This window comes from Labrus mixtus, chromosome 21 (genome assembly GCF_963584025.1).
Source record: "Labrus mixtus chromosome 21, fLabMix1.1, whole genome shotgun sequence".
Lineage (NCBI taxonomy): Eukaryota > Metazoa > Chordata > Actinopteri > Labriformes > Labridae > Labrus > Labrus mixtus.
Window position 1 is genome coordinate 17,016,524 of NC_083632.1, and position 288,358 is coordinate 17,304,881.

General features: G+C 41.1%; 8 protein-coding genes across 15 annotated transcripts in view; 2 read left to right on the forward strand and 6 right to left on the reverse strand.

Annotated features, from left to right (window-relative positions):
* Window positions 1-14,349: 14,349 nt before the first annotated feature.
* Window positions 14,350-17,670, forward strand: LOC132955089 (protein Tob1-like). Its single transcript, XM_061027772.1, has 2 exons — window positions 14,350-14,564; window positions 15,511-17,670. The coding sequence occupies exon 2, from the start codon at window positions 15,673-15,675 to the stop codon at window positions 16,711-16,713; it is 1,041 nt and encodes a 346-aa protein (XP_060883755.1). The 5' UTR covers window positions 14,350-14,564; window positions 15,511-15,672; the 3' UTR covers window positions 16,714-17,670.
* Window positions 17,671-86,931: 69,261 nt separating this feature from the next.
* Window positions 86,932-90,264, reverse strand: LOC132955170 (WAP, Kazal, immunoglobulin, Kunitz and NTR domain-containing protein 2-like). The gene is made up of 2 exons (XM_061027920.1): window positions 89,516-90,264; window positions 86,932-89,263 (listed from the first exon to the last, which is right to left on the reverse strand). The coding sequence occupies exons 1-2, from the start codon at window positions 89,699-89,701 to the stop codon at window positions 87,713-87,715; spliced, it is 1,737 nt and encodes a 578-aa protein (XP_060883903.1). The 5' UTR covers window positions 89,702-90,264; the 3' UTR covers window positions 86,932-87,712.
* A 7,396-nt stretch (window positions 90,265-97,660) lies between these two features.
* On the reverse strand, window positions 97,661-159,754 carry abcc3 (ATP-binding cassette, sub-family C (CFTR/MRP), member 3). 2 transcript variants are annotated; one of them, XM_061028959.1, is made up of 31 exons: window positions 159,453-159,754; window positions 141,338-141,514; window positions 139,536-139,661; window positions 136,864-137,001; window positions 133,383-133,508; window positions 133,035-133,096; window positions 130,416-130,547; window positions 127,221-127,463; window positions 125,800-125,977; window positions 125,479-125,640; window positions 124,618-124,710; window positions 123,527-123,730; window positions 121,183-121,329; window positions 121,006-121,093; window positions 120,620-120,686; window positions 120,384-120,510; window positions 119,330-119,506; window positions 118,923-119,090; window positions 117,441-117,624; window positions 117,212-117,320; window positions 116,840-116,996; window positions 115,544-115,751; window positions 110,432-110,745; window positions 107,293-107,492; window positions 105,807-105,933; window positions 104,207-104,308; window positions 101,988-102,134; window positions 101,725-101,883; window positions 100,737-100,903; window positions 100,418-100,612; window positions 97,661-98,476 (listed from the first exon to the last, which is right to left on the reverse strand). In XM_061028959.1, exons 1-31 carry the CDS (start codon window positions 159,486-159,488, stop codon window positions 98,365-98,367), a joined length of 4,632 nt encoding a protein of 1,543 aa, XP_060884942.1. In that variant the 5' UTR covers window positions 159,489-159,754; the 3' UTR covers window positions 97,661-98,364. The 2 variants fall into 2 exon arrangements, with proteins under 2 accessions (XP_060884942.1, XP_060884943.1); XM_061028960.1 differs by lacking the exon at window positions 110,432-110,745 and adding an exon at window positions 114,625-114,935.
* A 10,367-nt stretch (window positions 159,755-170,121) lies between these two features.
* On the reverse strand, window positions 170,122-177,138 carry LOC132955039 (uncharacterized). Of its 2 annotated transcripts, none has more exons than XM_061027660.1 (8): window positions 176,997-177,138; window positions 176,553-176,873; window positions 174,509-174,787; window positions 171,316-171,424; window positions 171,072-171,169; window positions 170,938-170,972; window positions 170,423-170,479; window positions 170,122-170,212 (listed from the first exon to the last, which is right to left on the reverse strand). In XM_061027660.1, exons 1-8 carry the CDS (start codon window positions 177,040-177,042, stop codon window positions 170,162-170,164), a joined length of 996 nt encoding a protein of 331 aa, XP_060883643.1. In that variant the 5' UTR covers window positions 177,043-177,138; the 3' UTR covers window positions 170,122-170,161. The 2 variants fall into 2 exon arrangements, with proteins under 2 accessions (XP_060883643.1, XP_060883642.1); XM_061027659.1 differs by having other exon boundaries at window positions 170,122-170,215.
* Window positions 177,139-184,501: 7,363 nt separating this feature from the next.
* On the reverse strand, window positions 184,502-193,170 carry sult2st2 (sulfotransferase family 2, cytosolic sulfotransferase 2). Its single transcript, XM_061027661.1, has 6 exons — window positions 192,969-193,170; window positions 189,341-189,552; window positions 188,668-188,794; window positions 186,593-186,687; window positions 186,318-186,498; window positions 184,502-185,731 (listed from the first exon to the last, which is right to left on the reverse strand). Exons 1-6 carry the CDS (start codon window positions 193,165-193,167, stop codon window positions 185,622-185,624), a joined length of 924 nt encoding a protein of 307 aa, XP_060883644.1. The 5' UTR covers window positions 193,168-193,170; the 3' UTR covers window positions 184,502-185,621.
* An 896-nt stretch (window positions 193,171-194,066) lies between these two features.
* On the reverse strand, window positions 194,067-226,561 carry LOC132955669 (ras-associating and dilute domain-containing protein-like). Its single transcript, XM_061028608.1, has 18 exons — window positions 225,811-226,561; window positions 222,619-222,815; window positions 221,278-221,452; window positions 217,666-217,898; window positions 216,252-216,712; window positions 212,125-212,421; window positions 211,570-211,974; window positions 210,706-210,743; window positions 210,386-210,612; window positions 210,015-210,127; window positions 201,290-201,554; window positions 200,353-200,525; window positions 198,852-198,996; window positions 198,518-198,702; window positions 196,946-197,387; window positions 196,649-196,863; window positions 195,046-195,185; window positions 194,067-194,959 (listed from the first exon to the last, which is right to left on the reverse strand). The coding sequence occupies exons 1-18, from the start codon at window positions 225,936-225,938 to the stop codon at window positions 194,866-194,868; spliced, it is 3,933 nt and encodes a 1,310-aa protein (XP_060884591.1). The 5' UTR covers window positions 225,939-226,561; the 3' UTR covers window positions 194,067-194,865.
* Window positions 226,562-232,228: 5,667 nt separating this feature from the next.
* Window positions 232,229-242,563, forward strand: LOC132955609 (complement C1q tumor necrosis factor-related protein 1-like). The gene is made up of 4 exons (XM_061028520.1): window positions 232,229-232,433; window positions 239,225-239,364; window positions 239,545-239,660; window positions 240,177-242,563. Exons 2-4 carry the CDS (start codon window positions 239,225-239,227, stop codon window positions 240,725-240,727), a joined length of 807 nt encoding a protein of 268 aa, XP_060884503.1. The 5' UTR covers window positions 232,229-232,433; the 3' UTR covers window positions 240,728-242,563.
* A 33,386-nt stretch (window positions 242,564-275,949) lies between these two features.
* The window catches only part of LOC132955687 (RNA binding protein fox-1 homolog 3-like), a 548,807-nt gene continuing 536,398 nt past the window's right edge, over window positions 275,950-288,358 (reverse strand). For all 6 annotated transcript variants that reach the window (XM_061028634.1, XM_061028638.1, XM_061028637.1 and 3 more), the window contains one exon: window positions 275,950-279,577. In XM_061028634.1, coding sequence (XP_060884617.1) covers window positions 279,575-279,577 — 3 coding nt within the window. In that variant the 3' untranslated portion in view covers window positions 275,950-279,574. The remainder of the gene's footprint in view (window positions 279,578-288,358) is intronic.

The window sequence follows — 288,358 nt, forward strand, 5'->3', positions numbered from 1 at the left end:
ACAGGCTGCAGATTGCTGAGTGTGATTACAACTCTCTGACGACTCTCTGGAGTCACATTCATGTATTTCTATCATTATTCCTACAACAGATAGAACAGGTTGATTGAGAGGCAGAATTGTCTCCAGGGAAGGAAGACAGTGCCAACATCTAAGCTGTTGTACATCTACACTGTAAAAAATACCCTTGAAGAATCAATCAAAATACTTTGTTGTCTCGTCTTATTTGCTGGTATGAATTAAAATATAAATCCCCAGGGAAGTTTTAAAAAATCAAACAAAGAAGAAACTTTTGACGCTTGCATGGAAATCAAGTTATAAAACAAGTTCTGAACTTCAAAATTACAACAACATTTTTTTTTAAACATTTAAGACCTCATATAAGCAATATGGGATGCAAGACTTTAAAGTTCTACAGATGCCTCTCCCTCCTGAAGCGCCCTGAAGGAGTCACTGTAGAAGAACACAAGCATGATCCCCAACCTGCTCTCCAACAACAAACTGCCAAAAATGACAGGAATGAAAAAGACTTGTCCCAAAAGTGCTCTAATAGACCAACACTATTAAAAAAGTAGACTATGCTCGCACTTCTTAATTGAACACAGATTAAACTTTATGTCATATATATATATGGTTAAAAATAGAGATAATGAGATATTTTGAGATCATTTAAGTTGGACAAATACTATTGCTTAAAGAGTTAATACAAAGTTATCACAAAATGTACACAGACATTGTATTATGCAATAATAGGGATCATTTTTTAAAGGACCCTGTCATGATTTACTCTTATTTAGTTTTTTATTCCTCGTTGTGATTTCCTGTTTTATTTCTCAATTGTTTCCTTGTGTATCTCTGTTTCCTGTGTATTTTAATGTTGATAATCCTGAGTTTAGATTTCAGTGCTTCCTGTTTTATTTTGTAGTTTCCCCCCTTTGTATCATGCCTATAGGTGGTACCTGTGTCTTGTCAGTCTCACTTTTGCTTGATTACCCGGTCTATTTAGTCTCTGAGTTTCTTCCCTTCTGTATCAGTTTATTACATCTACCTACCCATATTTCTGTGTATCCTGCCTTCATTCTAGTGTTTCTCCTTGTGATTTGTTTTGCCTTTTGCGGATCTTCTTTGGACATTTAAATAAGTCAGTTTTTGTTTGTCGTTTTCCTTTTTGTTTTTTGGGTCCTCTACCTTTTAAAAAAAATTCAATACATGACAGAAACAATCAGCAGAGCTTTTTATGTGTTTAAACAGGAAACAGAAGCCTGGAAAATAACTAGGAAGCAGGTGAAGAGTAAAACAGCTTTGACCACTTTCTCAGAGGGTGAAGTAAATTCCTTGGTTGGAGATGGTTGGAGTTGAAAAGGGGGCCGGGCAAAGAGTAAGATCTCTGTTTTGTTTTCATTAAACTGGAGGAAAGTTCAAGTCAACCAGTCTTTAATATTTGGACCACTCTTAGGTTATTGAATCGCCTCTACTTGATTAAAGGGATTATGAATATCATGAGCTTGGATGTTTGCGAACAGAAAAAAAAATAGACCTAAAACAGAACCCTGCAGCGCTCCACAACCTACTGTACAGGTGTTGAGGATGAATAGTCAATGTAAACAGTCTCCAAAGCTAAGTACAGCTGCCTCAGTGCTGTGGTGTCCACTGAACCCTGAACCCTACTGGAATTATCATATTAATAGACCCAGAGGTGGAGTATTTAGTATTTATCACCTATAGAGACAGTTATCATTCTTAGGTCTCGGTGGAGATCAAAACTCAGCTTAGTAAGAGTGAAGAGACATTTTCAACCAGCGGACAAAAACATGGCTCCAAGTGAATCTAATATTGTTCTGTGACACCTTATTGACATTATATGGTGATAATAATCAAATGCAGTTTTAATGATTCAAATGAGACATGCCACCAGAATCCTTCATTGCTTGCAGTACACTACACACTTGTAAATTCTTGAACTGAGTAAATCAGTTTTATAAACTTTAAAAAAAAAGTTGATTTAAACAGTCACAAATATGAACACTTCAAACATAAAGAAAAAAAATCAAGCTCCACTGACTTCATGGTCGACTTTGACTGTTCTTCTTGGGGATCAATCTGTCATTGTGTGATGCTGGTACTGCTGTCCTATCAGGGCACTGCAAAATTTATGACTTATGAGCATGCTTCAGAGCAATTATTAACCAACATGGGTACATCTAATCAATATGTCATGTGTGTGCAATGTACCCATTTAAAAAAAACACATGCATCATACCAACCCAGTTCAAGGGGAACTTGTGTATGCGAGTAGATGATCTGCTCCATTTAGATCAAATTAGAATGTACATGCTGACCTCGTAGACTCATGGCACCATGTCCTGGACTTAGTCATATGAGTGTGTCACGCACAAACAAACACACACACACACACACACACACACACACACACACACACACACACACTCGTGAGCTAGTGAGGGAGAAATGCTCTTATGGACCCTGTTCTGAAAGCAGGTTTGCCCAAGCTGTTTGTTCTGGCATTGCTCCAGAATACAGCCACTCACACTGTGACTGAGAGCAGAGAGGGGGGGAAATATAGAGCACTTTATGGAAAAAGGTACAGATAAGGAGAGCAAACTGTCTCAGTGAACAGAACAAATATTACAAGCTAAGTGTGAAGAAGGAGCCAGTTACACAACAAAGTGAAGAAATTGGAAAGAAAGAGCAACAAATTGTGGGGGGGCATAGAGAGGCATGTTTGGGTTCTTTCTTTGACCTCTCAATTTGATCAGGGCAAATTTGTGATTAATGGATTTTCACACAGGCATGAAATCACTCCCCACGTCCCTGCAACATTCCTCCCTAACTGTTGTCTGTTTCCAGACCTGATCCCAGTTCAGGGCTGTTGGTGTCTCTCCACCCACACCACGGGTCACGGCAGACAGTAAACACCGAGCTAAGTAAATGCCTGTCAGGCCTTAGCTGAGAGGGAAAAGGTTAGCTTCACCACGGCGTACAGAAAGCTTATTTATTTGCACCTCTTTAAGCCGAGGCACACACTAAACGCTTATTCAACACATGTAGTTCACACTTGTGTTGCAGGATGGATCATGGATAACTCTCTGTGTTAGATACAGCTTGTGACATCGGGTCATACATCTGAAAAGGTAGTAGCATCTTGAGTTGTCAGAGGACTAGAAAAGTACTATACAAGCTGAAGTCCATTTTTCAAATCCATTAAAGAATTAAAGATACACTCACTCGAGTATCTTACATCCTGAATGCTTGCTTCTTATCTTTTGATATTCATGTGTTTGACGGTGCACAAACAAGGCTACGTTTTTTCATAGGGATGTTAGCATGATAGCCGAATTGAAACATTTGTTAATTTGTAAAACTTTTGAGGTAATATCAGTTGATTGGCGATCCATCTTCCTAAATCCAGGGGCAGTGATGTTGATGTTGCGACTTCTGTTGACACCTATTTTAGTCATAATACTAGATTTGCTCTATTGTAGTGAATGGTTACATTGAAAAAGTTCCACCAAGGACTGGATATCAGTAAAAATGGAGTGTATCCACTCAGCAAGCGGCAGCAACCAGCTAATTGTAAGCTGACTAAACAAATAGCAATGTCGCTAACATTAGGGTTACTGTACGTCTCGATTTGACTGGGACCGTCCTGTTTTCAAGCTCTGTGTCCCCACTAATATCTATAAAACACTAACATTTCCTGGTTTTGAACATTCCTTGTCCCGGTTTTAACCAACCAAACAATACACCATGCTTCTATACTGTATTAGCCCAGCTAATCATATTAACAGGACCTGCAGATAAATGACAGGTAGGCTAGCTATCATGCTGAAAAGGAAGTCAGCATCTTCCAAAGAGCTCCAAGAGGGTTACAGCTTACTTCAAAAAGTACCAGGCAATGCATATGCTTTGTTTTGTAAACACTGCAAGAGTTCATTTTCAGTTGCCCATGTTGGATGCTGACACAATGCTGACATTCAAAGCCATATTGAAATGAGCAAACTCAAACCCTGGGTACAGGCTTGAATTACTGCTGTTGCGACCTACTACACAGGCAAACGCCATTGACTACAAACATAAACTGGCAGCTCTGTAGGGCACCTTTGCCAACCACCTTGTGTGACTAGTGCAGGTCGATATATGTGGGTTTGTGCTAAAATAAAAGTGTCCTGAATTGGAGATTAAAAAATGGCCATCCTGGCTTACATGGCTAAAGCCATGATAGAGTAAAATGGAGATCTACTTTCACACAAACAGTGAGCAAGATAACTTTAGCTAAAGGCGGCTGAAAATGTGTTTTTTTTTGGTGCCACTTGAGATTTCTTCACCTTCAGATCTGTTGTTGATGCACAGGCCATTGCAAAAACAGAGTTAGCTAGCACTCCCTCAGACAAGCAACATCTTGCCTAGCCACTCTGCTGACACACAGAGATAGTTGAATTCCTTCATTGGGTTGTGTTGAAACTTTCTAATGTGAGCTGTTTGCTTGTTTGCATCACTTCCAACCCTTGGAATCTGTGTAGTGGTGGTATGTAGCTTCTTGCTGTCTGAGGCCCACAGATGAGTAGAAGCAACATTGCACAAAGAGGGCAGTAAAAGCTCTGAAAGATGACTTCACAACAGCACTGCCCACTCCCTGAGAGCAGCAGCAAGATGATTGGCACAGTGTTAAACGTTTGTGATGATATTTTTTTAGTCAAAAAACATGGTTGCACAAAGCCCCAGAAGCTTAATGTTGAAGACATGTTAAGCTACGCCTCAAATGCTATGTGAATAACCACTGTATTTGACCGAAGTATAAATGTGTGTGGGGGCCCTACTTCAGTAGTATTCACTCTAAATCGTATTACATCAATAACCAGGATGTAGGAATTTCCTCTCTATCAGTGTAAGCTAAGCTGTTGGTGTGGAGACTGAGTCCATGTGTCCAACTACGCACTGGATATTTCCCAATAGGGGCAGCTTTGTGGGATTGACACAGCTCAGCTGTATTGTGACGAGCACTGGAGTTGCCTTGTGTGGCCTTTTGTATTGTACTTATAGGAGGTGGCGTAACAAAGGAACACATGACATTGGTTTTGGATGGTGAGAGATAGGAGGAGGGGAGCTGACCTACTAAGGTCACACTTTAGATTATTTGAAAGTTTATCACACGTACACAAGACTCATGGTCAACAGGTCAAGCCCCTAGTCCTCACTCTGCTGTGGAGCTATATTGAAAGTGCAATGCACAACATTTACACAAGCTGTTTTTCGACACAAAACTGAAAAAAATAAAGACAGACAAATTAAGGGGTTTTACTTGTGGGATAATTTATAGTGAGTATGTGAAAAGATGGAAACCACAGATGAACTTTTCTTGGTCATCCACGGACAAAAACATAAACAGAAATGCCTATGCATTTGTTGTTCAGGTTGGAAAATCTTATATATAAAAAATTGTCTGTTTATGAATAATATTGCTGAATAGTGGTAGTGGTGTGATTTGAGGTTAGGTAAACCCGAGCAAACCAAGAACAGTTTTCTTGAATGAATATGATACGATACATCACAATACTTTACATTAAGATACATTACGATACGATACAATAAGAAAAAGATAAGATGGGGCAGCGGTGGCCTAAGGGTTAATTTTTACGGGCCCCATACAGTAGACCTGGAAGCGAGCAACCCCGACTTCAAATCTGGCCTGTGGCTCCTCTCCCACATGTCATTCCACACTCTCTCTCTCTCTCCCTTATTCCTCACTCTGTCCACTCTCCTGTCTCTAAAATAAAGGCATAAAAAGCCAAAAAATTAACCTTAAAAAAAAGACAAGAACCGATACGACATGATATGATATGATATGACGGTGGGACACCATACCTTACCTTACTGTGCCATACCATACTATTAGATATGATACACTTGAATGTCCCCTTGCATACATTTAAAAAATGCAGCACATGATGAACCAATCACAGCCACTAATTGCACATGTACTGAACATTACAGATATTTCCCATTACTATGGAACTTATTGTACAAATAGTGAGAAGAACAACGTGTAGCACAACCCTTACAGCCTAAAGCAACATGTTTAAAATTTAAATAGAGCAGCACAAATGAGTTATTGAAACAGTTGAGCTTACATTGGGGTACATTATATTGTTTGCCAGAGGCTAAGAGCTCATGCTCAGCATAGAAAATACGAGATGGGTTGGATAATATTCTCTGTGCTTGTCTAAGAACAGAATGCTCATATGTTGACCCAAGGGACTGGTGGGTATTAGATCCCTTACAGTCTATACGAATGAATGCCTATACTATATTTGTGTTCTAAGAACAAAGCTGGAGCCAGGACTTGGTGTTGCCAAGTTAGAGACTTTCTTGATCTATTTGGCAACTTTTACGACCTCTTGGGTGGCTGTTTAAAAAAAAAGAAAAAATCAGAAATACAGTTTTTTTTACAGACCTTAACTTTACTTTCTTGAGGAGCAGCCAAATAAATTCTCAGTAAACATGAACTCATGTGACTGTGACTCTTTTGACTAGCTGTTCATAAAGTACAGGAAGAGAGGAGCATCAGCATCACGAAACAGAAAGTGAAAGAGCTGCGTTTCCTGAAACTGCTTCTCTGTTGTTTTTATGACTTTATTCCAATGTCTGGATCGTCATACTTATTATGACAGTAACTCTTCATTGTAATGAGAATCTTATTAAAATATTTTCAAATTCAAGGTCACATTAATATGCTTCTTCTGAGATGCTTAGATAATTTAACTGGAATTATTTAGGTGTATATTTTTCAACTACTTCTAGTAGCCCACCAAAGGTCTCTGAGTGCAACCACACTGTTATAAAACAAAACATAGTGTATTGACATATAGCCATCTTGGCGGCGGACTTGCAGCCTACTGTTTCACGTAGCTTGCCAACATTTAAAAGCCTGTCCAATATATACTGGAGTCCCACTTCTTGCTCTGCGGTGACTGTGGCGCTCTGTTGAAAGTTATTTTACTATTATTGACTTTGAAACTACTATTTTTAGATTTCTTAAAGAAGTATCCAACTCTGACACTGCTGCTCACAGCATTGACAAATGAACACACAGTCAATAGTTTTCATGGACTTCTTTTAAGGGACCATTACTTAAAAGTTTAGATTAAAACTGTCATAACATGTAAATATAAGCAAAACCGTTTGCCACGTTTGAAAAGCCACGTCATAATAAAAATGTATTATTTGAGCAAACTGATCCTTTTACAATGTTTAGACCATGAATAAAGGGTCTGCTCTAGAGTCATGGCCAAACAATTAGAGGAAGTGTTTACTTCCATGTTGGACATCAGGAGGAGCCTTTGAGGAATGCCTCTCCTTTACCATCAGGGTTATTGCAGTTAGGTGTTGCCATTTCCATTCATCATCCCTACCAGCTGAATTGATTGAATTGACCTGTGTTGAGTATTCACCCCGATGCTTTCTGATTACTGGGCTGAATTGCACTGAGTAGCAATTCGCAGCCAAAGAGCAATGTCACAATTACTCTCCTTCACCCCTCCCCGGAGATTACAGCATTGAGCTGCTGATGCAGTTGCATACAGTACAGCGGCTCCCTGAAACACTCCTTTTTCTGCACAGCGGCTCTTTTTTTGTGTTCTCACGCTCCTTTTATTGCCCAGCCTATCACCTTTCTCCATTTCTATCAAAGGACATCCATCAGCGAAATATGGCTCCACCTTCTTTAGTTACCCCAACTGCACTGTGTCAGCTTTCTGAACCAGAGCGCACTGACTTCTGCTGCTGCTGGGGGTGGAGGTTACCAGTTACCACACTGTGCACATTTGACTCTATAATATGTCACTTTCACCTTTCACAGAATATTCAACATTCAAAGTGAGTGCATGGTGACTTCTAATTGGAACGCTTACTTTACATTTACGGCGGGATTTATGGAGCAGCACACATCATTACCTTCTCCACACATGAATGATCATAACTTCTACCTCATTATACATCCTAATCTTATTTCCCCTCCCGGTCAGTTGTTTATGAAGGCAAAATGAAGCAACGGATCAACCTTAAAAGCTGCTTCCTTTCTTCACCATCACGTTTGTCTGCGGCCCACACACTTCTCTTCTCCCTCTTCATTTTCATCTACTAACTGTAAAAGAAAAGAAAAAGTCATTGCCATTTAAGAGACGAGATCTGACATTTGTCAGAGAAATAGCACTTGAGTGCTATTCTAACTGTAGGAGCAATGGTAATGTGTAAGAATAGTTGCCATGACTACATTGACATCATTTCTGGCAAACAGGATTGAGGGCTTCTCAATAGAAGGTCTGTGCAAATTCTGGCGGTGCATACGCATTGAAGGGACTTTGTGTGGAAAGGCTGTGTTTTGAGGTCGTCTTCAAGCTCGTATTAGATGATGTTTCTGTTCATATCTAGTAATGATGATGCTCGGTGTTCGCTTAATCTGACATCATCCAGTGCAATGCCTGCCCAGGGATGCATCTCACCCACACAAACAGGGAGGGAAGACAGAAATCTGTTTAAAGGAGCGTGCAGCGGGTGCGGGGGAGAGGGTTACAGTCCGAATGGAAGATGTGCAGACGGGGGGATAAAAATACAAATCACAACGACAGGGACAGCCTGCCTTACTGTAGCACACTCCATTCAGTATTCATGGAAATGTGACACATTCCCACAGCAATGGATGGCTCTCACTCCAAAACCCATTCCGTCCACAAGCACTAGCTGTTCATTTCAGAGCGTAATTGAATTCCTTTAAAAGTCGATCTGACTGCAAGGGCATGGCTCTGCCATGTAGTGCTCCGTCTGAGGCCGGATGGCAGCAACAACACTGTGTGATTTTGTCTCTCTGCCATGCTCATGTTATTAAGCTTAATGCGACTCTGTTCTGTCCTGTTGGCTGATTCATGACACAGCACCCGGCATGCTAAACATAATCCTCCAACATGAAACCAAATAGTAGAGCAGAATGGTATTTAAATGGGAGGGGCCCAGCTGATCCCCTATTGTGTAACCTTCCTTCTCCTCCAGATGGCTTGATATGAATCTTTCCAGGGGTCAAAACACTGTAACCCGGCTCAAATATAAAACCGCTGGGTGCTACATGGCATGAATACGTTCAGTATTCTACACGGGAAAACATTTCATCCCCCTCTGCAGATGCACGGCGAGTAAGCTGAGTCTCAGACTCACCGAGAAATGTCTGTGTTTGTCCAAGCATGCAGGTACCAGAGAGTGTCAGGGGGGGCTGTGGACGCAAATATTACCACTGCTTATATTAATGACATTCCAGGCTCTGGTGTGAAAAGGAGCCTCCTTCTGCCTGCCACATGATTCGTAAACAACTCCAGAGGAAGCAGCACGTAATACCCGACCCCCAGGAACACCCGAAACAACATCACAGGCTTGTACCAGAGTAAAGACTCATTTCTTAAACTTTTAAATAATTCCCTAATCATCCCATCTATGCTGCAGAGAAGTCATTTTTTTGTCTACTTTTATCATCACAAGTCCAGTGTTTAAAGACAGCATTCCTTTGAATTGAAGTGAAGAATAAAGCAGGTGTTTGTGCATGTGTGCATGAAGCTATAAATTCCAGTGAGCGGTGTAATCTTAGATTGCTATCGCTACAGCTCTGCTATGAATACTAATTAAGCACCACCTCCTCTTCCACGGGTAAAATTGTATTTCAATAACATAGCAGTAAAACTTCTGTTCCACGCAGGATCACATTTATTCGGCTGGTAAATGATATATGCAGGGACTCTTAACAGATTAAATGACAGACAGAAACCTGCTGCAGAGACTATTCTGTTTGAAAGAGAGGAGCTCAGGAAACAACAGTGAAACACAATTCTGCCACAAACATGCTCAGAACTGGAAGATAACAGCTTCAGTGAAAGGCTGTAGGTGAAGGTCATTGTGTACATTTTTATAATGTTTTAGAATTTGCTGCCATTTTTTAAATATCCTTGTCCTTGACATGGCAACTGATATGCAGGAACAATTTCATTTTAACAGGAGAGGAAGGAAAACAACCAGTCAATCCCCAGTGAGAACTTTTTCACAAACTATTTGAAGACGTTAATTAAACACCTATGTTTAGTTTTTGAAATAAACACTAGATTCTTGTGTCCTAATGAAAGGATAAGTGCTCAGTGAAGAAACCCCTATTCCTAATAATGCCCCTATACCCTACTGATAAGTTACATAACCTACTTTATGGCCCTTAGTTGCCACGGCAACCAAACATGCAATGCCACCTTCAACAGATCCAGGCTCTGTTTATGCAAGCTAGCCAGTTAGTGACAATGCCAATACTAACTACCCTACCACATGGCCCCATTTTGACCCCCACCATTCAACCGTGTAGACCGATGGGCAGCCGGAGCCAGTAGGCCTACATCACCAGGGTTGTCAAGGGAGAACCTTACTTCACTGGTGTTTCATCCAACAGAGCTCAACAGTGATCCTGAGTCGAGAAACTACCAATCCCACAATCCATTGCGAATGATTTCACTTCTTCTTAAATTTTACTTTTGTAGTTGTTATAGTTTTTGTGATTACAAGTGTTGTAATGTCTTGTAGTTTCTATTGTCTAAATGACATTCACTGCGGGATGACAGGGTTAGTACATGTGTGTTAGCTACCTAGCTAGCTGCTGTAGCCTGCTTGCAGACTATGTGTTCGGATTCTGCGCTGTTAGACTGGTGGAGCTTGCTGTTACATTGCCATGGTAACAGTGAGCACCAACAATCTGTGATCGTGAGTTGTGTAGTTCTTTTCCCCTGTGATGGGTATGACATTATGGCTCATAATCAAATCCGCTATCCACTGTTGAAACCCTATGGCCAGGATCGTTTCAATTGGATCACTTAAAAAAACCTTCCAAAAAATCTCATATTTATCGAGTATGTTTAAACTTTATTTGTCTGCAGTTGTGTGGCATAGCCGGTTGAAAACACTTCAAATATAAGCAGCTACATTGACACAAAACAGTCGAGTCATTGGTTTCAATTAAATACCAAATAAAAAACAGTGAGCTGAAAGAGACAAATATGCTCAACTGGAGGGAAGTGCAGAGTCAATACGTTACTGTCGGCTGTGACTAAGTGGTAGAGTCGGTCGTCTCTAAACTGGAAGGTCCTGCAGCCACACGTCTGATGTGTCCTTGTGCAAGACACTTAACCCAGAGTTGCTCTCGCTGCTTCGTCAGCGGTGTATAAATGTGTGCCATCAGTGTAATTGGGGTGTGAATGGGTAGGTGTGACCTGCGGCGTAATTATTTTTAATCATAGTTTGGTCTGAATATATATTAAATAAAGATTCATGCTGAGGCACGATGCTGAAGTCATGAAATGTCGAAAAGAAAAGCAATAAATGTAAGTGAATTGATAAAAAAATGGCTGCTATCATTGAATGAGCATTTCTTCAAAAGGTAACAGGATTTTAAAATGAACTGCAGGAAAGCTAAGATCCTAGTTATTATCTATTTGTTTTGCCCCTTTGGCCTGTATTATAAATTACGTTTTGATATTCTTAGTAGAGAAACAACAAGATAAGAAAGTGCTTCATGATTTACCATAAGCTTAAATAGAAAAGGGTAATAAAAAAAGTCTCTATCTTATCCGGCAGCAGAAGGATTTGGAGCTCAAGATATCCAGAGAGCCCACTTGGTAAGGCATGAAAGAATGAAGTCACCTTTTCCAAAAACATTTGAGCTTTGAAGTCCACTGGAAAGAACAGAGTCTAATAAATCTATCTGAGCTCCCTCAGTGTTAGTCAAATAACCAAAAGAAATGAATGCTGCCTGTGACAGCTTTCATTATACCACATGTTCACATGAGCAATCATTTTATTGCCATTTCTTTTACTTCAATGTGCCAAAATCCAATTTCTTTCCATACAAAACATATTTTTTTCCCCTTGCTAATGTTCTCGGTATTATTGAGCATGTGATGTTACACATACCAGATTAAAATCCACTGACCACATCTGGGATCTGACCAGAGCTGGTGTGCAGCTACAAAGCAAGAGAAAAGAGAGAAGGATTTCACAGTATTGTGTGAAGACAGGAGAGAAAAATGTCTATGTGAACTGACTTCACTCAAAAATTTGCATGAGTCATGCTAAAACATTTCACTTCATTAGCTGTGTTTACCTCCAGGTCCCAGCCAGACGGACTCACAACAACAGGAGGAAACTACGCCACTCACCAGATCCATACTCTGGTGGGGAATAACAAATAGGTCATTGTTAAGCACCACCTACCCACAGCCAAAACTAACATTAATACTCAGTAGAACAGTGGGAGACTGAGCCGAGGGATTCTGGACCTGCTCGTGATATTTTTTATTTTACAATACTGGGAACATGTATTTCTGTTTTGTGATGCATCATTTACTGAAAATCAAAACCTGTACGAACATTTGTTCATAGACACACATTTCCTGTGCTTTGAGGAGACAAACGCTGTGTCTCCAAGGCCCCCATGGTGTTTGTGCACAGGTTATCCATCACATGAGATCCTCTGTGGTGGAGGGAGTCATCCCTCACCCCTGCTGAGACTCAATCTGGAGGCTGGAAGGACTCTCCATTGTGCCTGCAGCATCCTGCAGCCTTCTGGCTCTCATCCGACTGCATTTTATAACACTTTGTTTATGGCACTGGGGTGTTATACTGAGCTAAACATCGAGTGTGGCATTGTAATAAATCACAATTCACCTCCATAATACATAATATTATCCTAAATAAAAATTGTCTACTGTTAAAAGAACTGCAGGCTGAAAGGTAAAAAGAAATAACACTATAATACAAAACAAAATCCCTTGAAGATGAGAACTGCTTTTATAAGCCTGATGAAACAATCCCTCTCTAGTTCTCTTCTCTTTGTACTCTGCAGATGCTAAAGCCAATTTTCTCACTGGGGATATAGCAGACTGTCCAAAGCCATTCTGATGCTTGCCATAATGAATTATGTACTTTGAAGCATATACTTTTTTTTTGTAGCCCAGCAGAGAAAGATGAGAGGAAATTTTCCATTTTCTCTTTTCTGCTATCATGATTTAATAAGAAACATGGCTTAGACAACAGACTATATAAGTGGATTATTATTGATTCAGTCAAATCATATACCTACATCTCTGAAAATATATCGACTCTAAGCCTGTAGGGAGCAGCTCTCCCATAAAACAGCTCTTAAATTCAGCATTTATACAGACATGACATTTGAGTGGGATTTTGAGTCAGAAGGAGATACTTCTGTGTCTAATCTCCCCCCTCCAAAGAACAGGCTGTTTCCTTCCCTCGCCCTCCCTTGCCCCACCAGCTGTATAATTCATGTGGCATTGTATTTATTGTGCAAACACACCGTGCAAGAGCCCATGTTAGGTAAGAACAGGCTGTGGCGTCAAACACCTTAGGCCGGACAGGGGAGAGCTTAAGCCCTGCACTGCACAGCTGCTGAGAGGCCATTGTGGAACATTGCATTTTTCACAGTCCACAGACTTTATAATGAAGAGAATTTTATCACAGGTACACAGCGGGAAAATAATGTCAATATTTACACAGATGGTAATTATGGGATTGCATCTGTTTTGTCAAAAGGGGATGGAATTTGTGCTGTATCATAAAACTGTACTCTCAGGGAGGGGAGCCTGAGTTTTGAGTCACAGCTACAGCTGGCTCAGGGAACATCAAAATGTCATTGGTGAGGAGCAGCAACATAAGCAGTGTCAGGTGTGTCCCTCCGCCACAGTGACTATCTAGCTGCATTTAACCCAGCAGTGGAAAGAGCAGACAAATGTGGTTTAATGTAGGTGGCGACTCTTGTCGGCAACGTGAGTTCTACAGACTGTAATGCTTTATCATTACAATGAACTCCTTGTTCAGCCTTACAGTATGTTCTATTCTCGACGGATTCAGTAGCCTGCAGTAGGAGGATCTTTTAAAAGACTAAGCTTCCCATTAAACGTACATGTCAGTCTTCAACCCTACAACGGTGTTGTTGTTATATTTATTCATATAATGTTGCACGGATTGTATTTTACCACAAACATAGCTTTAAAAAGATATTTACGGGGGGAAATGCGCTCGAGTTAAATAGTCCACAGCACATGAAAGGCAAAGCACAACCGTAAATAGAACCATGTGGTTGATTGAGCACGGAATCATCCAATCGCAGGGGAAGTTGGGGCGGTGGCTGATGACGACGCGGCCAGCGGCCAATAGGAACACGTTGCTGGGTGTTGACCTCTGCGAGCCGCATCACCACCTCCTCCATGTCCGTGGCGGAGGACTACTATAAAAACAAATCAGCCCAAGTTTTAAAGGGCAGAGTTGTAAAAACTCCCAGGCTGTGGGGAGTTGGCTTGTTAGCCTGTGAATCGGATTTTCAACAATACCTCAAAGAAACAAAAATCGCCTGGAGAATTATAACATCTTTTGTAACTCTTTAAGAAAGCTTTTCGAGAGACTCTATAACGTTTTGCCGGCGGACGGATTTCGTGCAAGAAGGACCTGCTGTGAATTTCCATGTAAGTAGATGTAAATATTGTTTTATCAGAGAGAGCAGTGTATTATTTTGCTGTCATATCCTATTGATTAGAAAACGTGCATTAATTTGTGTTGTTGAACGATGATCCTGTAGACGTGTTCAGGTTGTAGCCAGCTAAATGCTACCTTACTTAGCCTGCTATCAGTCATCGCTGTCAACCTTAGAGCCAATAAAACGAATATTTTCGCTGTCAGTAGTGACGCTTGTCGCCTTTGGTGGTGTCCATTTATCTTTTATTACTTGCGACACACAATGTCACAGCGAGGAAAACGCTGATAACCAGCTGGTCGAGCTAAACATTAACAGTATCTCGGCGTCCAGATAGCTAGCCTGCTACATCTGTTCACACCCTTTCATTCAGCTGGCCAGCTAATGCTAATAGGAGAGCTGTGGTGAGAGGCGAAAACGTGATGAGAAAGCAAGTCGTTTTTTTGTTTTTTTTTTTGCATTTATTGTCACCGTCGCAATGCCATTAGAGCACAAGGTGTGTTTTTGCTCTGGCTTTATGGTCGTGGTTAGACTTTGAATGTGGATTATGTAACGTCGCAGGCTCGTACGTGCTCCTCTGTCTGCTGTGAGCTTCAGTCGATGAGCAGCAGGAGAGCCTCCTTTTAGGTTCTTTTAGATTCAGGTCCTCCGCCCTCCGCAGAGGTCAACTGGCCTTGCGTATTTTGTCACACTAGACTGTTGGGGAACACACACTGCTGACACCGTCTCTGAGTCAGTGGCTCCTGTTTATTTATAGCTGTTGATATTGTGCAGCTGAGATGAACCACTGCTGTACTCCAGGGGGGAGTGCACGCTGAAAACCGAGCACTAGAAGCTGATTTCGATGAGATTTCTGTGTTTTTTCATTTTATATTATCCATTTTATCAATCATTCTTTCTCATATATTAACTAAATAATCGTTTTTCTTTCGTTTTAGGATCCTGAACCTAACCCTGCTGAAGGAAGGATATTCGTTTTGGCAACAAGCTCTCGGTCAGATTTTCATTACGCTGATCACTGCTGCCTTGGAGGTTTTTGCAACACTCGGAAAAAGCAACTCTGTGAAGGAAAGAGAATCACCCTCGCCACTGAAGCAGCTATGCAGCTTGAAATTCAAGTAGCACTCAACTTTATTATTTCCTATTTATACAACAAACTCCCTCGACGACGCGTGAATATCTTCGGCGAGGAGCTCGAGAGACAGCTGAAGAAAAAATATGAAGGCCACTGGTATCCGGATAAGCCATACAAAGGTTCAGGGTTTAGATGCATCCATGTAGGGGAGAAGGTGGACCCTGTGGTGGAGCAGGCAGCCAAAGAAAGCGGGCTGGACATTGAAGACGTCCGGAATAATCTCCCTCAGGACCTTAGCGTGTGGATCGACCCATTTGAGGTTTCATACCAGATTGGGGAGAAGGGACCAGTCAAGGTGCTGTATGTGGATGATAACAATGAGAACGGGAATGAGCTGGACAAGGAAATCAAGAACAGCTTTAATCCTGAGGCCCAGGTCTTCATGCCAATCAGCGACCCCGTTGGGGCTTCTTCAGAGTCCAGCTCTCCCTCTCCTCCTTTCGGGCAATCTGCTGCTGTGAGCCCCTCCTTCATGCCACGCTCCACCCAGCCCTTAACCTTCACCACTGCCACTTTTGCTGCCACCAAATTTGGCTCCACTAAGATGAAAAGCAGCGGTCGGGGCAACAACAACAACAACAACACCAACAACAGCAGCAGCAGTAGCAGCAGCAGCAAGGTGGCCCGCAGCTCCCCCACCAATAACCTAGGTCTGAATGTCAACACCCTGCTGAAGCAGAAAGCCATCTCCACCTCCATGCACTCACTGTACGGGCTGGGCCTGGGTCAGCAGCAGCAGCAGCAGCAGCAGCAGCAGAAGGCCTCTGCTCTCTCCCCCAACGCCAAGGAGTTTGTGTTCCCCAATCTGCAGGGCCAGGCCAGCCCCAGAGCTGTGTTCCCCGGGGAGGGCTCCTTGGGACTCGGCCCTCTGCAGTACAACAATGCCTTTGACATGTTCGCGGCCTACGAAAGCCTCAACGACAAGACCCTTATGGATGGCCTAAACTTCAGTCTGAGCAACATGCAGTATTCTAACCAGCAATTCCAGCCAGTTATGGCGAATTAAACTCATCATCGCGATGTTATTTATGAATGATGGTGGCTCAAAGAGAAGGAAAAACAAAACGCACACTTAGAACTGGACTTTCAAGGATATAGTCTAGTCAGTCAAGCGCATGTGCCCAAGGGTGTTTTTACTGTGCCCCCTTGAGTTTGTTTCTACTAAAAGCTTGTCGTACAAACACATCCAAGCTTGGTTACTTCAATTCAACATGCATCCTTGTTTTTCTTTTTCCTTTTTGCCAACCAAGCACAAAATTTTTTACCATGTTGAGAAAATTCTCCGAAAACTTATAAAAAAAAAAAAAAAAATAAGCTTCAAGTTTTGGCCTCTTACAGTATTTTACAGGTGGTAAGACAAGGCTGATTTTTATGAATTGGCACTACTAAGTGGGGTTACTTGGTCTTTTTCTAATTGTATAATTTAATTTAGTACAGAGTTTGTAAGATATCAGAGTATATATTGTTTCTATGACATGGTGTTGCATTTATATCTTTTTACTACTCCAGTGATCTGTGATGGCTGCAGCAGCTTTTCCTTATTTTTTCTTTTTTTAAAGATAATTGTTAAAGAAATCCATCTTAAAAAAAAATCCATCAAATATTCTGAAGATTGTGTACAGAGTATTCCTTAGCGGTGGAATTAAAGTGTAGGAATATTTGCTTTTTTTCCTGAAAGATGAATTGTATTTTCTGTTAAGAAGTTAAAAAGATTTTTGCTATACTATGGACAAAATGTAATCGTATGAATATTAATTTTGTACCTACATTGTGCAATACTTGATAAAAAATACGGTATAACAAAGTATTTTGAGTCAGTGTCTTACATGTCAAGAGGGACTGAAATAGTTTATATTGTTAAGTTTGTATTAAATGCTTAAAAATTATATGCTTGTCTTTATTTTTTTTAATTTCATATTTGCACCCTGGTCTTTTTAATAAAATAAACTACAGTTGAACATGATCTTTGGTTTTTTGTATTGCTTGTAGAAACACAACAGTGACTTCTGTTTCTTAATAATTAACCCGTTGCCGTTGGGCAATCGTCAGCCTGAGCAGATAATAGTATCGACAGTCACATGCTGGGAGCTGCCTCGTGTGTCATGAGGGCAACTTGAGGTTGAAAATTGAGTCTCGACTGTATGTTCCATGTAGTGACACAAAGCTGGGAGCTTATGAACTGTAAACTTTGGATCAGTTCAGGATTTGAAGGTGGAGGATAATGTCTCAGTTACCGGGAGGAGTAGCCACGTGACGCTGTAGATGTGAAGACAGGTGGAGAGCTATTTATAGGCTGTCACACTCATGGTAGCACTATAAAGCATCACCTTTCATTTAAAGCCTCCTGCCTTTGTTTATTTTGAAGGTGGGTATGAAACTGTTCGCACTTCTTTTCCCTTTATTGAAAAAAGATTGATAAACTTTTAAAGAATGGCGCACACAGTAAATAGATTTATCAGCCTGAAAACAAAATAAGATTTAGCTAAGGAGTTTCTGCTCTACAGCATCAATAAAAGCTTTTAACTTTATCATGTACTTTTTGTAATTTTGAAACGCAGTACTATCATAAAACTTGAAAAAATAGCCCCGGCTTTTTACATTTTCTTCAGTCTATGAAATGACCCAGCCTTTATTTGGGACAAGCTTCCATGCGAGACTAACCTTTAAATATTTTCAATCAAAACTCGTGCACAGCAGAGACGGGAAAGACTATAACATTTTTACACTAGAAAAAATATTTAAATGTGCACAGAAATAGGATAACATGAAAATGTCACTGATTTGGTCTGTCTTTGTCCATACCAACCTGCTGCACTGTCAGGAAGAGAGGGAGACCCCCTTGTAGTTTTCATGTGCAAATGAATCAACACTTAATGCAAAGGGGGCATCTAACTGAGATCTTCCTTTTTTTGTCAAAACATGAAGCAACAGCAGGCTAGTTAAAGGAAACGTCCACTCCTACAGTGTTTTTGAACATATATTTGGGTAACCTGAGTGTCTACCAACCCACAAAATGTGAAATAAACCCATCCAGTCCTTTGTTTTGTGCTCAACTTGTGATGTCACAGTGGGATTCTGGTAAAAAAAAAGAAATCCCCTCCCCTCCCCTGGTATCTCCACCCATGGACTCCACCCCCAGCCTAGAACAAAACTTTTGCGCAGGTCTGCCATTTTTAGTCTTTCTACAGAGGAGTGATGTCTACTGGGAAAACTCAGGGCGGGGCTCATTGCATTTAAAGAGACACACACACCAAAACGATGCGTTCTGAGAGAGCTGGTTTATACAGGGTCACAAACCTCCTCTGGTGCTTGATTCATGTTATATTTTGACCAAAGCACAGCACACATGTTTCATTTAGCCCACAGGGGACTGTTTGAAAAGGTGGAAAAGGGGTATATATATATATATGCCCTCTTTAAAGGAACTTGGCCTTAAATTGTGATGGGCTGTGATTTGAAGCTTTACGGTAGTTCTCTTGTTACATTTGATCTACTTTCATGTATAGATGAGTTTCACCATAATAATTGAAATATGGAGCAGGGACTGTTAGCACTAAAACATTAGTGATAGTTTGGGAGAATGTAGTGATTCCTCTGGTTGGCTTCATCACGGTCTTGAATATCACGTGAAGGAAGAGTGGAGTAAAGAACAAGCCAAACATTCATCAAGAGTTCCAACAGCATAACTAACAAATAATAATCACATTTTCAATCATGTATGACTCAAAGCTTAGAGAAGGCAAATAACTCAAAAGATTCCTCCTATCCACTCCCTCGTAGAGTAACGTACACTCAAGTGTTTATGGCTGAGCAAATGTAGCTGCCTAAAGAGACCTAAAGACAGTTTAATACGCTCATAAAAGACCGACTTACACAGGTATTTACTGGCTGAGTGACAAATGCTGTAGTAGTATCCTTTATAACATTGTTATGTAACTACTTACACTCAGATCATCTGTAATGCCATGTCATGATTACAATAAAAGTCAGTCTAACATACAAATACAGAAATACACATACAGGAATAATAATAATTAAAAAATGGGAAAAAAAAATGTAGAAGAATCAGGTGCACTTCAAGAACAGGGGACAGAAGTCAAATAGCTAATAAAAAAGTTTGACTGTCCTGATGACGATCAAAGTTTGATGTGTGGCGAGGCAGTCTAAACTGAAAGTCCGAGGCACTCTGATGTCGTATAAAAATCATTTATTAAACAGGGATGTGTCTACGCGTTTCGACAGGACATAACGTGATGGTCACATGATACATGTGCAACGTCTGATTTAAACAGTAAACAAACACAGCAAGACATCTGTTATATTACACGAAATACCTCAGAACTTGTTTAAGTAGGGTATACCATGAAAGCACAAGTTTAGAGCAAACACCTGCATATGACATCAAAGAATTCTGAATTTGTCAAAGACATAATTAATTGGAAGCAAAACCACCATGGCTGCTTCATGATGTGCAGAATTACATCTACATAGAAGTAAAGCTATATGTTAATGATGGGAATATTTTGTGCTGCATGATGGTGCAGTGGTTAGGAGTGTTGCCTCACAGCAGGAAGGTCCTGGTTTAAATCCCCGTCGGATAGGAGCCTCATTGTGTGGAGTTTGCATGTTCTCCCCGTGCATGCGACCTCCCATAGTCCAAACACATGCTCGTTCATTGGTGACTCTACATTGCCCGTAGGTGTGAATGTGAGTGTGTCTGGTTGTCTGCCTCTATATGTCAGACCTGTGATTGACTAGTGAACAGTCCAGTCCTCTCGCCCAATGACAGCTGGGATCCGCTCCAGCCCCCTGCGACCCCAAACGAGGAAAAGTGGTATAGATAATGGATGGATGGAAGAATATTTCACTCACAATCAACAGGATGCAATTTGATAATTATCTATTCATTATATTTAAATGATTTTCTGAATTGGGTGATGTTAAACATCTTTCGCTGTTGTCGGTTTGAGGAAGCTTCTTAGGGGGTCCACTGTAGCTCCTCATTCATGACAAACCACCTTAAGGCCCTATGGATAAGAGGAAAAAAAGAGAAATAGAAAAATAATGGTGGAGTGGTGTAGAATGCAATAACGACGGCGGAGGAGAATGTAAGGTTTGAATTTAGTGGAGGTGTGTGCGAGGTATGGTCCCGCTCCCGAAACTTTGCTTTAGAGCGTCTCTTACTTTACTACTTACTTCCTGCAATGCCTGGTAGAATATTTACAAAGGTCAAGATGGACAAGCTTTTTGTTTTGTGCAATAAAGATTCCAAAACATTCCTGGTAGATGTTGTGAGTATGACCAATGCCTTTGTGTACAGAGACAACAGTCTTTGCTTTGGTTTCATACAACACACCCTCTGAGCTTGACTTTCAACTCCCTTCAACAGAACTGTGCAGATTATATTAGGATCTATGAAAGTTAGTGTAATGTCTGTACGCTGTGTGGGTCAATAAATATTCTGAGGTGAAATCCAGTCAGGTGCTAATTCAGGAGCTCTTTACTATTCAAACCAAAGTCCATTTCCCTTTTTGTGTGTGCTGCTGTAATTAACTGGGTCGGCCTGTACCAGAGAAACTATTTCAGTCCTCAGCCCAATTTGCAACTTTCCAATCAGTTTTGAAGTCTTTCAGTCCTTGCAGTCCGCTGGAAAACAACATTTAAAAACATATACACACAAAATTATTCACACATACACACACACACACACACACACGTAGTTCCACATGACTAGCTCAGCTCTCTGGGATAAACAGGCCCACAGATGGTCTGGTGTCACACCATCTGGGAGACTCCCAGGGTATGGGGTGTTGCCTTGCTGTGACTCCATCTTGTCTGTTCCTTGAGCCTGCTCTCCCCCTGCTTCAGACTCATACATTCCTGACATGAGCTACACATATAACAAGCAGGTCCTTATCGTACGGCATCTCTCACACACCCTGCAGTGTTGTGCTCTCAGCATACAGGGCTCGTGTTTGTTCTGAAGGGTGTTTCTCAGCCGAGGGGAATGCAGTGTTTAAATGTGGCTTCCAAGAGGTAAATGAGAATAAACATGCTGCTCTTAAGTCTCTAGGACAAATATGAAGCTTGATTGTTCAGCATTAAGACCCTGAACTTGGGGAAACAGTGAGTCACAAAAACATTTACGCTAACATAGAAAGGAAGTAACTTTAAGCAACCTGATTTTCAAATTGTTTAATAGACATAATTTTGAAGTTTTGAGAAACAGTATGGATTTCATGAAAGTGTTCCTTTATTTGCCCTCATGTGCAAAGTAAATATAAAGCTAGAGACCATGTACCATCTTCTGTCCAGTAGCCTATATACTGCATACTGCCTTATAACCCAACCTTTAGTATGCCGCAAAATACTAAACAACGGGTCACGTGACAGATTTCTGGTCCGAGTCTTGACGCTATGTTGAATAAGCTATAGCATCAAGCTAGCATGACAATAGAATAGAATAGAATTACTTTATTGATCCCAAACTGGGAAATTGTGGAACAGTCCGTTAAAAGAATTCAACAACAATAATCATGTTTTCATTATTAATACAGATATGTTTTAATTTAAAACGACAACATGTAAAACATATTATAGTGCGGTTACTTTCATTAGTATGTAGCTAGTTGGCTGGCTAAAAGCTCGGCCATTAGATCGTCTGAGAGCACAATGCACCAGCAGCTACATGTCTGAAGTTGTTCCCACTGCTTCATCTTATGAATGTGTATTGATGGACTAGTTCATTTTGTTGGACTTTATTTAGCAGCCTCTGCCATCAGTGTGTGAATGGGTGTGAATCAGAATCAGAAATACTTTATTAATCCCAGGGGGAAATTTAGTAGATATAGGTGTGACTTGCGGGGGTTAAAGAGCTTTGAGTAGTTAGCCTAGCTTAACACAGAGTCTGAAAATCAGGGAAACAACAAAGTTGTCTGAAGGTTAAATACATTTCAACCATGTTTTAATCCACAAAAAAAATAAAACAGTGGCATATTATTATTTAAAGGGGGACTATTTCTTAAAGGTGCGGTTGTGATACAAACAATTTGGTTCAACATAAAATCAATAGATATGTTTACATTTGGTAGAGTCTGTCGTCTCTCAACTGGAAGGGGGGGGGGGTTTGATCCCCAGCTCCTGTAGCTACATGTGTCCTTGGGCAAGACACTTAACCCCAAAATGCTCCCACTGCTTTGTGATGGCATATGAATGTGTATGAATGGGTAGGTGTGACCTGCAATGCAAAAACACTTTGAGCTGTCAAAAGACTAGAAAAGCGGTAAAAGGTGCTTTTGGCAGTTTTTTATTACCTTTAGACAGAGGCAAGCTATTTGTTTTCACTTTTTTGCCATTTTTGACCTAAGCTATGCTAAGCTAACATACCCCTAGCCAATGAGAACAAGTCTCTTTATTAGTCTTTTCCTTTCTTACAAACAGCATGAAAACAGACAAGCTCAAAAATGGCTCAAGAGCCATGAATCTGTTAACTAAAAAACAGTATTAAAAGCCTTTATTTCAGACTATTGGAAGAGGATAAGCAAAGCCGTATTTTACACAAATGATGCCGTATTATTTCAAGTCCCTGCATAACAATCTATTCTCTTGTGCCTGCCAACTATTATTAGACTGCCACATAATACTTGTTGAGCCGGTTGACGGATAGAACAATGTTGTTTAAATCATGCCGCCACGCATATCATCCATCTCATCATCTTTTAGATTTGAGCTTCTCTTCCTGAGAATTCATCACAAAAGCTAAATCTGAAAAGATGATGAGACTGATGATATCAGCATGTGCTTGAAACAATCATGTTTCTATCTTTTCTCTTCGTAACACAGAGACTTGACATCACATCGAGGGAGTAGTGTGAGTGAAATATTTACTTATCCAGTGTGAAACCAAAACACGGGATGACGGGAGGACATTTCCACTTCACATCAGTTCTCCTGGCACTGGTCTCATGCAAGTAGGGCTTTAGCTTCTATAAAGACTGGAAACATAGTGACACAGACTGCTCATTTGTTAACATGGTAAATAGTCTTTTGTTTAAATGAGAGTATGAACAAAAAGTTGTCCTTTAACAAGAGGATACTCAAAGTGCACCACTTTTTCTTGGCTGGGATCAGTGACTTTCTGGAGTCATGGCTGGTTGCTTGGCAACTATTCCATGCCAAGAAATTGGACAGAGCAAAGCTAGCTCTCTTCCCCCTAATTGTCCGAAATCACTCACTATTCACTATGTAGTGCACTACAGTGAATACACCATTATAGTGGTGTCAGAATGCTGAGTGAGCATAAACATACCTTAAATAGTGCACTCATTGTATCCCACAATGCATTGTGAAGTGATGGTCACTATCCAAGCTGTACCATCATGCTTTGCGTTACAAAGATCTTTCCGAGCAGAAACTGGTTTTCTGAAAATAAACTCAATATTATATCAGTTAGCACTGAAATTCCTCCTGTTATTTACCGTTATTGTTGATCCTCGGACGGAGTTCAGCTGCACGTTGGAGTTGTGCGACAACCATGACGTCACTGTCTGCGGTTGTGAGTGGGCCGAGTAGTGTCTGAAATGTTTTGTTTTGTCAGGCTGAATGAGTGCACTATATAGAGTGCACATCCTGGTCCATGTGTGTAGCATATACAACTGAGTTTCCCACTCAGCATTTAGTAAAGTCTTCTTAAACTTCTCAACTAACACTCTGCAAGAACGGACCTAATTTCAAGATTAGGCATCAAGTTTCAAATCCGTATGGATTTTCTTGCCATTCATAAATATCCTGTTGGAATGTTTTTCATCTCGTACCAAGTTTTAAAGCTAACATTTGTTCCTTTTGAAAAACATCTTATTAAATACTTATGAAGAGAAATTATGTCACAGTTTTTTTAAAGATTTATTTTGGCTAATTTTTTACCGTTTTGACAGTTTGGTAGCAAAGAATCAGGGTGTCTGATACTTTTACCGTCTACACAGCTAAGGTAGCTTTCTCTACACCACATCATGCTACACCAAAAAGAACAGGTAAGTGTCTCAGCTAAGTAGACAAGAGGCTGGTTTCTTCAACAACATAGTACTTAAGTTTTTTTGTAGACAAATGTAATTGTTAAGATTGGAGTTTTTGCAGAGTTCAACAAAGGTCACTGATGGGACCAGCAATGTTCTGATTGTGTTCAGAGCTGGGCACACGTCTGGTAATCCGTCAGTCGTGAATTATAGTCATTAATTTTTTTAATTAATTTTAAAGACGTAGACGTTAATTTGAAAAAACAATTATCGAAACCTTTTACTTCCTGTAAATGTGGTTTCTGTTGACGTCCACACCCTGCTCTTAAATGATAGGAAGGATCGCAAACAACCTGAATAAGAGCAGACAGCGTCCTGTACTTTAGAGAGTCTCTGCCCTATTGGTGCTTTTATTGTGAAATGCTGCGTGAAGCTACAATAACGTAATTCTGGCGCATCGCGTGTGTCACTTTGAGTTATCTAAGTCATCATGACCTCTTAAGAAGTCGATTCTCATGACATTGCCAAAAGCTGATGTTTTGTTTTTTATTTGATAACACTGGAATTAACTGGTTAACGTCTATTAAAGGTAACGTGTTAACTGATCAAAGGTAGACAAAGTGAGATTTTTGATAAACTGTGCCCACCTCTGGTTGTGTGTTATGAAACTGCTGTAACCTCTCAGATACAAACACTTACTGCAGGAGGTGAAACTGTAATGGAAAGATTGCGCTGATCTACATCCTGCTGACTTCTCTCACTTGTTTCAGCAATTACAGATGTAAAGATTCAATTGGAAGATCTAACCGGCTGACGTGTTGTAAACAGAGTATTTACAGGCAAAGGGCAAGCCAGAGTGAGTCATACTAAAGAGCAGATGATACAGTTCAACTGTGTGTTTATCACAAAGCTGTGTATCAAACCGCTTCCAGCGAGAACAGATGGGTCCAAGTATTTCAGCGCCGTGCCAGAGCGCAGAGAGGAGCGGGCAGGGTTATCTGACATGTTTTCGATTGTCCTTGATAACAGATTAAGATTCTCGATCAGTGCGGCGTGAGCTACAGGCCCATGAAACATGAAAGGAATGACACTTTTCCATCCTCTGTGAGATTGTTCATATAGGTACTGGCAGGTGGTCACCTTGATCAACACTGTCAGTTCTATTAGAAGCTCATGGTCAGAGCTGTTGCCTTCACAAACTGAAAGGAGGAGAGGTTCCGCACCTGTTCCTGGTTATTGAGTTTGGCACGTGCGGTCCAGCTGGAACGTTTCTGGAGGCTCACGCTCCAGAGGAACTGCCACGCGTGCGAGAAGCACATCTGCAGTTTCAGGAAAGCTCAACATTTCACTTGATTAAGAAAAAAAAAAAAAAAAAAGACCAGAGAGAGGGAGGAGATAAAGAGGATATAAAAAAAGCCCCGTCCCCGTCTGTGTTATTCCCTGATAAAGCCGTAGCTGAGACTTTAATGAATACAGGCTGTTCTGCGTTTGGCCAGGACAGAACCTCACTCAGTCGCTGCTTTCAAGTCCTGCCAAGTCATTTTAGTAGGGATCATCCATTCGACCCTATTCTTATTCCAAGCCAGACAATCATTCAACCTGAGAGCACCACATCTCAGCAATATGGAGTCATAATCCATATTTCATTGGGGTTCTATAAGCCTGAGAGGAAAGGGAAGAGAGGAATGTATTGTTGCTACTGCACTCTCTCTCTCTCTCTCTCTCTCTCTCTGCCTCTGCCTCTCCTGTTTCCGTCTGTTTGTTTTGGTTTGAAGGCGCAGTTGAAGGTTACAGTACTGAAAGGGTGTTGCACACTTCAATAGGTTTAAAAATAGACCTTGCAGAGTTCCTGCGTCATCCTAGGAGAATCCTCGCCTCGCACACTACCCCTCCTCCCTGCTGTTCCCACCAGCCAACCGTGCCTCACTTCACAGCAGGGACTACTTGTATGCTAATACGGTATGGAACAATTCCTTCTCCTCGCACCTGCATCATAACCTGCGCTGACGTAACGCCTGCAGAGGCACGAATACCCTTCTGAGGAGTCTGGGTGGGTCCTGTTTTGGAGTTATGTAGAGTATGCTAGCCTCTCTAAGACGGAGGTATGAAGAGAAGCCGGAAAATCAGGCAGCTCTGCACGATGATCTTGACAAAGGGAGGGAGATACACAGATGTTTTTCTGGCTACATAAATGGCAAAACCATGTAGCCATGACAACACTTTCCCTTCACCTTTTCATGCTGATAATGGTCTTGCTGAAGCTTAAAAAGGAGCTGTTGAATTATGCTCAGGCAATTCATTGTTAATATGTCGCAGGAGGTTGAGAAAACACTTCAGGGTCTCTCAAGTGTTGGCTCCTCTACAGCTAATCAGAGGGAAAATGACAGTGAGGAGCGTTTGCTTATGTCTGCACCTCCATGTTTGAGCTGAGAGCTATCAGAGTTTGTTTTATCATGTGTTATGAGTTGATACTATACAGTATCTTTACCACACCCTTCAAAAAAACAGTGGACTCCACAGTGACATAACCCAGCTGTTTATTAATAATAATACTAATAATACTAATAATACTAATAATAACAACAGAAGGTCCAAGGTTTGTCATAAGATGACTGCTTTTTGTGAGCCAGAGGTGATAACACTTAGATTAGAAGGTGTGCATCACTATGTCCCTCTAATTGTTGACAGGTCATTGTTTTAGGGATTTGACAAGTCAAGCATATTATATTGTATCATCTAGTTCAGGGGTTCCCGGCTCCCCCAAAATAAAGGTGCCAGAGACTGGGGACCCCCACCGTCCCCTAGAGGAGCATGCACCTTTTCCCACAGCCGCGCGCGCACACACACACACACACACACACACACACACACACACACACACACACACACACATGCACACACACTAATAGGTGTCACCCTCCTCTTTGGTCTGTGCGCTTTAGCCATTGAATCAAACAGTACAGAGATGGGCTAACTGGCTTCTTCTTTTAGCTGAGGCCTGGTGTGTTTGGCATAAAGCTGTACGCACTTCTAGCGAGAGAACAACGGCCAGCTGCCAAAGTTACATAGTGCTGAAACCAGGCGACCTGGGCACCCTGTGGACACGGGCTGGATGGCCATTCTCTCTGTTCAAAGTTACTGTACAACTAGAATGACTTGGAAACTACCATTTCATGTAGGAAAAGTTACATATTGTTGCTTTAAATCATTAGTGAACGTTTAGTGAGGTCATAAATCAATTACGAGAATTTGGGTAATTTTCTCTGTGCATTTGGTAGAATCAGACTCCCTTTTTGGGGAACTAAATCTCAGAGAAATAGCTCAGAATGTAAGAAAACGATTTTGGTGTTTTGTGTGCAGTGGCCCTTTAGCTTTGACATTTTCTGCTTTGACATTCAAACCACTGGATGGTATCTATCCCTTTAAATATTCACTGAGGTGTTCTTGTGATGAGGCACATTTGTATAATTTTATGGCCACATTACTCCCGTAAGGTCGTGCTTGGTGTGTGTCTGAGGACAAACGGATGCAGAGGAGTTGATGGGTTTTGGTGTGGTACCTCTCTCTCTCTCTCTCTCTCTCTCTCTCTCTCTCTCTAACCTCTCTAATATCTCTCCCTCTCTACTCCCGACTCCTCCAAACACCATCATTCTCTGCAGAGCCTGGGAAGTTTCTCCTGTATTTGATGTTCCCCGTCTGTGTAATTTAATCTCAGCGATTCCCTGCAGCTCTCTGCGACCATAAACCTCTGCTCTAATAATAGGAAGCCTGGGCACAGTCTCGGCTCTAATCTCTGCCTCTGTGTGTGGATGTTTGAGCGTAACTGCTCTTGCCTCTGCACCACAGAGATAAGGCTACATTTGTTTTGGCCACTCCGGCACCGAGCTAACTTTCGTTCACAAATTGCAATAGCGATAGAGAATCAGGGAATAGGGAGAAGGAGAGTTTGATTTAAGGAAGACCAGACCCATAAACCGTTAATGTTTGGTGCAACTTTGCTGTTACTGTGCAGGCTTTCTAGTGTGAGTAATGTCAGGAGACTGATAGGACACGAGGAAATGGTACCAGTGATGAGTGCAGCATTAAGACATGAGAGAGGAATTTCACTGATTAACAACTTATGAAGTGACTCTGTTGGCCTTTAAAACTTCTGCCATATGTGTCTGAAACAGAATACTTCCCACACTCAGCTGTGGCCCATTTGCAAAACAAAACAAAACATGACCTCCAAACAAAGTCTATTTTTCTGTAGATGCATAGAGCTGGGAAAATTTAATGAAGAGAAAAAACATTATCCAGTAGGCTGAGGCGATATGTGTCTATACTTCTGCAGATATATCAAAAGTTTTAAGGGTGAGCTTTAGAGCTTTAGGGCCATATTTGGATCGTAAATTCCAGTTTTTAAACTCTGGGCAACAAGCAATTTATGAATGGCAACAAACAGGGGTTAAGCAACAAGGCCAAGTCTAGGTAACGGAAAAGAGTTTTGAAATGTTCAGGTTTTAAGGGCGATAGTTTAACTCAGTGGTTCTCAATCTTTTCCCAATGAGTACCACCTCAGAAAAGATTTGGCTCTTTAGTCCCAGCATTATGACCAGCATTGAAATACAGTAGCGTAGGGATATTTAACTACAAATTCAGTTTACACAGGACGGCGTGGACATGGCGCTCATTCTCTGTCCAACTCCCAAAGAATCCAAACGTGTAGCTAACGTTGCTACTTGAACTTGCGCTGGGCTCACTTACTGTGACTTACAATTTCAGCTTCTGCTGTGCTGCTGAACATATCCGCCGCACTTTTCTTTCTAATATTTGCTGTTTCAAGCCACAAATGCAATGTTTTTGAACCGCCATTTTTGCTTTGCATGTCAACCATTTGATTTGTACATTTTTTAAATATACATTTTTTAACCCCATCGCAGCAGCCATAGATTCTAATCTGTCCTCAGCCCTTAACTGGACCCACTACTCTCTCCTCCCAATGTTTCATACCTTTATCCAATACAGGCAAAAAATCGGAAAAAGTTCAGTTTTTTTTTCTTCAAATGTGAGAGCAAACCTACGAAGAACATTGCTGGATTCATTTTCTGAAAAGAAAGGTGTAAACTAGGCTAACATTGCTTTCTGTTTGCTGTATAAAACATAGACGTAGTCTCAGTGACGTTACCTATTGTTGTCCTAAAAGGCATTTTGAAGCCAAATGATGGTGGTTGCCATATTGGAATTGCTTTCTCCACCTAACTTTCATTCACTATGGGAAAATGCTAAGAGGTAAACCATGAGACAGGCCTTACGCCTCCAGACAAACAGATACAATACGTCCACCTGTTATTCAACTCAACCACCGCCTTAATTATGCAAAGCTTTGCATAACTCTTAGTCTTAATATACTCTAAACGGATGCTTTTTTAAATTCACCCACGCACAGTTTTTGACAATAAAGGAAATAAGCTATACCAAAACATTATTTTTTGTATCAGACAAAAACATGTTTGATTCTGTTGTAAAAATGTGCATTTTAACATGGGACCTATTGAAGATTCCTTGGCTTTTTCCGCCAGCCTCAAGTGGACACTCGAGGAACTGCAGTTCTTTGCACTGCCGTCATATTCAACACTGGAGGTTGCTGCATTCATGGTTCACACATCGATGTTGGCATACGCGAGCTGAAACTCTGATACTGTGATTTTAAAAATGAGGTTCTGCTGTTTGTAGGTAAAACAGTGGGTCAGAAAGCCAGTTAAGTTGATGATAGGAATATTTAAGGGCTGAATGTTTTGCATGTGTTCTATCAAAGATGCTAGTAAATAAAAGACAACACAAACCTGTTTCATTTTACATCTTTGGAAGTTACAGTAACAGCTGGAAATGACAACAGAGTGAATGTTGTTAGTGCAAAGTCACAATGATTCATGATTCATGAGATCACCTTTTGTATGAGTCAGATGGAAGGGCGGGGGACCATGTGTGTCTGTATGTGAGTAACCATTCAGAGAGGGAACACCTCAAGACGACTCAGGGCTAGAGAATCCCTCTCTCCAACAGAGAGTGGTTTGTTTGAGTATGGTCATTCAGTTCCTCCACGGAGTGTTAGGAAAACTGTCAATCACTCTTCCTCTGCCTGAGCGTCTCCCATCCATCCACATGACTTAAATATAAACAGTGTTTTCAGATTGAACGAGTAGGAGGTCAGGTTGTCAGAGTTTTCAATGCAAAGGCAGAAAATTCTACATTTAAATACTTAAACAAATGCTCCCCTTTTCTCTCTCTGTCTATGCTTGTCGGGGCTCCATTGCCTCACAGCAATGTTTCATTTATGACTCGCATCAAAATAGAAGCTGCGCCATCAGCTCATGCTTCAGTTATATTTCTCTCTGAGAGGACAGTGGTGTGGAATCGGCATCAAACTCTTAAGCAGACCTCTCCCACCGTTTAAATATTTCACTAGCCGAGAGAGCAAATGGCATCGTGAGGCGCTCCACGATATTCAGCGAAAGGCCAAGGTGGAATGGAAAAAGATTTGCATCTGCGCCATTTTTAGGACTCCTCAAGAGCAAGCGCTGCTGGGAAATCTGCCGGCTGGAGTAACATCAGCTTCAGATCTTTGCTCAGCGGGTCGATACAGCTTTCATACCACTCCTCCAACTCCCAGGCGTTTCTGCAAAAACCAACTCATCCAGCGTTGTCTGAGACTTGTAGCCCTGATGTCAAAGACATCCTGCTCCTGCTGTAACATAATTTCTCATATTTAACATTGTTGTCACTTCAATACATCATGCTTTTCGCAGACAGTTGACCATGGACCAGGAATGTAAGTGTATCTTTCTCATCTTAAAAGAATAGAGATTCAAAGACATACCTTCTACCTCGTCCTTTGTTCGTCTGACAATGACGTGATTTAATTGACTCTAAGTGCACAGGTTACATTTTACTGTCATCCTACTTTGCACTTCTGCATTCCTCCGATTCCTGAAAGAAAAGTGCTATACTCACTGAAAGGATGACACACATTCAAGGGCAACACTCCCTTCTCCTCCCACGTGGTTTGGATTAGAACCTTTCAGCAAACACACAATGTTCACAATGTTCGACTGCTGCTGCTGGAAAACCACCAGGGACAATATTATACAGCAGAGGGATGGGGTGACACAAGTTTTACTGCTCGGAAAATGCTTCTGTGAAGTGCAACAGGTGCAGCTGTGTGCTAATGTAAAGGTTAATTCCAGTTAATTACAACATGGATTTTTTTCATAGTGATCACCTAGGATCATGCTCTGCCTACCAAAGTAATTATTGAGAACTTGCAACAAAATGTTATGACAATGGGTGGTGAATTAATCTTTTTTCCAAGGGGTGGACACATACATGTTAGTATATATGAAGCACTTTAATTATGTTATTTAAGATCAATCATTTTATCAGTCAAAACATCCATCTCGTCAGCCAAAGTAACCTCATACACTGATGAAAACTAACATGTAACACATACTTTGTCATGCACAGTCCCACAAAAAAGCCGACACATTCTCACCAAAGGGATTCAAGTACTGATGCTATCACTGCCCTCATTTCACTCCCATTCAGAAGAACAGTGTCTGTTAAGAGATGTACCCTTCAGCTTCTTTTAAGGTCAAGTGTTTTCCTTTCCAACACATGCTTCAGTCTGTATTAAGGAACCCCTTATCAATTATCTTTCTATCGTCATAAACCAGAATTTTCCTTAATAGGTTCATGACCTGAATTCTAGAGTCTGCTGGGGCCCTAGGCAACATTCACAGGGGGAGGGGTCCTCAAACCAGAATTCATCACCAGTTTGTTAGGTTATAAATATGTTACATTATGTTATACAATAAAGACACAGTATAGACTGATCTGTGAGTTATAGTTACTTATGTTAAACGTCAAAGAACAAGCGCCATAATTTAAAGCTAACAGAAGTTATGCTATTCAAGTGTCTCACCCCCAAAGTTAAGGTTAGACGAGCAGCATTTAGTCATTTACTGTTCTATTTAATCTTCATCATCTGCTCCACTGCCCTTCTTTTTTTCCTCTTTAATTTTCTGCTCCCAGGTTGATAATTCCTTTATTTTTCCCTCGGTGACTTTCATTGACAGACTTTTCGCAGGATAAATGCTTGCGACATTTATCAGTGCTACCAGAGTGAGTGCTGTCGGATGGGGCCCCATTAGGGAGGTTTCCTACTGTCACTGCAAACTTTGCACATTTTTAGCCACTGCTAGGGTTTGAGGTTTCTGAGCCCCTGGGGGGGGGGGGGGGGGGGGGGGTCCCCATACTGCCCTGGTGCCCTAAGCAGTTGCCTGCCTTACCTGTAGACAATCAGTGCCTCTGGCTGGATCAAATTGAACCCTTCTTGTTTGTGAAACATCATTTCTGTTGAAGAATAGTGGAGACCTCATGTAGCTGCACATTCTATCCTGTATGTATGGATGTGTTTTGGATCCAAATACACAGAATCTGTGATGTTGGGGGTTTTGGTGCCTCATAAGTTTGGGGACAGTGTTTACAAGTTTACAACAGAGCTAACACCCATGACAGTTGTTTACATCTGAAGAAAGGCTAGTTCTCTGCCCTGAACGTGCGCACGCAATCCATCCACGGAAAGCGAGAGTCGAGACTTTGAAATTACATAACCACTTTAACTCAACTTTCATGCAGCAGCAGAATTTCAAAATAGCTCACATTAGACATGCAGCCGAGCTGTGAGCGGAGTAGCACTGTAAAATTCACTTTTTCAAAGCTTGAGAGTGTGTGTGTGTCTTCGTCCGTGTGTGTGTGTGTGTCTTCGTCCGTGTGTGTGTGTGTGTGTCTTCGTCCGTGTGTGTGTGTGTGTGTGTGTGTGTGTGTTGGAGCCAAACAGTTTCTCAGCATTAGGATTCTCATTACAGGATCAGTGCTTTCATCCTTGGGTTCAAAGCGCCGCCCTAGCCGACGGCAGTGGGCGAGCAGCTACATACTACCATTTGATGGAGGGGGAGGAGAGCAGGAGATCAGAGGGGAACGGAGGGACACAGCAGACACGGCAGAGAGGATGGAGAGATGAGGTATGGGAAATGAGAGGTAGGGGAGAAAGAGGGAACCCTGTGGAGGCAACAAGAGGGGATGAAGGAGGAAGTTTAGGGGCGCTAAGAAAGGTGGAAAATTAGTGGGGGGGGGGGGGGATTGGGATGAGCACCTGAGTCTACATGCATATGCTCCCTTCTGCAAAATGCAAAGTGAGGGTCCAGTAACAAACAGACCTGAGTACCGACTGAGAGGCATTTGAAATACAACACAGTAGTGTCTCTATTATTCAGTCAGCGGTGGAGGAGCGTGCACTCAGGCAGCTCTCCCTCTCCTTCACTAGCGGGCTTTTCATCAGCAACCTGGTGAGATCACGTTGCATATCAAGTGTTTACATCCAGTTGGTGTTTATTTTCCTCCTTGTCCTGTACGCTGGCCTTTCCACGGGGCCAAAGATATTTTTTTCTCATTTTAATAGCCTACAGTTCTTACCAAGCAAATCAATAGAGTTACATTCTGCTGGCGTGGCTCAGCGGGTAAATGAGCAGCTCTGCACAGTGGCTGACATCTATGGCCATGTAATGGAGTGGATGGGATTTCAGCTCCGCATCAACCTGAGACATGAGAGCATGTCGAGGTGAGCCGAGCAGGGCTTCTGATTGGGATTCATTCTGTTTGTGTGTGTGTGTGTGTGTGTGTGTGTGTGTGTGTGTGTGTGTGTGTGTGTGTGTGTGTGTGTGTGTGTGTGTGTGTGTCCCTACTCATTGTCCGGCTCCTTTATTAGCAGGGGTTGCCGAGCATTGACAAGGGGGCGGGGTCTGTGTCAGGAGGTGTCCCCTTCCATCTTTCCATACACTGACCTTCTGAGGTGACACGCTCAGCTTGGCTCCACCATACGTTTGTGCATATGTATGTGTGTATGTGTGTGTGTGTGTGTGTGTGTGTGTGTGTGTGTGTTATTATCACTTTGTGAGCCAATGAATCATCGGCAGTGATGGCTGCTGAGATGCCTTTGAGGTTCAGAGAGCCGAGAGAAGGTCAATTCTCTCATGATTCTGTCCACTGTACGTATTCAATCAAATCCCAAGGCCCTCCCATCATGCCTTCACACTCCTGCTTCTTCTTGATCAATTTTAAGAAGTTTTTTGATGAAAGTTTGTTGATGTTTATTTCCCCCTGCAGAAGAGGATTGATATCAGTCTCGTGTCTGTGTGGCATCGTGCTGGAGCGTGAGCACAGTGAGCTACGATTCTCATAAAGGCTTAAAACTGATGGAAAGCTTGGCTCTGACTTAAGTGAAGCTAAAGCTAAAAAACGGCTAAATGAGCCAAAGGGAGAGTCTTTATATAAACAGTCCATGAAATGAGACGACAGACACACTGACACATGATGACCAAAACAAGAACGATTATTAGAATTTATTTCTGTATTTGTTTTTTTAAATGCTTGGTATATGCCATATACTAATGATTGTTTCTACACTAGAGTAACACATGCCACCGTTGCCACCAAACTATTCTTGAGACTCTTTAATCCAGTGACAAAAAAAAAATTAATTTTGAAGGGGAAAAAAAACAGAAATGCATTTGAGACATTTTACAAGATCACACAGTCACAGAGGAGACTGATATCTTTTTGGACTTATCTGGAGCCTAAACAACCACTGTTACAGCTAAATGGACTAAAGGGTAAATGGATTTGAGCTTATACTGTATAGCACTTTTCTAGACTTCTCACTACTCAAAGTGCTTTTTACACTGCACTGATGACAGAGATTGCTATGTAGTGAGACCATCAGAAGTAACTAATCCATTCATACAGATTCATACACCGCCAACAGCGGGAGCAATTTGGGGTTACATGTCCTACAGAATGTTTCCCTGAGCTGTTTGTCCCTTCTCCCCTCCTGTTGTCTCCAGCCCAAGTGAAGGTGCACCTAGCCTCAGAGCTTAAAAGCCCAGTGTTGGCTTCAGGAGAGGAGGCCACTCAGTCAGGGATTGTCTGATATGTTTTGTGATATTAGTTTCTCAGTTGTTCTTTGTTGTCATTTAGTCTGTATATTGATCATGAATCCCTTGATTTTGACTTTGTTAAGGTGTTACAGTAAGACCACTTTTTGCGTCAGATTCTGATTCTCTTTTTCAGTTCTTTCATGTTATCCGTTCTTTCACTGCGTCCATTCACCAAAATCATCACTCACATTGGTGTAAAGAACCTAGTAATGGTCGAGGGTCATTAGACTATCAAAACAGTTCTAGTGCCGAACTGTGAAGTTAGCTTGGCTGAATGAAGTTTTTTGCTTGTGTTGGGAAGAATTTTAGTAGCATAGAAATGAGCGAACGCAAACAATTAAAAATGTTTCAGGCTTTTTCAGATTAAAAGCAGCTTTGCAGTGAAGCGTGTGTCGAGTGTAATACAACGGAGTCTGCTAATGTTTGCACTTTTGTATTTGTGGTACGACGGGAGGCAGAATCCAGCTAGTCCATGATGACATCCAGGTGCAATCTAAGATCGCAGACATCAGTGACAGTTTTCCAAGCCCAGAAGACTCTGATATTTTCTCCACACGGCAGCAAACAACCTCTGTATTTGTTACCTCAGCTTCTCCAAATGAGCTAAAAAGGACATCTTACTCAAACTAAAGATGTTGCAGGTTAGATTTAAGCCCAATACCGACTTTTACTTCACTTTCCTATAATAACTTTAATTGTATTTAATACTAAAGTACACTCCCAATATTTAGCTCACAGTTTTTTTTCAAAGGCCAGTTTACAGGCTAATCAGAGTTTTGGTGTTGTGCTGTGCTCCTCTCTCTCTCTCTCTCTCTCTCTCTCACTTACTCAGTCAGTCACTGTGATCGTGCATTGGGAACCTAGAAGATAAAGGTCTCCTGCAAACGCTGGAATGATTCTTGTGTGTACAATAAATGTAATCTTGCCGGTTCCACAGCTCAAGGTGGAACTGTGGTAAAAGAGGAATCACAATTATGTGAAAGTGTCAGAAGTCAAGTTATCATTCAAGCAACAACATCTTCCCCCACAGTAGATTTAAGGGACTTGCACAATCTAAGGATAACCAAAGAGATCCCTTTGTCGTATTTGTTTGCCATCCTTTTGTAATCAGGAGAAGATAAATTCTTTTTTAAATGTCACCTATGACAAACACCCATACTGTAGCTCTGGAGAAGGGTGTGTGTGACATTTTGTTTCCTCATAGCAGAAACATTTCTTCAGTTTCATGGTGGTGCTCTGTGGTGGTGGACTCGTTGATTTCTGAGTAGGAAGTGTTTGATTATTACTTTACGTTTCCTTCAGTCGTTCTGGGAATCACCTCAGCTGCGTCCTCGAAAAGGTTAACTAATGTGCTACGCCCAGTTCCTAAAGACTCAGAAAGCTTTACCAGACTCCATGTGTACACACTGTACCCACTGGAGAATTTATATCAAACAGCACACACTATTTACGATGATTAACTATTGTATTTACTTCTGTGTGTGCACGTGTGTTTTATCTGCTGGTCTCAGCAAAGTGATTGTGTTCAATATTGATGCGATGCTCTTCACGCCTTTATGGAGTGTAAAATTAACGAGCTGTCGGCTATGTGGATGAGATTAAATGTTATATGCGTGTGTGTGTGTGTAAGAGTGTGCATGATTCATTGGTGGTGGGCGTTTGGAGAGCTGCTGTTCTGCATGTTAAACTGACGCCACAGGCGGTGAGGGTCAGCATGCTGCGAGCTCAGGGAAAGAACTCCAGTGGAAGAAGGAGACGCTGAAAACCATCCCTCCAAGACATCACATTTAGTACATACATTCATTTTATATGTGTTGAGTGTGTTGCAGCCCAGGCTCACACAATTCTTCAAAGAATTAAAAACATAGATTCGAGCATGGAAACACCAACAAACTCTCTTTTTCTGTCACTCAGCTCAGACTGGAAACTTTTTACATTTCAATTTAAAATTCCTTTGTGCTTACAAAATAAAAGTCTAACTGTCAGCTGATGTAGTAAATACAGCCAGCCTGTTGGAGTGTTCAAGGGCAATAGACGGGTCAAACTGGCAAAAAGCCCTGAAAGATTCAGATTCAGAGTCTTTATTGTCCCACAATGGGAAATTTGTTTTGCAGCAGGAGCACACAGAAGACAAGAAACACAAGGACAACATCAACGTAAAACATAAACCAAACCGAATTAAAAAAAAAAAATCACAACAAAATATAAAACCCAATAAAACATCGCAATAAAATCAGTCAAGAGCTCATACCAAGATGGGAATTCCTATCAAGTTAAAGTGCAAAGTGGAGGTGTGCACATGTGCAATTCAAGTGAAAAAAAGTTGTTGATTAATATATGAATTGCATTGGGCACAAATGAGACCTGGAGTCCTTTAGTCTTTCTCACAGGAGCTCAAGGTTATGTGTTTTTTTCTTTTTCTATGTAATGTGCTTGAGCTGACTGATATAAAGACCCTATTGTGTGGCTGGTTCGGAATATACTTCCAAATGAAGTGCATTAGCTGCAGTTTGTGCCACGTGATACTAAAACCTGGAAATATGAGTCCACGCACACAATTCTACATATTGTATTTCCATGACTATTTCTGCTGTAAAACTGGGAGATATGCTTCTGGGAATGTCAGCTGGTTATTCTGGGCTTCTGGCATATCCAACATTTAGTTAGGCTTTCTATTCTATGTATTGCCTTAAAGCGGAAACCTCCGGTGAATGAAGCCAATGCAGAAGTGCAAAATCCTGCAGTCCGTAGAGGCTGGCTGCAGAAGCACTGGAAGTCACATACACATCCAAACAGCTGAAATCAACATGTTTACAGACTGGTACAAAAAACGAAATAGGTCTGATTAGCTCATCAATACACACTCTACGGGGGTAGTCGACTGAAAGTTAGGGTTAAACAGCCGCTCCAGCGTTGATACCACCATCAATGGGACTCCAAAAGGAGGCTTCAGGCTTGGACTGTTAGCTGTAGTAGTATGCAGATATCAGTCAACGTTAGGGGTTAAACGGTTCACAGAGGTCACGGTAGAATTGTACCTCGGTTTTGGGGTAACGGCCTGATTAAAAACAAAATCCAAAAAGTCCTGGTTTCATAATTCCCTGTTTCTGCCATGTGTGACGGCCCTTTTTTTCCATTTAGACATGTGACTTTTATGTGCATTCATCTTCCGAACAGTGATGTCTGAACTGTGTTGGTATGGATCAATAACTAATAGCGTAATAATAATCAAAGTAAACATGAATTAAAGCTAAAAAGACGTTGTATGACGGGTCTGTTTTCCTGCATACAGCTAACGCAAACTAAAATGCTAGTAGAGCTAGGGGGAGCTCTACTGGAAGGTTTAGGGTTCAATCCCCAGCTCCTTCTGCATGTCCCAGGTGACCTTGGGCAAGACACTTAACCCCCGTTGCTCCCACTGCTTATTCAATGGTGTGTGAATATGCATGAATGGATTAGTTAATACTGATGGTCACTTTACAAAGCAGCCTCTGTCCTCAGTGTGTGAATGTGTAGGTGTGACCTGCGGTGTTAAAGCACTTAGAGACTTCAGAAAACTAGAAAAGCTGATAGCCTAGCAGTTATGCTGTGCGCCCCATGTACGAAGGCTAATGTCCTCATTGCAGCAGTCATGGGTTCGAATCCGACCTCGGTCCCTTGCTTTATGTCACCCCCCACCCCCACCCCCTCTCTCTCCCTGCAACATTTCCTGTCTCTCTTCAGCTGTCCTATCTAATACAAGCAAAAAGGCCAAAAATATAAATGATAAAAACTGAAACAGTTGAAAAGCTAAAGTCCATTTAACTTTACAAAACAACTCATACTACAGTAAACATATAACTACCATACTCTGATTATATGCAGAATTACAGATTAATCAGTCAATAGGAAAAGCTGCAGAAAGCTGTGTTGTTTTTTTTGTATTTCTATCTCATTAATATCAGCTTCACTTTCCCACTTTTCCCCTGCTTTTTATGCTACTTTATTGGTTAAAATAAGCAGCTGTGGGACAACTGATGCGAGTTCCACTTTTGATGTATACCTCAGTCATTAGGGTTGATAAATATTCCGGCGAGAATCCCTTTACTCAAAGCTGTCACTGTATTGAATTATTGTGGAGGGTAATCCTTCTAAAGAGCAGGTTCACTTATCACAATGTTGCAGTCGCTGTGTAGCTCTATATTACCTTCAAGCAGTAACAAAATTAAAATCACAGCAGTCTTTTGCAATATGAACATTTCTACCTCTCTAATTTGAGGGCGTAGAGGCAAACAGGCTCCAGACTCTGAAGCTAAAGCTGACTGCTGCTGTTGTTTAATGCAGGAGGTATTTTGGGGTGTGGGATGAATAAAACATCAGAGCACCTTGTTTATTTCCATCCTTCAACCGTAACTCGTTCTTTACATAATTGAATTCTAGTCCGTTCGAGGCAGTGCATCTAATTGAACCTCTACCCGTTAGCCGGGGGAATGATTTGTTTCCATGCTGACTCCGAGCTCTGATCCTGGAAGGGCTGCTTCTCTCCTCTGGGAGGGGGGCTCCTCTGGACACATGAAGAGCTTGGGTCAATGTGTCCAATCATGTTTGTGGTAAGAAAGTGGACTGTTTGTATCACCCTCTTCTGCTCGAGGCTCCTTCTAATGTCTGCCTCTGTCCTTGTGTATTTCAGTGTGTGTGTGTGTGTGTGTGTGTGTGTGTGTGTGTGAAGCAGCCTCTCTACCTGGCAGCATTTCAACCAGGATGATTTACACACTGAGCTGGACTGCACCCCTTCCCCCCCCTCAGGTCAAAGTGTTCCACTCCCTCTTCCCCTCCTTCGTTTCCCACACAATGAGATATTGTTGATGTGTGATTTGTTGCCTCATTGGTTATGTTGCACATTACAGTCATGAGTGCTTCCCCCCCTGACAGGCTTTGATTGTACAAAATGTTTCCCTCATTGTGAACCGAGATTCTTTATGCACCGCCATGCCCTCTCCATATGGACGCCATTGTGGCTCAGAATTAATGATCGCATTCAACTCCTACTTCCGCTTTCTTTCTTACTGAGGAGCAGTACATTCGCATTCTGCTTCAGTATGTAGCCAGGGGGAGCAGAGGCCTTACAGGTAGTGAACCGTGAGTGAACCTATATTGTTAACAAAAAAAATAAAAAATTCTGACTCCCAATTCAACCAAAACAGTGGCTTGGTCAGTGACCCTTTGCTTCAAAATGTGTCTATCCAGGTACCCGTCGGGTCTGTCTTTAATATGCAGGGCTTCATGTCCAAGTAAGCAACAATAAAAAAGAAACTTGGAGTTAGACTTTCAAAATAACAAGCACCAATTTTTATTTATGTAAAGGCAACAACAAGTAACTTTTGCACCTCCAACTCAATCTAATAGTACAACAACTTTCAACAGGGACTTAAGTGTCTCTATGGCTTAAAGGCACGAGCCAGTTAGCATCTTGATACTGTTTGATTGAGACAGAGAGCATGGTCAGCCACATGTCTGATGTGTCCTTTGGCAAGGCACCCCAAGGCTTTGTCGGCAGCGTATGAATGTGTGTGAATGGATTAGTTACTTCTGATGGTCACTTTACACAGCAGCCTCTGTCATCAGTGTGTGAATGTGTAGATGTGACATGCGGTGTAAAAGTGCTTTGAGTAGTCAGAAGAATTGAAAAGTGCTCTACAAGCTCAAGTCCATTTACCATTTTACCATTGATTGATATATACATTTAGTACCTTTGTTTCTCTGGGTAATTGAACCCTTTTCTCCTGGATGTTTTTTTGACCCAAACATAACCCTCAACCACACCAGGCAGAAACAATAAGCTCGAGGACAGCATCCTAGTGTGTCTACAGAAAGACTCCTTTAGCATTACATTTTGACATATTGGGCAACTTTTCAAGCTTTTGTCAAATTGGACATGAGAACAGGCGGATTTACTTTCCGGCTTTTATGCCTTTATTTGATAGCACAGTGGATAGAGTGGGAAATCAGGGAGAAAGAGAGAGAGAGAGAGAGAGTGGAGAATGGAGGTTGGGGGGGAGCCGCACTTTGGACTTGAACCACTTTGAGGACTATAGCCTCTGTCCACGGGGTGTGACAAGGCTACATTTTAATGTGGCTAAATAATATTTGGTGCAAACTTTGTTTTAATGAAGTGAATGATGAACACTCTTATACTTCATGATTGCACTTGTTCTACATTCCTCTCTTTCTTGGTTAGCTTAGCTTGTACAAATCAAGAATGTCTCCTTGTTTACAATAAATGAAATTGATTTTAATCTGAAGCTGTGTGTCTTTATAAACTGACTATTGTCATCTTTAGTGATTTATATAAAATGAACAACTCTTTGCTATAAATTCTAAATTGTTCTCCACCCATTGTGGAGTTTTTCTTTTGTACTCCTGTCCGGCTTGTTTTGTCTTTGTTTGTTTTGATGTGTGTGGTTAAAAATAATTGAGGATAAAAAAAGAGAGCCATTATGCTGTTAGGGTGTAGGTCCTATAAGGTGCAGTCATCTATTGCTGTGATTATTCTTAGCTCGATGAACAGAAGAAGTTTCACAGAGTGAGTGAATCAGGGCTGTGTGGGTCCAGTTAGGCCGGTTCAGCAGCCTGGCCCTAAATGGATATATGACTCACTTAATGGACAAAATGCCCTGTATGAGAACAGAAAATCTGCCTTCAGCCAAAAAGCTTTTTGGGTATCGATCCATATTCTTTGTGTACTTCGGCTTAATGCCACTCTGAGCATCCTTTGGTGCATGCTGTCTGTCAGTTTTTCACATAATGGATGGTGGCAGACAAATCTCTACTACAAGCTACATTTTTGGAGAAGAATAACATCTTATGCTGCATAAACATATTTTTCCTCAAAGCTTTTAAATGACATTGAACCAGTTGCAGAGTTGGGCACTCACACGTAAATGAAACAGTAAGGTTAGGGTTAGGGTCATTTTCTCCTTGGTCGCCTCCTCCTTGGTCTGCCGAGTTAATGTGAGCTGCACCTGGGTCTCCAGTGTCTGCAGCACCGCGCACTCTGACAGCTAGTTTAGTAGAAGCGTGTTGTTGTTTAGGTCGGTCCTTTGTTCTTGTGAGAGAAGTTTTCCTTCCTGCAAATAGACGTCAACTCACCGCTGTAATCTTGTCGTTTAACTCAAATAGGTAAAATAATGTGTGTATTTCAGAGACAGAAAGCTCACAGCTGAATGATCACTGGCCTGTGTTTGTTTACAGAGTGCAACCCTCTTTCTACCAGGATGCTACTGTGCTAACGTTAGCGTAAGCTCGCCCGCTAGTTGTCGGCTGTTTCACATAAAGTCACGAGTAACAGGTGCATTTAAATGTCAGTAATTGTAACAGCGTAATTGAATCTGAGAAGTAACTTATTCGTTACTAGTTAACGCAAATAGTAGTGGTGTGACAGTAACGTGTTACTGCTCACCACAGGCGCTTATCATATCTGCAGCATGTAGCAACATGAAAATACACCTGTTGAATCTAATATGAACTCTGTTCTAAAATAATCTAGAGGAATCTCAAACACATAAATAACTCTGGCAAGTTTGCATTTCTTTTTCTTTCAGGAACAAGACAGAACCACAAAATATCTTTGTTGAACATTGATGTTCTGAAGGTTTCAAATCCTTTCAGAATCACTCTGATTTTAAGATACAACTAACATTTAACTGATTGGTTGGTTTGTAGAGGGACTTTTCATCAGCCTAAGTTCAGTACTTATATAATTTACCTTGTGTAACACAGAAGACTGACTACACTGATGCTATCTCAAACTAACTTTTGATTAACCTCAGGTAAAAAGGTGGAGCTGGAATGGACCTTAAGCATGCAGGAGGCTCACCTGTCAGTCAGATCAACAACACGCCTGATCATGAATAACTCTAAAAAGAAGAAGACATACTTTTTTAATCCAGCGAGGTTAAATTCAGTTTTACACTCTGTTGAACATCCTACACATGAAATACACACACATGCACAAACAGGATCTTATGGACATAATGGAGAGATGTCCATAGGATGTTCAGAGGGAGGGGCCGCACACAGCGAGAAATCCTGAGCTGGTGGGGGTCCGGGGCCTTGCTCAAGGACACATCAGCAGTTCTCAGGAAGTGAACTGGCACCTCTCCAGCTACCAGACCAATTTCCAGACTTGGTTCGGCACTGGGGCTTGAACTGGCAACCCCCTGTTTCCCAACCCAAGCCGCTACAGACTGAGCTACTAAGCGTTGAGATCATCAAAATGGTTGAGTAATGAAAAGAAATCACCGCTCCATACAATGTGTGCCTATAAAGAAATAAGCCAATCAAACCAGATTTGTATTTTGAACCAGGCTGTTTATATCTGCTGTCAAAATCAACATTTTAGAATGGGTGTTATTGGGACTTCCATAGATTTTGCAGCAAGTGGACACTGGAGGAACTGCAGTTTTTTTGCACTTCCACATCGGCTTCAATTTTTAAGACCATAGGTTACTGCTCGGTGGTGGACATGCACCAAGGGACCAAGATGGGGAGTCGAACATGCATGGGATGCCATTAGAAATATGACTCTGTACATGGGACATCAGCTCTACTGCCTGAGTCAAACTAACACCCCCTTAATAACTTTATATTCAATTTAGACTAAATTTTAGGTTCATTTCAAACTTCAAGACAGCTTGAAGGTGGGAGGAGATGTAGAAGCTGAAACTCTCATACACAAAATGAATCCGTTAGAAGCCAGCATATCTTGTTAAACAGTCAATAGTCTAAACACTGGACCTCTCTGTTTTTTATTCCACTGAATGTCACTCTGTATAATAGCATCCACTAAATTCATGAACGTTGAATAAATGGATTGCATGCTGGGCTTGTTGTCAGGGAGACTACCCTGCAGGGGGAAGGTCAGAGGTCCAGGACTACTTGCAATAACAACCAATGTGCATCAACAGTCATGTATCGTTTAAATATGACCTTGTAAAAACAAAAAGCACTGCCTCTCCTATCTGCTCACTTCCTGTAAGCTGCTCTGAGAAACATTGCCGGCTTAACTCCTGAGATGTAAATATTGCACAGTTTATTTTTTTTAATGCATCTTCCATGAGCTCATATTACATTCTCTCTCCTGGCTTAGCCACCCTGAATGATAAAGAATGATACAGCGGAGAAAAAAAAAGTAAGCTGAGCTCTTGTTTTTTGGAGGAAGGAGGATGTGATGGAGGTAGAGGTTACAGTCTGAGTGAAATGAATGAGAGCGGCCTCCTCACCAGCACGACGTATGGGGATCATGCATGTTGTGCAGTGACTGACAGCCGGTTTCAAGTGAACAGGAGGGAAACCAGAGACGAGGAAGGTCACAGACGCTGCACTCACAGGCTCAGGTTGATTGGGTCAGTGTTTCCACTCACACCTCACCATCCTTCAACTGACAGCACTGCAAAAAAACAACAACCATCAGAGCAAGCCATCTTATATCTTCATTTCATATAGGTGAATCGCCCCACACTGCATGAGAAAAACATACATACATATACAGTTCAGTGGCAGCCTCCAGCCTTCACAGAGGGTTTGTTTGCCTCTTTGTGCTGATATCCCATGATGCACGACTCACTGAAAACATTCAGACTGATACCTACAAGCTGTGATGATTACCATGGATCTTTACAGAGATGCACTCTCAAGGATTATGCAAATGTGTTCTGGCTCAGCAGCCGAAGGAGGAGGATACAGGATCCTGGGGAGGAAGTTACTCTAGCTGGGACAAAGAGCCGAGGGCAGCAGCAGTAAACAAACTGAGACGTGACAGTTAGACACTGTGAGAGACAGCCACAGGTCATATCTGTCACCACTCACTGCTCTGTTATTCTTTCTCTTCTCTTCTGGTCTCTTCTTATACTCGGAGACCCCAGGGCCCTCTATAACACCTCAAAAGACACACTCAAAACTATTTCTCCAGCTCCACACTTCACGGCTTTTGCACATTTATGAGACTCGTCCATAAAGATGATGCTGCACTGATGAGTTACAAAGGAGTCTTCATATTTTGCCAACAACAGAAAAAAAGGTTTCTCAGTTCATGGAAAAATATATGTTTGGAGATTTAATTCAATTACTTATGTAATTGAAGTGTTGCTAGTAGTGTTGATACAACCAGCTCCAAAATCTAAAATGTGTGAAGGTGAACACATCTTGGCTGTGGCTTGTTTGGAAGAGCCGGTCATCCTTGGGCAAGACACTTAACACCAAGTTGCTCCCGCTGCTTCGGCGGCGTATGCATGTGTATGATTGGGATTAGTTGCTCCTGATGGTCAAATAGCATCCTCTGTCATCAGTGTGTGAATGTGTAGGTGTGACCTGCGGTGTAAAAGTGCTGTGAGTAGTCAGAAGACTAGAAAATAACTATACAAGCTGAGGTCCATTTACCTTCTACCCAGGCTCAACAGCTGGGCCCCTGAAAGGCCCAGTGAATGTGCCTTCCTAGGATATGATTTAACTTAACATATGCACATTCAATCAGTTGTGTTAGCTCTAGCCTCCTGGCTAATATTAGCTCCACCTGGGCCTGCTTACATCTGTAACATTACAAAAAGAAAAGGTTCATACCATTTTAAGAAGAGGTGGTTATCATACAACCACAATGTGATAATTTGGATTTAGGTGTAAAATAAAACATGGTTATTGGTGATTGAAATTAGGATGGACCATGTTTTTTTTTTTTTATAACCTCCCCATGCGACTGGGCCCCCACAAACCTTTCACCTTTATCCCCCCTTATGGGCGGCTTCGCATCTTCCATCTCAACAACACCAGATTTTTATAAAAATGCAGAGCCAATACAATATATAAAAGATTATTTTATTTTGACATCCTGTTTCAGGCATTTCATTCTGTTGTCACCATTGTTTGTCGGGAAATGGATGAAACATCATCTAATCAACAATGAATACATAAACAAGTATTTATATTAAAAAATCTGAAGAATATACAGAAGATAATTCAAATTCTTTTTAGTATCGTTTCTACTTTACTTATTTGTATCCCACGATTTCGGACTGGATTCAAAATATATAAATATATAGTCTACTGGGGCTTAAGTTAGCTTAAAGGTAGTCAGTGTCTTTTTTCCTAAAACAAGACGGTGTCTGCAGAGTCACTGTCTTCTGTCTGGATTTGAATGTTTTGGTTGACTCGGTTTGCTAACTCGGGTTAGCTTGTGCTTGCTTGCTAAGTTATCAACTTTTCCATTGCAACAAATGTAATAGTCTCAGGTAGTTTGCAGTGTAAGTACAAGCAGTAAACGTCCACACTAAACCCTGCAGTGGGCGTGCGCTTCTGTTGGTGATGATCCCAGGAGGAGGGGTCCAGCTTGACAAACTTTTCTACTTACTCCACCTTTAAGCTATTGTATATGTTGTCTACTTGCAAGGCAATGATTTTTAAATATGTACTGTATGTGTATGTATGTTATATATACATTTTAGGGGAAAGTTCTGCATTTGATTTGGCATTATGCAGCATTTATTTATTATTTATTTACTTATTGTCCTCCATAAGAATATGTCTTTATGTAAGCTTCAATTGATTGATTGAATCATTCATGATTTATCTTCATCCTCCATACAGAGAGGTGTTGCTTAATGGTGGAAGGGGGAGTTCTTTTTATTGGTTATTATGAACTATTTCGATGCTCAACCTTAAGGAAAGGAATCCCTTCATATTCTTGGTGAAATGTTCCTGACACATTTCACACTATGCACAAGAGGCAGTTAAGACTTAACTTACGGTAAGTTATTCTCCATTTCCTGAGCTCACATGACAACAAACAGCATAAGCAAACACACATGAATTTTGTAACCCCATGGAAGTTAGCGTGCACGCCCACTCACAGCCACACAAACAAACAGTGTCTCATTATATCTCAGCTGTGCCCTGCAGCAGGGTGAGTATTTAGACAGTTGTCCGGAGGAGTTTGCAGCGAGTTGCGGTGTTAGATTGTGAGCAAATTAGTTTGGACCCTGAGGGCTAAGTCGATGCCAGCCTCAGGGGCAATGTGTGCGTGTGTGTACATGTGCCTGTGAGTGTCTGTGTGTGTGTGTGTGTGTGTGTGTGTGTGTGTGTGTGTGTGTGGTTGTACTGGAGGTGGAGGACATCACACGCAACCCCGTGTGCCTCTGCCAGTTTCCAAAAATAAATGGGCATTTGTGCTGACCCCCTGTTGATGAATTCATCTGAGGGGAAAGGTCAGCGATGTGTCAGCAGTGTGTATCACGTTTGTGTGCCTGTGTTTGTCCTGCGTCGCTCCTCCTCATCACTCTCACATTTACAGTAATACACTCTTCACATGTCCTCTCTCGTCTTCCTCCCGTCCCTCTCAGTTGTGTATCTGCTGTGGCAGCTGTTGCTCTTTTTAATTTTAGTCGGCCTGTTGCCTGTCTGGTGATTAATTGGATGGCGTGGCTCAGGTTGTAAATAGACGTTCTATTCTCATGCTTGTTTTCCCGGTTAGGAGACCTCACGGCTGATTACAATCCTCCCTGAATGTGAAACACAGCAGGTGCGAGAAAGCTCAGTGTTAACACACAAGTACGGTTGTCTGTGTTTCCTCCCCTGTGTGTGTGTGTGTGTGTGTGTGTGTGGTTCCACTGACAGACTGGAAACATGCGACTATAAGCGAAACACACAGACATGTGATCAACGCACAATAATATCTTTTTGCCTGTGCTACACTGTTAACACATATGCAGAAACCAGAAGGCCCGAGATGATGTCGCCCCTGAGCCATCATCCTAAACGTGCACAACAATTTCATAATTGCTTTTCAAAATAGGAAGGCCACCCTAACACAACACAGCAGATGTAGTCCGACTGTCCGTCAACAGGCCGCCATGTGTCATAAGGCACTATTACAGTGACTGCTGTGAGGGTCATGTGACTGACAGAGAGACCAAAAGCGTTCTGCACATTCTGTATGAATCACGTCAAATATGACGGCATGGACAGTGGGCCTCAGCTTCATAGTTTATCCATATTGGTGTTAGAGCATTTCATTTCTTGGTCCATAAACATCTAAGAGGTGCATCCGTTCAATATTAGAATTATACGACAGGCTTTACTCTGGCTCACTTCAGATAAATTCTTTCGTTTTTTGTTGTCCACACAAACTCTCTTTCCTGCACATACACAAAAGCCTGCTGAGATGTGATTGATCAATACAGTTTGGACTACAAATATAGGCTACTACAAGTGCAAACCAGAACATGACCATGCTTTCAGGCCTTCTGAAAATCAAGACCTTTGTGTACGGATTCTATATTTCTATGCAGAGTCTGTAAATAGAGATTAGATGCATTAATACACGTGAAACATTCTGTAAGACGCTCGATATTATACAGTTAAGTTGGCAAAAAAGAAACAAACATCTTTTGAATTTAAAAATTAAGCTTGCATAGAAACATTTCACATTCCCTGCATCATGTGTCTCTGCAGCAATAATTCGCAGTCGGCTGACATGAAATAGTTGCAGTTTGATTCGATTTAGGAACCAAATTCAATAGTTAAAATTTCAATATGTGAGATATTTACTGAATGAAATGATAAAATGACTTTACTGTATCATCAGACATTAAGGAAACATGCTATGATGCAGTGCTGGTTTCTCTGACAGCAATGCGGCAGCCAGTAAGTCCTCCTGCTAAGTTTAGATTCCACTGCAGAATCGTTTCTTTTTGTTTGATCAGAGAAAAATAGATGCTTTTAAGGCATCCCCACACGGCCTTTTTGGACGCCTCACCAACAGGTGTTGTAGTGATGGAAGCGGGCAAGCGAACTGGTTCAGATAGAAACTAATAATAATAAATAAAAAGCCTCTGCATGTTTCTAATAAGCTACACGAGCAGAAACGTGCTCAAACTAGGATCAATATTGGAGATGCTTTTTAAAAAATGGGAATTTTTGCTGTTAATGTAATTGAGGAGTTCTGTGTTTAATGGAGCTGCTGATCATCCTTCCAAGATTTCGTTCATTTTCTTGACTTGTGCTGTGTCTCAGCTTTGCTTTTAAAAGGCTACCGCTCTCACTGCAGGCACACTCACAAATGGACAAACGCTTTCCAAACACACGCACACTCATTCACTTTTAGCACTCACCTATTAATAGACCCGGTTAGGTCCACTGCCTTGCTAACGTCTCTCGGCTTGTCAGTAAGTCTGCGCCTTGAATACAGCACCCATGACACCACTAACCTGTCACATGATGAGGGGAAACAGGCAACAATCCATCTGCCCCATCAGCTGACCCGCGGGAATAAAATAACCTGGGATCACGCAGGGAAGAGACACCATCAGGAATGAGATGTTCTAGTGGGGGGTTAGGATTAATGTTAGGCAGGAAATGATGAGATAATAGGGTGCAAGGGGGCATTGAAATTGAAGAAATGTAATTTTTTTTAATAACAGAATGCTCAGCGTCTCTGCGGACATGGGCGAAAGATGTGTGGATGTCCAGTGATCCTGCTGCGACTGCTGACATCGTCTGTGAAGTTGCTTAAAATGTACTTGGCAGACTCTTGATAAGACGGCAGCCTCCTGATGAAATCTCCTCCGTTAGAGTGAAACTCCAGGAAATTACTATTCAGACAGATGTGTGTTCTAAAGTCCTCATTATTTCCCCAGGACACAGAGTTTTTATTTAGACTGTTAGCAAATGAGGGAATGGCTTCGTTTGTTTTCTGTTTAAATCTTTTTTAGCAGTTCTGTTTTTACCTGAGAGAGAGGTTGCTGTAACTTCTGTCATTTTCCTTTTTTTTCCGGAGTTCCAGTATCACATTTGCAAAAGAAACACAATGTTTTGAGCAGATCTTGGGTTACTAAGCAACAAGGGATCAATTTGGTTTTTGGAAACTTGAAGTTTCTAAGGGTGAATTCACACCTGAGCCGTTTGAAATTAACTCCGGTGCACTTTCACGGATACTTAGTTTTTTTTAGGGTGGTGTGAATGCTCAAATGAACTCTGGTGTGGACCAAAGAACCTAACTCTGGTGTGCTCAAAAACAGGAGTCTCGGTTTGCTTTTGAGTGCAGATCCAACATTCATCCATCATGAGCACTACGTGACATTTAGCAAAGTTAAAGTGGCAAGAAAAAACTTCTTTTAAGAGGCAGAAACCTCGAGCAGAACCAGGCTCATGATGAACAGCTGTTTGACGATATTGTGTTGGGCTTGGAAAGATGGATGAAGGACGAAGGAGAACGATAGGGACAAATACGATGGTCAAAGTATGTCATCTCCCCCTATTCCTTTCCAAGCCCGGCGCAGTCTAGACCTGTGAAGGCTGTTATAAGGCAGTTTTTTCTTACCACTGTAACTTTTGATGCTTTGCTAAAGTGTCCATGATGGATAGGCCGGATCTTTGTAACATAGCAATAAGTAAGGTCTTTTACCTGCTTTTTGTAAAGTGTCTCGAGATAACACTTGTGATGAGTTGACGCTAAACAAAAAAAAATTGATTAAATTGATATGTGTAGTATTAGCAAGAACAACTAAGTATGATAATAATATTCATGTTAGCGACTATTAATGATGAATAAAACAAAGAGTACAGTCTGCTCTTTTTGAAAAGTGCCTTGAGATAACATTTGTTATAAATTGGCGCTATACAAATAATTGTTTTATGGGGACACATCTAGTTGTATATGTCAGTGTAATGTTATTAATTGATTTGACAGAAATACAATTGCATGAACATAATATATGTAATATTTATGTAAAGCACCTTCTCCTTCGCAAAAAAAACCACACACACACACACACACACACAGACACACGGAAACACACCTGCTGAACCACAGGACATAAATATCAGCAGACCCACACTGCATGTGTGTGGTATGCAGGAGTGTGACGCTATGAGGTATGTTAGATTCAGGAGCTAACTTTGTCCTCTCCTGGAGCGGGTGTTGATGACAGGAACACAACCCCGGTCGCTCTGCACTCTGACAGCACAGAGGCATGTGTGAAACTTCTCTGTATGTTCCTACAGACTTATGTGAAAGTTCATATCGTCAAATGTGTGTGTTCAAAGTAATGAAGGGAATTAAGTGCTAAAATGTCCGGTTATAGCTTTCAGTTTCATCTGATCGAGGATGAGTAGTATTTCTGTTTTGTCTGCAGCTTTTCACCAGTTTAGATGAGAAATATTCAATATGACATCCTGACTTGACCTGACCTACCCTTTTGTTGGCTTTATCTCCACACGCAGCAACTGTAAAGGTCATTAAACCTGAGTGCTCTCTCATACGGGCAGAGGTCATGATACAACGACACACACACAGGCCTTAGTCTGTTCTGTAAAAAGGATTTCATGTAGAGTACGATAGCTGCTTTCTTGTGCCCGTGAAATCATTATTTCTCAAAGGTTTGTGCTGCTCATAAGCAAACATCAGAGTAAGTCTGAGCTGGTTTTAGTTTTTGAGCTGTAAGTGGTGGTAAAAGAATGTTTTAATATGAGGAATAGGTCTTCTTTATGTGGAGAGCATTACAAGATTACACTGACATGAGTTAAAAACCTTCAGGCAAAGTGACAACAGTGAAATGCCCATGAGCCTGGACTTCCCATCATCCCCCATTATTCTCTCGTAATGTCTCACACCTGTCTGACGCTTTTGCGCTCACATACATGCAAACAAGTCTCAGTGCTACAGACCACACAGACACACAGTCACAGTGATAATGGAGAACTGCAGAGTGCTTGCAGTAAATGTAGGGATGTATCAATCACAGAGAAGGCACTACCAACGCCAAACAGCCAGTAAAACAGTTCTGCTCTTCCTCATCCCTCCGGGTTATCCCACCTCTTAAAATGAGGACTTACACCAATAGGAGCTAGGTGTAAGATTTACGTTTGAACTTAAACATACCTGGAGCAATTCACAAATGTGTAAGGGGGAACAGCTAGTCATATTCTAAAACTGCCATTAACAAAAAATGGCATCTTTGTATGTCAGAAGAACATTTCTGGCATTTGTAGGCCTGACCATGCTCTTGTTAATTGCTTATCCGTAATCTCCAGAAACACAGCTGTTATCATTTTTTTTATTTGTGCCCCTAAAAACAGCCCCCCCCCCCCCAAAATAAATGGTAGAAACTATCTGTGCTGAACAGTGAAGAGATTCTGAGAGCTTGCCAGCCAATAAATTAATTTGAATTTGATCGCTGGCTCATTTAGTGGAAAGAGGTTTCTTGCTTAGCTGGGAGACAATTAGAGCCAATCAGCTATGAACACAGCCTTTCAATAAATCTTATTTTGGAGCAGTGCGGTGCAGAGTCCCACCGCTCATTCCAGTCTTACCTCAAACAAGACATCCCTCCTCCCTCTTTCCTTAAAAGGAACTTTAAGTGTATTGATTTTCTATGTGATTATTATAGCTTTCATTAACAGAGGCTTCAAAACAGAGCAGTCTACTCTACTAGTCATGGCACCCCGAGGACCTGTGTGTGTGTGTTATCGTCCTTAAATATGAGAGAGTGGATCTATTAGATGTTCAATGTATTGATTTGGAGAAGCAGGTCAGATCGGTCGGTATCAATAATCAGGGCAGCTTTTGCTGAGTCAGCATTTCCGTACAAACCTGCTAATAATGTCAGAAGCTCCCTAATACAGAACGAATACAATTCAATACAATACTTTATCGTCCCCCAGGGGGGAATTTGTTGCCATAGCTTTGCACAGTTGGTACACATGTATACATATATGATGACATGGCACAATATTCATTTAGTTCAAATACAGATGGAGGGTCAAAGAGATAGTGGATCATTCTTGTTGTGTACAGGGATTCTGAGTAACAGTAGAAAAGTGGGGGTGTGGGATTTTAAGATTTTCATCTGAGAGCAAACAAGCTCTGGACTCAGTGTGTGAAAAGGAAAGAGGGTGCTGGGCTAACGTTACTAACATTAGCATAAGCTGGGACAGGGACTCTTTGATTTAATAATCTGTGCCTGTGGTATAATAGAGTTTAACAGTATGGTTCCTGAACTAGAAATCCCATTCATTTTCTCCTTAGGGGATTTGATTATTAGCCATAATGTCATAGCCATCCAAGACTAAACACGAGCTCCCTGAGTGTGAAACGATGATATTTGCTTCTGTGGAAGGCACAAGTTCGTATGATATCAACTTAGATTTAAGTCAAACATGGTTGACTTGCAATCTCGGGGAAGGGAACTACATTACCCACAATCCTAGAATGTCACAGCGACGTCTTTGACTGGTGGAGTCACTGTTACCATGGAAATGTTTACCGTCCCTGAACGCTGTTTGCTGCTAGTACTGAAGTTCGCAGAGGTTCAACACACTATAAGTTTGTATATTACAAACACACAAACTCTACAGTGGCCCTGAACTGCAAAGTACAACAGCAAATCGATTTGAATGGGGACATTTTCTTCTGGAACCAGAGCTGCCAAAGAAGTTGGCGATGACTGTTGATCTCTGTGCTGTAGGTTTATTGCTACTGCAGCAGTAAGTTTAGTTGTGGTTGGTAATGTTTAAGAGTGGAGGATTCTGTTTGGTCCAGAGATAAGATGTTGCTTTTAGATACAGTTCATCAAAGAGATGGAAGATAGATGCTACAGAAGCACTGGGACGCATTATCAGAACTTCATACACTCTCACACAGGCAACCCTAGCCAGGGTTAATAGAGCCTGGAAATGCGTTCCGGCAGCATTAGGCCAAGAATCCTTCTTTCCATCTACATCCATCTGGAGGCTTTTTCTGCTGCCTCTAGTGCAGTCCTGGTGGCTGTTCAACCGTGTAGACTCCGTCAAGAGAGTGGCTTGCAAAGCCTCTGCAGCCTACTTCGAGTGGATAGCAGTGCAAAACTGAAAATCAAACAGGCACAGCTCCATTATCAAATAGGTTGAACCAACATGTTCAACAAAATCTTTGTCAGTAGTCGGAGAACCATGAAGCCATTTAAGGGACCAATTATGAAAAGTCCACTCCTACAGTGTTTTTGAACATATATTTGGGTAACCTGAGTGTCTACTGACCCACAACATGTGAAATAAATCCATCCAGTCCTTTGTTTGTGGTCTGCATAAGTCTTACAACACAGAGAAAAGAGCTCTGTTTCAAATTTGCTCTCATTGTGATGTCACAGTGGGATTCTGGTAAAAAAAATAAAAATAATAATCCCCTCCCCTCCCCTGGTATCTCCACACATGGACTCCACCCCCAGACTAGAACAAAACTTTTGCGCAGGTCAGCCATTTTTATTCTCGCTACAGAGGGGTGATGTCTACCGGGAAAACTCAGGGGGCGGGCTCATTGCATTTAAAGAGACACACACCAAAACGGAGCGTTCTGAGAGAGCTGGTTTATACAGGGTCACAAACCTCCTCTGGTGCTTGATTCATGTTATATTTTGACCAAAGCACAGCACAGATGTTTCATTTAGACCACAGGGGACTGTTTGAAAAGGTAGAAAAGGAGTATAATATGTCCTCTTTAATATGAATTATGAAGGGAACATGAATGTGGGAAGCAAATGGCAGTGCATAAGTGACTGACCTGCCAACATACCATCTAACCTTACAAATACAGTGTTTTGTCGCTAACAGGTTGCCAGTGTTATTGGGGATATTTACCACTCTGTTGGTGCTTGTCTGCAATGCGTAATGCACTGAGGTGAGGTGGTGGGGCAAAGTTGTCCTCCCCTAATCTACCATCAGAGGTAGTTACAAAGACGTTATTGGGGGAATGCACTGACAATGTGTAGTGTTGCAGCCGGCATGGCGGAGGAGTGGTGTGTGTGCGTGTGTGTGTGTATGTGCATGTCTAATTGTTTGTTTACTTGAAGCTCCTGCTGAGTCTTCACACGCTGTAACACCATGTGAAACTACGCACTACACTGGGACACCAAATATGCTGCTGTGGATGCAATGTGCAAGTACAAAGGCATTATGACAGTGGAACGTGTTATGATGCAGTTGCAGAATAACAATCTCTAAAAGGGCTTTTTGTCATCTTGCATGGCTCAGAAGGCAAAAAAGTGAAAAAGATCCATGTGTGGGATACACAGCCTTGAAAGGATGAAAGAGCCGGCAGACTAAATAAGAAATAAAAAGAAATATTGCAGTGTTCTGTCGTACTGAGGGCCTGTACCCCAGCACAGGAAGGAGGAGGCTCAGGAGGAATATTGGGATTCAGCTCCAGTCCTCCTCTTCTGTTTTCTATTCTGTCTGAGTGAAGCAGGCGGAGCAGGAGAGATAGACTGCTCTGTGTATCAGCACTCCAGGGGCTGCATGGCAGGCAGACACAAGTTTCCAACACTTTCTGTACGTTCACATGGAGAGCCTGTTTGAGAATTATATTACCTTTGCTGTGCATTTTACAAAAACAAAAGTGCATGCAGGTGCAATATTGCAAAGTGACACAGCACCTGAGAGAGCCCGTAGCATTAAAGCAGAGGGAGAGTAGAGGTCCCTTATGAGAAACATATGTTTCTATGCACCACAGCTACCCTTGGCTAGGCAGAGGAACTGTTTGTTTTGGGCAGTCTTCCGTGTGTGTGTGTGTGTGTGTGTGTGTGTGTGTGTGTGTGTGTGTGTGTGTGTGTGTGTGTGTGTGTGTGTGTGTCTGTGTGTGTGTGTGTGTGTCTGTGTGTGTGTGTGTTAGAAGGAGGTACATCATCCCTCCACTTGAGCAGTCAGCTGCCCTTGGGTTACTGCAGTATTTCTCTTTCACTCTGTGCCACTTTATTACTCTCTCTCACGATCTTCCGGGTAATTGTATCAGACATAAATGCAGACGTGCTAGACGAGCATATGCGGTCACACACACCGGACACACACACACACACACACACACACACACACACACACACACACACACACACACACGCACACACGCACACACACCCTCGCAGGGCAGATGAGCAGGCTTGAATGACCCCTTGTCTCTGAGCCGTTGCTAAAAAAAGCATCTTTCCCCGCTCCGAGTTGATGGAATTGCATAATGAGTGTGATGTCAGCATTGTTCTTCCCACGGTAACAAGTGACGCTGACAGGCGAGTGGAGGCGAGGTGCGGTGGAGTGATTGAGGTGGATGTAGAGGAAAGGAAAAGCACATACTGTAAAGCAGTGAAAGTCAAAACTGCATCCAGAGAGATTTTTCACGACACAACACAGCCATTTAAATGACACAGTGACACAGCAAAAGAGAGGAGAGTCCCATAAATACCGAGTGGGATGCTGTACATTCTGTTCAAATTGGTATTTACAATTTTCCGCCCACACGAGATAAAGGCTCAGACATAGAGTAAGTCTGTGAAAGCTGAACTCGTCATTAAATATGTGACCTCTCTCATCCTCCTGCTCATAAAAAGTGTCACTGGCTAAGCACGAATGCTGGGTGCAGTGCACTAAAGGGGCTGGAAATCATTAGAGCTGGCACAGAATAAAAGTATTAACTCATGAAAAATGCTAAGATACTTTACAGGGTAACTGTTCTGCATTCAAAACGTTAATCAAAGTCATAATGAGTGGGATTAACTGAAAAAGCAAAGTACAGACTCATAAATTATCCCTCTTAATCATCACTTATATGAGCAACAACAAATGTCTGTGGGCTGTCTGCACAGACCCCTCTCTCTGCATGTTTGTAGGCAACAACTCTTTGGAAGCAAAACAAAGCCTCATATTTATAATTGTGCCCAGGTGAGGACTCCAAAAAGTAGAAGTAAACAGCAACTAATTTACTTTCTCCTGTTTTCTGGCTCAACAAAACCTCAAATCAGGGCTGATTACATGTATGTTGATTTATAATTATCATTATCATCGTCACACTCATCTTGATTTTTGATTTTTAACGTTGAGGATGAAATGTGAAACACAATTATCAAAACATTTAACTTCCATTTCCAAATGTGGTTTTACGTTAACGTCCAAGCCCCGCTCCTACATGTTTAGATGTTTCCTGAGTACGAGGATACAGCCGTCTGTACTTTTTACTTTAGAGGCTGATGTGCTTCCTGAGCCCCCTGCAGTAACAGCTGGGTGACATCACTCAGGCTTCGTTCATTAATCTTTACAGTCTATGGTGATATATCAAGAGAGTTTATATGTAGATTTTCAATACAGACACGTATTGCGTCATTTTGAGTTTTCAAAGTCATCATGGCCTCTTGAGAACTCAAACGGGGTGGCGGTAGCTCAGTCTGGAGGGACTTGGGTTGGGAACCGGAAGGTCGTCGGCTCAAGTCCCGGTGCGGACCAAATCTAAAAATTGGTCTGGTAGCTGGAGAGAGATGCTAGGTCATATCCTGAGCAATGGCGAGGTGCCCTTAAGCAAGGAATCGGAGCCCCCCACCAGCTCAGGAGCATTTCCTCTGGGTAACCCCCTCACTCTGACATCTCTCCATCAGTGCATGTCCATAAGATCCTGTTTGTGTTTGTGTGTATTTCAGTCTATGTGTGTGTGTGACATTTTCAACTACAGGGTGTAACATTGAATTTCCCCTCTCTGGATTTAAAAAGTACATGTTCTTCTTCTTAAATCTATTTTCTTTGCAAAAACGATTATGTTTTTTTTGTTTTTTTTATGAATACTGGTTAGTGTTTATGTTACCCACCTCTGCCTTTAAAATACTGCCACACATAAAGGGTAAAGTAAGGGTGGTTATAAACTGTCTTTTCTTCAGACTCTGTGCACTCTTCTATAAAAGGGGATGTTTCATGCATCACTTGACTCCACACAAAGTTTAGTAACCTGCAGGCCGTCTCCTCCAAGCAACAGGGATGAATGGCAACAAATCTGACTTCAAACATGACATTCTGCATAAGTATTCACTGATCTGCATTTTCTGATCATTATCAATGACAAAAATAATGACTGAGCAAAGCTCCAATGCTCTGTTTGGTTTGGCAAGATGATCCTTGCAACTTATTCTCGATTCATAAAGGATCGAGGAAATATGAGTAAAAGTTAACAAAATGTTTGATCAAAATCTTAGCCTCTTGTGCAGAGATATCCTAACTTTGAATGCACTTTTTTAAGTATATCTTGCTTTATAAAGTTATCAAAGGATCTCTGTGAAGTCTGCATTTGCAAAGTAATTGTAACTTAATCAGCCATGAATGTAGTGCAGAGAAAAAGCCCCGCAGAATGAAGTACAAGGAAAAGCAAAACTTTTTTTCCCTGCCATTTAAAGCCAACTGCATCAAAACACACCTAGTTCTAGCTAAAATCAAGAAAAGAATAAATAGGCCTTTATTCTTCTAACAGCAGAACGAGTGTCTGTGATTGTGAACATGGCGACCTCTTTCACAGCTGAGTGACGGTGTTGATTTTCTGCTTTGCTGGATTCATTTGCGGTCATGGTGCTTTAAGTATCCCCTGTTAACTGAGCTCAGCTTCACTTATTCATCTCGAATGATCGCTCACTTGCACGGCTCTTCATGCACCCATCACAGTTGCTCATAGACACGCCCCCCTTGTCTGTGTCTCGTCTCCTCTTTTGTTTCTGTGTCTGTATACTTGTACAGTCGCCCTGGAGAGAGACATCAGAGCCTCTGTTTTTTCCTGTGCTTCAACACATGAAAATGTTCTCTCTTTTGTTTTCCATTGGCAGAAGTCGACAGCACCTGGAATTTTTTCTCCTTTGACCGAGGCTCCAAGCAAAACGGATCTGACACTGAAAGGTGGTGAAAATGTCAAATGTGAGCAACAGCTGCAAACTCTGCAAAACCTGCCCTCCATTTGATAGACTGGTTTAGTGGCCTGTGGTGGCAATCTCGGAACCCTTCGGCAATCACGTCGTCTATCACTATCTGATAATCGATTTATATGTCCGGGAACAGATGTCAACTTCTCCATAATTCCAGTGAAGCCAGCGGTTAGCGTTGAATTACGTCCAAGCAGAACTTCAGAAGCGATAACGACTGCAACATAAATGCTGTCACTTCTTCATCCATAACATGCCGGAGTAGCGCCTGCTCATCTGTTTGAATCTCAGGTCAGTTAGAGTTAGAGTTAGAATTATTTATTTAACAGTTTAGGAAAAGAACATTTTGTAATGTCTTTGGCGATTAGACTCTGATGATGACTTCATGCACTAAGAGAGGCCGACAGCAGGATAGGATACCCCCCCCCCCCCCCATGTAGTCTGGTGTTGGTGGTGATAGAAGAATGCAGGATGTGATGAGGAGTGGGTTTCTGAGGCTGTATCTGAACTCTGCTGAGCTGGGATGCAGGTGACCGGGGCGGAGGAGGGTCGCAGCGATCGCACTGAAACGACAAACTGACTGCAGAAGAGAGAGGACGGATTTTGAAATTTGACAGAAGCCGGACGATTATGAGCTGCTTCACTCTGAATCACTTCAGTAGTATTAAAATAAATGTTTGGTTTTTAAAAAATAAAGTAAAAAGTCTTCTAGTTGTATCTTTCATTGCATGAATGCATGTTTCAACTTCAGGACGCCAACAAAACATCATGGAAGTGAAGAAGAAGTCATTAAAATCAATCAATTACAACGTGCATGTACTCAGCTTGTGCATGTTTGAATAAAAAAAAATATATAGAAGACAAAGCACAGAGAAGTGACACGTGCACAGGAATAACAAAGAAACTGTATATTTCCAGTACACTTGCAGAAGGAAGTATAATTATCTTAAACATGACACTGCTTTTTACAGCAGTGTTTTTTCCAATCTGCCCGCTTCCCACTGATGTCACACCTGCTGCTAACCATATATAATATCATGACTGTATAGCCCATAGCAGATCTAGATAAATATTACTCTGTTCCGCTGGCAGAAAATATGAAATACAGCCAATATTATCTTGACAGAAAAGAATAACAATAACATCTGGTCTGTTGCTAATCAATTCCTGAAGGATTCTTTCCATTTTTCTAACGGATGTGCCTTCAGGAAGCCTATTATTTTCTTCACGGCTAATTTAAATGTTGTTTTCTCGCAGCATTTCAAAGAAGAATCACTTGACAGTTTGCAGAGAAAAACATAACTGCTATCTGAGTCTCTGGGTGATGACTTTTAAACTTCATTCTTATTATTTTTTGGGGTCCAAACATGCTGTTATCCGTCATGTCAGCGGCGTCTGGAGAGTAGCAGGAGGAGGAAGTTGTGTCCCAGCTCTGACTGGTTGACTAGAGTTACAAATGAGACTGCTCCCCAGCAGAGGGAATTTCATCTTCTTCTCTGTTGCCCTTAAGCCATTTCAGGAAGAGAGTTATCGCTGGAGTGGTGAGATCAAATATGTATCTTTAAAGGAGATCTGTCATACTCACTTACACCATTAATGATGTCAGTCTGGGACACTTACTGAGCAGCGTTTTGAGATGCATAGCTCAAAAACCTCCTTATTTATTCTACACTGGTGTCAGTAAAATCCCTCATTTCAGCCTCTGCCTGAAACGCTTCATTTCAGCTGCTTTCTCTTTAACACCTAATTTCCACATACTCACGGTCTGTCTGCGCCATGCATGGTTTTGACCTATCAGACATCATGCGCCCTGACCCACTGGCTCCGATTTGGGAATGTGACCGCAGCACAGGAGAACTACAAGATCAAGCGGGAGTGACGAGAAAAACATACAAACAACATGCTGCTTTATCTTGATCTTTCCGTGGTTGAATTTGTTGTTTTAATGTTGATAAAGTGATGAAAAATACGATTGTGAGTCTGTATATTGTGTTTTCCTTTGAAATTGACCTTTCCTTGTCTGACTTCCTGTCTGTGTCGTTATATTCTGTCCAGCTTCACTCGTGCATGCAACGTGCTCTATCGACAGACTAGCAGCTTATTTTGAAACGGAGCAGAGTGTAGTGGCACTGCTTGCATGCTCAGGTGACGGACGGTGGCGCTCGTTGTGGAAACACAATTATTGGTTAGCGTGGAAGTGAACAGCGGCGTAGCTGACATACTTTCCACACACAGAGTATGTGGAAATTGACCACTGCCTCCCAACCTGCCTATTTTCCTCCGAATGGCCAGCTCTGTTTGCAGTCACAGAGAAATTTGAGTGAGCTAGCGGATGGGCATGCCGGGGTGAGAATGTCCTACAACTCTACTCCATGCTTTGGATTAGACCTGGAGTAGTGGTTTGCCAATACCTCGGCAGAACCTGATGTTCGGGATAACGCCATCAACTGTGTATCTTGTGTTAAAAACAACGTTGCAGAGGTTTAGTATGGACATCCAACAGAGTATCATGAATTCAAAACACAGATCAGCAGAATAGATCTCCTTTAATAATATAGAACATTTGCTAACTATGTACGATGAAAAGTTTTCCGTTCATGCAGTCGATTATTGTCAAGATGATGAATATTAAATTGATATTAAATTGATCCATCAGGATACAAAGCTTTTTAAAAACAATATAATCCCCATTATTTAAATCATCACTAGTATCAAAAAGTCCATACATCTTTAACAAATCTTCAGATCTTCAGTCATATCTTAATGAAAAGCTGCTGAGGAAAGGAGAGGAAGCACAGAGTTGGCAATGTTTCTGTACCAAAATGTATTTGTGCAATTAGCAATATGAAGTGTTTGGCTGCAAAGTTTGGTCATTAAAACAAGAAATCACCTAACACTGGTTTCCTAGCTCTCGCATTTCTGTTGCTTTGGTATCAAAATTGGTATCAATACCTAGTGTTGTAGTACTCGAAATCGGTCTTGGTCTCAAGCCCATTCTCGAGACCACTTTTTGAAGGTCTCAGGCTCGTCTCGGAATCGAAAGCATTTGTACATAGAGATTTTTGTCTCAGTCTCAGACTGGACGGACTCTGGACTGGACTGGCCGCATCATTACTGTGATTAGAAGGAAAACGCCTCCATCTATAAGAACAAATAACTTCAATTCATTCATAATTCAATTTTGAATCCCCGGTTACGGCCGCAACCTTCCCAGTGTTCATGTCTAAGTGAGTGACACGCCTGCTGCACACAAGATGATGATTCTTCATTGATGTTTATGGTCTTGGACACTTTCAAAACTGTTTGATTTCTGACTATAATCATACAAAGTTTAATATTCTGGCACCAGACAAAAACCACAAACCAGTGTGCAGATCACAGTGTGTTGATACAGCCTCCTTCATTAAGTCAACAGGTTCAGGGCTAAAAAACAAAATGATAAACAGTTTTTAAAGCCACAAAACACACACATAAACACATTGTTTCCCCTCCTGCTGTTTTTCTGAGGCCTCGTAGATTCACTGTGCTGCGGGAGAGATCAAGGGTGGCAACATCAATGTATTTCGGTCACATTAAACAGGAGCCAGCCTGCTGATCTGGTGGAATAGCCATCTAATTACAGTGTAGGATTGGAGGAATAATGAGTGTAAGCAATGGAACACAGCAGGAGGGGGAAGTGGATGCTGAGACCTCTATTGTTCAGAGCTGTGGAGAGTCTGAGTTCACTAACAGTCTAATAAGCTGTTTTTAAAGAAAGAATGTACTTTCTCCATCCTCTGCTAAAGATCCCTTTTATTGTTTCATGATGTGACACACAACCTTAAAAGCTGTTTTGACGTGCTTTGAATGTTAAATCCTTTGTGGTGTCATATGCCTAATCTATTTGTTGCATTCATCAAAGCAAAGCAGACATCAGACCCATATGAGGACCAAGCTGCAACCTACTGTCCTAAAAAAAAGAAGCTAGTGAGCAAATCCAAAATATTGCACTTCCTCAAGTGTCCTCTTGAGGCTGGCTCCAAAAGCCCCAGAAGTCACATAAACACCCCATATAAAAATATCCACTTTGACTGAAATACACAGGTTTACAGCCTGGTTCAAAATAATTATTTTGGTCTGATTAGATAATGTCATTATCGGTACACATTGTTCGTTGGGTGAATTTCTTTTGTTAGCTTAGAAAAAAAGCGCTGCAAGTCCGTCCAGTCTCTATGACAGTCTGTTGAGAACGGCAGCTGTATGCCCGACACAGCCCCAGTGGTGTCAACAGCGCCTCCCTGAAAAGCTGAAATAATTTCCACTTGAGCACAAAAAACAGTGAGCGCTCGGAAAAAAAGAACGCTGCACTTTTTCTCCAGGCGGGCTAGGGTTAGGGTTAGCATGCTGCTGCAAACTCTCTCTAAAGACGCTGGCGCTCAGAAAAAAACGCTAGGTGGACACAGGGCCTTAGAGTTAATCGTAATTAGGCTCGTGGATAATCTGGCTGATGGACGGGATAGTTGTAGCTGTTTTTCAAGAGGTTGAAGCTCCACCTCTTTGCCTGTTAGGTTGACCAAAAGTTGGTTTCGAGATCGCTTTTCCAACATGTTGAACACCATGGATGGGCTTCAGAACTAATAGGTGATGTCACTGAGTCTAAATTCATGTGTATACAGTCCATAACAAGAACCTGCCTCTGGTACAGCCATGTTACTATTCTGCAGACGGATTCCAAACCTGAAGCATGATGATGGATTATGTACACACTCTGTTACTTGGCGGACTGCAAACAGCAGGGGAGAACTCTGCAGTGCAAATAAGCCGTGTCTCCCCTGCTCTGACGCGTATGCATTGACGTCACGCAGTTAACACGGCGTGCACAGCAGGAATTGTTCCCAGTTGTGAATGTAATCATGTCCCAGCTGCCCCCGTACACACACACACGCACACACACACACACACACACACACACACACACACACACACACACACACACACACACACACACAAGATGTGTTTTCTTACCACGTTTTAATGTTTAGCTGGAGCCTAGAGATAAGTCCAAATATAGCACAGGAGGGAAATGGGAATGCATGAGTCACCAGTATCAACTAAATGGAAGTCTGCTTGTAAGTTTCCATTTTCATTTTAAACACAGGGGAAAAAATTGGCACATCAGCAGTGTCTGAATCAACAAACAGTGACGTTCAATTTTGCCCATGTGGATTAAATTGGATCAGTTGATCAGGATCAGACGTTCAATTTTCTTTTTAGTTACTAAACATGCGGTTTTATGCACTAAAGTGTGAAAAACAAGACTGTCGTTTTTATATTATTCTTAAAATCTTTATAGTAATGAGTGTCAGTTCAGATGCAAAGTCCTCGTCACATTACACCGCAGTAGGCACTAATGAGAATTGAAGTCATGCTGTCGAGGTCTCTTTTCAACCATTTCAACCAGCTAAAAACAGTTACAACATCAGTGTTTCACAAAACACAATTTTGATTTCTTTTTCATTTTACAGGCTGCAAGGAGGACAGAAATGATGATGATAGCTACATTTCTCCAAATCGTTTTACAGTGGTTGCTGAAAACCCTTTCTATAAAGACATACAATGCATTTTATTCTTCTTCATACAAAAATCATAAAGGGGGGCACTCTGTGCGTGTGATGTGAACAACAGTTCAGAGACATTGTAAAGAGAGCAGTTTCAAACATTCACCACATTAAGAAAACAGAATAAGATTGGACATATGCATGTACGTACTGTTGGCTGTACTGTTCTGACTTGGAGACAGAAACACCCCTGGGTGCGGATGTAATTGATTTATACCTGACAGGAGGGTTGCTTGAAAGAATGTGGTGGCAAATGTTGATAAGCAGCTGACTTCTATGGAAGTAAATGTGAGATCAAATCCAACTTGACTCATTAAGTGTTTTGTTTAAACCGTGTTCAAGTGCTTACTTATTCATTTGAGCTGCAATTTATGGGATGTAACTTGAAAATTGCTGATAATATGTGTGATAAATCTTGTGACACAAGCAGATTTACAGAGGAAATCTGTTGTAAACATAATCAAACTCTTCAAATAACTCTCAATTTTGAAGGTCTTTTCATCAGAGTTCATAGATGTTTAGAAGCACACTGGGATGATAGGAATCAGATCGTGGCGATTTGACAAAAGATCATTTTCCACAAAAGCTCTGAATGTTTCCGAGACAATATTTTCTGGAATTACATCGAGAGTTTATCAATGTCAAACAAACTCTCACAACTTCACATACTGTTTGCTTTAGGTGAACGGAGGAGGGCACCTGGATAGAGTTTGTAGGAGAAGAAGGAAGAGCCTCCAGTGGTGACCATTTCTTTTTTTATTAAGGTTTACTTTTTAGGCTTCTTTTGCCTTTATTTTAGAAACAGGACAGTGTATAGAGTCAGAAACCAGGGGGAGAGAGAGTGGGGAATGACATGTGGGAAAGGAGCAACAGGTTAGATTCAAACCCATCCGCCCACTTGGAGAACTAAAGGCCTCCGTACATGGGGCACGCACACTAACCACTAGGCTACTGGTGCCCGAATGGCGACTATTTCTGTGTTCATATCACTCTAACATGAGTGAGGACATTGCTGCAATACAGAACCATATGGTACAAAACATCATACTGACAACTAGGGTGAGCAGTGAAGAACATAATAAAGAAAAGTCAGCTCAATGGCAAACACGTTTTTACTCCCACGCAGTGAATGTTCCAGAGTATTGCCTGCTTTGGTCACACATTAGCTTGACCAGACTTCACACCAGTTTTTCATCAGGGGGTGGCAGAAAAAGGTCCACATACAGTCAGGTTGAACAGATTTGACAGTTTGCATTCAAATATACACTCATCCCATTCAATGTCTGAAAATAATTCCAGAGTGCAGTGTATGGGTGAAGGGCTCGATGTGAAGTTACTACTGTACATCAATCAATCAATCAATCAATCAATCATTATGTGTATTGCGCCAATTCATAAAAAGTGTTATCTCAAGAAGCTTTACAAAAGTCATATGGGATAAGATTGTTGTTGTTGTCCACACTTCCTAGCCACTGAGGTGGAGGTCGGAGCAGGCCGTGCATGAAGGAGGACAGCGATGGTTGAGGGAAAACACGGTCCGACGGTGGTGGCTGGGCGCCGGGTGATGGTTGGGACGACACAGTCCGATGGTGGTGAACTTGGTTTCCATTAGCGTTCACAGTTGAAAGTCTGTTTGTAACTACACTAGTGGTTTGCCAATATCCAGTTTAAAAATCTGTCAGACAGCAGTGAGTCAAACGGGGCTCAACAGTGTGGTTCCGAAACTAAAAATTCCATTAATTTTCTCCATAGCGGATTTGATTGTTAGCCGTGATGTCATAACTAGCCAGGGTAGACTTACCACAGGCTACCTGTGCATGAAACAATGGTTCGTGTTCCTGTAGAAGACACAAGTTCGTACTGTATATCAACCTCGTTTTAAGAAAAACATGTTTCATTTGCAATATCAGGAAGAGAAGTACATATCCCACGATCATAGAGTGTCACAGCGATGTCTCTGATTGTTGGAGCTCACTGTTACTTTGTCTTTTTCTCAGTTTTTCAATGACAAAGGCGCTGAATCACATGTACTGTAGTGGCTACTGTTGGGGTAGCTGGTTGTCTTGGTTCCAGCCTTCAAAATGTCAATGGAGGATTTGAATGGGGAAATGCACTTCCGGAGCCAGAGCTGCAGAAAAAGTGGGCAGCAACTATTGCTACTATCTAGCAATATCAACCGATAAAATTGCCAAAAATGTTGGACTCAGTGAGGTTGGTTTGGCAATGCTTTTCTTCTTGCAACATTTACACCCACTCAACACAGCAACGGGCCAGATGTAAGGAAATATAGAGGAACAGTAATTCTGTCTTCTTTTATTCTTTACACAACCAAGTCTGTCACTTTTAAAGTTCATACTGAATGTCTTTGAGGAGAAACTGTTTCAGGCGCAGAGCTTTTATCCCCATAAGACTTATCATGTCTAGATTAAAAAGATAAAACACAATAATATTTAGGGGAATGGTTAACCTGGCAGTGTGGTAAAGAAAGAATCCGGCTGTTCTGGCACCTTTTTAATCCCCACTTTTGAGTGTGGCCATCTGGAAAAAAGTTTTGCTTAAACTTAAACTTTTCTTGCTTCCGTCTTCTCACAGTGTGTCCTCCACCAAGATTTATTTTTAGTCTCTTGTAGCATTCAGGAAGCAGGTGACGTCATCAGCAATGTTCACTTTGTGGAATTGCTTGTTCTGTCTTGTCCAATCCACATTGTTCAATCTGAAACCTGTGATGTATCCAACCCGAACATATGACAGGTTTGTTGCAGATTTTTGTTTGGTAGGATAGGTTCTTTCAAAGTTGAGGCTCTACAGAAGCTAAAGGCAGGACTCTTATTCAGAGATTATAGAAAACAAAGGGGTGATGGTGTCAGGAATTTACAAGAATAATTTAGGTACAATCAATGCAATGTATAATGTGCTGTGAGTTATTATAAATATGTCCTTGTAGATGGATATAGGTGCCCTGACTCCTCAATACAATTCAAAGCAACCTGGTGCTCAATCAAAATGTAGTCATCAAAGGATCTGTCCTTGGCTTTAAGGAACACCACATTTTTCTCGAAAGGTATTTTGCTTTTTATTATTTTTTTTATTCTTTGAGCCCCACTAACAAAGCAAGCTATAGTTCAGGCAGTCAACTCAAGCTCACATTTGACATGCCTCATTCTCAACAATCACCTGACAACACCTCCTCCCAATTAGCCATCGTTAAGTTGCAAGATTTCCGGTCTCTCCCTCTGCTCTCTCGTTGTCAGCTCTTACCTTGCACCAGTACTACACTCCTGCTCAGACCCCACCACCACCCCAGCATCCACCTGTAGGCTCCGACTGAGAGGGTTTAAGATATCATCCCATCACTCATCAAATTTCTGAAAATAAATTAAGACTGTGAGGAGTGATGAGGTCGGAGCCTAGACGCCAAACACAAACTAATTTATGTTCTGCCGCAATACATATTTTAAATGATACAAACGTCAGTTCTGAACTCCAATTATACAAAAGTGGAAGTAAAATATTAAGAAAAAAAAGTATCCTTGAAACAAGTCAATGTCATAAGTAGGCCTAGATTAAACAATAGAACACTCGTCATAAACAGGAGTTAGATAATACTAAAGACCTTTTCACTCTCTCTTTCTCTGTGTATCTCTCTGCAGAGCTTTTGGTTTTCAGCACATCCTTCTTGCAACAGCAGAATCATCAGATATGGAGGGACTGAGTAAAGGGAGATTGTCCCACAGATCAGTCTCAGGATATTGTTGTTTTGGAATGACAGAAGATAAAATAAAACCAATTGAAGTCCTTCCAGGCGTTAAGATATTGTGCTTTAAAGATATTTGCTAGCTGTGAGGTTACACTGACCTTTGACCCACTATATCTAACCAGTTCAAGTGCCAGTTTTGAAGACATATCTGCCAGGTGTTCATGAGATTCCTCGTTCACAAGAAAAACAGCACTTCCTGAACAACTGTTTGTGTGGCAGGGTTGGTCATGTTTGAAAACTAGCATGATTTTGAAAGTAGCATGCTCCGTCAACACCCACCCCTCCCCTCTGTGCTCCCTCAAAAGCCACACCTCTCACTTACACGCACAAGCGCCATTGCTCCAGAAGCAGACCTCAGCTCATCGCTTGCATTGTGTAGAAACTACGTCGTCTCAAGTCTCATTCAGCAGTAAGTAAACATTTTATTACTCACAATGGCTAACGACAAACTCACAGTATAAACTTCGTCATCAGTGACATGCTTTGAGTGTGGGCTAGTGCACGCAAGGGGTAGAAAACGAGCAGGGAGGCCTGATTGGTTCATCAGATTGGTACCTCGTGGCAGACATTGGTCGAAGTTTTTACAGGCTTACAACTGATACAGATGACGGATTTCCTTCTTTCCTTTTTCAGAGCACATGAATTATTAATTTCTGTCAGGACATAAAGACAATTTCAACCAAAATCTTAAAAAGTGTATCTGGAGAAAATAACCAACCCTACCTTTAATCTTATCAAAGGTAAACAAGGAATTATGTTCTTTAAAATGTAGGTGAAGCTACCCTTTAAAAGCAGAGCCAAATGCAATAGTGATAACGGATAATATAACTATTATAACTTCCAGACATGTTCAGACATGCACAAGGACATATTGTACAAAAGCATGTACGGTTACAGAGGCATTAACTGTAGAGCTGCAATACATGTGAACAAGAGTGTAGCCTGAGGTTAACTAGATAAATAAAAGAAGAATAAAAGAGGTGCTTCATATTGGCTGCTTCCCTGGAGACCAACCTTAAACCTTGAGAAGACTAGATGAGAAACATGAAAAGGCTGTGACTCATCTCATCTTGTTTTAACACGGTCTCCATCTGTATTCATGCAGCGCAGCCGTCCTGGACTTGGTCTGTCTGTTGAGCCCCTCTGCGGCTCCTTCAGTTTACACAGGACTGAGGCTTTCCCAGTCAAGTGGATATGCTGTGTCACTGCGAATCTCGAATGGAGCAGTGTTTTTTCTTTAAAGACGGACTCATTTAAGTTTCATCAGGTTGCTCCTGAGGGGTTGAAGGAGAGAGCCGAGTCCAGTTGGCGGAAAGGAGGAGGGCCGCCGTGGCATCAGCTCGGGCCATGGCTGACCACCAAATCTAACAGAGTGGAGCCTCTTTTCATCAAGTGTCCTTCTGCACTTCTCTCCTGTGCACATTAGTACCATTAGTACATAACAAATCAGTTCCAGTCCAGAGAATGAAGCGGTTTCTTCACTACTACAGAGACACAACAATCTCACAGCAGGGCTGGATGAAACTCTTAACAGGGCCCCGGGCCAGTGTGACCTGTGGGATCCCGATAGGCCACCCCAATGTTCTTTCTCCCACATGGTTTCACAGTTAGTGCGCTCATACACTCAGCAGCCAGTTAATCAAATACACTCCACTAAAATAAATAAAATGCATTTCAAAGGTATGGAATTATATACTCCCTTTCTGAAGTTTTGGGTTTACATTTTTGTTTGACCCATGTATCATACTGGTGTTGGGCACTGACACAGAGTACCCTGACTGTGTAGCCAGCTTAGACCAATCAGACCTAACTCAAAAGAAACGTTTTGGTTTACTGTCTGTTTCACCAGCCCCTATGGATTTTGTCACTGCATTGCCCCTGTTGCCTAGCAACCTTGACAGCCACCCCTGAACTAACCCAACACACATCACGTATCTTAACCCAATACCATAAAGGTAGTTTAAAGTGCTTTTTTACTTTAGTATTGCTAGCTATTATATTAAGTAGAAGCTCATTACTTAAATGTTGGGTCAGTAAGGATGCACCAGTTGGATCCTTTGTTGCCTGGGGAAATGAGGACTGATTTGCCGGTCGCATTTAAAGAAGCCTTTGAAATCGGTCAGCCTTCGTCGTCCTATTGTGATGCAGTTGATCAATACCCTGAATTGGTACAAAGCTAGAGACAAGTTTAATTTTGCTTATTTAGGTACACCCTGAGGTTCAATCAACAAATCTGTATTTGTATCAAACCAATTTTAGCAAATGTTATTTCAAGACACTTTACAAAAAGGGCATGTCTAGACAGTGCTCTTTAGTTATTTATCTGTAACTTAAAAAAAGGAAGGACTTGGTCCTTGCTGAATTGGGACACAGTTTCTGTGTAAACCCATAGTTAGCTTAATGCTGACGAAATTGTGCTGAAAATGTCCCTGCTGTAACTGCACCATGAGTATCTTGCTGTAATGCAGATGACTCAGAGGCTGGCAGTGCTATTGTTTGCATCCCCCCAGACCCTCCCCTGACACCTCCCAAAATAACTCCTGGGCAGTTACACTTTGCACCTGACTGCTGGATGAGGAAACTTTTCATATCCCATTTTCCAAAACAGGTATGCTGTGAGGTAAGTTGGTCACTTGCAATTACAAGACGGTGTTTGTTCTTTTTGGTGTTCACGATTAAATGCTCGTCATTTTGGCTTGAATAAAAGAAATCCATATTTACCCAATTATGAATGTAAATAAAAGAAAAGGATTACAACAAAGAACTGAAGCCCTGCATGATTTTAGGCCTGAGGCAATGCAACAATATGAATCAATGCACACTCTTCTCCTGCCTCATATTTTCCCTCGTTTAATTTACACTCAAGTTCATGAATTTTCTTCTCATCAAACTTTTTATTCTCTAATGGAACGGACCGCGATGCGACTGTTTACCACCTTATTTATATCCATTAGGGAAGGCTACACAGAAACAGTGTTCCACATGTGGCCTAAATAATCTCGGCACATGGGAGATATGCAATGCTTGTCCGTGAATGGGGAATGTAAAGAGTGCAACAAAGATTGTGTTTACATCTCACTCCACAGATTGTACCTTTAACAGGCAGGATTAAAGGAACACTTCCCACAGGGCTAACGCTGTAATCTGTTGCATTGCCTTCGAATCATGTGATGTTTTTGACCAATCAGAGGATTAGCTTCAGAAATATGCGTTCAGTTTGGAATCTTCTTTGGGTTTTGTTCCTGATTACAGTTTACACGAGGTAAACAGTTCCTGGTCTGTTGTGGTTGTGTGTTTGTGTGTGTATGTGTGTGTCTGTGTGTGTGTGTCTGTGTGTGTATGTGTGTGTCTGTGTGTGTGTGTGTGTGTGTGTGTGTGTGTGTGTGTGTGTGTGTGTGTGTGTGTGTGTGTTTGAATCTTTAAGTATGTGGCTTAACAGATTGTTTTCAATGTTTAGCCTGATATTTGTGTCAATATGTCTCAACAATTTCAAACAAATTTGAGCGTGGGAGTGTTGTTGTGCTGGCATGTGTGTGCTGAGAGTGTGTGCCAGTGCTGCTATGTGTGTGTGTGTGTGTGTGTGTGTGTGTGTGTGTGTGTGTGTGTGTGTGTGTGTGTGTGCTGACTGCGTGATAGAGTGAGAGAGAAATAGGAGAGTGAACACGATGTACCCAGGCACAGTTTTCCTGGGCCGGGTCCAACTGTCGGAGTCTTCTTGCAGCTATGTACTTTGGGGACACCTCCAATGCACGACCCCCCCTCCCATATTCTCTATCCTCGCCCTAACCTGATCTACCCCTGTGACCTCACTCAAACCCCCCCGACCCTACACATACTGCCACTAATACCCCTCCAATGTCCTTGACTTTCTGTCTTGTACCTCTTTCTCCTCCATTCTCCCCTCTCCTTTCTCTCCTCCGGGCTTTTTACTCTAAACCTGACCTGAGTCATCCCAAGGTGTTATGGAGACTCTTAATGGTTTCTGTAAAGCGACCCCCATCTCCTCTCCACCCATTCAGGCTCTTCTCTCTCTCTCTCTCTCTCTCTCTCTCTCCCTCGCCTCGTCTTTTGTCGCTCCCTACCTTTCACTTGTCCTCTGGAAGCTTAGCCGAGTGGAGGGTTTGGTCATGTGAAGTGAATGCTGTCTCCTGTGCCAAGCCTGCAGTCTGGCGCCAGAGGCACAAAGACAGAACAGAAACCCCTAAAATACACACACTGACACACACACACACACTTAAGTGTTACACCATCACGTGAACCACAAAGTTAAAGTGGTAATCCTTCAGATCCTCTTGTTTTTATTTTGGAAACACGTCTGGTGCTAAGCAGTCATTACAGTGGTGTTTGAACTCGTTCGTTCTTTCTGTTGAACAAGTTTTTGACCACTTCTTCTCAATCCGTTAGAAAAAGAGATTTGTGGTCATCAAGGTGACTTGAGGGTTTTCTCTTGGTTTTCAGTCCTATGAGGGTGGTTCTGTTCTTACAACGGTTGATCACCATGGTAACTTACGCTTGCAGGTTATGTTTGGGATAAGAGATCCTTCACTGACTTACCAATCAGATCTTTTGACACAGAGGTCTGTGAGCTAATAGTGAGAGGGGAGGAGGGAGAGGCCTGATAATAGTCTGTAAATATTAATTGACGAAGCCTGAGTGACGTCACCCATCTGTTACTGGAGGCTCTTCAGCAGCAGCCGCCATGCTGGAAATCTTGTCTCATCCTAACTTCCAGTCAACCTAACAACAGGCTCAGAGCCGGAGCTGAGGCGGGTTTTAAGCATCTTGATGAACCGTTACATCGCCCCCACCTCTCAATCATGTCAGCTAAGTGTCTAACAATGGATAACACACATATTGCTCAAAAAATCTAAACGGCGCCGTTTTAAAGAAAATTCACCCCCTGTACATTGTGTGACCATTATGACAATACTGTAACTTATCACAACTATTTTGTTTTTTGCACTAGGCTGTAAACATGTTTTTAAACATGCTGTAAAAACGGCTTTTTTTGCATGTGACTCATTGGGCTCCTGGGGCCAGCCTCAAGCGGACACGTCGGAGAACTGCAGGATTTTGCACTTCAGCATCGGCTTCATTTTTCAAGACCCGAGGTTGTCGCTTGTGCCTGATTCACTGAGAATGGATTGCGCCCGCTAATAGCACGGATGCTGTCTGCTGTCTTCACCCTTTGTACTCAATTCTCTGTATGTTAACCAGAAATAGAAAGAAGCAAAATATCATACAGCAAGCAAGGAAAACTTACAATATATCAACTTGGAATTGATTCGGCCATGATAGCACAGTGGAGTAAAGTGGCTACATTAAAAGCATACTATGTGACATTCAGAGCAGAATTTCGGATCAAAACAATAATTTCTTCAGACACACCTCATCCGTCCCTCAGCTCTCCTCTCCCTTCAAGCCTCCACTCTTCCCCTGCCCGTCCTGTTTCACCAGTAGAGTTCTGTAAGGCAGAGAAAGCTGCAGATGAGTGCTAATAAATGTCTGAAGACAAGTTTCAGTTATCAATATTAAGTCATGATATGGATCTCAGTTTATTTAGTTGTTATAAGTTTGTCCTGTCCTGTCTGATCAGGGGTTGACATTAAGTTACATTTTTCACTGGCCCTACGGGGCCACTAGATTTGACAGTTCACCGGTCCGACCTTTGTAACCACAGGCCCAAAAACGATACTTTTGATTCAGAAAATAAGGCAACATATACTCTTGAACAAATGTAATGTAAAAGTAATTTAACAACGTTTTCTAATTCATTGAGTTTTTCTCATATGACATATTCTGTATTTTATCCTTATATTTATTTGCTCACTTTTATTAACCATGCTTGTAACTGTAAGAGCCCACTTTATGTAACTGCTATTAATATAAGGATGTGATTAAGCTGTAATTGTTTGTGTGATCACCTCTCTCTCCATCTTTCCTCTCTGCTTGAGAAACTCTTCAGCCACTTTAAAGTCCTCCTCACTCCTCCTTACAGATTTTCACTTTAGGAGCTCTCAAGGGCAACTTTTATCTTTACCAGAATCTAGTCTTTGATAAAGGGAAATTCTTAGAAAGCTTAATCATTCTCAGAATGTTCTTAGAATTGTGTCACTAAGAGTAAGTCTTTGTAAAAAAGAAGCTTTGTGATTTAAGCCCCGGGTCTTCTACATAGAGTACCCGATGCACTTTTAAGCATGAAGCATACAGTACATTTTGAGCTGCAGTCTGTTCCAGCCAACTCCAAGCAGGCCAGTGAAACATGCAATCAACCTGCCTGGACTCAGGATTTAGTTGAGAAATAGTTGAGGAGTTCTGGTATGGAAGCTAGGCTATACACCACAACATTATTTATCTAATTTAAAGAAAGTCCCAATCTAAAAACCTAAGTTGGTGTAAGTGAAAGGGTTTGCTATATTCAGAAAATGTTCTGCGATTACTCAACCATTAATGTAGTACTTTTAAAAAGTATTCAGTTTTTTGGGAAACCTTTATTCAAGGTTTGCTTCACAGGATGTTTTATGTCCCTCAGTGAAGCACAGCCTGTAGCTTGCTCAGTTGATATTCCTCCTAAGAGGCTAACCACAGCCTGAAATCAAGACTTTATTCATGAATAATTCAACATCATTGTTGAGTTTACTGTTCTTATCCACACACACGCACACACACACACACACACACACACACACATATATATATAAATATTCATAGTGTAATGTATCATTTGAATTACAGTGTTCCTACATATATGATTTATATAATGTTTCCTTTGTGTGCACTTGAAGTCTAAGTTCAATTTTATTTCATTATGCATGCCGTGACTTCCTGTTGTGATGTTTTTACGTCTTTACGTTAAGTAGAGTGAGCAGGAGATCGGTCATGGTTGGTTTCCATGGCTACTGAAGAGCTGCTGTTCCAGTTGCTGTGATGGATGGAAGGAATAAACGTGACGTGATAACATACAAAGTGTGATTCTTTGGAACATGGATGATGAAGCAGCAAACCGGACACTAGTATTTGTACTTTTTACTTAGAAAGTATGACTTTTTATCCTGTTATATAACAACTTTTTCCCCCAAAAAACCTCAACTTTATTTTTGTGTTATTTTGATTTTATTCTCATTTATCATTAGGACTGTATTCTTGTTATATCACAACTTTCTTTTCAAATCTCAGATTTTTGTCATTAATATGGCTATACTACTTAAAAAATAAATCAAACTCTGTGGCACAATGAAAATAACTTTACTGTATTTTACTGTAAGCAAACAACGCGTTTCGCCTGTAGCTTCCTCAGGTTCACCCAGCACAGTCAAAGGGCATACACAGGTGTGTTTAATACAAATGGTCACATGACCAATCATCACGTTGGGGCCACAGAGTTTTGATTTATTTTTCATATGTTCCTGCAACCGTGCACACCTGAGAACGTATAGGCTGTGCACGGGGTAACCTGTTGGCCATTTAGATATGGCTATACTAATACGTGTGATAGCTAAAGAAATAAATGACAGTTTCTTTGTTACAAGCAAGGCAGAAGAGGATGATGACTCTCAGCGGGGTCTCAGAGTATCATGATACTCAAAGTTGTTTAAAGAACATTCCATCAAGAAAGAGGCTTTGTGTTAGAGGCAGGTTAAACCAGTCAGAGAGAGATTTGAAGTGTCCAAACAAGACCAGATCACTTCTTTAAGAATGGATTTTTTTTGGCAGTAGAGGCTTTTCATGGTAATAAACCCCAGATCAGGAAGGAGGGAGGCGGGTCCAGGGAGATAAAGAAACACTGATACAGAGAGAGGAATGGGAGGAAAGATTTAGAGAGCGAGATGAACAAGGGAATGAGGGAACCGACTGGATGAGCGAGGGAAATCTGGGTTTAAGAGCTTTGCTCCGCTTTAACACAAGCAAATTATTCCGAGCCTGCAAACAATGGAGCCCAGAGAGGAAGAGGACTCAGCTGAGATCAACACCATGTAGGAATTAATGAAGTTCTCCGGCAACACGCAGCAGAGAGATTTTACAGTCTGGAGGCTGCAGAAAACAGAAATGTCTGAAACTTCATTTTCCAATGACAACAGCTGCACTGATTAACAGGACGATTTGGTCTGGTTTGGCATTTTGTCATTCAATTAGCAAAAGTTAAGAAAGCTCTTTCGTCTGCAGAGACCCCTTTTACACCATTTTGTCAGGGATTGAATTTAAAAAAAAAAAGTGTGTTGATAAAGCAACAACAGCTGCAGTGAAAGATAAACAGACCTCAAGAACGTACAATGTACAAAGCATGTTTCTTTATTCTCATCTGCCATGAAGGATCTGGTACCATATCTGTGATCAGTGATTTATTTCAAATGCACAAAGATGTTTGTTGAAACTTTCTATCTGCTTTATAACCAGCCTGCCTACCTGCATCTCTGCTCACCTGTGCACACTCGCCCTGAGAACTCTTAGTGCATATTCCAATGGCAGACAAAAACAATGTGAACCTAATTGAGGGGGGGAACATTCATGTTTTTTGGGGGGGGAGAGGCTTTTATATCCACGAGCGTTAATTGGGACCTTCCTGTCCTGACGCAACCTTTTATTTATGTAATGTGCAGATCAGAAATTATGTCACACAGATTTAGATTGAGGTGGATCGACTCAGCGCTGCCAAAAATAGATGTTTTGTTTGAGTCTTGTCGAGTTTACCCTCAATACAGCCTTAATCCCGCAGCCAAATCGGGCTTCTTCATTATGCTTCTGCTGCTCTGATGTTTACACTGCAGCCTGTTGGCTGTTAACGATGAGTGTGTGACATGACCGAGTGTGTAACATCCCTGATAGATCATGTATTGATCGCTCTCTCTCTCTCTCTCTCTCTCTCCCACAGACACACACTCTTTGCCTTTCTGTTCTGCCAACACCCTGATTAAACCTCCAAAGCAGATTGCATAATACACACAACAGAAGCGGGGCAGTGGAGATTTAGAGCAGCAACCTCTCCCTCTCTCTCTTTCTCTCCCTCTCTCTCTTTCTCTCTCTCTCTCTCTCTCTCTCGCTCTCTCTCTGATGAAGGGATTGCATAAGGAAAGGGAAGGGATGGATTCAGGTCATGATGGCTCTGGGAGCCAGTATGAGTGATTAGACCAGACACGCTCAGGCAACTGGAGCTCGCTCCCTGTCTGGAGAGGAGAGGAGAGGAGAGGAGAGGAGAGGAGAGGAGAGGAGAGGAGAGGAGAGGAGAGGAGAGGAGAGGGATGGAGGGAAGTGAAGGAGAGACAGACAGAGCAGAGACCGGCCTCCCAGGCTGTCAAACCATTCCACTTGACTGCTGTTCTATTCCTGACCAGCCTGTGTGCTGTTCCAAAAATAAAACACTATGAAGGAGTGGGCGAGCACTTGCATATGCAACAACACTCCCCCTCCTCCTCTATAAAAAGGCACTGTGCAAACTAACTTCTCGCATATTGAGCAAGGTTAAATATTTGATTAATCGGGCATTTAGGCAGCCATTTTTATATGATGGGATTGAAAACAGCTCAACTTCACCAATTAAGGTGCATAAAGAGAGAAAGGCTTGAAGAGGTCAAAACGCTCCAGCAACACTTGTAGTATGATGATCAACGTTATTAACTTTTTTAGACCGAAGTGTATCGTCTTGTGGCCTTCATCAGGGTCATCAAGAAACACATTGCAAACATCGTTTAAATAGGCTAGGTACGAAATCAGAAAAAATGGTAAAAAAAAATATCTAAAAGATAAAAAATAAAAGATAACCAATCATATACATCCACACTGTTGAACTGTTTACCTAATGCCTACCATGCGATAAAGAAACTTTAAAAGAATCATGTCTGACCCCCTCTCTGACATTTCAGTCAGACTTTAGATTTTACAAATACTTGGTATCTTACATGCTCATTGTTTAGAAGATAACTAGATTCATATTAAAGTTTCTCAAGAACACATAAACTGTAAGCCTGTAAACTTTCTTTTTAGTTTTCTTACATTTATCCCTAACAATATGGAACAATAGTAAAAAAACATTAACTGACAATGAGTATTACTACATTTTAGAAACTAGGCTTCTTATCTTTCTCGTATTTCTGCACGCTAAAAATATTCCTGGAGTTGGGATATGTTTAGCCAAGCTTAGCAAAAAAACTACACACAGATGTAAACAGATAGCAGTGTTCTTTTCAAAGATCAAATACTCACCTTACAAACCCTTGTACAGCTAATTAATCCAAACGTTAATAGGGTTAATGGCTGAGGATTACCTGCATCTCAAGATACTCTGTTCAATGTTTAGCTTCCTTAAGCTGCTTGTCAAAGTGTCTTTTGGCTGCAACATCAGAGTGTGTAAATGGGATTGAGTGGCATGTAGTATAAACATAGAGTGTATACATATTTTTAGTCTCAGTGATGTCACCGATTGACCTCTGAAAAGGCATTTTGAAGCCACACAATGGCAGTCGCCATATTGGAAACGATGTCTCTATACCTAACTTGCAAACAATCCAGGAGGCTAACAGACAATGAGGTGAGATGGAGGTCGTTCTTCAGTGTCCTAGCTAACAGTTACAATGTGCCTGCTTATCAATCAACTCAGCCATGCCTAAACATAAACTAAACTCTTAGCATTCATTACATCAAAACAGATTAGTGCCCCTGTTCAGTTTTTAGAAAAAAAGAAAAGAAATTGAACCAGGCTTTTTGCTGTAAAAAAAAATAATGTTTCAACTGGGAGTCAATTTCTGTGGATTTGAGTCCATCCAGAGTATAATTTATTCTGCACTTGCTGAAATTTTACCAACACCAAAAATGTAACTCTTCTCAGTTTGCAGTTGACTGTCTCGTGACAGTAGAACACCGGTCAAGTTGTGTTCAGCTTACCATGAAAATTAGAGACAAACTAGTTAGCATGGCTAACGGTTCAATGTATCAGATTGTTTAACAGGTGTATAAACAAATGTTTACCAGTGAAACTTTGTTAATAGCAATTGACTTAAAATTAAGTGACATTTATGAGATTCAAGAGCTGGTAGGTATGTTTGTTTTCTTTGATCAAGAAAAATTCATTCACTGCAGAAGAAGTGCAACAAAAAAAAAACACAGTTACTCAAGTGTCCACTTGAGGCTGGCTTCCAGAGACCCAGAACTCCCATACACACCCCATTTTAAAATGTCAATTTTGACAGTAGAAATGAAGGTGTTTACAACCTGGTACAAAAAAATAATAATTGGCTGACCTTATAGGCACACACTGAACAAGGGGTTGAATGTTGTTTATAACTCAACCCTTTTGATTTGTTGAAGGATACGAGTTGTGCGTGATTAGGAGCGTGACTGACCTCACTACCAGCCTCCTGTTGTATCTGTTTGTTTGGAGGCTTAAAGCCCCCTTCAGCTCCAGCTCTTTGCCTGTTGTTAGGTAGACCGAAAGTTCGATAGTCCACATTTCCAAAATGGCAACCAACATGGATTGGCTTACAAATAGCCTTTCAGAATCCAAAGGGTGACATCACTCAGGCTTCGTCCATATTTATATACAGTCTATGGGCCAGTTCCACTAAGAATGGATTGCAACTTTTAAACAAAACTTTCAAACTGGGCCCCATCTCCTGGACTCATCACCCCCAGAAGTGCACATTGCAAGATCTCTGCAAAAGGGGCACAACCTTTGAACTCTCTACATAATGCTTTTAACAGAGGTCTTAAACAATGGCTAAAATCAAAACAACAGTGCTTAAATGAATAGCTTATGACTGGTTTATTGTCTGATCATGCTGACTTTGCTCTACAGTTCATCTACATTTATTAATTCTCTTTTTATTGTTTTTCTCTGTTTTATTGCTTTTTTCCTATCTTAATTGTTTAATTGCTAAAACACTTAAACAATGCATTGCTTTGTCCTATGTATCTGTGATGTCCATGCAAAATAAAGTCTATATAAAAAGAAGTAGTGTGTTTGTTTACTACTTGTACTTGGACTGTTAACGCACGCTAGCACGAGCTAACCCCCGGTGTTTGGCACCTTCCTGTCCAACACAAATCAGAACAATGAGCTTTATCTGCTTGGCGTTTTGCTTCACAATGAATACATTTTCTCTTCTTTGCCGCTTTGTCCCTTTCCTGTCATATTTATCGGTTTGAATCATGTCCAATCGTTGAATTTTATCCAGGCCTCAGCTGCGCGCTGTTACTGGCTAGGGAAAACACACCGGCGCACCCCCACCCACAAACGTCCTGTGTCGACCAAAACAAAACAAAACATCAAACCCAGGCAGAGGACAGGGTCTCTGCAGACGCAGACACCACCACACATATATAAGGCCCATAAAGGACGACTACAAGTCAATATTCCATTTTTTAGGAAAAAGCTACTGACTGAATCTATAAATGTTTGATGTGAAATTAAACTCCTCCTATGTAATCTTTGCTGATGTTATTCTCCTGAGGATTTCCATACTACACAGTCAGCATCAGATCTTTTCATACATAATAACAAAAACTCATGACAACAATGAAATATTCAGGAGCAGTCAAACAAGGAAAGTAAGCCGCTGGTGAAAGTGCCACATGGTTACCTCGCCACCACATGACATGAAAATAAATGAAGGGAGGATGCACTTTCTCTCCTCATTCTCCACCAGTCGGTCACTGTTTTGCCTCAAGCAGTGAAACTTGCTGAATGTGCATTGTGTGAATCAGTTTTAGTGTGTGTACGTGTGTAGTTGTATGTTGTCCCAGTCGATTTATTACATAAGGACAGCAGCAGCGGTGCAAACGGAAGTGACCAACGGCTCGGTAAGCGGTTAACAACATGAGCTTGTAAAAAATAATCTAGCAGCTGGATGGCACACAGACTCCTGCAGTCCAATCGCATTAGTGTCTTCATTACATGGTCAATTATCTGGATCTTAGATAAGAGCCCTAGCACTGGATCAGTATCAGAACTACTTTGATTGAATGTGTTCCTGCGTTGCGGCTGATATTTTTTATAAAGCACCTACAGGGTCTTAGTTTGTGTCAATGCTTCATCAGTCTATGACAAAAATACAATAACAGGTATGAAGTGGATGTGAATAATGTTCCAAGCAGACAAATCTGTTTCACTGTGCCTCGTCATGGATGTGAGACACATTACGTGAGCTTGTGCTGCCCTCTTGTGGAGCCAAAGGTTTGCTGCATCAGTTGCATCTCTGTCGAAACTGAGGAATACAGAGATTTTATTCGTGTTTTGTCCTGCTTGTTCTTCTAACCTTATCAGGTCATGTGAGGTAGGAGGATATCCCAGCATGCACCAGGAAATGCCATGAAGTCCCAAGTCAAATGTGAAATGAAGTTATTTTTGTAAAACACTAAGCATCTCAACTTCCCTGTTTTATAGTTTAAATGTTTTCATAGTCTGGAATAAATGCTTTGAGGTTTTTTTTTGAGTTGGGTAACATTCTTGTCAACAGTTTTTTGTTTAATTTTTCTTTATTTTTTAAAAAGATATTAAATTTAAGTTTAAAAACAAATTAGAAGAAATGTCTCTTTTGTCCTATTTCATTTTGTGTTTTTCTTCTTGAATATTTCCACATGGGAAGTGATTCCCACATTCCATAATGGATGGACATCTGCATCATTTGCAGGCACAGCCAAAACATCTTGCTGCAGACAAGCTTCACTCAGCACCAGAGGATGCTGTTGCTCACACAACCTCTTGAAAGAGAGAGTCATATAAACCTACACTGTAAAAACATCAATAAGTACACAGTTTACTTGTGAAAAAAGAATTATCCCCCCTCAAAAAAAAACTAGGCACAATTCCCCCAAATACTCCAACCAACCATTACAACACAACCAAAGAGGCAAAACCACCCACTAGCACCACACACACAGGAAGAACGGTACTATGGCATAACCAAATGTCCTAACACACAAACTATTTAATAATTACAGACCAAAACCCAACCAAATACTATAACAACCAAATTCTGCAAACACCAAATATGAATTTCCCAAATACCAAATAGTAAACCAAAAGGAAAAACACAACCAAACACTTGTAACCATACACTTTTGAAAAAAAATGCTGAATAATTGCTAGAGTCAGAAAAAATAACCACTCCAGTACCAGATAGACGAAAACCACCAAAAAAACCACAACACAATCAAATTATACAAAACCACCAAAAAAATAAAAAATACCACAGCACAACTTAATATGGCAACACATCCTAATTCTTCACCGAAACCAAATAAAACACAAATAAATATCAAAACACAACCAAAGAATAAAACACTGAAACACAACCAGCTATTCAAATGACCCCCCTCAAAAACAAAAAAATAACACAGCACAACAAATATCACAACACTTGTGTGGAATACTACAACCAACCATTACAACAAAAACAAAGAGGCAATACCACGCACTAGCATCACACAGCAAAACTATATTCCAAGGCCCAACAAAAACCACAACTCAATCAAATTCTACATTGCATCTCCTTCTAACCCAATTTTTTTAATCTCGGCTCAGTTTTGGCAGATGCCTGTTCAACATAAGTCTGGTTTTGCCCAAGATTTCTGCCTCTTAAAAGGACGTTTTTCCTCTCCACTGTACCTTTGCTAAATGTTGCTTAGTGCTCATGATGGATTAATGTTGGGTCTTTTTAGAATATAACAATGAGTAAGGTCTTTTACCTGCTTTTTGTAGTTTCTTGAGATACCATTTGTTATGATTTAGTGCTGTACAAACAAAGATTGATTGATTGATGCAAAACCACCAAGAACAACCAAATACAAACACAGAATACCCTAACTAAACCATATACTGCAACTCTATAATACACAACAATGCAGACAGAACCCAAAACACCAAGTAGCACGACTGCTTAATTTGAATGAATCTCTTCCTTCAATTAACTCAATGATGCACTTATTTTCTTTTAGCATCAGAGTGTCTTTAACCATTGTCAACGATGCATTTGTCCAACTCAGAGTGTGATTCAAGAAAGTGACATCATTTCCCCAACTAGAGAAGAGGATCCAAACCTTCCAGCCTCAGAGCGGCTACCACCTACCAGTTTCAAACCTTTCAGCTGCTGCTGACCCAGGATGATATACTGCCACTGGATCCTGTTCATCTCCAGTCAATGCGTGTGAGTGGCTACTGTATCTTTTCAATTGACATCACCAATGATATGGCCATAACAGATGCAGGTCATGAATCAAAGGTCTTAAACCACCCGGCTAGCTGATCTGTTCAACATGTGCTACCATCAGATGTCCTCTGAAAACACAACATGGACGGACAACATAGAAATACACACAAAGAGGAACAGGTTCTACTGTCCCGGTGTCTGCAGTCTGCTGGGTCCTCTCTACCTGATGCAATTCTACATCTAAGCCTCGCATGGACCACACTGACTATCCAGCCTTGTGTGAACCGAGTCAGTGAACGCAATGACCCCATCACATCAGCAAAGCCTGAGAGGAAAAAAAAAAACTGAGCAAAAATTCTGCACAGCATATCAAAGCAAAACTCTTGTACCTTTTTATTTGGCCCAATTTAAATTAGAAGAGCATGAAAGTGTTTGAAAAATAAGGATCACACATGTTTCAAATATGCTGAATTTTAATTGATTGTAAATTGTGCTTTTGTAGACCTCAGACGATGCTCTGAAGTGCTTAAAGGTGTGTTTTTTTTGTAATGGACATATGCTGGGGAGTCAAAGAAGAAGGAGAATAATTGATAGAATCTGAGATTGTGTTCATAGGTTTTAGTTTGATAGTTGAACTAGTTCACTTAAATGGACCGTAGGCCTGACTGCTATTTCTATCAAGTTTACCAGCTGGACTGAAACCAAGCCACATTAGAGGTGGTGTGCAGATATGTACCACCAATTACTTTTATGGAAGCAATGTTTATAACCAGTCCGTTGTTTAAAGACCCCTTAATCTTTAAATCTCATACTGGGGCCTGTAGCACTTATTTGCTCACAATATTTAAAAAACTAAACCATGTGGATATGTTTTTTCTTCTTCTTCTGCATGGTGTATTTGACTGTGTTGTCGCAATCATATGTCTCTAAAAACTGGAGCTCTAAGTTTATTATTAGCATGAGTAAGTTAGTTTTCTTGCCGACTCAGCAGTTTCCAGTTTATCAAATAAACAAATAAGTAATAAACTGTATAAAAATGAATTGAAACGTCCACCAGTTCTATCACCATGTGGTTTTTTTGGCTGTTCTTTAAAAGGAAGAATGTGTGACTTTTCAGTAGATCCAGTCGATGTCGCCCTTGAGCACCAGCATGAAACCAAAACCTTCGCTATTCTCCAGCGACACACCTTAAACCCCCCTCCACTCGCGTTCACACTAAGGAGTTATCGATTAGAATGCAGCATTATTAAGCACCATTAAGCGCAAGCGGCGGAAAAAAGTGTCCTTTGCGCGGGCTGAAATCGCCTGTGGCCTGCATTGTTGTGTTAGCATGCTAATGTTAGCACGCTTTGGTTAACTCATAGCTTCACATTGCACATAAATTGACAAGGAATGACTGTGATCTAAACGCACTAACGTGACATCCAAATTAGCAGTTTGTTATTCTGCTTTTCTCTAGTCCTCGGCTAAAACAGCTTTATATACAAGGCCGTCCCGTCCATGTAAACATGATGTAAACACGATGTAAACACGGCTCTAACAACATTACAGCTGATGGCACTCTAATGGCACACTTACTGTAGACAGTCATGACTCGGGAGACATTTACAGAGGATATACTGGATTTCTGCTGTATTTATGTTTAAAATACCTTTAAAGTTTCAAAATTGGCATTTCTTTACAATACCATGTCGGTATTATGGAGTTAATAGTAAGTCTGGAGGAAGAGAAAAACACTAAAATACGATGCTAGCACCAAGTTAGCAAGGTGCAGCTATTATTACATGTGACAATAATTGGTTAATTTTTGCTGAATGACTTAGACCATAAACAAACTTAATAAATGATACCTATCAATTAAAGTGCACAGCTTACTCCTTACAATGTGTTTTTTGTGTAACTGATCTGTGAACAAGACATTTTCCAGGATGCTGAGTGCAATTAATAATAAATAATAAAGGTAATAAACCATCAGAGCTCCCCCTACTTTCAGACCCTCAGCCACTTCTCCAAAGTCTATGGTGAGGACATGAGCTTCTATAAGTTTAATAAACAATATATAATAAGAGTCGGGATTTGAAGAGTTTTAATGGCTCTGAAGATGTGAGACTATTCAGTATTTAACAATAAAACAACACAAAATGAGAGATAATGTGAACTGTTCCATTTAACATTCGCATTTTCTTGTCATAGTTGTCGTAACTCACCATCACTTCATCCATTCTAGCACGATATAAAAAGTCTAGGAACAAACAAACTGTTGGTACGTTCGTGTTGTTGATATGAAAATGGTTTGTGTTGTGTTCATGTTTTGTCCAAGGTGCTGCAGATCTAATATGTATCTGCTTAAGAGGCTCAACAGCTGCTGGAGTGAAGGTCTGAACTCCCTGGTGGTTTTGCTGCCAGTAAAGGAACGCCGTACATGGGCTGATCTCCCGCCTCCCTCGCCAGCCGCTCTGGATGGGAGAAACAGAATCTCATCTGGGAAGTAGAACACCCTCGTCGAAGCCCACCAAGGCCTGTTCCTAGTAACCCAGAAAGGCCTGCTGGCACCACATGAAACAAATACTTCTCTGGTAGTGGATCACAGTTTACAACCTGGGCTCCTTCACCAATTAGACTGAATAATGGAGGCAAAGCAACATAGTTTTTACAATGCCACAGGGGTCTTAAGAATGGAGGGATTCTGTTTTGGGGGGTTGGAGAGGGGTAGGGGGAGAGGTGAGCAGGGGATATGCTATTCCCAAGTCTCTTTTATCACAGCCTGTCAGAGTAAGCACACAGGTACAAAGAGCAGCCGCTCTCAGACCTCCACCAGAGACCCTGACCCTCAAATCTAACCAATGTTTGACATAAAGTCATTATGAACGCTGACAACGAGCTTTAATATCGATTCAATCTTCCTTATGATTAATATATTAATTAATATATCAAAGAAAAGATCAAAGAACAATACATGGAGCCTTAAGAAATATCCAAAATCTTTATTTTCTTTGAACGTAACACAAAATACAACAATATGCTGCTTCATTTCTGATGAAATGTAAAGTACAATAAAAAGAGAAAAAGCAGAAAAGCTTTCATGATAATAAATAGCAAAAAGTAAGAGCAAGTAGATACACACATAAATGTCTTATTGTGGGAACAAACTGGCAGTTCATTAAATATATTACAACTTATCCACTTTGTTATTGCAGATGCAACATGTTGTACTGTGTATGTGATGACCTGCACAGGTTTATGGATGTTTTTATTCAACATGAAAACTGAGAAGTATAGGGGGGAAGGTTTGACGTAGTCGTGTTTTCACTTATTATTAGTTCCAAGCAGAAATATGACTGGCAAACGTAGTATTTTAAAAGATTTGTGACTGTCAAATTATGGACTGGCTGAGTCAATCATGTCTGTTTGGTGCTTTAATGCAAGTCTGCAACCTCCATTTCTGTCGGAAGCAGAGAGGGTACGAGGGGAGCGGGAGTCTGGGGGATTAAAGTAACAAGGGGATCATGATGGATGTCTCATGGTATTTCAATCAACAACACCAATGACTGCATCTGTTAAGAAGAGTTCTGCTGCAAACACACAAAGTGACATGTCATTACACATGTTAGAGCATTCAAAGACTCTTTCAAATTTCGCAAGAGCGGTTCTCAAATTCAAATATTACAGCAACTAACGTTCAAAAGTTACCAGTCTTTTGCAGTCAATTCAGGTTTTTCTAACTCTAATCTTTATGTACAGATTATATAGTTAACCCTACTGAGGGCTGTTGGTGATAGCTTTGAGAATATCACATGTGTTTTTAGATATGACCTCTCTCAGCTTCCGTACACGGCGAGGGCTGGAGGCGCCCACGTAGCTCTCTGGTTGAAGGACGGCCATGCCGTCATTCACGTTGCCCATGATGATGACCTGTCCCTCAGCGGCAGCACCTGTGATGTTTGGGCACGGGCAGTTCCAGTCCATGTTCTGGAAGGTTACCTCAAGAGGCTCCTTGCCAAAGAAGCGGAGTCCCATCTTTTCGTCCTTGAGGATTTCTTCCACGTTCACAAGGGCGTGCCCTGAGTCCTTCTCCTCTGTGAGCTCCGTCATGTGACCCAGGACAACAAAGTCGCTCCGGCAGAAGCTTGTCACAATTTTGCCTCTCGGCTTGCAGGTCTTGCAGTGGTGGTTTTTTGGGTAAGGACACATTTCTTCACAGGCCTCTTTGGATTCAAAGTTGTTGTCGTTACCGTCACACCCTCCGTAGATGAAGGGCTGACACTGCCTCAGGGTGCTGCTGTACGCCCAGCGTGGCTCGTAGGCCTTACATGATCCCTGCAGGCTGGGCAGCCCGCACGGGCCTGACAGCTCAGGGCCACAGCACTGCATACACTCCTCGTATGTGTCGAACACTTTCCTGGGCTGCTGGCTGTTGTTGTTACCGTGGCAGTGGGTGAAGGAGAAGCAGTTGTTTGTCTTTGGCTCAAAGTACCAGCTGACTTTCTCCATCTCGCTCCCACAGTCCTCTGAATTGTCAGGGGGTTTGAGGCACTCTTCAGGCAGGCATCGGGTCACATTCTTTGGCTCAGTGGTCTCGGGTGGGTCTGTGGGCAACACAGTTAAAGGATGGTTGGCCTTCACTACACCAGATGGGTTCTGAGCCATGCAGGTGTAGACACCTGAATCACGCGGCTGGGCATTGTAGATGACCAGCTGTCCGATGTTTGTGACCACCATGTTACCTTGCACATGATTAGGCTTCATCACCATCCGCTCTGCACCCTCTAGCAGCTGCTTCTCCCAGGTGATCTCAGGCCGCGGGCGACCTGTCACATCACACAAGAAGCTGGCTGTGTCACCCACATTCACAGTCTGGTGAGTGGGGCTGCTGACCACAATGGGTGGCTGTGGCACGGTGGGAGGTGGGATAGTCGCCTGAAGGGGAGCAGTGGTGGGACGGAGAGTGGTCGCCTGGGGCAGCGAGGGGCTGGTGTTAGGCCAGGTGAGGTGGAAGCGACAGGTGACAACGGACAGGCTGATGCCCTTGGAGCACGCCTCTGCATCCATGTAGCATTTGTTGTAGTAGGTCATGCCATCCGAGGCGCAGGTGAAGTGCGGCTCCCTCTCACAGCGGTCTCTGCATTTACACACCGGCTGGCCGTCCCAGATGTCACACTCAGACCCCTGCTGGGTGCACATGAAACTGGCACATGTGGCTACTGCTGGCATTCCCTTTGGGGCTTTGGTCCCATCCACATAACGGGCTGCCACACAACTCCGATTCCCACACACATTCTGACAACATTTTTCAAAGGGCTCACACTCCTGTAGGAGGAGAAGAGAGAGAAAAAAGTCACAAGACTGCATCCTTCTGGGAGGCATTTTGATTCAGAGAGCATTGATGGTATCATAAAAAAAGATTCACTAAATATGCAATTAATTAGAGAGAAGCAGTTAGACAAAAGCATATAAAATAACATGAATTAGACAACAGAAACTGCATGCTGAAAACATCACATTTTAAAACCCTCAAGTGGTGAAAGATATCATCGTATTAGTGTCATTTGATGACATTACCTGGTCAGATTCACACTCTCGCGTGCAGGTACTCATTGCATCCACCCACAGGTTTGGGTTCATGTCATTGGGGCAGATTCCCGCATGAGAATAGCTGATCTGCGACAGAACTCCAACCTGCGTCTCCATCCACAGTGACACACACGCCAGGAACCAGATCCAGCGTGGAAAAAGCATCCACCACATCTCCAGAGCGGAACACAGTTCAGCAAGCAGTGAAGTTATTTAGTTTAAGATTTCTGTGATACAGCAGTGAGGAAACTCTGATTGGAAAGTTGGAGAAACGGCACCACAACTCAGAAGCGCATCACACGATGGTCAGGACGATGCGAGTCAGCTGATTGATCTGTCTCATATCCCACTTCGGCGGCAATGATGCTCTATTTATACCACCGATCCGCAGCCATCACCGTTACCAGGACTCGGCAAGTTTCCCGCAATATGACAGTTCTGGGTTGCTCCTGAAATGAACTTTTTTTTTCTTCAGAAGTGAGTGGTTAGCTTTGGGCTGGACTGGCGGGGCACCTGCCTGTTAAATGGATTGCTGGTAATCCCGTTTAACCCTTTGCGTGCTCGAGAGGCACCAGAGCGCACTGCGCGCCAAGACGCACGGAGAGAAGAGACTCAAAGGCAATATTCTGTTTCATTCTTAAAGCTGCAAAAGTTTTCCCTAACGACATCAAATAAGTTCAGTTAACAGAAACGGAGAACTTAGGAATTTGACCGCGGATGATCTGCTCTAAATGTTATTTACGATTGACTTAAAAAAATAAATCAGCCTGCATGTTAATTGGGGTTATCACATAAACTGTTCATGGCGATTTTTAATCACATGATGAAATCCTAACCTTTTCATGACATATGGTTTTAAACCATGTAAAAATATATTAATCACATTTAATAGTCTATTTCTTCAACATTATTACCTGCTCATGGTTTGCAGAGTTTATATTTCATATTATAAGGTCTAATTGTTGCTCTATGTAATATTTCTCTTAATGCTTTACTATATTTGTATTATTTTTAATCTGTAAAGTGGTCTGAAAGGTTTAAATATAAATGCTACTCATTGGTTTTGTGTCTAACAAACACTTTTTGGAATAGATTTTCTATAAAGTCTCTAGACATTCTATTTTAATTTGATATCCTAAAGTTTTTATGTCAAGAAAAATGTATGGAGGGATGAGGAGATTTTTTTCTCTCCTAAATGTATCACATCAATTTTAATACTCACCGAAAGTCTTTCACATTTTTTTTTCATCAAACAAAGAAAGATGTAAATGTCCTGCTTGTTCAATTTGGGATAGAAAATAAAATAAATCAAAGGACCCATATATGGTGGAAAGAGTTTCACTGAAGAGGCCATGTGTACTATATTCTATTCTTATTCTTTGGGCATCTTCTGAAGCCTTTTTGAGCTTCTTACCTCCCGCCCACCACTGTCATTACTCACTATGGTCATTTTGAATTATGTGCAAATAAACAAAACTAATCCAAATTAAACTAAACTAAAACACATGTTACTTGCAGGATATGTGGGCAAGCAGAGAGGGAAGCCCTAGAGCAAAAGCAAATGTTCATTTCTGCTTGGTTGCTAAATATTAATGAAAACATCTAAACTAAATATTTAAACTAAAGTGACATTTTTTTCTTGTCAGTTTGTTGCATTTCCACTGATAGTAAGGTGGGCAAAAAAACACATGAAGGCCCTTGAACTCTAACTAAATGCAGCTGGTTTGTAAAAAGGATATAATGAGAAGGATGCATATTCAGAGACTTCCTTAATACTTTAGGAATTTGTTTGACTGTTATTTATTTTATTAAAAGTCTGACAACTGCTTGAACACAAGCTGAGTTTATGAGTTAAATGTAAGAGATGTTCAAATACATGTTTAGAAGCTAGTAGCACATTGCATGTAAAGCAAATGTAATATTGATTAATCGTTTTTCCTGTCTCCACAGTCTCTACATGTGACCAGTGATACGTGACTGCTGCTGCACAACCGTTTTCATTCAGCCGTGGACTTACACATAACAGTACACATGCTCTACATCCTACAAAGCGTGTCTTTGTGCACCGGATCAGTTGTGTCGGTGCAAACACTTTGTGTGGATTCAGGAAAAATACACACATTACTGAAAGCAAAGTCTTAATTACATAAAAAGAACAAGTCCTCATCCAACACACTCAGGTCTTCTTTTATTGGTTTGGCTTCACATCCAGGACTGAAAACATTTCTGCATCAGATCATAGACCAGCAGAGGTGAGATGAGGATATGGCTTGAAAAAAATGTATTTAAATATCAGGTGATGTTCTCCAGATTGGGAGTGTTTTTTTGGCAGATGGTTTAATGAATGAAAGTGTTATTATCATTTTCTCTGCTCCTTCCTTTCCTGTGTAAACTCCTCTGACTGGTTTCCTCCACAGTTCAGCTGAGGACAGCTAATAGACCGCCCTCCAGTGCTAAAACGGCCGACTCCTGCTGTCAAAGTGTCGGTGTGGGAGATTGTTCCTGATGCAGACATGGTGGTGGTGTGTATGTGTGCGCGCGTGTGTTCATGAGTGTGTGCAGGAAAAAACAAATAAATAAAACCTATTTATCCGAAAAAGCCTCCCAAGCTTCCAGCTCCAGAGCTTCCAGAGCTGCACGTCTCAATCCTGTAAGAAGGATTATTTTTTTGCACCATTTCCCTGCTAAGGAAACAACAGCTGAATGCACAAACATATTGCATGTATGGTTGAGCTTATTATAACATCCTTAAATTGCATCTGTGTCCTTCCTGGGATTATGAACTTCACACCTGATATTCTCCTCTCATCTAATTCCTGCCAAATCTGACAACATCAAAAAACATCGTGGATTAAATCAACATTTTATTAGATACAAAAAATTATTATTGTTATTACCATAAAAAAAGGCTTCATATTTTCTGTCATGCCTCCAGCACAAAAAGACGTCGGCTGATCTTACACAGCCCTCACACAGTCTGGAACTGTCATGTCCAAATTTAAAGTTTCATATGAAGGCCAAATTAAAAAACTGTCAAACCATGCAGACGGCTATATCTCGGGGCTACAAACATGTAGGAAACAGTAGGAGTTTTATTTTTCAGGAAGGAAAACGTCACTAAACAATGCTTTCCTTGAAAATTAAATTACATAGAAACCCTGAAAGGCACAAAATCATCCCAAGGCTCCAGTCAGAGGTTGTTCGAGGATTCGATGTTTGAACAAAGGAACATTCTGTAAACTTTTATCAAACAGATTCTTGTGCCATTTAGAGAATGAAACTCTGCACCAGTGAATTGAGATATATCATCAGTATAAGTTGCATGTTTAGGGTTTATGGTCACACAGCTTTGTACCTAGCAGCTCCAGAAGCTCAGCTTTACTGACATTTGATCATTAAGCACCTGATAATACATTTACCATCATGTACTGAGCACATGTACAATTATTTGGTGTTGTATGATGTTTTTGAACATTGGAAAATCCTGAAGGACACTTCATGAGATGACAACATTTAATATAAACAGTAAATTGCTGCGATGAGCATGAGACAACTCCTGCCAGTTTGTTTCTGTTCTATTGATTACTGTGGAGGCAGCTCTGTGTGCACCACTGGAGTCCATGATACATTTCCCTAAGGGGACAATAAAGTGTATGGTATAGTATGGTACGCTATGGTATGGTATGGTATGGTATGGTGTGGTGTGTGGTGTGGTTAGGAGTGGTGTGGTGTGACATGACATGACATGACATGACATGGTATGGTATGGGATGGGATGGTATGCTATGGTATGGTTTGGTATGGCTTGGTTTGGTATGGTATGGTATGGTATGGTATGGTATGGTATGGTATGGTATGGTATGCTAAGCTATGGTATGGTATGGTATGGTATGGTATGGTATGGCATGGTAAGCTGTGGTATGGTATCATATTATTTATAGACAAAAAACACGCTCAACTCACTTTCAACAAAAAATTGTATCATATTATATCATATCATTTGGTATGATATGACATGGTTTGGAATAATATGGTATGGTATGGTATGGTTTGGTTTGGTATGGTATGGTATGGTATTGCACGCCTCCGTGCTCATCTATGTTCAACAAGCTACAGCACGTATCAAGTAAGCTTAACAAGACAGGAAGTGGGTAAAGTCTGCCTTACCTTATAAAGAAATGTGAGTGAGAGTGCAACTTAGCATTTAATTTTAATTAAAGGATTCAAGAAAATACATAAATAAGGGCTAAAAAGTTATCTCAGCAAGGTTTGGAGATGTTTAATATGCCATGCATTAATGTCTTTTCTTCGACATTTAAAGCTAGTGCCAGCAGGAGTTTAGCTTAGCTAGTTTGAAAAAGTTGGGACATGTGCTAACAGCAAGCTTGGCTTTGTCTAAGGACATAAAAGTGCTTGTTTGCTTTCTTGTCAAGAGACGACTGATACTAGTTTCCTGTTTGTACATTTACAGAGAAGCTACTCCTAGCAGCTAATTAGCTTAGCTAATCTTTTATCTAAACAGGGGAACACAGCTATCCTCACTTAAAGGTCCCATATTATACTTTTTCTGGTTTTATATGCTCTTTAGTGTGTTTTCCAAGTGTCCTGTGCATGTTTAGGCACATCTATGTGCAAAAATTCAAAGTCCGCAGAAACGCGGCTTCTCCTACCTCCTCCTGTTAGCTGTAGCATTAGCTGCATGTAACGCTCGGTTCTAGCCCCCCTCGATAAAAATGTGTCACTGCGGCGTCATTGTCAGTGTGAGATCACTGATCTAAGCCCATTGGCTCGTTGTGGCAAGCCCTGCAGCTCATGTTGAAATTTCCGAGACGCGTGCTGAGCAACTGACCAATAACGACAGAGCGGATCGGCAGACCAATCAGAGCAGACTTGGCCCACGTGGGGTCTAACAGTGGGGGCTCAGCAGAGCGTAGCTGACGGACTCAGAGCGTAGAGGGAGCAAGGAGGAGCAGTACATGAAAACAGACACTTTTTTCGGACTTTAGCTATTGTGAACGTGGCTGCACAAACACTGAAAGTCACGTACACACCCACTCAAAAGGCCTGTTTTTTACAGCAGGAATTAACATGTTTACAGCCTGGTTCAAAAAACTAAATTGGTCTGATGAGCTCATGTCTCTATCTGCACACGCTGTACCGCAGGGTGGATCACTATTCCCTTTTGATTATATGAAAGATATTTGTATTCACAATAAGGCACGTAGCTGACCTGACTGACTGATGGGCAGGCGCACTGTTGGAGGCTTAATAAGTCGTTAGATTGACTGAAAATTAGGATGAGACTGCATTTCCAGCATGGCGACCACCATCGACTACCAAAGCCCCCTGCAGTAACAGACGGGTCACTCTTGCTTTGTTAGTAATATTTATAGTCTATGATATACATACATTTTTATTTACATAAGAAAGATTGCAGGTTTATTGCAGCTTTGCATCTCATTTTACTTTGATAAGCAAGAAGCTACATTCCTGTCTTGAACAGTTTGATCAACACAGAAGAATCTTCTTTTTTTTGGTCAACCCTCTCTGAAGTTGTTTTTAATGTTCCTCTCACTTCTGGTTCCTGCGCCTGCAGCATTAAACTGACGGGGCACGTCTGCAGAGAGGCAGAGCCAAACCTCCCTGCCGTTTCATGTAGCTTTGCCCATAGGCAGGGACATTACCAGACAAGCTGGCAGCTGCGCACTCATTCATCCCTGTTCTGTCAGTTTGAGCACATCACAGACACAAAGCGAGTCTGTGCCTCGGTATTTGGATCAACATCTAAATAGACTAACCGCAGCTTCTCTATAGAAACAATCAGAACACATTGTTAATGTATGTGTGTGGGGGGCAAGAGACATTCTAGCAGCAGAGGGATATAAGGAGAAGTCCTCATGATGTGTACGTGGTGTGTGTTTCAGTGAGAGGACAGTTCTACCTCTTGATCCTAAATCAACAGTGAGAGCAGGGGACTTCGATTTCTCAACTCACCTCGAAGTGATGAAACAAGATCTGTTCAAATATGCAAAAGGAACAACAACAAATAAAAGGGAGACATTGTTCCTCAGTTTTTCTTAGAAATATTGATATTAATACCCACTGTTGGAATCTTGTAAATAATGTTTGACCTCATTTGATGTTATCAGTGTTGTTTATGTCTGTGCCTGTGTTTGTGCATTGTTCCCTGTATGGTAACCTCTATGGACGGTTACCTCTGATACTGCAGTTATAAGTCTTCTGCTGCTGTCTCAGGTGACTTCTGCACACACTTGACCTGGCCTGTCAGTCCAAAAAAACAAACTAAACATCTTCATTCGTACATCTTAAGATTGGTTGATGGTGATACTGAGTGTAAGAGAAGGGGACAGTTGAAAGAAGTACTTGTGCTGGATCTATCATAGACTGAGCGCCCTCTAGTGGATGAATGGACCAATTACAGTTACTTTTCCCCCTTTATTTGACCAGGGATACTTATTTCCCTTATGACTGATGGTTATACAAACTCAGCCGATTAATCCTCTTTTAATGGCGGTTGTAGTGTTGCATTGTTCTTCTATTTTACTTTTAAAAATGAAGAGAAATGATCATCATGATAATTTGGGAGGATAAAGTTTTGGTTGCTGTTGATAGTTTGCCCACACCACTCAGGATATTCTGCCTTTGTACCTGCACCCCCGACGCCATAGAGCACACTAAGTCATCTGTGGCTCAGTTGGTAGAATCGTCGTCTCTCAACCAGAAGGTCGAGGGTTCGGTCCCCATGTCCGATGTGTCCTTGGGCAAGAATTGCTGCCACTGCTTCGTCGGTGGATGACCACACTGTGATCAGTGTGTGGATGTGTAGGTGTGACCTGCGGTGTAAAAGCGCTTTGAGTAGTCAGAAGAATAGAAAAGCGCTTTACAAGCTCAAGTCTATTTACCATTTACCATTAACTACATGTAGATATGTGAGAAACCAGCTCATACTATGACTACCAGTATCATTTGGGTTTGACTTTCCATCTTAGGGGTCATCAGTCGGTGGGGACTTGGGTTGGGAGCTAGTGGTTCGCTGAGCCAAGTCTGGAAATGTATCTGGTAGATGCAGAGGTACTTGTTCACTTCCTGAGCACTGGCACCCCGGCAGTCTGATAACCTGCAGAATAAGCATTTCTTCATCCTTCTCTAATTAATAGACATATGACCTCAAATACGAGGGATACATGATACAATACAACTTGATAAATGTATTGAATTACTTTAATTGTGATGCATTAAAGGAAGAATGTGCAACATTTCACACATAAATACAGCCGACATCAAGTATATCCTGTGTAAATGTCTCTTCTGGTCATGACTATTCAATGAGTGGGAAGTGTTAGTCCTGCCAGCTGTACCGTTGTCGGATCCGTGTTTACATGGACGGGATGGCCTTGCAGCACGTTGCTGCAGGAGCTGGGGATTGAACGACCTTAGTAATGATTTTAGGGTTGGTAGGGGCCCGAGGCAAACATTTACAGGGGCCCCTCCAACGGCAACTCTGACTCCCGGGGGTGAGTATTAAACTCGTTCACAGCCAGATAAGCGCACACACTGACGTTGGAGACGCAACTGACTGCACTGCTAGCATGTCAATGAATATACCATGATGTGATGCTAGCAGAAGTTATGCTATTCAAGTTTCTCTCCACTGCTGTAGTTTAAAGTTGGTCAGCCCTCGGGGGCCCCCTACTGGCCAAGAATTTGCCTGCCCCGCTTGTTGACAAGCAGCACCTCTGCACGACCTTCTGGTTGAGAGATGATCGATTCTACCACTGAGCCACAGACGCCCAGTTCAACCTCCAAACATATTGACGAGGAAACTGTTAAGAACTTTCTTCTGGATTAGTTCAGTCTTATCTTTTCTCTCTTATCTTATTGAAATATCTCCTTTGCAAATGTTCCTTTCAATGTCCTTTTCAATGTCATTATGAGGGAAGCGGGTGTAAATGTTCACATAGGCTTTGGACTCTGACTTTCTAACAGGAATCTGAAGTCTGGAATGAGCATTGGCACTTTGACTTTGATGCTTCAAATCATGGATTGGCCTTCCACCTTACTCTTCTATGACGCCTCCTTACAATTCCTAATTTAAAGACACACACACACACATTGTTTTTCCTTTTTCTTTTTTAATAAAGGCATTATCATATGTCATATTTTGGTGGTACATAATTCAAGTTTTTATAGATTTGGTTCACAAAAGAATCACATATTTAACTGAACAAACTTCCCTAAATGAAACAATTCTGTAAAACGTAGCTTAAATAATGTTAGAGTACAAAAATAAGTGGGTTTATCACAAAGGATGCTTTTCGAAGAGGAAAGTACAGTGGCACAGCATTTTTCTTTGTAGAAAAAATAAAATAAAAAAGTTCCTCCTTTTCTTTATTTTGTCGTTGTTTCGGAGCAGACAGCTGATTACAAAATGATACATTCACTGGCTTTCTTCATCCCACTGGCAGAAGGCACTAAAGCGCACACTTGGATCAACTAGTATGTGCACTTATGGCTTGTTTTGTTTCCTATTTAGATGTCAAAGCGACAAATGGTTTTCCACACAGGACAACACAGTCAGTGCCAGAAACTCAAGACAATCACAGAGTATGAACAGTACATGTCCTGTCGTGAGTTCAGGCAAACACTACGTTTCGACTTCTAATTGATCCAAGTCTGCAAAGGAGTCCAGGCTATTTTCAAGACCAGCAGTAAGTGCCCTGATAAGCCTTAGTTCCACTGCCAGCTCTGACGTGCAGTCAGACTGAACTGAGCTGCCCCTCGAGGCTGGTTTGTAACAGTGCAGACAGAAGGCAGTTCTACTGCATCAGCCCTGCATCTTTAGCCATGCCGTAGAAGATTCCTCTCTGGGATATGAGGTTGGTTGGAGTGTCGAACTCTGCTATCTGTCCCTTGTCCAACACCAGCACTCTGCAAGAAAGAAGAGGAGAGAAGAAGTCATTTACAAAGCCTGATGTATGATGTACCAGCATATAAACCGTTGAGGGGAGCTCTGGTATTTTTAAACCGTGTCCCTGCATTGCAGATGTTATATATATGTGGTTTGGGGTATAAATGACTCGGGGGGGGGGGGGTTCAAGCAGTTTTGGAATTACACGACAGTCAGTTGCAGCAAACTTGGGTGTAATAAGTCTGGAAGAAGTCCGTAAGAAAGGTGGCCCAGGAGGCCTTGTCCCAGCAGCAGAAGCAAGGCTCTTGAGTAGACCGAGCTCCCCCAACCTTCAGTGAGGTGATCTGGCACTAAAACCACCCGCCGTCCCTGACGCAGAGCCACCATCATCAGATTTTGTGGTCCCAAGAACCACCGCCGTCCTCATTCATGCACGGCCTGCTCCGACCTCCACCTCAGCGGCAAGGAAGTGTGGACAACAGGAAAACGAGGAATACAAAGGAGAAATCCTGCCTGCATCTTATACAATATGCTCTTCTGTAAAGCGTCTCGTGATAACACTTGTTATGCATTGGCGCTATAAAAATTATGATGGATTGATTGACTGACTTTAGTCACTGATAGGCTCAGATCGTTACTTGAATTGCATTGTGTAAAATTTACCCTATAGGATAGTAGGATACTTTTCGTGGCCAGAAAAAATACTTTGACATCACTCCCTTTAAAACTCCTCGACTCCACTGACAAAACATTTTTTTTTACAGAACACAAGAGTTGCTGGTCGATCACTGCACATTTCAGCGTAACTTTAAGTCTCTATAAAAGCACAGACCTTTATACTCTATTCTATTTTTTTTTTAATCATATTCTGTTGAAGTTCCCTGTCAGCAGGAACACGGCTGTTTTATAGCTTCTTACTGTTTCTGCTCTTTTTCTTTGCCAACTGTTTTGCACCAAAGCACCAAGTCAAATGATTCGTTGTGTTTGTAAATGAACTTGGCAATTTAAAAAAAACCGATTCTGATCTGATTAAATGAGGCGACGCCTACGAGTTAGTTCAGGCAGACAACTCGGTCTGCACTGCTCTCACACTTGACAAGAGTCAAGTGAGTCATTCTCAACAATCACCTGACAACACAGCCTTCCAATTAGCCGTCTATTTAAGTTGCAGGATTTCCGGTCTCTCGCTCTGCTCTCTCATTGTGAGCTCTGACCTGTGGTGGAGCACTCTGGCTCAGCCCCTGCCTTTCTTAAGGGCACCTCGGCAGTGCTCAGGAAGTAAACTGGCACCTCTTCAGCTACCTGGATCAATTTCCAGATTTGGTCTGCACCGGGACTTGAACTGGCGACCCTCCAGGTCTCAACCCGAGTCCCTCCAGACTGAGCTACTGCTGCACCCATGAGCCATTACAGCCTGTGTTTGGTCTGCTGGTCGAGAGTAAATCTACTGAAGTCGTTCAGACCCTTTTAATTATTAAGTCTAGGCTTAAAAAAACCTTTATTCCCCTTTACACTCGTACGGCTAGCAGACTCTACTTTATATTGTAACATATAAAATAAATCCTAAATCCCTTTATAGACTCATAACAACACTGGTGTCCTGGTCTGTCTATTGAAGTGCTGACTGTAGATCATTCAGACATACAGTACAGCAGCGTTGTGACCTCCAGATTGCTCATCTGATTCAGCACTCTGTGCACACTGCTGATTACTGACTGAATCTTTGCTGCTTCTTAAGAAGATTTGAATCAATAAATTCACTGAAATGATTCAACTCACAAAGATTTTCTCTGGTGGAGTGCTGTTTAAATAATACTCATGATGGCATGTTGCCTTGAGCTCAGCAGTTCTTCAGAAATCGAATATAATATAAACTGTCAAACTTAAAGTGCTTTGATTTGTACAAATAGAACAAAAACATTCTGTTCCAAGTGCAGTTCAATCATATAGCACTACTGCACCTTGTGTAATCCATGATTGTGTTGAGCCTGTGAGCGATAGTAAACACGGTGCAGTCCTCAAACTGGGTTCGAATGGTCGACTGGATGAGATCATCTGTCTCCAGGTCGATGGCAGCTGTCGCTTCATCCAGGATGAGGATTCTCGTCTTCCTCAGGAGAGCTCGAGCCAAACACACCAGCTGCCTCTGGCCCACACTGTAGAATAAAACATGAGCGCACAATGCATCAAACACGGCGGCACAGAGAGACTTTCCTTTGTCTACTGCTTCTAATAAGCCAAAAAAAAAAAAAAAAAAGGATGAGTCCCAACGCTGCAGACCTGAGGTTCTCTCCTCCCTCTGCACACTCCAGCTCCAGTTTGGCCGGCTGGTTGCTCACAAACTTGTGAAGGTGAGAATGCTCCAGAGCTTTCCACACCTCTTCGTCCTTGTATTTCTCAAAAGGGTCCAGGTTCATCCTCAGTGTGCCTGAGAACAGGACTGGCTCCTGTGAAAAAAACAAAAAAAGACAAATACTTTGAAGATGTTTAAAGATAACAGACAGACCGAATACATCACTTTCATTTTTTTGTTATTACGCTTTGGAAGATCGAAAATAGTTTTAGAAGACTACAGTTATTTCCAGAAGACAATAAGACAAAATCTGCATTCTGTTTTTTCTTGGTTTCATTCATTCAGTCTGAAAATACTGGAAATTGCCCAACAGGAATACAATATATTTTTAAATTAGCTTATATAACCCTTTTTCTCATCTTCTGACAACTCAAAGGGCATTTACATCAATGTCACACCTACCCATTCACAAACTGATGGCAGTGGTTGCTAAGTAGTGAGACCATCAAAATTAACTAATCTCATTCATACACTGCCAAAGCAGCAGGAGCAATTCGTCTTAAGTGTCTTGCCAAGGACACATTGGACATGTTGCTGCAGGAGCTGGGGATCGAACTCTCGACCTTCCGGTTGAGAGACGACCGACTCTACCAACTGAGCCACAGCCGCCCCAAAATGACACTATTCCAACGTCATTTTCTTCTTTTCTAAAAATGAATCTTTTATTATTTTAGCTCTAAAATGTAATTAGTTTTCAAGGTTGGAAGAGAGATAACAACCCCTGCCTGAAACACAATGTGCTAAATGCTAGTTTGAAAGAATGATACTGTAGTGGTTATACTGGTACGGACCTGCAGTGCTAGTTCAACCAGTCAGCTATTCATCATCTGTGTGTGTGTGTGTGTGTGTGTGTGTGTGTGTGTGTGTGTGTGTGTGTGTGTGTGTGTGTGTGTGTGTGTGTGTGTGTGTGTGTACCTGTGGAATGATGGTGAGTTTCGACCTCAGGTCATGCAGGCCGATCTCAGATATCTTCACCTCGTCGATGGTGATCTCTCCGCCAGCAGCTTCAAGCAACCTGAAGAGGCAGAGAGTCATGGAGGACTTTCCTGCTCCTGTACGACCTACGATACCAATCTATTGAGAGGAACACAGCTGTGATTAGAGAAGCCATCCTGCTGACCTTTTCTTTTTTTAATCCTTATTGATCGATTCAACACAACCTCCCCCCCCCCCCCCACCTTCTCCCCTCCTTTGACGTTCAGAGTGAGCTTCTTCAGGACCAGGTCCAGTCCCTCTCTGTATCGAACGCTGTAGTCCTGGAACTCCACGTTCCCCTTCTGGGGCCATTCAGGCGGGGGCTTCTTGTCCTCCACCTCCCAGGGGGCCTGTGAACACAAACTCAGCACTTTGGACTAGGAAAACCTTCTGAACAACTCATTAGCCTACTACTTGGATTCTAGAGCGACTGATTTGTTTATCACTCTGAAAACTTGAAGAGTCAGGAGCAGAACTGCCAAACATTTATTTCACCTCTGAGACACCATGGATGATCCAAACAAAAGTTTTCACTAACAACTATAGCAGCTTAGAAAGACGCACGCTAAGATTTGAGACAAAAATACGACATTCATCCAAATTTTTTTTTCAAGTTTCTGCAGATCAGAAACTACATGTTTAAGACACAAAACTCTCTAACCCTTCACTCTCTCACCTCTATAGAAAAGTTAGCAGTGAACCATCACTCCACGAGTGGTCAGATTTCCTCGCTTTTACAAGATAGCTATGGACAGCTCCAAGGAGTCCTTGGAAAGTAAAAGACTTGAGTGGTGTGAGGATATAAATGATGAGATCACTGTCGAGGATTGGCAAGAGATCTGCTTTAATGCTCAATCCATAAATCCCTGTTTTAAACATCGCCAGTATAAGTGGATAACGAGACAATATATATCACAGACCCTGTTAAATAACCCCAGTGTTTCCTCTACCATTATATTTGGGGGGGGCGGCCCCAATATAAAAAAAAATTTAAGATTTATTTTTGTGCTTTTTGTGTCTTTATTGTAGGGATAGGACAGTGGATAGAGTCGGAAATCAGGGAAAGAAGTCATTTAAAGATACCATTCCGATAGAAAAGGACATCTGTCATTAAAAGTAACACATGAATACCAAGATTCCTTCAAGTGTTTGTGTCGTCGTGTCGCTGTGTTGGCGTGTCGGCTTGTCCCCACCCCCCCAACGCTGTAAACCTAGGGGAAACACTGAACCCCGATCTCTGCTGCAAATGTGGAGCAAAGGGCACACTTTTTCATTGTCTCTGGGTCTGCCCACTTATCCACGCATTCTGGGTAGAGGTTTTGGACATTCTTTTTTTTTTTTTGAAGATTTATTTTTAGGCTTTTTTTTGCCTTTATTGGAGAGATAGGACAGTGGATAGAGTGGGAAATCAGCAAGAGAGAGAGTGGGGAATGACATGCGGGAAAGGGGCCACCTGGACCGCCCGCTTCCATACATGGGTCACACGCACTAACCACTGAGCCACTAGCGCCCCGGTTTTGGACATTCTTTCACACGTAACTCCTATAAAGTAAACAGTGTGCCCGAAGATATGTATCTTTGGAATTTTCGCTACAAACTGTAAACTGAGCAATACGGACAAGAAATTGTTTATTTTCTGTTTACTTCAAAAGAAACATACTATAGCCGTGTTTTGGAAATCAGTTAACAGACCAAACCTATAGAAGTGGCTCGAAGGATTACTACACAGTCTTACCTTAGATAACCTTACTATGGTAATTAAGGGAAAACATTCTAAGTTGAAGAAAATATGGGGTGCTTTTATGGAATTTATAAAAGGGAAAAAGTATGTAGATGCCTGTTTGCCTCGATTAATATAATTTATGTGTGTTTTTCTTACTTTCCTCATTATATTGTTGTCCTTGAGGAATCCAACTTATTTCAAAATGGTTTGATGTCGAAGCCTGGTATTGTACCTTGTCGTGAATGTTCTTGAGTGCATCTTAATTGTAGGTTTGTCTGTATATCTGTGTAGTTTTTGTTATATTGAAAGTGTAATGTAATATTGAAAATCTCAATAAACACACTTGTTTGAAAAAAAAGAGGCACGCTGAGACGGCTCTCTGAGAAAGTACACTGTGTACAGTACTAACCCCCTGTTTGTCTTATGTAACAGAGGGGCCCTGGCTGGCACCAGGTGATCCAACGTTTCTGGAGCTGGTTATGGTTTATAGGTCTGGTGTTTGTTCGAGAACACGTCTTGGCAGCAGGCTAGTTCATTAGAATGTGGGTAAATTCCTACCTTTTAATTGCAGCACAAAGCCAACACTATTAAAAGTTTGAATGCAAACACATGCACAACTCGACTTGAGTTTCTTTGACATATTAGAAAAGGAGAGGTCACACCTTGAATGTTCATACACACGTATAAAGTGGCAGATACCTCAGTCTTGGTCTCAGAGTACTCTTTCACTCTCTCCACTGCTACTATGTTGTTCTCCAGATCTGAACACATTCGTACCATCCAGTTCAGAGACATGGTAACCTGCGAAGAAAAATATAATAATACACCTTTAAATGATCTTGAAATATAGAATCGCCATCATTCTGAACACTGCTGTGTGAGATGTAGTAGTGAGTGCTTGAGAACATTAGTAGTCAATGCAAAGAGGTCTTCATAGTTAGCTTAAAGTGACATGTTTAGAATCTATGACAAAACAATGTAATCTGGAGGCAATGATAGATGATCAACATTGTAAGCTAAAAGGATTAAACACACACACATATTGTGTAAAATACACTTCACCATGTTTTTCAAACACTAATATGTGTCCCTAGTCTTTCTAGAAACCCCCCAATGATAAGAAAAGTCCATCCTCTCTGTCTTTTGACCGCTCCACTTTTCAGAAAATGTGTGCTCAAACAGGCCGTTTGGAGATTTTCCCTTTATGACATCACAAAGGGCAGTAACCCCTCCCCCAAGTGGGTGACACTCCCACAGTTAGGTGTTTCTCACAGGCATGTTTCTCTCACTTTCATAGATCATAGAGGGGTTTATAGGCATGATCAAATACAGGATCAGAGTGGAGTTAGAACAAAAAACTTCACAGACATGTTTTTGTGGAGCTCTGAGACTTATTTAAACTGATTGAAAAGGAGGATAATATGTGACCTTTAACTGTTAAAATAAATATTATTATTGTTCTAAATCCACTCTGATCATGTATTTGATCATGTCTATAAACCCCTCTATTTCAGCCCTGCTCAGAACAGGCTGTTTCTGTGTCTGTACCTTTAAATGTAAATGAGCTGTTTGACCACGCCCCTCTGGAAGGGCTTGGGTGGCTCTGGCTTTCTCGTTCCATGCCCTATTGTTTACGGTGAGAAGGCAGACTCAGAGGGCAGAACAAACACCTAGCTGTGAGAGTGTCACCCACCTGGGGGAGGGGCTACTGCCCTTTGTGATGTCATGAAGGTAAAATCTCTTAACGGCCTGTTTGAGCACACAGAGGAAGGACTTTTCTCATAATGAGGGGGTTTGTAGACAGACTAGAGACACATATTAGTGCTAGAAAAGCATAGTTAGCTGTACTTTGCATAAATGACCTTTAAAACAATAATAACAACTTTCTATATCACCTTTAAAAACACAGGCTTACAAAGTGTTTTGATGTACAAGCTAACGTAACTAGATCAGTGTTTAAAACATTGTAAAAATTATTTAAAGGAGTTAAAAAGTTTGCTATTAGTAAAAAAAAAGATTAAAAAGTGTTGCATTAAACAATCCAAACGAGTTCAAACAGGTTGCTTTAAAAATTGATAGTTGTTTTAACTTCTAATACAGTAATATGATCCATTGCTTTTGTATCACAGTGACTTAATGCCACCAATTTCAAAATAAAAGTCATTAATGCTAACTTGCACATGTACACCATGTTTAGTAATAAACTTCACCATCATTTAAATAATTTGCCGTGACTTCTAAAAGGTAGCTGAGCTGCTGTATGATGTCACATATTATAGAGCAGTGTTTTTTTGTGTACCTGTAGAGCGTAGGACACGGACAGACCCACAATGCCGGGGTTTAGATTCTCCTTCCCTGTCACAGCAAACAGAGCAGCAAACAGCACTATGCAGTTCCCAATGAACTCGATACGCACGCCGAGCCACCTGAACAACACGGCGTTACAGTTAGAAGAAGTCAGACATCATGTAGAACAAATTAACCGATTTTTATACTGTGATACTGGTCAGGATAAATAAGTCAGGTCACAGCTGTGCTTTGAAGATTATAAACACCTGCGGCGACAGCTGTGCTCCATTGTTGAACTGTTTTCATTTCTCTTTCTTTGTATTCAGCCACTGGTCTGATAAAACTGGCACTTTAAAGTAGCATTAGCTGCAGAATGTATTTTGTCGACATGAGCTGAATGTGAAACACAGTCAGTCAAACTTTGCATCTTCAAGTTGTGACAGATACAACATGTAGACGGCATCATGACGTGACACGAGATCAACTGTTTGTATCTATTGTTTATATTTCAGGGGCCACAGAGAAATTTGTGTTATGAATTGATTACAAGAAATAAAAAAAAATGGAGAAATGTGACCTTAAGGGGAAATGTGGAGCCACATCGTTTATTTAGCCTTTAAAATGTGTAGATGACACTAATGGGATAAGCATTTACTAGAAATCCTGCATAATGGAATTATGCTTTTAAAACACTTTTTTTTGCTTATTTTGATTATCATATAGCATACCCATTAACCCATTAACTCATGATTATACCACTCATCTGCATTTTCTATCCATCTATTTTGGCATTTCATGCCTTTCTTAAAGAGACAGGACATTAGATAGGGTCGGACATCAGGAGAGCGAGAGAGAGAGTGGGGAATGACATTCCCCACAAAAAAAAGGAGCCACAGGTGGGATTTGAACCCTGGCCGCCCGCTTTGTGGACTACAGCCTCCATACATGGAGTGCACAAACTAAACACTAGTCCACCTGCTCCCTCACTCATTTTCATTTTGAAATATGACCGACTTCTGTTATGACATCTAGAGTCAGAAGAAGCTGATATTTGGACCATGAGAATACCTTTTAAACCTTATATTTAAATTAGGTATGATATATGTTTTATATAAGATATGTATCAGATACTTCTTGTCGTGGATCAGTGACCACCTGGTGTCCTGTCACATTCATAGGAGAACAAGAAAATAAGATTTGACTGCAACTGACCTTCATGTAAGCACAAAAACAATTATTTGTGAATTTTTAATTTCAGTTTTTGTGGATGAAGAGAATTCTCTTCCCATAGAATCAGGCTAGTTTGCACATAGCTGAGCTACACAGCTAACACCATAACTGAACAGATATTGATTTAATCTCCCCACCTGACTTGCAACATGAAGTTATCAAGCTCTTTTATTTATGCAGAGGCCTTATCCATCTCACCAGTGGATGTGAACAGAAGGATGAAAGACGACACAAAGTGTTCTGCTGAGCTGAAACAGGAAACTTACCTGTTGGACACTATACCAGGGTAGTAACTCTTTTGGTTGTCATCCACTTTCATATCACTCATCAGAACAAAGGCAGAGTGTCTGCCATAGGCTCGGATTACACTAGAGCCAGTGACGGTCTCAGAGAAATGGGAGTATATAGGAGAGCGGCTGACTGACTCCAGACGCTTTAGCTGCCGAGACGTGGCAACATAAAATCTCTACAGGGTTCCGGGGGTGGGGGGGTGGGGGGAGAAACAAACACAAACATTACAACTGAACAAGTTCTCACAGGTGCAAAATGATATTGAAAACATAATAATGATGCACACAGATGACCACGCACACGCACACACACACACACACACACACACACACACACACACACACACACGCTGTCGCATGCAGAGAAAGCCTGTGCAAAACAAAACACCTGCAGTCCTCATCTGAGCATTTGATAGGATGCCAGATAATCTTACATAAGCTCCTCAGAGGTGGTAAGTTCAAAGTCTGCATGTAAATGAGCTCTCCTGTATGTTACCTCCAACACTGAAGACTGCATCCAACCTCATACATCGAAGTACCAACCGAAGGCAGAGAACCAGAAATCCCCTGTTACAAAATTAACGTCCATTCATAGACAACAAAAATGAGTGAAGGCAAAAAGCACCACCGTGAGTCGAACTGCAGGTGTTTTGTTTTATCACGTATTTGAACATTTAAAATGTAATGTTTAGTCTAAAACATAAATGCAATTATTTTTCAAATGTTAAAATCATCATTTTCAGTATTTACATTTGTAATCGTATTAATATAGTGAGTGATTTTTGTTGTTGTTATGGTTTGCAGTATTTTAACATGTTCAATGAAAGAAAAGCCCATTTGGAAGGAAAGATGACGGACAGCTGATGCAGCAAAGAGACAGGCCATGCAGGAGAGACGCCATGACAAAGACACAGAGAAGACGTTTAGAATCAGTGAAGCTAGTCTGAGTCATGAGGAGGTCCAGTTAGTGTTATTATTGAAGGTGATGAGCACACAGATGGTCAACGCCCCATGAATTTGATTGACTTGAAAGGCTTTCTGCTCTTTTCTCTCAGTGATTCGTTATTGATGATTTCAGGTCGAGCCTCTTTGTTTAGGAATCAGATGAATAAGTGCAAGACTGTTTAGAAAGTGATTTTAGGACATGAGACTCTTTCATTATTCGAGAGTTCTTCATGATCTCAGAGGCTAAAGCTAAAGTAAGCTAGCAGCCTTTAGCTAACGCTGGCTAACCTTGAAATCCTAAACACTCAACGGTAAGCTAGTCCTGCCTTTTAACGCCATTTTGAGTATTGTTTTAAAAATACTCTGACATAGAAATCTCAATATTGTATTTAAGCTTCAATCCTGCTTTATATGTTGTCTGTCTCAGTTATTGTTGAGTAGACTTCCAGTATATGAAATGTTTCACTGATTGAAACAGGTTATATTCTCAAGTGACAGTGGTCTTAACTAAATGCAGTTTATTTAGGATGAGTCTGACGACTTAAAAAAAAAAAAGAAAAAAGTGTCTAATCCAGAGCAGCACAGAGATGTCCAGACTTGTAAATCCCTCATATGAGTCACGCTCCAAAGATACTAGACCCCTTCCTGTTCCTCAAACAGCATTTCTGGACAAAAATCAATAAATAAAGAAGAAGAAGGCTCAAGCTAAAGTTGAAACAACTGTGATGGCTCTTTTTCTTCTTCACAATTTGATGTTTGTTTTCACAGGCTGATTTGTACGGAGGCCCTGAAGGCCCAAAAAGTAAAAAAAAAACAAAAAAAAAACATCTTGTTCGCACAACATAAATATCTTGTGTGCAATAGATAATACAATTTTTATTTTATTATGTTGGACCTCAGGGTCTCGGTATATTTGTATCCCTTGCAACAAAGTGAAATGAGTGGAGATCAGACAGCAGTTATATGCTGACTGTACCCTCTGGAGGTCTGCTGAAGGAGTGTGGTTTTAATCACCTTGTAGTGAATTATCAAACCTGAATCTATGATAGGCATTAATCCACCTTCATACGACCACTTCCTGGTCACCTACAGTCAGTCATAAGCTCTTTATCTCTCTTTATATATAAGAGGAACCAGTGGAAAAACAACCACAACCCGTTGGTCTTAGAGCTAGTCAGAGTCTAAAATTCTGCACCATGAAAACAACTAGCTGTTCATTTGCAGAATCTTTGCCTGATTGTTTCAAATTCAAATCATTAATGGTTAAAGTAAATAAAAAATGTAATGGTTAACACTGCACACAGCTTCATTAATAACAGCTTTCAGGCAGAGCCACATCATGTCAGGAATACTTCAGTTATTAACCCTCAGTGGGCAGATTTGACTGCAACAGAAGTTCATTCTGACACTCAAGATCTGAATGGATCTGAAAGTAAACTTAAAGAGAGACTAAATAGATAAACAGATGAATTCTGCCTGCAGAGCAGCCGTGCCTCTCTTGATTGATGTTGCATACATGTATCATGAATTCAAATTTAATTTATGTCCATCTTTCATTTCTAATTAAATCTTAAAGGTGCACTATGTAGTTTTGGTAGAGAAATGTCAAAGTTGGAGAAATTTACAGTTTCTGTGGTATATGTTCATAACTCTATACACAAAGTGTCCTCAGATCCTCAAATTTGGTCCCTGTAACACAGTTTGAAGATAAAATGCTACGCGAGAAGTTGTGGTGGGGGGCCCGCAACAGTGAAACCGAAACTCTCCTGGCAGCTTTTTATCTCCAAACAGTGTTCCAGGAACCCATTTTTTCCTTTGAATAAAGTTTGTGTATTGAATTCAGAAAATATAGCATGAAAGTGTTCCGCTTTTCCAAATTTAAAATTTCACTACCAAATCTACAAAGTGCACCTTTAACATAGTTTTGGTGTTGAATCGGCGGTTTGCTGACTAGAGCTTCCACAGTCTTAGACTAAAGTCTGATCAGTGGGTCAGTAAGACCTCAGCCAGCTATGACTACTGACTAGCAGAGACCAAACTACACTGCAGCTACAGCACTAGAGCAGTGATCAACACTCCAACAACATGCAACAGTCTACCAGCACACACACTCAACACTCGCAGACATGCATGTTGTATTAATGAGTTAGCAGACTTGTTTCCTATTTACCTGAACCCACCAATAGAACACCATTAATGGGGCTATGACTATGAGGAACATTGGGGTGAGGGCAGAGCATATGAGCAGCACATTCAGTGTGTACCAGAAAGTGCGCATCCATATGTCAATATTGTCTGGGATGTGGGAGTCTATAGCATCCACGTCTTTGCTGAAGCGGTTTAGTAACCGCCCAGTGGGGGTGCTCTCGAAGAAGGTCTGCGGAGCTCGCAGGACCCCCTGAAGCATGTTGAAGTGCATGAGCTTGGCTGCCTGCAGCATACTGTAGCCCCGGCACAACAGGCAGTTAACCAACAACAGCACACCTGTGAGGAGATGGGTGGAGGGGAGGGGGAGGGATCAAGTGTGACAACAAAACAACACCTGCGTTAAATTGATAAGGACCCATTCCTGATGTCTAATGAAACAGCAGCTTCTGCTACAGATACATATTTCATATTGTGTGTCTGTGTGTGTGTGTGTGTGTGACAAATGAACTGTTTGTGAAAACCCAGATTGCTGCAAGTGGCAGAAAACATTTTGGACATGTCTCCTTACACTCCCAATTGTGTGTAAAAAAAAGAAAAAGAAGCTGCCTGGGTGACATGTAAGCCACCTGTGTGTCTTAGCTTTTAAAAACCAAGTGGTAGCCTTCATTCATCCTCTCAGAATATTTCCTCCAGAAGGACGTTTCAAGGTTGGGTATGACATGATTCGATATATCTTCTTGTAATTTCAACTGTTTGAATCCCTCCTCCCTCCAGTGGCAGCAAACCATGAAAATGATTTATACCAGCAGTAGCACTCAGAAAACGACACTTAACTACTGGTCAGCAGAAACCAGTGATACAAATACAATACTATGTACAACTACAATAACTGAAATGAACACGAGTCAGCACCTTCAGACGGATAAAGATGTGACATGAACTTCTCAGGGGGAAGCAGCCTTGCCATCATTAGAAAATGACTGGAAGTACAAAAGACTTTCCTGCAAACAGCAGGAGACTTTTCCACACACCATGAGTGGAAGAAAGTGCTTGCAATCTGCAAGGTCTCAGATTGCAGGCACTTAAGGGCTTCAGACCTAAGGAGTGGCCTTGAGCCTTCCAATGATCCCTTTCAATCACCACACCCTGAAATTGAAGGAGGCTCGCAGACGGATGCTAAACTCTCCGGTTCAGCCTTGGACAAAGTTCATTCTTACAGGTTGCTGCACAGATCCTGGTTAAACAGGCTGGGGAGTGTGGAAAACCACATGCTTGATGGCCACCTGGTAGAGGTCATCACAGGGTCGTCCTTTGATTTGCTAATCCAACTCGTGAAGCAAGAGAGCTAACAAAGGGAGTATAGCTAATGTATATAGAGCACGCCTTGGCAAAGGGGCGGTGAGGACATCCAGTGACAGTAGAGTCCTGTTCCACAGGAAACTCAAAGCCTGCCATATCAAAGGAAGTCTAACTCACTCACCCTGAGCTTCCCTTTGAGACTTCAGTCATCTTGTCCATCCTTAATAGGTGATATGAAAATCAAAAACTGCCTGCATACACATCTGAATATATATTTTGTTATGCAGAACATATTTCAATCACTTTCCTTGTTCATGTTGACACTGTGCAGCATGCTGTTATTAAAGGTGCCTGTGTGGGTTTGACTAAGAACTGACTTTGTGTATGATGTATTTTTGGGTGCCCGGCCTTATAATTCCAGTACAGACAAAACGTATGATAGTTGGAGTAAAAACTCTGACCTAGCCACAGGTCACAGAACCATAAACTGCTCACCTGAATTTCAGAGCAAGAATTGTGACTTGCCTCAGGACACAAACAGAACTTTTAGACATTTAGCAGCTAGCTAAAGACCATCTGTAGGCTCCTCACTAGCTTTAATCTGATGCTTAAGGACATCCGATCGCACTCTGTGCATACAATCAGGACAACACACACCAAATAACACAGAATGGGCTTTCCTCCCTGGACTTGCAGACAAACACACTCAGGCTACCACATGGTATTTCTAGCTGCGACAAACAGGTTGCCTTCATGTACACACATTCCTTTGTTGATATGAGATCACAACTTAATCCAACCATAAGGAGATTTATCCAGATTGTTTACTAGCACTGGCAGCCAGGACGAAAAGGCAGAAAAACTACCAGAGTGGTGTACTACGGAGCAAGTCCGCCAAAGACTTCTCTTTCGTCAGCAGGCTCAACACCACTTTGACTCAAATAAAAAGAAGATGATTCATTAGTAATCATATGAAAAATGGTTGACCTTCATTAACATGTATTCACACAAATCCATCGTTTGGCATCCAAACACCAGTCCTCTTTTGTTCCTGAAGTTTAAATCTGTAAACCTCATTTCAAGACATGTTTAAAGGAAGAATGAGCCACATTTTACACATAAATATGGCAGAAACCAAGTATATCCTCTGAAAATGTCTCTCTGAGTCAGCTGTATTTGTGTCGGAGCCGTGTTTACATCATGTTTACATGGACTGGACGGCCGACTCCTCCCCTTGCATATAAAATCTGTTTTAGTCAAGGACTAGAGAAATGAAGAAGAATGTACTCACTGCTTATTTGAATGTCACATAAGTGTTTTTAGATCACGGTCATACTGTGTCACAATATATGCAATGTGAAGCTAAGAGCTAACTAAACAGCGCTAACATAAACCTGCTAACACAACAATACAGGACACGGGTGATTGCAGCTCGAGCTGAGGACACTTTTGTCTGCCGCTTGCACGTAATGTCGGCAAACAGCCGTTTGTTTTGGTTTCATGCTGGTGCTCAAGGGCAACATCTACTGGATCAAAAAGTCGCACATTCTTCCTTTAAGGGTTAAAAATAAGGCATGAAGGATGTAGTGATAGTATTATTCCTAACGAAAGAGAACGTGCCTAACTCATTATTATTTCAAAAAGACTGCAGTAGACAACATATTATTGTACAGGTGTTACTCTGCGTCACTGCAAAACACCTCTGATTATGATCTGATTTGAAATGGTTAAATTAAATGTGTATATCTATAAAGAACATATACTGTTTGAGGGAGTTCAAAAGAGAAAAATTAGAAGAAGTCTGAGATTTGTTTAAAGACCCACAGAGATTCTTCATCTAACCAGCAAACAACTTGTTTTCTATTCAACCCCCCACACCCCCTCCCCTCCCCACCGGATTGCTGATGGACGGTCTACCTCCCCCCACCCCCTTGCTCTCTATCCCTCTTCCTGCATCTTATCCCATCTCTCCCCCTATCCCTTTCCAAGCCCGGCGCAGTCTAGGCCTGTGAAGACTGTTTCGTCATGAGCCGGGGATCCGGCCGAAGATTTCTGCCTTTTAATAAGGCAGTTTTTTCTTTTTTCTTTTTTTTTTTTTTTTTTTTTTTTCTTACCACTGTAACTTTTGCTGCTTTGCTAAAGTGCTCATGATGGATAGGCCGGATCTTTGTAACATAGCAATAAGTAAGGTCCTTTACCTGCTTTTTGTAACATAACAATGAGTAAGGTCTTTTTACCTGCTCTTTTGTAATGTTAACAGACAAAGAGGAAGGTATTTTACCTGCTTCTTGTAAAGTGTCTCGAGATAACACTTGTTATGAGTTGACGCTATACAAATAAAAGTTGATTGATTGATTGATTGATATTTCAGTACCTGCTGGAATCAAGGCACCCTGCAGTTAAATACACTGGACTGTGATTAAGACCATTCAAGAAAGGCGTGTGTTGTTTTAACAACCGTCCTCCACTAGAGGGAGTTTACACATCACTAAAGACTGAGGAGAATGACTTTTGGTACCCAACAGTCCTGTTGTATACATGTTGAGACTGGCTGTGTTGCTCAACGTGATAGTGTGCCTGACTTATAGAGTGTGTGTGTGTGTGTGTGTGTGTGTGTGTGTGTGCGTGTGTGTGTGTGTGTGTGCAGAAAGGTTTGGAAGCAGGCTGCGGGCAGGACAGGCTGCGGAGAGAGCAAAGTAAATTCATGATTTATATAAACATGACTGCAGAGGCTCATCATGGACAACATATCAGGCTGCAGAGGGACAAAAGGCAAAACTGGAAGGTTAAAAAAAAGCTGCTGTGCCAGCATGCTTGTGGCATGCCATTCCAGGAAGAGGAACAGAGGAAAAACGTCGAAAGACAAGGAGGAACAGAGAGCGACATTTAGCACTTGAACAACGTAATCCTGGGTACCTGGACGAAGACGTATATGAAAGTCAGGGGTGCTATGACAACAGCAAAGATGGGTGTGCTGGAAACTATAACTATCATGGTGGAGAGAGAAACGAAGACAGTGCCCAGTAACATGAGCACAGTGGCTGGAAGAGCTTCGTCTATGATGTAGATGTCCTTGGAGAAGCGGTTGATGATGCGTCCTATAGGCGTGGTATCAAAGAAAGACTGTGGTGTGTGAAATTTGTTGTCGAGCAGATTATAATGCAGCTTCCTGGCTGCACCGATGTTCCCCATGGCTAGTGTGAAGGAAGAGATCATGACCAGGATACCTAGGAGGAACCAGAGGAGGTGAAATGGATGGGGGGGAAAAATTATTGGAGGAAGGTTTTAAATGTGGAATGAAGAAGCAATGGAATTATGTGTAGACATCAACAGCGTCTATCCTGAAGGTAAAGCTGTAAAGGTTTAGAAGAAGAACAGCTGTTAAACAATATGCTACACATCTACAACCTCAGAGCATTCAATCAACAGAGAAGGACCAGAAAAGAACAACGCACACTACTTGTTACACACAGATGTAATGTGTTCATGCTCTGTAAACCCAAAGCATCTCTTCAATGACTAAACTCCACAAAAAGAAAACATCTTACTTGCTGCAAAGCAAATATCTCAAAATATTTAGAATGAAACGAAAAGCAACATAAAAGGTTGTAGGTGGAAGCTGGATTTTGGCACCATGGAGTTCACATTCCTGACAGGGTTCATTAACAACTGTAGCACCATGATGTGGCAACACATTAAAACACAGTTTGAACGTCTTTGCAAAGAGCAGCTTTAAGTTAAAGTGTTGATATGAAATAGCGTGTGCATAACAATGGCTGGTGTTTAAATTGACAGGATGCTTCATTCAGTTCTTATTGTGTGCAGTGATTCTTACCTTGTGCAATGCCAAGCGCTGCGTACACCCCCACCCTCAGATGAATATTTTCCTGAGTCTGATTTCTTGCGGCGTCATTGGTCCACTGGCTGAGCCAGACGTTCGCTCCGATGGCCGCCCCGCTCTGACAGCAGTACAGGAAACAGATGAACACTGACAGGAGAGGTCCCACTGCCTTTGCATACTCCAGGTACACCTTGGATTTTACCTGGTAAAGATCACACAGTGTGAGCTCATACAGCCTCAGGGACAAAGGATTCATAATGACTACAGTGCTTTTATAATATAGATATTCATCATTTGTTACTTTACTCTTTGACATCAAATAACAGTAATATAGAGAGATGTTGCAATAACCTGCAGATAAAAAAGACAGAATTCTTTTTCTATTACAGCCGCCGAGTCTTTACTGAGATTCATGGTACATTCAGGTCAACATGCCTTGCTCTGTCTTCAAGCATGAAGCATATTATATTGGTCTGAATATAATTTGTGTTTTTCTTCTTCCCTGAAACATATCTGAAAAAAGTGAAATTGTCTTATATTCAGGGTCTAGACTTTTAAAAGTGGTGATCGTATAATCAGTGGGAGGGTTATATAATCAGGGGTTCGTCATATAATCAGGAGAATGTCATATTCTTAATGAGTTTTTATTGGAAAGGTGATGTTGTTCAGTTTATGAGGACAGGTTTTGCATGTGTCTTATTGAATACCTCCCTAAGTTCTGTCTGAAGACTAAATAATGACTTAAGTATTGAAAACTAATGAACATAGACTGATAGAGTATGTCTAACATGTCACCAGGACCTAGAACTTAAAGGGAGGGTTGGTAACTTTCAAAAACTAGCATGTTTTTGAAAGTAGCATTACTTCAGTGTTTTGAGTGTGGGCTTGTGCACGCAAGAGGTAGAGAACGAGCAGGTAGACAGGGAGGCGTGATTGGCTCATCAGATTGGTACCTCGTGGCAGACACTGGTCAAAGTTTTTACATGTGTTCAACTGCTACAGATGATGGATTTTCTTTGTTCCTTTTTCAGAGCTCATGAGTTATTAATTTCTATCAGGACCTAAAGACAATTTCAACCAAAATCTTAAAAAATGTATCTGGAGAAAATTACCAACCCTGCCTTTAATTAAGACCCATATTCTTAGTTTGTAGGTTGAGGATTCTATTTCTGTGTCAAACTTGAAAAAATCCTAGTATATAAATGACCATGTGTCGGTCTGAAAATAAAGACGATGAAAGATTTACATGAAAATAAACAATGACAGTTTAGAGTGATTTTAAGGACTGACCCTGCCTGTTTCTGCCTTCTCTGCCTGGATGAGTTTCTCCCCATCGTGTGGTTTCCTCTTCTCTTGTAGCTCATATTGTTTGCTCTGCCTGCAAGTCTGCCTTCTCACCGAGCGGCATCTGGGGTTCTCTCCATCTGCTGAAATCACACTGATCTGCCTGTAATGAAAGAAAAACATAAATACAATGAGTGGCATGTTGTCGGAAGGCGCCATATACAAAAATATGGACAATGATTCATGAACATGTCTCCTCTATGTGTCTGGAATGATCACATTTTAAAAGCCATCCAGTAGCTCCCCTGACCATTATGATCTTTTCTTTTAGTTCTACTAAAATGTTTCCTGTTTTGTATTTTTTAGGTATTTCCTCACCTAATAAACTTTCTCTTGGCTTCATTGATCACCGGCTCGTTGTCCACCATGTCTGTGTGGTTGCTAAGGGCGTCCTCGGGAAACAACTCCTCCTCTTCCATTATATCCTCTATAAAAGCATTGTTAAAAGAATATCACAGAGCTGTATTGAAAAAGCACAACCAAACAGTCCTACAGGCTGATGAAACGAGGTAAGACACTGTAAAGGTAAAAGGATGTTATGCTCTACCAGTGGCCTCGTCCTCCTCTACAATATCCTCCAGGGCGTAGTTCCTTAGAAACTCTGCAAAGGCTCCATTCTGATTGAGCAGCTCCTGGTAGGAGCCCATCTCTGACACCCTGCCGTCCACCATCACCATGATGTTATCCACCTGAGGCAGGAAGCTGATGCCATGGGTCACAAGAATACGAGTCTGCAGACAAAAGAAACCTTGTCATAAATAACAGAAATAACAGGCTGAACTATCTCAAAGGAAACCTGGGGGGAAACGGAAGAACAACCTTAATGATAAGCTTCAGTTCTGTGACACAAAATATTTGCACTTTACAAGCTGAGAAACAGGAAGTCAACCAGCTCTTATCAGAGGCTGGTGTGATAAATATGAAAACAAACACATACTGATCAAAGATACAGCCTCATTTCAAGATAAGATAGAACTTCCTCTATTGAAGCGTGACAGTCTTCAGCCCCTGTAGCAGCTATGTGCCATGTTACACTGGGTCATAAGTTTAAAATATAAACATGCTTTCATTGGCTAACTCCCATCAGATACGTGTGCATAGCGTGTCCGCTCCGGTACATTACGTCTCCGTCAACACCCAAAGGCTGCATTCTCAGTGACAGCTGGAGTGCTGAGACGAAGGAATTGCGAGATAATACGGTATATGTGGTATAAAACCATTTAAATCATAAACAAACACACATACATTCGTATGTTCTGAATTGTCAAAGCCGAGTGTTTTATTCTGAAAATAAATGTTGTTTCGGTGTCTTACTTCCCGTCCCGCTCAATCTTTTCTGTGGTAAATTGATGCGCCGTGTTCTTGAAAAAATAGAAGTTTTGCACATCTGATGCAGAGTGCTCCGGACTGCAGGAGCTGAGACGCAGTGCGGCGGAGCACACACATTTAATTAAGTAAAAAGCTATCAGCTCCAGACTTTTCTAGTCTTCTAACTACTCAAAACGCTTTTACACCGCAGGTCAGACCAACACATTCACACACTGATGACAGAGGCTGCTATGTGACCATCAGAAGTAACTAATCCCATTCATACACATTCACATGCCGCCGCCGACGAAGCAGTGGGAGCAGCTTGGGGTTAAGTGTCTTGCCCAAGGACACATTGGACATGTAGCTGCAGGAGCTGGGGATCAAACCCCTGATCTTCTGATTGAGAGACGACCGACTCTACCAACTGAGCCACAGCCGACCCTAACAGGAAATGCTGTGTGTAAAAAATGTCTATAGCGTGGTTAAAAATTCCTTCAGCGTACTTACGGTACTTTGACCTTTACAAACCTGAAACAGTCGAATACTGTTCAGACTCTAAAGGCCACATTCAGGAAGAGATTTGTAGAAAAGAGTGTAACACTTCACTACAGTTCAGACTTAAAATAACTGTTACGTTTTCACAGAAACAAACTGATTTGTTTTTATACAACATATAAAAAAACATAATGATCAAAACCTAGATTTAGACCCTCCTTACTTTGCCTTTTAGACATCCCTCTGGGCCAATGAGGTTGTCAAATATGTGCTTGGCCACATGGGCGTCCACAGCTGACAGCGGGTCATCCAGCAGGTAGACATCAGCATCGCTGTACAGAGCTCGGGCCAGACTCACCCTCTGTCTCTGCCCACCAGAGAGGTTGATGCCCTGCAGGGTCCAGACACAAAGTTAAAATCACATTAGTACCTTTAGTCGTTGATGTGGTTTCTTAACACAGGTTATTTCTCAAGAAAGGGAAATGTCTAGGAAGTTAGAATAGGAAACGATTAAATGTCTTAAGCCTGCTGTTTGATGACAAAGAACAAGAGTTTCTGATTCGGTAAAACAGAAAGAAAAAGCGGTTTCTCGGTTAAAGAAAGGAAAATGAAAGTGCTTCTCTTTCGAACCTTCTCGCCTATCTCAGTCATGTCTCCTCCAGGCAGCACTTCCAGGTCAGGAGTTAAGGCACAGGCGTTCATAACACAGCAGTACTTTTGGTCATCGAAGGGCCTCCCAAACAGGATGTTGTCCCGCAGGGTGGCGTTCTGTATCCAGGCCTGCTGGGGTACGTACGCCACTGATCCCTGAGGAGAGAGGAAAAACAAACGCTTATTAGGGAGTTTTATTTATGTAGTGTCTTTTTATATATTTTCCAAAATTCTTGTCCCAGATGTCCTCATATTGCAACAGATTATAACTGGACAGCTACAGAGTTCAGCTCAAGAAGCACAGGCAGACATTAAAAACAAACGCACATATTTACTCTCTCACTTTAAGGGAGATGAGACAATCATTACCGTCCTTATGATTGGATGTGCTCTTCTCTTAAACTAACTACACATGAGATTCTGTATTTAAACATTAATATGAGAGCGGGGCCTTTGAACAAGGCTACGTGGAACATTGAGAGAGCAACAATGCAGCTCTGGAGATGATGCAGGTCAGACTGAATCAGAAAGTGTTTTTAGTCATACTCTGTCAAACACAAACACTGAACGGGTTTAAACCTGCACGTTCTGCTTACTTAGGGAATCTGAAAAAAGAACATATCACCATGAATTGGTCAAAGCAAAACGATAGCTCAATTTAGTCTTCAATTATTATTATTATTATATTTTTTTATGATTGTAAGACAATGGAAAATACACTTACAAACCAATAAGAGAGACAATTACAAAGAGTACAGGCCAGAAAAAAGGGCGTATATTTATGTTTTACTCGTGTCCCAAACTCATAATTATGGTTACCACACGAGTCACCAATTATTTAAAATAAAAAATAAAAAGTATCTTTAGCTGCTAAAACTGTCACCGTGTTTACCGGCTAGATGCTAACATTTTACTGTACACATAAATACAGCAGAAATCAAGTAGAGCCTCTGTAAATGTCTCTCTGCTCCTCTCCTTACGTATAAAAGCTGTTTTAGTCAAGGACTAGGTAATACAGAATCTGAGAACATACCCGAATAGAAACCTCTCCTTCCAGTTTCTCCATTTCCCCCAGCAGTGCAGAGATTAGGGAGGACTTGCCACAGCCAACATGGCCGACCACAGCTAGCAGGGAGCCCTGGGGCGCCATCACGTTAATGCTACAAACAAAAAGTCAGCATTAACATGTTTTAGGGATCACCTCAGGGATACCATGACAGACATGCGACGAGTGCAAACAAAGAGCACATGAGGCTTTTCATGACATACTTGTGCAGAACTGGAGGATCTTCTTTGGCCCAGGTGAATTTCCCGTTGACAACTGTCACTGAGAAATCTGTTGAAACAAAAAAAAAAAGTTTTGTTTTTCTGCAGCTTTTGAATAAGTGACAGTGTGATGTAGTCTGACTGAAAAAAAGGCATTTCTGAACTATTAGTCATCCAAAAGCTCTTTGAGTCATTGAGTGAAAGGTTCACGCTTTGCATTTCAAAGAATGATGACAAATCATGACAAAGCAGGTTTTCTGTGTCTGTTAGGCTGTGTTGATTCTGTTAAAAAAAACATGACAGAAGCCGAGCGAGGTGGGAAAAAAACAAACAAAAAACAAAAAAAACTGTTTTATCTTAACGAAAAGAGGAGTCGTGTTTAGATTTACCTGTGGGTGTGTTTTTCCTGTCGATTGAATTCAGGTCGAGCTCATCGTGACTCAGGAAATTTTGGATTCGCTTCAGTGAGACGCTGGCCTGCAATGCAGAATAAAGAAAAGGGCACTCTAAACAAACCCATGCAGAGAAGGGAGGAAAAGAAACAGGAAATAAGGAATCATTCCTACCTGTACCAAACTGCTGATGACTTGGGGGAGCATGTTGAGTGGAAACCTGAGGATGTTAAAAAGCGACAGCGACACAAAGGCCCTCTCTGCATCCAGGACGTGGGTCTCATCAACGGTCACGTACACGGCAAATGTTGTCAAGGCAACCTGGAAACACACCAGCAAACAGGCCTCTCAGACATCGTGGTCTATCAATTCACTGAAGAGATGTACGGCAGACTCATCTGTGAAATCTAAACACACTTGAACATGACTCAGCAGTTATATCAGAGTTTTTAATCACTTATAAACTCGCAAAAGTGTTACTCATCTGACAAATAAAACATGACACACTGCGATTAATCAACCAACAGATCTATCATGGTCTGATATATATGAGGATCTATGCAGTAGACAGACATGTGACCTTTAACCATTTCCTGCTCGGTTGTCATGGAAACCTGCGCAGACAATTACTGCTCTAAATAACACTAAACTAACAGACCTCCTGGAGCAGGTCACACTTTTCACTAAGTTAATGATCTGGGTCAGGAAAAAGGCAGCCAGCTGATGAAAAGTGTTGCTATGGTATTTGCTTGTCCAGTCTTGCGCTGCGGAAACGATGCCTGGCTTTTCTGTTTTGTTGTCAAGTAAGGTTATCAAGCATCCTGGTTACTTCATTTTATAGAGTGGATAGAGTCAGAAATCAGGGAGGGAGAGAGAGAGAGAGAGGGAGAGAGTGGGGAATGGCGTAGGAGCCGCAGATCGTATTCCTGCTTTGAGGTCTGCAGACTTTGGATATGAGGCGCGCAAACCAACCACATACTTTTAAAAAAGGATGAAAATAAACTTGGTATCGCTATAAAATAAGTGCAACATAATCCAAGAGTTTCAAGTCAAACAACTGCATCCTATGCCCTGCAGTTATTATCTAAAAGTTTAGTCCGCTTGACCTGGTCTAAAGGTTCTGGGTCAACTGCCCTTTGCTGCATGTCATCCCAAACTCTCTCCTCCTGTAATTTCCTGTCTCTCTTCAGCTGTCCGATCCAATAAAGGCAAGAATGGCCCAAAAACATCTTTATTAAAAAAAAACCAGCATGTTCCTGGTGTAGGCATTGGCAGTCCCAAACAGCATATGATAACACTGTGTGACACATCACTGCTTACTACAATGGCGACTGTTTGTAAAAGTACATTCTATTTATTCTATCAATAACAGATCCCACTTCACCGGCCACTTGTTAGGAGTAGCCGTCACTGCTGGGAGGAATGCTGTTCTGTCCTGTAGCTCATATGTTTGTCCCGTACAGAGCCCGACCGATCAACAGCATTTTGTTTAAGTATCATTTTATTACACTAGCAGTTCTCTACCTGGCTGTCACCAGCAGAGGGCGCTTTATGGATTACAGCAAGCATTATCACCCTCCAGAGTGTCAAGTAGTGACCATCTTGTCTTCATGATGTATCTTTTCCACAAGTGTTTGATAACTGCATTTAAGGGATTAACACAATCAATGTGTATATCTATATGTATCTCTATGGATCAAGCATAGATTTAAGTAATCATATCAGCCTATATATGGGTATCGGCGCCAAAAATTGCATATCAGCCGGGACAAAATCCTGATACCAGTTTTTAAACTTCGATGTTGTTAGTAAAGATCAATACAAGATCAACAATACTTATACATGTTTTTGTTGTCCTAGGCCTCCAATATTAGGTTAGCTCGTAGCCAGGCAAACTCCTGCACACTGTGCAAATACATCAGCAACATATTTGCTTGTTGCAGCTTTTGGTTAAAAATATGATTGAAGATCTGAAGTTTACTTTTAAAGCTTTGTTTTTGCAGAACTTTTCAATCCTATTGGTCATTAAAATAATGGAGATTTGATCACTTGACAACAGGATGTTTCGAAAAGCAGTAAAAAAAAAATGTGACAACAAGTCACAAGTGTGGCTCACGATCTGTAGTGAGAAAAAAGCTAGAAAAAGCTACAGTACAAGAACTGCTCAACAGATAGACACAATTAGAGAGAGGACTCAGTGGGCGAACGAGCCACTCCATGCAAAAACATCTCTAAATGCACAGAAGGGCCCAGATTGTCGTATCTTTTTGTAAACATCTAACTTCTGATAAAAGCTAAATTTAGACAGGGTATACACTTTACATTTATATAAACGTCACCCCGACCTTCTGGTTGAGACTCTACCGCTGAGCCACAGCTGCCATTCATGCAGCTTGTTGGATTTGTTGGGTCTCACATTCAAGAATCACATCATATTTTGAACCCATGACTTTAAATTCTACTTCCTTCCTTTTTGCTTTTAAGAATCTAAGTTTGGAGACATCTGCGCTGAGCATACCAGGAAAGGGGCGCTGGTCCAGGCCATGGTGGACAGCGCTCCCAGGTAGGCCGTCTTGCGCAGAACGTTGAGCTCCTTCTGTCGGATAGCCAGGACCTTTTCTTTGAAGGAGTTCTCCCAGGCGTACAGCTTCAGGACTTTGATGCCGTTCAGGATCTCGTTCATGAGCTTGATACGAGAGTCCTTGTACTGCATCTGCTCCACCTGGGAGAGAAGAAAAGGGGAATGAAGAAGAGGGATATGAAGATGAGGACAAGAAGACAAATTGCTCTTGATCCATAAGTTAACAAATTAAATATAATGAATTCCCTCTGTTTTAGATAAAGATAAAAAAAAGAGTAACTTAAACATAACGATAAACATAAGAAAGCATTTTTCACAGAAGGGCTGTGTATTGTGTTCTCCATCACTTTGTATGGTAAAGTCAGGCGATAAAGGCATCTCTTCACAGCCAGTATGATCAGTAAATAGAGAGTAAGAAGTTCAAGCAGCAAGACTGGAAATGTTCTCTCACACATTTATTCAATTTTCTTCATTCAACTTAGCCACTCCCTCTATTCCACTTCCACCGCCTCCCTGCTCTGGTGATCAGCTGATAATGGGCGTTAATCCAATCATCCTGCTGCTGTCAAATTTTTAAATCTGTTCTCTCTCCTCCACAGTCAGTTTGTCATTTCTGTGCGAGCACTGCAACCATCCTCCGCCCCGGTCACCTTCATTCCAGCTCAGCAGAGTTCAGATACAGACTAAGAAACCCACTCCTCATCACATCCTGCATTATTCTATCATCTATCTATCTCCACCAGAGGGGTGTCCTATCTCATTACCCCTCTGGGTGCATAAAGTCATGACAGAGTCTAATCGCCAAAGACATTGCATATTTATCTTTTCCTAAACTGTGAAATAAACATTTGTAAACTCTTTCTTGATTGAAATATGCTAACAGCAAACAAAGCCTGGTTCAGCCTGGTTAAAATTCACATTCACCCTCATTGACAATAAGTATCAGAAATATGCTTGTAAAACAAATTGGGTCACGGGGGGCATAATTCATTTCAATCTCTGTTAAGTCATCATCTTCTTATTTCTACCTGGTAGGCTCTGGTCTTCATGGCGATAACAGCATTTAAAGGGATCAGCATGATCATGACAGCTACACCAGCCAGCACAGATGCACCGAGGGTCTGTCAAACACAGGCAGTAAAAACAAAAGAGACATGTGTTAAATACATCTGTGAACATGTGTAACAAAACATGGAGTCTAATGCCTGTTCATGACAATTTATAGTACCGTAAAACACCAGTATATAAGACGCAGGCTGTTTTGGGGTTTCCCAGTGAGAAAAAAGGTTCAACCTGTCTTCCTGCGTGATGATTTCTGTTCATCAGAGTCAGCAATGTTCAGTTTCTGTAGCTCTTTTAGTACAATGTGTTTTCACATTCTGTTTGCACTCCTACTCGCTACAGTACGGTAGTTGAGCTCTCCGCCTGCGGTGAAAGTTGTGAAGTACCCACAGCCCCCTAGTCGCGCAGGCCACCTCGTTAACTTTAATATAGGAGTCTTTCAGTCAAAAGAGCGCCCCACAAGTTTTATTTACTGAACAATATACCATCTTTCTGTAAATGCATAATTACGACCTCATGAAGGAGAAAATATGTTAAAATGTAGCGCAGCCCGTTTGGTCTGCGTCATTATGTATCCTAGCACAGCTTACAATCAGCTTGGAATACACAATGAATGGGGTTGAGTTTTCAATCGCGTCAGATCGCGTGCAGTGGGTCGTGGTGGTGGCAGCACTCGTGGTAATGATGGCGCTTCAGCTTTTTATACAGGAATATTGGTCGCACCAGTATATAGGACGCAACCGACTTTTTAGATGAAAGATTAGGTATTAAAAGTGCGCCTTATACACCAGATTTTTCGGTCATTCTTGTATAATCTGTGCATGTACCTGCCAGAGGAAATAAAGCGCCAACATGATCTGAAGTGGAGCGGACCACAACATGTTGAGGAAGGTGGTGAGGTCCATGAATCTCTGTGCGTCCACAGACATCAGGTTGACTACCTCTCCCACTGTAGATGAACGCTTTGCAGCATTCGTTATCACCAGTGCCTGCAGGACACAACAAGTGAAAAGTATCTTTCTCTTCCATAATGCAAACTGACATATGAGAAGCACTGGGTTCACTTTATAATACAAGTGGAGAGTTATTGCATGTACATGGTGACTGCATTTTCTAAGAAAAAGGTAACATGTGAATTTCTTGCATACCTTCCTGTAGATGGCTCCTATGATGGCTGTGCGTACATTCATGCCGGTGACAAAGCAATACTGAAAGTGCCGATGGAGGATGAGCGTCTGCAGGAAGGCTGTGAAGAACATGAGGAAGGCCAGTGCGTAGCCCCACCAATTAGGAGCATTCTTGTCTTTTGTGAATGAGATCAGCATCCTATGAGAGTGAACAAAGAAGGGAACAGTTCTTAAAGATTAAAAAGTGATGAAACATTCTCCGGTGTGTTTCCTTTAGTCAGTGTGTGAGAAGTCATGACGCAGGATCAAGAGCTTAACTTCACTTTTCTTCTTCTTCCATTTGTTGTCCTTTGCTCTGTCTTCTCAAATCAAATTATGTTCATGGAACATCTTTAAAGAACTCAAACGAGTCCTGAGTTTCAAATATTCATTAGATCAAGCAGAGACTGAAAAATATTACCTCGAGCTTCAAAACATCACCTCTTTTATATATTTAAAGGTTAAAATATCAAAATAATGTCAATAGAAGAAGACGTGACCGAAAAATGTTATATCAGCCAGCTTGAAATTAAAATGATAAGAGCCAGACCGATATATTTTTTGGGGCCGATACAGAGATTCACATTTTTACAGATCGATATATCAGCCGATATTTTTCTTAAATCTATCTTTAACCTTCAGGGATAAATAGATAGATGGATGGATATAGATATACACACACAGAAATTTTCGTTTATCCCTCAAATGCAGAAATAAAACACCTTTCTAAAAGATTTATAATGAAGACAAGATTATTTTTATAGTTGAACAAAAGTCAGAATAACAAAAGTGCACTGAAACACAAATTTAAAATGAGAAATTAACGATTATAAATAAAAAAAAACTATAAAAACATAAATAAAACACACACACACTGAATAAACAGAGTTATATCTGCATATTGGAGATAAAATGAGCTGATAGCGATGGTCACATGATATGCTGATGTCGGCTGGCCGATTTATCGGTCACGCTCTAAAAATTACACTCATGACATTGACTTTTTTTATGGTCCCAGTGGAAAGGCAGTTAAAAGTATTGTTTTTTCTTATGAAACAGCATGACATTACATTAAATATATGCAGGAAAGACCCTGTAGTCTGACATTTCTGAAATGGAGAAAAAAAAGAAATTACAAAAAAAAAGCAGCTCACCCCAAATTTCCACCGTTTCCATCTGAATGGAAATGTATTTACATAATGATGTTGTCTCCTGAACAACAACAGTAGCTACTATATCAGGTAATCCAGCATGCAAACACTGATCAACATCATGCAAAAAGGCATTCTGAAAATAGTATCCAGGAACACTGAGACAATGTCGGCCTGTTTATAGTTGGAAATGTGCAAATATGGTGTAGTAATAAAAGCACTCTATCGTAATATGTAAACCTTTTTCTTTACCTGAGGAGCTGAGGGTTGACAAACGTGATGACATCCTGCAGACACTTGAAGGCCGAGCCAATCAGAAAGTAGGGTCCGAAGGCTTTGATGAGGGAACGCAGGAAGGACGGCTGGCGGGGAACAGCTTTCTTATTGGACAACAACACCTCTACTTCTTCAGGGCTGGTTTCACCTCCTCCAACATGGTTGGTGGTTGATGGCGGGGGTTTGGAGTACACAGCCTGGCTGGACAGATTTGGATCACTGGAGAATTTGGAGGTTTTTTGGGTCAGAGACAGAGAAGTGGGGATAATGAGTAAGTTTAGTTTAATGAGTTTAATGAGTAAAATTCTGTCTTGGTTTGATTGTTACAAAGGGCTTTAAGCATCAACACATTTTAGTTCAGGACATTGGTGGTCGAGGAGGTGTGGCGACAGGAGGAGGCCGCAAGAAGTGCAAAGGCGGTCTCTCTTGCCAAACAGGGGCAATGGATGCAGTGGGAAGATGTTGAGCAGAGGAAGATCAGCTGGAAAGATTTATGGGAAATGGAAGCAAGCAAGATCAGCTTCATCATCAGAGCGACATATGATGTGCTTCCATCACCAAAGAACCTCCATCAGTGGTACGGCGAGGATCCAACCTGTGCCCTCTGCCCAACTCCAGCGACCCTCAAACACATCATGGTAGGCTGCAAGACCAACCTCACGCAAGGGAGATACACCTGGCGGCATAATCAGGTACTAAAAAGCCTGGCATTAGCCCTTGAGAACAGGCGGTGTGCTACCAACTCCTTGCCTCCGAGAGCAAGCAACCCCCCCCCTAAGGGCAACAACCTTTGTCCGAGAAGGACAGAAAACACCCAAACATACCTCCACCAGATCAGAAGAAGGACACCTTTGCAGGGCCCGTGACTGGAGGATGCTGGCGGACATCGGCCGTCAACTAATTTTTCCACTTGAAATAGCTTCTACCAACCTCAGGCCAGACTTGGTGTTCTGGTCCCCTTCACAAAAGACTGCTTACATTATAGAACTCACAGTTCCATGGGAGAACTCTGTTGAGGAGGCCCATGAGCGTAAGAAGCTGCGTTATGCAGAGCTTGCAGCAGAAGCAATGCAGCGTGGCTGGAAAACCATAGTCTATCCGGTTGAAGTGGATATGCAGAGGATTTGTTGCGTCGTCTACCATCAGACTGCTGAAGGAGCTTGGAATCCACGGTCAGGCTCTGCGGAAGACCATCAGATCACTTTCAGAGGCAGCTGAAAGAAGCAGCCGGTGGATTTGGATCAAGCGGAAAGATCCATGCTGGGCCCCAAGTATGTCAGGGTGAATCTTTGGTGAAATGCTCCCTACCTATTGGCACAAAGGATTTCTTAAACATCACGTCCTGTGTATTTGATTTTGATTCAGTCATATCATCGAATCCATGACCTTCCAGTTGATAGAAGACTCAATTTTGAAGTTGTTGCTCACAAAAAGCATTATGATGAACGACAAATTATGTGATCCTAGGCAGCAAGACATAATGCAAATAGTTTCCTGGAAAGGAATGTTTATCCAACTTAACAATCTCTGTTCCAGTCCCAGCTTAAAGCTCAGGAGTCGGATTCCAGCAGTGAACTAATTGCTGTCTAAAGCTTGACAGAACAACTGTGAAAGAATTCAGCTTAACACCAAACAGGTTTCCATACCACAAGTGAAAAGGCCTTATCGAGCGTTTCTATATCATTTTACACGTTGCTCTCAGAAGCACAATGAATCTCAGACAGGGAAACTGCAGCACAGGGGAAGGAAGCGGCAGGGAGGTCAGAGTTCTCAAGGCTTGTTGAGTTTTGTGTTTGTCCGTAAATTCCTCTTTTGGCACAACGTGGAAATGAACTCCTGCTCTCAGTGACCAGCAGCTACACTTATCACTTCAGCTTTTTTCCCTAGTATGTGGCTGAACATACTTCAACAGTGGAATGCAATATTGAAACATGAGAAAAGTGCAGCATATGGAGAAGTGGGTGAGGGAGGGGTATAGCGTCCTTTAAAACTGAAAGTAAGAAACAAAATGACTCCATAAATATACAGAAAACATAAGAGCAACTTCTCCTTCTTTTTTGTTATCATCAGTTTATCACAGTTTGTTTAAGTGTACATTTAACCGCAGTGGTGCAAGTTAAGTACAGACAATAAGGGTCCCTGTTGCTAGAACTACAAAAAGCATTCTTATTATGGTTCCCCTTGTGCAAGAAGCACTGAACATACATCTAACACACACTCATATAGAGAGAGAGCACTGCCCTCTAAAACAATATCCTCTCCCCTCTCTGTTCTGACGAGGTCATGGAAGGTGAAGCTGCTGACTTCGACAAGAGCCGCACTTGAATTTTGTAATCCAAAGGCAACAGACATTTGTTTCAAAACACATAGTTTTAGTTTTATACAGTCAAGTTCACATGCACTTGAGTAACGCTTGTAGATTCCACTTCCTCTTGTAACTAACCACGTGTCATTTGAACTGTACACACGGCGGTAACACCGCCAACGTCCTGCTGGAAAATCAGATTTAGGATGACACACTTACATTAAGGCGGCCATGATTTAAATATATGGTAATGGGTAATGTGATTATTGAGCTTGTCCATCTTGAAGGACTCCGGTATACAGAAACTTCTCCTTTCCCTTCTTAACTGGATTTTCTCCCATTAACTCGGGGGTATTCCATAAAAAAAAAAAGGTTCTGTAAAAGCTCAGTTACTGACAATTTAATTACTTAATGCCAACTTTTACTTTAACTTTACTTGAGCCTTACCCGTTCCACTAACTCAATTAAACCATGTCTCCTAAGTGTTTTCACAAATAAGAATTGAATAACCTCTAGTGTGCACTCTCATAGTACATGACCATAATAATTGTAAATATATACAGTATATACTATATAAAAAAGGGAAATTCATGGTTTTTTGCAGGGGTGGAACAGAAACCTTCTAATTAAATAAGGTGATAAATGTATCACCTAAAAGCAGCCATGTGATGTCACAAAGGGAAACTCTCCAAACAGCCTGTTAGAGCAAACATTTTCTGAAAAGTGGAGCAGGCAGAAGACGGAGAGGATGGTCTTTTCTCATAATTTGGGGGTTTGTTGTTATAAATACATGGTAATGTGTATTTTTCCACAATACGTGACCTTTAGGTCCCATTCATGTTTCTCCTCTTCTTTTACAAACATACCTCTTGGCTTTGGACTGCTCCTTCTCCCACTCTTTGAGGAGTTTGGGCACCATCATCTTGGAGCTGTCCCGCTCGTTCAGAGACCACAGGTCTTTGGCCTCCAGGGGCATTTTGTAGCCTTTAATGGCCATACTGAGGAGGAGAAAAAGAGTAGTTTGAAATAAATACTGCAAAAGAGGAACGAACTCTGATGTATAAAAAAAAAGACATATCATCTTAAGGTTTGTTAGCCTTCTTTTGAATCATTCCTTTGCTTTTCTCTCTTTATTCTGTGTTTCATTCTCTGACATAAACGTGATTAAAAAACTAAAACCCTTCATCTCGAAAACAACTCGTATGATGCTCCCTAAAAGACACTCAACTGAGCTGGCTGGATGTTGCTAATCATCATTAAGTGTAAGCAGATTTTACTTCCCCGGAAATTGGCTAAATGTGTTTTCCGGCTCAAGGGGGAGATTGGCTTACAGAAGAAAACAGAAAGATGATGCTTTAGTTCCATAAGAAACAGCGTCCTCTTTTTTTGATGAATCAAAACAAGTGCAGATAATAAGAGAAGTGCTGGTTTGAGCTAACAGCCATCTGAAACATGGCCTCACAAAATGTACATGATAGCTCCCCAGTAATTCTGTTAAAACTACATAGAACACTGCAGGCAGCATCAAAGTGTCCAATTTAGAGTACACAGAAAAGGCGATGTGTCATAAAACATTGCCCCTGGTTTTGCCAAAGGTCATCACCCAATTCACCTTAGAGCCAATCACTTTCTAGCAGCCTCCTAGGAAGCTGTGCAACTGCTACTGAATTAAGCTGCTTGGAGAAGTTAGCTGCCACGATGGGAAAAATGTATTATTAATCAAACAACTACAGGCAATAATAATAATACACAGACAGAAAAAAAAACAATATTTCCTTTTATTGAGCCTGCAGGCAAGCTCCTAGCCAGCCAGTTAGTTAAGACTGTTTGTGAGTTTGGCTTTTAAGTTGATGATTCAGGTAAAGTAAGAGCGGAAATTTCAGTAGCTGTTTTGTTATTTGAAATAATCTAATTATAAATGTGTTTCCTAAAGATGGTACACTACTTTAGTAAGAGCAGTAAAATAGAGACTTTCTCTGTTGCTGCACAAGCCAAGACGAGCTAGCTAACACTGCAGACGCTATTGGCCTGCTTCACTAAGAATTGATTGTGGCTGCTAATAAAGCCAAAGATTGCGCCTCGTTTGCTCCCGCTATCTGCGCCATCTGACGGTCTAATTCCCAAAGCATATCGAGCTAATGATATTCATGCGCCAGCACGCCCACATAAAGATGATGAGCTAGGAGAGGAGGGGAGTTTTTTTTATTCCAGACATTAAATATGTAAAATTAGTTTTACTGTTTAGAATAAAGCTTTCTCTCTGAATGGAGGGAGCAAAAGTGCAAAAACGGGTCCTGATGCGCAGTGGCTCTAAAGCTCTCCACAGATGTGCATGAAGTGTCGAGTCACTGACGGCTCCAGGTTGATTTAACTAGAGATGCACTATCCACTTTTTTTTCAGTTCCGATCCGATTCCGACACTGAATCCGATATTTTTGTCATATTGAATAATTTTATTGTTGTTGTTGGTATTGTCTGTAAGGCTGCACAGATATGTAATGAACCCGGCATTGTGCTGGCTTCACATACAAACAGGAAGCAGCAACAACCGTCAGGTTCTCAAACTAAATATTTTAAACTGAAGTATAAGAGTTGTACTTTTAATTATATAGAAGCAGCTGCTCCATTTCGTCTGAAGGTCGTCATGGAGACGATTTGTGGACACTTCTAACAGTTCAGTCTGAGCGTCTTCAAAGCGAGACTGTGCGAGTTGAGAATGTTTAAAGTTGCCCAACCATCTTTCCTGATCAGTGAAATGGATTGGCACCCACAGTTCGATATCCGATACGTAAATAACGTCAATATCGGACCTGATACCGATATAAGATCGGATCAGACCATCTATAGATGTAACCCCCAGTGATATAAATAGAACTGTCAAATGAGACAGGCGCACTCAGGACGCTGTCTGCTAGGTAGTGCAGTCTGCACACATTTCAGCCTTTGCACATGCTTTTTGGATTGCACATTATCTTTTTCTCTCATTCGCACAAGTTAAGCAGCCGTAAAAGCAGCACAATCCTTCTGTGGGTCAGGCCCTTTGTCTTACCGAGGAGTAATCAAGCTTGCAACGGGGCCAAGATTATTCTTAGCCTATAAAGCCTAGCGTGTTAGGCAGGTAATTGTGCAGCTCTGCTAGGTTAATTAAAGATGTAGAGAGGTTTACTGCAGCACTAGAATCTGGTTGGTCATTTCAAGAATAACTTAGTCTTCGTTGTTTGTAGCTAACCAGAGTGTATTGGCTAAATTTCGTAGCATTGTTGAGCTAGCTTGTTTTAGAGAGTCAGGGTGGTAAATGATTGGCTGTAGGGTAAGGATGCTTTGACTTTTGTGTTGACAAAAATAACAAAAAATAACATTTTGAAGTGACTATGAGTATATTACAGAAGATGGATAAACACATGTTATTAATACTCTTTTACTGAGATCACAATATTTTCAACATTGGTTTTTGGTGCAGTTACAGAGACCCGGTGTGAACCCACCTCGTGAACCACCAAAACGTGATGGTGGAGAGAAAACCCGCTGTGGCTTCAGGACAGGGATTCTGAGAAGAAAATGAAAAATGTGCATGAAAAAAAAAGTAGGCCAGAGAGGTTAAACTGGGATAAGGAGGACGTATTTCTGAGAGCAGCCACAAACACTCGTGCTGTCTGTGAGTGTGACAACTTGAACAAGCCCCACAGCACACTCAGACGTGCAAGCACTCAAACAAGATGTTCTCACATACAACATACACACACACACACACACACACACACACACACACACACACACGCACACTCATGCTTCATGGGTTCTGAGTGAACACTGAAGTTGGATGGATAACTCACAGGGTCTGTGACAACATTGGAGAAGAGAGGCGGTTTCTCGTTGAAGCAGCAGAGGATCAGTTCACAGACCACCAGAGCGAAGTAGAAGTAGAACGTGGTGAATCGCAGCTTGTCGGTCACTTCGCTCTGAAATGTCAAGTGAGGACACAAAAATACAAATCCAGAAAGAGGTGAGTTCAGGTAAACTGTAGTTATGATGTATCTGATTTCTTTTCCCCAGACAAAGTCGTTCCCCCTCCTCCAGTAAATTGGCACCAGTCAGTGTGAGGGTGGATGATAGCTAACTTGAGCTTTTTGCTCTCATCACCAGTACATTTGAATTGTGATTAATTGTGTAGCCCTAGTATATGGCTGAAAATTATCAATGAAATCCTTCATTACATCATTAAAAATTCACAATAGAGTAATATGAACGAGAGCCCGATCGATTAATAGCCCAGTCGATAATAACAGCCAATATTAGCATATCAAGTGACTATTGGTATCGGATATTACTAGATTTATACACCAGTCAACTAGCATTTCATTTGAGTATCATTGTATCACAATCGCAGTTCACTCTCTGGCAGTCACCAGCAGAGTGCTCCATGGATCTTGTCTTCATTATAAAACTTTTCCAAGGTGTATAATAACTTATTGAAGGATCAACGCGATAAATATGTATATCTAACAATCTCTACAGATAGATCGATCTAGGAAGTTATGGGTAGATATATCGGTATCAGTTTTTGTTCTCCTCCTAATATCGATATCGGTATTGATCCCAAAAATCCCATACAGTCGGGCCCTGCTATGAACCTACGTCCAGATGTACAGCTTCACTTTGAGTTATAATGGGAGTTTATGTTAATGTTCTGTCATTGTTTTTTTCTTTGAGTAACCCCTTTGTGCTTTATGTTTGTCAAGTGCTGCTTTATGAATGAAATGTATCATTACTACTTTTCCAATGTTGACCTTATACTGTTTGCTCTTCGGTGTTATATTACCCGCTGCTGTCTGAACAGAATCAAACAGATGATGGACTATTTAGCATACGTTAGAAGGGGGGGGGGGGGGGGGGGGGGGTGCGCAATAGCATGACTGTAACACAGAGCCGAGGTGTGTTGTTCCATCAGTTACAGTTTATTAGGGAAATTATGTCACAGTGTCAACATGTTTATCAGACTTTATTATTATATTGTGGTTATTAAGATAACAAACAGCCATCCATTGATCTGAGTTCTCTCCTCCACCACACACAAACTCCTGGATCAGCTCTACAAAGCCATGGAGTGGTAACACCTTGCCCTCTGCAATCACTTTTCTGTTTTCTGAATCATATTTGGACCAACTATCTGGATCAACGTGATTAGAGCAGCTCAAGTCTACTGTAGCCTGAGCTGACCCGAACACATGGCTGACTAGATCGCCACCTGCCTTTCTCATTCTCTGACCCACTGACCGCCCGAGGCTCGGCGCACACGTGTGTCTGCCCGCTGGTATTACTTTTTAATCAAAACAAGGTACAAAAAACAAAATATTTGGGGCATTTTTGGAAACAAAGATGGATTAAAGCTTTTTTTTTTGGGGGGGGGGGGGGGGGTACAGAAATGCCTCACATGTGCAGCATGAGTTTGTAACAACCACAACTGATCCCTGACAACAGTTAGACACACCTTCTGCTACCTGGTATGCACCTGCAGGTCCTACAGTATATGTGACATGTCGTCTACCATTAACCAAACATGAAAGATGCTCTGCCCACGCGTGGATTCAATAAAAGCAAACATCATACATATTGAATCATGGTGACTTGCATTTCTTGCCCATCTGTCTGGGGTAGTGGATTCCAGATTCAGGTTTCTAATAGCAACAAACATTGTACATCATTTGCTCCCACTATCTGCCCTGTCTCCAGGTCTAATTCACAAAGCGTTAAGTGCAAGCGATATTCCAGCACTAATGTGTGGGCTTTTTGTGCCTTTATTGTAGAGATAGGACAGTGGATAGAGTCAGAAACCAGGGAGAGAGAGAGAGTGGGGAATGACATGCAGGAAAGCAGCCACAGGTCGGATTCGATCCTGGGCTGCCTGCTTGAAGGACTACAGCCTGTGGGCAGCTGTGGCTCAGTTGGTAGAGTCGTCGCCTCGATCCCCAGCTGAGCAACATGTCCGATGTGTCCTTGGGCAAGACACTTAACCCTGCATTGCTCCCGCTGCTTCGGAGGGGGTGTGTGAATGAATTAGTGTTGTACTTACTCTCTGATGTACGTCGCTTTGGATAAAAGCGTCTGCTAAGTGAATTGTAGATGATGGTTGTAGATGATGTAGCCTCCAAAAGACTCCTCAATTAAAGGCAACGAGTGACCAGCGAAGGTGAGCAGTGTGACTCACAGGCTGTCAGTACAACACAACCTTCACCGTAGCATGAGAGCTCAACTACCGTACTGTAGCTAGTAGGAGAGCAAATCCAGAAAGTGAAAACAGATGGTACTAAAAGAGCGACACGACTGCTGCACGGAAATGTCATTTTGTAGACTTTGCTGAGCACAGTGGAAATCCTCACAGGTTGACAGCTTAAACCTCTTTTTCTCTCTGGGAGACCTCCAAAATCAGATCTTATATTCCAGAATTTACGGTACACAATATAACGTGAACATCCACGTGCGGTTCGTTGCTCTGAATTTTCCTGAATGTTCCCTCAAACATCAGCTCGCTCGACTTCACATTTTATGAAGGGACGGAAATGATGGGGATATTTTTCACACAAGGTGCTCACCCTGAAAAATTCAGGAACATTTTCTGGAGTTTTGTGCACCCATTAACATCAAAGTTGTAAATTGAATAACATTCCTAAGGAAACAAATTGATTAATTTAACTGTAAAATAATCATTTTTAGCCTGAAAACAGCCACGTGTGAGATTTTGTGTGAGAAAGTTGTCACATGAATTTGTGGTATTAATCAACAACTGTACTGTTTTGATCGTCATGGATATTTAATGATCAAGCTGAGTAATGAAGCTGCATCTGATAGATAATTCATGTTTCTTACTAGCTTTTTTTCATGCTGTCTTGTCTGAATGTGTGTATGTTTTCTTAACAACATTCCCTCTCTTATATTTTTGCCTGCAGGGTTTGTTTGCTGTTGGAGAGCTGTGCAGCACTGGAGGTGAGATAAGTATGTAAGGAACAACAGGCCTACTATTCCCTCTCTGCTTAGTGGTGGCCTGGTGTGAACCCTTCAAAACATCCACTCAGTGTAAGCTCCCGACCAACTCTTGAGACAACAGCAGGGGCGGGGGAGGGGGGGGGAGAACAATGAGGACGATACGAGGCAGAATATAAGAACAAAGATGACTTGGAGTACAAGTCGGTAAGGAGACAGTTGAGGATAAGAACGTGAGGGAGATGCTGAAGTGGGAGGAGGAAAGAGCGCCAGGCGGAAAAGATGAAGACGGACATGTGATGAGAGAGGCATCTGAGGACTGCGGCGTGTTCTCACCTGACTGGAGGCCTGTAGGATCTTGGAGCGGAAAGGCACGATGGCACACAGCACAGACAGGAACCAGAAGAAGAAGAGGACCCCTGAGGACTGAACCCCGCGTAACCTCTCAAACTGGATCAGAAACGTGGCCAACAGCTGAGAGAGAAGGGAGTAGGGGGGGGAGAGAACTGAGTTAGATTACTGAGGGCATGTAAGGTGAGCCTGGGTAAATCTGTCATACTGAATGTCGGGCTGCTGTTCTGGGTATTTTTTTAATCCCCCACACACACCTCAAGAGAACAACAGACACACTCTCCTTATTATTAGTGATGGCTTCAAGTACTCAATGATGTCATCATTAAAGTGATGTTTCACTCCTTACACACCTGCACACGTGCTGTTTTAGCTCAGTTAGCGTTGCATGCACCATGTCATGCCGTGAACAGGGAAAGGGAAGTGTGGAAGTACTCTGACAAAAAAGACGATGATAAATTGCAGCGACCGTAATGTGGCATTAAATTTACATATGATAGAAATACTAGTTTGATGCTTAACCTCATGTTCTTTAAGCAGGAGAAACCAATGGAGACTGACAACAGGCAGTGGCGTTTCACATTGTTTGCTGAATTTGTTTGTTTGCAAAATGTGGGTTGGATTAAGTACCGAAGTTTGAATTTGGTTTGTTAGCAGACAAAAAAAAAAAAAAAAAAAAAAAAGAGTTCAACTGAGGTTAATGGTGCTTCGGTCCTTAGTGCTGCAGATATTTGTCTCATACTGAAGTCATTCTCATATCAATAATCTGACTGGTGTTGAGGTCTTTGACTGGAAAAATGTAGACTCTGGACTTTCTTAACATTTGTTAAGTTATTCAAATGTGGACCAAGCAAATGAGCATCCTAAAGTGACCCCACTAATGTGGCAAAATGACTTTCAAAAAACATGTGACATTCTAGGAACATTGTTTTCACAATACTTACAACCCTGTTCCCCTCTCTAAACTCGATTGTTATTATTATTTTTTTTTTAAACAATATTTTTTCTCGAGTCCGCCTGTCTTGTAAACTGAGCACGCTTCATAATTACGCGAGAGAGAGAGAGACAGAGAGAGAGAGACAGAGAGAGACAGAGAGAGAGAGAGAAAAAGGGACGTGCAGTCGAGTCCGTGGCCGCACATCGGAGGACAACACAGAGAACATTACAGCTACTTTGTGGCTTATATTGAGTCATTTTAGTCAGATACAGCCATGAGACTCTAGATTTCTCCATAATGAAGGCTGTCAGCGTTGTTTATCCGCGTGCTTGTGCTCGTGCATGAAGTGTACTGTGACGGAGCATACCTCTCTGAAGTGTGCCAGAGCCAAGGAAGTGTACCGTGCTTGAGCACGACACGGAGCGGTCACACTGACCAAACTAACTGGACTTTAGGGTTTAAGCGTGCTTGGGCACGGTACGGATAGCCAGTGTGACCGCACCCTTAAAGGACTTTGAGGCGGACACATCTGGCTGTAGATGTTCTCCCGGATGTGTTTGTGGATGAACTTCACAAAACATTTGTTATTTGTGTCTTTAATTTGCAATAATATATTGTTTGTATTTGTATGTTTGGCTGCTCGTTGTTTGTGTGAAACTTTGTGAAATGTGCTGCTGCCTGTCTCGGCCAGGACTCTCTTAAAAAATAGATTTTTAATCTTAACAAGTTTCTTTCCAGGTTAAATTTCAAAAATTTAAATAAAATTCTTCCAAAACGTGTGACCTTTTCATGTCAGTTGCATCCCAAGGTTCACTCAAGATGTGTTTCAATTGAAACGGTAGGGAAGGAGTTTATCTCTCGCCTTTCTTTGCAAACAAGAAACTCCACAGACCAATTCATTTTCTCTGAGTGAAAGTACACCCTGTGCTCTGAGTGACTGTACATGAACCAAACCGGTTTTACTGGAACTTGTGTCAGACCACCTTTTTTTTCAAGAACAAGCAGATCAAGGGTTTTAAAAAAAAAAACACACAGTCATCATGTGCCGTTTGTATCAAATGCAGGGTGGTTCAGGCCTTACTGAAAATCAAGAGGAGCAGGAATGTGTCTTTCCATCGTAACAGGAAGGAGGTCAAATATCTGTATTTACACAGGCTGCAGTCAGGCCTCTGCTCTTACTCACTAAACAAGTTGTACTGGCTATAAACTGGTGTCTGTTCCAGCTATCCAGTTGAAATGTAATAATAAATAATGACTACGCAAATATGAACGACATAAAATGTGTCAAAATGTCAACCCATGAATGTTATCTCCCACTTCAAATTAAATGTTTACGCAGTAGTCTTCTCATGATTTGTTTTTTTGTCCTCTATATTTCTTTATTCAGATATTCTGGACAGTGATGAAAGCGGCAGACTCAGTGAGGCTATCTCTCATCACACTGTGTCCTCAGATAACATCTCTGCAGCGTGAGTTATTCATCTGCTCGAATTTGGATATGTAAAATAATGTTTGTACAATTCCACTGTAAAATCTATATTTGTCTCCGAGCCCTGACTCTTCAAAAAGTGATCATAAAAGGTGTGGAAATGTTTACCCAATACAAGGTGAGGACTGATAGAAGAAAAACACACTCTCCTATAAAAAGCCATACAAATATCTTCAGGAGATTTTTTTCTTCACAGGATATGAATTTCTGTGTAACTGGAAATCCTCTTACCATGGTCATGCCGAGCACCAGCGGGGTGATGAAGAAAATGGGCGGCTGGCTGTTTTCCTGCCGCAGCTCGTGGAATGTGTAGAAGAGATCTGTCCAACACACGATCCATAACAGCAAACCAAACACCTGAGAGGAAACAGAGAGAGAGAGGGAGTGTGGGTACAAATAAAAGAACAGAAAGTGGAAGTTAGTGTGACGGTTTATGGGCTGACAACGTATCCAAACATCACAGGATGGAGGAGTGTATTAACAAGTCCAGAGTCCAGAGTCCAGACCAAAAAACAGAGAACTGAAAATTGACAGATGAGGGGCGACGTGAGCCTAGTGGTTAGCGTGCGCACACCACGGGTTCGAATCCAACCTGTGGCTCCTTTTCTGCATACTCCCTAGTCTCTCTCTCCCTGATTTTTGACTCAATCCACAGTCCTATCTCTTAAAATAAAGGCATAAAAAGCCCCCAAACAAACCTTTAAAAAAGCAAATTGACAGATGGAAAGCTTTACACTGTTCACATTCTGTCTTGGTGTCAGTGTTATGATGTTCATTTTAACCAGCACTCATGAGTAAAAACCAGCATCATTGGAACAGAAGAAGCCGTGCGATCCATCCATTCCATTATCTATACCGTTTTTCCAGTTTGAGGTTGGGGGGAGGGGGTCTGGAGCCGATGCCAGCTGTCATTGGACGAGAGGCGGGGTACACCCTGGACTGGTGGCCAGTCAATCACAGTCTGACATATAGAGACAGACAACCAGCCACACTCACATTCACCCCAATGTGCAAGTTAAGAGTCACCACTTGACCTAACGAGCATGTCTTTGGACTGTTGGAGGAAGCTGAAATATCCTGAGGGACACCACAGGGAGAACATGCAAACTCCACAAAGAGGGGCTCCTGTCAGACGGGGATTCGTACCAGGGACCTCCTCGCTGTGATGCAACAGGGCTAACCACATGCAGCCCGCAGGTGTTAGATAAGGTAAAGACAATTTTTATCCCGTGTATATGAATAGAAAGCCAACAGTTAGCCAGCCAGCAAGCAGTGTCTGAAATATTAACCGGGGATGTTATCGGCTTCAGGAAAAGTAGCCAAAAAAATATAAATCAACACCATCATATTTATGATCCAGTGAGTGATATTTCCCGGCATTACAGAGCTGAGGGAGAAAAGGAGGATTAATGCAGTGTTTCCAAATATAGACGATACCTGGGTGGGTAACTAAACCAAGAGAGCTGTATCACATTCGCTTCAGAGAAAGAGAGAGAGAGAGAAGGTCCACTGTCCGTACATCCCTCTTGCTCATATCAAAACTGAAGCTTCTCATGGCTACATTTTAAAAATGTAAATGTACAGCTGCTTGCTGCTGGTGCTGTCTTGAACTCCTATTAATAACAGAAAATCGAGTGAAACTTTTCAAAACGCAAGGCGTACTCCTGGTGGTTGTGTGGATGGATAAATTGAGCAGATTAAAATTGTTTGTTGCTAAATTAAATCAATTTAGAGGGGAAAACACATTTGATATCACTACAAACCTAGTATTATAATATACCCTAAGATATCTCGTCATTCTGTGGGAAACACTGTAATGTTAAAACAAAATGTGCAAACTTCACATTATGGCTCTGCCAGTTCCCCAGACTCAGCTTCAATAGCTTTTACGCAGACCATGAGGTAGAGCAGTGGTGTAACAGTCCTGTTTGAAAAGAATGTGTAAAAAAGGCGACTGATGAAAGAAGAACGCTTCCCACACTGACAATCCAGACCACTGTGATGTCATATCAAACCAGAGCGTCCGTACTTACTGTTTTGAATCTGTTCATTATGGACATCATGATGTATCCTTTGTTGTTTCTCTTGAGATAGAACAGATACAACGGACTGACGGCCCACAGGTAGATGCACGGCAGCCATGACAGGACAGACAGCTGGAAACACTCTGGAAGGTCGGGTCGATTTGTGTTCAGCGTCTGATTGGCTACCTGCAGAGACACACACAGGGGGGAAAAAGCATTTTAGCTCGCAGTCCTGCATAGTCTCATATCAAATACAGCCATACAGCGCTCTGTGAACCATGTGAGACTCTGACAAACATGCATCAGCACACTTCCACCACCCACACAAACACAAACACAGCATCACACCCTCCTCAGACCAGATGCTTTCCATTGACTAAACTATGTAAACTGTGGAGAATGTGTATCTATGTTCAGAGGGCAGGAAAACATGATGTTTCAGAAACTTGTGCAATACAGCAAGAACATTTTAATCAAAATTCCACGATTACCAGCTCAACAAGAATCCTCAAAGAGGCAGGTTAAAAGTTCAGATCAGCAGCATCCTGCAACTATTTATAGTATGTTATTTACTACTCTTTTTGACTGAGACTATAAAATCAAAGCCCTGAAACATAAATGTATCTACAAATATGTATATTTATTTTTGATTTATTAGAGCACAGTGAAGCATCATACAGAGCTTTATAACTTTCAGGTGTTTGCAGGGTGTTTACCTTGAAGATATTTTAATCATAGCAACAAAAGAGGTAAAAAAAAAAGTATAATGTCATCAATAGGCAATTGAACGTAACAGGATTTTTATCCAGAACTTGCTGGTTAGGTTTAGTTAACTAAGTATATCTCGTTTCTTTTAGGGTAAAGGTCAAAGAACTACCCTGAAATGTTTCTTAAAATATTCGAGCCATTTCTCAGTTCAAATCCGCTTACTGAGTCCCTGAACATACTACACAGTGAACTTGAGCTCCGAGTAACAGACTGTGTAGTTCAAGGCAAAGCCGCCCATCCCCCCCTGACTCTTCTTTTTAACAGTGTTTTCACACACGCACAAAACTCTCGTAAATGACCCCAAATGTTCAGGGTGAGCTGCATGAGTGAACACAAAATAACAGATCTATAACTCCGACTTTTAGCTGTACAGTTCACTTATCTACAGAAATAGGGTTTTTACAGAATAAAAAGTAAATGGAAACGGCTTAAGAGGATGTAAAAAAACGGGTGTTAACGGGTGGACATTACTCTTGACTTGTCAGTTGGTCATGTCAGGGATGGTTTTTAAGTGAAATGAGACATTCAAAGACGCAGAGGTGCTGTTCTTTCCCATCACTGTGCCTACAGAGAGACCCCACTGTCTGTGCGGTGGCTGAGCTACGGTACGCCTGAAGGGAAAAAATTCTACTCGATCATTGCGATTAAAATATGAATGCACAGATGACAGACGGAGAGAGTAAAACGTTTGATGTCATGAGGTGGCGATCACTTTGACTCGTCAACTGAGCTGTCTGCAATGTTTTTAAAGTGAAATGAGACATTCAAAGGTGCATCGGTGTGATTCTTCACCATCACCATGACAACACTGAGACACTGCAGTGGCTTTTCTACAGTGCGTCTAAAGAGACAGAACAGTGACGATGACAGCCCTATTTGATAAAGGCAGAAACTCTCATTAAAGCCCTCCATCTTGGAAATATTTTAAATATTATAAACCCCAGCATCCTTTCCGTGTCAAGTCCTGCCTCCTGAGACCCCACTTCCTCTTACTAATATTTGCCATGAAAACGTGCATGCTGTACTCTAACTGTAGGACTTTATCAAAGCAGCTTTCAGTTCACAAAAAGGAATCTTAATCCAACTCAATTCTCAGCTTACTGGGATCTCCTCAATTGGTGTGGATAATTGGATTGGAGCAGCTTGTACATAAAACATAGCGACATAAAAAAACAAATAAATTGTACAATATAAAAGCATCAGTAAGCCGGGGGACGAAGAACAGAGCATTCATTATTCTGATGGCAGAACAGATACATGATATAAAATAGTAAAGTGACACAAGCAGGCTCAAAAAGGAACACGCCTTGATGGAAGCAGAGAAATATTTGCCTGGACCAAGATGTTGGGCAGGAGCCAGGACCACCCCCCTCCCCCATCACTCTATGGGAAACACTAAGTAATTACCCTCTTTGCGCCGCTCTCATTTCTCTTCCTCATTTATGGCGCTCCGCTGTCAGCCATCGTAGACAAGCAGGACGGAGGCACACACACTTAACGTGGAATAGTTGGAGCTGCACTTTTCACTTAAAAAACATAAGAACCATGTGGGAGAATTGTGATTCACATTTTAGTAAGCGTCGAGCAGCCATAGTCTGTATCGAAAACCTATCGACTAGAGGTGTGAAATTCTCCTTTTCAGAAAACTCCAATTCTCCAGAGCTCTGATCCGATTCAGGGAGGATTCATTAAAATACAGAACGATTCAGAGCAGTGATATGTAGTGTTTGAGTAACAGGCAGAGGTGAGCTTCTGTTTGATTAGAGGTTACAATCACAGAGTTGGTCATGTAGACAACTGTAAGCCACAAGTTAGGGCGGCTTGCATGGGGACCCTGACCCCTAACCCTACCAAAGATTGCCTTAAAGGTCAGTTTAAGTAAGTCGCAGAGGTCCCCAAAACGTGTCTGTGAATTTTGTTGTGAAAAATCCACTTCGATGGGGCGCTGTTGACCTGTGCATCGAATAAATGGAGGCTATGGTCATCGAAGCGGGCGGCCCAGGTTTGAATCCAACCTGTGGCTCCTTTCCCGCATGTCAATCGGTTTCCATCTCTATCCACTGTCCTATCTCTCCAATAAAGGCACAAAAGCCCAAAAATAAATCTTTCAAATAAAATAAAATGTCTATAAACCCCTCTTTTTCAGCCCTGTTCAGAACAGTCTGTTTCTGTGGAAGGGGATGATGCTTGGGCTTTCTTGCACCATGCTCAATTGTTTACGTTCAGAAGGCAGAACAAACACCTAGCTGTGGGAGTGTCACCTACCTGGGGGAAAATCTCCAAACGGCCTGATTGAGCACACATTTTGTTTGTCGACACACTAGGGACACATATTAGTGGCAAAAAAAAACATAGTAAAGTGTATTTTGAATAATATGTGAAATTTATAAAAGACCTTTGATTTGGTCAGAAAGAAAGAACCATTGGTGGAAAGCACAGCACTGTACAAAAAGCCAAATCCTACCCACAACTCATTTGTTTGTTTGAGCAGTCTGTGGCACTTAAACTACACATTCACAGCACATATTGCTATGACACTTATCTCCCTGCCTACCATCAGCAGGTATTATCTGCTCATAAAACACAGGAGAGAAAGCACTAATTCGGGCTCCAAGCAAGTAGAAAAAAAAGTAGCTCCACATGTTAACATATCAATGTTAAACTTCTCCATGACATTGTATGAAACTGTATGATTATTTATTTAACTGCTGGAGAACAATAACTGGACAATCCAGAGGACATCCGGAGAAGAAAGGCAAAGTAAACACCGGTCACGATGTGATGCAGCCTTGACTCGGCAGTTATCGTGCTCTCCTGGACTAACACAGTCGAAGGCCCACCCACAGAAAGAACCAAGATAAACACAGCTGCCAGGCTCCGACCACTCACCATTCATAACCACACCCTCCTGCTGAAGCATGTGTGTACGGCCACTGTGAGTGGGTGTGAAAGTGGTGTGGTGGTTAAAAGGTGAAGGGTAATTGCTCCTACTAGTGGGTTTACAGTGAGTAGTGTAGAGGTAAGCTAGAAAATGTCTCCTCTTCTTCATACGCTCTTAACTTTTTGGTTCATGAATCCTAAACATTCGGGCAGCGTGTTGAAGTGGCGGTTTCATAACTCTTCCTTTACAGCAAAGAATGAACTAACCACAAGACATGATTTTCCTTTAATCTAAACCTGTAAACCCCATAATCTTTACCACAAAATGGATGAACTAAAGCTCATATAATAACTCAACAGAAAATAAAATAGACACTGAAGGTTGATCAAAAGTGGATTTTTCATATCTGCAAAAAACACAACAGAAAATCCAACTTTTTTTGGTCATTATTTTAGAAGCAGAAGTCACACTTTCAATCACTCCAGTCTGCCGTTCTTGGTTTCACTTGGAGGTAAATTCAATTTGTTTGCTTTTTTGAACTCTTGGTCTAGATTACAATACATCCCATCAGGCTCACTACTGTGAAGGGCAACCATCACACCTTTCTGATGTCTTAAAAAATTAAACAATCTTGAGAAAATATTGGATTGATCAAAACATTTAGGTGGGCTTTAGAAAGCTGACCATGAACAACGGTGTAAATGGTTAACGTTCAACTAGCATGAGTCATAATTTACCTCTCCAGTAGTTTACTGCTATCTCACTATTATAAGACATCAAGTACCAGGTGAACGGGTGCCCCCCGAATATTGGGTAATTTCTTGTTTTTAATTACCAGTACCAACTTTGCAAGCAAACTTCTGCACACTGTCTTAATTGAACAAATTGGAATAGAACCATTGGATAGATAGATAGAACCATCTTAACATAATTGCATCACAATTATCAGTAATCCAGTTGAACTGACCTGTGAACTTGAATGGGCAGCCCTTGCTCGCTCTATCTCTCACACGCAGGAAAAGTGGGTTAAAAATTAAGGCACCTGGTGACGTCCAGAAGAGAAAGCGTGATACAATTAAACTCAAATTAAATGCTGATTGATATATTGGCGCATATCTGCGATAGAATTAGCCAACACCGACAGTCAATGGACATGCTAATATCGTGGGATATTATCGGCTGGCCGATAAATCGGTCTGGCTCTATTTAAAATATACGGAAGATCTGTAGCTTGTTGAAAGATTCAGAACGTCTTTATACTGTCGATCATTAAAATAAAGGAGACTGTATCATTTTTAAAGCAGTGATATTGAAAGGTACAGAAGCTTTGACAATCTTGACGACCTTAATCCAAATAGATACACCTTATTTGCACCATGAACTCAAACTCCCTATCTGAGTCAGCCTGGACCAGAGGACTGACAAACTACAAAATCTTTCTGTTAACTTTACTCCACATGTTGGAAAAAGAGGCAGTGTGCAAATATCATGTTTAATGACCAACCGAAGCTCAAACAAGTCTCATTCTTATCTTGGTAACAAAGGCGCTAAATGTACATAAGATGTGGTTTCATATACTTCCATTGATTCGTTGGTGATTCTACAAAAAAGACGTTCATGTGAGCATAAAAGACAGATGTGTGCAGATATATGGACCTGTGTGTTGCACTGTAAGGTAAAGTAAGTTTCCATGTCTGAAAGAAGAAACTGAAGGCTGTTTTCTAAAGCTGCGATCTTAAAAGGATTACAGATACAATCTGAAATGTATATTTCGTAACTTCACACGAGAGATTGCAAAAGCCTTGAGAATCAAAAAGGAATATGTATAAAGGTAGCGAGACTAATCGGTTTCCCAACAGAGCTGTCTTTTTCTTATAAATGACATGAAAAAGCTGCACTAACACGCTGCACTTAGTACTTAAAGGCAGAGTGTCTGGCCTTTATTCCCTTTCACAGGCTTTTATCACCACACTGGAAACCTGAAACTTCAACAAAAGGTGAGGTGAAAAGGGTGAGGCGTTTTGCGATAACAGCCCGCCAGCCAGCATAGACTTGGACAGGAGGATTAATTCACTCGGCCGGGGGGGAAGCCAAACAACAGGAGAACAGGCAGGCTGGAGTAAATGAACTCTAAGATGGAATAATACTGGTTGGACATTTTTCTCACTTGTGAGTCACACCGCTCTGTTGAATGTACATCTATTCGTGAAAGTAATCACTGCTTGATGCGTGAACAGAGTCCAATTTGGAGTCAAGTCCCATGTCTAACATGTATTATGCACCATTATCAGAGGTCTCCAGCACTTGATGTCGGATTGAAACTTGAACTTTTCATATTAGCTCTTTCTTTGAGTTTCAAATCGTGACGGCAGATAGCAGCCCTTTGAAGGTCGGTAAATACAAGGCCTGCACGTTGTGTGTAAACATTCAATATTATGATTTATTGAAGTAACTATCCATTCATACACGCCACGGAAGCAGCAGGAGCAATTCTGGGTTAAGTGTCTTGCCCAAGGACACATCGGACATGTTGCCCAGCTGGGGATCAAATCCTCGACCTTCCGGTTGAGAGGGGCCACAGTCGCCCACATTTGAAGCTCCAAAAGTGTTTTCAACACACAGTGTCTCTTGTGCTCCCTGAAAACCGTAATGCAACACTAGGATACCAATATTTCGCCATTGCAGATGGTGTGGTCAGACACAGCTCATTTGCATTTAAAGCTACAGTCACAGAAACAGCCTGTTCTGAGCAGGGCTGAAATAGAGGGGTTTATAGACATGATCAAATACAGGATCAGAGTGGATTTAGAACAAGAAACTTCACAGACATGTATTGGGGAGCTCTGAGACTTATTTAAACTTGTTGAAAAGGAGGATAATATGTGACCTTTAAGATTGATGTTATCTGAACAGCAGAATGGTGTAATTGCATGTCCCAATTGTCCAGAGCTCAATGTTTGCATTGATGAGAATGCATGATCCTGTCAAACAAAATCCATCCATCCATCAACTGCCTTTACCGCTGGGTGGCGGGGGACTGGAGCTGATTCCATGCAGTCCAAGCTGAAGCCAGCTGTAGTAGCAGAGAACTCCCATGATTCCCCGCTAGCCTCAACATCATCTTTTGTTATTGTTTTGATTTTACATACTGTGCGTTTAAAGTTCCAAATATTTAAATTATGATTGTAAAGTTCAATGGTTAAATGCCCATATCTAAGCCTATAGAGACTCACTGCATTTGTTTGGAATTACTTCCTGTTTGCTTTCATATTGCTATATTTTAAAAAGTAAAAAACGTCATTCAGCCAATACAATGATGATGAAACACTTTAAAAAGGAGGGGGTTGAATCTATTTAAATAAAAGTCCCAAATCTCAAATTCACTCTGGGTCTTTTGACTGATAATTCTTTAAAAGGGGAGGCCCTACAACAACTAATATTAGCACGTCTCCGCCAGAATCTACCTCATACTGTAGGTAATGTCATCTTAATTACTCAAAGAAGCATTCAAATCACAGAAGAAGAAAAGCAATAAATCAAAAATTAGAAGACAGAGAACACAGGCCAGTGAAGACATGTCCTATCAGTTGAGTATTTACCCAAACTCAACATTAATCTTCTATTCTCTCTTTTCATGTTTAAGCAGTCTGCTTACACAACATTCAGTCGACTTTGTTGTCTGCACAAAGAACAAAAGAGGAAAGCGTGACAAGGACACATTTGTCAAAAGAAGGGCAGATCCTTCTGGAACAGGAGAACGGCAGATCGGATCTAGCTTCAGGAATACTGTAAAGATAAAAACTTGAATGTCGACACTCCCTGCAGAAGTGAACGTTAATGATAAACAGTAGGCATGCAACAATAAAATATTGAACCGTTTGGTACGGCATCCACGGTTCAATACTGACTTGTGAATTGCGGTTTTAACAGTTTGGCATTTAACTAGTTTCCGCGCGTTGTATTTCTCTCTAAATTGGCTCTGTCTATGTGTGTATGTGTGTGTCTGTGTGTGTGTATGTGTGTGCCTGTGTGTGCCTGTGTGTGTCTGTGTGTGTGTGTGTGTGTGTGTGTGTGTGTGTGTGTGTCTGTGTGTGTGTCTGTGTGTGTGTCTGTGTGTGTGCCTGTGTGTGTGTCTGTGTGTGTGTCTGTGTGTGTGCCTGTGTGTGTGCCTGTGTGTGTCTGTGTGTGTGTCTGTGTGTGTGTCTGTGTGTGTGTCTGTGTGTGTGCCTGTGTGTGTCTGTGTGTGTGTCTGTGTGTGCCTGTGTGTGTGTCTGTGTGTGTCTGTGTGTGCCTGTGTGTGTGTCTGTGTGTGTCTGTGTGTGCCTGTGTGTGCCTGTGTGTGCCTGTGTGTGTCTGTGTGTGTGTCTGTGTGTGTGTCTGTGTGTGTGTCTGTGTGTGCCTGTGTGTGCCTGTGTGTGTCTGTGTGTGTCTGTGTGTGTGTCTGTGTGTGTGTCTGTGTGTGTGTCTGTGTGTGTGTCTGTGTGTGTCTGTGTGCGTCTGTGTGTGCCTGTGTGTCAGCGCGCAGGGATGAGGAAACCCTGCCCACCAAGTGAGTTAATAGCCAATCACCATGCGCTAAAGTTTGGTGACGCTGACAACAACATTACTTTTAGCACGGCGAGCAGTGAGGAGCAGCCAGGCCCGGAGTGGCTAATCGGGACAATTCCCGGTGGGCCGGGTTGCCTTAAGGGCCGCCAGGGCCGGTACAGTGACAGTCTATAGATCATACAGGCTGCAGTCATGGCTCAAGTAGCGTTACACTACAGACCACTTTCTGATAGTGTGGAGCGAGCGTGCGCGCCTGGAAAACATGTACTGCACAGGGTTTCCCACTCGTCCAGGTATATTAACGGCCGCAAACGCCCTTTTTCCGAAAGCCTCTCTCCCTCATTATATCAAAAACATGCATTAAAAGATAACTGTGGGTCCGCGAACGTGAGGGAGAGACAGCTATACGGGTGAGCGAGAGTCGGGGAACGTGCCATTATGCATATAAGTGGACGGACAAGAAACAAAAAGTGAAATTGATCATCTGCTCTACAGTTTACATGTTAACCAGTGAAGTATGTGAACTACATGGCAGGCTGCTGTCTGTTCACTAACTGATGTCTTTCAACATCAACTGAGTGCTCCTCTGTCTGTGCGTCTGCGCATCACCCTCACTGCTCTTATTAAAAACTCTAAACTGGTCATAAACCACATCTGAACCTTCAGTGTGAGGTTTGATGTCTTTTGAAGTGTTCTTAAATCGTTTGAGCTGCTGTTAATACTCAAAATATTTACAATACTGAACATTACATGAATAAGAGAGGAGTGATAATCGTAACTAAAAGAGAAATATGACAGTATGCCACCAGTGCACTTTTTAGTTGACATTCATTGAGCTAATTGTAGTTTACTTCATGTTCAAATCTAATCTGACCTTTGCAATAGGCTGAAAGGAGAGCACCTGAATTTGTTTTGCTTCAAGGTAAAATAAATAGTTTTAAAATGAAAAAAGTAGCTCTCTTTCTAAATCCCTTGATGTTCTGTAAAATTTGCCTAAAATACTTAACACTGGAAACATTTTAACGGCCCGGCCCGTCAGAACCGAACCGAACCGTGAACCGTGACCAAAAAACCGAGGTACGTATTGAACCGTGGGCTGACTGTATTGTTGCATCCCTAATAAACAGATCTCACTTGAGATCAAATTACACTTTAACTCGGGCTAAAACCATTTGGAACATGCATGGCTCCAACATGCTGTCCAAATTGTTTATATATACGCCAGGCTTTCAGATGACTCACACTCCACCCTCTTCCCTCTCTGCTCCTCCATGTCTGTGCTCCTCCTTTCTTTTGACTTGATGTTGTGTGAAGTCAGAGCCACAAAAGACAAAAATAACTTCATCTGATTTGTGAAAGTTTCACAACAAACGAACAAAATGTGTCAGGTATTTAACATTTAACAATAGAGAGCCCCACAATATACATTTTAAGATGTTATACAAAATGTCTGTGTTGAATGAACCTCATGTCACAGAATGATCTATTTCTATACTATAAGTGGTCATTATGGGGAATAATTGGCTGAAAGGACATTAGTGGTAAAGCTAATGGTAGCAAGTGGCGCCAGGTCAGAAACAAATTGGTGGATCACACTGACCAGACAAAATCAAATTTTTTGTTTATTTGAACTCAACTCTGGTGGTAGTACATGAAGAAACAACACGTGTATCTATACTGAGACAGTATATAGATCAATATAAATCAATAAAGAGGCTGGGGATTTTTGACTTCCTACTTTGGGTGGGACAACAGAAAGTACTTGAACTTTTGCTTATGCTGATAACCCCCCCCCTTCTGGAGGACTTTAATTTCCTTGACAAGAAGCTTAATCACACTTGATGTTTTAGAAAAAACTACAGACAAACCAACAAGTGAAAAACAAGAATTTCCACTGGGAAACTGTTGTTTAGATGGTTATAAACAAGCGGCAAACTCTGGTGTTGAAAAATGAAGCCAATGTGGGAGTGCACAAAACTGCAGTCCTTTGAGTGTCCTCTTGAGGCAAGTTCCAAGAGTGCCAGGGGTCACATACACACCCATTCAAAAATCCTTGTTTTTATACAAATTATTATGTTTAAAGCCTGGTACAAAAAACAATACTGGTCTGATTGACAGATGGGCACTTTGTAGTGGTTTGTCATGGCGCCTAAATCAAACCTCAGCTCCAGCTCTCAGCTTGTCATTAGGGTTTTGTCTGAAAGTTAGGGTAAGACAGCATTTTGAGCATGGCGGCTGCCGCTGATGAGCCTCAAGAGCCCCCTGCAGTAACAGAGGGCTGACATTACTCAGGCTTCATCCATTAATATTTACAGTTTATGGTTAAAGACCAAATGTCAATACTGATATAGTCATTTTACCAAAGCCATGGGGTTTAACAGCTAACCATGTGGTTAACGTTGGGCAGGGTGACAGTTTGTTGAGGTGTTAAAACAGTATGATGTTAAGATAAAGAAGATATTCTAAAAGTCTACAGGCACTGACACAATAGTGTCGGGTTAATGTTGTCCAAAGTCTCGATAATTTGATACTTTTTTCTTAAAGGTCACATATTATTCTCCTTTTTAACCAGTTTGGTCTCAGAGCTATGATATGTCTGTGAAGTTTCTTGTTCTAAATCCACTCTGATCCTGTATTTGATCATACCTATAAACTTCTCTATTTCAGCCCTGCTCAGAACAGGCTGTTTCTGTGTCTGTAGCTTTAAATGTAAATGAGCTGTGTTTGACCACGCGCCTCTCTGGAAGGGCTCGGGTGGCTCAGACTTTCTCGCTCCATGCCCAATTGTTTACAGTGGAAAGGCAGACTCAGAGGGCAGAACAAACCACTAGCTGAAGGAGTGTCACCCACATGGGGGAGGGGTTACTGCCCTTTGTGATGTCATGAAGGGAAACTCTCCAAGCAGCCTGTTTGAGCACACATTTTATGAAAAGTGGAGAAGACAAAAGATGGAGAAGATGTACTTTTCTCATAACTGGGGGATTTGTATACCGACTAGGGACACATATTAGTGTTAGAGAAACATGGTTAAGTGTATTTTGCATAATAGGTTACCTTTAAAATATTACAATCTTCATGATTAATAGCATTGAAAAGTAACAAACCTTGTTTAAAAAAGGACAGATCTTAAGTCTTATTTTTAATTCAAAACAGCTAAAAGAGAATTAGAAAGCAGATCTAGTCCACACAATGTCACAGCAGAAACTGGCAGGTCCTTGTCTCTTACATCGAGTGCAAAGGAGGTAACAGTGGAAGTGGCAGTAAATTGCAAAAAACAACATTGGCAACATTTTGTTACCAAAACTGTCCAATTCAAAATGGCCAAGCAAACATTCCCGTTACTGTCTATCCCTTTACAAAGTAATCTCATACGGAGCTCAGCGTAAATTCAAGCAGAAAGACTGGTTAAATCAATGTGTGGTTCTCTCACACAATCATTCAACACTCTTCATTTAACTTAGCCCCTCCCTCCACTTCCTCCATCTCCCTGCTCTGGTGATCAGTTGACTTGGGGCGTTTACTCTTTAAGTAATAATCCAACCTGACCTTACCACAACGTCTCTCAACCAATCATCCTGCTGTTAAATTTCTAAATCTGTTCTCTCTCTTCAGCAGTTAGATTGCCATTTCAGTGCGAAGTCTGCGACCCTCCTCCATTCCAGCTCCACAGAGTACAGATACAGAAACCCACTCCTCATCACATCCTGCATTCTTGTATCATACCACCACCACCACCAGTGTGTAAACTCCATTGGGGGGTATCCTATCCTGCTATTGGTCGCTACCCCTCTGAGTGCATGAAGTCATCATGAAAGATTCTAATTTTATCAGAGCAGTGAAGTTGGATATGTGAGGTAGTGTTGTCACAATACCAGATTTGAAACTGTGTTATGATACAACAATACTAAGACCATTACCATTGCAACAAAATAGAAGTCCTCTGATTCCACTTTAGGCTAACTGTCTAAATTGCCCAAATAAATTGGCAGCGTTTTGGTACCGAAATGTTGCCACAACAAACATTGTACAATTTGCAGCAACAGATTTTGGATAAAAATATGACTAAAGATATATCAAGTTTTATTTTATAAATATGTACTTTTTGATACAACGGATGATCATTACAATACCGGCGATATCGTTTTAGAAATCAAAGTTTTGAAAATTTTAACAACCTCACCCTGAGGGGTCAAATATCAGGAATGACTTGATGGTCTGCTGTCCCTGTCTTCAGCTGTAATCCCAGTCTTCTTAATCGTCATATTATAGATTTAAATAAATATGGAGGTCAATCTTAATAGAAAATATGCCAACAGTGTCCATAAGAAGTAGTAATGGACACCTTGCAGCCAATCAGAATCAGGTCCAAGTCATACTATGGACCAAAAACAAATGTTTTGTGTGAAATTCTTATCCATGTCAGCTGCTCCAGTCAAAACCCCAATATGTCAGCGGTGATTAATCAGTGACAATTAACCACACTTTTAAAGTAGTGCAGGTGGTGTGAGGGTGACAGACTTCTCTTTGGCTTGCTGGTGTAATTAGCAGTCTGCAATAATTCCTTGCATCAGGCCGTCCATCTGTTCTGAGTTACTGAAAAGCTCTGGAGTTGTACGAATGGAGGGCCCATGACAGTAAAGCCTGCAGGAGGACAGCAAATGCTGCTGGCCATGTTCGCTACACTCCAACGGTAAACACCAGTGACGAATGTTATTCAACTGAGAATAACATTGTGACTGAGAGCGTGCACACTGTTACAATAATACACTACGCTCGCTTGCTGTGGAATATGGAAAACAATAAAGAACTATATAAAATGACTTATGAAGCTGATCATAAGTCTGCTGTGAGATCTCTCTTTCTAATGTGCTGATGAGACACTTTCACATCTCCCAATTCCTTGTTTTTTGCTGCATCAGCATTCCTTAAAATCAGGAAACAGACTATACATTTGTGGATTTACTGTAAAGGTATACAATGTTTCAAACATCCTCATTTGAAACTGCCTTCAGTAGTTTGACTTACTCACATATTTGATAAGCCTTCCAAGACCAAACAGGGAGGATGTAGTGCCAGGATATTATTTACACTCTGAGGGCATTCATAGTCGCAGTTGTGCGTTCAGGCTCAATAACTACTGGTTGTTAAATTGTGTATTGGTCAGAATCCTGCAATAACATACAGATCATGATAGAATGGTTCAATGGTAAACCCTGCCTCTTACCCAATGACAGCGTGGAACAGCTCTGGTCCCCCACAGCCCGGATAAAGTAAGTGCTATAGATCATGGATGGATGGATTAAAGATGAATTGCATTTTTCTGTATTCAAATTTATGTTAGGAGAACGTGTCATTTCACATAGATCAAACCAAAATATGCCTTTAATTTTTTTTCATTCAATACAGTGAGCTCTGCATTTGTATGCACAATTGCCTCTATAAAGCCGTTTTCACATATGGCAATATCTAGATCATTTCAGGAGGACTGCTCCGGAGATTCCCCCGACCTGTCTGTTCACATATGCTCCTCACAGCTGGAGACTCCCCCCTCCTATTGGCTCGAGGTGAATTCTCCAGAGAATATCCTGCAGCTTTCTCACATCAGCTAACTCGGACTTGCTGCGGAAAAAAACACCCTGGGTCTGGCAGGAGAAACTCCGGGTGGAATCCGAGTGAAAAATGTGGCTGTTTGTGTTAACACATACAACTCCTCTGACAAATATCAGTAGTTTTTTCAGGAGCTTTCTGCAAGTGTGAAAGCCCTGTAACACTGAATATCACTGCATTGATTTGGTTTAGCCCAAGCAAATGAATTATGATTTCAATAGCATCACAAAATGTCATGTGATTTTTGTCAATATGATTCATGAATGTAACCCTAGTGTGATCATAAACGATCTGGACGTTGGTCTTGAAGGGAAAGGGTGAACAATGGATGAATGGACAAACAAAGGGTTAGGTGTAGATGAAATGATAGTGAGACATTCCTGTTACAAATAAAATCTGAGTTATGTGAAACCAAAAGTGGAAGACACAATGTTTGGTTTCCTATTACATTATAACGTCATAATCAGTAGTACCATCAGTCTTCTACAGACCCACACACTCCTCCTGGGAAGCATTACATTTTTCCTCCAATAAAGTCCCTTGTCATCATGACTCTGACTTCTTCAATTACAAACAACTTCTCTTTTTTTTTTTGATTTCAGTTTCCATGCATCTTAAGCTCCACCCATACAGCACAGAACCACTGACAACACCTTCTGTCTCCTCCAGTCTGTGAAGACGGGGCATTCGAGGTAAACTCTGCTCCTCCTGCGTGCCTGTGCTCAGCCTCAATACAGAGATTTAATCCAAGCTGCTGCTGCTGATAGACTGAACTGTTGGTTTATAAAGCTGCTGATAATGCAGGCTTTGGATCAGACCGTTGATACATCCTATATGTAAGACTGTCTACCTCTACACCTTGTGTATATATGTATGACACACATAGAGGTGAACATGTCTGTGTCTTATTCTGCACCTTTCACATCAGGGTGCATGTTTAAACTTCGGGGGCTTTACACCTCGTTTCCACAATCTGAGTAATGTTAATCTGCTAAAATATGGTTGTACTTTATGTACTGTACATTCTTTATTAGTTTAATGTCTATTAGCTAGATTAGTCTGTTTTTGGTATTAATTACAGTCAGTCAAAACTTCAGGCTGTGAGGGACATATTAAACAGATTGTTATAGATTGTAATAGATTGTGTGAAAGCAATTGGTGGGATCTATGTGCATATATCTAACCTGCTGCATTGAGTTTTCTGTTCCCCAGCATGTTCTTTTCCACTCTTTTGTTAATATTTTTGCAAATAACAATAACAATAATGTGGCAAATATCCTCATAATAAATATCGTGTAGAAGACGTTATGTAGCTTGCCTCAGAAGATGCCCCCCCCCCCCCCCCCCCATCCCCCCATTCCATCTGACAGGGACACTCTTCGGCTGAGAGGAGGACGATGAGATCCGGAGGATTTCTGGGACAGTCCTCCAGAAATTGTCTGGAGTACAAATGTGCAAACGGCTTTGGTTACATCTCAGGGGCAGGCTGCTGTTGTGATGAAATTTTCAAGACATTTTCTGAATGTGTGCGAGAAAACTGCTTGTGGTCAGCTTTGAAGGTCAAGAAGCCATTAAGTGGTTCTCAGAAGAGGAAGAGAGGGATATGACTGTTAATGATCAAAGTTAACAGCCCAGAATAAAGAATTACTAAATGAACTCAAGACATTGATCTTCAAATAATTGCAAATAAAGTCCTTTGTTGGGGCTTAGCGTTTAACCAAGCTCGCTCTCAACGGGCACTGTCGAGGGCTGGGGGATTACAACTGCCTCCAGTTTGTTTGAAGTGGACGTAAACAGCAGCAACTGGTTTAGTGTCCTCAGACGACCTCTCTAACCCGCCAGCCCCGAGTGTGGTTTCAAGCCAGAAGAAAATCAGGTGCACAGACTTAACCCTTTTTAAATAGCAAAGTAGTGTTTGGAAGGTTTTGGATCTGGATTTTCAGCATGGGAAGTGTTCTGGTTTCAGTTAGTAATACATTTAAAGTCTGACCACTTGCCTCTCAGCAGCTTTTAGTGTAAAGGAGAAACAAGCAGAATGTGATCTACACTAATGACATACCATCAACTGTTCCCTATTGATGATTTATTTATCTCCATAATCAGATATCTGCATAAAAGAGCAGCTAACCGTCAATTACAGATCCAACACTTTAACTTGAGCAACAAATCTGCTTCACGTTGCGTCATGAAAGCCAGTCAGCGCTTACATTTACTGACGACCTTAAATGCATCAGATCAGTATCTATCTGACCTCCATTCAACAAACGAGCCTTTTTAAAGTTGTTTTTCTTCTCCTCTTGACGAGAGACTTGTCAAAGTCTGACGTTTATCTTTTTACAAATCTGCAACATGATGTTGTTATTTCGGCAAACTTGTTTCCCCTGAATTTCAAGTAAATCGTGGAAAATCAGTTCACTTTTTGGGCTCATTCCGCTGCTACATTTGGAAATGAAGCTCCGCCGTCATCACGGACATAAGACATTCATATCGTTTCAGAATGGCATTATACTGGTGTTTCAGTCTGTGTCACATTGCCTTACAACGCTGCAGAAGCGAAAGAGAACACGGCACAGCGGGGGCTCCACAAAGACACACAGTCAGACATGCACACACACACACAGCTCTGTACCTGAAAGAAATGTAAGTCTTGCTTTGAACTCGTTTGACTGCTGAGTTCACCAGAATAACAGAGACATTTGGATCAGTTCCCAGAGGTTTATCGTCAATCCAACGAGGATTGTCGACAGGTTCTGAGATTGAAGACTACTTGACCCTCCTCATGTCTAAAAAGACCCCACACCTCATACAACAAGGCAAACAGATAGATAAATATGGTTGACTCCAATGTCTGAAAGGCAGAGAAGCCAAATACGGGACCTCAACTTGGTGCTCAACAAAATCATTTCCTAACACTGCACATTGTTAAAGTACCTTTAAGATGTGTGTAGGCAGATTTCAGGCTATTGACCGAGGCTATCATTAACAAGTAAATAAGTATTAATCATATTAAAGCAAACACTTGATATTTTTGTCGTAAACTTGTAGTTGTTTCCTGTTTTATTTACTTCCTTTATTCATCTGTCATTCCTTGTGATAAGTGGTCACACGCTGTCAGAAGCATTTTGGCATGAAGTAAGGAAGCACCAAGACAAAAGTCATTTGGTTTGGATATAAACATGTCATATTTGTTTTATAACGCCCGTCTCCAGAGTGGAGAACACTGATATACCACACTAACACTTAGCTCAAACTAGCATCTCATTATCACTGACCTTGCAACATTTGCTTAAAAACCAGCAGCATAAGTGTATCTTAAAAGACATCCATACATGTGGACCTTTGGAGTTTATGTCGTGTTGTTTGGCTGCAGGAATGCAATATTGCAAAACATCACTGCTAAACCTGATGCAATAGTTGTATCAAGTATGGCTCTTACCCACATTAGAATTTCTACAAGAAACTGAGCATGACCTCAGTTAACACCAATAGGGTGACATCATCTAGGTGGTCTACAAGGTGTGGTAAACGCTGCTGTAATCTCTGGGGAATACTCCGGGGAAATAGAGAGCCTCTGTGATATTTCCAATTGGATTATTACCTTTGGTTTTTTGGTAGGCTACTACTATTAGTGATATTATAGTAGCATATAGGCCTACAGTAACCAATCTGCTATAATGTCCATGTTCGTAGTAAGATGAGAAGGATGTCTGTGGAGCCTAAATATGTTATTAATTCAACTTTGTTTTCGATGTAATCTCATTTGCCCGACAATTAGGCTGAATGACTGATGCTACTGGAGGGGATTTGATCACCATGCTGACAGTTCCCAGTAGGATATTATTGTGCATTAACAGGCTATCCCCTCATTAGATACGACTACTCAAGGGACGCTGCTACTGTATACTGACTCTGAGATAAGTTTACGAGCCTCATCCTGTCGGAGGTGTATCATCAACACCACAGTCACATTCATACTCAGAGTCTATGTTTCACGGTCTGTGCTATTCTTCTGTAGGACTGAGCAGCACAACGTTTGACTTCGTAACACGGCACACGAAAGAAAGCACGTAATGCAACATGACATTAATTGAGAGCTTGTTAACACGGTAAATGCTATTAAGTGGGTTATTTATAGTTAGTCATGGCAGTTACTGTACTTCTGAATGGCTGCCCGGAAAGGGGGGAAAAAGCGGCTCATGACATAACATTGTAGGCTACCACAACCTTGCCAGGTAGCGCCATAAAGACCATTGAGTTACTGTATCTTCATGACATACAGGACATTGGTGATACAATGCCGGTGTGACAAAACGTACTCACCCAGAAGGGACGCTCTGGTCCGCACAACCTCTCCATCTCGGTCACTGGGAACCAGCAGAGAGCTCTTTATCCCCTCTACAGGTCGGGCCGTCTCTTTGCCGACCTGCTTTCCGATTCCTTCACTTAAAAAAAAGCCACTCGCTAAACTGTCACATGCCACACGGACAGGTATGTGTGTTACGGAGGCGCCTTGGTTTTTTGTTGTGTGTGTGTGTGTGTGTCCCTAACCAAGAGCGTGGACCGACCTGCGTCAGACAGCGTCTCTGCTCCTTCCGCTCTGCCGAGAGACGGGAAAGAAAAGTCAGCCGGAGCCAGAGAAGAATTATTTCTGTGGGAGGTTGTCGTGATGGCAAGGCGGGGCGGGGCGTCCGCTTACGAGGCCCCGCCCCTCTTCAGCTCTCTTTCCTGCTAGCGAACATACCACATACACATCGAAACACAACATGACTCAACAACTTCAAGGCATGGTTTATTGCTGAGTCACGACTTGTCAGGTTAATTTGAGGTGAGGAAAAGTCGGTTTAGAAAAAATATATAGGTCGAGTATAGGGTTAATATGAGTTAAGTGGGACACTTTTTGAACATGTTCCTTATGTGTCATTTTTAATTATGATTAAAAGCTATATGCTAAAGCCCCTCATATGATAGGGTACTATTATAAATAGCTTAAAAGCTCTAATATACTCTACAGAAGAAAAAAGAGAGAACTCCACACAGGAGAGATACCTCTTCCTCAAACAGCACTGACCCAAAACTACATTTTTCCAGGCATTATTTGTAAAGTGGACCCCTTTCATTGGTAAACTGGAACACTTGAAACACGTTTAGTTTTATAATAATGTAAAAAAAAAAAGTACCTTTTATTTCTAATTATAGATTTAAAAAATGAACCATCATAAAAATGTCATTAATTATAGGCTACATGCTAAATCACAAATAGTTTCTATTTAACATTTCTGTCATCTTTTTAACTGAGTAGTCAAAATGATAAATCTAAAAAAAACGTAATATTTACAGTCTATGAAAAAAACACATGCTTGTCCAGGGGCGGAGCCAGACTTTTTCTGACCTGGGGGGCCACTCTGGGGGAACTGACTTGTGCAAGTTTGGCATTAAGTATGTGTCCACAAACTCTCAATTGAAAAGCATTTACTTACCCGTTCCGTCTCAACTAATTAACTTCACATTAAAAAAAACTAAAAGATGGTATATTCCTGTGTTGTTGCTTTTTACTTTAAAAAAAATAATACAGGATGGCAACAAAATAATCTTCTTTTCTTAATTCTTTTTAAAGACTTAAAGAAAAAATGTGCTACATTTGACACATAAATACAGCACAGGCAATTGCAGCTCGAGAAAAGTACAATTTTGTCCAACACTTGCGCTTAATGGTGCTTAATTATGCTGTGTTGCAATTCATTCCTCCTTTGTGTGAACAAGAGTAGAGAGGGCTTGGAGGTGTGACGCTTGAGGAGAGCGGAGGCTTCAGAATAGCGGAGGTGTCGCCAAACAGCAGTTTGTTTTGGTTTCATGCTGGTGTTCAAGGGCGACATCAACTAGAATTAAAAGTCGCACATTGTTCCTTTATTCCATTCTTCCTTTCCAAAAAAAAATCACAATTAAAAATACTTCCAAAAGGAAATGTACCCCAATTAAATTAAAATAAACTAGTAGCAGCCTGTTGCAACACAGCCCAAATAGTTGATTTTAAAATAAGTGCCGCCCCTGAAAAGGCAATTAAGGGATCAATGTAAATTTTTAGGATGCACCAGGTGTGGCCAATGAGATTTTAAGGGGGGCCCTGGCTGCCCCCTGTATGGGCCATCTGCTCATCTGAAATATTTTTGCTTACCTGAAAATAATCTGCCTGTCAGAAGTTTATTATTCTTTCAGAACAATTCAACTGTTTTTTTTTTCTTCTTTTTCTATACCGGACAATAATATGATATTGAAAATTCGACTCATTTCAAAGTTATTCTATTATTATTTCGACTCTAATACCAACATGCAATTAAAAAACAAAAACAATTCATAACTTATAATTGTTTTCTAATGTCATATTTTGAATGTATGTGTGAGAGAGGTGACAGCTCCTACACATTTAAATAAGAGCGATGACACCTCTCTTACACAAGACTTTGAGCTCTTGTCTGTTCAGCTGTGCCATCTCTCCCAGGACAGGAATACCAAGCAGTTAATGCACACTAATACTGAGGCAACATTGGACTGTTCTGTTCTGTAACTAACATCTGTCTAAATCTGCTTTTATGAGATTAAAGCAGTATAGAATTATTAAATGAACAGTTGGTCATTTCCTCCAGATACTCTTTTCAAGATTTTGTTTGAAATTGTCTTTAGGTCCTGACAGACATTAATAACTCATGAGCTCTGAAAAATGAACAAAGAAAATCTGTCATCTGTAGCAGTTGTAAGCATGTAAAAACTTCGACCAATGTCTGCCACGAGGTACCAATCTGATGAACCAATCACTCCCGTCTCCCTGCTTGTTCTCTACCCCATGCTTGCACAAGCCCACACTCAAAGCGCGTCACAGCTGACAGAGTTTATACTGTGAATATGTCTTTAGCCGTAGTGAATAGAAAAGTAGTCACTTTTTTTTACATGATAAAGTTAAGTGTTTACTTACCCCTGAATGAGACTTGAGACAACATAGTTTCTACACAATGAAAGCGATTAGTTGAGCTCCGCTTCTGGACCAATGGCGCTCGTGCATGTAAGTGAGGGGCGTGGCTTCTGAGCCAGGGAGGAGAGGTTGGGTGCAGACGGCGCACTGAGGGAATGCTACTTTCAAAATCATGGTAGTTTTCGATAATTACCAACCCTGCCTTTAAATCTCAACCTTTCGGTGTCAGGGTAACATGTCACGATGAAAAATGGCCATGCATGACTGTTTATCTTATCTATCTTACCATGTCCTTAGACTTAGGTTTGCCAAAAATGAATATCTCCTAAGGTTACAAGCAAACACATTCTTTAACGAAACATCAATGGTTAGGAGCGCTGCGTGGGTCCTCAATCAAGCTGAACAGCAAACAGGGGCTCTTCGGGGAAGGTGGAAAGAAACGCTGAAATAAATAGGATATTGTTCCGTACACACAAAGTTTAAAAGCCTTTATAATAATCATGGCTACAGGTAAAGTTAATAATGTGTGGCAGACCCCGCGTTTGAGCTTATCATAGCCTTCATCATGGAAGTGTGTCAACATACATTTGCCAAAAAGTATTTGAACAGTATTGTACAACAAAAGCACAGAATTTGTGGAATTAAATCCTGCAAATGAGAGGAAAAACAAACAAAACTCACAATCTTGTGTTGGATCCCTAACAGCCAGAACAGAAAAAAAAGTATTATGATCAAAAAGAGAGCTGTTGCTACAGAAAGCCAGGGGCTAGCTTAACCTCATTTCACATCAGAGTAATGAGACTTGTTGTCCTAAAACATTTTTAGAATTGGGAGGTAGGTATTTAAAAGCCAACATCATATGACTTGTGTGTCTATACTCAGATCCATGTCTTTGGAAGTGCAAAAACCTGCAGTTCATCGAGTGTCCACTTGAGGCTGGCTTCAGAAGTCAAATACAGAAATATATAATAAACATGCTTACAGTCTGGTTAAAAAAACAACATTAGTCTGAATAGCTCATGAATCTATCGGCACAAACTGTGCGAGGGGTGATTTTTCTTGAATTTATTAATTATTCATGAATTTGCATAATTAGTGGCGTGGCTGAGTCGGCTAGCAGGCGGGCGCTTAGCTGTTTGCCAGGAGGCTTATGGCCCGCCCCAGCTCGTACTCTATGTCTTTCAATTCTAGACTGATTGAAAGTAAAGTTACGTTTGCGTTTTTGACATGGCTACCGCCGTCTTCTGGCTTCATAACCCCTCTTCAAAAACCAATGAGTGATGTCACTGAGACTACGACAGGTTTTATACAGTCTATGGCTGAGAGCTTACAGCATGGGGTAAACTAGCAGGAGCTCACGGTCAGCTGCATAGCTCAGAGAGTAAACACACAAAGAAGGGATAGAGATTTCCATGACTGATTTCACTTCATTTTCATTTTTAACCATCCAATGTCTGGTCACCACCATGCATTTAATAAACATAGACAGAATTACCTGCGACAACTGACCTGAGGATATACAAGTGTCGTGGACGACAGTCAGAGAAAGCAAGTCAGAATCGTATCTCTACATCACAAACAAAGCATACGACAAGGCAGGAATAACACATTTACTAGACGTCTTACAGTTATGGTGAATGGGCCAAAATGCTCCAGATACACTTGTAGTATGAAGCCCCTGCATAGAGAAATCACACAGTCATATTTTTGTTGCAGGCAGTTTAAAGGAGGTAACCATGTAATCATGTCGCCTTCCCTTTATTTGAAGAATTATTTGGTTATACCCCTCACTATGACTGCAGGATTTAGAGCCTGCCTTTAAGTGTAATCATTCGAACTATTAACACATAATGACAAATTAGCTTGCATGGAGCATTCTGACACCTTAAAACAGGGGTAGTGTGAAAAGTTACTGAAATCTTTTACTTAAAAGCCACAAAAAGCGATTTGATGCACACAATGTTTCAAGTGAAACACCGAAATATGCATTGGTTTTTTAAATCAAGTCTCTGCTGTTTGATAATGCCTAAAACACTTAATAGAGAATGCAAGAGCTTACTGAGAGCTATCAAGTCCTGCTTGTGTTCTGGAGTCTGCTGTTTTTGTGTGTTGAAAATTAAGGTTATTTCTGCTTGAGATAAAGAGTTATTGGATGTTGAGCATTCAAGTTATCACTAATCTCTGAGCTGTGGTTTTGGTTTTATGTGATTAAACATTTTGAACAAAAAAAAACAAAACACAAGATAAGGTATGAAATACCAAGGTCATGCAATATCCTGTAAGCAAGTTAATTCAGATAAGATACGTCATACAGCCTGGAATAATATATAGTCCATTACTTAGAGCTTTGGACATCGTATCACAAAGCTTTACTTTCCTGCAGCCATGGGCGGTTCTACACAGGGGCCAACAGGGGCCAGTGCCCCTGTAACACTGAGCTTGGTCCCCCCTGTGGCCACCCCTCCAAAAGGAAGAGCCCCTCTCATAACACATAGTATTTGACTCAACAACCGGACTCACAATCTAGTATTAAATACTGTTACTGAAACAAATATAAATCATGGTATTTTATGTTGTTGCATTTAATGATGTGCGCTATTATTTGGCATAATATATATCATCTTTGTCTATTTTTCACCTGGGTTTAATGTTCCCCTCTGACAAAACAACTGGCCCCAGTTTGGCCCCCTCAGTAACCGCCACTGCCTGCAGCTAAGAGATATTGCAGAAATCAGACCCATTCTCTCATTTACAGATCTTGAGCTTTTAATTCAAACATTTATTTCCCCACTGTATGCATACCTCAGCCAATCATCTCTTCATATGTTAGATGATTTAACACACAGCAGCTGGATTATTTACTGTAACTAGTCTTTGATCACACGTCTTTCTTTGTTCTTGCATTGCTCCGTTGGCTTCCTGCTGAAATTCAGTATCAATGATGAGATCCTGCTTGTTACTACACAGCACTGCATGGCCCCGCCTAAAGTTACATTTCGCCTCATTCCATACTGTGCTTGACTACTCTGCATCATGTCTGTCCCCCTCCGTCATATTGCACTACAGGTGATCAAGCCTGTGCTGTATTAGCACCCTCTAGTGGTGCAACAGATAACGGCTGATCCTCTGTACAGGCAAGCCTTCATGTAACCCACATTTCCTGTCTAGAGTGTACATTTGCTTTTTTATGCCTCAGTTTAATGTTGTGATTTATTTTTGTGTGTCATACATTTTTGTATGTTTTTTGGTATGTCATCATGTCTTTGCTTGTGAAGCACTTTGTAACCAAGTGTTTTGACATGTTTTTCATTTTACTTACTGTAACTCTGGTGATGTTTTTGGTCTCATTTTGGAGGAGAAATAGGAAAGGACAGAGGGAACTTTAGCCCCATTTCCACCAAGGGGTCTGGTTCGGTTTGGTTCGGTTCGGTACGCATTTCCACTGTCAAAAGTGGAGACGGGTACCAAAAAAACCAATCCAATACTGTCCAACTTGTTTGGTACCCTTCCGTTGGGGTGCCAAGTGTACCGATCCGACCCTAAAAGGAGGAGCTAGACACACTGCAGTCCGCTGATTGGTCGAAAGAATGCTCACTTTCTGAGCAACAGTCGTTAGAAAGGACAAACACATAAACGCACCATCTTTAAATATCCTGTGTATTCGGAGAGAGCAATTTCAAGGCTGTTTTTGTTTTTTGCAACGAATGTCAGCAAGTATCTCCGCCCCATGGACGACCTCGGGGATGCACACCTTCTTCAGAATCATTGATCTTTGTCTACTATGTAACATTCTTTTTTGTTGAATTTATTGGCGGTCTATATCGCGCCGCTGTGATTTATTGATGTGTCAGGGTACAGTTGGCTGTGGAAACGGCAGCAAGATTAGGGTTCGCGTACCAAACTGTACTGAACCAAACCTTTTGAACTGGATCTCCTGCCTCATGGTTGGCAGAAGTCCCTTGTTCTCCTTCTGCAGTTGTCACTCCTCCTTTTCCAGCAGAGGGCCTGATTACCACACGTTAAGCCACTTCTCTTCCTCTGTTCCAAGAGGAACTAACCCTGGCTGACAGACAAATGATTCTGTGTCTATGATTAGTTAAATCCTATACCCGATGCAGTGACGGTCAATGAAATTAACCATCCAGAGATTAGAAAAGTGTGAAGTCATCATGACATACAAGGGAAGCCCTGTGTTGCCTTTAATGAGCTGTCACAAGTACTCAGCTTTCACAAGCTTGACAGGACCTGTAAAACAGAAGCTCCGCCCCCAGAGCCTGCAAGGCCACTTACAGATATCTGTTCATGCAGGCCAACAGGGATTTCCCTCTCACTCACTGTAAGCTGTTTGATTTAAAGTGGAGAACCATTGCTATCGGCAGAAGTGGTAATAATTAATTTCCTAATTTTTTAATTTGCAAGTCAGTAAGGCCTGTAAAGCCATGATTTTTACAGTAAAAGCTGCATGAACACAACTCACACCATGTAGCTTTTTATACTGATATTATGAAATAAAGTAAATTGTGTCCTAATGTATTATTGTCTCTTTGTATTTCTTGGTTCCAGTGATGACAACACATGAGCAGATAACGTCATTTAACTTGTGGAGCGTGTCACTCCTGTTTCATGTTTCTCTACAGGGCTGAGCACACCATCTAGTGGTCAACTGGGATAAACTATGACACAAACAGACGGCATCAGGATCAGGTTTCTTTTTGTAATTAATGCTCAGATAATTTTGAGTTGCAGAAGGAACAAGATCACGGCAAAGTTTGCCTTAGCATTAGCTTAAGAGTTAGCATTAACTAACCATTACTGGATCTAAGTTCTCCAGAAGGTGTAAGGCAGTATTTGAATGTGATGTGTTAAAAACTATTGATTGTAAATTGTATTCTCTTCCTGCTTTCATTCTGTAAAAACCTAAATTGGATTTTATTTTGTGACAAGACTATGCAGATGATTTCATTCCAATGTTAGTCCCACCTGTGCATTTGGTTCACAGGCTACATGGTACTTCTGTCTTATTATAGTGGTCTATTACTGATCTAAACCGATTCTGTATCAATCTGCACGTCCTCTTCCCCAATGATACCGAGGAAGGTCTGCACGTCTGCGGCCATCCATGGCACAGGGCAATGTGCTGACATTTTTCTCAAAAAAATAAAAATTTAAACCTGGTCTCCACGAGATTCACAGGTCTATCTAAACATGGAGCATTTTGTGTTGTCCTTTATTACCCCTGTTGCACAGGAAGTGAAGATTCTTTCGCCCAATCAAAGGACTGCAGTAGCCCCACCTTGGGTTGGATGGGTATGCTTGGCACCACAATTGAAGGGCAACATAAAAAGTAGGATGTTTACGGATGGGGTTTTTTTTGGGACCATTCCCAAATGTTGTCGGTGGAAACGTCAAAATATGTGTGCCACACTGAACCGAACTGTACAACTTAGTAGAATCAGGGCTAATGTTAACATCATTGGTCAGCCTGAGAGCAGCTTTTTTGATTTGAATTTTTTATTACGAACATGTAACATAAGACAAAGGTGAACATTTAAAAAAAAAAGACAGAAAATAAATGATAATTACAAACAGTGGAGAGTATAATGCAGAAAACATTGTCTGACACTAACCGAGAGGCTCCTATGAAACATAGCCATCAGTTTTAACTAATCCCAGTCATACACATTTACATGCCGACAAAGAAGCAGCGGGAGCAAATTGGGGTTAAGTGTCTTGCCCAAGGACACATTGGACATAAGCTGCAGGAGCTGGGGATCAAACCCGCAACCTTCCGATTGAAAGTCAACTGACTCCACCACTGAGTCACCGCTCAATGTCATTCCCACGCCACCTGTGCAATTTATTTGCAGGCTGATGGCCGGAGATGATTTAGGGCTTTATAAATGACGAGCAGGATTTAAAAATCTATCATTCGACTCACAGGAAGCCGGTGTAGAGATCACTACACTTTCTGTGTGCTGGTGAGGACTCTGGCAGCAGCGCTCTCAATGAGCTGCAGCTCTCTGATGGATATTTTTTTATCAGACCTGTGAAAACACCGTTACCATACCCGAGCCTGCTGAAAATGAAAGCACTTTCTCTGTGTCCTCAGACATCCCTTGAGTCTTGCTATATTTTGAAGCTGGTATAACGTGCCAAGTTTGTAATGTGGTTGTTAAAATAAAGATCGTGCTGCTGTCCTGTCCTCAACTTCCCTGTTTGTGTTTGTCTGTCACAAGTTCTGCTTTTAAAAAGGGCTGAACTTTCTATTTACTTGTGTTCAAGGTGTTCTTCTTTACTATTTCATAATAACATTACAGTTTGAGTAATTCAATACTGGGAAATACGTGGTTAGTAACTTAAAAGGAAGTCCTAATAACGCTCCTGTGGCTGTATTCAAAGCTTCCTAAGTAATACGAGTTGCTGCTATGACAAAATTGTAAGAAAAGAATTTCCCCTTAAAGTAAGAACTAGAACCTGGTAAAGATGAAAGTTATTCACAAAGCTCTTTAGCCCTTAAGAGAGCTACTATGGCAGTGATACTCAACCCGCGGCTCTCGAGCCATATGTGGCTCATTTGGGACTAGTTGTGGCTCTATTAGGTCCTACTTGGAAAAAAAAGACATCCTAAGTATTTTTTAAAAAAAGGGAAACATTGTCAGCAGTAATTATTCTTTGCAAGCCATGTCACTGTGTTTCCCCACACATATTTTAGGAAAGAAAGAGTTTTTTTTTTATTGTTCTTGCAGAAATAGTTTTTGGTCAATGTGGCTCTTCAGTCTGACAAGGCTGAGTACTACTGCCCCAAGGTGTAAAACTGTGAAGAGGAGCTAAGACTTTTAACAGGCTAAAGAGTTTCTCAAGCTGAGGAGAAGATGTATATGTTCTCCAAACACTAAGAATTAAATTGAATCATAGTTGGGCAGAACAGACAAAAATAATTTGTGCACACATTTCAATCCATCTCTGTCTTTTTTCCGTGCAAAGTGAGACATGCATGTTGAGTTTCTCTACATGTGGTTACCTCCACAGGTGCATCCAATCACTAATTAAGGCTCTGTAGTGCATGTTGATATAACTATCAGCATGTGGAGAGGCTCCTGCACTCGTGGGCATGTGATTTTAAACGTCTTGTCCGCTATATACTTTTAAAGTTCATATAACATATACATCTGAATACGGCCCCTGATCTCAAAGTCCTTGCTAGCATTTTCAAGTTAGGAGGTCTCTGAGAGGATTCTCAGAATGTTTGTGACTACGGATACAGCACTGCTTTGTGCTGGCTTGACATAACAAACAGGAAGCAGAAACAACTGTCAGGCTTTCAAATTAAATGTTTTAAACTGAAGTGTAAGAATTGTACTTTAGATCATATAGAAGGAGCTGTTGCATCTTGTCTGAAAGCCTGGATGATGATTTGTGGACACTTCTTACAGTTCAGTCTGAATGTCTTCAAAGAGAGACTGTGCAGTTTGAGAATTGAGAATTAGTGATGTGGATCGACGCTGTCAGTCCGATCTGTAAATTACTGTTTGTCAATATCGGACCCGATACCGATATAAGATCAGCTCGGTCCCATCTCTAGACATTTCTTCCATTTTTCAACATGTTTATCTGATATCAATGCTGGCTTTCCTGCGATAACAGTTCATTTCTGTAGATCTCGAGAGGAAAGCTGAAATTATTATTAGGTCTGAATGAATGTCCTCTTAGGGCTTCTGTACATTTTAAACTATTGTCTTGTTTTTTTTTACTTCCATCTTTATGTTGCTGGTATAGAGTAATTTAGTTTAAAAAAAAGTAAGTAAAACATTTATATCTAACACTTTGAGATGCAGGCACTTCACACCACAAGCTTAAACTTAACACTTTAACAGGAAGCTGCTGCTGCGACACATCGGGGAGCCAGACGAAGAGCTCACAGGAGAAGATGTAGAAAACCGCAAAATAACAGCTGAAAGAAAAAGTGGAAACAGATTTTTTTTAAAACTAACACAGCAAAAAGTCACAACGTACATATATCTGGTTTGTCACTTCTATTAATATGAAGCTATCACAGTGATTACATTTAATGTTGAGCTAATGTGCTGTACGTAACATCCTCATCTTGTGCCAGATCCTGCTGGAGAACAAAACAAGGGAATCAATTGGAAGAACAGTAATTCATATGTTGGTCACACTGAATTAAAAAAAAAAGAAGATAGCTGTTGTGATAAGTTATGAATATAAGAGTAACCAGCAGTGCTATCAGACATACATTTGTTATAGCAGAGTGTTGTTCTGCTTTGGGAGCGAGCAGCACAGACACCTTGTTCAATCATTTACTTACCTTCTTCATCTTTGGTCTCCTGTGTGAAACAACACTGTATGTTACTTCCTCTTCAGCCTGTGAGGAGCGGAAAAAAACACAAGAAAAGTTAAAAAAAGAAACTAAAATTAAATTAAAGTCCTGCAGGTTTTCTTAAAGGTGCACTTTGTAGATTTGGTCATGAAATTTGGAGAAGTGAAACAATTCTATGCTATATTCAGAAATTGAAACCACACTGAGAAGAGGGTCTGCAGCCCCTAAAGGAATCTGTTCATTTCATTTGTCTACAGTCTCATTTTGTAAAATAAATCATGAGAGAATCATATGGAAAACAGGGTTGTAAACAGGGGCACATATTTAGGACCTCTGCATATTTCTTCACAGAAAATAAATCGAATGATGTAAGTAACATTAATTTAAAAAATGAATAGGAGCATCTGCAGCTCTAACAGAAATACCAAATTTTGATGACAGTTTTGTCTCCACGTCGAGGATCATTTAAGCATTCTTTTGAAAGAAAATAAAGTATTTCCTACCTTTGCTGCAGCTGATGATTGTGCTTTTTTCAGCTCTAGAATGGTTAAGAAAACATCTGTTAATGCCTCTTAATGCTGTACTGGAATACAATCATCAACAACTTATTATTAATTTAAGTTATGAATATTCTTACTGTGTTGTCTCAGAACACACCAGAAGATCAAGGCCACTAACACAATGACGATGAGTACACTCGCAGGAATAATGAAACGCAGTAGGTGATCAGGACCCCTGCAGCAACAGTAAACACAGATGGATGAAGATAAACAGCTCTTTAGGTAATGAATTCAGACAGCTGAAATAATTAAACATATACATGTTGTCCCTTAAGTGGTAGGGTGTCTGTCCATAGATGAACCATGACTTAGGACACTGACCTTTTTGATTGCTCCTTAGACGTGTTATTTGGAGAGGCTGATGTGTGATTCACAGGTTGGAGAGAAATGGTCATTAACTGTGTTGTTATTTTTGTGGTTGTTACTGTGGCTGTGGGAAACAACAAAATGTCAGCAGAATCATATCACATTAATGAGTAGTCTCATTTCTATATTCAATTATTTCCCAATTGCTCATTCCATGTAATCATATGCCAAACAATGGCACCAGTAAAGCCTTTATTCCAGGATACATTAGTAAAAACACTTGTTATGAGTTGACGCTATACAAATAAAAATTGATTGATTGATTGAATTGATTAGTAATGGGAAACATTAAAGGGGACATATTATGAAAAATCCACTTTGACAGTGTTTTTGAACATATATTTGGGTAACCTGAGTGACTACTGACCCACAACATGTGAAATAAATCCATCCAGTCCTTTGCTTGTGGTCTGCATAAGTTCTACAACACAGAGAAAAATGCTCCGTTTCAAATTTGCTCTCCTTGTGATGTCACAAGCTAGATTCTGATTTTTTTTTTAAAACAACCGTCCCCTCCCCTGATATCTCCACCCATGGACGCCCCCCCCCCCACCAGAACAAAACTTTTGAGTCTTGCTTCAAAGGATCAAAGGTCTACTGGGAAAACTGCAGGGGGGGGGGGCTCATTGAATTTAAATAGGACATATTATACTCCTTTTCTACCTTTTCAAACAGTCCCCTGTGGTCTAAATGAAACATCTGTGCTGTGCTTTGGTCAAAATATAACATGAATCAAACACCAGAGGAGGTTTGTGACCCTGTATAAACCAGCTCTCTCAGAACTCTCCGTTTTAATAATAATAATTTATACTTTATTGATCCCGCGAGGGGAAATTCGTTTGGTTAGTTTCTTCTGATCACCTCAGCAACCTCTACCATCAGTGTGTGAATGGGTAGGTGTGAGTAGTCAGAAGACTAGAAAAGCGTTAAACAAGCTGAAGCCCATTTACCGTTTCCATTTACACATGCAAACGCCGACCACGAAGCACGAAGCAAAAGGGGCGATTCAGGATTAAATGTCTTGCCTAAGGACACATCAGACATGACAGAAACGACTTACAAGTGTGCAGCATATTCAGAAGCAAACCTGCTCTCACTGAACCCCTGCTGTGGTGTCTAATCCGCGGTGTGTCCAGGCTGGACCCGCTTCAAAGATCCAATATTACTATACTAATTTTTTTCTTTCATGTTATCAGTCTGTGGAACCTTTTGAGTAGCTTTGCAGAATTTGCAGCTCAAAAAAATCCTTTGTTATCTTATACTGGCATACACAAAAACCACTAATTTTAGCCTCTGGCTGAAAGTGTTAATTTCAGCTGTGTCTCCTATCATGCCCACTTTTTACTGATTGGCCAGCTCTCTGGAAGCCTTCAGAAGAGCAGAAGGCTGCAGGGCTGCCATGGAGGTCAGGCTGCTCTCCGGTGTTGGGAGAAGAGATCCTATGTTAAAAAGCCCATATTATGCCCTTTTTGGGGTTCATATATTTAATCTGTGTACCTACTAAAGTAAGTTCACAATAGATAAAGTTAGAAAAAAAGTGTCTGTTTTCATGTACTGCCGCTCCATGCACCGGCTCGCTTCTGACTCTCTCTCTAAGGCTCTGAAGTGCCCACGTTCAGAGTCCCCACATGTGCCAAGTCTGATCTGATTGGTCGGCCTGTCAGCTCTGCCGTAAATGGTCAGTTGCTCAGCACGCGTCTCGGAAATGTCCCGCCTCTTTTACCATATTGGGAATGCAGCCACTGGCTCCGTCCGAGGGGAGCAAAAACATTAGCACCTTAGCACTACTGTGCTACCGCAGGCTACGGCATATCGTGGGCGTGCTACAGAAGTTAACGGGCGTGCAAACATGAGCTGCTAGGCTTGCCACAACGAGCCAATGGGCTTAGATCAGTGATCTCACACTGACAAGACGTCACACTGGCAATTTTTTTTCGAGGGGGGCTAGAACCGAGCGTTACATGCGGCTAATGCTACAGCTAACAGGAGGACGTAGGAGAAGCCGCGTTTCCGCGGACTTTGAATTTTTGACAATAGATGTGCCTAAACATGCACAGAACACTTGGAAAACACACTAAAGAGCATATAAAACCAGAAAAAGCATAATATGGGACCTTTAATAGGTTTCAGCAGCTTATACGTAGAGGGATTGGAAGCTGTCTTGTGAATTTCTCGGTTTCATATTTTAGGGAACTATCGTGTGATTGGCAGGACAAGCCATTTAGCGCATTCTGCAGACTTATCCTGAGATTACTCCAACATACGTTTAGCTCATGATCTGAAGTTTGCCCATGTTTAGTATCCAGCATTGTAACACTATATGTGAGTTTTAAAATGGAGATCAACATAATAGGTCAACCTTAAATCTCCTAGGTGCTTGAGCCTTCACATTACTTCCTGTCATCAAGCTATGCCCTATTTTCCCATCTAAACAATAAATTCACTTCCTTGTTTCCTGGAGCGCCCCTACAGGCCTGGAGCACTTCTGTTCAGCATTTGTCTATTTGCAGCTGTTTTTTTTTTTTTTAAATTAATGTTTTTGTTTGGCTTTTTGCAGCAAGTTTTCTGGGTCTGCAGCCAATTTTGGTAATTTCATTTGTTTTTGTCATGTGCTTTTGAATTTGTATCGTTTCTGAATATGCTGCATATTTATTTCTTAATGTAAGTCTTTTTGGCCATTACTGATTCTTTGCACTTTTCAGCAAACCATCATTATTCACTCAAATTCTTTATTATGTAAAAAAACAAAAACATAATAGGTTCTGAATTTGTATATCAACAATTTCATATGCACATAACATCTAGGAGAAGGGCCATAGACTTGCTGCTGAGGCACAATATGTGTCAAAAAAGTGTATATTTAACAATTATTCATCAGTGTATGAGTGTACTGAATGATGGGCTGTGTGTGACGTTTAACGGCAAGGTTTGATGGCTTTCAGCGTATCGATTGGTTTCAACCTGACAGGTTAAAGTTCTTGAAAAAGAGTGCTTGGTGAAGCACGGAGGATCATTTCCAGAAACTTGTCCTTGCAATCAAAAAAACGTCAAATTCAAACCTTTACTTACGGCTGCGAATGTAATAACTGAACATTTTATAATACTGTACTTGTATTTTCAAACTATTTGTTAGTAGTATGGTACTTACCGGTGATCGGTCTCTCAGTAACAGTAACATGCACAGGCATCTGTACTTCTCCTTTGGCGCCGTAATACCAGCCGCTGCTTCCTGCCCTCAGTCCCCTCAGAGTCACAGTGAAAACGTCAGGGTTACTTGTACTTATTGATCCGTGTGGCTCCTTTACACAGGACCCTCCCAGTCTGCACCACTGAATTGCTCCTCTGATAGTATGGGTAAAGCGGATAGCAACATCTCCTCCGATAAATCCTGTAACCTTCTGATGATCCACGGAGAGCAGGGGCCGACCTCGAGGGAGAGGGAACAGAATTTACTACAACATTAAGGTTAACCATCAGTACTTTCTGCTGTTTGATACCTCTTGTAGATAAATGACTCCAACATTCACACTTACTCAAACAGCTGTTTTCTTCCCATATTGTGCCATGAACAAGTTTTAAAAGAAAACTGTGACCCACTATAGTCTATAAACCTTATGGGGTGCTGGTTTGATTGCAACTACTCGTCAATTTTAAGACAAGTAACCAGCGAGGTGGGACAGACGAAAATGAAGCCATGATAAGCCTGTGAGCCTGAGCTCAGGGTTGACAAACCCTCGCCACTGACATTTGTAAATTGAAATGCACATTTGTGGATCATGAACGGGGGTAGTGTTAAAAAAGTCACATGAATGCAGACCAGCCTTTTACTGATGACTTTAGAGCAAAAAAACTTCACATTCAGCCGTTTATAGTTATGTACTTACTCTATATATTTGCAGATCTGTGTACTGTACACATTTGTGGGTGTGTGTGCAAACCTGCGTACGTCTTTTTAGTTTTGCTACAATTAAAGCTCCATTAAACAAAATAATAACGATTAAAGATTTTTCAAAGAGGAATTCCAGTATTTTTTAACCTTTGCCCTTTATTCAGTTGGTGTCTTTGGTTACAGTGATCCAATTAGGAGTCTGTATTCTGTGGTAGCTATGTATAAATATCTGCATCATGGATGTGTGTAACAATAATCTCACAGTGATTTCACACATCTAACTCTTTGCGTTTTACTGCACCTTAAATGCAGGGTTGGTAATTATCGAAAACTAGCATGATTTTGAAAGTAGCATTCCCTCAGTGCTCCGTCTGCACCCACCCCCTCCCATCTGTGCTCCCTCAAAAGCCACGCCCCCTCACTTACATGCACAGGCGCCATTGGTCCAGAAGCGGACCTCAGCTCATGCTTTGAGTGTGGGCTTGTGCATGTAAAGGGTAGAGAACGAGGAGGGAGACAGGGAGGCGTCTGATTGGTTCATCAGATTGGTACCTCGTGGCAGACACTGGCAGAAGTTTTTACAGGCTTACAACTGCTACAGATGGATTTGTTCCTTTTTCAGAGAACATGACTTATTAATTTCTATCACGACATAAAGACAATTTCAACCAAAAAGAAAGAGAAAATGACCAACCCTGCCTTTAACATCTTCCCTCCTGTTATTTTATCAGGATAAACCCCTTGAGGTGTATCACCTAATTTTCCAGGGGTTCCAAATACATAACACACTAGATACAAAACCAGCAGACAAATACAAGAAAAGAACAAAACAATGCAACAGCACACAAAAAACAGAAGGTACCGTAAAGAACAAGACACAACAATAAACTGGCCTTGACTGTATCTACAATGTTTTGTGACTTTGGTCTAAATCAAGAAAGTATTAGATCAGCAACATGTGTGTTTTGGTGTTCATTAATCGAACCTTCGAATGAAGTCTTGAAGCTTTGAAACAAGTGAACGAGCTAACATCAGTTTCTGACTGTGAGTCTATTTCTGTACTGAACCTAGATGAATGTGCTCAGTTATAATACTCTCCTTTAGGAACATTAACACTTAAATGGATGTATGTACATTGAATAAGACAATATTTTCCTAAAAGGGGATATTGCAGCCATTACATCATCTCTCCATGCTGTAGCAATCTTCTTTAATTCCAAAACATGAATTAGTACTTTTTAAAGTTTTAAAGACCACAAAATATATAAAAACATTGCCCAGGTTTCTTTCCACTTGGTCTTACCTCTAGTGACTGAAAGCTGAAATTGTTTCCCATCATCTGGCCCATGGTTTATCTCCACATTACACCAGTAATAAGAATCAAAAAGAGTCACACGATCAATAGTCACAGTGAAGATTCTTTGCTGATTGTCATCAGAGATTGAAAAACGTCCTGAACGTCTTGGTTCGTTGGTTTTAACTCTGTAGGAGCAGGAACTCCATGCATATCCTTCACACAAGTATTTCGCATGGTTTATGTATTTAGACTCATAGAAACATGGGACAGAGATGGAGCCTCCAGTCTTCACTGACACTTTACTGACGGTCGTAACGCTGTGAATTCCTGCAACAAGCGAAAAAATTCAACCAGTGACATTTAGAGAGATTCAATTATAATCACACCATCCTCTGACCTCCTGGCATAAATATGAGGAAACACAAATGTTAGAACTTTCCCCTGACTGACCTGTGAGTCCAGCGAAGATGAGAAGAGCGCTGAGATGAGCAGCCATGTTGGTGAGTGAGAAGAGGAAGACTAAAAAGTGTCCTGTCTTTCTGTTAGAATGACTTCTACTTCCTCATGTTACCTTGTAAGTCCACAGTTTGACACCCCATACAATGAATTTACAGAAGGTGTTAAAACCTATACTCCCACTCCCACACTAAACATTATAGATTGTTGCAGTTCTAGCCAGAATCCTTTGCTTCAGCAGAAACCTTTTTTAAGTCAGGGTTCTTTATTAGTCCAGGGGTAATATTAAAGCCATCTGGGAGGAATTTTTAACTGCTCTTGAAACAGACTGAAATGAATAGTGATGCCTCTTTATGACCTACAAAAGCAAATGAGACCATCAACGACAAGATCGACTATTTATTTTTCTGTATTTTCAATGCGTGTAACTGCTGCCCATGGTAGTTGTCAGACGAAATGACTTACAGCATTTTTTTTCCACACAAAAAATATTCACCGTGAGTGATACATTTTGCTGTTAAAAAAGGAGTAGATGTTTTGGTAGTAAACATTACCAATGTATTTACAACACAAGATTAGCAAAGAGATGAAAGGTCAGCTTTGACCACAGGGGGCGCCAAAATCGACGAGAAAGAAAAACGGAGCTTTAAGTAAGTCACATGATCTTCAGATACATTAGATTTGTATTTTTAAACAATTTTTTTGTAATGAGGAAAGTCTTTAGGATTTATTTTAGGTATGATATCATGTGTATTGTGTTTATTAAACAGCTGCCTACAGCATTAAAAACCTTATTTTAGGGACCACTTTACACCTAATGGGAGCTAGGTTTAAGATTTCAGTTATGCCTCAGTTGCAACTGGTGCAGCATCACCTAGTAGAGGGTAAACTCCGTCTCAGGTTACAACTTACGTCCTAACCAGGCAAAGTCTGAATTTACTGTACACAAAACAGCTTCCAACCTGTACAGATATGTAGAATTATTCTATTGTTCAAGAGATTGTGTGCTTTTTGGTAATTGCATGTTTTTCCCAACAATACTTTGACTAACTTGATCATAAAGCAGATGGATGAAAATCCTACTAACGCTGTTGTTCTCTTATGTTTCCCTATTGTACCTTTATGTGGATGTTGCTTGAAGAGATTCACTTTAAATTACAACATTTCACTTGTTACACAAGACGGGGAGCGTTTCTGAAAGATGTTGCACAGCAGTTCTGAGAACTGAGGCAAGAAGGCATGAAACCACAAAATTAAATATGAAGGACAACAGACAGCACAGTGTGATACTATCTTTCCATTTAAATGACTCCATGTTCTTAAGAAGATACTCAGTTTAAGGATTAATTTCATCAGCAGGAGGACAGGTTTATACTGACACATTTTGAGCTTAAAAAATGTGTCTCATTACTTCCTCTTTTTTTTTCCAACTCTTTTTATTTAAATTTTTCAATAAAGTGACAAACATTTGTAAATGACAATGATACAGTCTGAAGCTCCCATTCCCCTCCTTCCGCCCACCCACCCACCCAGCTCAGGTCAGAACCAACCAGGGACATATGACACACTCATACACTCACTCAGACAGCACATTAGACACAACAGCAGACAGACAGTCCGAGAAACAAAGGTGAAAGAAGAGTGATATGGGTAAGTAAAAAAAAAAGACGTGGGTGAAGTGATCATTAATAAGAGAATACCAGTATACACAAACATACCGGAAAAAAAGCCAAGAACAAATAAATGATGATGTTAATTTATATATGGCAAGCCGTTTAGGAAATTAATATATTTGAACGAAGTCTGAATATATTGAATGAAACTTTGAATATATTGAATGAAGTCTGAATATATTGAATGAAACTTTGAATATATTGAATGAAACTTTGAATATATTGAATGGAAGTCTGTAGTGTTATTTCAGCTGACATTTCAGTAAGAGACTAACAAATCCCCTAAAGCTGGATGCACAAAGTGCGCTCAGCAATGTTTTGTTGAACATTACTACTCATAAGCAGTAAAAGTGTTCCAATAATTGAACTATGATCTTCAAGGTGACGCAATCTACATTCAAAATTATTCATATGATTTTGAGTTCAAACAGCTGTTTCAAAAAAGTTTTCACGGTCAACAAACTATTGGTATATTTCAGCTGATGTCATTTTGCAAAACCAGCATATTCAGCAGGGTGTCTTTTGGATGACAACAATGAAACTGGTGGATTTGGAGAATTGAAATCAGCTTCAATTCCATATATTCAGACTTCGTTCAATATATTCAAAGTTTCATTCCATATATTCAAAGTTTCATTCAATATATTCAAAGTTTCGTTCAATATGTTAATTTCCTAAACGGCTTGCCATATATATATAGATATATATATATCTATATATATATATATATCATCATCACACATAAGGCCACAACTGCATAAATCAGTGCCCCAGTTGGGCCACCTCAGTCAAAAAAGTCTGGACACGCCCCTGCTTGTGTCGGGTTGAAGCAGACTCTAAAGGTCATGGAAAGTTCAGACGCTCATGTTAGTGTTTATTAAGTTTCCTCTTGCTGTTCCTCATTTTACTCGATAAGCATACAGCTCTGAAAAAGTTGTGTTTTTCTTCAGAGCTGCCAATGACGCCATTTTACCTCATGAGCATCAAATAATAGATCAAAACTAAAAGTCAGACAAAAACTTGGGCATCAATCTGCATGATAAAAAACTATGACTGAATCCGTGTTTGAGAAAAATTGGAAGTTTATTTTGATTAGGAAAAACATGTAAATACAAGGGATACTTTGTCATTGAAGGGAAATATAAATGTACTGAAATAAAGTTTTAAAAAAGAGAATAGTAATGAGCGCAAGAATAAGATCGCAGATACAAGCGGTTGAAATGAGTTTCCTCATTAGACCCAGAGTGCGCAGGAGCGATTATATATCCCGTCTGGCCTGGGAACGCCTTGGAATCGTTGCTAGGGAGAGGGAAGCCTGGACTGACTTACTGCGCTTACTGCCACCACCAAGAGAATAACATTACCATGAAGAGAATAACATAAGAGAAGTATAGGAACAGCTTCAGGCTGGCTGGGTCTCTTCAATCGGCCATTTTCTTCAGATTGTTCTGTTAACCAGTTACTTCCCGTCTGCATCACACTCAGCATTTCAATCAGGAGAGACAATTGAATAAAGACAAATATTAATTACAATGAAATATGGAAATATTTCTTGACAGAAATATTTTTGGCACTTGGACTCTATGGGGTGGGCGATGTGTAGAATGACAATTCTTAGCAATTCTTAGCAACGGCAGAATAGATCCCCCCCATGGAGTCCAGACACTGGTGGTGGTGAAGCTGACGACTTGATGAGACCAGATGGGATGAGAAGTGATGGATGATGATTCTGCGAGATGGCGGAGTTGGGGAGGTGGAGGGGCACACGAAACATCAGCTTGAGAGACAGATAAACACACAGGGGAAAAAAAACACGGATTTCATTCCTTTCATACATGTTTTTAATTCTGTGTGGTTCTTCAATTTTGGTATAAGACATGTTGGAGAGTTTCTGTATTTGTTTTCTTTACTTTTTTCCATATTTGCTGAGCGTGTATTATGAGAGAGTCTTTTAGAGTTACCTGGTCTTAGGTTTCTGTTGTTGTCCTCACAAAACTGAATGTTACGTTGTCTTCTGGCTGTTAAAGAAGAAAAAAGTTATTTACAAGAACTCACAAAAAGTCTTCAAAAGAGTAAATAATGTATTCTTTACCAGATTGTTTCAAATAGAAAAAGTGAACGTTTTACTGGGATCGTTGGTGGGGACTGTCTGCTGCTATTGACCGCCCCCACCCGTTTGCCCCCTTCCTAAATATTGCCATATATAGACAATTCAAATCAAAATGACAAATGTCTCAGAAACTAAATTGAGTGAAACTGAAATAAAGGCAACATATTATGTAAAATACACTTTACCATGGTTTTCTAACACTAAGACGTGTCCCTAGTCTATCTATAAACCCCCCAATGATGAGAAAAGTCCATCCTCTGTGTCTTTTGCCTGCTCCACTTTTCAGAAAATGTGTGCTCAAACAGGCCGTTTGGAGATTTTCCCTTCATGACATCACAAAGGGCAGTAACCCCTCCCCCAGGTGGGTGACACTCCCACAGCTAGGTGTTTGTTCTGCTCTTCTCACTGTAAACAATTGGGCATCAAGCAAGAAAGCCCGAGCCACCCAAGCCATCCCAGAGAGGGGCGTGGTCAAATGCAGCTCATTTTCATTTAAAGCTACAGACACAGAAACAACCTGTTCTGATCATAGATCATAGAGGGGTTTATAGGCATGATACAATACAGGACCAGAGTGGATTTATAACAAGTAACTTCACAGACATGTTCTGAGGAACTCTGAGACTTATTTAAATTTGTTGAAAATGAGGATAATATGTCGCCTTTGAAACCTTAAAACGTCAAGTACAATCTGCAAATGCACCTTCAGTCTTCACTGTTTTGCAATGGAACAGTATCTGTAGTTACACAGTGTGGATAAGGGACCTGCACAGGTAGATAAATTGGCATAGCATACCGATATTGCAGCTGATGGTTGGGCTGTGGTGCGGTCTATAAGGGAAACGAAAAAAATCACATGAAACTGACTGTAGTGCAATGAAAATTATTTTCTTTCACATCTGAAAGGTGAGTTTGATCTATTCAGTTTATTCAGTCAGCAAACACTTACTTTGTCTTTTGAAAATAAACCATACCAACAAGCTGACCACTACAATGAGGACTAACACGCTCAGACGTATGGAGAAATTCCTCAGGTGAATGAAAACACTGTGGAAAATTATAAAGACAACACATTTTTTTGTTTTAAATTTGGCCTCCTTTAACTATCTCGTGTTCAAGAAATGGTTGTACCAGTTTAAAAGAGTTTAAATTGAATAATGAATAATATTAGCAGCTAGATGCATTGAATAACATGGATCTGGATTCAATAACAAATGTCTGATTTATTAATTACTCCTAAATAAACCATTCTATGCATAAGCTCAGGAGCCTGACCTGTTTGATTCAGTCTGAATCGTGGTGTGTTCCTCATATCCAATGGAAGATGTATGACTCACAGGTGTGGCTGTGAAGAAAAACACAGTCTTTAAAATATATCACAAAAATTAATATGAGTGAATTCTAATTTATCATGCTTGGTGAAGCAGGAAATTTGTCCAGGCAATCAAAATGACTTCAAATTCAAACCTTTACTTACGGCTACGAAATGTAATAACTGAACATTTTATAATACTGTACTTGTATTTTCAAACTATTTGTTAGTAGTATGGTACTTACTGGTGATCAGTCTCTCTTTAACAGTAACATGCACAGGCATCTGTACTTCTCCTTTGGCGCCGTAATACCAGCCGCTGCTTCCTGCCCTCAGTCCCCTCAGAGTCACAGTGAAAACGTCAGGGTTACTTGTACTTATTGATCCGTGTGGCTCCTTTACACAGGACCCTCCCAGTCTGCACCACTGAATTGCTCCTCTGATAGTATGGGTAAAGCGGATAGCAACATCTCCTCCGATAAATCCTGTAACCTTCTGATGATCCACGGAGAGCAGGGGCCGACCTCGAGGGAGAGGGAACAGAATTTACTACAACATTAAGGTTAACCATCAGTACTTTCTGCTGTTTGATACCTCTTGTAGATAAATGACTCCAACATTCACACTTACTCATGAAAATGTTTTTGAAGAAAACTGTGACCCACTACGTAGTCTATAAACCTTATGGGGTGCTGGTTTGATTGAAATGACTTCTTTGAGGCTAGACAGACGAAATTAAGCTATTATAAGCCTGTGAGCCTGAGCTCAGGGCAGACAAACCCTGCACCACAGACATTTGTGAATTAAAACACACATTTGTGGATCATGCATGGCAGTAATGTTGCAAATTCACATGGAAACAGACAGCCCATTGAGAGGCCAGTCTTTTAGTGATGAACCTTTTACTAATGTACCTACCATGCTGCCCATGGTAGGTACCATGGGCAGCATGGTACACTATTTGAACTGCACATGGCGCTGCACGAGTTGCGACTAGCAGTAGTGGTCTGTCTTTATTCGTCTGTTTTCTAATGTCGTCAGTGAATAATCGACCAGAAACAAACTGATTTATATCTCACTGCTCGTCGCACACTTCTGGGTATGGAGCTTTTATTCTTTATCATCACATGGACTTTGTTGGCTCAGTGTTTGTTTGATCCCTGCCACTCACATACGGGCCGGATTCCTCTTTTTTTTACATTTTTCAATAAAGTGACAAACGTTTGTAAATGACAATGGTACAGTCTGAAGTACCCATTATAAATGGGTAAACGTAAATTATAAATTCACACAACACAAACTTTGAGATGTTACAACACTTATGTATCAACATTATAAACACTATAACAACGACAAAAGTTACATTTAAGAAGAATTAATATCATTCGCAATGGATTGTGGGATGGGTAGTTCCTTGAATCCGGACAAAAAAGATATACATACAGTAGTCTTGTACCTTTTTTTCTTTTTTAACGATTTATTTTTGGGCTTTTTGTGCCTTTAATGGAGAGATTGGACAGTGGATAGAGCTGGAAATCAGGGAGCGAGAGAGTGGGGAATGACATGCGGGAAAGACTGTAGCCTCCATACATGGGGCACGCGCACTAACCACTGCGCCACCAGCGCCAACATAGTCTTGTACCTTTGACGCCAATTCAATTGTATTATAGTCAGGAACATTGGGGTAGCTGGTTGTTTGGTTCCAGGCTTCAATCACTTGGTTAGGTAAGGATTTTATGAATTTTTGATGGAGGATTTGAATGGGGACATTTACTTCTGGAGCCAGAGCCACTGAAAAAGGGGGCAATCATTGTTAGGCTCTTGTCAGATACTTTTTTTTTAGGGACCTGGAGCTTTACTGTGCTGGTTGGTTGGAGATGTTTGTGAAGCATTGCTGTTTTATACTAAGCAGCTCCATCCCTGTCTGAAGCAACAACTTTGTGTTCAGTAAGAATCAGCGTTATGGACCAAGCATGTAAAGGCATCACGATCTCACTCCCAACACCGACTGTGATGTTGCTCGGATGATCTCCCTTTCTGTGCTATTGGCTGATGCAAATGCAAATCAATATCTGAAACAAGTACCTTCTTTGTTTTTTGTTTTTATATAGCCAAACACTTCAACAGAACCAAAGAACGCCCTGCTGGATGTTTGAAGGGAACTTTAAGGGAATGGCTTACCCAGACAACCCTCTATATGGCTATTTTATGGTGTTCATTATTGTTTTTCTGAGGGCCTAGTTTTCTTACTGAACTTGCTTTAATTACTCTTGTTTGTGTCTGTGTATCTGTTAAGCATTCAATAAGCTGTCAAACACGCTTTCTAGTTGCAGACTGTTTGGAAGTCTACCTCACTGACTGTCAAACATTTTTACTCTTTATCTTATAGAATGACAAGCCCATCTTCTCAAAGGAAAATCATTTATTATCACTTTATTGATGTGATGTGCTTATACTCAGATTGTTCACACACAAAAATAACTGGATTAACACGACACAGGAGTCGCTGTGAGCATTAACAACTTAGGTCTAAACATGCATACATTTACTATGTTTATAGAATATATGCATTGCATATAAAATGGTAACTCTGCCTACTTAAAGTGTTTGTACATGATTTCTTATTCAGGTATGATCACTAATGCTAGAACCTAAACACTTACAAAAAAATGTGCCTAGTTTGTACTCTTTCGTCCAATCAACTACGCTGTAGTGGCCTACGCCTGCATGAGCACCACATACTCGTGCCTTGCTGTAACTGCGTAGCTTTGCAATACTCCGCCTATCTACAGAAAGTACCAGAATCTTATTTTGCTACTTTCCCCTATATTTCTGGATACTCTGTGCCAAATTTCATATTTGTATGTCTATTGATGCATTTTTAACAAGTTAATTTGTGACTTTACATTATCTTGACTTAAGCATTTTTCAAAAAGGTTTTTTTTTGGCCCCCCAGGACCAAACGGCCCCGAGTTGGGAGTGGTCCTTATCATCTTGTGATGGCCCAAGGTATGGGCCAAATAAAAATCATAGTGAAAAAAAGGTAGCAAAACATCTGGCTCCCGGACTATATGTCCCCAGTTTCTGGTTCCACCACATTCTCTGCTTGTTTGTGGACAGGAAACCATGCCGACTGAAGACGAGCAAATCATTTTGGATTTGGAACTCATGAGAGCGTTCTAGTGTTTTCCTTCTGCAGAATTTAGATGTGGCAGTGATACCAAAAATGTTATACATACTGGAAATAAGATGCTAACCAGAAAACCAATCACAGGGATTGAGGTCTGCTTTGTTTGGATGTGTAGCTACAATCTTTTAGGGGTGCATGTCAGGCTTTGTACATAAGCTTCTGCATGGGTACAGGGCTAAGTGATCCTATGGCTTATGATACGGTGTAGATTCGACAAAGAAGTATCAATCAGAAATTTGGAGAATAAGAGTAAGCTCTCATGCTCTGAGGCCAGTTACTGTACATTACAGGTTGGTAGAAAATGCCTAGTTTAAGTGTTTTCATGAAGTGTATTTTAATCCCAAACAAATTTGTATTTGACATCTTTCATTCTGTCTTTGTAAACTGCATCAAAGTGTTCTGCCTCTGCCTCTGTTAGCTGGTTTTTCCAGTCCCCAGCAATTCCTGAAACACAGCATGCAAAAGAAGTCACAAGTCAGTCAAAGAAATTCATATTTAAAAATGTGACTTAATGATTTGTTTGCTAAACTAACAATGTGTAACCTTTTATTGTATATAGCGTATGTATGTTAGTATTATATTAATATTCATCAGTGAATTTTGATCTGTCACATTGTACAGGAGATTTGAATATATAATGTGTACTTTTTTAAATCTCGACTTCAGCAGGCACGGCATGTCAGAGTGGGCTTTAGTAAGATATTCTTGTTTTTAGGAAATTAGCTTCTTTTCTGTCAGGATTCACTTCACTGTTTTTCAAAATGACAAATGAATCAGCAAACTCACAGCAAGAATTCTAAATGTCTCCAGTCATTTCAGCAAAGGTAAGGGGGACCACAAGCCGAGCTACAAGACCAAAGGTCAACAGCTGACAAAAATTCAACGTCTGATCATGCGTCATAGAGTAAAAACTCGTTAAGGCTGAGGTAAGAGTTTGATGTGGCACTAGAGGAATAAACAAAGAGTTAAAAGCCAAATTCTTTTAGACAGAACTAATTTAGAGTTGGAGTGACCCCATACTGAAACTGACCTTTCCTGAGAAACTCTGACTTTGTCTGGTCCATGAATTCACTCGGAACCAGAGAGTAGTTTGACATTTTGTTGCGCTTCATGTTCTTGAACAAACATTGTTCTGCTATCTTCTCTACCGCCTCAGCGTCCAACGATTTCTCCAAGAACTGAGCGATTCTGGTCACAGAGTCCTTCAGGTCCTGCAGCGGAGAGAAACATTTCCTGCATTGAATGTCACAGACGTGGACATGTTTTCTTTCACATCAGATGTTAAAAATGATTGTTAAGTCTTACCATGATCAGCTCTTCATATGAGATGTACATAATGTGCTCTTTGTCGTCAGCATTCAGCCAGCTCTTCACGTGATCAAACCATGAGCCGAACATGACTAGAAGGAAAAGAAAGTGTTCAGTCATCATCAGTAAATGATATCTTTCATCAACAATCACTGTTATTTCCATCAAAGTTAGCAGTCTTTGCACAACACGACTGTCTAACACCGTGTCCTAACAGTAAGCATTGGATATCATGTTGCATCGCTCATGATCGCACGCTAGCTGTCCACACAGCATCCATTAAATATTTCATTCTCTGCTCTTAAAATGTCAATTTCCCCTTGCAAAGAGTACTACTTCTAGTGCTTTTCTATTGAAGGTGGACAAACAGAAGTGCGGTGCGTTGTATTGAAGAGTTGTTGACTCAAATCACAGCACTCCGAAAGCTGGAAAAAAAGAAAAAGATTTTCTTTGGTGTTGTTGACAAAAGTCAAAGAACAACATTTCAATCACGGATCTGGATATAATTAATATACTTTAATCTCCACTTAGTACAACAAGCAAGCTGTGTCCAGTGAGAAAAGCGAATGCCAGTGCCTTGTAGTGCCCCCTTCCTCGTCCGTCTACACGAGCGACAGAGGGGAAAATAGAAACAGGGCGTTGGAGAAAAAACTGATAGGGCAGATAGGACACTCCGATAGTAAAAAATAGAATTACGCTGATTTTGTCACTGACGCTCGCTCGCTCCCGGGCTGTTAGGACAGGCTGTAAAGACCATTCTTGTATTTTAAAACTGGGCGATACTTAAACATATTTTTGAATCTTAATGACAAATGGGCAAAAAAAAAAAAAAAAAAAGGTTAGATTTAGAAAATGTGCAGGATCAAAGTATGTCAACTTGAAGAGTTTGTTTTGCCACTGATGGGCTTGGACGTCTATCTGGTGGTTTCCACAGGATCCGCCTGCGCAGAATACTAACTCCCCCAAGGTTTTGCTCCATCAGACGACACGCGACCTACCACACTGGGTCAGTTTCTGTAGAGCAAGAGCAGCTACGAGCAACTGTACTTTTGGGTGCACAAGATCACAGGAGAACTACACGATCACAGGAGAACAATGTGTAAACAAGCAGGTGAATTTGTCTTTCCAAGGTAGATTTGCTATTCATTTGGTGTCAGCATGTTTTGACATAATGTTGATAAAGTGATGGCATAAAGGATTGAGAGTTTGTATATTGTGCTTTATTTTGAAATTGACCAGATGCTCTGTGCTTTCTCTTGTCTGAATTCCTTTGTTTGTTTATTTGTGTGATTGTGTTACTGTGATGTTTGACATGTAAACTTTGGAACCAACATAATATTTAAAATGTTTGTCTTCAGCCAAAATAACAAACTGCAGCGCCACAGGAGCACGCTGCAGGCACGCGTCAAGCTGGACAGAATAGAACGACCCTGACAGGAAGTCAGACAAGGGACATACAAAGTCCGGTCAATTTCAAAACAAAATACAATACATTACATCAAAACACCAAACGAACAACAAAGCGACCTCGGAAAGACAAAACAACATGTTTGTTTTTCTCTTTTCCCGCGTGATCGTGTAGTTCTCCTGTGATGTATGTACGACTGCTCATGGCTGCACTCCGCTGCGCTCACGTTTCAGAAACAGACCCAGTGGCGCACAGACTGATCTGGAAATTGAGAGTTCCTACAAACATCCAGATTCTGCGGAAAAAAAAAAGGTGACCAAGAAGACCCATCTATTCAAGCGGTCTCTGTACGGTTGTCTGGTCTACACCAGGGTTTGCTTGACGGCTTTCACACCAGCGCAGACAAACCGCACTTCTTTTTTTTTAACTGAACCCAACAGTCGGGTTAGGTATGAAAATGATATAAATAACATTCTTAGCCTGTCAGTGGCTTAAACAAGAACTTTGAGTAAATGCTTTTCATCAGACAAACTTCATATCCAATATAACTCTGAAACATGAATAAATAAAGCCATGATTTACAAAGACCTGACAGTTACTGTGATTTGTTGTGTTATGTGTCAATAAATACTGAACATTTCATGCATGTAAAAATGACATCTACCTTCTCCGTTAAGGAATTTGTGGAGGAACTCGCTCTGTGGGCCCGGCTTCACCAGGAACGATGTTATCCCAAAATAGTGAAAGGAAGATGTGAAAACATCTTTGGGGTTCCTCATGACATAGACGACCTACAGTGATGACAAACATCCATTCATCATATGCTGAGCTTGAAGACTCACACATCCAGCATGGTGCAGCAGTTTCATTACCTTCACTTAGCAAATAGATTTACGCGTTAGGAAAGACTTCTATTTGACATCTACGTTCTTGAACATACCACATATAAAGGGGAATTAAGGCCTTTGCACGCAGACACCTGGCACACTGAGTCCGCTGCCTTTATTTCTCCATTCATTGCGAAAATTGACCATATGAGACAAAATTCGGCCCTCGCCCTTCATCAGACAACACACTAATTATCTAACAACACCCCGCTAGCGGGCTCAAATTAAACTGATATACATGCTAGTGGTATCAGTCTTATCTTTGAACTGTGAGCAACAAAGTGAACAACTATCTCTCCCACAGTATCAACCTTTTTTATTACACTACAGAAGTTGTGCTCCAAACTACCAAACTGCAATCATTTCGCAACATCAACCATGCTTCAGAAACACTTTGTAATCTCTGAAAAACCCTAATAACCAAAGCCACAGGCTCAACGACAGATTTACCTTTGGCTTCACTTCAAAGAAGGACGGTGGCATCATGTTGTAATGGAAATGTGTGGTAAACATGCGAGGAGATGGCCTCTGTTCAAGGTTAAGGATGCAAGCACGACTCTCCTCCAGCCAGGGAACTCGGTCCCAGTTTGGAAGAGTCTCAACAGAAGCTGGATCCCCTCCACTGCTGATCAGGGGTACAATCTCCTGCATCCAGGTCGTCCCTGAACCAAGGGAAACAGGAGGTTAACTGAGCAGTGTAGAAACACTAAGCACTAATGCACATCGTTTCCTGTGATCTGATATATCTTATTGATTTGTATGCAGCTCTAAATTAAGACCTACAGTAGTAACGTCAAACCTAACTTACCGTACAATACCCACTTACAGTTTATAACTCATATTGCTAAAACACTAACATAAACCACATATAGAGTAAAAAGGAAATTAGGTATTCGAGGGGGATTTCTCTCCTGTTAAAAGTTTGACATCCAGTTTAAAGTCTGACACTGCCCTCTACTGTCATCTCTTTGTAATTGATGCTGCTAATTTTGACGCTAACTGTGATTCTTGCCCAGTCTCCATGTCCACCATGCAGCCTCAATATACATATAAACACACACAATTTGATTTAAGAAATGAATTGAGCATCTTGTGTCATTCCTAATCTAACAATAAACTCCAGGGAATAAAAAGTCCCTTGGTTAAGATGAGGCCTGACGTGCAAAAACAGTAAGAAGTGACCTCCTGATACTTTAAGATAGTAATTAATTACAAGATTATTCATCAAGTAAACCTAAAAAACAACTCAAAGTGTACCACATTAGAGATGGGGGACTGTGGTTTTCTTAGCCGAGGGATTGTAAATGAAATGACAGATTTGAAATGACGCTAAAATTATTTTTTATCTAAAATACAATATATATACATATATGGATACATGATCATGGGCCATTTTTAATTTAGGTCCCAGTTTGTTGATGCTTTTATGCAGCAGTTGTGCAGTATTACTGCTGGACTCATCATTGAAGGATGGAAGGAATAATGTCACCACTCTCCTCGACCACCTTTTCTTTTTCTTCAAACCATCACACGTTGTTCAACATGAACTAGTCGTTGGATATTGTTACGATGTAAGCTAAAGTATGGGGGCGGCTGTGGTTCAGAGGTAGAGTGGGTCATGCTCCATCAGAAAAATCTGGCCACACATTGAAGTGTCCTTGGGCATGACACTGAACCTTAAGTTGCTGTTAAGTCCGCATCATGTGTGGATATGAATCCTGAAGCGAGGCCTGGTATTTTGCATAGAAGCATTTGGCCAGATGTGGCCAGTGAGGGCTTGGAGTGGTTGGAAGTAGAGCCAGACCGATTAATCAGCCAGCCGATATTGCCATATCAAGTGACTATCAGTATCGGCTAATTTTATCACAGATATGCGCCAATATTAATAGATTTATTCACCAGTTAAAAAGCATTTCATTTGAGTTTAATTGTAACTAGATTTTCTCTTTCCCCAGCAGAGGGGGCTATATGGATTACAACAAGCATTATCACTCTCCACAGCGTCAAGTGCGGATCTTTTCTCCATCATATAAGTTTTTCACAAGTGTTTCATAACTGCCTTTAAGGGATCAACACAATAAATGGCTCCATCTATCAGGGCTGGTTTAAAATATCGATTCATCAATCCATTGCAATTATTTTTTTCCCAATACAAGCCCCTGTCCACTGGGTTCACTGTTGGTGCTGTGAATTCAGGTCAGGCACAATTGTGTACTTTGCATATAGTTTTTGTCCATGTCATGTCACAGCACTGTTATGTTTATTACGATTTGCTGCAAATTCAGCTCAGGCACAAATGTGGACTTTAGGTCAAACTGTACTTAAATGTTTTATTATTTGTTCATTAAAGAATGAAATGATAAAAAACATTTTTGAGTCAGTATGTTCTAAACCTATACAAAGTATGCACACATAATGATTTAACAAATATCAGAAGGTACTGTGATGAGTTATCTGAAATCAAACTGAATTGTGAGATTGTGGACAATACCCAGCTCTGGTATATATCTATAAAGATTGAAGATAAAGCTAAGAAAGATATTGGCCAATATATCGGTATCAGATTTTTTTTCTCTCCCTAATATCGATATCGGGAAAATTTCATATCTGTCAGGCCCAAGTTGGAACACTAGAACTATATTTAGATATAGGCTAAAGGCGTTATATTAAAGGGGACAAATTATGAAAAATCCACTTTTACAGTGTTTTTGAACTTATGTTTGGGGACCCACAAAATGTGAAATAAACCCATCCAGTCCTTTGTTTGTGTTCTGCATAAGTCTTACAACACAGAGAAAAATGCTCTGTTTCAAATTTCCTCCCCTCCCCTGGTATCTCCACCCATGGACTCCACCCTTTATTCTCGTGAAGGAGTGATGTCTACTGGGAAAACTCAGGGGTGTTCATTGCATTTAAAGAGACACACACACCAAAACGGAGCGTTCTGAGAGAGCTGGTTTATACAGGGTCACAAACCTCCTCTGGTGCTTGATTCATGTTATATTTTGACCAAAGCACAGCACAGATGTTTCATTTAGACCACAGGGGACTGTTTGAAAAGGTGGAAAATTTTGTTCATTAAATCTTCACCACTACTTCACTCGAAGTACACTGATTTACACAAGTCTATCATATTTATGATAAATAAAATCTTATGTCATGGTGGTAACAAAGCCAGTACTAACTATACAAGCTATCAAAACAACATCAAAGTTGTACTGGCTGTCTAATTCAAAATTTTTAGACAACATTCAGATCTGGTTTGAATGAAAGTTTCTTTACACTGAGTATTCCTTCAAACTGAACTGCGTCACAGGAGTAACTCCAGCCTCACGTCAAACATAGAAGAACTTGTTTTTAGTCTCTTGTGTTTTGGTGAGCTATAAAGATTTTCCCGCATGGACCTAATAAAAATACAAGACTTAGATCTACATTCGGTTAAAGTAAATGTCCTCGGGGATTAAATAGGTGATCTAACAAACATTGGTCCAAAGTTCAATATACATATATATATAATATAAACACGTAGGCATTGTAAAGGTAGGTCAGCCTATTCTCCAGGTGCATTACTCACCGTCTCCACGCCAAAGGGCTGGTGCGGGCGTAGACCAGCTGCTATAGGCTTAGACTACCGGGGGAACTGGCACCCTGAGCTCCTCTCTCTCTCTCTCTCTCTCTCTGTGCATATACAGTACATCATATTACTGCATGTATCTATCTATAAATCTCAGTCACTAACCACCTACTTTCCTGGGAGCTCTTGAGCTCTCCTAGGCTCCTTGACGGCTTGCCAGAACAGAACTTTCTCAGATGTGTTAGTTCTGACAACTCGAGTTAACGACTACAGCAAGTGTGAAATGTTTACGTGACACTTAAAACTCAAACAAGTTGAATATAACACTTTGTTTATTTTCTTATGACAAACAAGGATAACCTGTAGGCGACTTACAAGTACTAAACTCAGTCTAAAACTGCTCCATAAGACTGTTTCCCCGCCTCTCATCATTATCGACACATTGACAGCTTTGTGTTTCATAACAGCAGACATGTTCAGACGGTGGAAACCTGAGCTACTCACCTGACTTGGGATACGTTACAATGAGAATATCATCAGGGCGAAAAGTGAAGTCCTCGTAGTATTTGAGGCTCTCTTGGGGGTGCAGAAGTGAGGGCAGATAGACCCCCTTGTACAGGGTGTACAACTCTGCCTCAGTCATAGTTCGAGATGGAAAATTCAAAGAATGTCTGCTGCTGCAAGAGGGTAGCCAAAGTTTCATGCTGCATTCAAGCTCTCCTCGGACTGTCCATTTCTCCGAGTTGGTTTTAGTGTTTCGACTTTGTGTTGGCGAGCTCTAGTTTATTTACAGCCAATATCGCTAAAACGTTAATCCACGTAAGAACTATTAGGCTATATAATTACATTTAGATTATTAACATAACTTTTTAGTCCCCTTGCTTTAGGGTAATATGATGTTAAGACTTGTATCCATGTTTTTTCCGACTCTCCGATTTGATGTTCCAATTTAAGGAAACCCAATCCTGATTTTTCCCCTCCCTTTCTCTCTCTCTCCCGCTCTCTCTCTCTTCCTCTCCCGCTCTCTCCCTCCCTCCCTCTCCCTCCCTCTCTCTCTCCCCTCTCTCTCTCCCTCTCTCTCTCTCCCCCCCCCTCTCTCTCTCTCCTTTGTATGAAAATGGAATGTGCATAGTAGTGCAATGGAAAACACATAAACACAAAATAAGTAATTGGATTTTTAAGAAAATGTTCCTATATGAAGTAAAATTGTTTTATGCCTTTGTGCTCCATAAGTTTTGTGTTTATGGGTTCTATATGTCCAATAATCCTCCTTAAATTTTCTTTAGCCTTAATATACAGTGTGCCTTTTCTGTGATGTTTTAGTTTCAAGTGTGTAAATCTAACTGGAAGTCTTGTGTTAGGCTAATAGAGTCAAATGTAAAAAAACAAACAAAAAACAATCACTTTAAATTGAAGCCTGTGTTGTTTTGTGTTGCAGCCAATGCACTAAGTGGAGGTGGAGACCAGGGAGTGCACTTTAAAACCTAAGTAAGTGGAAGTTCCTGTTTGGCCTCTCTTGCATTTTCTTTATTAGACTTTTGCCATTTAAAAAAAAAACATCTTTGTGTATGTTTTGTCTGAGTTAATATAAATACACAAATAGAGGATTAAAATGTATTTATTACTGCAACATCAAACAGACATGAGCTAATAAAATGAGCAGCGAAAATAAAATCAAAACTGAACCTGATAGTTTAAAGAAAAACATGTTGGTATCATTGTGACTGTGAACCTGCGATAATAAGAGCTCATGAAAAGATCTGGTTATGGATGAATGACATTAAATAAATGTGATAATATTCAATTCAAAACTGCTTTTATCAACAACATTGATCCTGTATCCCATCACATTATGCACATGATGAATTGAAAAGCAAAAACACAGATTGGCAAACAAATGACACATCAGTTAGTTATTGTTGTTTTTGCACAGACAAATGTTGAATGGTCGTGTTGCAGTGATCTCATGTTAACAGCAGACTAGTATATCTGATGAACTTTACAATGGGGTCATGCTGAGATAGTGTTATTAGAAGTAAAAAGGGGAACCAGTCTGTTGCAGGCGAGTTGACGTTCAGGTAACAGCACCTACTTGTTGTCCAGCTCTCTCACGTGCTGAGGTTTCCTTCAAATGATGTTCAAGCTGCCCCTCACCTGTAGTCCTTCTAGCGGCGACTTTCAGTGTGACTATATGGAAGACTTTGTGATTGGTGGATGTCAAGCGATGGATAAGTATCCTTCTGCATCTGGTTTAAGAGTTCTATCATACTGCTCAACATGAAGGCTTGAATAGAGCCAGGCTCGGTCCAGAAAACAACTGACAGCAAAGATGACTGAATGTCAACGAGATCTTCTACTCAACTTCAAGTGGTGCATTTAATGTCTCTGTGAAAAGACGCTGTCAGCAATCAGCCTTTATAGCCTTAGACATCCATTCAGATCTGGCCACCAGTAACCTCAGTCTATCACCTGATGACTGGATCAGCTCCTTTCCACTGACAGAAACGATAACAACAAACTGTTATCCAAATGAGATGATTTCACATCCGTTGCTCAGATCTACAGGTAAACCTATACTTACCTCTGGTAGTCCATTCCGAGCAGACTGACTCCATTGACAGCCAGGATCCGGTCTCCTGGCTGCAGCTTCTCACAGCGGGCTGCAGGAGAGTCTGGGACCACTGCACGGATAAAAACGCCTTTCACCCTCATGTTGGTGTCCTGAAAGAGAAGGGATGTGCGCGACTAGACGATTAAAATTGTCACACTCACTTGTCTGCACTAGAATTACTTAGCTGGTTAAACAAATTATTTTAAGATGGAGATGAGATTTATTTTTGTGAAGCTTTATTTTATAGATCTTTATTTTTCTCAGGTTGAGATGATATACATTATTTAATTTAATGCTAATCCATTTATATTAACATTTTGTACTTTGCAAGAGTATCTGTTTGATATGATGCACTTTGCCTTTAAGGTTACTCATGGTTACGGTTGGAGGAGTGATATTGCTTTAAGACAAGTAAGGTGTTGCTGTTGTTGTTCCCGTGCTTTTGCTTACCCACACCCGAAGATATATTTCAATCAAGTATGTTTAGTGTTATAGTTAACGGAAAGACAACCCAGGATTAAATCAACATCATCCAAGAAGCGACGTTACATTATTAACATTTTTATATGTTGGCCCTCAATCCCTGTCAAGTGTTGTGTCTCAGCTGTAACACATCCTCCCGCCACTAGATGGGGCTGTCGACCCAGTTTATGGGCCTTCTCTCCTCCGCTCCTCTGCCTAAATGTCACGAACAGATGGCATCTCATAGGAGCAGCATTTAGCAATATTTTGATCAAGAAAATTGAGATAAAGCTGTAGTCGTTCTTCCGACTTCAGTGTGTTCAAGTGATTTCAGTTCGGAAAGTCGGAATGTTGTAACAACAGCAAAAAACAGCGTTGATGCTATGAAGAAGATCAGTGAAATGTCACTGTTAAAAGTGATATTTGAGCAAAAAGTTGATGTGCAATACCTGAATTAATAAAACAATTGTTAACATTAACAAAACATATTTTGCCCCCCATGTGATGACGATTCTGACGTCAAGTCGGGAAGTCGGGCACCTAATTCTTTTCCCAGTTTCCGAGTTGTTGTTCCGACTTGAGCAGGTGTTCACGAGCACTTTACTACTTGGAAACTCGTTTTTCACATGAATGCAGCAGAAGCACAGGCATGATGTGCCACGGGTTTATTTTATAGGGGGTGCTACAACTATAAAATGAAGGATTTCTCTGGCTTTGATAAGCGTTGGAAATATTTGAGCTAATTTAAGTACTCAACAATAAAATATATAAAACATTTTTAGGTTTAATCTATTTTTTAATGAGGTATATTTAAGTGTCAACAATTCAGATATTAAACCTTTAAACTATTTTTGTACATTACTTTTTAACGACTGTCGCCACCGTAACCAGGTCGGTGTTGATGCCAAAACAGCTTTGTTTAATTTTCCACAGTGAGTGAAAGTAGGACGATGCATTTCCACAGGAAACACAAAGCATACATGTAAGAAATCCCCAAAGGGATCATTTGTACCCCTTGGTCCACAGGGGTCAGCGAGATTGACGCGTAATGAAAATTCCTAACGGGAGCTTAACGTAAACAATTTAATGTTAGCACAGGTCTCTCACTCACCCTTGTGTCAATCAGAGCAAGACCAACTCCACAGGCACCTCGCTCCAGCTCCAAACTAAAAAGCTCATAGTCTTTGTCATCATAATGGTCCTTGGCCTCTTCCTCCGCCTCATTCTCCTCTTCCTCTTTAAGCTTAACAAATCTCTTCAAACTGGGGTACTCTGATTTCAAAGAGTCTCCTTTCAGTGCAGACAGACATTCAAACACTAATCCACCTGAGGAGAAAAACAAAGGACTTGATGATTTTTCTTGCACTACAGACGAACAGTAGGCTGGAGATTTCTCTCAGTACTACACCTTTCTCATGTGCATCCACACCGGACGACCAGGGGAGGGCCTCACTCTCACCCCTCACCCATTTATCTGCCTTCACCAAATCGATAGGATGAATGATGTGGGGGGTGTTAGGTGGGGTGGGGAGACAGGTCGGGTCCAGAGCTGACCTCCTCGTTGAACCCGTGTCGGTCTCTCTGCTCTGCATCTCCAGATTTCTGAGCTTATGGGACAAAAGGAGGGCACCGCAGGAGCCGATCTCATTAAAGTACTGAGCGGGGGCAGGAGAGTGTGGTGATGGGGGTGTTGGAGGTAAGGCAGCAGAGGGAGGAGAGGGGAATTGGAGTTCATGGACAGTAGACAAAGATGACACCATTTCAGTGGCCGATTTGTCCAAGGATTCCTGACTGACTGCTGGTCGGATATCCATCTTAATCAGTTTGGCCTCGCTGGGATTGGTACCAACCTGGAGGACAGAAAGCATGAAACATTTAGGCTGAATAAAAATGTGCACATCTATTTTATAAGACAGATCCATGGGAAAGTAATGCGCATCGTCTTACTTGCAGTGAACAAACTGGCAGTGTGTCAGGACCAAACATTGCAAGTTAGAGCGTGTGCATGCACAACCGGGTGATCTAATTGTGAATGAATTGAAGTTATCTTTTAGAAAGGGGCATTTCCTTTTAATCGCAACAGTGACGTTGGAAAAATAGCCTATCAGTGGTGGTTTTGACCGCCCATCGGAGACTGAGACAAGACCGATTTAAAATGCTTTCAATATCCCAGATGAGACCAAGACCTTAAAAAAGTGGTCTCAAGACCAGTCTGAAGTCCAAGACCGATTTCAAGTACTACAACACTTTTATAGTTTACTTCAAAGTGAATAGTGAGTGATTTAAGACACAGCCAATGAAAGTTCTTTAAAAGAGGAAGGCTAAGTTCCATCAGGTTTTAAAGAGGTCATATTATGCCCTTTTTGGGGTTCGTATATTTAATCTATGTACCTACTTTTGTACGTTCACAATAGCTAAAGTCAGAAAAAAGTGTCTGTTTTCATGTACTGCTCCTCCTTGCTCCCTCTACGCTCTGAGTCCGTCAGCTACGCTCTGCTGTGCCCCCACTGTTAGACCCCACGTGGGCCAAGTCTGCTCTGATTGGTCTGCCGATCTGCTCTGTCGTTATTGGTCAGTTGCTCAGCACGCGTCTCGGAAATTTCAACATGAGCTGCTGGGCTTGCTACAACGAGCCAATGGACTTAGATCAGTGATCTCACACTGACAATGACGCCGCACTGACACATTTTTATCGAGGGGGGCTAGAACCGAACGTTACATGCAGCTAATGCTACAGCTAACAGGAGGAGGTAGGAGAAGCCGCGTTTCTACGGACTTTGAATTTTTGCACATAGATGTGCCTAAACATGCACAGGACACATGGAAAACACACTAAAGAGCATATAAAACCAGAAAAAGTATAATATGGGACCTTTAATGTGCAATAAGCTATCTTTCTAACTGCAGTAAAGCTGAGAAACAGCATCAGTCATATTTCTGAACTTTTATCAGGATGGCACAACAGATTGCACTTTAGTACCTTTTGCTCATCAGTTGCGTTGACCACCTCATACTTTGAGTCAGAGAGGGTGCAAATGAACTCCTTGAGCTTGTCCAGCTGCTCACTCAGCCACACATCTGTGACCTCGCTTCTCAGCTGGAACTGGTAACCACTGTCTGGCAGCACAAGAGGATGATGGGTGTCGAAACTCTCCAGGATGTCATCTGAGGAAGGACGGCCATGTTGCATTCATTTGGAATATTATGAAGCGAGAGAAAAAAATTGCACGTGAGAAATTCCCCGGATGTTTATATAAATTGTATTGTGAATATTGAGATCATGAAAAAGCTGACCAGTAAACCGGACGACTCACCGGTTTTTTGTGCTGCAGCCTGGTCGAGAGCAGACGGAGCCCAGGTGTGTTTGAGGGGAGACGCTGGGCTGTACAGACTCAGCAGGTGGTTCAGCTGGGCCGGACTCAGGGCAGGGTACTCAGACCGCAGGTCCAGCCAGGATTTCTACACAGACGAGAACATGGGCGCACATTTAAACTGACATCTTTGTGAATTCTTGATCATTTGTGAAACTCTACTTCTGCATCCTCTGCACATGGGTTATGTGCCATGTGCTGCAGGCTCTACATCATGCAGTATTTCAACTCTACTTTCCCTTTTACATTTTATTCATGTATGTGTTGAGCACATTATAGTTTATAAAGGAAGCATTGCAGAAGGGCCTGAACCTGCACTATTTCTAATGGCCAGAAGGGGGTGGAATTCACTAGGTGCAAAAGAAACAGATGCCAAAAGACGTCAGATTGCGTGAATCTAGATAAGGGAATAAAGGCTACTCTTTATTTGACTTTTTAAATCATTAAACGTCTTCCTTATCAGTCTATGGACATAAAACTAAGTTTCACATCTTAAATACAGCTTGATGGTAATGTTGTTGATGATGGTCCCAGTCTGGTTAAATGTACATGTTTTCACCTTTAAATTAGAACTAAGACCACCCTCCTTTCACTCCTATCATGCATGCTAACTCAAACGTCCCCTCCTCGCTGGCGTAAACATTTCATCAGTTAAAGCAGAGGTCACCACCCACCACATGTGTCTGGACCTCATGCAAGGAAAAAGATGTAATTAAAAAGTCCCCCTGCAGTGTCCGAGCCTCAATCACTTTCTGACAAGACTTATTACACATTTGACAATTATATTTAAAAAAAACACTTTTTTTTTGGTATTTTACTTATATTAAGTCATGCTCTTTGCCCTCTGGAGCTGGAGTGATCAATTCATGCTGATTTTTATCGATATGTTTCAAATTTAAAAACACTTTAAGGTCCATATAACTGCACCTGCCTTATTTACAAAGGATTTCATCTTTTCCTTGTGTGCTAGATTTGTGTCTCCCAGATGTTGTGATGATATTTTCATAAAAACTGTAGCTGGTGTGCCGTAATGGACATGGCTCTCTTTGACAAGACATTCAAATGTCTGGTTAAATAAAGGTTTAAATTAAGAAAATAAAAAAACCTACACATACAGCTGATATCTCTTTTCTTCCTTTTCTGCTATTTCATTTTACAGCATTTGCATAGTCACATCGTGTCTTGAGGAAGAGAATATGTTTACAGACAACGTATCCATTACGTTTTTATGACAGCAGCACATACAGCAACAGTATGACAGCTTTTAGTAGCAGTTCATGCTTCCTTAAGTAGGCTTGTTTTATGGTCAAATACAGATTTTTATAATTAATGATGTTATTGGTAAAGTTTATAGTTGGCCAATTCCTATTTTGTGTGTGTGTGTGTGTGTGTGTGTGTGTGTGTGTGTGCGTGCGCCCGTGCGTGCATGTGTGTCTATTCTTACCTGTAATAAGATCTTTCTCGGTGCAGCTAGCAGATTAATTGCAGACGAGAGAGTGTGTGTATGCTTCAAGGCCAGTTCTCCCAGTCCAGCTGTGTGAGCCCAGTCAAGGAGAACGTTAAGATTGGACCGCATGCGAACACCGTGGGACCATTGGTAAAAGCCCCGCTCCGAGCCTGTGTGTAGATCAGGAGAGAAACATCTTTAAAGTCCCCACTTTTCTCAGCTAAAATCTGCAGGACAAACTGAAGTGGACCTTTGTCAAATATAGTTTAAGACTTGAGTTGGTGATTTTTCTTCTTCTCCATCTCGACACTTTGGATCCAGAATAGACCATACTTGGTCAAGAGGTTTTGAAAAGCATAACCATATCTGTACCAACTTGTCTTATCCACACCCTAAGGCATAAACTGCACAATAAATGACACCATCATTTACTGAATGAAAATGATACTGTAGTGAGTCAAACTTTAAACTATAAACAGAGATGTAAACACGTTGGGAAAAATCCCACTTAAAAAATCAAGTGAGATTAAGGCTCATTTTCTTGTCAACTTAAAATACATTCTTTTGGCAATCAGTGATGTTTTTTTACCCCCTGCTGGTCGTTAGGAAGAATGCAGGTTTGACACTTTCATTTTGACTTTTGTAAAAAAAAAAAAAAAAAAAAAGAGTGAACCCACTTTTGTAACAACAATTTCTTATTTTGAAAAATAGTCAGTGGCAACAATAACCTTGTGGCAACAAAGTGACAGGGTTGACGTTTACACTGTATCTCATTCCCCTGAAAAGTCTCTTTTAAAATCTTTGGTCTTTATTCTTTTATTTTTCTTTATTATGTTAGGTTTTAAAGCAGAGCCATGTATCTTTAGATATATCCATCTATCTGTTTGTCTTTCTACATTAGATACTGGATATAACCTGTGAAACACTGATATACCTCTCTCCATGAGTGAGTTGAAAAGTGACGCATTGATGAAGTAGAAGAGGTAGCCAATGAGCTGCGAGGAAATCTCTGCGTGGAGCTGGCAGTCCGACAGCAGTTTCCAGGTCTCGGTCAGAACCTCCACGAGCTGCTGGATCTCACCAGGGACCTGCAGCCCACCCTTACCCAGGACCGGAGCGCTCTCGACAGTCACCTCCAGCTCAGGACTCCCCCTGGACAGGTCGTAGTCCAGAAGGCCCGGCAGAATGGGGTACAGGACCTGATGAGACAGAACTGATTCAGTCAGGGAGAACTGTGCAGCTCAGTGTGGGGTTGACTCACTCGACCAGAGATGGATGACAATTCCTGTGGGTCAATTTGAGGTTGGAAAAGTTAACAATGTGTGGAGCATGTTCTGATCGCTAGGATGAACTAAACATATAATCCTCTAACACAAATTAAGACCACCCATTCAGCCTCTGCATGTCTGTCTCTGTGTGTTTCTCACACTACGACACAGCTGATCAGGCAGAGAAAAACCAGCCGAAACAAGAGGGACAGAGACTATTACATTTCCTTCTCTGCAGCCAAAGGTCCTCACTGCTCTTCAGTACGAGCCTGGACAACGATAGCTTTGTTCAGCCTAATTGTGCACAGACATCCCCCTTCCCCTCCGATCTCACTCTTACACCCACCAAGCTTCCGAGGCCAGCGCCAGCCAAAGATCCACATTCCTAAAAAGCTGAATATGGCTCATGTGGGCTTGGCATGGTGCTGCAACAGGGCTGCTGAGTGAAGACTTCTGAAGGAATCCACCCTGAGAGGATCATCTTACATTTACTGTAAGGCGCCGCAGGCAGAACATGAACGTAAGAACGCGACAGCCAAGGCTCCCATCACACATGAGACAATGGAAATGGGCAAACATGAAGTCAAATAATCCTGAAGCGTTTCTGGTTGGAAAATATCACTCAGCAGAGCCAAACCAAAGAGGATTCATTTATTCTGGGATTACCACATGCATCCATGGCATGCATTATTCCAGATTCAAAAAGTGTGTATTCTGTACATGCTTATTTGTGCATTCAGTCATTGTGATGGACAAGTAAACACACAAGTCTAACCACAAGCCTGTTACAGTGCCTCTGTATTCATAATGACATGACTTTAAATGGAATAGCTGCTCACCAGTGGCGCCTTTTGTTTTCCATCCCACAGCAATTACACTCCCATTAGCATGAAATATCCAACATAAACAAAGATTTACCACTTCTCTTTGTTTCTAGTTAGATTTTACTCTGACCAGAGTAGGGACAGGGTCACTTTGTGTCTTTTGAAGGACTTTTTGTCACTTTAAGAACTAGAAGGAAGGTAGAAAAAAGGTAAGAAAGAAAAAAAAAAACACATTTGTTGAGCTAAGTCTTGCCTTGCTATGCTGTGATTGGCTAGTAAAGCCAAAATGGCAGTCATAGGAGTTTTACCATGGAGCCCAATGTTCATACCCTGTAAAGACCTAAGACTGTATATAAAGAGCAGGCGGGAAATGTTTACTGAGGTATTTGATCAACTTTATTCAATCTTGTGTCCAGTTTTCCCCCCTGCTGGTTGTTTGAAAGAATCCAATTTTAGGGCAACTCAGTATGGACTTTACACCAAAACCTCAGGCTATGTCTTTTTCCTATAGGCCTACAGTATCTCCAAAAAACATTTTCCATACCATCTTTTCCTTACCCTAACCAAGTAGTTTAGGTTGCTAGACCATAGACTGTATAAAACATGGACGTAGTCTCGGTGAGAGTATTACTGCCCACTTGGAGGACAACAGCCTTCGTACATGAGTTGCATCCATTAGACCATCGGTGCCTCTTCAACCTAACTTTCGGTCAATCTACAAACAGGCAAAGAGGTGGAGCTGAGGGCCTTAAGCCTCGTGGCAAACAGCTACAATGCCTCAACTTTGCCACGTCCCTAATTACGCATATATGATTCACTTTTAGGCCTGATATAAAATCAGTACAGAACGATAAAGGAATGACCTATTGGTACTAAATTCGGTCCTTGTACCAGGCTGTAAACTGTTTACTTCTGCTGTCTAAATGATCATTTAAACATGGGACTCAATGGGGATTCCTTGGCTTTTGCAGCCATCCTCAAGTGGACACTTAAAGAACTGCAGTTTTTTGTACTTTCACATGGGCTTCATTTTTCAACACCGCTTGATATAAACTTAAACACTTAAACGTTTTGAAACTCTTAAATGCAATAAACTGTGGTTAATTGCATTTAATGCACAACAACTTGTAGTCTAGGTTCAGGAAAAGAGAAACAAGTCACTTGACATTTTAGAACTGTGGTTTGGAAGTGTACCCCCGCCCTAGAGCCCTAAATGCAAACTTTGAGACGGGTGCCACAGCAAAAAACTGCAGGATAAGGTGGAGCTCTATAGGGGGAAAAAGTAAATAAATCAGCTCAACCTCCATCTTCTGACCTTGAAGCATAAAAAACTCCCCTGCTTAAGTAAAATTCTGGGTCAGACTGGCCACACTGCAGTAAGCACAGACATAAATCACTTTTGTCAACTAGTGAAAGGAGAAGGATAGATATTCTTAAATAAATCATCAGGCCTTTGCCAGGTTAGTCCTCAGCTTGACATCCACATTCCAACCAAATTCTGTTGTGTCGGTCCAGGAAAGATGAGGATTAGTGCCTGCTGTGAAGTGGCAGACATGATGGATGACACGAGACGCCTGGATTTACTGGTAAGACCACCCCAACTCAATCTGAAAACACTGAAATGTGTATCCACACTGATTTCGGTAGTGCTCTCCGTCTACACTGAAATAAAAACAACAACAGGAAAACATCTACGTCGTCCTCATCATCAAAAATTCATCTTGGTCTTTTGGCGAAAATGAAACACATTTCGGTTAAACAGCCGCCACAATTCCTGAATGACTCATCACAAAAGTTTATTAAAGTTTGTTGAAGCCATTTGAAGGAAAATTGCCTCCTAAATCATCTTCCTGAACACATTAAAGAAAGAAAATGGGACTTCATTCACATTTCCAGCTCACACACTTTGCCTCCTGCTGAATGTTTTGAACTTTCTGACCTCAACAGCCACAGGAAGAAAACTACCTCTCTAATGTGCAACTAAAGATCTTTGGCTTCTGGGTAAAATATATATAAAACATCACTTAGGGCCACATTTAAAAACAAGTAGAATTCTGGGAAATTGGTTCAGTCAATTTTTCTTCCATTGAGGATTGAATATCCGTCAAGCGATAGGTAAGTCCACTGGGAGAAAGATTGGGTCCGGAGCTAAAATTAAAACCAGACTGCTGCAGCAACGAATAAGCCTTTAAATAGTACATGTATGCCCTCTACCAGTTGAGCTAACATATGTTTGGTAGTTTTAAACCTAGGTCCTACTTTCACATGATTTGGAGTCTCAACAATAAAAAGGTATAAAAAGTTTTGGAATTTCTCCAGCAGATTGATTAAGTCAGCAGCAACAAAACCATCTGTTATGGCTTCAAAATAAACTTTAGAGGCAAGCGCACTTCAGTCGGTCGTCTCTCAGTTGGAAGGTCGAGGGTTTGAGCCCCAACTCCTGCAGCTACATGTCCAATGTATCCTTGGGCAAGAAATGTATAACCCAAAGTTGCTCTCGCTGCTTCGTTGGCGGCGTATGAATGTGTATGAATGGATTATTCACATCTGATGGTCACATTACAGAGCAGCCTCTGCCATCAGTGTGTAAATGTGTGGGTTTGATCTGTGGTGTAAAAGCGCTTCGAGTCGTCAGAAGACTAGAAAAGGGCTGTACAAGCTCAAGTCCACTGACCATTACTTCATCAGAAGTGCTGCCAGCTATTTAAGCCCATAAAAAAGTACAAAGAATTTGACATGGAAAAATGTTTCCCCATGTTCTAATATTTTTGAGGGGCCCTGTCAGTCATCGGTCCTTACTTTTCTCCCCCATCCTGCACCCCTGCGCTTGATCAAAACTCACCCACTTAAAGTGCTTGCTTTTGTCACTGACAGGCTAGGATTGTTTTAAGAAAAATGTCTGACAATATTATGCAGAGGAACCCCACAGAGATAGATCATTTTGATGATGCTCCTGTTAACAAGAAACATCTGTTTCTTTGCTTTCTTCAAAGGCAGCCAGACTCCATTGACAAAAACAGTCATTTGACGTTACAGAACACAGGAACTGCTGGACTACTGTTGTCACCGTGGATTAGTTTGATTTGTGTTATTGTGTGAATTTGTTGTTTTAAAGGGTGAGTTTTAAAGGGATCAAACACAACACTAAAAAGCAAACAAACTAACATATAAAGATTAGAAACGTTGAACTCTGCAAGGTTCGATCTTCTCATCAATGGAGTCTGGTTGCTGTGAGAAGGGAGATGGAGCTAACAGCTGTACCTGGTTAAAATGGATCTTACCTTGAAGAAATAACTTATGAGCTTACTTTCAGCAATGTTGTTAGAAAGTTAGAATACAAATCTCAGTCCGTCAGTGGAAACGGAAACCACTTGAAGTCAACAAAGTTAGATTTCACCTCATTTCTGTCTGAGTGTTTAGGACAGCGAGAATAAGAGGTCCTGAGAACACAAAGAATACTGCCCGGTACTTTTCTGCGTGATAAAAACACATAGATAGTGTTGGAGCAGTCCAAGAGTTGCCTTAAAGGTGTTCCAGTGTATGAGCCTATGGTTCGCCCTAGCAGGCCATTCTACCCAATGGTGAGTCCAAGCTTTACAGTTTGTAATGAACCTCATGCATGCATGGAAGGATATGTATGAAAATTGCTATATAAATAAAGTTGAGTTGAGTCTTTTCTATTCAGTCCTTTGAAATTCTAACCACATCATTCAACACTTCTGTTGAACTGAACCTGACGGCCGCCAACCATGTCTCCCTCAGAGCAAATCTGTGAACTCATACTAGGGGAATTTAGACTCTAATAAACATGTCAATTCATTAGACATTGCAAGTGAAAACAATGTGAGCATACTGCTTTTAATTTTGGGATTATTTATGGATTTACTTACAAGCCACATCTGGATTTCATTTGGTTTCATCAGGCCCAGTTGCTGGGAATGAGTGCTTTTCTGGGGCAGGTAGTTAGATAACCACATCCTCCAGCATTGAGCAAAAAATGTGCTGTCTAAAAACTTTCAGGGCAGCAACTGTATAGAATTCCTATAGTTTCCTCTTTGGAGATACTGTGTCCTATCAGAGACATCCTTCCTGTAGGGAAACTGAGAGAGAAGTTGCCTCAAACCTGATGCACCAGGGACAAAGTCCAACTGAATTCCAACTGGCAGGACATGTAAGACCTCGGCTTGGCTGCTGCAAACAGACCAGTGCTGTGCTAATGGGATCTCTGATGTGGCTCAATATTAGACATGGCTTCTTTTTACTTTTGGGCCTTGGTGGTTTGGATCCCCCAGGTCATTGGCGAGGCTGTGCAAGCAGAGAATATGAGCGCATGTGCGGCTCAGCTATCATGTCTAGTTTACTGTCTGAGGAGGAAATGTAAGATTGTACTGTATGAACAAAAATAGGCCAATCTCCTCATTAGTATTTTTTTGGATGGTCTTTTTTACCCACACCCACACAGCTCGACTGGAAGTGTGTCTGAAACTTTCCCGGCTCAATTCCATGTCATGGGTGTGGTGCTTCAGTAAAAACTGTGGCTACAATGAAATACAATTTTCTCTTTTTCCAAGGAGCTCTCTATGTATGAGAACACAGCAGGATCGAAACTTTGCACATTATAATACAGGAATAAAGCTATGATATTAACTGATATAGACTGAGAGTAATAATTGGTAACATGAGTAAGTTTCATGGACTTCATTACCCAGATACCCTGTGGTGTCAGCCTTGGTGCTGTGTAAACACAGTAGACCTCCTTATTAGACCAAAAAGTATTTTTCTTTCAAGGGAGGATGATGAGGTAAGGCGGGAATGAAAGAATGTTTGCAGCCAATTTAACCCAATTTTGATTGGGGGGTTAGGGTTAATTCTTATTTTTATGTATGTAGAGTGATAAAAAAAAAAAAAGTGATCATACATAATCAAATAATTTATTTTTCAGCAACATTATGTAGGAATTCAGTATGGTGCACTTTGGCACCCCATGAAGGCCTCCCATGTCGACTGATGTCGACTAGTATGGCATCCTGCCCGGTCACTCTCTTTGTCACATCCTCATCATTCTCTTAGCCTCATACATTGTAATCAAACAGTACAGAGATGGGCTAATTTACTTCTTTTTATAACTGGAGGCTGTTGTGTGAGCTAGTGCCGTAAAGCTGTACGCGCTTCTTGCAAGATAACCTCGGTCCGCTGCTAAAGTCTCCCCGTTAAAAGTTATGATGCTACTAAATCAAGCTTTTAAACTACCATTTTAAGGTTGAAGAGGTCTATATTGTGGCTTCAATTTTGAAATAAAATGATTAAATAGTGATCAAATTATTAACAGTGCAGCTCTAAGACCTTGCCTTGTCTATGAATACCCGGACTTTCATGGTTTGGTCTCAGTTATTATCAAGTAAAATATATCTTGTGCTGAAACATTATTAGGGCTTTCACACTTGCAGAAAAATTCCTGATATACACCAAATTTTTCTTTTGGACTTCAGCCTGAGTTTCTCCTGCCAGACCCAGAGTATTTTTTCCGCAGCAAGTCAAAGTGAGCTGATGTGAGAACGCTGCAGGATATTCTCAGGAGAATTCATCTCGAGCCAATGGGAGAGGGAGTGACGATACTGTGACCGCTGCACGGTGCATAGAGTGTCTGCATGCTATCGCTACAATCTCCATGCACGTAATTAAACAGCTGCATTATGTTTTCTGTTTGTCAGTATGTTGTTCTTCGCTCTTTTGTTGACATTTTAATTTCATTGAACTACACGTAGCATTGATCTTAAGGCAAATATTCTCAATATAGCATCGCACAGCGGCCTCTGTTACTTTGTCTGCTTCTCCGCGTCCCCCCCCCCCCCCCCAACCCTCCTGAAATAATCTAGATATTTTCAGGAGTGCATATGTGAAAATGGCTTATAAGTTGCAAGCTAAAGCTTAGTCAGCAGCACTTGGAGATCCCCGACTTGATCCTCCCCCTAGCAAACACTCATTCACACACACGCATGCATACACACACACACACGCACACACACACACACACACACACACACACACACACACACACACACACACACACACACACACACACACACACACACACACAGAGACAGTGGCCCATGGTGTCTCAAGTCATAAAGCCCTCAGTGTGGTCTCCCAGTGTGGCTGGTTGGTCTATTAGAAAGCTGTCTGAGGGGCTAACTGGGCTCTTTCTTCTAAGCCTCTCTCTGATTATTTTCCTTTCTTGAACTATACATCATAATCATCTATGAGAGGAACACAGGGAGCTGCTAAACACACCTGGCTTGTCTGCTCTCTCTCTCTGCCAAGAAAACAGAAACTTACAGGGTAAATCTGCTATTTAAAAAGACTGGGCCCTACTTTTATTTCTTCCAGATTTTGGGGTCTGAATGACAAACGAGTACAAAATCTGTGAAATTGGATGGATTCAGCCAGCAGCTGCTAAAGAGCTGTTAAGGCCTTAAGATGATCTTTTTAGGACATATAATCAAAGTTTGTCCATTATAGATTGTTGTTTTTCCACTGAGAGGCTGAGAGTGTTATAAAAACGCTGTGACAGCTTGTATGCGTAGGCCTTTTTTTGTGAAACAGGAACAGCTGTGAACTATTTAAAGCCACAACACTCCATCAACGAAACACTAATTCTACCTGTCAGAACGGAAACCATGCTGGCTTAGCACTGCAAAGATCTGCTATATTTGCTGATGCTTCTCTCTTGTGTTGTGTCCGAGCATATCAAGGCAAAAATGACAATGTATTTATCATTGGAGTCTGGTTTCTTTGTAGAGAGTGAGGTCTGTCTCTGTAGGGATCTCTTCTGTAGTTGTTGTCACACACTTGAATATCACTCCAAGGGCCTACCTTGATCACAAACGTTTTGCCTGCAGACATTGAGTTGCAGCCATTGCAGCCTGTCTCGCAACTGCCAGCTGTATTGATCTACTGGGGCAATTTCAAAACTTATGTTATCCTTTAGGTATTGAGGAGGCAATGACCAAGCCTGGGTGACTTCACCCATGTGTTACTGCAGAGGGCTTTGGAGTCCCATCGATGGTTGTTGCCATGCTCACCCTAACTTTTCATCAACTTAACGACAGATTGAGACCTGGAGCTGAGGCAGGTAAAAGCTTCCTGATAAACCATTACATCCCACCCACCCATCAATCAGGTCAGCTACACGCTTTATTGTGAATAACGCTTATCCTTCATAATATCCAAACGGATGAGATATCAAAAACTTCTCCCCCCTGTATTGTACTGTGCATGCCTATCCAGACATGAGCTGATCAGACCTACCGGTACTTTGATTTTTGAACCAGGCCGTTAATATGTTAATTTCTGCTGTACAAACTGGCTTTTTTTAACGGGTGTGTATAAGACTTCCGGTGCTTTTGCAGCCAGCCTCAAGAGGACACTCAACCAACTGCAGGATTTTGCATATCCGCACTGGCTTCATTTTTCAACACCGGAGGATGACGCTTGTTTTAAACGTATAATTTTAACAGAAGCTTTATATATATTTATGCTGTAGCTATGTGCCTTTTCATCGTCTCACCTTGGTGGTGTAGTACACACACTGCTGGAAGGCTAGCAACAAGACCTCCTCCAGGACAGCTAATGTTTCCTCACTGGCTGAACGAATACAGGACAGGCGGAGCTCCAAGAGGGCTGAAAATCACACAGAAACACACTTCAGTTTATGTTAAAATGTTAGTTGTATGTTAAAATGAGAACTAACAAGTTAAACTTTCATTTAAAAAAAACTATATTAAAATATTTAATTAGTAATCTCCCCTTTTCATGCTGCTAGAGAAAACAAATATTTAGCTCTTACCTTATTACATCATAAACACAAGAATATACACTTAATTAAATCTTCTTAGTACCATAGTATTTATTCACTTCCAAGCTCAATAATAGACTAACCCCAGGTCTCCACCTCCTTGATCTCTTCATCTTCCCCTCCTGTTTCATCTTCCAGTCCCTGCTCCTTTCGGGTTCTCCACTCCAGAATAACAGGCAGCTGGAACTGGATGAAATGCAGCAGCTCCAGGCTGTTTGACATCCACACCACCAGGGGGCGCAGTCCAGACATCACCTCGTGCAGTGCAAGATCCTGGAGGTCCTCGCTGTTTGAGCTTTCACTATTGAGTCTAAAACAGGAGAACATGTCAGGAAGGGGTTTATGGACTGTAATATTACTTACTGCTGATTAAAAAAATAATAATAATGTGTTGAGCGCTCACTGTTCAGGTTGAGCAGCAGCCAGGTCCTTAGTGTGCTCCTGCATAACAACAAAACAAGATTAAGAGTCCATCATTTAGTGGTAATATTGAAGTAAAAACATTTATTCAATAATAAATTAAGATTTTTCGAAGAAAATACAAACAAAAACTCAAGTGTGCAGTTCAACACATTTACTAATAAGACCAAAATCATTTTTTTGTACCAGGCAAAACATGTTTGTTTTTGCTGCCTAATGGATGTTTTAATATGAATATATATATATATATATATATATATATATATATATATATATATATATATACAAGTTTTGTATGGGGCTTCTGGGTCCTTTGGAGCCAGCCTCAAGTGGACACTCAAAGAACTGCAGTTTGTTTTTTGCACTTCAGCATTGGCTTTATTTTTCCCCAAAAAAAATTTGCTTGATGAGAGAGCGCAGAAGTCAGCAAATTTCTTCAATGAGAAGAGGGCTTGGTTTAATTTAAGTGGGGTTAGAGAAACCAGAGTTGCGCTCTGTTAATGTCACTCAGACAAAGCTGGTGAACTACAATAGCTAACCGGACACCAACTTGCAAGCTGTGAACATGCTTCTTATCAGGCACAAAAGGTTTTAGAGCTTTTACAATTTCCTCCTCATATTCTGCAGACTGAAACATTACCAGTAAATTGGATTACAGGGATTGCTAACTGTCAGTTTTAAGTGAACAACCTCTACTTCTAATGGAAAAATAAGTTGTATGTATTTAGGTCTTCTTCATGCTGTTAGCAATGCAGAAGGCATTAAGGCCTTATCACAAAAGAGAGATCCCTTTTGTGATAAGGACGTCTAGACACTCTCGTTCAACCTCTTTTAGCCCCAAACTTACCCACAAGGCACTCTGAACTCCACTTGCAATAAGTAACAGCAGCCTGCGCAGGTCTGACGTGTGAAGACTTGCTGATGAATACTGAACACACAGGCACAGCAAAAAAGAAGCAGTCAGTGGTCGTCTGTCTTTGATGCTGCTTCCGATAGAGAGGATCTCCTTAACAATGCAATACTCGTCCTCTGTCTCGTATTTCAGAGTCAGGCTGTGACCTTTGGGTGATTTTAAAACGGGAGGGCCTCTGTTGAGAGACTGTTTGCTGCCCGAGCTCTGGAGGTCAGTGAAATTTGAAATGCAGGTGTTGCAGAGGATTACAGAGTTGCTTTTTGTTGAGGCAGAAGTGGTGTGATCCAGCATCCAGGGGACAGCAGCCATGTTGGGTCCAGAAGTAGTATTGCTCACTTCCTTCATTCATAAGAGAGAAAACCCTTTAAGTATTTTTATACATTTTCACTCAAGACATTTGTGGAAAAGGTAGAAATAATGAATACAGTAACTAATTTGGAAATAATCAATCGGCCCCCTTTTAGTGTCACTAATTGGACTCACTCTTACCTTGGGTGTCAAAGCTAAGGGATCCTTGAAAAGAAAGAGGTAGCATTGCCCCAGCCCAATGACATCACCAGGGTTAAGCTGCACTTCTTCTCTCAGCACCTGGCCGTTCTTCATGACCGTGGCGTCTTGACAAGGGCCTATCATGGTGGGGCTGCCAACGCTGTGGCGATGAAAATAGCAATGTCTGGGCAGGATGTCAGCGGCAAAGAGAATGATGTCAGGCTTGGACCCGTCTTCGATGTCACTTTGCCGACCAAATACAATGTTTTGTCCGGCGAGAAGGTAGATGACAAAGTCCTGTGTGCAGAGAAGAAAGTTAAATTATCGCACTTCTTCTACAACAAACATCACTCATGTTCTTCTTTCTGTTGATTATGTTTCAATCGTATTGTGTCCTGAACTCTAATGTATTTCATTTTTTTACAGATCTGTTCCTGCTGCTGTTGTTTTCCTTTGTGTTCTGTTATGCTACTCCTTCTAGCCAGCTCACTTGCCTTTGTGCTTGCGCTAACCTTTACTTCTAATTAAACTGTGCTGAAAGACAACAATGTACATTTTCAAAGACTGTACTTAACAATCAACGTGTCACCAACAGTGTTGGGACTAACACATTTAACACCACTACTGTTTGTGGTAACTAGTATCTAGTTACCTTCTAGATTCTAGATGGCGTCACAATTGACATTTAAAAGCACAGTACTTTATGTGAAACAGCCAAGCAGGCGAGGTGAAGCTAACATCAGCACAGTAGCATCCTGGGAGAAAGAACGCAGCAAGAAAACAGAAAAGAAAACAGGCCGATGATCATTCTAGCATGAGCTTATTCCATTTAACCACAAGAATACAACAGTATGTTGTCGTTTATGTGCAGGAAGGAACATTTCTGTCAGAGAGCTAAACAGCAACACGCTAACTACTAAGCTAGCTGTTAGAGAGTCCGGCGCTGCAGACACCAGAGACCTATAGGTGCAGCTCATGCTAGATCGGCAGAACTAGGAGGAGACACTCCATACAAACAGCCGGCTGGATTTAAAACACCGCCTGCTCCACGATCTTTAATCCGGACTATAGACTGACAGACAGGTATCTTGACGGCAACGTGCTTTATAACTGTTGAGTACCTATAATGAAAATGGCTACAGTGTTAATTGAAAGTTGCATGTTGTCACAGCAGAATTCTGCCACAGCACCTGAGGATTAATAAAGTAACTCTCAAGTGACTTTTCAAAGTAACTAGTTACTTTTATCAAGCAGTAACTCTTCTGGTAACTCAGTTACTTTTTGATAGTAGCAACTAGTGACTGTAACTACTTTTCTTCAGTAACATGCCCGACACTGGTCACCAATTGGTTGTTGCCTTGAGATTGTCATTTTTTTTGGACAAGAGGCTGGACTTGTACAGTAGTATTGGGTTAAAAAACTTAAATTATTAGCTTCTGTAAGTTCTAGCGTCTACCAGTGATGATTAGCTAGCATGTATCAACCAAAGAACAAGACAAATAGCCAAGCTCTCAGAACCTCCTCCACCATACTGAAAACTCTGCTCTCTTCCAGCGACACACCTCCAACCCCCCTCCACTCATGTTCACACAAAGTAGTTTAGCTAATGGGCTGGACAAATTTGTCCTTGGCTCAAGCTGCTGTAGCCTGCATTGTTGTGTTAGCGGGCTAATGTGCACTCTTTAATTAGCTTCACATTGCATGTAAATTGACACGGAATGACTGAAGTCTTAAACGTTTACATGACACTCAGATAAACATGTTATCCTTCTTTTCTCTAGTTCTTGACTTATATAGATTTTATACACAAGGAGAGGAGTAGGAGGAATCCCGTCCATATAAACCTGATGTAAACAAAGCTCCGACAACAGTACAGCTGGCGGGACTAAGGCTTCTCAGTCATTGTCAACAGTAATGATTCAGAAATATTTACAGATTATATACTTGATTTCTGTTTTATTTATGTAAAATGTTGCACATTCTTCCTTGAACATGTAGTAGATTTTTTCTTTGTTGTTTTATTGATAGTTAACTTTATTTGCGGTGGTGAAATTAACATTTCACCAGCGCAAAGAAATCAATGAGCTGCTGATGTTAATCTTACTGTTTATCTGTTTATTCTGCCCTTCAACCTAAATTTTGTTCCAAGGAAAAGCAAATGTCTCAAGAACATTAATCGCTTAATCACGACTAGCTTACATAACAACAGTGTCTTGGTGAAAGCAGATCATGTGGAGGTATTAGAATTACAGTCTTGATCCAAGCCTGATTAGGCAAACAATGTTTTATTAGCCACAGTGAGTGGCAAGAACAATGTGCAGGCTTTATTATGTTTGACATTCCCTTTCAGTAATCTGTCTTTTCCAGTTAGACAAAAATAACATGCTGAATCAATGCAAACATAAACTCCCTAAATCTTGTCCATAATAATATATCTGGTAGTAGATTATCTTCCAATGACAGATCTTTAGGGAAAACAGCTGTGACGCACAGTCAAAATCACAGCAGTGTATCAGGATTAGTGTGTGTGCCTGCATGTGTGTGGTGGTTGCCCTTTGTTGAAACCATGCGTAATCAGCCAGGAAGCAGTGCCAGGTTTGTCTTTTTCAGTTTCCTGATCAGTGTTTTTTGACACATGGTTTTCCTTCATACAGTTTGCTGACTTTTTGAAAAATGATTCTCCCCTTTAACTCTCCAAACACAGAGAAAAAATGCTGTTATAGCAGCAGGTTTTAGGAATTTGTAGGAGTAACAGTGTTGATCTGTTTGAATGAGATACAAGGTAAAATGTTTTAAAGGTCCAATATGAGATATCTACTGAATTAAAACATTAAATGACCTCACGATATGATCAGACATTAAGGAAACATGCTATGTTAAAGTGCTGGCTTCTCTGTCAACAGTTAAACTGTGTGTCCTCCTTCTAAGTTTAGATTCTGGTCTTGAATGGTCTGTATTTGTTTGGCCCAGAGAAGGTTGGCGGTTTTAAGGCTCCCCCACACGGCCGTTTTGGACTTTTGCCAGGCAAACTGCAAACCAAAAGGTGTTGCAGCGATGGAAGCAACTGGTTCAACAAAAGCCTCTGCATTTTTCCAATAAGTTCCACGACCAGAAACGTGGTCAAACTAGGATGAATATTGGAGATGCTTTTGAAAAATGGAGAGAGGTTAGAACACAGAAAGGTTTCAAGACTGATGCAGAGCTGGATAAACACTGAAGCTTCGGTGGCAGTGAAATGTCAACCTGCATGCACATCGACTCTATGGAGGAGGGTTCACGGGGAGATAGCTCTGTTCAATGTTTTGAATTTGGACTGCAGTACCCATTTTAAACACTAGGTGTCAGCCTGTAAATGAGTGGGTCATCTTTTGTGAGAAGTTGTTTAACCTTTGCTAAGCCCCTCTTAGCTAGGCTAGTTTAAATTATGATTAATTTCTTTCGAATTACAACTTCAAGTCAGTTTTCCAAACCAAGGGTCCTTCAAAAAACAACCTGGAACAATTGTTTTAAGTATAAGAAATAATCACTGTCCCTTTAAGATTGCGTTGTTCTGCAGATTATTCTTTCTACATTAGGACTCATGCTTAATGTCGACTACAATGATGTGCTTCTCAAGGTCTAAGACAACAGTCAGATGTTGCTAGCTAGTCCTTCTTTCCACAAGTGCATCTTCTCTGGATGATGGGATTAGAAGAACTTGAATAGCAGTATTTTGACAGTTGAGAGGGGACATCTTTCCTGCCAGTGGGCCGGTTTTCGACACATTCAATGGACGCACCCACAACATCCCAGAGATTACTGCTTTAACTGCCATGATTTTGAAACTTTATTTTATAAATCACTGAAATGATTAGTGGTTAATTTCTATACTTAACATACTTTTTTTTTACATCTTTACACAAAGTGTACCTTTATGTGTTTGACTTCTTTTAAAGATCCAGGTAGTATCAGTTCTTAATCTGGATTTAAGAGGGAGCTTTATGGGGATATGAGTCAAAGAAAAGTTCCATCTAAGAGATTGTGAAACATTGTATAAGGGAAAAAAGGACGCTTTCACTTCCAGAGTTAAGTCACTAGATGGTCATACTTCAGCACTCCAAAGCGCAGTGTGTGTCTGAATGAGATACCTGTGCGGGGCTGCAGCCCTGCAGCAGCAGCAGGTATGGACAGTCGTGAGGAGGGTGAATGGAGAACTGTGTGTTGCTCTCGTCGCTGCTCTCCGTCTCCTCCCTCTCTGACTCCTCTCCTTCCCGCTTGCCTCTCAGCTTGGATGGACAGAGGGTCTCTGTTTTAGCCCGCGAGCCTCCGTCCCCCTCGGGGGGCGCTGCGATGCTGTGAATGCGATTCTGTTCAGGGCTTGTTTTTGTACGCTTGAAACTCTGTACCGAACTGTGATTCAGGCTCACGCTTCGATCCTTCGGACAGTTTTCGTGATCGGCGTCCTCTTGGTTCTCCGCATCAGAGTCCAAGAGGTCCATCTCACTTTTGCTCCTCCACATTTTATAGTTTCGTCCCATCGTCCTCTCCATGAAGGTGGAGGTCACTCTGGAGCGGCTCTTCTGCAGCTTTCGAGCCTGGGCATTGATACCTAAGAGGGAGGGAGATAAATAAACATGTAAAGGTGTTGCTGCTTCAATGTGGTCAAATATAGCTGCAGCATGAATACATAAAGCAGTGGGGTTATGGAATTTAGTGATAGGGCAACACCCGTTTTTTTTCTGAAGCAAGGTGAGCTGTGTGTGAGCCTTCATGTGTCCCATCATTTGTACATGTTGCATTTATGCCAGAGTCAACATGGAGAAGCCTCATACAGGAAACAGACCTCAGTGGAAAAAAAGGGAGAGCTCATGGAAATAAAATAAAACAGTTCACCCCACTGAGCAGGCATACACACACTGACACTGATAGAACGCTATCACAGGCTGCACCATTCATAAAAGCAAAACACAAAACAGGACACACTTTTACTCCATGACCACAGCTGTGTCAACCCACAGATTGGTCCTCCTGAACAAATGACAGAAAGTGGTCCAGTCTGCACGTTTACAGAGCTATAAAGTGTTTGTTTCCAGCCACTGCGGAAAGTTATGGATGTTTCTCTGCTGTATCCTGCTTTGTAAATATCAGTGAATGTAAAAACGTTGACAGAAAGGGTGTGTCACTGGAAAAAGTGTAATTAGATCACAGTTTGGCTGCATTGTTCATCAAAATCGAAAAGTTCCTTTGGCCACTTTATCGTTGTAAGAATGAAACATATGTCCAAATTTGTAACAGAAATTAAAGAGAGAGAGAAATAAAATATAGATCCATTAAATATGGTTTGGGTTTGTGTGGCTTGGCAGGTTTCACGAGAGAAAATAAAAACGTGCCAACACACCACATTTTTACTGTGAGAACTCTCAAACTGAATTTAACAGTGCTCCGTTTAACAGTGAAAACTTTTATTCCAGAGCGTGCAGACACCCTGAGTGAGTTAGAAAGTGGCACCCTGTGAAATCTTCAGACATCAAAGCACCGCGAGGCCACAGTCACACATTGTACCAGCAGTAATGGTGTCTTTGTCTTTGGACGTCTTCTCCTCCACAGAGCTCCTCTTTTGGAGTTCAAACCGTCTCGCCAGGCCCTCTCTGGGTTTCCATAGTGACTGCAGGAGGAGGGGCTTCTCATTGTCGCCCACGACTCGGAAACCTTCCGTCTTCCACTGTTGGTCGCCAATGGAGCCAATGGTGTCACAAAGAACGTAGGACTCTGCCTCCCTTTTCCCCAGGCCGTACCTAGAAGACATAGTGAGGTGGGATATAATAAATAAAAGTGACAGGATAAAAGTTGTAAAACTGGTAAATTCCACTTACAATTAATGAAGCTGTTTTCTCACATATACACTCCTGAACATTTTCTAGAACATTTCAGTACAGCCTGCCACTTAAATTTTTAAAAACTTGTTATTCACACATATCGCTCAAAGTGTGACGTTTTCCCTGTTGGACAGGAAGGGGGAGGGTCTCGGGAGGAAGATAGGACCTTAAAAAGACGCTCTGGTTGTAATGTTTATGAAATTATTCCAATGCTAATAACAGTTTTGCACTTAAGCCTTGTATAGACGTATAGACATGTTATTGGATGTATCCATGGTATCCTTTGCCCTTTTTAGACATTAGGGATTTTAAAGCATTGTTTTTCAGTGGAAGTAAATTTCCTGCCAACATGTCACAAAAGCTCTTCCTTGTTCACCAAAGAAACCACTCATGTCTGGCATAAAACATTTTCCAACTCCTCCTGGGGAATCAGAAGGCGTTCCCAGGCCAGAATGGATATATAATCCCTCCAGCAAGCTTTGGGTCTACCCCAGGGTCTCCTCCCAGTTGGATGTGCCTGGAGGACCTCATGAGGGAGGTGACCAGGAGGCGCGATCCACCTCAGCTGGCTCATTTTGATGCAAAGGAGCAGCGGTTTTACTCCGATCTCCCGTCGGATGTCCGAGCTCCTCACACTATCTCTAAGGCTGAGCGCAGCCACCCTTCACAGGAAACTTATTTCGGCCCCTGTATCGGCAATCTCATTATTTCGGTCATTACACACAACTCATGACCATAGGTGAAGGTTGGAACGTAGATTGACTGGTAAATCAAGAGCTTTGCCTTCCTACTTCTGACGCAGCTCTTGCAAAACTGCTGACGCTGCACCAATGCGCCGGTCAATCCTGTGATCCATTTCACCCTCACTTGTGAACATGGCACGGGGAGCGTGTCTGACTTTGTGCCGGGAATGCGAAACAATAACAGAGGAAAGAGGTTGAAAGAGGCGAAAACAGTCCATGGCACATGAAGTTCACACAGAACGTGCTATTGGATATGGTGCTGTTTAAAGACTGCTGAATGGAAATGGAAATGTCAACAGAGTCTGGCATGACGAGGTAGAAAACCTTTGTCAGGTGCTGCGCTGATTCATGCACATCTGTCTCACTTCACCATCAGTGGAAATTTTCTGTTAGATTTTAGTATGAAAGCTAGTTTAGCTCATTTTATGAAGACTTCAGATTGACCAGTCGCTACTGACACAACTCTAGCTGTAGATTCTAGTGGACTATTTAAAAGCAATCAAATAATTTCCAAGTCAATATTTTGTTTCAAATTATTGCTTTCCTAAGAATGAGACACAAAAAACTATATCGAGACACACACACACACACACACACACACACACACACACACACACACACACACACACACACACACACACACACACACACACACACACTGGTAGCAGAGGCTGCTAAGTTAAGAGGCCCAAATGCAACTTGAGCCCAACTTGAGGTTCAGTGTCTCACCACAGGAGACTTTAAGTTATCGACTGTAGTCACTCAAAATCAAACCACCAACTTTCTCCTGAGGCAACACATGACCTAAAAAGAATGGTGTGAAAGTGGCGGACGAAGCACCACAGCCCGCTTAACGACAATATTTGCCTCTATATCAATGCTACAATAGAATCATAATATCAACAAAAGCGCAGAGAAGAACATACTGCAAGGGGGAGCAGAAAACGTAATGCTGCGGTTTAGTTAAGTGCACTGAGATCGTACCGGTTGCTTGGATACGGTCTATGCATTGTGCACCGATGGCAGGGAAAAAATGTCATCACCCCCTCCCTCTCATTCGAGTTGAATTCTCCTGATTTTATCCTGCTGCATTCTCACATCAGGACTTTCAGCAGAAACGTTACTTGGGGGCTGGCAGGAGAAACTCCGGATAAAGCCAGAGAGAAAAATGTGGCGGTTTGCGTTCACACATGCAGCTCAAGTCAAAGTTGAGTCTAATAGCTCTATTCTTAGCTCGAGTTCTCAGTTAATTTCTTAGATGAAATTTCAGCAGTTGCTTCAACTATTCCAAATGTATGTTAGTCTCCAACGGATCATGCCCTGTACCCACATCCTCCTGGCTCAGTGTCTGCTGGGGTAAAAACGATCTCAACTGAAAAACATACAGTAAAAAGCAATGGAGCAGTATTGTTCATACAGCAGCCGTTGTCAACAGACTGTTGTCATAGAGACAGGACAGACGTGCAGTGCAGAGTTTGCCCTCATTACTGCTTATTAAAAGTCATTGTTGAACATGAATTATGATCTTAAAATGCTTTGCCTGTGGCTGTTAAAAGTTCAAAGTTAGCAAAAGCATATTAGGATGATAATTCAATTAGGAGTGAAATGAGGGCAAACTCTTAGTTAATTGTGATTATGATTATTATCTATTAGCGATAGAGTATGGGCATGTAGAATAAGGTAATAATGAGCAGCCAGTATGCTGCTAATAAGCAACACATTAATGGTGAATATTGTGACCTTAATTGAAAGTGTTACCCAAAGTATATTAAGAGCAGCTTTCATCAGAAACATTTCACAACATTTAGATATGCCGACTCAGGATTGTTTTTAACCAGGGGGTGGGGGTTTCAGTTTAATCATAGTAACACCTTATATGGATATTCCATTAAACCTGCGTAAAGTAGGTCAACAGAATTGAACATATCAGGAGTCAGTGTTGAAATTTCCTTTAAAGCTTTGGTCAAACCCTCACTAAATAAGATATCTAGTAATGATATAGCTAAATGTCATGCCACAGTGTACACTTTCACTGAGGGAAAAGAGAAAGGAACTTCATCGTCTACAAGCTGAAAACCACTTGCATTAATCATTCCATTATGTTTTTGGCTGAAGCGTTGGCGCAGACTGACAGACATCCACTCTCTGGAGGGAGGCTGCCTCAGCAGAGCTCTGGCTGACACTGGCTGTCTTTCACGCAACTCTGTGGTTTGATCAAGACCTTTTCAGCACAACTCAAATGAGCTATTTGCACACTCTGTTTGTTGTAATAAACAAAACAACGAGTCGACTTGGCTTTATCCGCTGGAAATGTACTAATCATAAAACATGAACATTCTTTCCTTTCATCAACCGCCAAAGTTTTCTACATCAAGGACTCTTCTGACTGCTTTTATATACAAATGATGTAGCACAAAGGTGTGCTGCAGCACAGGAAGCATGTGGATGGACTCACACACGAGGACCCACATGCAAAGCAGACACATGTGGCAGGCAGACACAAACACACACACACACACACACTCACACATGCTGAGATAACACATGGCCTTTACCGTTCAAGGGCCTCTTTGACCAGCTCCTTTGCGCTGGAGTGAGTGGTCGCCAGGACGCTCTTGTAGTGAGCTCCCTCGCAGATGTCATTTCCGAAGATCTTCAGGATCCCCGGAGCAGTTATCTGATTGGACAGCTCCGATGGGTCGTCAGCTTTTAACACATCTGCACAGATCACTGCATGACAGCACAGGAAAAGGAGTTTCAAGGCTGGCTCTCAGTTTGGTTTAAAAAGCTTTGAAGGCAGATAGATGTTAATCATGAACACAGTAGAAAACTCAGTCAATTAATATTATATACTGTAATATAAAATTAATTTGAATACAACAGATCCTCATAAAATGAATACTGGATATCTGTCATTTGATCAAGTTTAGAGGTGTCATTCAAAACCTCATTTAAAAATATAGCAATTTAGTATATTTCCAGTTTTATGGTACTTTTTTAAAGTACATTTTAATACATGTGAACAATGTTTTTACAGGCTGCCATTAGTCTCAGTGATGGTTTTGTCTACCCTAATTAATGTCCGCACCCTTATTAAAAAGTAACATCAGTTAGTTGTTGGCTTTATTTCATTTCATTATTATACAGGAAAAGATTAAAAGTAATGTTTCAAGAGCTTCAGTTAAACAGGCCTGACTCAGTTAAAACTGGTTCACAGCAGGTTCCTGTTCTTCTTAAAACATTATTCACAAACAACTAATTTTTCTGTCCAGACTGTATCCGTGTGGCCAAAGACATTGACATCTGTCTGCACACAAAAACTGGCACAAATGTGAAAATCAGTGCAGAGCAGCCCTTTCTGTTTCAGCTGTCTGAGTCAAAAGTCCTGAGAGTCCTAAAGTATCCGTTAAGACACACATTAAGTGTAAGCCGAGCTATCTATCTTCTTTTAAAGCTTTGAACGCAGTGCTTAAAGAAGCCTCTGTAGCGTTAGCTATAATGCTAGATGATCACAGAGCTAAATTTACTTGGCTGACCCTTAACAGCTGCTGATAATAGATAACAATCCATGAAACCTGCTGTCTTCACTCAAACCCTGTGACCGTTGATACTGGTATGCAGAAGATGTTTCAACTGAATGTAATCAACCAAAAAGCTGCTGTATTACTTTCCAATGATTGGATAGGGGAAGTCATAACTGCATAACTTTTTGTAATACGTTTCCGAACTAAATTATTATGTACATCAGGGCCAAATTATAGTTAGAATGTTGTTCTTGATCGGGTTGTTTGATGAATCTAAAGTTAAAATGCACCTGCCAGAAGCACCTGTAACCTCTGATCCATATTTATGTAAAAACGGAAGCCCAGGAAAAATGTAAGGTTGGTGTGACGTACCGCTGCCTTTCCTGGGTTGGATAGACAGTGAGGACCTGATGCCTGCCGTCAGAGCCATGGAGCCTGAGCCTGAGGAGGGGACGCGGAGGAAGACACCCGAGAGACGGTTGGTATGGCGACGGATGCGGTTCTTGCTGGGCTGTCTGATGGCCACGCCCTCGGCTGACCTGCTGCTTGATGAAGTGGAAGAGGCTGATCTGATGGATAGAAGAGAAGAGAAGGGTCAAATTAATCAGATTAAAATCTATACTGAAGAAGTGTCTTTGAGCAAAAACAAGGGACCTCATTGCTTCCTCAACCGCTGACCTGGATCCTTTTAGGGCCTTAGGAGAGGATTAACAGAACATCAAGAACAAAATGTAGGACTTTGGTTTGGTGGACTTTGGCGCCCAACCAACGTCTCTGTCATAAGACACATGTAGAGCTGTTATGCCTCCCCCTCTTAGACAACATGCATCTGTTTACTAGCAGAAGGTGCGAAGCCGGCAAATATGCCGTGAGAACCCAAAAACCCATGTCGACCCACTTCCTCCGTCACCGTCCTCTTCCTCTTAGCCTCAGCCATTGTATCAAACTATGACTGACAGGCTTCTTTTTTATAATTGAAGGATTGTGTGTGAACTAGTACCGTAATGCCACATGCACTTCTCGCAAGCTGACCTCGGACCGCTGCCAAAGTCACATACTGCAGTAAACAGGATATCGGGCCGTGCCATTCTCACTGTTGTGAGTTATTGTACCATTAAACTGACCTATAAAACCATTATTAAAGGGGGAAAAAGTTACGTATTGTTGCTTTAATGAAAAATAAAAAAAAGTCATGCACATCACTCAGCGGGTGCTGGATCCAAAAAACACAAATAGGTAAATAAAAACAAGATCCGCATGTCAAGAAGCTACCGTTTGAAGGATTTATTAACAAGTGACATTTAGTCTGGGAAGAGCATGTTGGCTCTTGTTTTTCTTTTCTTTACATCTTGTTGCTTTAAGAAATGGAAAGGGGGGCAGGGTGGGGGGGTAAGTGGTTAATAAAAAAAGGGGCAGCCAGAATACAGAACAACAGAATTGGGAAGTTTAATAATGACAGTTTAGTGATGAGAAAGAAAAAAAAAAAGCATTTGATCGAAGGGAAAGAGTTGCAGAAATTGTGCATGAAAAATATCCACAAGCAAGCATTTAGATTATATACAAGGAAATGTCCAATCAAGAGGAAACAGAAGCTTCTGACAAGACAACAGAGAACGTACCTAGGAGTTTGTCCTTAGTACAAGAGCATCCAGTCTCCTTGTGCATGCCTCCCTCAGCTCCCTCAGTACATTAATGAAATAAAGAAGTGTTGTTTTCCTTGAACCAAGCCTGTAAGCTTCTTACCGCTACAGCTCAAAGGTTCTCTGCAGTGACGCCATCACTCAGATATTAGGCTTTTTTCTCAATAATGACATTAGTGAAACTGGTCAACGTCTGTGGGAAAACAACACAGTGCCATATTGAGTCTGGTTTTGTGGTTGAATCATTTCAATACATTACACAGCTGAGGTTAGCTGAGGTCTACAGGAACAACATCATGTCTTTGTTTATATAGTTCCTTTAAAAACAGGTTTACAAAGAGCTGTGACATTAAGCCTGCTGCCAGTGCTATAGATTCAGTATCCATTCATTTGAATGTATTTTTTTCAAGAATAGTGGTTCATTTGATGTTTCCTATTTATTCTTTGCAGAAACAAGAGAAAGGTCCACAAGCTGTTCAGCTCCCAATGAGCAACTTTAAAAAGGATCAAAACGTTATACCTTAATAAAGATGCTCAATGGGAGATGAACAGTGTGTGGACCTTCTACTTTTTTCTACAGTTTATACTTTTTTTATTCTGCACCTGTATGCAAATTGCTTGGATGTGTGCACACTATTTTTTCTTTAAAAAGACTGTACTCCGTGCACCGGCGACCTAGTGGTTAGAGGGCGCGCCGCATGTACGAGGCTGTTGTGCACAGCCTGGGTTTGAATCCAACCTGTTGCTCCTTTTCCCGCACTTTCCAGTCTCTCCAATACATGCAAGCCCCCCAAAAAATCTTGTTTTTTTTAAACGTTTGTATCTTCATTAGTATAAAGATAAAAGGTGTAGTTGTAAGCACATGCTACATCTTTAATAAATGATTATATAAGTAGCCTATGTTTTAAATGGTAAATGGACTTGAGCTTGCGTAGCACTTTTCTAGTCTTCTAACTACTCAATGTGCTTTCACACAGCGGGTCACACCTACACATTCACACACTGATGGCAGAGGTTGCTATGTAAAGTGTCTATCAGTATTAGCTCATTAGTTATATACTGATCAGAACAGAAAACATAATGCAGACATTTAATTACCTGCAGATCGTAGCCGTCCTGTGCATACAATCTACGCACCGTGCAGCAGTCACAGTACAAAAACATCACCACCCTCTCCTACTGGCTCGGGGTGAATTATCCGGAGAATATATATGAGTTCTCACATCATATCACTCGGACTTGTTGCAGAAAAAATACTAATGGGCTGGCAGGAGAAACTCCGGGTGAAGTGAGAGCAAATTTGACTGTTTGTGTTCACACATACAGCTTCTCCTGGAAATATCAGGAGTCTTTCAGGAGTTTTCTGCAAGTGTGAAAGACCCTAAAGAGAATCTTTTCCATGGAGAAGTGTTTTTGCAGTGTGATGTTAATCAATTTAAGTGACATCTACCCAGAGGCAGCGAAAACAGACTTTAAAAATGGTTATGTAGAACTAGTCTAATTTATTTATTTCAGTCTTTTCCATAACCAGTAAAAAAAAAAAAACTCTTCACAGGAGTTTAAAGTGAACCCATTTGAATCCATTTAAACTAAGATTCCCATGTATGAAGGTCAAACTGATTAAAGATGTGTTGATGAGAAATTCAACAAAGGTCAAAAAAAAAAAAAAAAAAAGGTAAAAAAAAAAAAACATTATATGTGACAACCAGCCCCGGTCTCCCCTATAGCGCTTACCTGTCAGAGGATCCTTCAGATTTGTGGAGGACTATTTCACTAATTGATGTTTACTTTTTAATAGCATGAGAAGATTAAAACACATGCTCTAAAAAGGAGGGGAGGGAGTTCTCTAATAAGACCTCCAATAAAACCTTCAATAAAGACCTAATAATTCATCCATAAGAAGTGTAAAGTCGTTCATACTCACTGCTGAGAGCCATCACTTGTCTTCCTTCCCACCTTGACAAACCGTCTCTTCGGTGAAGCCTCAGGTACGACCGGTGGTCTCGGTGGGAGAGAACGCAGCTCCTCAGAGGAAAGCCTCATCACATTCATTCCTGTCTGATCAGATTACCTGGGTATCCCTGCGCGCGTTAAACTGCTGCAGATAAATCCAGATAAAGACAAAAGGGTTTCTATCATGTCCCCTCAGTCTGTGATACACACACCCATTCCTGGGATGTTTCAGTCAGGACTTTCGGCACGGAGCTCTTCAGCTGCTGTGGAACAGGCGCTGCAGATGTTTCCACACTACATCCAGCTGTTTGGGGGGCTGCTGTAGCCGGGGCTGTCCATCCACCGACGGCGGCTCAAGTCACAGCTTTGCCTAACTCTGTTTCAACACGCATCAGATGAACTGACAGGTCAGACATGCGCAATTATTTCGGGGATGTAATTTACTGCCCGTGCTGCTGGAGGAAGGAAGTTTGTTTTTGAATTCAGAACGAACCCGCTCTCCAGATGTGCGGCTACAACGCAAATGCGTCAAAGTGCCAAGTCCACAGACCCGCCCACCTAAAAGAAAACTGTCAAAATATGAATCTAAAAGAGCGAGTTTAATTTTCTTCATTCAGATGTGTTCCTTCTTTTGTTGAGGAAAAACTTTGGACATTATTTGTAGAGGCGGTTCTGTGCGTCAAGAACTAAATGAACAGTGCCAAACATTGCTGCGTACACAGCGCCATCTGCTGGCTGCACACAGATCACAACCGAGACTAGGCCTACTGGCTTTAAGAGTCATTGCATGTGAATCTGATAGATTCAATATTTCAATGTTGAGTGTAAATGTCTGTAGAATATGCATGAATTGTTTAAATATTATTACTTATTTTGTATTAATTGCTTTCTTTTCACATGTTTACTGATGCAGGTGCAGTTCATTGTGCAGTTATGCAATAAAAACAATAAAAAATACACTAATCTGTCAATTTTGGTCGCATTTAATCATAAAAGATACAAAATGCAATTCACTTTAAATGCAGTCAGTTTCTCTGATGTATGTTCACTTGGACTACAGCATCAGTAGTGTGGAGGGACATGTAGAGGCCTATACATAGTATTACTTTTTATTCTGTTTTGGGATACAGGAAAATTGTTGAATTTAGTCTTTCAGTATGTCTCAGCTCCCGATACCTATATTATAGGTATACCTCCTGATATTCCAGGTTTTAGCCAGGCACAATGAAACAAAGAATATCACAGCTTCCAGTTTACTGCTGGCACAACACGGTGTGAATTTGAAAACCACAATCATTGCAGAGTTTGTAAGAGGAAACGTAACATGAATCAACTCCCATATACAAAAATCACTGAAATACTCCTCACACGATATCCACAAATACTCATTGAAATGCACAGAGTTGTCCGTGTGAGGCTGAAGGTCCCAACATAAGCCACCAGGGGCCATCAGCAGACTTAAATGTAATTCATGATCAAATAAGTTTAAGGCAACAGTAAAACAGTAAAATAAGAAAGTTATTTTGATGTTACAGAGATGATTCACAGAAACAGGCCACCCCTACATAAATCTGTGCCCCAGTTGGGCCACCCCAATCAGATAGTCTGGACACCCCCCTGATTGTTGTTGTTTAAAGATATTATGAATAATATTATTATTTTGTTGTCTAAAGTGGTATCATTGTTTGGGATGAAATGAACTTAAATAAAATAAAGGGGAGAAAAAACAGACTGGGAGTCATATACCGAGCAGCAGGTCATATCAGTCAGACAACTCAGAACAGAGGTAAAGCAGACTGCAGTGATCAGAGTCAGACAGACAGGAGGGAAGGTCAAACACACAACACAAATATTTGGAGAAAGATAAAGTGAACCAGAATGCATACCATAGATAAATGTAGGGCAGTTGAGTGAAATGTTAGAGAATGTTAGAGATATTTTCCTGGGAGCTCCTGAGCTCTCATGTCTTGTAGATTCTTCTGGATCGTTGGTGGGGAGTAACCCTAGTTTTACCTGCTCTTTGTAAAATGTCTTGAGATATTTGTTATGAATTGGCGCTTTTCAAAGGAAGATTGATTGATTGATTGATTGATTAATTGATTAATTGATGATAAAAAGTGATAATGGAAATGGAAAGAAAGTGATTAGTTTGTTTTAAAAAATGTGTATTTACTATATCTCAGTGTAAACTTTTGAAGTTGAGCAAATGGAATATGATACAGTGGAAATAATGAGTTGAAAAAAAACAAAGATAAGAAAAGTTATGTGCAAAACCAACATTACCAGCCAGTACATTAGCTGGCCAGGAGTTGGCCATGTTTCAGTCTCCCAGCTCAGTGCTGCTCAATCATTTGTGTTGTAGCGCCACCATGTGGAAAAAAAAAGATCTCTGCGCACCCTTTGTACCGTCAATTATTTCATGAAGTCTTAGTAGAAACAATGGGGTTCCTCACTGCTGTCTGTGTCAGGACCCTAAATAGAATATTCCAATTTTGAATTGGATTTTGATGATACTTCTGTTGTGAATAAGGGTGTGACTTGTCTTGATTTAAGGTTTGCAGCAAAAGTGAAAAACAAGACAGTCAGGAAACTTTGAGGTGTTAGGTTTGTGTAAGCAAAGGCCAAAAAAAATGACACTAATGTGGAAGTGCATAAGCACCGGAAGTGACATACACACTCATTCAAAAAAGATTGTTTCTTACAACAGGAATGAACATGTTTACAGTCTGGATAATAAAGAAAAACACCTGACAACAGTACATAATGAAAAGCTATAAACACTGTGGAACAATGTATATCCTGGACTTAAAGCTGGAGCATAACTTTAAGACACGATGACAACATTTGGGTTTCACACCATAGACTGTATAAAGAGCAGATGCGTTTGTTGCGTCCATTATTATTTACAGTCTACGCTTCACACCCTGAGCGTGACATCACAGCCACATGGCCTGTGTAGGAATATATGTCTATACTGCATTTTCTTTCTGAATATTGTGGGCATGCACTTCAGGCATAGGTGCCCTTTTTAAGAGCTGGCTTGTTTTATTTTGAAAGGAAAAAGACTGAAGTAATTGACTGACGTTAAGAGAAAATACTGAGATTTATTTTTTTAAACATAAGAAAAGTTTTATTGGTTTAATGATTTTTTTAATTATGTGTTCCCTCGAGATTTAGAGTTAAAAATATTTGTCTGTTTCACATTGAAAGAAGGACCCACATTGTGTCTTATAGCACTTTTTTTTTTCCAAAAATATAAAGTGCGTTACAAATAAAATATATTATTATTATTAATATTATATTTGTTTAATGCACGTCTCAAAAACTGCACATTTACACAAACAGTAGAGCACATTGTTAACAACACACTTCAGTACAGCTCCATATTACGCTACATTGCCCTTGGTACTAAGCTGTATTCTTACTTACTCTTATTCGTGTAAATATTTATTGTACTAATTGCTTGATATCTTACTTACATTCTTATTCTATTTTATTCATATTTTATATAGCTATATTTCTACTGTTATATTGGGTTTAGAGCAACTGTAACGACCGAATTGTTCTCTGAGATTAATAAAGTATTTCTGATTCTGATTCATATTACAGCACTGAGCTTCATTGGGTCAATACCGTTTCAGGCAGAAGAACTCACTAAGCACTCCATCTTGTGGCGAAAGTGGGTAATAACACCTAATTGGCTAAAAACAGTTTTTTTCTTATTTTATCTCTGTCTTTGGAGCATAATGAATATTCTTACTTAACAAAACATGAAGCATTAAACATCAAAGTAAATAAATTATTTACTCTAAAAAATGAAATCACATGTTTAACAACAACATCAATACAAATGATGTAGAAAGGGGGTTCAATGTTTTATAAAGCCATGAAATCCCTCCCCTCACATGTCCTTAAAAACACACATTTTTTGAATTCCGGAAAGATACTTTGAACTCAGTAATCAGTAAGTATGTGTAGACAGTATTCAGTGAGATGTTTCAGTTCATTTTGTGTGATTCTTGTTTTCCCAACATAATTGGTGAACTCGTGAAAAAACTGCTGTGTTGCAAAATATCATAACCCATTGAAAAAACATGACTTATGATCATCATGACAGATAATGTTGCACCATACCCTGAAAACAACACAAAAGGAGGGGGGAAATTGCGGTCAAAAGTGCAGCCAAGTGATGAAACATGAAAACTGGGACGCTTGTTCAGCTCTATACAAGCTCAAGTCCATTTACCGTTTAGTTCAGTAGGTAGAATAGGTGCCCTATAGAGAACATAAGGTCAACAGTCACTGGTTTGACTCCTAATCAGAAGCCAATTTGTGCATGCTATCCCTTCTTCCCCATATTTATTGTCTCTAATTAGTTTTCCTGTCTTATAAAGACAGACAATGCTGGGGAAAAGTCATTCTAGAGGGCGCTGTTGGCCTAGCAGCTAGTTTATGTACTGTACCAAGGCTATGGTCCTCTAAGCCGGCCTACTGATTAGTTATTACACCATGCACCATATTATTACATTTTCATGCATAAAAACATCAACCCTGACATTTGTTAATAGCCATTGTATTATGTAATTCACCATAAAATGCTGCAGATTATTACAAAACGTAATGGTTATTACACAAGGAAGTGAAAATGTGTCACATTTTGTCCATTGATTTCATATTGTCTTCTTACAGGCTCCTTAACACAATACAAAGTCAGAGGAGAGCCATGCATTGTTTCTCCCTGTGGTGTGGGTGTGGCTTATTGTGAGGAAATATCTTAATCAGAAACGGGTGCAGTTTATCAGCGAGTGATGATAACTTACTACAATGGTATGCAGAAAACACCACAGGAATGAAGGATTTGTTTAAAAAAAAAAAAAAAAAAAGTATGTTCATGGAGCTTAACCTTCAAGTAGAAGATAATATATACTTCATTAATTCTGCGAGGGGAAATCCAATTTCTACACTCTGTTGTTGAACATGCTACACACACACACAGGCTGAAATACGCACACACAAAAAATGAATGGGGAGATGTCAGAGTAAAGGGGGGCTGCCCACAGCGAGCTATATGGGCTATGAGTTTCAACGTTTGAAAGAAAGCTTCATCCCTTGATGGAGCAGGCAAGGACAACTCACATAGAAAAGAATACTTACAACCCCCCTGCTGTTTGTAACAGCTCCAGGCTGTCTCCACACATGTACATGAAGTGTGCCTGTATCTGCAGACATCGAGCGACTCCCAGCCTTGGACTGATTTAACCCTGACCTCAGCTCCTGCAGCCACATGGACGATGTCTCCTTGGAACTTAACCCCAAGTTGCTCCCACTGCTTCGTCGGCGGCGTATGAATGTGTCTGATTAGATTAGTTATGACTGATGGACACTTTACATAGCAGCCTCTGCCATCAGTGTGCTATGGGTGGGAATGGGTAGGTGTTACCAGCGGTGAGTAGTCAGAAGACTAGAAAAGAGCTACACATGCACAAGTCAATTTACCTGTCAACCCTTTGCATGCGTTTTGTGAATGAAAGAGGCATTCCATGTGTGACGATACAGGAGAGCAACATAACTGGGACTTTTCACAATACATCACTCCTAAGCCAGGAGTTCTGAATCCTTTTAATTAGCATTTACAGCTGACAGAGTTGTTTCTTTATTCATCAATCCGGTTCCTAAGAATCACAACAACTGACTAATTTCACTGGTTTCATGATCAAATTCATTTATTTTAACATTCAAATAAAGTTTCATAAAGATTTCCAAGATTTCGGCCTCTTAAGAGGATGTTTTTTCTTGTCACTGTAACTTTTGCTAAAATGTTGATAAAGTGCTCATGATGGATTAACGCTGGGTCTTTGTAATATAACAATGAGTTATGTCTTTTACCTGCTTTTTGTAAAGCGTCTCAAGATAATTGTTATGAATTGGCGCTATACAAATAAAGATTGATTGAGTGATTGGTAGATTGATTATCAGCACTGATTCGGTTGTAGGCATGAGGCCATAATAAGAGGTTCTATTATTTAGGTTGTTCAGGTTGTTTAGGAGGACATGAGAGAGACATTGACTTGATAACCAAACAAACTGAGGGCAAAGCTTTCTTTTGGTCAAAGGCAGCTGTTGCATGTCGACAGAGGCTGAGAAAGAGACAAAGCATCTGCTCTAAACCCTCCTTCCTTCCTTCCTCACTCTTCTTTTCTGTGTTTTTTTTCCCACACCCACCTCTCATGTGTTTCTTCTCTGCTGTGTTTTTGTTTTTCTCCCTGCTGGGTTGGACTTTTGCTCCGAGCTCCTCCTCCACAGAGCCATTAAGCTTTGCTTTCCTCTATCTCAGACGTCAGTATTTCTCTTTATCTCCTCCCCCCCCCACCCCCCCCCCCCACCCTTCCACACTTGTTTGGAGGAGCAAGACTTTCTGGCAGACGCTGTGTGTGTGTTCTGTGTTAGAGGAGAAAAAGAATGACCTGAGGAGGGAGAGACGGGACAACGACCTCAGAAATAAAGCAAGGCCTGCTGCGGAGTGGGACAGAAACTGAGGGGAAATCAAGACTTTTTTCATTTCCAAAGAAGAATTACTGGACTTCAACTGCAAAAGTGAGATTCTTCTACTCTGTATGAAATGTCTTTTAAGCAAAAGGTCAAATAGTAACTGTTTGTTGATGTAGTAATATGAATGCTTAACAAATGAATCACATAACATCCAGGCATGTTGGCAACAGGTGCTTTTTGTAAATTTGGTGCTCGCTCACACACTAATGACTGCACTTGCAAAGAGATTCCACTTAGTATCCTACATGTCCTAACAGATAAATGCACTTGCAACTGTAGGACAATCCGTTCCCAGACATCAGACCTTAGATGCCCTGTACTTCCTCTCTGAGGACCGATAGCTTTAAACATCAACAAAGACAAATAAATGGCAGCTAATCTGTGTTCGACTTCATCAAACTTCAGCCAAGCATCGTGCTGGTTTTTGAACAGAAGGCTTCAAACTGAATCCTGAATTTGAGCTGATGTATTATCCTGGCAAATAATGATACTGCTGCATCTTTGAATGTCTCATTTTACTTTATAACTCTCAGTCAGATTTGTTTGTATGGTTAAGGTAATGTCATATCCTTTGATCTACCAGAAGGTCCTTGCTTTATTTCAAAATAAAAGCCTAATTTTGTAAATACGAAATGATGGAATTTCAAACATGCGATTAAAAATGTAATGAATCGTGATTCAATTTTTAATCGTTTGAAAGCCCTAGTAACATCACTTGTTAAAGTAAACTCTGTAGTATAGGTCAACATTGTTAGTAATGAATGCTTATGCTATGTGAGATTACAGTAAATCTTTGCTCAGTAATGACTTGTCATTTAATGTTTCACACATGTTTATGTCTACAATCCACCTTAGTGGAAACCTCTAGGGCTGACAAATGAAGTGCCAAAAACTACAGCACCTCTTAAGACCACTTGAGGCTTGCTCCAAAGGGGTTAACCACCGTTTCAAAATGTAAGGAACTTTACAACAACAAATTAAATGTTTACAGCTCAGTGAAAAGCTGAGCTTTAGCTGATGTCCCCATTCCTGAAAACTGGTCGGGGCATGTATTTTAAGGAAACTCAATTACATGTCTGTGCTAATTATGTCTGTATAAAGCTGGCTATCTAATGGACAGAAATGGGGACTTGGACTCTCAGACTTGGACTCGGGTAGGTCTTACATCACAACCAATTGTGGCTTGCCCCTCAAAGACTTAAGACTTGACTCTGTGTTATGGGACTCATACCCAACTTCTTTTTCTTCGTATTTTTGTTGCATTAACACTGAACAGCTGAAGGGAATGCCCTCCTATTATATGTAAGGTTCCACATCTGGTGCGTGAGCAGCCACTCTCCACAGTTGATAACTGTTTAGCTTAGCTACATCAGCCAGGCCTATCTAACCCAACCTTTGTGGGAGGTTGACTTTTAGATTGGGGTTCGCTGAATTGTTTTGCTGAATTGTGAAAAGATGAGTGTTTGCTTGCCAGATCGGCTTTGGCTTTCATTATTGTATGCCTGATAATGTTTGCAGTATTTTCCAGTTACCCTGAGTAACATAAGTCGCTATCTATTGTAGCCAGCCCGTCTTTATTCAGAAAAAAATGACATAGCCCAGCAGCAACATTAGCATAGAACAAGTTAACCCTCATGGTTTGAGGTAGGCTTTGCAACACTCAAAACTGTAAGACCCAGGCCCGGATCCGAGTACGCTTGACCCCAAAGTCCTTGTAATTGGATCCGTGTGTACTCGTACAGTACCCTTGTACTGTGCCCGAGTCTGCTTGAAGAGCTGGATTTGGGCACGATTCATGTTCACCCACTCATGGGCACCCCTGCTCTAACAAGGAAGTGGACCACTATATGACGTAATTCTAAACTTCTAGACTTGACATGGACTTGTAAAAAGTGTCAAGCCCATCGCTGCTGATGGACATCACTTCAGCTACTTTGCACATTTGCCTTTATTTCATGTAAACTATTCTTTAGAATACAACAGTGTTTTTTGCAGAATTGATACAGTATTAAAAACATGATGTCGTCTTACCAATGTATATCAGTACTTTTTACACCACATTTTGGTGAGACAGGATGCAATGACCGTCTTAACTCTCAAGGTGGGGCTTTTTGTGTCATACCAACACTGCAAACGGCAAATGTATCTAAATTATTATATGAATGGACTTCTGTTCTTTGAAGAAAAATGCATGAATCATATCAAGCTACAGTCTTGATAAAGAAATCATTTACGCCCCAATGCATCCATTAGTTTCCGAACAGATTTTCTCCTGCTGGAAGCCTGACTGTCAATCTTCCCTTCATAAGAAGTTCAGCTGAGGATTTCTCAGATTGAAGTAACTTCATGCACAGGAACAATCTCCTAAAGTCTTCAGAAGCTGTTTATCAATCAGCATTCATGTCTCTACTGTCCAGTTGATCCGTGGGAAAAAGTCTGTAAAGGGGTTAAGGGCTGGAAAACTGCAGACTGTTGTTGGTCACTAAGGAATCTCATGCTTTACAAAAACAAATGTTTTTGGTGTGACCTCTTGTTATCTCATCCTGATGTAAGTCTGAGGGGACCTCATATTCTGACATACACATTTATTGCTGTGTGCTCAATGTTGTTGCTGTAGTTCACAAACTTTGAAAGATCATTTATTTTGACTGTATCATAAAAATACAGGGTGCTAATTTACAATCTTTGTAGTTGTAAATACAGTATTTTGAGAGAAGAGGACCCTCTGCAGCTACTCTGTATCTTTCCAAGTTTTCTCCCCCTTCCCTTCCGTGCCGGAGGGTACAGGTTTGTCAAAATTGTCTTATGCAAGCTTCCCAGCACATGCACACACAAATATAATAAAAATTACCTAAGCTGAAATACACGCAAGCATGTGAAGGCTTGCAGTGACAGATAAGGCATGACTCCAAACCTGCACAGGTATCCAGAAACCTGGAAGATCATATCTTCCCCTTCTCTCGTTCTATTTTTTCAAGACAAAAGTATCCATCCTACCCTAAGTCAGACGAGGATTAAGTAACATTTTACACATTTTGGAGGCAATTTTAGTTGATGACCCTTAAGTTCTAAAAAAGTGAAAGAGTTTACATTGTTTTGGCACAGTTAAAGGATTGTATCAAAGGATGTGACTTTCACATAAAATGAACTGGATTGATTATTTAGACATCAGGATGTGGTTTGTGGTTGTATTTATTTCAGGAGTAGCATGTCAGAAAGTGGCTTGTAGTTAGGTGTGCAGTTAGTCTTAAAGCTACAAGAAGGGAACTGTTATTGGTCCTTGTTTGTGTCAGTTGAGGTTGATGTTAGTGTGTTTGTTTCTTAACTGTTATAGCATGTTATAACAAGAATGGAAGTAGAGTGTTTTAATTGTAATTTAAATGGTTTCATATGGACACAAAGATCAGGATTATCCTTCTTTCTTCCACTGACTGTTCATCTCTATTTACAGATTCCACAAAGAAATGTGAAATCTGTACACAGGTGTTGGGATATTCGGCTTGTGAAGTGTTCTGCTTTCCATTTGTAGTACATTTGTAGTCCGAGCTGTATTGACCAATTACGTATCAGCAGGCTTTAGCGTATATAGACGCAAGGATCCGTGAGGACAACGATAAACAGGCAGAACATTAACAGGCCAATGACATACACATACGCAGATATCTGCATTAAATGTGTAGTTAACAATCAAATATAGATCAAACATTTAAACATGAGCCATACATCTGCTGAACTCTGTGGTGCAAAGGCCAATCAGCGTTTAGTTTACCTGAATAACTGATACGGAACAGAAATGGTCGAACCATCCTCCATTCAACAAACATTTTAGAAGCTATTTTCTTCTCCTCTTGGCCGTAGCCCCGAACAGTGTTGCCAGATCTCGTGAGAGAAACAAGCAACCAGCTCTATGGAAACAAGCCCAAAACAAGCGACCTGGCTCCTCAACTAAAGAAAATGAAGCCCAACAAGTGACCACATAGTGTAAAAGAGTATGTAAAAGAGAGGCCACTTGATAACAGTATATCAAGTGGCCTCTCTTTTACATACATATATACATACATTGATTTTTGTTTGTCTTGTCTACTTTTGATTACAAACAGTGAAATCGATGTCCGTAAGCCTCATGGATTTTGTTGAAGTTTTTTTCGTGCTTTTCGGTGCCAGCATCTTCAATCAGCATGCTGTATTGAATCTGCATGGTGATCACGTATTTAACACTTACAAAATCGGCAGAATGCCTTCGAGTCATCTCCCACCTGAGGTTGGATCCAGTCTCTTTCTCCCACTCTTCATTATATTTTTTTCAATTTCCCCCCCCTTATTCCCGGGCATTGTCACTCTGTCGCTCTGTCAGATGTAGTTGTGTGTGTGTGTGTGTGTGTGTGTGTGTGTGTGTGTGTGTGTGTGTGGGGGGGAGGTGTCAGATCGGACAGGCGGGCTAACCAAGGAAACGGAGTTGTGGACGGATCCTGGAAAAGGACAAACTAACTGTCGCGATTGTGATTTGCTTTATTGTGGAGAGTTGGGAGTGAATCAGTAGGGGTTAATACAGGGAGAAAAGCAAGCCCAAAGTCGCTTATAACAAGCGGACCTGGCAACACTGGCCCCGAATCAACTTTGGACTGCATACCTGAATGAAGATACATTTTAGAAATAGGTTGAAACACTTAGGGTGTTGTTGGGGAGGAGGGTTGGCGGTAGTTTTGGTGCATAAGAGAGACAACTACTCTGAAAGTCACAAAATAAACCATAAGTGTCTTAGTATATGAATTTTATTACAATATAATTTTAAAATTGAGCTCGACACACAGATGCTACTCATGAGGGTTTCGGCATTTGTTTGTGTGAGACGAAGCTCCTTGGCAGTTGATCATAAGGGGGTAAGAAGGCGGATCACGTTTAAAATGTTGATCAGCTGAGATGGATACAAGCAGTCTGTCATGAGCAATGGTTGGTTGAACATTGGGCAGGCATGCTGTCTTTGACTCCTATACATTGCAGATGGTGTATGTGTTGTGATTGAAAAGGTGAAGTTCAAAGACGTTTGGGTTCATAGTGGGAATTTAAATCTGCAGTTAATCTGATGTGTTCGCTCCCCTGATTCTAATCTCCTTTTAAAACGCACAGAACCTACTGCCTGTCATCATTCGTACTTGGCTGAACCACATGAAACGTCATTCTTTGAAGTGAAACATCATTATGAGCACACAAGCAAAATCGACAAACTACCCAAATCTTTCAGTTTGGTGTAAACTTATAGGTCAGAATGGAATATGAACATATATACACGTTTTTATGTTATTAACTAAGCAAAAGAAAATCATTGGAATATTCTGTATCAGTTATATTCACATACTGGCCATTTTACTCCAATTAATAATCTAATGATTCTTTAATGTCATGCAGCTGTGTTTCAGTTTGCATGCTCATATATTTAGGGAATCTGACAAAACATAATCATTCCATCGCTTTTGGGTTGATTAAAAAAAAAAGAGTGAGTTTCCTCAGGCAATGGAGCTCAACAGGAACTATCCCATGCATTATCTCCATTGCTATATTTAATTACTAGTCCTAATATCATAACCATTCACTGTAGACTGACCACAAGCTTCCAGTTGGCACCCGCCTGCCCAACAGAAAGCAACCAACTCCGCGTCCGTGGTTAAATGCCAACCAGAGGTTTCACCTGTCATTGGCTCGGGTAAAAACACCCAACCTAGAAACATCTGAGTCAACCAAAGAAAAAAATCTAAATACAGACAGAGGACAGGGTCTCTGCAGACACTGTCACCACTACACATGTGTGGATCCATAAGTGATAATTGAGCAGCATTACTTTTGTATAAGTCTATAAATTAGTTTTTTTTAGGAAAAAGCTACAGACTCTATCTCTATACAAGACATTTATAAGACATTTGCTTTATTCAGACAACAGGGGATGTTTAGCAACTTCCTGGACCAGTTGTAACCATTAGCTAGGAAGTGACCAAATGTTATATTACCATTGGATAGTTTTAGATGATAGAACAGGCGTAGCATTACTGATTAACTAACTTATTAGTAAAATTCCTTATGTGTGTGTGTAAGCATACCTGGCAAATAAAGCTGATTCTGATTCTGGTTTCCGAAGAAGTTTCCAAAGTGAGCTGCATCTTTAATGCAAATGGATCAATTTTTCAACCCCACTTAATCCAGATATTTTCGAGCCAGCCCCCACGGTAAAAAGTCTACAGGAAGTGGTTGTGAACTGATTTGTGAATACTATTCAGAAAAATGGGCAAGCGAGTGGGCAGGTTGCTGAAGTTTATATCCTTTGACCACTGCTTGACCAGTTTGTGTTTCGTGCATGTAATGAAACTGCTTTATACCATGATTTTCACTCTTTCTTTTCTTCTGTAATTATGTCCAGTAACACGTAGCACAGAAATGAAGGGATCAGCTTGCTGCATCATTTGCATCATTTGCTGTTTGCTAGCATGTTGCAACCATTACGCTCATTGATTCCTTTACATCATTTGACAAATACATGATTCTGTGGAATCATATATGTTTTGAACGTCTAAGGTCCTTCTCTGAGAGCACCGAGTTCCATTTGTGGAGTGGTGGTAGCGCAAGATCCGGTACATCGTGTCTTGTTTTCTGCTGATGCTAACTTGCACTGAAGGGGCCAGCTGAATAGGTTGGACATCTTACTAAGATGCATCTTGGGCACATTCCCATGGAATTTTTCTTGTCCTATCTGACTGTGGCCTGCCACTGTGTGTTATCTCTTCTGTAATAAAAATAAGACTCAGCAATAAGTAATGTATATTAAGGACTGTTATTGTGTATTTTAGATGACTAAAGCCTCTGTGTGGGTCCTGCTGCTCCTCTGTTCATGTCCTCTTGACTTCTCACGCCCCCCTTATGATGAGAGAAAAGCTCCGGATCCTAGCTGGGACAGAGTGCACCCAAAGGACCACCAACAAGATGCAAGGTACCCTTTTAATCCTTACCAACTATGTCATTCATTTGAAGTATTAAGTATAGAAATCAGAATGCAGAAGGAATGTTTTTATTGTCAGCTTTGTCTATAGTATAAACTAAAAAACAAAAAATAAGGGAGCCTGTATTTGACCCTGTTGAATGCCTGGGTTTAGTTGTACTGTATGTAAAGGCGCAGGGAGGTGAGGGAGTGTCGACGCTGCTGTGACCCGGGAGAGGAGCCCCCCCATCAGTACTCCAGTCAACAGTACAAAGTTGTACCACAGATCAACATCACTCTGCTCAAAGGTGAGATCAAGCAAAATATGATAACATGTTTTTATGTTTTTATTCAATACACAATAAGACCAGAAAGGTTACACTGTCACTGAAAATCAACCGATCATTGGAGCATTACTTTTAGTATCCACACATCTCTCAGGCATACATTTTAAAATATACAACCACAGGACAGTAACAAGACACCGTTTCATCTCAAACTTTGATAGGATTGTATAAGAAATCAAACAATATGTGTATCTGTTTGACACCATGGCAACACAAAGAGAAGCCCTTGACACCCATTATGGGGGTTATTTCTTGTGTCTAAATTCCCAAAAAACATTGGGATCATTATGATTGTCGACATTGTCGTCACAAGTTCACGAACATACCTGCACTGGGCCATTGAACTTCTGTTACAGTTTCATTGATTCATAAAGAGTTTTAGTTGTTTTGGTTGGCTGAATCTTGAATCACACAGGGGAAAAGTATGTGTTTGTAGTCTTTGTAAATCTTGCACATGACTATGATTGTTATTCCTAGGCGAGAAAGGTGATATCGGAGAACGAGGACACTACGGTAAATCAGGCAGAGCTGGTCAGATGGGTCCTCCAGGTCCTGGTGGCGTGAAGGGCAGCAAAGGCAGCGTGGGCCTCCCGGGTGAACCGTGCAAGTCTTACTTTGCCGCCTTCTCTGTTGCTCGTAAGAAGGGTCTACAATCCAACGACTACTACCAGACTCTGGTTTTTGACAGAGAGCTCGTTAACCTCTATGGTCACTTCAACATGTTCACTGGTAAGTTCTACTGCTACGTGCCTGGCATTTACTACTTCAGCCTGAACGTGCATACGTGGAACCAGAAGGAGACGTACCTGCACGTGATGCACAATGAGCAGGAGGTGGTGATCCTCTACGCCCAGCCCAGTGACCGCTCCATCATGCAGAGTCAGAGTCTGATGCTGGAGCTGGAGAGTGGCGATCAGGTCTGGGTCAGACTCTTTAAAGGCGAGAGGGAGAATGCCATCTTCAGTGATGAGTTTGATTCTTACATTACCTTTAATGGACACCTGATTAAGTCCAAGAGTGAATTGTAGTGATGAGAGGGGACAAGTTGGAGATGGCACCTCAAAAGCATGTAAATATGGACAAAAATGGTCTCAAAGAATGTGTTATGAAACGATATGTCTTGTAGACATTTTAGAACAGAAACAAATAAAATTGGAATTAAAGGCATAGGTCATTTTTTTATAAGAGTGGTTGTATGAGGTTATTGTCAATAGCAACTGCCAATTTCCACATAGACAGTAGACCCCACACCCTGCCCCAGCGTATTTGAAACGGAGCAGAGAATACTGGCTCTGTTGGCACATTCCATGAGCATTACTAGAGTGGCAGCGAACTGCGACGTACAACAATACAAAAGAATTATAGTTTAAAAAGTATATTGTAAATGTTGATATTACTGCATACCAGATTGAGATGACTTTAAACAACACTTTTGAAGGAGGCGTATAAAACAGCAGCGTTCAGTAGGGAACAAGATGGCGATTGCTGCAGACTGAAGGTGCCATGAAGGAGCTGCTGGTACCCCTTGATCTAGAAAGGTCCTGAAGTACTGTTATTACTAAGTCCCACTCGTAGCTCTCTGGGTTCATGGATATGAGTTCACAGTTAACACTTCCCTCCTGTCCTCCAGTCTACACAGAAGTTTCCCCCTCTCTGTTTTAAACCTGCTGAGTCTCCATCTGCAGTTTTTACTCTGGTCCATGAAGTATCCTCTAGGATCCATAGTAAAAGTGCGTGTCGTAGTTGCTGTAAAAATTTCTAAGTTTGGTTGTATTTGTTGTCTCTTTCGGAGCCCGCAGCTGATCACTTTAGGCGGAGCACAATATTGCCAAACTAAGTGGCTTACTGACAGAAAAGTACGGTGCTGAGAATTTTCTCTTACTATGTACACTTGGCCTGACATTGTTTTTTAGTGTTTTCTTAAAATTAGCATAATTGTGGTATGAATTACCAGGGATGTATTAGCGAGCTTCACTGCCAGTTCTCTAGACGGGTTCTAAATAAAGTGGCGAGCTGGTCGGCATCTGCTGTAGCGAAAATACCTACTGATGACAAATACCTCATACAACCCTACTTCAGATAAAACCTGAACTATCCCTTTAATGCAATAATCTTTTTTGTTTTAAACAAATCTCTTCTGTAATGGCCATATACAGGTTATTTAACAGAATTTCTGGCATTTTTAGGTCCAGTCAAGACTGATCCATTTTGGATTTTCTCCCTTTATATGTGTTTATGTTCTTCTGTTGTTTGGAGGTTTACTGACAATCAGATGCTATGCAGAACAACACAGCGTGACAGATGCTGTCTGGTTTTTTGTTTTTTCCTGAAGATCATTACTTTTTCTGTCCTACTTATGTAATTATGTTTTGTTTGCCTTAATGTGTTATCACAACTATTTTTGACATCTATATTACCCTCCTAACCTTGTCACTGTAAATGTAAACAACAAGGGGCGGATAGCTACAAGGTGGTAATTCAAGACTCTTAAAGGAAGAATGTGCTACTTAGATGTGCGCACCAGCAGAAAGAAAAACAGACTCCTCTTTGGACACACTGAATCCTCCGCTCTCCTCCAGCGGCACACCTCAAACCCCTCTCCACTCGCGTTTGCACAAAGGAGTTATCAAACTGGATCACACCATAATTAAGTGCTAGGCTGCTGCATTGTTTTGTTAGCAGGCTAATTGTAGCGATCTTTAGTTAGCTCGTAGCTTCACATTGCATGTAAATATACACAGAATGATCATGATCTGAAAACGTGTCAACATGTTATTTTCAAGCCACAGATTTTTCACACTGTATCGTTTGCCCACAGAGATACATGCAAACAATATAAAAAGCGATGACCATTGCCAACATCAGTTTGTGTAGTTGTGTTTATTTTGAAATTAGAAAGTGTCTTTGGAGCAGCCACAGTCAGGCAGGAGTTAACTAGTCTTTGTTTTAATTTAGGGATATTTACTGCAAACTCAGACCAATAAGAAAGTATTTTCCTTCACACATCACACAATGAATTCTGCTTGTAAATTTCCCTGTGAACACTGACCAACTATTGTAACAAAATGGTCCATGATTGGTACCAGAGCAGACAAACTACGGGCGTGAAAACGATCTAAGACTTCTGTTGACTTCAATAGCACATCAATGAGAAGATTTACTGCACACAAGAGGGCACATCAAAGCATTTAGAAATGTTGCTTAAGGGGTAATAAGCCTGTCATCATTTGAAGCTGATGCCCATTGAATAATCAAGGCTTAAGAGTTCATGATGTTGACCAATTGTACACTTTATTCTGCTCTCTTACTTGTTCTTCTGAGCTTTAATCTGACCACAAGGAAGAAGAAAGTTCCCCAAAAGAAGAACATTCATGTTAAATCTTTGTAGGTATGGTCCCATCTGGAGAGAGAAGACCTCTCAGAATTATTCCTCACAATCTTCTGTCTTCTTTATATGAAACAGTCATACTTCATTATACTTTGTTGTACAACAACAAGTGGTAATAATTTTAACATTTCACCATATTCCACAGAGGGAGGGAGTGTTTTCTTTTCTGAAAATGAGCAACAGATTTTGGTTGATATACTGCTTTTCTTCCCATAAATCATCTTTTCCAGTCAGGGCTGTGAAGGAAATCGTTGTTGTTCACAGAGGACAGGCACTGCTGGAGATCGTAGCATGATAGTAGAAGAAGAAGAAGATGTGCTTTATTAATCCTGCCAGGGGAAATTACATTTTACAAACAGGATCCTATTGTCATGCACTAATGGAGAGATGTCCGAGTGAGTGGGCTGCCCACAGAACGCGCCAGAGAGCTGCTGGGGGTTCAGTGTCTTGCTCAAGGGCACCTCTGCAGCGCTCAGGAAGTGGACCAGACCATTGTCCAGATTTGCTCTGCATCAGGAGGACTCTCCAGTTGACATGGGCAATGATGTTTGAGGAGTTGTAGGAGACTTCATAACTCTGGAGTAAATTCTATGGACTGTAGCGGGTTTGACAAGGTTTTAATTTAGGGTGCCAGTCAGAGTCAAGTCTAACAAATAAAAATTATATGTAAACAAAAAATAGTCAACCTGCACAAAATATGACATAAGCAGGAGCCACAAAACAATCGAACAAAACAGCAATGCGATTTCAATAATATATGTTATCCCATGTAGCAACCACACTGCAAACAAAATGAATGTGCGCACTGTGTGTGTGCGTTTCACAGTCTGTGTTTGGAAATCAAAGTTCACTCCGGTATACCCACAACCCACAGTTCAGTCCATTTCAGGTCAATGTTCAAATGTTTTTTTTTACCGCGGGCCTCGAAAACAAATAAGGAAACAAACTCAAAAGAAAACATAATTTATCCTTTATTAATCCCGTGAGGGGAAATTAAATTTTACACTGTCTAATGAACATGAACACACACATAGGCCGAAATACACACACATGCACAAACAGGATGTTATGGACACGCATTAATGGAGAGGTCTCAGAGTGAGACACAGCGAGCGCTCCAGAGCAGTTTTGGGGTTCGGTGCTTTGCTCAAGGGCGCCTCGGCAGTGCTCAGGAAGTGGACTGGCACTTCTCCAGCTACCAGACCAACTTCCGGACTTGGTCCATGCCGGGAATTGAACCGACGACCCTACGATTCCCAACCCAAGTCCCTACAGACTGAGATACTGCCGCCCCAGCGTCTCTCTTTGCGGTGCGACGATCAAAACACAAACAAACAAAAGACACACCAGGTAGGCCGACTCACGGTACCAAAGTTTTTAAGTCAGTCAGTAGGTTTAAGTCAGAGTTGGCTTTGATCCATCGGAACCGGCATCTCCTGACTCCAGGGAACAGCTGATCCACCAGGAACAGAGAAATAAACAAATCCAACCGGGAATCGGCCTGACAGCAACGGACCTCCAGCGATGAAGATGTCACACAACACGGATATAACAGGGACTTCCAAACACGCTCTATGCCGAGGTAACACTTCTCCTTCACTGACTTTCTTTCAATCACTCATCGCTCCGATCACCAGTGACTTGCACCTATAGAGATGCCCTTCCTGGAGGACGGATTCAGACTTCGCGGGCACTGTGGCTGTTTTTCATTGGAGTGTGAGATGGATGTGGGTGGATGACGGAGGAAGCAATGAATGGAGGTGTGTATAAAGAGGATTCTGACTCTGCAGGCGCTACAGGACTATTCATAACTTTAGACTGCCTTCAGCAGGAACGATCTTTGACAGAATGTCGGTCTAATATTTTTTTTTTGATGGTAGGCAGATAAATGGTGTTTGGCAACTCAGGGTTAGCATCCTTAGAGGGATGGAAGGATTGCTCAGGCCAAATTGAAATGAGACTGCCTGGTCTACAGATTACGTATTTGTTGGAGTGGTCAGATGTTCCTTACTAATTTCCTTGAAACCAACTACTTACACTTAAAAGTTTAAACATCAGCCAACTGAGAGTCTGCCATTTCCTTTGAAATTTGCATCCTTTGCAGCATTGTCAGTAGAGATTCATGCCTCAGACAATGTCTAAAATGTAGGATTGGGTATCAGCTTATATGCCCGTCCATGCACGGAGGTCCACTTGGAGGTCTTCAGCCTCCATACATGGGATGCGCGCACTAACCACTGCGCCACCAGCGCCACTTTTAGTGGAGTTTTGAAGCCCAACAACAGCAGTCGCCATTTTAAAATTTCTGTCTCAAGCTTATTTTGGTCAATCTAGTAACAGGCAGAGGCAAAGAGGTGGAGCCGAGTCAGGCCATAAGTCTCCTAGCAAACTAGTTACAATGTGCCAGACTGTCAGTCAACGCTCTCCGAAATTATGCAGAACTCTGAGCCTATATATTATCAAAACAGATGAATTATAAAAACTTTACTTCCTAAATATATTTACTATTGCAGGAGGACATGAGACTGACAAAATAGATAATAAAGACAAGTTTAATTGCACTCATAAGTTTGCATTTGTTCACATTTAGTAAAGGTTTCATCTCAGCCAGGTAGTACACAAAAAAACCCAATAATTTCCCATCCAAAAAGGACAATTTGATCAGATTGGATAAGATTTGATAAACTTGATTTGCTCCAAGGGGAATGTCGCCTTGGAGAAAAGTGCAACAGAAACATACAGCTCAGTGAACTATGATTTGACATAAAACAAACTGGAAAAAGCAAAACTAATGAACATAAAACAGATCAAGAATGCCTTATATGGTATGTTGCCTATATATTTATAGTTGTGTTTAGTATATAGATAAAATAGCATAAAAGATACAAATGATAAGACTCGTAAAAATGCATGATTGTGCAAAAACATAACATAAAACAGTGATAGACTGATCACAAGGCAAGGAGTAAAAAAGTTTCACGTGTGAAGGTGAAAGAGTTTAGCACCCGGCAGCACCAGACACCCAACAACAATGATATACATACAAAATCAGGCCACTGTGCAATGGTAATGTTTCGGACAAATCGGATCACATGTAAACAAAATAAAAATGCATCCCCTTTGTATTCAAAAAAAAAGTGTGGTGTTACAGAACGACAATGTGTCTGTTGTCAGGGTTTAGTGTGAACGAGTCTTTAATCTTCTGGACATCCAGCGCCTTGGTTCTTCTGCGTGTATGAACAGGCAGGCTGGTTTTGTTGAGTCAAGGGTTTGGCATTCTGTTTCTCACGTAGGTTTTTACACACCCCATGCAGGAAAAACAGCAACTGAAGTGACCCAGAGTTTACTGGCAGTTTGACAGATATCCTGAAACGTTCGTAGATGGTGCTGCAGTGGCCTCGTGGTTAGTTCATGCGCCCCCACTCTCTCTCCCTGGATTCTGACTCTATCCACTGTCCTTTCACAATAAAGGCATAAAAAGCCCAACTATATATACACATAGTAACCAAAATAAAGATAGTTTATCCATCTGCCTGGGAGGAACACGTGTTGAAACCTATTCCATTGAGATGTAAAAGAAGAAAAAATAAAAAAGGAAAGCCCATGCCAGAAAAGACCCGCTTTCTTTTGGGGACCACTGATTTAAAACCAACTCTTGTTGGGCTCTTTTATGTAATTTATTCTGTTTATTGTCCTGCTTTTTATCCTGACCTTGAGTTTGTATTAAAGTTTCAAATTAAATGAAATTGTATGATGGCGGTGGGCACAAAGGTGAGACGTTGGCTGAAGGAGCTGCACGTCTGCCACAGCTCGTCTTGGAGAGGGTGAGAGGAGGTGTGCAGGACGGCCGTGATTTTGTCCCTCATCCTCCTGTCTCCAGTTCTAGTCCCCCCCCGCCACCACAGTAAAGAAGAGTGCACTGGACACCACAGACTGGTAGAAGGTCTTCAGGAGTCTGTTGCACATGTGAACATCTGCCTCAGAAGTGATTCCACAGAAACACCACATGATGGCAGCCTTCACCAGTTGTTGCTCTGCTTTGAGAAGATGAACTGCTGGGCTGCGCTGAGATCAGTTATTTGGAACGGATCGCTGACACCGTGCAGCTTCAACACTGCTGGACGGTCATCAGATATACGGCTGTCAGCTGAACATACAGGAGACTAAACCGTTTCAAGTACAACTTTTTTTTACAATGACAAAAGTTTGACTTCACCTGATGTTTTGAGGCTCAAATCTTTGTTTGAGGATAATACCTTTAAACTCTCTGAACAGGTTTTTTTTTTTACACACATCCTCTACCTCATATGTTTAGCCTAATACTTCAAATAAAAGCACATGCCAGTTAAAGGCCCAGTCTGGTGTTGCCGCACATTTTAACCAATCAAGGCAGATCTCAAGAAAAAGCAGCAAAATACAAAAGACACAGATGAACTTCAACATCTGTCCGAGAAGAGTCCAGTCCAGAATAATGCCAGTATTTGTATCTGTGCGAGAAAGAAGGTTAAAGGTCAGCTGGAGAAGTGTGTGTATGTGTGCTTCTACAGAATGCAGGCGTTGCCTCTCAGAGTCTCCTGCATGATGCTGCGTGTAAAGACTAAAAGATTAACATCTCTGTGAGGGACAGGAGAGACGGGGAGGACTCTAGTGCTATACTGGTTTGAGAGACGGAAATAAATGTTGAAATTATGTTAAATTTAAATGCTATAACAAATGCTTTGAACCAATAAATACACCCTGATATGTTTACACATCTCCGTAGGCCAGCAGAGCACTCGTTAGTGTTTACAGGAGTCTCTCTCTCTCTCTCTCTCTCTCTCCACTACAGTGCAGCAGGTTGGCATAGATGGGCTGTCTTACAAAGAAATAACTGATTTGTAATTGAATTTCTTTATTGTATTGATAACCTAATTTTGTACACAGTTGAATAATCTTTCTGGTGTAAATTTACAATTTTCTAAGCCTTTCCCATCTTTGCTGTACACAAGTTATTTTTGAAAATGATTAAATATTTCATATTGAATACTAAATAAAAAATTAGAAGCAGTCTGATTTCAGAGGCTGTATTGAATAAAAGCTTGGGTTGGCTATTAAAATACGTTTTACAGTAATAGCTCGATTCAATTTAAGTTTTTTTTTAACTGAAAATGTCCAAGATGTAGTAGCAATAGGATAACTCAAACTATAATAAAAGATAATTCAACACACAAGTAGAAAGTGACTCAAAAATACAGCACAAAAACAAGAAGTACATTTTTTTTTTTTTTGCCGGAGTCTCCAATCCCTTTTGTTTCATTTGTTTTATTTTTTATATTTGTGGGGAATATGTTGAAGCAAATGAAACTCTGGGTTAAAACCTTTACCTGTGTAGCAGCGTAACGTTGTGTATGTTTTGGTCTCCTTTGTTTTATGAGTCTTGATCTAATTGTTCGCTGCATAATTAAAACTACAGCGCAAATCTTCCCCGGTACATCACGGGAAGAGTTGTGCAATGTGTACAATCATTTGACGAAATGCAGCGAATCTCAGTCTGGTCTGCATTTTTCTTAAAGTTAGAAATGTAGGTAACGCTTTACCATTACTAGAGTACAAACATTAAAGTAAAAAAACCTAACTAATGCATGATTCTTGATCAGCTGAGGGATCCACAGTTTCTTAATGCATTAATTAATAAACCATCAGTGTACCATTACTCTTTACATGTTGCACATTTTATGAGAACAGTATTCTATGGAATAAAAAGCCTCCAAATTAGGCTTTACATGTATCTTTGGACTCTTTAGGGGACTCGTAGAACTGTACTGTATACTTGTCTAACTCTTTCTCATAAGGGTCCGTTACCCTTATGAACTTAAGTTTGCAAAAAAAACCTTTGTCAAAATCGAACACAATAAAAGCAGAAAAACATAAAGAAACAATTAAACATCACCCACAAAGAAGTTAGTCTCAGAAAAGTAATTATAAGAGGGAAACAATTGAAAAATAAAATCACTGAATGTAAAGCAAAATATGCACAGGGTCTCCGAGGCCAAAACCAAGGAGCTAGAATAACTAAAAAACAGTCCCTAACTTCTTCCAAACAGGAGACATAAATAGAATGCAATGCTTTCTTAAGGGTATCAACATTTTTTGAGCTATAGTAGTCATTAGTTTGCGCTCAAAACCCTGCATGTTTGAACCTGCATGTTTGAACCTGCATGTTTGAACCTGTAAGTATGACAGAGATTCCAATGTGGACGCTGGCTGGAGTTTTCTTCTTCACACAGGGGCAGCAGAGGCAGAACTGGATGGGTCATACTTTGGTTTTCTGCACTGTTGGATAATGGTGCAGAAAAATATGGCCTTCTCTGGAAATTAAATTAAGGAATGAAGGAAAGGAAAGACAGACGAAGCATTAAATAACTGAGAAGTTGAATCGGATGTTATCTTACTGCATGTCACTATCTGTAAATCTTTATATGCTAATGTATGTAAGCACATATTTTCCAGGGAGCTCCTGAGCTCTCTTGTCTCATTGGTTCCTCTGGATTGCTGCTAAGGAGCCCCACCCCCGTTTGTTCCTAACCTTCTTCCTGCATCTTCTTTGATCCCAGTTTTTAAGCCCTGCACAGTTTCAGCAGATGGCTGTTCATCATGAGTCTGGTTTTGATCAAGAGTTCTGCCTCTTAAAAGGACAAATTTATTGCCACTGTTCCTTCACTAAATGTTGCTTAGAGATCATGATGGATACAAGTTGGGTCTTAGTAATACAGCAATGAGTAAAGTCTTATACCTGCTCTTTTGAACAATTATATAACAAAGAGTAAGGTCTTGAGCTACAATTTGTCATGAATTTGCGCGATACCCAGAATAATGATTGATTGATTGATTGATTGATTGATTGATTGATTGATTGATTGATTGATTGATTGATTGATTGATTGATTGATTGATCTTATTTGTTACAAAGCACCAGCATGCTCAACTTAAAAACTCCTTCCTCAAAAGTAACATTGTAACCAAACAAAAAAGTGTCAGCACTCACAAAATAGTGTTCAACTTTTAATGGTGAAGATAAACATCAGCTGAAGGAAACGCTGACGAAAGCCCAAGGGGGTCTTTCGCTGTTTATCTTCAACATTAAAGTTTTACAATATTTTTACGAGAGTGCTGAGTGTTTTTTGCTGTTCCTATAAAGTTACTCGCTACAACTAAGAAGTAATCTGAAAGGGTCGCTGGATAGTCCAGTGGTTAGGCCGTATGCTCCATGTGGTTCCACTCCAATCCTTGGCATTTTACCTCATGTTATTCCCCTCTTTCATCCCAGTTTCCTATTCTCTCCACTGTCTGCTCTCTACAATAACAATGTGAGTGTAGCTGGTTGTATCTATATGTCTGTGACCCGAAGTTCAAAAGCACTTTGAGTAGTCAGAAGTCTAGAAAAGCACTATACAAGCTCAAGTCCAGGCATTTGCCAATTCAGAAGACCTGAAAACCACAGGACAGTGTGACTGTACCTGGTCATCAAAATGAATGAATCAACAATGGTCCAACACTGCTCTGGTGATATTACCCACAGAATCACACAGCACTGCGGCCTCTGCAGTATCAGAGCAGGGTCACCTCTTTTTCCATTAATTTACCAAATAACAGCATCCGTCACCCTCGCTGTGGCACACCAACATCCAGCCATCCTCGTCCCCAGAGGCTTGTGGGTATGAAATACAGCCATCACGGTGCCGGATACATGATTCTATATGTGAGGGTTACGAGCAGTATAAATTTTTAATTCAGTGAGCAATTTGAACGGACTGTTTCTGACATGGAGATGCCGTCTATTTATTAGCACATGCCAATAGGAGGCCTGCGCTAAATAATCAACCTCAGAGGCGCTACGGGCGAGGCATTAATATTTCATACAACATGCTGTACCTGTGTATATATAAACATAGATTGTTCTGGTTGTAATTTTCATCATGGTTTATTGGGTATTAAAGATTGAACTCTGGTTCCCCCCCACCTGCTTGTTCAGTAATCAGTGTGTAGTCCCAAACCAGGCCTGAATATCAAATGACCAAAAAAAAGAGAGCTGACAGGACAGGCTGTGATTCAATTCTACAAGGCTCATGTTGAACATGATGGTGTGGAGCGCGGGTCATATAGAGCTGTGACCTCTCTGGTGAGATATGCAGTATTTTTTTTTTTTACTTTATTTAAATATTCTGTTATTGTTGCTATTAGGGGTATTGTGTTTTGCACCGTTCTAGTGTTGGATGATAAAACAAACAGAGAACGCTACAAGCATGCATTTAGCTGCAAGGAATAGATGGGTCCGGACAGGAAGTCAGATAAGGAAACGCACGGAGCATCCAGTCAATTTCAAAATAAAACACAATATACAGACTCTCAATCGTATTTTTCATCACTTTATCAACATTACAGAATGAACGACAAATCATTACGGTGGCTGGGAAGGGCTTAACTAAGTTACAAAGTGTGAAACACTTTTACAAAGCTTAGCCTAATTTACATTTTGGAAAACATTTTTCCATTTTATAAAACCATACTACAAAAGCAAAAAACTCATCAAAATCAAAACCAATTTGTGATTAAGTGAGAGGTCAGTTAGTTTGTCATGGTGGAAAGACTGTTTATTGTGACTGGATGATGTTTTGACTGGTAACGGTGTTCTGCTGTTTTTAAATTTGTCTCCGCACTCGTAAAAGTGTTTCTCATATTGAACATTTTTGTTTAAAATGTAAATTTGTTTTGTCCTTGGTGATCTGTTTTGAAGTTTGTAATTTTGTTGAATGAAATATAAAAATGTTTTCAAAATGTAAATTTGTCTCAAGGTTTGCAAAAGTGTTTCACACTTTGTAAGTTTGTTTTGCACGTCCCAGCCACCGTAAATCATCCTCAGAAAGACAAAGCAACATGTTGTTTGCACATTTCTCTCCTAATTCCCGTGTGATCATGTAGTTGGGATCTTGTGAACCCGTGTGTACAGCTGCTCATGGCTGTGTTGAAGCTCCAGAAACAAACCCAGTGTGCTCTGTCGGACGTAGCAAAACTGTGGCGCTGACGGATGCAGCACCCATGGACTGTGTGGAAATTGGCAGTTATCCATCCACATCTGCTTGAAACTCGTGTTTCACAGTTTTTATGTCAAAAGAAATAAAAATTTTAAATTGCTCGTTCAAGTTCAAATGGTTTTAAAAGAAATAAAAGCTAAAGCTGAAGGGCCTGTGTCCACCGACAGTTGAACCGCTCACAGCCCACGTTCCGGAGCGCTTCTCACCAGCGCTTATTGTTGCTACGTTACTAAAACTTCTGCTTCCCTCGTAAAGGTGTGCTTCAGATACCTCTATTAACTAAGTATTCGCTTCAATTCAAGGAAGTATCACCAAGAAAACATGGAACAATGAAAAGGAGTCGTGTTCTGACATCAGCAGCAGCTCCACACATGGAAACTGTTCCTCCACCATTGTTGTTGACAAAGCTGATGTTTTAAGTCCCGCCCCCTCCTGGTTGTGATTGGTCGGAGAGGGAGAAGTGACATTGACGAGCGCAGAGCTGTTCCAAAAGTTTAACTGTTTTCAACTGAGAGTGCAGCGACAAAAAAACAGCTCACTTTGAGGGCGTTTTTCCGATGAGCACGCTTGCACTGAAACCCTGAACTGCTACTCAAAGAACACCGTCTGTGGACACAGGCTCTAAATTACAGAAGAGGATTTAGGGCCACTAGAAACATTTGTTGGTTCTGACTTTTTGGGGGGATTCTGACTTTAATCTCAGAATTACAGTATGTCAACTAAAAAAAAAAAAGTGAGAACCAAAATGTTTTTCATTGGCCCTTATCCTCTTCCGTACTTAATGCATGAATTATATAACTTTTAGAGTCCATCAGTTTTAAGGATATGAACCACCTGAAAACACTTACTACACTACCTCAGGTCAAAAAGAACAAATGTAGGCTTGTACAGAATTCTTAGTAACCTTCCATTGGAGGCATTTCTACGACATTGACACATCATGTTCACTTCATAACGTGCACCACAACATAATGTTGTGTCTTTCTGTGATACCACATGCTTCTATGCACACATTTTGTTTGTATTTCTGAAAGCTTTCAACTGCCTCTCAGGAGCTTCATCGTTGTTGTTGTTGCTTCACTTTTCCTCTCTTTGCAGCATGAAGTAGAGATCAACATGTTTGTGATAACTTTTCCATCATTGTGGTTTCAAATAAGATATTTAATCCGGCACCTTAAATTCACCCTTACTTCTCCCATGGGAGTAATCTCCTATACTGGAATACTTTTAATGGTATCTCCTTCTCTCGCCCTCCTTCCCGTCGCCCCTCTCTTTTCTCACTCTCTGGCTCCCTTCACAACAGACCTGCAAGCAGAAAAGGGGCTCAGGAAGAAGAGAATCGCTCTACCTGCTCTGATTGTTGTTGCATAATTAAAGACAATGCCCAGAGCGGTGCTACTGAGCCCCAGGTGACACACAAACACACTTCCTCCTCTCAATCTCTGCTCTTTCTCTTCTTTCACAATCCCGATCTGCCTTCTTCTTCCCCTCTTTTCCTCTCTCTCTCTCTCTCTCTCTCTCATACATAAATACTCTTCTATGGATGATAGCAAATAAAGCTTGCAAAATGGTGCACACTTTTAGAGTGTTTTGTATTGATCCCAGGTTATGAGTGCAATCAATCTGTTTGCTAATAAGATATGGATATAAAATAAACCGTAGATATATTTATGACACATTCACATATCACAAAGTTTCATCATTTCATGCCTTGAAATACACTGAGAGGAATTTGGAGGCCCTTTTGAACAAGATTACGAACTTGTATGGGTTGTCTAAAGATACTTTTAGACTTTTAATTGTTGATATTTTATCTCTTCTTTAGTTGTTGTTGTTGTTGTTGTTGTTGTTTTTATAAATCACATAAAAAATGCAAACTGTGAGTGAGCAGGGAAAAGAGAAAACCAGGATGAAACAAAAGAAGTCCATTAGCCTGGTAGCTGTTTCATCATTGAAGGCTGAAACAGGTGGGGAGAGGGTTTATGTGAAGTGAGAACTAGGGGGCGTTAGGCGGTTTAGTTGAGTTTTCCATGTAATGAAGCTGGCTCTCTTCCTAGATCACCATGGTAACTTACTCTAAACACATAACCTGATCAGGACAAGGTTATATTCAGAGTCTCGACTTTACATCAGCTATAAAGTGCTGACATTTCCTGACAATAAACTCGACATGCAGTAAAGATTCTCAGTTGGGCGAAACCGTTGTGCCGTATTCCGTTACCATTGGATGGCGCGCGACCAGTCCCACTGAGTCTGTTTCTGGAAAATGAGCGCAGTGGAGGGCAGTGGAGGGCAGCCATGAGCAGCTGTACACACTTTACAGGAGAACAACAAGATTACGCTGTATTAAAGAGGAAAACATGCAAAGAACATGTTGCTTTGTCTTTCTGTGGTTGATTGTTTTGTTCGTTTGGTGCCTGTTTTGACGTAATTTTGATAAAGTGATGAAAAATATGATCGTGAGACTGTTTGTGTTTTATTTTGAAATCTGTGCGTTTTCTTGTCTGACTAGTGATGTGTAGTTCGTGAACGATTCGTTCAAAACGAACGAATCATCTGGGTGAACGAACTGAACTGAATCACTTACTGAAAAGAGTTGTTCATTTCTCAACTTCAGTTGCGCTCTCCTCTCTCCCGTCTCGTGTCTCTCTCTCTAGACCGTAAGAGTCACTCAAAGCCCGCCCTCCCTCTCCCTTTCATGTCAGTGATACGTACTGACTGAACCAACAGGACGGAGTCGGTCGGGAGCTCTGTGTCACTAAAGCCTACTTCTCCCTCTCATGTCTCCAAAATTGAGGAAGTAGCAAATATATTATTTAACATTTAGGTGTCGCGAAAATGTATGTGCTTTTTATATCTGCTGTCAGTTTGCAAAAGGCTTTTATATCCAACTCAATTTCACTCAGCTGACTGTTTTAACATCCACTAACGATCGTGTTTCAGTCAGTACAGTGTGTGTGTGTGTGTGTGTGTGTGTGTGTCTGTGTGTGTGTGTCTGTGTGTGTGTGTGTGTGTGTGTGTGTGTGTGACTGAGGCTGGTGACTTGCAGTCTCGCTCGTTCACGTTCAGTCAGTGTTTCGTTCACTGAACGAACTGAGAGGAAGAGAGTGACTCGGAGGCGGAGTTCTCGTTCAGCTCGTTCACTGAACAAACTGAACGAGAGCTCCGCCTCCGAGTCACTCTCTTCCTCTTCTTGTACTGAACGTACTGAACAGAACGGTCGGGGAAAATAAATGTGATTGTTTTAGCAGCTTTCAGTTTGCAAACTGTAACTTTATCCAACTAAATTCTCAGCTCATTGGTTTATTATTCACCACCGGCTGTTCTCAGTACGATCGCGAGCAGAACTAAACATTCGGCCGTGTTTCAGCTTATTAAATTCTGATTCACAGACAGAGCTGCAGAGAAGTACTGAACGATTCGGTGAACGAATCTTTTGAACGAATCACTTTACTGAACTGATTCTACTGATGCAGTACACTGAAAAGAACTGCTTTTCCCATCACTATGTCTGACTTCCTGTCCAGCTTGAAGTGTGTCTGCAGCGGGCTCCATTGAAAATAGACTGCCAGCGTATTTGAAACAGAGCAGAGCAAAGTGGCGCGGCTGGCACGCTTTGGAGACGAACCCAAACGCTCGCTGTGGAAACAGGAGCATCGACTAGAGTGGCAGCTAACGGCGGCGCAGTGCTGACGGGCCGTGGGACTGAGACCTTCTCCCTGTGAGAAATACATATTGGACAGAGCAACTCAAATGTAGGAGCAGGCTGCTGGGAAATGTTCTAGAAATGTTGAGGCATGTGTGAAAAGGGCTCGAGACAGAGAAGAGTAGAATGACAGAGAGTGGGAGAGAGAGTGGGTAAAAAATGGAGAGGGTGACTGACACAGTGACAACAAGTCAAACCCGGCAACTAGAGCAGACTTGACCTGAACCCCTTCTTTGTACTATAGCAGGAGTGTGTGAACATGTGTGTGTGTGTGTGTGTGTGTGTCAGGGCAGGACCTCTCTTCCTCATGTCTGTCAGGGTGACAATGACTGTTGGCCAATTTCTTGACACCTCAGAGGTAAAAAATAAAAAATAAAAATAGGCAAAGAGAAAAAGAGAATGTCGACAACATGAAATAATCATCACCTTCTCCTCCCCCGGCCGAGGAAATATGAAACATTAATACACACACATTCCTGCTGCTGCTCCTCCTCCTCCTCCTCATTCACTCCGTCTCCATCCTGCACTCATATCTCTGGGGAGAAAAACTAATAAAGAGGAACAAAAATGCAGGAATGATTAAAAGCTGCTCCTATGCAAGAGACACATTAAAATCAAACAGAACAGGGTGGAGAAGGGAGAGGGGGGGGGGGGGGGTGCAGGTTGAGACTTAAAGAGGAAAAGGAGTGCAGGTAGACAAAGAAGAAGCGATGAGGGAGGAGAGGTGAGAGACAGATGATGCAGGCTGGAGGCAGCAGTCTCTTTGTCTCTGTCAATAGTTAATATTCCAGTGGTCGGCCTGACACCTCCACCTCATTTCTGTCTACAAATATTTACACTGGATAGTCCTGTATCCATGTTTTCTTTGCTGTATAGACACACACACACACACACACACACACACACACACACACACACACACACATTGTGTACAATACACACACATGACTCCTCGTGGCTGTTGGCAGTTTCATTGTAATCAGAGAATTTCATGTTGAAAACTAAACTGGAACAAGGCGGTGGGCTTGTGTGTTAAAATAATGCATGTCACTCCTGTTATTAAAGGGATAGTTCAGACTTTTTGAGTTGATGTATGAGTCAGTGTATTGCTGCGTTCCATTTTACCTCGGAACTCGGACGACTCACGCCCGAGTTAACCGCGTTCCAGTTGCAAGTCGGACAAGCAACATGGACGCCTCCAGGAGTACCTTTGTTTTGTTAGCTAATACCAGACGATAACAACACACTACGTGACCTAAAATAATATGAAACCACCTCCACAGAGAGAACTTGCACGACACCATCGGTGTGATTGATTTAATGACACAAAAAGACGATTAAGTTGCTAATTAAGACACAAGTTACAGCTTAAACATCCCAGTGGACGCATGTAGCATCCATATTGGATCTGAACTCCAGCTACTGAAGGTTCTCCGAGTTGGAATTCTGACTTCAGGGAGCCCTCCGTTGCAGGTTCACAAGACTTCTGTTTTTGCCGGATGCCAGAGCACGGCGCATCAATTTACCACAGAAAAGATCGAGCGGGATGGGAATGGAGCAGATGATGCCCATTTCAAGCTCTACAAGTGGCCACACTAATAAGACCCACAGTGTTGTGTTTAAAAGAGCTGTTTTGGTCAAAAAGTGTCTTGTGAGGTCAGAATGAAATAAAAACGTTATTTTTCTAAACCACACAAAATGTAAATGAAATCACATCATTAAAAAATGTACATGTTGATGGGAAAGATTGAAGTCCAAGCTTTCTGCTTTCTAAAAAAGCAGTCTGTAGCTCCTCGTGCTTTTATTTGAGAGGAAGCCGAAGACAGGATGAAACAAAGATGTCCGACTGCTGCCCACAAGAGGTCAGTTTAGTTGAGTAAGTTAAGTTCTGTGAGAAACATCTGAAGACGTTATCCTGTGTTTAAAGCTGCAGTTCGGAGACCTTTTAGGAGCTAAGCGCAGGTTTCTGTTCCACTTTATTACGTTTTTAAATTTTAACAAATCGGAAACTTCTTCGCCGCAGTGAAAGCAATGAAGAAGCACAGTGAGCTGGGAGGAACTCTCGAGTGACCCAAACACCATAAAGCATTTATTGTCTGTGTTGTTGTTATTAGAGTACAAACACACACACTGAGCTGTCTGCAGGGGGTAGAAAAAGAGAAGAAGCACACAGTGGGGAGGTGTAAAGCGGGGTTGACGCCACTTACGGCTTGTTTCAGCGCCTATTTTATGGGTGTTAAAACAACAAAATAGGCTTTTAATGCGGGCCGAGGCCAGATGTCGATGTCGTTTTGGGGAGCTCTCCTCCCTCCTGCCTCCCTGTGTACTTCATTAATCGAGACGTTAAAAGATTTATCTGTGTCTTCTGCTTTGTCGTTTTTTCCTCCACTAACTCCCATCCTCCCTCTTGTCCTCTTTTGTAATTAAACGGTTCAGGCTGCTGCCCTGCGTGTGTGTGTGTGTGTGTGTGTGTGTGTGTGTGTGTGTGTGTGTGTGTGTGTGTGTGTGTGTGTGTGTGTGTGTGCGTGCAGAGAGAGAGAGAGAGCACAGACAGACAGTGTGTTTTCCTCCCCTTCTTCGCTCCGCTTTTTCCGTTCTCTTTTTGCAGCAGATGCTTCTGTTCTGCCTTAACGGCCAAGGATTCCAACTTAATTAACACTAAATAATTAAGTGAATAAACATGCTAAGCGCAGCAAACTCTCACACACACGCTGATACTCATACACTGTGTCTGAATCATCTTCAGGGAGCCGCTCGTACGGGGCTGTGAGGAAACAGGAAAAGTGTCGTAAATTTAGTTGGGGAAGGTTTTTTTTTTTGTAATGAAACAGGCTCATTCTCCAAACAGTGGAGTAATTAATGTGTTTAATTCTGTCATTAATCATGTTGAACAGCACAGGTAGCACACTGACAGTGTTCAGTCTCTGGGGCCTCGACTGCATGACGCACAGATATTGCTGTCGTGGTTCACGGTAAACAAAGGGAACAAAGAGGTTTAGTTGGTTATCACACAGGATGTTTTAAAATGTGTGTGGAGCATGCTGCAGACCTCTTTGTCTTTAACAGTTGGGGAAACTGATATCAAGTGCAGCAATCAATGTGTTTGTAACGTAAATATGTTATGTTTGCTGCTCCCTCTGACTGTAACACGCTGAAGTCAATCTGTACTTTTCTTGCACACATCATGATGTGGAGGCCGTCGCCTTTTCCCTTTAACATTCCCTTTCACATTTCGTTTCACCTTTCATTTAGGATTTGTTTCAGGATGATCTCTTTTTACATGTCTGTCAGAGGTGTTGCTTGTAAACAGGCAAGGCATGCAACTGCTTGGGGCCCCAGGCCAGTAGGGGGCCCCCTGAGTGCTGACAAACTTCAAACCATTGCAGTGGCTCCAAATGTGCAATTTTTGCAATGACAGTTGGAAACCTCCCTAAGGGGAGGCATCTGACGCCCTGCTTAGCGTCAGATGCAATAAAAATGTGAAAACCAAAGTTTGTCAATGAAAGTCACCGGAGGGAAATGAAAAAGAATGATCTATCTGCTGAGGAAGAGGGGTAGGCGCTGGGAAGCTGGGAGACATAATGGTGATGAGCGCTGGTTGGAGGGGCCCCAAATTAATTTTTTGCCTTGGGCCCCATGAGACTCCACAATCGCCACTGTGGTTCAAGTTGGTAGAGTTGGTCGTCTCCAAACCGGAAGGTGGGAGGTTCGATCCCCAGCTCCTGCAGCCACATGTCCCATATGTCCCTGGACAAGACACTTAACCCTGAGTTACTCCCGCTGCTTCATCTGCAAGTGTGTATGAATGGGATTAGTCACTGCTGATGGTCACTTTCAACCAGTGTGTGAATGGGTAGGTGTTACGAACTAGCACCGGCTACACATATACATACAACAAAACTAGCCCTAACCTGAAGTGTGACAGAGAAGTCAAGAGATGACAGGTATGGAAAGGACTGATTCTCACATAGGGAAAACATAAGGTTAGGTCAGCTCACCTATACGCGGGTCTGCCGGGACACCGGCGGCCTGATCGCACCGGACAGCTTTTAGAGCGACGAGCCCAAGCTTCGTCTTTGAGTTCAGTTTTGTTTGTTGTAGTTGGATCACAAGATACAGCTGGTTTCTAAAACGAGTCCGGAGTGGGTCATCTGTCAGGTCCGACAGCTTCCAATTTGGCGTCCATACGGGTCCTCCGTCAGCTGCCACTTCACCTGTCTTATTACGTCATTTAAAGCGACAGAGCACCGCTCTGAGCGCACCTCAGGAATGGTGCGTTCAATACTATCGGACAATCCAGTAAACACAGTTTAAACCCATTCTCTATTCTCCCCATGAAAACCAGTCCAAAGTAATTAACAAAACTGACAGATAAAGATGAAGAAGAAGAACCTTACTGTTTCCTAACAGTAGGTGTGACCTGCGGTAAAAAAGTGCTTTGAGTAGTCAAAAGACTAGAAAAGTGCTAGACAAGCTCAAGTCAATTTACCATTAACATGCATTAATCATTATGCGTTATTATAATCAGTTGTATAAACGTTACACAAAAGTTGTTATTTTAAAGGAGCAATAAGTAAGTCTGACACCTAGCGTCTGAAAGGGGTACTGCAGTCCAAATGTAAAACATTGGAGAGAGCTGTCGCCCCCCCGCCCGTCCCAAGAGTCGATGTGCAGGCAGGATACCATGTCGCGGATACAGACGCTTCTGTGCTTTTTGGAAAAGTGTGGGGGAGCCATCTACTTTGTCTGGTCATAACAAATACAGTATCTAACCTTAGAAGGAGGACATACTGGCTGCTGCATTGTTGTCAGAGAAGCCAGCACTTCAACACAGCATGTTTCCTTAATGTCTGATCATATAGTACGGTCACTTTATGATTTAATTAAGTAAATATCTTACAAAAGGGTATGGCAAAAATTACACGATTCATTGCTTTCGTTTATTCTCAGGCTGGTTGTTAGGGACGTGGCTCTTATTTTATGTCATCTTTATGGGATGAAAATGTTTTTTAAAGGAAACCCTAGTCTTGTAAAAAAAACAAAACAAAGAAAACCCCCTAATGGTTCTGTGTAAACATCTGCCCTCTAGGAAGATCCCGTTAGGATTCTGGACTGTTGCAGTGTGTGAGTGTGTGAGTGTGTATGTGTGCGCGTGTGTGTAGGTGGTGTGTGTGTGTGTGTGTGTGTGTGTGCACATGAAATATCAGTGTGAGTGTGGGTCTGTGTGCGCTCCAGGGACCTGCTTCATCAGAGCTCAGCCGAGTGTGTCAAGCGGTGATGTGATCTGGTCCGCGGTGACATGCCCTGCACTCCCCCACAGCCACCGACTAGACACACACACACACACACACACACACACACACACACACACACACACACACACACACACACACACACACACACACACACACACACACACACACACACACACACACAGCTTTGCTCCAGTGTGTGGCCCAGAACAATAAGGGCTCATTTGGTGAAATGAATCTGTCTACCACTGAGGCTCTTCCTCTGAGGAGCCTAATCGCACTCAAATAAATGACTAAACTGTGTAAGTGTGTGTATGTGTGTGTGTGTGTGTGTGTGTGTGTGTGCGTATGTGGGTGTGTGTATATTTGTGAGTCAACCGAACACTTTCTTTGTCCTACACAGTTTTTATAAGAAAACTCATAGAATTGAAAGGCCTGCTGAGGGGCCGCCATCTACCCAGATGTTTTCCTTTTAATCTCTTATAAACTCTGTTTAAAAGCCCGACTGGCACCGGTGCCCCAAACCCTGTTCCCAGTGCTCCCAGTGCTCCCAGTGTAGCTCCCAGCACTCCCAGTCTTGTAGCCTCAGCAGCGGTGGCAGCAGCTCCTGCAGTACTGGTGTGAATGGTGGTAATTAATGGATTTACACATTGAGCTCTTGTCAAACACATGCCAAGGGCAGGGAGCTCTCCCAGCACACCATGACGATTAACTTCTTCCACACACACACACACACAGACACACACACGCACACACACACACACACACACACACACACACACACACACACACACACACACACACACTCACGCGCGCGCACACATACTGGTGCGTACAACTCTAAGTCCCTCCGTTATAATAACCACATGCATAATTCCATCACCAGCAGGCACACGCAGGCTATTACCTGAACCTGAAGGCCCTTCACTGGAGCTCTGAGACTGGTGAAGGGATGTTTATGTGTGTAAGAGATAAAGACTGATGGACGTGAGATGGAAGATTCAGGAGATGCTGATAGAAAAAGCTGGAATGGACCAGAGAGGTGTGACATTTCTAGAGCTCTACCTGACTCAGGGTTGGTCAGACTAATCCAGTGGATTCAGTACAAAGCTTTTAGAATTTGAGTTCAGTTCAACACTGAATCAATCTCATACATCAGATTACTTTAGTATCATTTTTTTTTTCATTTCATTTCTTCATTCGAGTTCTTTGTCATTTAACAATGAGAGAGCAGTAGTTTGGCTAGTATTCCCTAAATCACATCTACGGATCCCCTAAAGGCTCAGGTGAGAAAAAAAAAGAACGATTTACAAAAGTATCTGAGTAAATATTTTATTTTGGTGAACCTTCTCAAAACCTTTTGTAATAATCTTTGACATCAAAGTTGATACGGGTTATTTTGCAAATGTATTTATGTAAGTTATTAAGTTCTGTTTTACCTGTTGTAGCAGGGGGGGCTCTAATTAATGAAGCACACTTATTTCAGTGCCCTCCTCCTCCTCTCTGCATCTCTTATCTCCTATGTTTGCTCTCCTAACCCAGCGGTGTAGTGCAGGTATGCACAGGCACACAGAGTATACACACTTATTTTTCAATCTCCATAGGGTATACCCACTTCTAAATCTCCTCTGATTCATGGAATTGATTGATTGACAATAATAAGTAGTATGCTGCAAATGTTCCCTGGACGGTGAAGTGGTGACCCTCTCTACTCGGTCTCTAATTGGCTAGTACGCACTTAATAAATATTCAAAAGGAGTCTTACATGTCACTGTTTATACTCTGCTGGACGGGACACTTAAAAAAACATTTTGGGGAAAAATAAAGAGTATATATTCACTTCTTTAGCCACCACTACACTACTGTCCTAATCTGTACGGTGGACAGCTGAGGGATGAGTGGTCTAGAAAGAAACACATTCCTGCTTATCTATAACTGCATGCAGAAAGTAAACACTTAATAGAACTATGTCTACCAATGAAAACATTCAATGAAACATTCATATCAATATACTATGGTACAAATACATTATTGAGTTTGGTAAAGGAATATCAAATATGCACAACACCACACAATGGCACACCTTTTAAAAAGTACATTCAACAAGAATTCCAAGAAGAGAAATGGCTTCAACAGGAGTTCTCCATCTTCCAACTGTCAAAGCCTCTTCTCATTGTCCTGCCCCTCTATCACTCCTCTGAACATCGCAGGCCCTTCTTTTCATTCAGGCTGGGAGGAAAGAGGGGAAAACAGACATGTGGAAATAAAAGTCTACGAGAGGAGTAAATAGAAAATGGAAGAGGAGGAGGAGGAGGAGGAAGAGGGCAGTGGAAGTGGATAGTGCTGTAAACACTATCTGGCATCCCCACTCCAACTGCATCCCTCCATTTTAAATACCTGCTGGCTGAGCGGCCTGCCTGTCTCCAGCCTTCTGTACGTGTGTTGTGTGTGTGCATTAGGAGAGAGATAATTTGTGTGTGTGTGTGTGTGTGTGTACATAAGTGGATGTGACTGAGATAGATGACCAGGGGTAAATAGAGCTATACCTCACAGCCAACAGGGAGCAAGGCCACTGGCCACACAGCAGGATACTGTAAACTCCCTCCGACTTGTCAACACTGTGTGTGTTTGTGTGTGTAATTGTGTGAGAGTATACTAAATGGTGAGGGGAAACTGGTGAGTTTGTGTGTGTTTTTGTCGAGGCATAACCTTTATGGCCATGCACATCAACATTGTGCATCAATTCTAACCCAAACGCAGCCCCTCTGACTGTGCTTGGGTTGAAAAAAAAAAAACCTCTTAACTCCGGCTTCTGCTGCAGGTCATCGTCCTCTTCCACTCAAAAGCAGCCTTGGTAAGTGCGCCAAAACATCCCATGAATTAAAAATAATAATCCAAAGTTAGAACTCATCTGGTTGACATCTGCAGGATAGTTAGCCCATTAATGTAAACAAGGTTCTGAAGGTAGCATGATGTGTTCAAGGTCCGGTCTGTAAAAACGACTATTAGACAAATGTAAATAAACACGATGTGTTCAAATGACACAGATTTTGGGGAGAAACTTGTCGTTTGGAAAGGAATTTGTTTTCCAGGCAATATAAAACAGATATTAAAGATGGATTTAGGACCTTTCTTTCTTGCCCAAGCTGTTATCTCTTACAATACCATTTCTGAAAATCATTTTGTTGTCTTGTCTAACAACCATAGTATCGATAGTAATATCAAAAAAGACTTGTAGCCTTGAGGAGTCTTGATAATGGTGTCAAGATCAATCAAAATGAATGTTCTCCATTCCTGAGCTTCATAAAGCAGAACTCAACATCTTCACTGTGACTCTACCCCCAACCCATAAGTATAGCATCAGATAATGATGACCACCACTGACACTGGACAAAAATCGAATCAAACTTCAAAATAAAAGAAAGTAGCTACCTGTGAGCACAAGAAAACAGATCAAAACACCTGTAGCAACCACTGTGTTAGAGGTTATTAACCTTGAGACTCTCTGTCTGGATAATGGCTACAACTCAAATTCCACATTAAGGCAAAAGAAGCTTCTGATAGATAGAATCAAAAAAAGATCTTAAAGCCCAAAGACCGTCCTATAGCGACATCATCAGGGTTGTTTTTCAGACTTCCATTGTTGAGTACTAGAACTAATGAGTAATGAGTCATTGATAACATCTCTTCAGCAACTCTAACCAGCTCCTTCTCTTTAGTATATTAAGCGGATCACTGGGGTCCATTTTTAACATGATTCCCATTGATTGTGACTGTTAGCTGAAGGTACACACACCTCTGCCAGTGGGAAGCAGCTCACCTGAACCAGGAGTGACAGGAAATCGTAGGATGTCAGGAGAAGTCAACAGTAATTGTCAGTAATTCACCTCTGTAATTGCCTCAAGCTCACTAAAGAACACATTCAGCAGTTATTGCCATTCAATTATATCCAATTATGAATAAATTATGGAGCAAACAGAGCTGATGTAATTTGCAGAAGGCTTTTATTTTCATCCTCCTCTCTGTGTTGAACTGGCAAATTGGAAAATGGGCAAAGTGGGATTTTAATGGAGCCCCAGCAGTTGGAGTAGAAAGAGGTCAAAGTAGAGCAAACAGAAGAAAATATGAATCAGTGGATTGTTTAAACCAACGCAATGTTTTATTTTAAATGAATGTTTTATCAAGGGATCAATTAAATATCACAGGGTAAGTCCTTTCAGAGTTAAGAGGACTGGACCATCACAACCTAACGACCCTTTGTCAGCAGTCAGGTTCACTTCCAATTTCTACATCGCCCGTGTGCCGCAGTCCTTCAGCGCCGCTTGCTGTACTCTAGTCTATGTTTCTGTTTCTACATCACTCGCCACAGTCCTCCTCTGGAGCGTGCAAGCAGTGCCACTTCGCTCTGCTCCATTTCAAATAAGCACAGAGTCTATTTTTGACGGAGCCCACTGCAAGCTCGTGTCAAGCTGAAAAAAATACATCGACCCTGACAGGAAGTCAGATGAGGAAATGCACAGAGCCTCTGGTCAATTTCAAAATAAAACACAATATACAGTCTACTGATCGTATGTTCCATCACTTTATCAACGTAACGTCAAAACATGCATCGAATGAACAACAAATCATCCTCAGTAAGACAAAGTAACAGGTTTGGATGGAAATTGGAAGTCAAGGAAAACCAGAAAAAGCCAATCTAAGACGTTCCCAGGTTGATACTAAGTAGTAAATCTTGTAAATAATGAAGGGTCTGGGAAGTCAGGAGCAATATATTCTAAAATTGATCAAAACAATCAATAGGAAGCCAATGAAGAGAAACAAGAATCTGAGCAATATGATGTTGTTTTCTGAAACCTGTTATTTTCCTACATGAGAATTTTGGAACAATTCAATAAAATAAAGGGGTTCACATTTTAGGTTAAGGGGATGACATTTTAAATTCACCTAGTTAAAAGACACATGCATGAACAGAATCTGGTATCAAAGCAAAGGCCAAAAGCCTTCCAATATGGCAGAATTGAATTGTCTGTTTATTGTGCATTTTTAAAATATCTAATATCTATGCTATGAACCACCAATGTAAACGCTGATGTCATAAAGACTTGCAGAAACTTAAATAACAATTTGGGTCTTTGATTGAAAACCAGTCTTCATTACTTTTTAATGGTTACTTTTAAGTGAGCAAGTCTTTGTGCAAATTTCTTACTGTAACACCAGGTGTATAAGACACACTTTCTCAGGCAATATTCATTTTTGGGCTCAGGACAGTGGATAGAGACAGAAATCTGAGCGAGAGAGAGAGAGGGAGAGAGAGAGAGCGTGAGTAGGGAAATGATATGCAGACAAGGAACCACAGGTCGGACTTGAACCTGAGCTGCCCACTTGGAGGTCTTTTGCCTAAGTAAAGTAAACTGGTGCGTCATGCGTCGTCATGATCGTAAGTGCAGCCGCCACCATCAACCACTGTGTGCAACCAGATATGATTGATATCTTGCTGTTGCTTGCTGGGATAACAATGGGGATGGGTCTGGCCAGCGACACATTTTAACAGCTTTTCTCTCTCATTGGGTCATAATGCTGAATGAACAGAAAATGGTGGTATACTGTTATGTAAATGAACTTTGTGGAGTGCTGGTTTGATTGAAAAAAACTCCTAAATTAAAAAGTGACAAGCGGAGGGGAGCAACATGACTTTAGGTGAATTAGTTGGTGGCCATGAGTCTGTACTTCACAACTATCAATGTTGGCTGAGAGCTCAACTAGCATACTACTACTTGTATTTTACACTTAATGGTATTAAAAGGCTAAGGTCGATTTGGGTTTCCAGTGGCTATAAAGAAAAGATTTAACAGTCAGTTAATGCCATTGCTTATTGCAAGTTTGACTTTCTTCAGAGTGTGCTTCACTCATAAACAGGTAGTGTAACCAGGTGGTAAATGCAGTACAGAGGAAGTGGCAGCGGTGCGGTGAACATGACTGATGGTGGACTGTCTCTGCGTGTGTGTTCATGTGGCATGCCTTAATAACGACACCACGAGATGGCTGACACATCTCCTCTGCCTCTGAAGAGACCGTTTTAGTGGGGATTTATTTTGTGGAATGAATTACCCTGTATAATTAAAAACCTTAATCTCTTTTTTCCCCTCAACAAAACAATTTTGTTCAAACCCAGAGAAGCAATCCAAAATTAATTTACCGCACCACTGAGTAGTATTAATGCTTTGCCGGTCCCTCCCCCCTCAGCCACCCATCCACATCCTCATCTCTTACATGGGTTATGTGATATGAGATGATAGGCAGTGTGTTGTAACATGGGATGTTCTCTGTGTAATCATCAGGAGCAGAACAATACACAAAGGACTGGCGGGTATTAGCTCTAATAGACCGTCCTGTGGGGGACTATTGTCTGACACTTCTTTCTCTGTGTGTCTCCATGTGTGTGGCTTGTGGGCCTTCAGCTCTTCTGGTGCTATCGCTCTCTCATGTGTGTCAAATCATTAAGGACCATAGAGGAAACATGTCATGCTGCCTAACTGTTTTACTGTGATAGTTTTAAAGCTTAAGCTGCGTCGTTTCATAATTTATCAACCAATTAATGAGTTGATCAGTCAATCAGCCCAAATCCACCACAAGTGTCTATCTCAGGGTTTTCTTGGTGCCTTGGTTTACGAGCGCCTACTCATCAAAAAGATCACTGCAGGGACATGAAGATGAAATCCTAATTAAAGTTATAAATTTGATTAAAAGAAATTGTTAAATCCCTCCATTGCCAATTGATAAATGCTGTTACATTGCAGTATGCTTTGCAGAGCTAATGCAACTCGCACTCATCACTTATGTGTAAAACAGTTTGAGATTTTTTTACAGACTGGAATCACAATCACACACAATCTTATGGCCAGATTAAAAAGTGTATCTCCAAATATTGCTTCTCCTTTAAGATGCCATCAAGGAGCAACAAATTGATACTGAAATGTGCAAGTGGAAACCTATGGGGGTGATTAATGCTAAAAGCTAAAGCCTCAAACAACTGCAGTTCCTCAAATAGCCACTTGATGCTAAAAAGGCAAATGTTTCAATCATAAATAATGGATTACGCTATTATTGCAATTGCAGCTTTAACTAGGGATGATAACTTAAGTCCATTCATCATTATCTGTATCAATAAGCAGTATTGAAATTGATACCTGTATCAATCCAATCATAATGAAACCCATCCTAGTTATGTATGAAGGATGGATGCTGCTAGCTGTTTGTTCGGTGTCAGCTAATGCAGTCACTGAACCTGATGACTCAGCAGTTTTTGTTGTGTCGGTACATTTTGGAAAGATTTCATTTCTGGTTTTTCTCCTCTCTCAGGAGTATGAGCCTAATAATTAGCTAATTAGCAAACGAGTAGGTATTGTCTAATTTGTTTGACAATACCTTGTTGTTTCTAATACCTTGCTGTATTTGTTGCAGCCTGTGCATGGAAGTCAGCACAGAAAGCATGGCAGCTATAGTGATGAGATTTAAAGTAACCCTGTTAGTTTCACCAGCACGTTTAGCTTTTAAAGTCCCAGCTCTGCAACCACCACAAATAGAAACTCATTCTGTGGCAAACACTGTCGTTAACCATCTAATTAGTCAGATAATGAATTAGCCTTGGGCATAGACTCTATGGTGAGAGATACTCTGATAGTGTTTGCTGATACACTTCATCCTCTTGAGCTCCACATGGTCCAAAGAAACCACCATTACAGCTGTCACAATGCCAACAAAGGGGAATGTCTGACGTCATGCTTGCAAAGCCCCGTTCTTAAAAACAGTCTATTTTAAAGGAAAGTCAATTAGTGGTTAGGAACTGGGTTAGCTAAAATGCCCAGGACATGAATGTAAGTCAGAGCAAAGTCCTTGAACATAATAATAACACAACGCTGTGTGTGTGTGTGTGTGTGTGTGTGTGTGTGTGTGTTTGTAAGTGTGTGTCTGCATCCTTGCATGTGAAAGAGTATTTGCAGACTACAGCCGAAATTATGAAATATCCTGTATATTTTTAAATACATTTTATGTATAACTTTTTCAGAAGCGACAAAACATTCAAAAAGATAAAATAATTTTCACTTTTCATGTCGTCAGCCGGAAACCAATAGGCATGATTTGCAGCTCCAAATAACTCCTTAATTAAAAAACATAATTTCAGCCTCTGCCTACGTTCTGATTGGCCAGCTCTCAGGGAAAAGCACTGGTTGGTCTTGGTATTAAACTCCTGTGTTGAGTTTCAATTGCTGCCAGGTGTGTGCCAGTTACAGGTGTATGACTGGCACCTGATTGACAGCACTTGTGGGATCAGCTTGGGCGTGGTTGACCTTCAACAACTCGTTGAAGGAATGGGATCCCACAGCAAAATGCGACCAGGCTGGTAACCAGCATGAGGAGGAGGTGCCAAGCTGTTGTGGCTGCGCATGGATCTTCCACATGCTACTGAGGTCCCTGACAGTATAACATAAATAAAGTTTAAAAATGGCCACTATGTGTTGTTTTTTCCGTATTGTTATGGGAGAGTGCAATCACCCAATCCACCAAGCAACTCAAAACGAGAGTGAATATTGCAGGGGATTTTTGGCATTCCACGAATGCACAATCCTTACAAGTTAAACATTGTTTTAAAGGTGACTAATCAGGCTTCCCAACAACATATAATACAGCACCAATAAGTATTTCAATCAGGACCACTTTGTCAAAAGAATACTTTGACGCAATTATTTATATTTGGCGGTATGGCTCTGTGAGGGATCTCACTGCCCATTTACTGCACGCGTTTACTTGGAAAGCATTAGTCAGGAACAGCACACATTCCTGCCCTTCTCGTGCATATACGGAAAGCTATAGGCAGGGAGATAAGCAGCAAACTCCACAGAGCAAGCATCAATGACAAGCATAACATTGATTAAGTCAGAATAGCAGAAAAGGAGGAGGTGGGGAGGAGGAGGGTTGCAAATGCAGCTTGCAGAGGGAGCAGCAAAAGTAGGCAGGCTAGAGCAGTTTAAATAAGGCGGCATATGTACTATTTGGCCAATAAGGGTTAGCTGATCAGCTGATGCGGCTGCGTGAGATCAGCTCTTACTGAAACTCTGTCATGATAACAGAGCGTGACTCCGTGGCCTGCCTGAACTAACGCTACGCTACATTATTAAAGGGGCGAAATAAGTGACCGAAAAAAACGTTTCCAAACTTTTTTGGAGGAGTTTATTTAACTCAAATTGAAAGGAATTGAGGTGTCATGTCTGTCCTCTCAGAGCTGTGACGTAGTGAAGGAAGGGTTGCCGTATCGTTTCCCCTAAATTCTCATATAAGGAATTTCTCCAGATATGAGGTACTAGAGAGCTCCTTAAGCCAGGCTCCATAGCTGAGGGATGTCTCTTATTTCCAGCCTTTGAGAATGATTTTTTTTTTGATGAGAATTTCCAATATGAGGCTGTTGTGACCAGCCTAGAATCAGCTGTTTCTGGGTCTGGAGGGAGATCATGTCCATAAACATCTGAGTAGCATATCCTGTAAACATTTAAGGTGAAAATAGGAAACAGAGTTATAAGAGTATTAATGTCCGCCCCTTCAGGAGAGGGCCATTACCTGAACAGACACCTCTAATCAGTAACTCTGTGATGGTCTGAGTGGTCCCTGCCTCCATTTCCTGTGAGGTGAGACCACCGAAGCCCCACTGAGGACAGAGAAAGCTGCTAAAACAGCAAAATCTATTGTGTTGGACGGTGGCGACAGCGGAGATTGTTTAGTACACAATGGAAGGTGATGACAAAGTGCAGCGGAGGAGGATCAATGCTATGAGGTGTGCCTGACTGGTTTTTTTTTTCTCTCTTCCTGTGTGTCAATGCAGCGTGTGTGCTGTGTGTTTCCTGGTTACTGTGGTGTAAAGGGAACAGGGGGGATGTGAGGTGGGACGTGGGATCGATGAGGCATTTGTTTTGTTTAGGTAAATGATGTGGAGGAGACGGACAACAGCACTCCGTCTTGTCTCCCTAAGGAGATGGAAGACAAATGGCTATTAGTGTCCCATCATCCCTCTCTCTCTTCCTCTGGCATTTATGGTGTGCTTGGTAAGGCTGAGAGCGCCAGGCTGGTAGAGTTTAAGCTATTCACTCTGTGTGTGTGTGTGTGTGTGTGTGTGTGTATAGGAAGCCACATTAAGCCTGGCCTCTGATGAACACTATCGCAGGCTGTGCTGTACATAAACTGCACCTTTGATCAGATCATTAAATGAAGGCTAAAAGGGACGGTGAGTGAGTCAGCCTTCATCATGGTTTAATCATCTGTCATTATGCAGATGGGACTTTGAGCTCTACAAATATTTGTGGTGGCAGAGTCGCTCTGCAGGGAGAAAAAGTTGTATTGATTGTCGAAACGTAAATGGCCAAAGCCTAGGGGAAAAGGCCAGGCATCAGATTTAAAGTAGTGAGATTCAAAAGCAGACACAGTTTAATGGTGTTTTCAAGTTTAATAGATGTAGCTGCCATGACAACATTCACTGGTTTACCTCCTGTTTTGAAAAGTTGATGTCTTGGTCTGGGTGTCTTATGGTGTTTGACCGATATGGGATTTTTGGGCCATTGTTGATATCAATATTGGGGAGATAACAATGTGATACTGATATATCGGCCGATACTGTTCTTAGATCTAAGTTGGATACGTAGAGATAGATGGATATAGATATAAACATTTATTGTGTTGTAACGCTTGTTTTAATCAATATAGCACACTTTGCTGGTGAAAGAGATGTGCTAGTTTAATTCAATGATACTCAAATTAAATGCTATTTAACTAGTCAATAAATCGAGAAATGTCAGTGCATATCTGCTATAAAATTAGCCGATACCAAAAGTGAATTGATAAGATAATATTGGACGATGTTATCAGCTGGCCGATTAATCGGTCGGGTTTTTGTAGTGACCTTTGTTCTTGTTTAGTTTGAAGATAAATACAGTATTTTAATTTAGAAATAAAAAAAAATGTTTACATTCCAAATTGTTTTTGTTGTTATGAGATTATGTTTAACAAAACCACCAACGTTCATGGTGATGAACGCTGGCTGGAGGGGCCCTCTGTGAATTTTTGACTCGGCCCCAACAGACCCCAGAATCACGGCTGACGATGCTGACACAAGAACTCTCTTCCAGTTCATATTCAAATCAACATCATTTGAAGACTATTTGTGACCGCAGGCAATGGGGCAGGCACATCCTTTCACCAAAGGCTCTCATTGGCTGTTATAGGCTGTCATCAAAAGGTCAGATTTTGCTTCCGAAAACACAGTAACGCCAAGTAAAATCATACTGGACAGCAATTATAAAGCGTTGTTTCGTAATGTGTAAAAGTCAAAGCGGGTAGGCTTAGCTTTGTTATAGTGCCTGTGCAAAAAGGGGTACACATATGCACCTAAAGCAACTTTATCATAACCAACTCTATAGCACTGCAGTAGACGCCCAGAGAAACTGTTGTCAGGGAGGTAGATTGGACAAACAATACAAGACTTGAACCCAGGTTACAGGGGTTGGAGGTCCTAGTGAGAGGAAAAGTAACAAGTGAATGAGTCCATTTTTAACGGATCTTATTTGTTGCTTTAACCACATGTTTTTTTGCCTACATAAAACCACTTGTGAGACATGAATAAAAGAGTTGCTTCCATGTGTGTCTGAGAGATGCTAATTGGCACCTTTTGTATCTTAACAAGACAATAAAAACAATATCTTTTTTAATTAAAGTTCCCTTACCTCCATTGTAAAGTCTCTGCATCCTTTCTGCTGTCTCCACATCAGCGATCCACCGTTTACAGACACCGGCTTTTACAGACGGACCGAGAAGTTCAGCTCGTTTCCAGCAGCTGAGTGGTTGAACTGATCAAAGCATTGGTCCTCGACCATCCATAGGCCTGCAGCGTATTCTGAGTTTGTTTGGTCGGCCTGATACTCCTAAAAGTTCACGTATGTACAAAGAGGGGCTTAATTAAGGGGCTCATTTGAAGCAATGTTTAAATAATGGTGTTAAAGCTGAAGTTGATGTGGACCCCCAAACATCTGGTAGCTGTGAACTCATCCAAAGAAGGTGAAGAAAAGAGTCAGCATACCACTAGAAGGAGCTATTTATCTGTGTATCAAAGAGCATGCTGGGAGACACCACGAACACCTACAGTAAGGAAGTGGTATTAATTCTGTTTTTGGGGTCTCTGAGAGAAAAAAGGTTCAAACTGTACCTGTGTGATGATTTCCTCTGCGCTCAGCAACGTCTATAACGTGCTATTTCTGTGCAGCTGTCGCTCTTTTAGTCCCATTTGTTTTCACGTCGTGGATCTTTCACTTCTTGTAGCTACAGTACGGTAGTTGAGATCTCAGCCTACAGTGAAAGTTCTGAATTACCGACAAGCCCACCAGTCGTGCTGCCAACCTTCGCTGGTCACTCGTTCACTTTAATTGAGGAGTCTTTTCAATCAAACCAGAACTCCAAAAAGGGTTATAAGGGAAAGATATACAATTGTTTTCTTGAAATGATGATTTTTAGCTAATGAGGGAGGAAAGAATCAGGAGAGGGCCATTAGAAAAGACAAGCAACAATGAATGGAGGCAACATTTCGTTATTAATTTCTGTCAGGGCCTAAAGACAATTTAATCCAAAATCTTAAAAAGACTATCTGGAGAAAATTATCAACCCTGCCTTAAAATTTCATTATAGTAAATTACAATTTAATTTGTGTTATGTTTTGGTCGAAGGATTGAAACAGATTTGAAAACAATCCAAAAATAATACCTTGTGCATACGTTCAGGCTCGTTTTCTTTAGGGGGGAAAAAAACACTATTAAAAATCCATCACTCTGTTATGTGTGCATGAATAGATTTATTTCTGCAGATGATGCGTGATATCACTTTAACTGCATTAACAGGGAACTTACTGAGGAAAGAAATGTTTTTATTCATATTAATCATGGTATTAATAACTGTAATAATAACTGTGATAATAATGTACCAGTATCTGTTATAAATAGTATTGTTTCTTTGAAGCACATTGGGAGCATACAGAAATCAAACTAGGAAAAAGAAACCAAAACTAAAAAAAACTAAAAAAAACAACCAAACCCAGTAGGTACAGGTGCGGAACAGAAAACTGTCTGGATTGCACAGGTCAAGTAAAGCCACAGCCACACATGAAAAGTTTTTTTTTTTTGTTGGTCTAATATACAGTTATACAAGATTCTGCTGTTTACAGAGAGAAAGGGAGGATCTGTACATAAGAAATACAAAAGCACATTGAAGCCTCAAACAGATAAAACAGACGGACAAATAGAAACAGAATGGAAGGAAATTCATCGTCTTCTTTCTAGTTTACTCTCTAGTCACCATTCAAACCTTTGTGCTTTGGGGATCTGCATAGGACTGGGTGGTTGTTGGGGAGGGGAGTGACGAAGGTGTGGGAAGGCAACAGTATACTTACAGCAAACGTTGAAATAGCCTGAATAAGAGCAGAATTTGTCACAAGATAAAGCATTATTTCTGTATTATTACGAACTTCTTTGAATATTGAAGTATTAAAGTTTAAAGTGTAGCGGGACTCGATAACACGCTTTGAACTAGTCATGGTTTCATGGTACTCATGGTGGAAGGTGATGTCCTCTGTGCTGGGGTCAATTATCTGTGTGCAAATATATATATATATATATATATATATATATATATATATATATATATATAGATAGATATATAGATATATATATAGATATGTTCCTTTTCTTAATTAAGATGTTTTGGTTACCCTTACGAAACACAACAAGATGAAGAGCAGGCCAGAAATGTGTCTCATCAATAATAGACAGGAGGGTAAGGGTCAAGGTTTGGTCAATTCAGGCACCAGAACTACTCAGTCATGTTTGACAAACTTGTGGTTTGGGTTAATAAGCACATTAATGTGCAATGACATGATAAATGAATGCAGGTCACATAACTGACATATGTTCTGAAACTGAAAGCTACTGTGAGAAACGTTTGTATTGTGTCGATTCAGCGCCCTCTCTAGACAAACAGACATATCTTATCTCTGTTGATGGGACGTGTTTTCCTTCTACCTTCTTTTAACAGTCAAATGTATCACTCACTGCACATCTTTGCTGTGGAAAAAACCTGCAGCCTGGGGTTCATCAGTTTGTCTGACGCCTACCCCATGTTGGCGTTCACCCACATTAAAAATAAGTGTATAGGAATAGTCAATCTTGTCACTGATGGTCTGGTTTGCTTTTGTAGTTCCATAAAGAGAAATTCATGTAAATGTCAGCTTGTTTTATAACCAGTACAAAAACACCTGCAGTAGCTTTAAATGTTGTTTACTGCGATTTTAACTTGACTGGTGATGCTTCAGTATTTATGATATTTGAGCTGAACTTCATACATCTTCTTTTTATAACATTGATGTATTTTGGAAATGCTAAATGAATGATGCTCAAATTTAGCTTTGCCAAACCCAGCTAGAATGCTCTCACGTTGTTTTATATATAGGCCTACATGAACAAACTACTTGTTCATACTGTTAAGTTGTGTATAGTTCATCCACTTCCACTGAGCCCTCGATAAGAAAATACAAGTTGTTTGTAAATCTGTGCACACAGTTTCTTAAAGTCTGCACACAGATTTCTAAATTGCAGGAACTGATTTGCTTTCTGTGAGCACAGATTTGCAATCTAAGTGCATGGAATCAGGGCCCACACAATGCAAATCTGTGCGCACAGTTAACGAGATGATAAAGCAGGGTGTACTCTACGATTTACAGTCTGTTCTGTTTTTTTCCTAAGCCTTCTGGGGCTCTGTACAATTCTCATGGTAAGAATTTGTGTCCTTTATGCAAACCTACCTGTGTCTCTGCAGAAAGTATACCGTGGCCTTTTAAAGGTGGAGGTCAGCGGGCAAGGGGAGGTAGGCGTGGTTGTTGGAGAGGAGTGGGGGGTGTGGCGAGGTCTGTTTGCCAGGAGGTTTCAGAGGATAATAGCTGCTTAAGGGCTTGCATCTGAGGTATTCACATTATACTGAAATATAGGGAAAGTTTTGCAGAAGACCCATACAGGTTTTGGTAGGAAGCTCAAGGATTGTTTGTATAGTATGTGCACTGTGGAGCAGATGTTTTCCTAAAGGGCGGAGGGCGGGGTCTGGAGGGGGAAAAGGATGGAGGGACTAAGGGCTAAAGGCAGAGAAGGACATGCTAGCTTGAACAGGATAGATTTCTCAGGGTTACAGTACTCAGCCACAGAGAAATCCAGCGCTAAAATGAAAGCTGCTTCGCACCCTTGTTTTTGATCTCTCCAACTGCTAATGAATGGACAGCATTTACAGTACGTGTAAACAGGACACAATTGTTGAACCAACAGCAGGAAGAACAGAAAAGTTCAGAATGAGAAGCAGAGATCTGAGGATACCTGGATCTCCGCTAAGATTGACATCGTTAGTTGTTTTTCAGTAGGGTTTTTTTTTTTTTTTTTGTGTGTGTGTTTGTTTTCTGTAAAGTCCCAGTCTCTTTTTCTTCTGAGTCATTTTATCCCAGTTGCACAGATCAGCACTCGCCTGCTTTGGGATGGTGGTGGACAGGCTTCTTTTTTTTTTTTTTTTTCAAAACAGTCACTCCACCAGATGAACCCGCACACACCCGTGTAGTCTTTGAAGAAGCTTTGAGGAGTCCATCCAGAGACACAGCCAGGTACTCTATGAACCAGTCACTTTGTCCACTGTGCTACACGCACTCTGTGAGGGAGCCCAATGGAGCCACACTGGAGGAATCAACATATTCTTTCACACAACTTTTTGACCGAAAAAACCCCCCCAAAAAACTGAGAACTGAAATCCTCACTGACATATAGAAGAGAGAGACAGAGAAAAAGACGAGGAGGAGAAGAACGTTCAACTTTCCCCACTTTTATAATTCACTTCACATCAGTTCTACAGGAGGCGGACAAAATAATGGAAACACAACATACCAGAGGTATTTAAGTATTAGAGTAACTTAAACTGACCTCTGACGGCAGCTAGACAGTTTGTAAGCTTTGTAAGACGCCAAATATCTTTAAAAAAAGATCCTTGTTTGAGCCAATTCTCACACAGAAGATTTTGACGGCGCTCTTTAAAAAAAGAGTGAAATACACATGTAACAATCATTCTGCCAAACTGGCTTACATTAGCAAAAATATACAGATGTAAATTAAAGCATGTTTCCTTAAGAATGTACTGTCAATATCTTGATAAACCACTGGTTGTTTCCTTTATTTCATTCTCCTCGTGTGCCTATAAGGAGAGTGCATCCAATCCCTTGTATTCCCCCTTTTTTTCATCCTCCTCGTCTTTTTCACCCCCCACATTGCACTCACCCACAGCACCGTTAAAACGCTAAGATCCAAGGGGGGTGCGGGACAAAGACCGAAAGAGAGAGAGAGAGAGAAGACAGAGGAAGAAAAATCAATATTTCAAAAAAAAAAAAAAAAAAATCCTCTTATCTTTCCCTCCTCCATCTTGTCTTTCTCTGGCACACATGGACAGGCTGCTCCCCGTTTCCTTGTTCTTATCAAATTTGAAAAGCCTGGCTGCGGAAAAATTCCAACTGATCCTGTAATGATTACACATTTCTGTCTCTCTAACTGGCTCCCACACTGGCTGCAGGGCACTGGTGTTCCCTTTAAATGCTTCCCCCACCATCTTTACTTCTATTGTATTCCCCCTTTCTTGCCCTTTTTTTCTGGCCATGGCATTACCGTCTGTCTGGGTCAGCAGAAGAAGAAGAAGAAGAAGAAGTCCAGCATATTATCAGAAACATTTTTGCTATATCATTTACACATGTATATAATTTACAGAATACTGTTTTTTTTTCAGTATATAGAAAACAACAACATCTACCTAAAAAGTTTTACATTCAGTAGCTGAACCGAAAGGAAACCAAACGAATGTCAACGGAATTAAACATCACACAAGTAGAAACCTCATCATACATCGACAGTGCATTGAATCCTGCATGAAAGTTGGAAATCAAAGGCAAACTTATGTCCAAGAGTTGCAGATCACAAATAGATATATCTATATTCATATATAAATGTTTTTTTCTTCTTACTGGTAATACAATAAATACAACATTAGTAAATGGCTACAACGGACTCTCCCACCATGCCTGACAGCATGTAATTAGTACAACGTTTAAATATAGAAGGATGTCACTAAAGTAGAGATCCATATAAATAGAAAGTTTTTAAAGAGACTCTTAGGAAACCTTTTGTGACACTTTTTAAAGACTTCACATGGGGCTTTTTTTCCCCTCTATCCCACCGTGTCTCCCTCCCTGGTGGTGGAAGTCGAGGGAAGATGGATGGAAGGAGTTTCGCGCGACGCTCCGAAAGCAGACAGCTCCCATGTTTCTAATTTGTACAACCCCTCCCAGACTGCCTGTTAAACCCACCCTTACCCCCACCCAACACGATGTACAAAAGCAGTTTACTACACAGCACAGCCACCTCTAACCACAACACTACAATGACATGTTTGGTCGTGATGTCAGGGGCCACCAGGCCTCCAGCAGACATGACCTACTGCTCCAGCTGGGCCTCTTTCTTATCTCCATTTGCACAGACCCATGTAGTGACACTTAAATATTTCTATGCTTAATTTTTGGAATCAACAAAATGCAGACAAAACGAACAAAACACAACTACACTACTGCAGTTTGTTAGTGGAAGACAGGCTGAAAAAGCTTTTGTCTATCTAAAGAATACACCATGTTTCCTTAAGAATCACATAGTGACATGTCTGCTGGAACGGCTACCCCCCCTCCCCCCCGCCCTCCCCCCCAACATCCCACACTGCACACACATACATACACCAAGTCCACACCCACCCCAAAACCCCTGCACCATAGAGGGGCAAAGGTTGAGGGGTGCAATCAGAAGACGGGGGGAAGCTGGTATCTCCATACCTCACCTCCGTCTTCCAAATTGCAAAAACAACATTTATACCCAAGTTTCTTTTTTTTTTTGTATACATACTTACTATATTACACACATATAATATATCATATGTATATAGGTACATTAGTGTTTGCTCTTTTTGGAAATCATAAACTTAAAAAAGTTTACAAAAATAAAATGTTTTATGGTGACCTCTCTAATTGGTCTCTTACGCTCAGCAAGGCTTGTTTTTCAGGGGTCAGAGCCAGCAGGCTCCCCTTCCCCTGGACTACAGGCTCAACGGTTCAGGCCCCGACTCAGAGCAGGTCCACAAACATCGTCCATCCATTCGTCAGATCCTATGTTTCATTCCTGATAGAAGGCCGGGCTCCTTTACAAATCTGCTCGTTGTTATAGTTGTTTTTTTAAGCATCCTTCTGTGTCCACGTTGTTCTTCTCTTTTTTTTTAAAGTTGATGTCCATCTGTACTCATCCCTCTAGTCTTTCGTGTATTTACTAAAAAAAGAAAAAAACAAGCACGTCAGTGTGAATCAAACATTCATCTACATTGTTGTATTTGCTCCTGTACAGTGTTCAGAAATACACATAATGGCACGGTAAAGATAAAAACATCACAACGGGCATGTTTTAACAATTTTAACAAACAGCATATTTTTGACTCAGACATTTTGGCTGATTTGTTGCTGATATTTTATTCAGCTCTGGTTAAGAGACAAAATGATTTGAAGTAAGCAGAAGGCATTATCCTTGTCAAAGCCAGCAGCTCTTCTTACCAATGATAAACTGGAGCTGGTAACTGAGAGTCCATCAATGGGAAGTAAAAATGAGAATATTCATTTGACCAAGGCAGAAACTCACATGACCAAACTTGTAACTTTCTTCATTGGCTATACAGTTTTAGCGAGACATTAGCTTCTGAGGCTGGCAGCAGCGGGACTAAGTCAGCCATCCATTGGTTTTGCTGTAGACTTCTGCTGTATATTTGATACAAACACATGTAACTAAGGCAAGCAAACCAATGAAGTGGCTACTGGTTTGGCTATATTTGAGGCAAGAAACAACATGGCTTGCCACCTCGTCTTCTGGCCGGTTAAGTATTAGCTTCCGATACAAGTAAGATACTAACTCGATTTTTTTTAATACTAACCGATTATGACAGGATTCAGAGCCAGGAACTGAGGAGGGCAGCACAGCTGGATCAGCTCAACTTCACCCTTTTTTATATGAGCCTTCTAAACCCTATTTTATTTTAACCATCATCACAAGTATTCATTTTACCATCTTAGAAGCTCTGCAGTTAGTGTTTACAGAATGTTTTCTTCCTGCACAACACACTTCTGACCTTCCCACAAAGAGGAAACAAGTATATCAAACTGCAGGAAGAGCGAAGAGGAGTAAAAGAGAGAGAGGGAGGCTGGCTATTTCCTGGGAGGCTCTCGTCTTTCCAGTGTGCCTTTAATTCTGGGAGATGAGCAGAGGTTTTGTGTGTGTGTGCAGGAGAGAGTGAGTGTGTGTCTGAGGGAGGTTGAATCTTCAGAGGCGAGAACAGAAGAAGCTGACTTTAATTCAGCATAGCTTTGTAGTTGTTCTGTCCCGCCCCTCCAAAGAGAGACAAAGGGAGAGAGACAGAACCTGCTACACCACTGAGTCGCCAATCACAGCTAATAACAGCATCCTCTTGTCTCAACTCGGCTCCCTCCCAGATACATTTTCATATCAGGGTCGCTGTGAGAATTTAGCCTCTGAGGGAGAAGAAAGGAAGGCGCGATGGGGGGAAAAGAAGTTTTGAGTGTAGAGGGCTGGGTCTTTAGTGGATGTAGAGGAGAATCTAGCTGAGAGCTAAGCTGGGCTGACAAGTTCGTTAATCACTTGAGGCAAACACCTCCTGCAGACGTAAATGGCTTTAGAAGTTCTTGCCACACTGCAACCCTGAAAACCCCCCTTCCCCCATTTTCCCCATCTCTGGAAACCTGTCTCCATAAATTGAACAACTGGTAGGCAAGGGAAATAATTCTGTTGGAAGCGTACTGGTTGTTGTTTGTAGTCTGAGTAGTTTCGACCAATCATTGAGCTCAGAGACAAAGGAGGGACAACGCACCAGTCTCACAGAAAACATGAAAACTTTTAGCTATTGTCTCCTGACAAAGTTTGACCAAAAAATCTTGTTGCAGATTATCTCTACACTCGACTAACGTTTAAAGTCTCTTGGTAGGCTTTCATCTTAAAGCCAATTGGCTTTAAGTCTGATGACAATATAGGCTCCAGGAGCTATGGCTAACTTTGTGGCTCTTCAGTTGTATCCAACTGATACTGGAATTAGCGATAAAGGACATCTTGGCCAAGACTTCTTTCTCTTCCTTCACATTAGAAATCACCTTGTCTGTTCTAACCTCCCGAAGAGAGAAGAATGACCGAGATAGAGAGAAGTTAAGAGGTGAAAGATGAAGCAACATCATCAGTCGTGTTTCAAAACTCAGCTCGACACAAATATCTTATTTTGTGAGCAGGAAAAAGGAGACAAGAAGAGACAAGTATAAACATGACAGGTGTCCCAAATTATATTGTATAAGTATATGTTAGTATATACAAATCTGAGGATTAACAGTTCAGTATGATATATATTTGAAGTAGAGACAATAAATCAAAATGCATCAGTGGTACATTCACTGATTTTCTTTGCATTGCACAAATTTGCTGCCTCTTACATATTAAGCAGTCGTGGCATGTGAGAACATTTCGAATAAATGAGAAAGTTAAATACAGAAAAAAACTGAAAAGAGGAAGAAGTCCAGAACTTGGCAAATTATCAATTAATGAAACTGTTTTTCAAATAATTACATACAATACCAGATCATATATAGAAAAACAAGAAAAAATCACACACAGCACGTTTAAACTAGAACTACACATCATATATTTGGTTATTTTTTCATATAAAACATTTATCTCTAAAAAACCCCTTAATGTCTAAACCCAAGACTGAAAAACAAAATGAAAACACACATTTTAAAAGCTGTCGATTGGAAAAAAAAAAGGGGTGGGGGGGAGAGTCTATAGAGAACAGACATGAAAAAGGACTCTGGAGATTGCTTGTGCCCTTCTTCTCATATCTGCCCCTCAACCCTGGAACAGTACTGTGATGACTCCTACTATGGCTCTATGAAAAATATGTGGCCTTTAAATTGGCTCCCTTGTGGCTTCTTTGATAGTAGAGGCCCGCTCTGTTCATAAGTCTTTTGACTCTGGCTCTGTCACCCACAATCCCACAGAGGAAGGTCTGTGTGGCTTTCTACTGGAGCCACAGTCAGTTACAACACAAACAGACTCAAAGACCAACACTGAGCATTTATGTTTATGTATAGAAATGGAAGGCAGTGGAGAAAATAACTTAAGAAAGAAGAAACTTGTTGAAAATGTTCTCACCATCATAAACAACAACAACTACTGGAATCAAGGGACAGTGGAGCAGCCAGGCTTTTTGACTGGGGTGGCCCATGTGGGGCATTGACTTATGCAGGGACAACCTCAAGTGTGAAGTGCACACACACCAATTTCTATCTTCATTTCCACTGTAACTTCTATAATGTAAGTAGGGCCTGACTGTTTTTTGGGCCGATACTGATATTGATATTGGGGAGAAAAACGATATCATTCTTAGAAATATGTTCGATCTGTAGAAATAGATAAAGATTTACACATTTATTGTGTTAATCCCTCAAATGCAGTTATCAAACACTTGTGGGAAAGATATACAGTATAAGGATTGGAAGACAAGATGGTCACTCAATTGGAAAGTAACTCTTCATGTACGTGCATCATCGCTCGACACTCTGGAGAGTGATGATGGTTGTTGTAATCCATATAGCGCCCTCTGCTGGTGAAAAATAACTTCTAGTGTAATCCAACCATACTCAAATTAAATGCTTTTTGAATGGTGAATTACTCTTGTTTTATTGGTGCATATCTGTAATAAAATTAGCTGAAACCGATAGTCACTTGATATGGCTGATTAATTGATCGGGCACTAAATGTAAGTATCTAAAATATGTTATATTCCCGCATACAAATTAACACATTGGCAGTATTAAATCATCTTTGCTTAATTCTTTATGGACTTAAAAAGAAGACGTATATTCAAAGACGAAATGTAAACTAATTCAAAAGTAAACATGCCAAATGGAAATCCAAAGAATCGACTGGCAGCGAGTCGAAAAAGTGTTTGGATCCTTTTTTTTTGGGCCCAACAACTCTGACAAGGCAAATAGCCAATCATAGTTTAGGATTTTGTGGTGGCCACTGGGGTGGGCCAACCCTTGTGACAAGTATTACGAGCCTAACATAATGAATACTCGTAAAGCAAGGAAACTGTAACTAAGTTATTATTACTATTGTAACTATTTTTATTACACCTTATGAACCCTTTATTTTACATGTAGAAATTGAAAAATGAATGGATGCACACTTTGCTGGACAAACTAAATAATGACAACATGTCTACACTGAGCAATATTATACATGACATGTTCGTTTTATATTGGGGCTTTTTGGAAAGAAACAAACATGTACAAGTAGACTCAGACTTTTTTTGACAGCCTAGTTTTGACTATGTATTGGCTGATGAGTATATACTTCTGGCTTTATTGTCCGAGCCATTTCTGTCAGGTGTTGGAGAAAAACAGGTGGGAAAACAAGGGACAGAAAATTCCAGAGTCAAATATTTTGGACGGTGGCCTATGCATTTCAATCTCAAAATGAATCTATTAACAAAGCCAATTAAACTTAATAGTCATTTTCAGCCACGACAACTCTTACTGAAAATCCCCAAAGAACTGAAAAGCTCAGACTCACAGCAAAACAACTGTTGTAATGTTGTTGCCATAATGAATCATGTCCAGTTAAAAAGAAGGAGATAGGGACAATATAGAAGGAAAGTCAGGTATAATAATATACATATATTTTTTTACATTTTACATCGTTTTGGGGAATAAGAGGAACTTGTTGCACTTCAAATGAACCATACTCGACTTTCCTTGTTTCACATTTGAGCGTCTGGCTGCTTCGTCTGCCAGCACAGTCTTTATGTTTTAGTGATGTCATAAAATGAAGAAGCAAACAGTCGTTTAAAACGTGTGCTCTCTTTCCCCAACTGAAACAAGCTCAAACAAACAAAACAGAAGCAGATAAAAGAAAATGAAGTGTCTTGCCTGAAGGTTATTTGGGAAACACTGCTACAGACAGGAGTAGACCTATGGCTCAACAGAACACATCTCACAGACACATAGAAAGGCTTCACATCGGATCAAAACAAAAACAGTTTTTCAGAGTCGTTTGCGTCATATAAAATGTTGTCTTTGTTTAACCCCTAACCACTAATAGATAAGCATAGAAAAGGAAGAACAATATTTTTTTTTCTCTTCTGATATATATATATTCTTAAGAACCTAATGTTAATATCACTCTAAGTAAAAGACTAATAAATACTACACTATAACACTTTGTTTCTATTATACACAAATACACAGAAATAACTTCCACAGCCTGAAGACAAACATGTAATTCAAATGTTAAAGTGCATGGAGGAGCGATGGATAGAACCAAACAGAAACAATGCTTCTTCTATTTACATTAAGATGGAAAGCAGTTGATATCCCATCACCGCTGAAAGTACATTCCACTGTGTGGAGGATTAAAGAGTGTTTTTGTGTGTAAAGGGCCTATTTAAGATAGTGTTGCAGTAAGGTTTAAGATCCAGGTTTCCGTCTAGCATGTAGTCCAGTATTGTTTTGATGAAAAAGTTGAAGGTGGAGACATTGCATGAAAAGGACAAATATCTGAATGCATTCTTTCAATGCAAACTAAGATCTCAGGTATAATCTGTTGTCTGTATGGCACTCTCTTTATGTTTTTTTCTTTCATGTCCAAGCTGCTCCAAACCAATTACCCCAAGAAGGATTCGTTGTTGTTTGAAATGTATCAGCTAATGTGTCCAGACTATTTGACTGGGGTGGCCCATCAGGGCCCTGACTTTTGCAGGGGTGGCTGGAAGTCTGATGTGCACACAGAAATAAATAAGTCAGAGTTACTATCCAAGGCCCCTGTCTTGTGAAATAGATTTGCAAAGTTTTTATTTACAATTTAAAGTGCAAACAAAATGAAAACTACTATCAGCATTCTGCAAAAAAACACATAATAGTTGTTTTTTTCACAAGTCCTGCCTCTGACAGGGCAAATAGCCAATCACAGTTTAGGATTTTTGGGGTGGCATTTGGGGTGGCCAAACAGATTTCTAAAGGGGGCCCATGACACCCCTAGCGACCCCTCTGGACACACCCCTGACTGTGAGGGGAAACCAGGAGTCGAAAAGTTACACTGGGTGTAATGCAGGGGCTTGTCTTAACAGCCTGCAGACATGTTAGATTAAGGCCACATATTGTGTGAGTAAAGAAAAAATAAAGAAGATGTGTGGTTACACAGAGAGAGGGAGCTTTGTAAAATCCATATTTAATGTAACAATGGACCTATCGTGGTTGGAAACAGCAAGAGAGAGAGGGAGAAAAGACAGTCTGCAGACAGACACAACAGTGACAGCAACAGACCAGCGAGCGGGAATGTGTGTATGCGTGTGTGTTTGTGTGTGAGAGTCTAGTCAGTCTGGTATATCTTCAAATGAGATCAGTGCTTATTGACTGAGCTCTCTTATCTCTAATCTGTTGGGGTAAATTGCCTCGGTTGCTGCGTCTCTTCCTACTCCCCTTTCTTCCTGCGCTACTGACTCCCCTCTTTACGATCCCATCAGACACAGCAGGCACAGATGCTATTTACTGGTGGGAGTGTGTGTGTGTGTGTGTGGTTGACAGAGAGAGGGAGTTGGATTGGTGGATGACTGAATACTTGGGGTGTATTAGACAGTCTTGCATGTGTTGGCTTCATCTTAGATCTCCTAAACAATGCAGTGTGTGAGTGTGTTGAGATTTATTATAATATTATTATTATTAGACCAGAACTAGACCAACTGGGACTTCTACAAGTCCTTTTCCCCAGTCAAGTTAGATGTGGCTCTTTAAAACAAAAATACCACCTCTCGTTCCTTATACTAAGTAAAAGGTGGGGAGCTACTGCATCACAAGGACAGTTACCTTGTGATTGACAAAATCCTACAATGGCAAACAATAAAATGGGATATTTAGAATCCCATTGCACTAAAAGCTGTAAATAAGTTAGTCAGAGTTTAAATTATTTTGTTTCAGTTTTCTTACTCTTCATCTTCTTATTCTAATATGGTCACTTTGGACCACAAAAACCCCAAAAGATAATGACTAAAGACTTCATTTATTAAGAAAACCACTTGTGAAACAGTGATTTTACTGTTCATACTGTCAGGCAAAAAGGTTGCCGCTTGCAAGAACAATAGGATTTCAATTTTCAGTTTAAAAGCTTTCAAAGAAGATGGAATTTCTTTGTGTCCAACATGATTTTTATTTTCTATCCAAACAGAGTAGAGCTCATTACAACATCATCTGATTTCCTTATGGAACATGGATAAAGATTCATCAGATTTAAGTACAATGAGTTTTTGGGTGCATGTCAAGAAGCTTATATCCACTTCTTTTTATTCACTGTATTGTGTTCTGTAGAACTCCAAGAAAGGGAATCTCAACAATTAGAGACCCGCTAGCTTACTTATGTCTGTGTAACAAAAATCATTGTTTGGTATATCTCTTGGCATCTAGCCTTTGTATTAGCCTACTGCAGCCATGGCACTGAACCAAGGTGGAAAAACTCTTCTCTAAATAATGGTTATCTGGGGTTTTGATGGAGAGTGGAGGTTATTAGGTTGAGCAGCCTTTCTGTTCTCTGAATGACCCTCCAGGACTTATCAAGCTGCCTCTGCACTCCAGCCTGACAACCTCTTAAAACACACTATACCTGGGGGTGGAAGTCACCTTGAGAGTCAATCTCCCACCGGAGAGAGAGAGAGAGGAAAACAGACTGAAAAACTAGTTCAGGCTGCAGCGGATACAAAAGACTTTTAACTACAATGACTGAACATCCATCCCTGCACTGGCTTCACTACGCCTCTCTGTTCATCTTTCTTTTTTATTGGTCTTGAATTAGAGCTCTGGGTGACAACTCATGCCACCGAGAAGTCATCAAACTAAAGCAAGTGAGAGATCTTGTGTTTGCATTGAGCACCCTATATTTCCTTTTTTTTTTACTTGACATCCAATAAGATGGTCTGAGGTCGTTTTGTGAAAGAGGACATCACACACGGTTTGTTTCTCTCTCCAACATGTTTCCTGAGAGCAAAGACAGATGCCTGCAGACAAGAGATGAATCAAACAAAGCTACACTTGAGTTTTCTACCCTGATCTACACCCATTTCTGTTTCAGCCAATCTATACTGGAAAAAAAAGGTAAAAAAAAATATCCTGTGAAACGTGTGAAATAGTACGAAGGAGTATTAGGGTCAAAATTACGAGAATAAAGTCTTCATTTTTGTCTTTAGTTTTAGTTATGACACACGTGGAGCATCTTGTGAAGTTATACTTAAAGGTTTCACGAATAAGGAAAACTTCCTATTGCAGTCTGTAAAACAATAGTTTGACAAAAAATATCCGATTAGTTGTGTTGGGGCTTCACTGATGCAGATATGAAACTATATGCTTTTGGCACATCAGCATCACGTCATCATAAAATATCAGGACCCTCATTGGTTACTTTTTCCAACAGCGGAGGTTGCGGCTTAGGCTCATTGTCTAATAATTTCATGATGTTAATGGGTCAGCCAAAATAAAACGTCTACCTTTCTAGTCAGGCTGTATACTAGCGAGCAGTCTCAGACAGTTTGATTAACTCAGAAAGAAAGATTAACCTTCTTTTTTTTTTTTTTACATCTGCTCAGTGAAAAGTTAACTTGATTGGATGAACAATAATCATTTTGTTCTTCTGAATCTGACTCTGTTGAAACAGTCAAAATGGGGTTGAAATCAAAGCGAATGATCACCTAACACTGCTCATTCTAACTCTTGTATTGGTTGGTAGAATCAGTTGTGATATGGTTAAATCATCTCTACTATCATCAAACTTTCTTGACTAAACCTTCCTGCAAAATCAGAATAATGAACCCACTGCAGTACCTCCCAAGCACCAAGTGTGAGAGATAAAAAAAAACGACTACACGGCTCGTTGAACATGATGATTAATGCCCAAAATACGATTAATGCAGCTTTAACATGAACATGGTGCTGAGATGTAAGTATTAAAGTAGTATTTTAG

What these genes read in the sequence shown, in the direction of transcription:
- LOC132955089 (XM_061027772.1), top strand. Translation starts at nt 15,673, where the DNA reads ATGCAGCTTGAAATTCAAGTAGCACTCAACTTTATTATTTCCTATTTA.
- LOC132955170 (XM_061027920.1), bottom strand. Translation starts at nt 89,701, where the DNA reads ATGTGGTGGATGCTTTTTCCACGCTGGATCTGGTTCCTGGCGTGTGTG. An exon ending in GAGAGTGTGAATCTGACCAG is followed by an intron (nt 89,264 to 89,515) that starts GTAATGTCATCA and finishes CTCCTCCTACAG; the next exon opens with GAGTGTGAGCCCTTTGAAAA.
- LOC132955039 (XM_061027659.1), bottom strand. Translation starts at nt 177,042, where the DNA reads ATGGCTGCTCATCTCAGCGCTCTTCTCATCTTCGCTGGACTCACAG. An exon ending in TACTGAGAGACCGATCACCG is followed by an intron (nt 171,425 to 174,508) that starts GTAAGTACCATA and finishes TGTTTCCCACAG; the next exon opens with CCACAGTAACAACCACAAAA. An exon ending in GTGTGTTCTGAGACAACACA is followed by an intron (nt 170,973 to 171,071) that starts GTAAGAATATTC and finishes TAACCATTCTAG; the next exon opens with AGCTGAAAAAAGCACAATCA.
- abcc3 (XM_061028959.1), bottom strand. Translation starts at nt 159,488, where the DNA reads ATGGAGAGGTTGTGCGGACCAGAGCGTCCCTTCTGG. An exon ending in CGCTTTATTTCCTCTGGCAG is followed by an intron (nt 124,711 to 125,478) that starts GTACATGCACAG and finishes TGTGTTTGACAG; the next exon opens with ACCCTCGGTGCATCTGTGCT. An exon ending in CAGGAAAAACACACCCACAG is followed by an intron (nt 120,687 to 121,005) that starts GTAAATCTAAAC and finishes TTGTTTCAACAG; the next exon opens with ATTTCTCAGTGACAGTTGTC.
- sult2st2 (XM_061027661.1), bottom strand. Translation starts at nt 193,167, where the DNA reads ATGAAACTTTGGCTACCCTCTTGCAGCAGCAGACATTCTTTGAATTTT. An exon ending in TCTTTGAAGTGAAGCCAAAG is followed by an intron (nt 188,795 to 189,340) that starts GTAAATCTGTCG and finishes TCATCACTGTAG; the next exon opens with GTCGTCTATGTCATGAGGAA. An exon ending in CAAATTCCTTAACGGAGAAG is followed by an intron (nt 186,688 to 188,667) that starts GTAGATGTCATT and finishes TTTTCCTTCTAG; the next exon opens with TCATGTTCGGCTCATGGTTT.
- LOC132955669 (XM_061028608.1), bottom strand. Translation starts at nt 225,938, where the DNA reads ATGAATGTGATGAGGCTTTCCTCTGAGGAGCTGCGTTCTCTCCCACCG. An exon ending in CCAACCCAGGAAAGGCAGCG is followed by an intron (nt 221,453 to 222,618) that starts GTACGTCACACC and finishes GCTGTCATGCAG; the next exon opens with TGATCTGTGCAGATGTGTTA. An exon ending in CGAGAAAGATCTTATTACAG is followed by an intron (nt 198,997 to 200,352) that starts GTAAGAATAGAC and finishes TCGTCTGTGTAG; the next exon opens with AAATCCTGGCTGGACCTGCG.
- LOC132955609 (XM_061028520.1), top strand. Translation starts at nt 239,225, where the DNA reads ATGACTAAAGCCTCTGTGTGGGTCCTGCTGCTCCTCTGTTCATGTCCT. An exon ending in GACCACCAACAAGATGCAAG is followed by an intron (nt 239,365 to 239,544) that starts GTACCCTTTTAA and finishes CTGTATGTAAAG; the next exon opens with GCGCAGGGAGGTGAGGGAGT. An exon ending in CAACATCACTCTGCTCAAAG is followed by an intron (nt 239,661 to 240,176) that starts GTGAGATCAAGC and finishes TGTTATTCCTAG; the next exon opens with GCGAGAAAGGTGATATCGGA.